General features: G+C 32.1%; 7 protein-coding genes and 1 long non-coding RNA gene across 10 annotated transcripts; 5 read left to right on the top strand and 3 right to left on the bottom strand.

Moving 5' to 3' along the window:
- Window positions 1-91,552: 91,552 nt before the first annotated feature.
- LOC132723759 (transcription factor mef2A-like) lies at window positions 91,553-97,114 on the bottom strand. Its single transcript, XM_060708535.1, has 3 exons — window positions 96,918-97,114; window positions 95,540-96,505; window positions 91,553-91,631 (listed from the first exon to the last, which is right to left on the bottom strand). Exons 1-3 carry the CDS (start codon window positions 97,112-97,114, stop codon window positions 91,553-91,555), a joined length of 1,242 nt encoding a protein of 413 aa, XP_060564518.1.
- A 30,958-nt stretch (window positions 97,115-128,072) lies between these two features.
- Window positions 128,073-133,566, top strand: LOC132723754 (bone morphogenetic protein 4-like). The gene is made up of 3 exons (XM_060708530.1): window positions 128,073-128,458; window positions 132,024-132,170; window positions 132,629-133,566. Exons 1-3 carry the CDS (start codon window positions 128,155-128,157, stop codon window positions 133,222-133,224), a joined length of 1,047 nt encoding a protein of 348 aa, XP_060564513.1. The 5' UTR covers window positions 128,073-128,154; the 3' UTR covers window positions 133,225-133,566.
- Window positions 133,567-141,192: 7,626 nt separating this feature from the next.
- On the bottom strand, window positions 141,193-210,644 carry LOC132723751 (guanine nucleotide exchange factor subunit RIC1-like). 2 transcript variants are annotated; one of them, XM_060708527.1, is made up of 33 exons: window positions 210,404-210,644; window positions 204,420-204,527; window positions 197,787-197,875; window positions 190,434-190,544; window positions 182,555-182,697; window positions 178,129-178,262; window positions 176,859-176,950; window positions 176,091-176,179; window positions 174,624-174,768; window positions 173,172-173,207; window positions 170,270-170,318; window positions 169,696-169,842; window positions 168,814-168,990; window positions 168,282-168,392; window positions 167,720-167,809; window positions 166,851-167,016; window positions 165,168-165,275; window positions 164,629-164,780; window positions 163,782-163,910; window positions 162,935-163,031; window positions 162,423-162,556; window positions 160,219-160,265; window positions 159,682-159,806; window positions 159,184-159,326; window positions 154,052-154,138; window positions 153,564-153,648; window positions 152,783-153,023; window positions 151,983-152,153; window positions 151,345-151,463; window positions 148,048-148,242; window positions 147,466-147,637; window positions 146,614-146,802; window positions 141,193-144,228 (listed from the first exon to the last, which is right to left on the bottom strand). In XM_060708527.1, exons 1-33 carry the CDS (start codon window positions 210,542-210,544, stop codon window positions 143,994-143,996), a joined length of 4,257 nt encoding a protein of 1,418 aa, XP_060564510.1. In that variant the 5' UTR covers window positions 210,545-210,644; the 3' UTR covers window positions 141,193-143,993. The 2 variants fall into 2 exon arrangements, with proteins under 2 accessions (XP_060564510.1, XP_060564511.1); XM_060708528.1 differs by lacking the exon at window positions 173,172-173,207 and having other exon boundaries at window positions 141,194-144,228; window positions 210,404-210,643.
- Window positions 186,509-190,248, top strand: LOC132723753 (uncharacterized). Its single transcript, XR_009624785.1, has 3 exons — window positions 186,509-188,036; window positions 188,308-188,481; window positions 189,407-190,248. It is a non-coding gene; the product is annotated as an uncharacterized LOC132723753 (long non-coding RNA).
- A 197-nt stretch (window positions 210,645-210,841) lies between the features above and the next one.
- Window positions 210,842-218,566, top strand: LOC132723752 (dynein light chain Tctex-type 5-B-like). The gene is made up of 4 exons (XM_060708529.1): window positions 210,842-210,999; window positions 213,694-213,845; window positions 214,491-214,710; window positions 215,026-218,566. Exons 2-4 carry the CDS (start codon window positions 213,730-213,732, stop codon window positions 215,227-215,229), a joined length of 540 nt encoding a protein of 179 aa, XP_060564512.1. The 5' UTR covers window positions 210,842-210,999; window positions 213,694-213,729; the 3' UTR covers window positions 215,230-218,566.
- Window positions 218,567-221,277: 2,711 nt separating this feature from the next.
- Window positions 221,278-239,533, top strand: LOC132723749 (sorting nexin-30-like). The gene is made up of 11 exons (XM_060708526.1): window positions 221,278-221,466; window positions 222,236-222,427; window positions 222,815-222,925; window positions 223,307-223,468; window positions 223,742-223,937; window positions 224,585-224,715; window positions 226,007-226,075; window positions 228,281-228,367; window positions 232,241-232,345; window positions 233,223-233,375; window positions 234,542-239,533. Exons 1-11 carry the CDS (start codon window positions 221,350-221,352, stop codon window positions 234,695-234,697), a joined length of 1,479 nt encoding a protein of 492 aa, XP_060564509.1. The 5' UTR covers window positions 221,278-221,349; the 3' UTR covers window positions 234,698-239,533.
- A 5,507-nt stretch (window positions 239,534-245,040) lies between these two features.
- On the top strand, window positions 245,041-260,787 carry LOC132723758 (solute carrier family 4 member 11-like). The gene is made up of 20 exons (XM_060708534.1): window positions 245,041-245,093; window positions 248,394-248,524; window positions 248,862-248,899; window positions 249,204-249,414; window positions 250,005-250,086; window positions 250,505-250,628; window positions 251,948-251,987; window positions 252,056-252,147; window positions 252,493-252,574; window positions 252,719-252,840; window positions 253,473-253,638; window positions 253,991-254,081; window positions 254,532-254,605; window positions 254,867-255,086; window positions 255,582-255,688; window positions 258,299-258,467; window positions 258,794-258,967; window positions 259,265-259,460; window positions 259,705-259,874; window positions 260,568-260,787. Exons 1-20 carry the CDS (start codon window positions 245,056-245,058, stop codon window positions 260,626-260,628), a joined length of 2,388 nt encoding a protein of 795 aa, XP_060564517.1. The 5' UTR covers window positions 245,041-245,055; the 3' UTR covers window positions 260,629-260,787.
- An 8,573-nt stretch (window positions 260,788-269,360) lies between these two features.
- Window positions 269,361-284,742, bottom strand: LOC132723748 (tyrosine-protein kinase Src42A-like). Of its 2 annotated transcripts, none has more exons than XM_060708524.1 (8): window positions 283,936-284,742; window positions 282,374-282,495; window positions 278,033-278,196; window positions 275,597-275,765; window positions 275,039-275,197; window positions 274,409-274,593; window positions 270,801-270,957; window positions 269,361-270,454 (listed from the first exon to the last, which is right to left on the bottom strand). In XM_060708524.1, the coding sequence occupies exons 1-8, from the start codon at window positions 284,358-284,360 to the stop codon at window positions 270,243-270,245; spliced, it is 1,593 nt and encodes a 530-aa protein (XP_060564507.1). In that variant the 5' UTR covers window positions 284,361-284,742; the 3' UTR covers window positions 269,361-270,242. The 2 variants fall into 2 exon arrangements, with proteins under 2 accessions (XP_060564507.1, XP_060564508.1); XM_060708525.1 differs by having other exon boundaries at window positions 274,415-274,593; window positions 283,936-284,741.
- Between the last annotated feature and the right edge of the window lie 3,616 nt (window positions 284,743-288,358).

Below are 288,358 nucleotides of genomic sequence, written 5' to 3'. Positions count from 1 at the left end.
ATCATAATTATTTGGTAGTTTTTTCCTTTGATATTGAAATGGAATAATCTCATTTAACTGTTACCCCCAAACTTTGAAAAAAGAATGATTTAATTTTTTTCGTTAAAAAAACAATCTTTTTTTTTTAAAGAAATTTTGTTTTATGTTTTTGTTCATTACGGGGAAAAAAAAAGGGCAATCTAAGTGTTTAGACGGGGTTATTCTTCCCATGCATAAATTTCAAACCCAAGGGTTTGTTTATAAATATCAAAATCCCATTTTTTTATCAACAAGAAGTCTTTTTTTTTTCAAAATAAAGAAAAAATTTGTGAGCATTTCTTTTCCTGCGGAAGATAATGACATATATTTTCACATATTATTATTGCATAAAGAAGAATTTCTGTGCAAATTATGAAAACAAATTGTTTTACTGCATAAACCACTGTTAGCTCAAAGATGCATGCCTCCAGATGAACTAAAGTATATTCAAGAAAATCAAATTCGAGAAAAAATGCACTAAGATTTTTCAGACAATTTAAAAAGGATTCAAAATTTCTGGGTAATTTAATGGATTTAAACATTAAAATATGGCGATTTATGACAAATTTAAGGTTTTTACCACCCAATATTTTGGCCCAGCTAAGGGAATACTTTTTTGCATAATTTTTGAACCTTCTATTTTATAATTTACGACGGGAATTGTAACATTATTTGCAATCGTAAATTAAACTATCTTTGGGTTCACTTATTTACTTTTAAAATACATTTTTAAATTTTTTCATGAAAATTAAAGAATGAAGCGGTAGCATGCAGCTTTTTAAATTGCATGTAAAAAATCCCAAATCCCATCCTCATAAGCGGATCTTTTTAATCTAGGCTTTACCACTATGTAGGAGGATAATACTTTTTATTGCTATTTGTATTTTGTTTTATAATTTATCTTCTATTCATTTTATATAATTAATTTGATGTAATTTTTATTTTTAAATTCCTCTGGTCTTATTTCAAACTAAAAAAACTCGTTCAAAATAATAAAGCTTTTTAATTGTGACAAGAAACTTTTTCTTTTTGACAAAAACAAACTGGGGTTTGGATTTTTAAAACGGGAACTTTTTCACCTTTTTTTATTTTAAAACCGTTTTATAAATCAAAAGCCCGTTATGGGAATTTGTATATGATTCGCAAAGGGGCTGTGGGAAATTAAAAGGATTTAAACGAGCCCCAATTTTTTTAAAATTACTAGCAAGTTTCAAAAAGCAGGGCTACGGTTTATCAAAAATTTAAAAGGAATTTTTTACAAAATTTACGATCGATTTTTGCACAAAGGTTTAAACCAGTTTTAATTTTAAATTATGGCAAATGGATTTACAGTTTCGTGAGACCCGGGGTCATGAAAAATTGCCCTCTCTTTTTTTTTACTAAAATCATTAAATATTTTATTAAAAGAGATTATGACACTAGTATTTTAAGACATTACGGCATGCTTGAGTGTTTAACACTTATTACAGTTGGGGAACTACGCTTTCCAAACTTTTGATTACATTGGTACATCTGACGGAAACCAAGTGGGAAAACTTTCCTTTAGATGGAAACAGTTCTTTAAAGCCCTTTTTGGGAAACTGAATGGTTTTAATGTTGGTCTTTCTGTTTGCTTCGTCGGGTGGTTCCTTTTTAGGTGTTTTATTGTTCTCTATCTTCCCTTTAAGACAATTTATACCTTTTTTGTGGTCATTGGGTTTTATTTTTATATGTATTTAAACATGATCATTTCTGTGTTTTACTTATTTCCTTTTTTGTAAAATCCAATAAACAACTGTTAAGAATTTTGCTGAGGTGGGGATGGCATTTTAAATTAAAAAATTTCTCAGTTTGGGAAAGAAACATGGGGCCCTTAAAGAGTGAGGTTTGTGCCCACATTAACCGGTTTGAAAATCCTCCCTAGGCAAAGCTAATGCTGCGCTGACCTTGTGTTCACCCAGATGGGGGATGTCTTTTGGTTTGTTTTTCCAAACTTGGTTTTGGTGTTGCACTTTTTGTTTGGTTGTCCCTTTTGTTGGTTTCTCGTTCTATCTCCCCTTTTGTCCCCAGTTTTGTTTTTTTTGTTTTTTTAATTTGCCCCTCCTTCTCCGGGAATCTAGGAGTCCTTTCCACTGTGTTCCTTTTTTACTTTGAGGGCCTATTATTTAATCAATAGTTTGTTTTCTTTAATTTCCTCGTCGGTAACTATGATGTCTTTTTAATTGTCATTTTAGTGATTATCCTGTCCGTGCTCTGCCTTGCGCCCTGTCCTATTTTTGTTTTAGGTCCTCCTGGGCTCTTTGTCGCTGGTCGTGTGGGGATTGCGTTCATTGATCGCTGCCTTTCCATGTTGTTCTTTTTTATGATATTTTGTACTATATTACACTTGCTGTTGTTACAATAATCATTCATTTCTGTTCTGCAAAACACTGACTTTGTAAATTGATATCATTTTAAACGTTAAAATGTACATTTCAAAAACGTCATACCATCAGGAGATCTAAATTAATATGCATTAATATCATGTACTTAATACTTTTAGATATTATTTTAAATTTCAATGTAATTCATATATAAAAAAAAACTTTTTTTCTTGAAATGATCTCGCACTTGAAAAATAAGAGCTATTGGCGATAGGCATGTTTCCGTGATTGTGAAAAAGACGTTTCTAACAAATTCGTAAACATTTGTAGCTTCAACCATCATGATGTTTAAAGCATGATTTATTCTTACGCTTAAATGATAAACATTTCAAGCTAACATTTGCAGAAAAATATAGCTTGTGCTTTGAAAGATTTCGTTATTTACAAATTAAATAAGAATATTCAATACAAGTCACTACGTATATCAACAATTTTCTTCAGAAAGGCCAGATTATATACCATAAAATAATTCTACGAAAATTGAGTGACTTATGTTTAGTAATGTTAACAACACGTTTCATGCTGTTAAAAGTGAAGTTGAAAATAGCTTAAATAACATAAAAGGGGGATCCTCATATATATATAATATATCATATTATATAAAATGTGATTTTGTTTTATTATATTTACAAATATGCGATAATAAGTTGTTTTTAAAACGTAAAACCAATGTCCTTTATGATATCTTACCTGTCAATGAATCAGCACGACAAGTATTAAAACTTTACAACACCTCTCATGCAATCTTGATCTTGCTCCATGTGATTATGTCTCAGACCAAACAGAAAGAAATAAATGAGAGTCCGCCGCTTCGAATCTCGCCACGCCGTATGTAGTTTGATTTTCATGTGCCTAAACACAAACGATGGCATCCTCAGTGATGTTTTCGAATTACACAGTTTACATATTTTAGATGTAAATAAAATAATATAATATTTATAACAGTTTTTCTTAAATATATAGCTGGAAAATGTTGTTGATTTTTTCAAAACAATTGTTTGATAAAGTGACAAACTAACATCTGAAGTTGATTATTTTTAGGGAAAAAACGGCCCACGAGAGTAGTTATAATTCTTGAAAGATTTAGGCAGCTCAAGAATTTTTTGTTGGCTTTACAATGTCCTATATGTCAGCAGCTTTAGGTTATAAAATATCCCATGTGAACTGGTAAACAATAAAGGAAACAATACAGAAATGCCTGGCGTCAAATCAACGAGGTAATGTGTCATTTGTTCGTTCAAAGGGAATCTGTCTTAAAAAGACCTGAAAAAACATAAACATATATATACATATAGCGGCACGTAGGACGAAAAGATCTTAGCAATAAATTGAAAGTCTATATATTTAGAGTATTAGCCGGATTTGAGTTCAAAGCGTTTAAACCTATTAACCATTTTAGGTCATTTTGCTCAACAGAAATGATGTTTCTCGGAAGAACCAAACGAGTGAATGATCTGAAATTTTGCACACATCTGCAATATGATTCTGCAATCATTCTTGTCGATTTGGCTCATGTTATGTTTTATGTGATTATGTGAAATTTATGAAAAATCGTGTAAAATGGGCCAAATTTTAAGGGGCAAGAAGCTTTCATTGTAGAACATAAACCCCGAAAAAAATAGTAAATATTTTGTCAAACTTAGAAAAAAGACAGCCGAGAAAAAAGGTTGTACATACATTAAAAGTGGAAAATAAAGAATTTTAAACAGAAAATAAAGAAAATATTAAAAGAAGGGAAAAATCCTTTTATGAATGTTTGTATAGATATAAGAACTTCTAAAAATTCAAATATTAATTTTTTTTTAATACAGATATAAAAGTTATTGAATGGGAAGAAGAAAAGAATCACATGTGAAGGGAAAAATTTAAGAATATGAATGTAAAATAGCTTTTTCAGAAATTGAAAATAATAAAAGTCCAGGATTCTGAATGGTTTTTAACAATTTGTTCTATAAAAATTATTTTGGAATAGCATAAAAGACTATTATCTAGCTTCGAAATTACACTCTTTTTGATACTCAAAATTTACAACAACTTCAAAGACAAGGAATAATATCCCTTTTTCCTTTAAACCGGAATAAAAGATCTTACAGATATTTTCAAAATTGGAGACCCAATAAGCTTTCTCAATGTTGATTATAACTTGCAACAAAAACAATTTTCAAATTAAATAAAAAAAAGTTCTGCCGTCTATAATAAGTTTTAATCCAAAACTGGTTTTATGAAAAATATATATTTTGGTGAAAATGTAAGGCTGATTTTTTGAAATTATTGAACATCTGCAGAAAGAAAAAAATAAACCGGGTTTATAAATTCTTTGCTGATTATGAAAAAGCATTCGACAGTCTAAGCCATTCAATTTATATTTGATACACTGGATAAATTTAATTTTTGGCAAAGATCTTATAAAATGGGGTTAAAATCTTTTATACTGATATATCAAGTATAGTTATCAATAATGGACAGTTTTTCAGAGTCTTTTAATATAGAAAGGGGAGTACGTCAGGGATGTCCATTTTCATCTTAATTATTTATATTATGTATAGAAATATTATCCAAATTTCATAGAAAAAAATTAGTGAAATTAAAGGAATAGAAATCGCGAACAAAACAAATTTTAAAGCAATCTTTTTTTGGGCAGATGATGCAACACATTTTGTTTAAATGATGGATCATGTTGAAGTCTTTTGAAAAAACTTGTATATGTTCCATAACGGGTTTAGCAAAAATCTCTGGCTTAAAACTTAATTTACAAAAAATCCACAGTTCTACAGAACATTGTAAACATAAAAAATTCAATTGGACATCTGATTCAGCCCCAAAAACTCTAGGTATTTTCTTTTCTCGTCTAATAACAAAATAAATACCAAGGATATAAAATTTAGAACCAAAACTAAAGAAACTTTTTTTTTTTGCTTAAAACAAATGGCAACACAGAAATGACCCTTATGGGTAAAGCGATGGTAATAAAAAAAATTTTGCCTTACCTAAACTGTTATATCCATTTTCAGTTTTTTGAAAACCCATTCAAGTAATAAGATAAAAAATAAAAATTAAAGCAATGTTTTTTGTTTTCTTTGGGATTTGGAAGCCAGAAAAATTCCTCAAACGTTTTAAAACATTTAAACTTTAACGAAAAAATGGGTGGTTTTAAAAAAAATGGAATCGATTATTAAACTTTTTTAAAAATGCAGTAAAGGAATTGGGTCAAACGATATATAAATGAGGGACAATAAAGGATTATTGGAAATTTTTTAATAAATCAAAAGATAAAACAGTATGGAAAATGACCTTATGTTTGTGGATGTTTCTAAAATTCAAAATTTTTACTAAATTTCCACGTTTAAATGTTGAAATTCTGCTTTAGGGGGCTGTGGACGGTAACTTGCACTTTCCCCAGTACCGTCCATGAAGGCTCAGCCAAATCAAAACCCCGGGCCTGCAACATTTTCCCCAATTTTTGCCGTGTTTTGGGCTTTTCTTTTAGGTATTCTGTAAATTTATCCTATTTAAATGATCACATCCGTGTTATTTGTGCCGTGTGGCGGCTTGTAAAAAGGGTCTCCCCGTAAACATTTAATCAATTGATGTTATATTTCCCCGATCCTTAAAGATCGTTCACACGACATTATTTTGTGCTTGTGGTATTTTTAGTTTCCCCCAACTTTTCGGCATTTTCTAGTTTGGGTGGTTCCCCAATATTCCTACTTGAATAATGTTGGAATCACCCTTAGGATATGTTGCCTGCTTTTTAAAATTTGTTTTTGACGTTCCTTATTCTTTGATACGCAGGCTTCATAACCTTCTGGATCCCCTTTTGCAAAATTCCATTTTATTTAGTTCCGCCCATTGGGGTTTTCTCGGTTTAGAGCACACCGCTTTTTATTACTTGGGGAAACCATTACGCCGGCTTTTCCATGGGAATGGCACGGAAGTTGTCACATTGAAGGTTTTCCATGATAACCGCCGTATTGAACACATTGTGGATGTTCTTAATCAGAATATCAATAAGCTTTTTCCAGTACTCATAAATTCAATTCATAAACAATGTGCTTTCGTCATGGTTTCAAATATTCAACAAACAACACATAATAAAAAAGATAACCTTAAACATATAATATGGAATAATTTGAATATTAAAATTGATAATAAATTGGTGTACTATAAAACATGGCATCAAAAAGGTATTCTATATTTAGAAAATCTATATGATTATAGGGAAAATGAACTCTACAAATTTGAAGACCTTAAAAATATCTATGGTATGGAAAATGCTGAGTTTTTAAAATATTACACGCTTGTGAATAATATACCAAAAGGATATCTTGATAGTCTGAAATCTACAAGAAATTATAACGAAGTACAAGATACACTCCTAAATAAAGTTAAAAAATCAAAATCTACAAATAAGCTTTTATATAATATTCAACTTGAAAATGATGAAAGGTTCAAAAATACAAATGAAGAGAAATGGGAAAAAGAAATAGAAACTGAGCTGGATTGGCAAAAAATATATATGGTTCCATTTAAAAGTACTACAGACGTGTCATTGAGAAATTTTCAATACAAATTTATTCATAGACTTATTCCAACTAATACAATGTTATTTAAGTATAGCCTTTGTAATTCAAATCTATGTGTTTTTGTGGTAGCAATTTAGAAACGCTTTACCATCTTTTTGGGGAATGTACTATTGTACAAAATTTATGGTCAAAATTACATTCTTTTCTCTTATCAATCAATATTGTTTTCTCATATAACTTAGAAACAGTGTTTTTTGGAGAACTGAAAAACAATATTAATAGTATTTTAGTAAATTATATCATCATACTTATGAAATATTTTATCCTTAAAAGCATGAACCAACTTTTGATATTTTCAAAAACTTTTTGCTATTGAGAATACAAATTGAAGAGGAAATTGCTTTTCTAAATGATAACGTTGAATCACACAAACAAAAATGGGGTAACTTGTTTAACGCTCTAACCTACAAACCAACATTAAGGGAAAATCAAAAAATTAATTCAAAACCATAAAACGTAAGAAAATTAATTGAAATTAGCTCACTTGTTCCTTTTTTGTCTCCTTTTTTTCGATTGTATGTATGTTTTGTATGTATGTAGGAAAAAAGTATCCTTTTGAATGTTTGTCTGTGTGTATATTTCTGTATGTATATTTCTCTGACATTTTCTTTGTTGTTTTTTTTTTTCTCTCCTTATTTTTACAACCAAATAATGTTAAAATGTTTTTTGAAATTACTTCAAATTTTCTTCTTTTTTTTGCCATTCTCCCTTTCAAAAATAATATTAAAATGTCTTGAATATACTTTTAAATTTTCAGTTCCTTTATCTGAAATACTCTTTTATTAAATTCGAAAGGAATGAATATATGGTAGAAATATGGAGTGAATGGATTGTTTTTTCATACTTTAATGTAGTGTTTTTTGTTTTTTGAAAAAAATTAGGGTATGGAGTTCTATGAATTTGTATGTTAATGTGTATGGGTTTGTATTGTTATAACTTCAAATAAATCAAATAAAATGGAAAAAAATGTTAAATGTGATTAATACATTCATGTGTATTTTGTTTCCGAACTAATTCTGTTATTTCATAATTCCTATACGGGTTATCAAGCAAAAGACTTACTTTTTTGCAACAAATAAATGATGATTATGAAAATTGGCATCAAATGATTGGCGGTGGTCTACAGACCAAGAAAAATAATTGTTGTTTACAGGTGTTTGGGTTTGGTTTTTATTTTAACGAGGGAGGTCCAGAAATCATTACTCACTAAATTCCCCTTATTGGCTTTAATCAGGGGAAACGAAATTGAATAAAATGATTATAGGACAGCTGGTGGCATGTAAAATATGTTTTGCTTTAACTATTAATTTCCAGTTTTTATATACAAATAAGGTTGTAATTACCCCGTTAATTACATGGAAAACGATGTAATGTATCTAATTTCCATCAGTAGCGTCACCTGTATGGCGGCCAATATTACGAATCCTAAATATAAATAGTTACCCGAATTCATAATGAAAAAGGAGGTAGCCTTTGAACAGGTTGTTTAGTGGGCCAAGCCTTGCCTTTTTAAAGCCCAACACCTTAGGAACCTTCCTCGTTGTTCCCACCACGTTTGTAGGGCAATTCTTCAGTCAAGACATCGGCAGCTGCTCCACATGTTATTAAATGTGTTATTCGACGTCCCAAATTCTATCTTATTACGATGCTTTGTGCCTTTTCTACCACATGCGCATACCAAGGGGAAGAGAGAAACTCATGACAACGACATAGATAAGTCTAATCGTAAAATCTTTTCAACAACCATAGCTATACGCGTATTTAAACGTATTCGTCAAGGTGCTACCTTTTGGCTTCCGTAGATTTCATATTCATGTCTCAATTTTGTTAATAAAACAGTTTTTCATGTGATCGATAAGGAATTTTGGATACCCCTATGTACTATAAAATGAATTTCCGTACAGATCTGACACAATTAAAAAGATTTACTACGTGTGTTTTACGTGACTTTTTTCAAAATGCTTTATGTTTTTGAAAATAGACTATACATGTATGTGTCATCTCTTTAGTGTCCATTCGGACTATGTAATTATAATTTGCAGACAGTGGTGTCATTGAAAATGCTTTCAAAAGTAGCAGTCGTTCTAAGGTGTGTGTACGTTACATAAGGAAAACAAAACAATAATATTTTATATAACTTATTCACTGTACGTTTTCTGCTAGTAAAACCTACTGGAAATATCATTAATATTTGAATGATCATCGAACGTAATTTATTACATTGAAAAGAATAGCATTTTAGATGTCGTTTCATCTTATCAAATCAATTTGTAGGACATTTTCCTGTGTATAAATGACATAATTCTCACTCTAATGACCATTATATTCCCGACCACATTAATCACACACATTTTATCAGCTCATGTGTGTGTCATTTAGACACTTTAGCAGACACATAAAAGTAAATTTTATTATAACAGATGAAATCAATAAATTTTCTTCTTACTATGACACTTAATCATTTCTAAATTCCTCTATTTCAAAATGAACACGTAATATTGATTTGGGTTTTTTTTGTAAGTCTATCGAGTAAAGACGTTACACATATTATTTCTTTATCCAGACTCTCATGTGCTTTGAGCTCATATTTATTTATATATTATTCCATCCTATTCAATGAACAATGAAATTTAATTTATATTTATTATAAAATATACTTTTACAGTAGCCGGACTTTATCTGGAAAGAATTTATCGTAATGTAGTGGAAATATCGTTAAAAATACACTCCATTTTAGTTAAATGTGCTTTATTACGAGAAATAACTGAATATCTGCACATACCATTTTAAAAAGCAACAAAATTCGTGAGATTCACAGAATTATTTAAGAGTTAATAACATACAAATATATAATAAAATCACACCACGATTCAGAAACAGGACTAAGAAGGAAATCAATGACTTAATTTGTGATTTCAACGTCAACGTGATTCCATAGAAGTTCTTTAATGATCTTAATAATTACTCATTAATGTCTGCTTGTAATTCACTGTAAAACCCCTTACCACTCTGAAAACTATGAAAAACAATTTCAATGACAATTATTTAAACTGCCATTCGTTTCTTTTTTATCATTTTTTCTTAGTTAATGAGTTTTTCAGAGACATGTTATACGTTGTTCTATTCGTCTGATTACGCCCGTTCGTGTTTTCCTTGTTCTGTGCGACCAGATTAGTTCACTTCACATTCTGTAACAACATGTTGATATACAATGTCAAAATATTTAAGCATTGACATCAGGTACATACCTGACAATGATTCGTGGAACATCATGCTTGGTGCCTTCAGGTTGGAAAAGGGAACCTGTTTTGCGTTATAATCTTTGATGCGAGCAATTGGGACAACCTGAAACAAACACATCATTTTGATTTTTTATAACTATAATGAATAAGAAAACAAAAAGCAATGTTAAAAAACTGAAGAGCCAAATAAATATTGTAATATCAACCTTCTATTTTATTGACTATTTACTGCAGGCAATTTGTTTTGTATATTGTTTAAATAAATGAAGTATTGGAGAACTGATTTAAACAATTTTCACAGTATTTTTTTAAATCTCGTTACGTTCAACTTTATTTTTTAAATGAAAGTAAGCACCTGAACAAAAAACTAAACATATGATGTTTTGCCAATGATAGGCAAAAACTTTTGCATTTCTGCATTTCTAAAGGTCACAATTGACAATAGATTCTAATACATGTATAATTCACACTTTCATCATCTAATTCAGATAATTGCTAAGATGTAATTTCAACACCAATTCACATAAAATGAGACAAGTCATATTGTATTCCACAAAACATCTTAATGACAATGAAATTTCAACCGCAGATTTTTATCTACGGGAATGACTTAATGTTCACGCATTGTTTTTTTTACTATTTTGTAATAATAACTGCAGCATATAGATATCGAGTTGTGACTATCGTATAGTTTGGTTTTGTTTAGGTCAGTGTGACCTATTTCTAATGCACCATGTTCTAAAAAATATCATTTATGATGTTTTTCTAATTATAAATACTAATTATTCATAAACAGCTATTTGGTTATTTTATTTAAACGTCAGTGTTGCATTTATATTTATTGCATTATATTCGTGTAAATATTATTTATTATTTATATCTAATTATAACATATCTTATCCATAAAACTATGTGGTGTTCAAATAAGACTCCTTATAGCTATCATTTACAAATTAGAAAAAGTAGTTCATGTTAATTCATTACGCTGTAATAGAATCAAATAAATAATACAAGTATATTCAAATAACACGAATGTTACATGATAGTTTATATGACGCATTTGATCTTTTTTTGAAATTGATGATTTGATTTTATCTGATAATTATATTTTCAATATCAATTTATGTTGCTTATTTAAAAAAAGATTTATAATTTGGCAGGTTTTTCCTAATATTAAATAATGAAACATAATAGTCTACTTTAAGGCCTACTAAATTCCAAATCTTATGATATTCTTATTTATAGTCATAGTTATAAAACAATATTCTTCTAAAAGTAATGTCAATAACTAAAGACAAAAAGCAGTCTAAGTGCTAGACAGTTATTATTGTGATGCAGAAATTCAAAGTTTATGATTGACGTGAATGTGTTTATCATATCACATCTCCTGTTTTATGTATCAAGAAGTTTTCATTCATAATCAAGACCTAAATAGTGTGCAGTTTCTCTCCTGTGAAAAATAAACACAAATATGTTCACATATTATTATTTGCATAAAGAAGAATATCTGTGCAAAATATAAAAACAAACTGTTTAACTGCAGAGATATCTGGTAGCTTAAATCTGCATGCCTCCAGATGAAGCAAAATATCAAGACAATCAAACTTGAGAAAAATAAACTAAGATTTTAAGGAAAGCAAAAATATTCAAGATTCATGTAATAATTTTATTAGATATGCGATTAATGTTTTAAACACTATATTTCTAATGCGTGACTAACGCAGTTAGGACTAGTTTTGCACATTTGGCCTTCTTTTGGTTATTTACGTTGATTGTACATTATAAGCAATGTGTAAATTACTTTCTTTGTCCATTTCACTCATTATTTTACTTTTAAATATATTTTCAAAATTTTAATCACAATAAGTATGAATTTGGTGCATGCTGCTTTAAATAACAAGGCCAGAAACCTTTACTGGATTAATATTTCTAAACTTCACTTGTTCTTATTTCAAACAAAATAAAATCATTTATAAAAGACGAAGCATTTTATTCTGGCAAGTACATTTCAATTCGATAAGACAAACTCTTGATTTTGAAAAATGAAGCTCTTACTTGTTCTAGTATACCTATATATTAAAGGTTATGAAATTTTGATAAAACGAAAAAAAACGTAAAATTAAGAAGTACTAAGTAAACATCAAATTGTTTACTTAGCGGAAAATGTCTTATCGGTGTATCACTTATTTACTATTTATGAAATGTTAATATGTTTCTTAGATTATCTCCCTGCGACCGAAGTAAAATTCACTGCACCAATTACTTATGTATATATACACACAACATTTTAATTGTACAGTCCCATCCGTTCCTTAATAGTAAATGTTTTAATTTTAATTCTAAATGATTAATCTTCTATAATATAATACAAAAAAAACACATCGGGGATCGTTGCATGTAGCCTCATTAGCCACATAATAATTATTTTAGATATCTTTAAATAGTAAGAGACCTTTTTCAACCTCTTTATCGATATCAGTTCAGACTTCTACATGTTATTTAAATGTTGACTATGGATTGGAGATGCAATAACTGTAACTATAGCATTCACGCTTACAAGTAAATTTATAAGCGATTGGTGCTATAGTGGCACATCACCATATTTCTTTTTATCATTTACTTTATCGAATAAACATGACTGAAAATCATGACGTAAATCGTTTGCTAGAACAACTGACGTAAAACCGTAGATATAAACACGTCAACGCGAGGATGGTTTCTCCGAATATGGAAACCTGTGTTGAGTCTTGAAGTGAATTAATCCAAAATGGAAGATTTGCTATAAATAATTATGTTGATAGTACTTCGTAGTGCCATACCTAAAATATAACCAATGAACCTTCAGCGTTTGCAACAAAACTCTGGGACACAATCGTATCATTTCAGCGTCGTTTTAATTTCTAGAGTCAAAATAATCAGTATCAAATGCATAGCGTGCCCAATATAACATAATAAACATACATTGAGTAAATTTACTAGAAGTACATAATTATTTAACATTACATGTAATAAAGAAACGTTAGTAAAGAAAAGAAAAAAAGTTGAAAATAATCGATAATATCACAACGTGCACAAATAAATAGTATATAGCGATATCAAAAGGCAATGACTTTAAAGAACAAAGATAAGCGATAGAAAAAAATACACGCTAAGTAAATTGATTTAGAGAGTAGGAACTAGTATGTAATGACAATTCTATATTCAAGGATATAAGAGATGGTCAAGATAATGTTTTAATTAGTAATCACTTATTTTACTTGTTACAACACCAGATATTTTATTTTCACACTATTGCTTATTTCATAACTAAAGACGAAAATTGAGCTAAACTTTGTAAATTAATTAAACGACTTATTACAATTTTAAGTAGTTCACATAACGACTTATTTGTAGCATTATGCTGCATTCATAATCGGATAAGTACTTTACCAAGGCTTGAATAGATACCCCTTTCGTACATTTTAATGTATTCGTGTCGCATATTTTACCTCCCAGCGAACATAAATAACTTCATTTTCAAACACATGTATAATAAGTACACATAAGATTTTATACAAAGTATAAAAAGAAATGCCATAAAGCTGCTGACGCATTCTTCTTTTAAATTTAAGCTCCACTATTCTAAGGAATTGCCGTTGTACTCACCAGGCAGCGACGTCTATGTCGTTGTCGGCGTCACACTTTTGTGATTTTTTTTGTTACAAATTAGTATCTCCAAAATTACTGAAGTAAATTTGATGAAAGTTCATACACTTATTTGCAAGCAAAATTGGAGGTCACTGTAACTCTAACATGGATTTTGACAGAGTTATGGCCCTTTTTGATCATAAAAATTCTAATACTATCACGGTTTTTAAAATATCACTGAGAATAGTCGAGCACGCTGTCCTGCCAACAGCTCTTGTTATAAAGAGTCTTTAAATTCTCTAAAATACATTGTTTAAGTAGAGATAATACTTGGTTACTTCAGTGGGTTTATAAAAGAAGAAGCATATTCTAAAAATGTCTTAAGTAGAAAATTTAAGCAGAGATATTATTAAGGTACATAAATTTAGCTTTTTAGCTTTTACCATTTGATTTTCAATTCAAATAGTGGCGTATTTCTTAACCTTGCTGATCATTGTCAATGGGTATTGATGTAGTTAACTATTGATTGTTTAGAATTTCACAATAGCTAAAAGGTACTCTAAATGGGCACAGTCATGGAAACAATATAAAAATATAAACGAATGTACACAACTCTTGAAAAGAGCAATAAAAACGAAAATAAAAGATGTAACATGCTACATCGGTGCCTAAGAGGTAATGAAAGGCGCAGTATTTTTCATCATCGCATAGTACCGGCTTGTTCAGCAAGCGTACAAAACCAAGAAAGGCAATATAAAAAAGATCGGTTAAAGAGTAAAATTCAAAATTGCATAAGTCAAGATTAGATGCAAAAACTAAAAACACTAAAACGTCAGATTTGCATTCGTTAATTAAATAGAGTTATTTAAATAGTTTACATACATGTATTGTAGATTTAAGTAATAACGATACAGACATAACAGTTTTGCTTAAATCTATTGCTGGAAAATGCTATTGAATTTCTCCCAACGATTGTTTAAAGTGACTTCTAATATCTGAAAGACAAACAAACGACCAACGAGAGAAAACATAAATCGTGAAAGATCTAGGTAGCTAAAGAGTCACGTGTACACATTAGCAAGAATTTTATATGGCTTTATTTAGGCAATCAAAATACCCCATGTGAACTAGTAAAGAATAGAGGAAGCAATATAAAATAGTCTTCCGTTGAATCAACGATATTATACGTCATTTGTTCGTTTAAAGGAACTCTATTGAGGCGCAAAAGCCTAGAGAAGCGTTTATTTTCGGAAAAAAGAAACCAGCGAATGATCTGAAATTTTGCACACAAAGTATTGTATACATCAAATATTATATAAAAAAACGGTACATTTGATACCAAAAACTAACAGAAACTCAAAAAAGTTTTATTTAAGCTGACAAAAACGCTTTTTAACAAATGCTGTTAAATTAATTTATTACTTAATCAGTTAACCCTCTAAGATTACTCTTAAAACACTGCACCGAGTGAAAACTTTTATCAAATTTAAAACAGTATTAAAAAAAGCAAGAGAAAGAATGCAGATTACTGGAACAAATAGTCTAATGTGTCTGAATATGCAAACAGATGCCAACTATATTTTATAATTAATGTAGTTAATTTACCCATGGGATACAGTAAAAGACGTGTCAACAACAACAGAAAAAAAGAAAATATATAAAACTGATTTATTATAACCGGTTTCCTAGAAAATGCGTCGGAGAAACCTTACAATGTCAAGTTATTGTGACAAATGTGCTTACATGGTAATTGTATGTCTACTAACTCTATATATATTATCTTTGTTATGTTTCCCTAGATAATTTTGCTAGTAAATATAACACAATATGGATTGACGGAACACCTAACATCCAAATAAAACTGTCTCCTATCGCAGGCAATATGAAACAATGGTTAGTGTATGTATTGGCCTTTATCCATGTACGGAAGTACGAAACAATCCGGAAAAGTAAAAAATGGTAAACAATGACTATACTGTAGTAGAAGCACAAATGACATCACCTTGATGCGATCAATCATAAAACCACTTACAATGTACTTCGGAGTATTATCATTTTTTGCTACCAGTTATGAATTAACGTTTCCTAACATACATATTACAGATTTTCTTGTTTTAATGTAGTCCCATTGCACGTACACTTGGTACAACACGGACTTATTTTAATGACATTCTTTTCTTTTTGGTTCATTTCTAATTAATGCGAAAGCTCACTAATTTGTTTGCGGTATTAAAATGTTATTAACATTTGGCCATCTAAATTCTGAATTCTTTTGCAATCTTTTTGGTCGATTTGGCTCACGTTTTAAAGATCAAATACATTCATGTGTATTTGTTTCCAAACTAATTCTGTATTTCATAATTCCTATACGTTATCAAGCAAAAGCTACTTTTGCACAAGTAAATGATGATATGAAAATTGCATCAAATGATTGTCATGTCTACAGACCAAGAAAAATAATGTTGTTTACAGTGTTTGTTTTGTTATTATTTTAACGAGGGAGGTCTCAGAAATCATTACTCACTCATATCCTTATTGGCTTTATCAGAAAACGAATGATGAAATGATATAGGACAGCTGGTGGCATGTAAATATGTCTGCTTTACTCATTAATTTCAGTTTTTATATACAGTAAGGTTGTAATACCCCGTTAATTACATGGCAACGATGTATGTATCTATTCCATCAGTAGGTCACTGTATGGCGGCCAATACGAATCTAAATGAAAAGTTACCCGAAATCATATGAAAAGGAGGTAGCCTTGAACAGGTTGTTAGTGCCAAGCCTGCCTTTCAAGCCCACACACCTTAGGAACCTTCCTCGTTGTTCCCCCCACGTTTGTAGGGCAATTCTTCAGTCAAGACATCGGCAGCTGCTCCACATGTTAAAATGTGTTATTCGGCGTCCCAAATTCTATCTTTTTACGATGCTTTGTGCCTTTTCTACCACATGCGCATACCAAGTGGAAGAGAGAAACTCATGACAACGACATAGATAAGTCTAATCGTAATATACATTATTGTTGTGCTTGTGGTATTTTAAGTTTCAACTTTTCGGCATTTTCTAGTTGGGTGGTTCCAATATTCCTACTTGAATAATGTTGAATCACCCTTAGGATATGTTGCCTGCTTTTTAAATTTGTCTTTTGACGTCTTATCTGTGATACGCAGGCTTCATAACCTCTGATCCCCTTTTAAAATTCCATTTTATTTAGTTCCGCCCATTGTTTTCTCGTTTAGGGCACACGCTTTTTATTACTTGGGGACCATACGCCGCTTTTCATGGAATGGCACGGAAGTGTCACATTGAAGGTTCCATGATAACCGCCGTATGAACACATCTGCGGATGTTTCTAAATTCAAAATTTTACTATTTCACGTTTAAATGTTGAATTCTGCTTAAGCCGGTGCTAGGGGGCGTGGACGGTAACTTGCACTTTCCAGTACCGTCCATGAACAGGCTCAATCAAACCGAGCCTGCAACATTTTCAATTTTGCCGTGTTGGGCTTTCTTTAGGGATTCTGTATTTATATATTCTATCGAGTAAAGACGTTACACATATATTTTCTTTATCCAGACTCTCATGTGCTTTGAGCTCATATTTATTTATATATTATTCCATCCTATTCAATGAACAATGAAATTTAATTTATATTTATTATAAAATATACTTTTACAGTAGCCGGACTTTATCTGGAAAGAATTTATCGTAATGTAGTGGAAATATCGTTAAAAATACACTCCATTTTAGTTAAATGTGCTTTATTACGAGAAATAACTGAATATCTGCACATACCATTTTAAAAAGCAACAAAATTCGTGAAGATTCACAGAATTATTTAAGAGTTAATAACATACAAATATATGATAAAATCACACCACGAGTCAGAAACAGGGCTAAGAAGGAAATCAATGACTTTTGTGATTTCGACGTCAACGTGATTCCATAGAAGTCCTTTCATGATCTGCATAATTACTCATTAATGTCTGCTTTTTATTCACTGTAAAACTCCTTACCACTCTGAAAACTATGAAAAACAATTTCAATGACAATTATTTAAACTGCCATTCGTTTCTTTTTTATCATTTTTTCTTAGTTAATGAGTTTTTCAGAGACATGTTATACGTTGTTCTATTCGTCTGATTAACGCCCGTTCGTGTTTTCTTTTGTTCTGTGCGACCAGATTAGTTCACTTCACATTCTGTAACAACATGTTGATATACAATGTCAAAATATTTAAGCATTGACATCAGGTACATACCTGACAATGATTCGTGGAACATCATGCTTGGTGCCTTCAGGTTGGAAAAGGGAACCTGTTTTGCGTTATAATCTTTGATGCGAGCAATTGGGACAACCTGAAACAAACACATCATTTTGATTTTTTATAACTATAATGAATAAGAAAACAAAAAGCAATGTTAAAAAACTGAAGAGCCAAATAAATATTGTAATATCAACCTTCTATTTTATTGACTATTTACTGCAGGCAATTTGTTTTGTATATTGTTTAAATAAATGATGTATTGGAGAACTGATTTAAACATTTTTCACAGTATTTTTTAAAATCTCGATACGTTCAACTTTATTGTTTAAATAAAAGTAGCACCTGAACAAAAAACTAAACATATGATGTTTTGCCAATGATAGGCAAAAACTTTTGCATTTCTGCATTTCTAAAGGTCACAATTGACAATAGATTCTAATACATGTATAATTCACACTTTCATCATCTAATTCAGATAATTGCTAAGATGTAATTTCAACACCAATTCACATAAAATGAGACAAGTCATATTGTATTCCACAAAACATCTTAATGACAATGAAATTTCAACCGCAGATTTTAATCTACGGGAATGACTTAATGTTCACGCATTGTTTTTTTTTACTATTTTGTAATAATAACTGCAGCATATAGATATCGAGTTGTGACTATCGTATAGTTTGGTTTTGTTTAGGTCAGTGTGACCTATTTCTAATGCACCATGTTCTAAAAAATAGCATTTATGATGTTTTTCTTATTATAAATACTAATTATTCATAAACAGCTATTTGGTTATTTTATTTAAACGTCAGTGTTGCATTTATATTTATTGCATTATATTCGTGTAAATATTATTTATTATTTATATCTAATTATAACATATCTTATCCATAAAACTACGTGGTGTTCAAATAAGACTCCTTATAGCCATCATTTACAAAATTAGAAAAAGTAGTTCATGTTAATTCATTATTCTGTAATAGAATCAAATAAATAATACAAGTATATTCAAATAAAACGAATGTTTACATGATAGTTTAATATGATGCATTTGATCTTTTTTTGAAATTGATGATTTGATTTTATCTGATAATTATATTTTCAATATCAAATTTATGCAATAAGATTATTTAAAAAAAGATTTATAATTTGGGCAGGTTTTTCCTAATATTAAATAATGAAACATAATAGTCTACTTTAAGGCCTACTAAATTCCAAATCTTATGATATTTCTTATTTATAGTCATAGTTATAAAAACAATATACTTCTAAATAATGTCAATAACTAAAGACAAAAAGCAGTCTAAGTGCTAGACAGTTATTATTGTGATGCAGAAATTCAACGTTTATGATTGACGTGAATGTGTTTATATCATATCACATCTCCTGTTTTATGTATCAAGAAGTTTTCATTCATAATCAAGACCTAAATAGTGTGCAGTTTCTCTCCTGTGAAAAATAAACACAAATATGTTCACATATTATTATTTGCATATAGAAGAATATCTGTGCAAAATATAAAAACAAACTGTTTTAACTGCAGAGATATCTGGTAGCTTAAATCTGCATGCCTCCAGATGAAGCAAAATATCAAGACAATCAAACTTGAGAAAAATAAATTAAGATTTTAAGGAAAGCAAAAATATTCAAGATTCATGTAATAATTTTATTAGATATGCGATTAAATGTTTTAAACACTATATTTCTAAATGCGTGACTAACGCAGTTAGGACTAGTTTTGCACTTTTGGCCCCTTTTTTTTTGGTTTTATTTGGGTTGATTGTATTTTTAAAAAGCAATGTGAAAATTTAAATTTTTTGTCCTTTTTCACTCATTTTTTTTATTTTTAAAAATATATTTTAAAAAATTTAAAAAACCCAAAATTTAAGTTTAAAAATTTGGGTTGGCATCCCTGCTTTAAAATAAAAAAGGCCAAAACCCTTTTTCTGGTTTAAAATTATTTCAAAACCCTTCACTTTTTTCTTTTTTTCAAAAAAAAATAAAATCATTTATAAAGTTTGAAGCATTTTTTTCCCTGGCAATTTAATTTAAATTCCCGATAAGACAAACTTTGTTTTTAAAAAAATGGCTTACTTGTTTTTGGGTATACCTAGGGCCGTATTTTTCATGAAGTGAATTTTGGGATATTGAAATATGTTTCTCAATTAGTTTTATTTGCTAGAGACAGGACTTCAAAGAGCGGAATATTTTCATTACTATCAGGCTACGGCTATCATAACTTACGGAATTATGTTACAAAATTTTATAATCGAAATTTAGATTTAAATTCAAAATTTAATAGTGATTTAAAAACACTTCTGGCAAAAAAGCATCGACTCATCTCATTGAATGATATTGCAACTTAATATTGTAATTTGATATTGTGTATGAATATATGACATTATATTAATAATTGTTTAACTTTATCTACATGTATATATTGCATTATTACAGGTATATTTAATACCAATAACTAACAGACACTCAAGAATATATCAAGTTTTGTTTAAGCTGACAAAAACGCCTTAACAAACACTATAAAATACATTTATCACTTAAGGTAACCATTTATTACCTAGAACCAAACTTTGAAAAATCTCATATAATATTGAAACACGGCAACTTTTTTGTTTGTTTTTCGACTGAACACTTTTATCAAAAGGAAGGAATGTAGATTAAAATCCTTCCGAATGTGCCTTAATATGCAAACAGATGCCAACTATATTTTATAATAAATGTAGTTAATTTACCCAGGGGTATATTAAAAGACGTGTCAACAACAACAAAAAAAGAAGAAAATATATAAAACTGATAAATTATTACCAATGTCCTAGTAAATGCGTTGGGGAAACCTTACAATGTCAAATTATTGTGACAAATATGCTTCCATGGTTATTATGTGTCTACTCCTTCTACATATATATTATCTTTGTTATGTTTCTCTAGATGATTGTACTAGTATGGATTGACGGAACACCTAACAATCAAAGAAAACTGTCTCCATTGCAGGCAATATGAAAAAATGGTTAGTGTATGAATTGGCATTAAATAACATCGCCTTTATGCGATCAATAGTAAAACCATTTACTTTTTACCGGTTTGTTTGTTTGTTTTTGTTTTCTTTTGTTTTTTCTTATCAAATGTTATTCCTGTGTTTTGTAAAAAAACACTTTATATAACGTATTCAATGCACGTATACTGTTCATTTATACCAACTGGAAATATCATTTTCGAATGTAACTCATCGCATTGGTTATAATAGCGTTTGACAAGTCGTTTCTTCTTATCAAAATCAATTTGTAAGGATATTTTCCTGCGTATAAATGAACACAATTCTCACCTCAAAATGATCCATTATATTCCTGAAACACATTAATCACACACTTTTTATCTGCTTTGTCAGCTGTAGATGTTATTTAGACACATTAGCAAAACAATAAAAGTAAAATTTGGATTATAATAGATGCCAATCAAAAACTTTATTCTTTAGTATGGCCTTAATCAATTTTTCCAAAATACTTTGTTTCAAAAAATGAATACCCTTATTAATCCATTTTAAGCTCTCTTTTTGCAATCTATTCGAAAAAAAGAAGTTAACAGATTTTCTTTTCTTTAAAAACGAACTTTTTAATTATTATTATTACATGCTTTTCAGTGGCCAATGAAATTAAATTTATATTTTGAGACTTTAATAGTGAAATTATAAAATATAGTTTTAACAGTAGGCGAACTATAGCTAAATTGTATGCTAAAGGTTTACAAATTACATTTAAAACTATGCAGTTAAGAGGTCCATATCTAAAGAAAACGCAGTCTAAGTGGTAGACAGTTATTCTTGTCAGTTTATGATAACCGCAAAGGTGTTTATCATATCATATCCCATGTTTTAATGTATCAAGAAAATAGAGAAAAACAGAATCCCTAAAGAAAGTCCAACACAACACAATTGAAAATGTTGCAGGCTCGGTTTGATTGAGCCTGTTCATGGACGGTACTAGAAAGTGCAAGTTACCGTCCACGCCCCCTAGCACCGGCTTAGGCGTAATTCAACATTTAACACAAAAATGGTCATTATTTCAAATCAAGACACAAATAGTGTGAAGGTTCTCATCTGTAGAAGATAATCACAAATATGTTCACATATTATTATTGCACAAAGAAGAAAATCTGTGCAAAATATGAAAACAAACTGTTTTACTTCATTTGTTACTGTTAGCTTAAGCTACATGCCCCCAGATGAGCCAAAATATATCAAGAACATCAAACTTGAGAAAAATGTATTAAGATTTTTAGATTTAAGTAATAATTTGCATTATGTATGCGATTAATGACTAATTTTGCGGATGTTTCTAAATTCGAAATTTTGCCATTTCAGATTTAAATGTTGAATTCGAATTCTGCTAGGGGGCGGTAACTTGCACTTTCCATTACCTTCCATGAACAGGCTCAATAAAACCGAGCCTGCGTTATTTTCAATTTTGCCGTTTTGGACATTTTAGGGGTTCTTATTTTCTCTCTTTCATCGCCAGATCAGCGAAGTTATAAAATTTCAATATTCACAAAACTTTACATGTGGTTTGCATTCCTTTCCTGTCTTTCTACTACATGCAACTCGGCATTAAGAAATGTTAATTAGTTCCCAGGATATAACGTCAATGCTTGGGCCAATATCGAAATCATTTTGTAGGACAATTTTAAGTGTGTTTATATAGCAAAAGGGGAGCCGTGAACATTCAAAGCTTTTTTCAGAAATGTTTTGTTACAACCTCTAGCAATACCTATATATCAATATATCAAATTTAATTTAACATATTCTAAATCTTGTCTAAAACAATCGGTGCATAGAACATGTTATTGCATAACATATGAAAATTAAAAACGACGTAACTTAGCTTATTGTGGCAACAACCTGTTTTCCTAGAAGTGATTTTGCAGTGAAAAAGTTAGTGCTTTTCGCGGTAAGCATACGTCTGTGAATGTTGAAAAGCTGCGAAAAATATTTGTAAATTAAAACCAACTTTATTACGTATTATTATGATGTTCTAGGCATAACATTACGATTAAATGATACACATTACAAGGTAAAATTTGCAAACTTAGCTTACTGGTTAAAAGAATCCATTATTTACAAATCAAATCAGCGCATCGGCGTCTTTATGTGGCTTTACTCCGAGATACCAATTATTTGCTATAAATATCAGAACCTGTTGCGAAATGATATATTTAATTTAACAAAAGTGGGGGGTTTTCTGACTTAGATATTCAGTCTTTAATAACTCCAACAACTTTGAGACTGCAAATTACTTCTTTAAATTTGTTTCAGAATTTTCTGGCCATAATAATCACGGTAAATTTTGATATATTGCAGACAAAAGAATTCGTAACTTATTCTTGAAAAGGACCTAAATACAGAATTCCTTCTCAGATTGATTTTAATGCTTGTCGTGGTCAGATTGCTGAATCTATAGAGGATTTTTCGGTCAAATGGTGTCGCCGTGAAAATGCGGATAGTAATGCTCTAGTTACATGGAAACGTAACATCTTTCACGTATTAATTTCTATCGTGGAAATGAACATCTTTTGCCACCTAAACCAAGACTTACTTTAAGACATCTGAAAAAAGATATTCTAGCTTTCATTCAAAATTTGTTTTGGTGCCAGCGGACAAGGCGGCTAATAATATTATAATTGTATGACGAATCCATTACATTAACGTTTTGCATAAGGAACTAAATAGTACTAATGCGTATTCTAAAAATAAAACCTCTGCCTCCGAAAAAGACATTGTAAACAATCATATTACTAATATTTCCAACCTTAAAGTCCAAATTAATGAAAAAGAACTCAAACTTCCTATTATGTATTGAATTCCTAAATTACATAGAAAAAACCTTACAAAGCCAGATTCATTGCTTATTCTACATCTTGCCCTGTCCTGTTTTTGTTTGGGGTCCCCCTGGGCTCCTTGCCATTGGTTCTTGTTGCTGGGTCATGTGGGGGTTGCGTTCATTGAACGCCGCCTTTCCTTGTTGATCTTGTTTATCATATTTTGCACTACAAGTAAACTTTCTATTTTATTGACGTCTTGTTTGACTGCCATTAAAACACATGTACTTAGATATTGTGATAAAGTCTATGAAAACACAGGCAAACATCTCTTTTGGTCAATTAAAATTCTGGTGAAATCTTGGATAAATTCAAAATTAATAACTTTCAAGCTTCAACTGTCAGTATACATACGATTTTTCTACACTTTATACAACTTTGCCACATTAATTAATCAATGATAAACTAATTTCCCTAATTCATAAAAACTTTTGCACGGGAAAAAGTTACCTTTCTAGCATGTAATTCTAACAAAGCTTTTTTACTAACGGTATTGTTAAACATTATACTATGTGGACCTGTGACGAAGTTTGTAGAGCACTCTCTTTCTTTTAGACAAACATTTATGTCAGGTTTGGTAATATCCTATTTAAACAGATCATAGGAATTCCTATGGGTACTAATTGTGCACCCCTGGTCGTACCCTAGTTGTACTGCTATGAAAGAGACTTTATGTTGAGTCTCTCTGAAGATAAACAACAAGATGTTATAGTCGCATTTAATAATACTTCCAGATACCTTGATGATATTTTTAATTTAGATAATCTTTATTTTGATCAAATGGTGTCTGACATTTATCCGCATGAAATAGATAAATACAGAATCCCTAAAGAAGGCCCAACAAGGCAAAATTGAAAATGTTGCAGGCTCGGTTTGATTGAGCCTGTTCATGGACGGTACTGGAAAGTGCAAGTTACCGTCCACGCCCCCTAGCACCGGCTTAAGCAGAATTCAACATTTAAACGTGAAATAGTAAAATTTTGAATTTAGAAACATCCGCAGATGCGTTCATACGGCGGTTATCATGGAACCTTCAATGTGACACTTCCGTGCCATTCCATGAAATATGATAAACAAGATCAACAAGGAAAGGCGGCGTTCAATGAACGCAACCCCCACATGACCCAGCAACAAGAACCAATGGCAAGGAGCCCAGGGGGACCCCAAACAAAAACAGGACAGGGCAAAGACAGAGCACGGACAGGTTAATCATTAAATGATAATTAATTTGTAACTGATTAAAAGCGGCGTATGGTCCCCAAATAATAAAAAGCGTGTGCCCTAAACGAGAAAACAATGGGCGGAACTAAATAAAATGGAATTTTGAAAGGGGATCAGAGGTTATGAAGCCTGCGTATCACAGACAAGACGTCAAAAGACAAATTTAAAAAGCAGGCAACATATCCTAAGGGTGATTCAACATTATTCAAGTAGGAATATTGGAACCACCCAACTAGAAAATGCCTAAAAGTTGAAACTAAAAATACCACAAGCACAACAATAATGTCGTGCTGAACGATCTTCAAGGATCGAAAATATAACATCATTGATTAAATGTACGGGGAGACTTTTTACAGCCGCCACACGGCATAAATAACACGGATGTGATCTTAAAATAGATAAATACAGAATCCCTAAAGAAAGCCCAACACGGCAAAATTGAAAATGTTGCAGGCTCGGTTTGATTGAGCCTGTTCATAGACGGTACTGGAAAGTGCAAGTTACCGTCCACGCCCCCTAGCACCGGCTTAAGCAGAATTCAACATTTAAACGTGAAATAGTAAAATTTTGAATTTAGAAACATCCGCAGATGTGTTCATACGGCGGTTATCATGGAACCTTCAATGTGACACTTCCGTGCCATTCCATGAAAAGCGGCGTATGGTCCCCAAATAATAAAAAGCGTGTGCCCTAAACGAGAAAACAATGGGCGGAACTAAATAAAATGGAATTTTGAAAGGGGATCAGAGGTTATGAAGCCTGCGTATCACAGACAAGACGTCAAAAGACAAATTTAAAAAGCAGGCAACATATCCTAAGGGTGATTCAACATTATTCAAGTAGGAATATTGGAACCACCCAACTAGAAAATGCCGAAAAGTTGAAACTAAAAATACCACAAGCACAACAATAATGTCGTGCTGAACGATCTTCAAGGATCGAAAATATAACATCATTGATTAAATGTACGGGGAGACTTTTTACAGCCGCCACACGGCACAAATAACACGGATGTGATCTTAAAATAGATAAATACAGAATCCCTAAAGAAAGCCCAACACGGCAAAATTGAAAATGTTGCAGGCTCGGTTTGATTGAGCCTGTTCATGGACGGTACTGGAAAGTGCAAGTTACCGTCCACGCCCCCTAGCACCGGCTTAAGCAGAATTCAACATTTAAACATGAAATAGTAAAATTTTGAATTAAGAAACATCCGCAGATGTGTTCATACGGCGGTTATCATGGAACCTTCAATGTGACACTTCCGTGCCATTCCATGAAAAGCGGCGTATGGTCCCCAAGTAATAAAAAGCGTGTGCCCTAAACGAGAAAACAATGGGCGGAACTAAATAAAATGGAATTTTGAAAGGGGATCAGAGATTATGAAGCCTGCGTATCACAGACAAGACGTCAAAAGACAAATTTAAAAAGCAGGAACATATCCTAAGGGTGATTCAACATTATTCAAGTAGGAATATTGGAACCACCCAACTAGAAAATGCCGAAAAGTTGAAACTAAAAATACCACAAGAACAACAATAATGTCGTGCTGAACGATCTTCAAGGATCGAAAATATAACATCATTGATTAAATGTACGGGGAGACTTTTTACAGCCGCCACACGGCACAAATAACACAGATGTGATCTTAAAATAGATAAATACAGAATCCCTAAAGAAAGCCCAACAAGGCAAAATTGAAAATGTTGCAGGCTCGGTTTGATTGAGCCTGTTCATGGACGGTACTAGAAAGTGCAAGTTACCGTCCACGCCCCCTAGCACCGGCTTAAGCAGAATTCAACATTTAAACGTGAAATAGTAAAATTTTGAATTTAGAAACATCCGCAGATGTGTTCATACGGCGGTTATCATTGAACCTTCAATGTGACACTTCCGTGCCATTCCATGAAAAGCGGCGTATGGTCCCCAAATAATAAAAAGCGTGTGCCCTAAACGAGAAAACAATGGGCGGAACTAAATAAAATGGAATTTTGAAAGGGGATCAGAGGTTATGAAGCCTGCGTATCACAGACAAGACGTCAAAAGACAAATTTAAAAAGCAGGCAACATATCCTAAGGGTGATTCAACATTATTCAAGTAGGAATATTGGAACCACCCAACTAGAAAATGCCGAAAAGTTGAAACTAAAAATACCACAAGCACAACAATAATGTCGTGCTGAACGATCTTCAAGGATCGAAAATATAACATCATTGATTAAATGTACGGGGAGACTTTTTACAGCCGCCACACGGCACAAATAACACGGATGTGATCTTAAAATAGATAAATACAGAATCCCTAAAGAAAGCCCAACAAGGCAAAATTGAAAATGTTGCAGGCTCGGTTTGATTGAGCCTGTTCATGGACGGTACTGGAAAGTGCAAGTTACCGTCCACGCCCCCTAGCACCGGCTTAAGCAGAATTCAACATTTAAACGTGAAATAGTAAAATTTTGAATTTAGAAACATCCGCAGATGTGTTCATACGGCGGTTATCATGAAACCTTCAATGTGACACTTCCGTGCCATTCCATGAAAAGCGGCGTATGGTCCCCAAGTAATAAAAAGCGTGTGCCCTAAACGAGAAAACAATGGGCGGAACTAAATAAAATGGAATTTTGAAAGGGGATCAGAGGTTATGAAGCCTGCGTATCACAGACAAGACGTCAAAAGACAAATTTAAAAAGCAGGCAACATATCCTAAGGGTGATTCAACATTATTCAAGTAGGAATATTGGAACCACCCAACTAGAAAATGCCGAAAAGTTGAAACTAAAAATACCACAAGCACAACAATAATGTCGTGCTGAACGATCTTCAAGGATCGAAAATATAACATCATTGATTAAATGTACGGGGGAGACTACAACTTAATAAAACGAACTCTTGAAATTTTAGTACATCATTTTTGGATCTTCATATTACTATCAACAACAATTCTATTCACACGAAAATCTATTATAAAAGAGATGACTTTGACTTTTGTATAGTTAATTATCCACATTTAGATGGAGACGTACCCCATGCAACATCTTACGGGGTTTATGTTTCTCAGTTAATTAGATTCGCTAGAGCTTGTAGCAACGTAAAAGATTTCAACGAGCGGAATATTTTTATTACCAGTAAGCTTCTAAAACAGGGCTACCGCTATCATATATTACGGAAATATTTTACTAAATTTTACAATCGTTACTTTGATTTAATTTCTAAATTCAATAGTGATTAAAAAAACTCTTCTGCGACAAGGGATTAGCCAGGCTGGTTTTTATGGCGATGTGATTTACAAACTTCGTAAGATTTTGGGTCATGGTAATTTTTCTGCTGTTTTTACTAAAATCATTAAACGTTTTATTTAAAGAGGTTATGACCCTACTATTTTAAGACATACTGCATGTTTAGTGTTCAACCCTTTTACAGTTGGACACTACGCTTTCCTCTTTTGATTACATATGACGAACCAAGTGGGAGACTCTATGATGGATAGTTCGTAAAGCCCTTTGGGACTGAATTGTCTTAATGTTCGTCTTCTGCCTTGCTTCGTCGGGCGTTTGAAGGTGATTTTCTTGTTGCTCTGTCTTCCTTTAGGACATTGAGTACTTTTGTAATGGTCATTGGGTTTACTTTTATATGTTTCTACATGATCATTTTAGTGTTTTACTTATTTAACCTTTTGTAACCATGACAACTGTTAGAATTTCACTTGGCGGGGATTCATTTTATTTACACTGTCTCGTTTATAGGAACATGGTGGGGCTAAGAGCGAGGTCTGGTGCACCATTAACCGGTTTAAACTCTCCAGCAGTCATTATTATGCTGCTGACCGTTCCAAGGCGGCGCCCCACTGTGTTTCTCAGATGTATGTCTATGTTGTTTCATACTGTTTTGGTGACACTTTTGCTTGTGTCCCTTGTTGTTTTCTCGTCTACGGTAAGTATCTTCCCCATTGCCTCTAGTTTTTATTTCTTTGATTAACCCCTTCCCCCGATTTCCTACCCCTTCCTCTTTGTGGGCCTATTATTCTTTTCTTTGAATTCCTAATTAGTTATAAATTATTTATCATTAAATGATTAACCTGTCCGTGCTCTGTCTTTGCCCTGTCCTGTTTTTGTTTGGGGTCCGCCTGGGCTCATTGCCATTGGTTCTTGTTGCTGGGTCATATGGGGGTTGCGGTCATTGAATGCCGCATTTCCTTGTTGATCTTGTTTATCATATTTAATATGGTCCTATATAAGCCTAACTTTAGGTAATAAAATACTCCATGTGAACTGATACACAATAAAGGAAGCATTACAGAATAGTCTTCCGTTAAGTCAATAATATTATGTGTCATTTGTCCGTTCAAGGGAGGGAACTCTGATGAAGTCCAAAAGTCTCAGAAAAACATTAACATAGATAACTTCCGGAACTTAAATCAGATAGGTATAAAAAAGATCATAGCAATAAATTGAAGATCATTATTTATGGCAAATCTTAGCCTGATTTGAGTTCAAAGCCTTTAAATGCTTTCCATTTTAGGTTATTTTTGAAACACTGTTAAAATTCATTTTGTACTTAAGTCTACCCTTTTAAAATACTTGTACTCATACAATATTAAAACATAGCATGTATTTTGTTTATCGACTGAATCCTATTATCAAATACATTATTAAATAAGAAGCAAGAGAAACAATTACATTTAAATCCTTTCTGTAACAGATAGTCTTATGTGAATAAATATGCAAACAGATGACAACTATTAATTAATAATTTAGTTTATTTTCCCTGTGGGATATAGTGAAAGACGTGTCAGCAACAACAGAAAAAGAAGAAAATATATAAAACTGATTAATTATAACCGGTTTCCTAGAAAATGCGTGGGGGAAACCTTACAATGTCAAATTATTGTGACAGATGTGCTTACATGGTAAGTATGTGTCTACCACTTCTATATTACTTCTTCTATATGTATTTTATCTTTGCTATGTTTCCCTAGATAATGGTTCTAGTCATTATAACACAGTATGGATTGACGGCACACCTACTGTCTAATATCTCAGTCAGTATGAAAAAAAGTGTATAGTGTTATCATGTACGGAACACAAAACAATCCGAAAAAGTAAGTAATTATGGTAAACAAATGGCAATACTTATTAAAAGTACAAATGACATCACCTTGATGCGATAAATAGCAAAACCATTTTCATTGTACTTGGGAGTACTAGCATATCAGGTTTTACAACCAGTTATGTACTAATGTTTCCTAACATACATATTACAGATTCTTCTTGTTCTAATGATACAGTTTCTTTACGATATCAAGCAAAAGCTACTTTTGCACCAGTAAATGAAGATAAAAACGATTGTCATGTCCACAAACCAAGATGAATAATGTTGGTCACAGTGCTCGTTTTATAAATAATTATTCTTACTTTCACTATTTTTATGTTCTGTTTAAGCGGTACTAGGTGCGTTTTGCACTTTCTAGTACCGTCCATGAACAAGCTCAATCAAATCGACATTGTCAATTTTGCCGTGTTAGGCTTTCTTTGGGGATTCTGTTTTTCTCTATTTTGTTATCATTTCAGCGAGGTCTAAGAAACCATTACTTATGACTCATATCCTTATTATCAACAAAAGAATTATAAGATGATATTGGACAGCGGATGGGATCAAAATATGTCTACTTAGAGAAAAAAATATTCAATTAAGGTAAAGCTGCTGTTAAAACAATAATCGGGCAGACAGTGTGAATCTGCAGTAAGTTAATAACGGGGCCGAGTTTCATTTTTTATATACAGAAAGATTGTTATACCTCTTTAATTACATGAAAACGACGTATGTTTGATAAGGGTGCGTAAGTAGGCCACTTTATGGTGGCTAATAAGAATCTAAATGTACAGTTGCTTGAGATTATATCAAAAGGAGGTAGCCCTGAAAATGGTTGTTGGTGCCAAGTCAAAGGCCTGCCTTTCAAGCCAACGCTCCTTAGAAAACTCCCTCGTCGTCTCTACAAAGTTTGAAGGGCCTTCTTCTCTGCTTAAGTCAAGACATCGGCAGCTGGCGCGGACGCTACAATTCTTTTCGACATCCCAAATTCTACAAATCTTCTGTCAATGCTTTGTGCCTTTTCTACAAAGTGCACAAACCCGAGGGGAAGAGAGAAGATTATGACAACGACTTAAAAAAGTCTGATCCTTTCAACTTCCATATCTATGAAAGTACTTAAATGTATTCGCAAAGGTGCCACCTTTTGACTTTCGCAGATTCCATATTTATGTCTTAATTGGTTTAATAAAACAGTATTTCACGTGATCGAGAAGGTTTTTTGATACCACTCTATACTTTTAAAAATGTGCTTCCGTAATTTTTTTTTAAAAAATGACTAGCATGTGTCACGTGACATTTTCTTTCAAAATGCTTTATGTTTTCGAAAGGTACATGATTATGAAACAGAGACTTTACATGTATGAGTAATATCTTTAGTGTCTATTCGGACTAAGAAATTAAAATGCAAGTATGGGTTTATATGAAAATGCTTGCAAACGTAGTAGTCTTTCTAAGGTGTATGAACGGTATGAATGGTATTAAATCATTTTTAATGTAGAAACAATTTGACAGTCGAGACATTTATTATCTCGATAATATATTTTTCATACCAAATATTGTTCCTATGCTACGCAAAAACAATACTTTACATAACTTATTCACTGCACGTTTCTGTTCATTAAACCTACTGAAAATATCATTAACGTTTAAAAGATTTTGAACGTAATTGAACGCATTGGTAATGATAGCGTTTGATAAGTCGCTTCTACTTATCAAACCAACTTTGAGTACATTTTCCAGTATAAACGACACAATTCTCACTCTAATGATCATTATATTCCTGACCACATAAATCACACACATTTTATCTGCTCAGCTGCGTGTCATTTAGACACTTTAGCAGACACATTAAAGTAAATCTGATTATAAAAGAGAAAATCAATAAAAAATATTACTACGGCACTATAGCTGTGTTTTAAAATGAATACTTAATACTGACTTAGCCTTTTTTAGTCTATCGAATATAGAAGTTACACAGATTTCTATTCTTTAAAACGACATATCTAATTACTATTGTTACATGCTTTTCAGTGGCCAATAAAATTTAATTTATATTTTGATAATTTAATTGTGAAATTATAAAATATATTTTTAACAGTAGCCGAACTATAGCTAAATTGTATGATGTGGGTTTACAAATTACATTTAAAACTATGCAGTTAAGAGGTCATATCTAAAGAAAAACGCAGTCTAAGTGCTAGACAGTTATTCTTGTCATGCATAAATTCAAAGTTTATGATTAACGTGAAGGTGTTTATCATATCCCATGTTTTATGTATCAAGAAGTCATTATGTCAAATCAAGACACAAACAGTGTGACGTTTGTCTCCTGTGGAAGATAAACACAAATATGTCTTTAAATATTTATTGCATAAAGAAGAATATCTGTACAAACTGTTTTACTGCATTTATTACTGTGATCTTAAAGCTGCATGCCTTAAGATTTTCAGAAGAGATAAAAAGGTCAAGATTCCTGTAATATGTTTACGTATATGCGATTAATGACTAATTGTGTGGTTTTAACACCATATCTATACTGCGTAACTAACGCAGTAAGGGCTATTATTTTTGCAAATTTTGACCTCTGTTTGCTTGTTTTCGTGGATTGTACATTATTTTAAATTTGTTAATTACTTTCTTTGTTAATTTTTAACATTGACTTTTAAATACTTTTTCAATCTGGATTCATATTGCTTTAAATTACGTGTACAAAATCTCCATCTCATAAGTGGGCTTTTCTACTTGGGTGGTTCCAATATTCCTACTTGAATAATGTTGAATCACCCTTAGGATATGTTGCCTGCTTTTTTAATTTGTCTTTTGACGTCTTATCTGTGATACGCAGGCTTCATAACCTCTGACTCCTTTCAAAATTCCGTTTTATTTAGTTCTGCCCATTGTTTTTTCGTTTAGGGCACACGCTTTTTATTACTTGGGGACCATACGCCGCTTTTCATGGAATGGCACGGAAGTGTCACATTGAAGGTTCCATGATAACCGCCGTATGAACACATCTGCGGATGTTTCTAAATTCAAAATTTTACTGTTTCATGTTTAAATGTTGAATTCTGCTTAAGCCGGTGCTAGGGGGCGTGGACGGTAACTTGCACTTTCCAGTACCGTCCATGAACAGGCTCAATCAAACCGAGCCTGCAACATTTTCAATTTTGCCGTGTTTGGCTTTCTTTATGGATTATGTATTTATCTATTTTACACAATGTATGAGGGTCATACATTTTTTTGTTATTTTGTATTTTCTTTATAGTCTATTTCTTTTGATTCAATGAGGACAGAACAAGACAATTTTATTATTTCTCAATTTATCTTGTTCTTATTTCAAACTGTGTTAACTCTTCCATTAAAAGGTGAAGCATTATATTCTGACAAGTACATTTAAATTTGACAAGACAAACTCGTGATTTTGATAAATGAAGCTATTGTCACAATATTCATTAATTCATTCTTGATCTGAAAAGCGCAGACTTTGCATATCGATATTACATTAAAAGTTAAATTGTACATTTTTGAAGAACGCCATACCATTGGGAGATCTGAATTAATATGCATTAATTCAATATCATTGCTCCGCGCCCACAGACGCGGAGCTTTTTGTGTTTACTTTTTTATCCATGGGCCCGTAGTTTATCAATTAACCCCTTCGATTTACAGCTTAAAAAAATCAGATTCAAGAACTCCTTCCGATTTCTATTATATTGGTTTCCCCTACGTTGATTCGCAGCAGGTCATATTAATGAATGAGAACGGGAAAGCAGTACTGCTTTACATGAATTTGAAAGCTATATATAGCTAGATGACCTAAATATTGTGAAAATCCGAAAATCTATTTATAAAAGTAGTTTTAGTCTAAACGAAATGATTATTCGTTTCGCGCTATGGTAATAATTAACGAACTTATCGAAAAAATTAAAGTAGGCCATTTTCTAGAAATGTTATATAATAATGTTATCATTTTGAAATTGTCTTTCCCGTAGGTTCTTTCCGGTATATAGCTCCTTTCTTTTTACCGCGTTGATTGCTGATTGCACTTCTGACATTTTTACCGTGAATATTTAAATCGACCCCGATTTCTTGATTTTTTTCTGTAAGATGTTGATTCTATTTTGTATGAAGGCATTCGGTTTTGTGCCGAATACTGTGACATTTTAACAACAGAAACTTTGGTCTGCAGTTTGAACATGAGGTGTAATGTTTTTTATGAATCTAAACACAGAGGGTTTTAAAGCAATTAAACAAAATAGTATATTGTATATTCCCAATAAATCAATTAACAATAGCTTTTTATATATCACCAATGTCAAGTGGCTTTTATATCTTTGACTCGCACGAAACAGGATGTTAGTAAATTTCCTCATACCTGCCTAAAATTCAGGTAACAGTCTTCTATTATATTGATAAATACTGTATCACCATGTAACGCGTGTATAACAAACAAAAATTCCTGAATTTGGTCTTTTTGAAATTCATCCATTTTTTTCTTTCCAGAGTGTGTTCTACTTACAGTATTGAAAGATACCATTTTTAAATTTGACATGGAAAAAAATACATGTAATATTACTATATTATAATATTAGTCCCTTTTGTTAACTATTTGTATATTTCTTACAATTATAATAATAAAAAACAGACTTTGATATTTTTATCATCTTATGTTACTGACTACAGTAGTGACACAAACAGAACACAGTACAGTCATGTCACATAACATTTACAAGTCTTGTAAGTCTTGTTTGTATTGGATGGAATTACTTTCCTTACCAGGTAAGCATCAGTGAAAGCATTTTTTAATTAAATATTTGGCCCCTCTCTTATGGACAGTGCATAAGATAAGTATAATTATGCAAAACATGGTTTACAAAACATTCGAAAAAATGTACAATACCTAATCTGAATATAACATGACCTGTGCGTAGGAATAATTTGGTCAGGTATCATGTTTTTGCGCAGAGCTTCTCGATTGCTTCATTGCGGCAACAATTTGTACTATTTGCTTTAAGCTATATTTATGCCTCCGATATAGTGTTTCCCTGTTCCGTCTTTCGTCACTCCGTCATCATCAATTTCCTTTCATTATCTTGGCAAAAGTTGCACACACCCAACTCAAATTTGGCATATGAGTGTATCATAAGAAAATGCAGGTTCAATGTCTCCCAAACAGCTGTACACATTCAACTCAAGTTTAATTTTATAGATGATATTTGACACTTTTGAACTTTGTAAAAATAAGAAATTTTCAGTTTCTTTTCATTATCTCCCAATCGGTTTTTCACATTCAACTTAAATTTGACATATAATAACATAACGGCTACGCAGGTCAAGTTTCAATTTTGTCATGGTTCGGTGACTTTGGACAAATTTATCCCGCTTGAATGCTGGAAAAGAAAATGAAATTTCAAGTCTTTTGTGGAAATATGTGTATAATGTTGAAGTCGCATGTACAAGTCAAGTTCGAATTTGGTTTTGATCTTATGTTTTATCCTTCTTGACAAAATAAGAAATTTTCAGTTTCTGCTCTAACTTTTGTAAGAATGTATGTCCAAAGTTGAAATTGCATGTGCTGGTATTTTACAGGACAATGCAAGCAAAGTTTTAATTTGGTCATGGTCAGATGTTTTTAACAGTTATCCCCTTTGAACTTAGAAAAAAATAAAAATTCACTATTTCTTATCATTATCTCGGCTACAAATTTGCAAAAATTAACTCTAAATAGTTTCAGGGCCTTGAACTTTGTTTAAAAATGGTTTGTTACAACATTGGATAGTGAAAGAGCCTTGACATAAGAATAAAAAAATTGGTTTGTGCGAAAAAGTTTCATTATAACATTTGAAATTTTGGCTGCATGTGGGGGCATTGGCGGCGTGACGACACATTTCTGATTTTTAAAGTAATTTATATATGGGGAAAATGAGCCCAAAATTTTAAAGTATTTCATACCATGGTGAAGTCTAAATTGATATGTCCTGATATCATGAAGTTTATTCCTTGCGTTGTGTAAAAACATAAAGTTAAGTTATAAAGTTTCAAAATTCACAAAACTGAGAATGTGATCTGCAGTCCTTTTCTGTCTACTGCAGGCAATTTGCATTAACAAATGTAAATTAGACCCAGGATATAACGTTATGCTGTCGGTATATAATAATTTGTTGACAAGTTAGCGGATTTATAGCAGAGACGTGAAACTTTAAGAGCTATTTCAGAAATATTTGTTAGACTCTAGACATATCTATATATAAAATTTAATTTACATTTTCTCATCTTGTAAAACAACAACAACAGAAATACATGTTATAAATAACATATGAATTCAAAATAACCACGTAGTCACGTACTTAACTTAAGGAACACTGTTTTCCTAGAAATCAGATTCTAGATCCTAGATTTTGCTGTTGATAAGCTAGTGCATTTCGCGGTAAGCGTAAGTCCATGAATCTTTATAGCCGCGAAATATGTGTGTTTGGTAAATTCGCGAACATTTGTAGCTTCAACCAACTGTATTATCATCATGATAGTTTAGGCACGACTTTTACTTACGCTTGAATGATGATCAGCTCAAGATAGTATTTGAAAAAAATAATTGTATAAAAAATAAGTATCAAAAATAAGGGACATTACTTTAGTGATATGAACAACGCGTTGCATGTGGTTTAAAAAATTGTAAATATTTTTAAACAAAACATAAATATGCGATAATACTTTATTACAAAAAACACCGGCGTGTCCGGAATCAAGCTCCTATATGACATCATACCTACCCATAAATTAGCCGTGATTCTGTGTTACATGTGTTATCATCATGATAACACAGTTGGTTGAAGCTACAAATGTTCACGAATTTGCCATCGACATTTTGCCGATGATGCCAAAAAATGTGTTTGTTTCTATATTGCGCTATAATTATTTTGCATTTTTTATCTTTGTCAAATTTCACTTGTATCTTTGTCAAAGGTTTCCGGCAACATTTTGCCGATGATGCCAAAAAAAACTAAATCTTAATATCTATTTTGGTCTAGACATATGAAAAATCATTTTGCCATAGAGACAGCAAGCGGGTAATCATTCATATGGCAAAACTCGATAATGTGATACTATATACAAATGTATATGCATTTGTGTAAATATAAAGGCAGTCTATAAATACTTTATCTAGATATACTGTTCCAAATATGAATTATATACCAGAAGGTAAAGTGCATCTTGTGCGGTTGTATTTACTTTTATCGCATGGTTTCAAACTTTTTCTTTGTTCTTTCTAGCCCATTATACTCTGTACACTTCAATGAGCATTCGAAAACTGTATTGATATATAACAGTGCATTTTTTCATTGATTCATATAGGAAAAACCTTAATTTATATATAACAGTTGAGGTTTTTTGCACTTGCTATATTTCGGTTGAGTTTTTTTCCGCAGGGTCTCTAATTGGGCATCGGTAACGATCATTCCGAATAATATAAACAAAGATAATGTATTCCCACATTTACAACAGCTAAAATCAAAAGGTAGATCGGCTCAATGAATTATTTCCACTTGAAAAGTCCTTAAATCTTGAATCAATATTACTTTCTATACAAGGTATCATCTAACATTTGACTTCTTTAAATTTTCAATGGTTGCATATCTTGTTTTATTCTTTTTTCTTGTTTTTCTTGTTTTTCTTTTTCTTTTTATTGGCAACAACGGAAACACCTTCAAACAACTGCCTTAATATAAACATCTATTAAGTAGCTTACGGCAGCATTAGATGGTATTGGTTCACTTTATCTGGGGTTTCTAATTTTTTTTTTTTTTTTTTTTTTTTTTTGCTGATTTCTTTTACAAAACAAAGTTATGTACTTGCGATAAAACAGTTTTTATATATAACACTGGCTGGGGCGACATCTCGGGATGTTTCTGCAAAAAAATCGTCTCGGCCTTACGACATTTCTTTTAAGCAGAAACATCAATTGATGTCGCCCCAGCCAGTGTGATATCCTTGTAACTAACTCGTTTCATATACTATAAGTATTACTTACTAGCTTAAATCCTGTTTATTTCTTCATACATGAATAATTTGGCGTTTGAACTAAATGTTTTGTTTGTTCATGGATTATACAACATGTTGTCCAATCTTTACAGAACTATCATTTACAGAAATATTTATTTGAATGTCACAAAAGAGTGTATGCGATTAGACGCTTATATAAAAAGACAACGATTTAAAGCGGCATGCCTCCAGATCCATGCAAATGGTCATGAAATTGTTTAAATGTATTTAAAAGTAAAATATTTTAAAGTGAACAAAGATAGTAATTTACACATTGCAAACAGCACTTACAAGGCACATTTATTACCAAAAAGAGATCAAAACATTTACTGCGTAAGTAACGCAGTAGAGCGTAAGTAACGCAATAGAAATATGGTGATTAATACTGCAAATCAGTCATTTATAGCACATAACATGTAAATTTTTACTTGAATCTTGAATCTTTTAATTTTTTTAAAAGCATAGTACATTTTTCCCAAGTTTGATTTCAATGAAATATTTTGGGTCATCTTGAGGCATTCAGCTTTAAACAGCTATAAGGAGAGAACATTGGTGTAGCTGTTTAGAACTTTACCATTTGTTTATCTGGATAAATTTACACCTAGAAGCATCGATTATTTGAAAAAGAAATGTAATGAAATGAAAAAATGTAACCCATTTTGAAGTCAAAACAGTTTTCATGTGACAGGCAGTTTATAGACGTTCTAATATTTAAATATACATTTTGAGGACCATACGTATGTGTTTTGGAAAATTATCATTATGTAAGTTTGTTTGGAAAATCAATACATTAGTCTGACCACTAAACAGAAAAAAAATCGCGGGATCCTTCACTTCCTTTATTTTAAACCTTTGTTTCCAGATTTTTTTTATTTTTACGATACACAGTTCACAGAAAATTACCCTTTCAGGTAAATAACACCAACAAAAATGCGGACAACAGTGTGAATATTTTTTCATATCCTTTAATGCTTCTTCAGGAATTAGGTACATGTTTGCATACAAATTCAAATATACCATAAATTGTGATGTCAACATTGAAAGCTGCCAACACAGATTATAATTTATTATATCTTTGCGCTTAAGAAGATTCTTGTTGATTCTTAAAGGTCCTTTACACATTCGCAATTATAGTATATGTTATATAAAACTTTTCTTAACATTTGGCACTGTAATGCCGGCTCCCCTTCATATTGGTAGCTCAATTTGTCTTGAAATTGTGACAGAAAGTTTTAATATCAAGGTTTATATCGGATGAACCGCTGATATTTGAATAAGATAGTGGGGGTAACTTTTTTAATATACGATATCAAATACCAAGTTGTTTGCATCAAAAAGTTGTTTGTTTAAATCGGTCATCCTTAAATCATCCTCTGTATAAATGTGTCATATAAATTTTACACTTTTTTGTTTTTGATTTTGTCATTACGCTATAACTCTAGCGCTTTTTTAAAATATATTTTTTAATAGATTATATAGATAAAAGGCTTATTTTGCCTCAGAAATGCTATCATTCTCAAAAACGTTTTACTTTTGGCATCTTGTTTGTTTCCAAAAATATTTATTTGCCGTGTAGATGAATTATCTTTTGCTTCTTTAGATTTGTTGTCAGTTGGTGTAATTATAGTGAATAAATAATTTGTATGGAAGTCAAACTACTACTCTGTACCTTAACAACACATTACTGCATGTTTAGGGCTACTTTCGTCAACTGTCTAATATCTTTCATGTTATGAAATCCATTATTTAAACATTATTAAACACATGTTTGATATTTCTAACGAATTAAAAAATATATGGATATCCGAGACAGATTAATAGGTTTTCTTAATCTTTGATAAAATTCATTCATTTCAGTGGCATATCATTACTTATTTAGTGAAACTGTAGCAATTTATATAATAGTAGGGGGCACAGTAGCAGTGGCTTGAAACTAATTGAAAAAGGTGTTTTGAATGAAGAGACTTTGTAAATATCATTAAATATCACAGACAGTAGGACTTTAAGTGATAACTGCTTTAATTGGTTGAACTTGTAATCTAAATATATCCTCGGAGACATATGATAGAGATATCTGATTTCAAAGTGCCTAAGTTACATGATTATATTTCGATAAATTTCAATTTGTACCATAATTATTTCATTCAGTATGATCCAGCACAAGCAGTGTTGTCTCTGAAGTGTCACGTACCTTTGCATGTATAGAATATAACGTCAAGAGTGAAACGATTTTTATTGCCCACACCACACCGTGTAAATATCACTTTCAACTGACGTCAATTGCAACACAGTCATATAATAAAAACTAATATGGTAAAAACCTGTAACGTTAGTGTTTGCGTAATAGAACGGAAAAAATACAATAGAAATGCGTTTTAGTGTTGCCGTCAAAGCTTTGTTTATCCATCATATTGGAGAGAAAAAAGCCACATATATATGTAGTCCCTAACCAGTGTTAATTGGCAGTTTAACACCTTTTTTAAAAGATACTATTGCTTGTTCTGAAGTTGACTGTATAGTTGAAACAGGTTACAAATATATTATAAAAACAAAATTCTTCTCGAGTTGTCTTTATTATTCAACATCTCTGTGAGAAAGACATTAATATTTACAAAATCAATACAAACATTCAATTTGAACATTTTTAAGATGTGTCTTCCCTGTTCCAATGCTAAATGTCCTAATATTTTTGTTGTTTTTATTTCATGCAAATGTAGTATGTGCGTATATCTAATGTGGTAAATTAAACATTCACATAATTATCGTCATCATCTTACAGACTACAGATTTATGACGAATGATTACATTTATCATTTGAAATTCATTTAAGCTAGGAAGGCAGACCGGAAAATAAAACTTTGGTTTTATGCTTTTCTTTCTTAAATTCTAAAAAAACATAACACCGAATGAGTTTCTTAAATATTTCCACTATCACATGAGACAAATCGCAATATTGATAAACATATACGTTTGCTATTCATATAAATTTGTAGTATTTTATATGATAGTATTTATGTATGTAATAAGAAAATATTTTGTCATGGTAAGATTTCAAGTATTCAGTCTTTAAAGGCGCTTAATTTGTTATCCATGTAACATTAGAGGAAGAAATCGCCTTAATTAATTCACGTATAGCCCTATGAATGTCATACAGAAATATCAAGTATACAATAAAATCATACTACTAACAAATAAATGGAGGTAAATTGGAGTATTAAAATGGATAATGAGATCTTGGTTTGATTTCCCTTCAGCACTGGTGACTAACAACCATTGTGTATCTAGAGAAAAACAGATTATATTACATGTTGTATCTTTTGTAGCAAACAATCTAATTGTTGTTTCTTTTTATAAATTTATCATGTTTGTAACTTCTAAATTATTACAAATGCATTTTGATGTTTCGAACAGTAAAATTTGTTAGGATATTTTCTTACCTTTTTCATCAAGTCATAAATATATTGATTCTGATTTTTCCTTTGTATATACAGTCACGTGATTCAATTACCCTAGGGGTAACTGTATGATTTTTTTAAACAGTAGCTCGAGTATTCCCTGTTGTTGCAGCAAAATGTCGTGTAATATTCCACTTATTTTTGTTTCAGAATAAGATAAGTATTTTTGCTAGAATAAAAGGATAATTAAAATGACATATTGTAAATCTGTACAAGTACATTAAAGTAAAAGTAAAATTTCTAATTTTAAAAGAAAATATTAATACTTGTTCCTCAGCATGTTCGTGATTCTTGGACATTCCGCAACTCGCGAACTAATATTATTGCTATTTAGTCCTCATCTCTCTTCATTCATTTCAGAGATGTTCGTATATTGGCAGGGACACATTTTATTGCCAAATCTAAAGAAATACTTTTATCATGCCTAATAAATAGGATGTTAAGCCACAAAAAAGAAAGGAGAAATATTGACGTTCTCTAATCAAGTACGTTACTGCAGATGTCTCGTATATTCAAAGCTATTTTATTAGTAAAGCACATACAAGAGACAAGGTAATCACTTACAAGTGCGTTTCTATGCTGTTGTAATTTTCAACGACTAACTATATAATTGTCATCTTAGTTGTCTTTAAATATCTCTTATTTTCAACAAACGATTAAAATGGTGTGTATATACATGGATATACTTAGCAACTTGGCAATATTCAATGCTAAGGATGGGAAATGGGTTAAATTACAATTTGTTACAAAGGGAATGGAACAGGACACACATTTAATCGTTGTTCTGTACTTGTTCACAAATAATGCAAAATTGATATTTTCCTTAAGTTTTGTATTCAAGAAAACATAGTATTCCAAAATAATAAAATCAATTCTGAATTCAATGATCATTGTAAGGCTTGAAACGTAAAAAAGCCGGTGCTAGGAGGCATGTTTGATGTTGCACTTTTTCATCAGACTGTATCAAACCGAGTCTGCAATTTTCATGTAATTTTTTTGTGATTAATGCTTCCGAGGGGTCGTACTATTCATCGACTGCTAAAGTGGAAAGTGTTTTTATCATATTATATCAGGATATAGTATATCCCCACGCTGTATTGCCATGCGCCTTGGTAGGAAATAAAGAGATCTGTTCTGTTCTTCTGTTCTGTTACATTTATATTTATCATGAGAAAATTCAAATTTAGAAAAGTGACGTGTAATAATACATCAATATTCTCCTTGTTTATGTGATAAAAGTCATTAACTCTGTGCAATATCTTATTGGAAAACTGTTCGAATACAATTTCCCCTTTTAGAGATTCTCCGATTTTGTATGATACAAAATCAAAAATCAATGTTTTGATATTTAAAAAAAATACTATCTGGAAGAACAATAGTTAAACATAACAAACTTTACGTTGGGCTAACTCATCTTTATTAAGCATCTTCCTGTTTGAATTTGTGCCGGAAAATTTCTTTTCGAAGGCATCAATTATAGAAACTCCGTTGGTCGCTAATGATATAAATCAAACGATGGACGAGAAAGCCTTAAATTATTTGACAAATGAGCGAAAGATAACTTGCAATAGAGTAAAACTTGCCTTTTTGACCTTTTTCAGATAATTCATTAAGAAGTTTATTTTCTTTTCTTTCTTTTTTCCTCACTCGACTACGGACGTGTATCAGATTTCAATGTACAGTTATATTTATAAACCTGTTGCTGGGAGTATAAAATATATCTACATGTAAAGGTTAAATCGTTTAAGCTAGCAAATATGCGAGTTTAGAGAGAGATTTTACATTAGTTTAGGAGAGACACGCTGATAGTGTGTAGCGTTTATTTTTTTATTGAGATATTGAAGAGAGTTTTGTTGGTTTGTTGAAGTTGGTTGAATATAATTGTGGTGATCTTAATTGATCAGGGTTTATTGGTTGTAATTAGTTGTTTTGGTTGTAGAGTTATATATCTGTTTGTGAAGATATAATTGGTTGATATTGGTTGAATGTTTGTCTGGTCAAGATTATATTAGTTGATGCTTTGTTTTGAGGATATATGTAGTCAAAATATATTGACGTGACAAAGCTTGATTCTGAGATGTTTTCGTTCTGGGGCAGAATCTCGCTCAGGTGGTGCTGCCCAGCCGCCATATCTTGGAAATTGCTTCTAGTATTTATTAATAAATCTTTCCTTAGATTAAATAACATCAAGGCAGACATTTCTCCTGACATGCTATACATGAATTATAATTGTTTAAGAAATAGATCAATATAGCAAACGTTTTTAAATGTGATACGGAATACACGTGTTAGTAATTAAAGTAGTGTTTTCTCTTGCTAAAGTTGTATAACGAGAACAAGTTTGTTTAGAATTTACTCTATTTGTTATATTTTTAATGCTCGTATCTTCTTTGCAAATGTACTGCTAAAAGCAGGAGCAACTTTTCACAAAAGCGAACATATTGATACAAAGGTCAAATAATATTGCATACAAAAGTTTGATTTTACACCAGAATTAGTGTAGCATGGTGGTTGATGAATGGTTTATTTCATAACGGTTTACAGGGTTAGAAGAAGTAAAAAAAGTTCTTCACAATAGTTGTTGTTTGATTTTATTAACCTAACAATTACATACTGATTATACGGTCAATGCACACGATATGTTGATATTGAAATTCGATAAATGTTCGGTAAATTTCGTGAGATAGCAATTTGACTGTTTATAAAAAATGATTTCAAACACTAAATTGGTAATAATATGTTGAACTTCACAACACACTTATTTGATAGCATTATTGAAGGTCACTATCACTTTAATTTGGATCGTGACAGAATTATATAAGGTTCTATTTGAAAATCATACACTTTCGAGGTTCTTGTTTCATTAGCAATTACTGAGAATAGTCGAGTACGCTGTCTTACCATCAGCTCTTGTATTAAAAGAGCCTTAAAAGTCTTTAAATAACATCTCTAAAGTACATAGATTAAGTAGATACATGTATATTTCTTGGTAACTAAAGCATTTTCTTAAAAAAGCCTTATCTAAAAATATCTCAAGTGCAAAATTTAAGCAGAGATAATATTAAGCTATTTAATTTAGCATTTTAGTTTTTACCATTTAATATTATATTCATAATTATAGTGTCGTATTTCATATCAGTTTTCTATATATGTCCTTTCTGATAATTGTCTATGGGTATTGTTGTAGTTAATTATTGACTGTTAGAATATACTTTCACAATAGCTGAATGACACAGTCATAACAACAATGTAAAGATTTAAACTAATATTTACAATTCTTGGAAAGGGAGACACCCAAGAGCCATACAAACAAAATTGAAGATAATAGATGCTACATCGATGTATAAGAGGCGATGAAAGGCGCAGTCCCGTCTAAACAAAAAACCACCTTGACAAATTGAATGAAATTAAAACCTGATCTTGTAATTTTCTGTATGAATTTTAAACAATATATGTATTAATTGTTTAAGTCTGTCTATATATTGCATAATTAGAGGTATATTTGATAAAAATAGCTAACAGAAACTCGATAATATTTCAAGCCAAAACACTTTTACAATCACAGTTAATATTCATTAATTTTATTACTTAAGATCGGTTACCCTGTTAGATTACTTGTACTCATACAATATTAAAACACGGCATCTATTTTGTTTATCGACTTAACACTTTTATCAAAAACTGTTTCAAAAGAAGCATGAGAAAGAATGTGGCTGTAACAGATGGTCTAATGTGTCTTAATATGCAAACAGATGACAACTATTAATTGATAATTAATTTAGTTTATTTACCCTTGGGTTACAGTAAAAGACGTGTCAAAGCAACAGAAAAAGAAGAAAATATATAAAACTGATTAATTCCTACTATTAATTAATTAATACTAATATCCTAGTAAATGCGTTACGGAAACCTTACAATGTTCAATTTTGTAATAATGGTGTGAACATGGTAATTATGTGTCTACTACTTCTATATATATAGTAGTGCGTGGGTATCATATAAACATATTGAGATTTCATCTACAAAAGGAAGACCATTTTTTATGAGTCAAATCATTCAGTATTATTTAAGGTGAACCTATAGATATACTGTTGTCATCTACTTGAGACTAAACCAGGCTTTAGTGTACTATTGTTATTGCAGTCAGGCTTAAGACTTTGACTGTAATCAGGATAAACACTTTGACTGTAATCAGGCTAAACACTATGATTGTAATCAGACTTAAAACCATGACTGTAATCAGGCTAAATACTATAAATGTAATCAGGCTAAACACCATGACTGTAATCAGGCTAAAGACATCAAGCTAAACACATGACTGTAATAAGGCTAAACAATATGACTGTAATCAGGCGACACACTTTGACTGCAATCAGGCTAAACACTATGACTTTCATCAGGCTACACACTATGACTGTAGTCAGGCTAAACACCATGACTGTAATCAGGCTAAACACTATGACTGTAATCAGGCTAAACACCATGACTGTAATCAGGCTAAACACTATGACTGTAATCAGGCTAAACACTATGACTGTAATCAGGCTTAACACTTAACACCATAACTGTAATCAGGCAAAACACTTTGACTGCAATCAGGCTAAACACTATGACTGTAATCAGGCTAAACATCATGACTGTAATCAGACTAAACACTTTGACTGTAATCAGGTTAAACACTATGAATGAAATCAGGCTAAATACAATGACTGTAATCAGGCTAAACACCATGATTGTCATCAGGCTTAACACTATAACTGTAATCAGGCGAAACACTATGACTGCAATCGGTTGAAACACTATGACTGTTATCAGGCTTTATACTACTATGCCTGTAATAAGACTAAACAGTTTCACTAAATAAAATATTATTTTTCGTAGCCTTGTTTTTTCGGAAGTATAATTTAAAACGTAATATGCATGATAAAAAATCTAACACGGGTTGTTGTCTCAAACATGAATATCTAGCTTTAAGATTCTTGTCGTGAAATATCTCTAGTTTTTCTATGTTCTTCTATGTTTTTCATTATGTAGTTTAGCATGTCATTAAAGGGATTGTACAGATTGCCTGAATACCCTTGAAAAACAAAGCAAACAAATATTTGATTGGATATATTTTACTTGATAAGGTAGGATATAATTCCATAAAAAATTTCTTTGCTAAATCTGAATATAAAATTGAAACAATATAAATTCTATTTAACTGTTATATGTACGAAAAAAACATTAATCTGTATACATATCAATTGTCATGTTATCAATGGCGACTTTTTTAAAGGCCCATTATGCCCCAGATTTTTTTCTTTTCATTTTTATTTATTTCTCAAAAGCTTTTAATTTTGGTGTACTTTTATAGTGTCCAAAATACTACTATGTTCATATCTTGCTATTTTTATGACAAATCATTTCACAGTAACCGCTGTTTTCCACGGCTAGCAAGCATGTAACATTCTCCAAAACAATAAGTTAAACATTATTCAATTTATGTAAAGAACAAAATGGTTTCTGAGGCATCTTGTACCTTTAAACTGGCTTTTGCGTGCAACAGGAAGACACAAAATGAATTAGACAAGGCATAGATTTAAAAGATTAGTTATCAGTTATATGTACAATATGAAACATACAAAAGAAGCTATTTAAGGGTGAAGACAAAACAAAAACAAAAAACGACCGAGTCGTGTCTATGGCGTGACACATGTTAAATAATTGTATCTCAAACAAATTGCTTAAAACAATATTTATAAGGTAAGATTGCTTTAACCAATCAAAACTGTTGGTACAAGTCTCGAAAATATCCCATCATGCAAATTATAGTCTATCAGATGTGTAGATAAAAGAGATAGGCAACTTCCTAGCCAATTAACTACTCCAAATCTCTCCAGAGGCATGCACGTCGCGTAGAAGGCACACGGCAGGTCAACGTCAAGTTATCTCAAGTACAGGATATGATTGGTTGACATGTCGTGACTAACTCTGGAGGGTGGCGCTAACAAGGATCGTTTTTGTTAGAGATGGCGTCGGAAAGCAGATTCCTTGGATAGTATTGTCGTCTCTTTCAACTACCAACGAGCGGATAACATGTACCAGGAAGTTTCTGCATGAAAAGACATCCTCTATGTGACTTCAACAGTGGACCGGCATGGACGCTAATAAATCTTGGACATATGGTTATTCCGGCGCCGAGTATAAACAAAACTAAACACACACACACACACACACACACACACTAGCCAGTTAAGATATCGCGTGTGAAGCAAGTAAAACCAGATATCAAAAGTAAAATAATACATTTTCTGAAACCTATTGAATTTGTCTATGCCCGCAGGTAAAACATTTATAGTTCCCATTTAAGTAAATGATACATCAATTTTTAAAGAGAGCTACTTATTAATTTTTGTTGCAACACTATTCGAAAAAATATTGTTGCAAAACTATTCGAATGACGAAAAACTGGCTCAGTGGGTATGTTCTGCTATGTTTTTTTTTCTTCGGGAAAAGCAAGGAAAGTTACCAATATTTTAACATGTGGCAATAGATAGCAGATTTAACTTTAAAATGATGTATGATGTAAAAGGATCAAATGTTCATCCATAAAGTTTTATTTGCTACAAAATGCCTAATTTTTCACTTTATGATAGGCATGAGTAATATTTCAATGGAGTATATGGGAGCTGCTTATCTCTGTTATCTACATCTCTGAATCTATGTAAAATTGAGTTTTGACCATAATTATTTCTTTTACACAACTGTTATTTTTTAATTAAGTACATATTTTTAGAGTTCAATAAAGCTTTTTCCATTCAAAAACATGTAATTGTTAGCTCATAATTATTTTTAGAACAATTATTTTAAATACATATTGATTTTTAAGTGGATATATTTTGTTTCACCTGAAAAATATTTTTAGAACACAATTATTTTTGAGCATTTATTTCGCTATTTTATTGGACAAATATATCTCTAAGTCAAAAAAAATTTGGCATAAAATAATGCGATGTTTATCACCCCATGACTGGTACAATTAATTTTCATCAGCCTCATCTGAGTCTTATGACGTAGCACATTGTTAAGCAAAACAATTTTCTATAAAATGTGATAAAACATTTCTCCAATTTAAAGAAAAACAAATCATGGAAAAATCCGAAAAAAACACCCCAACTTGTATGTTGATTTGATCAGAAGGGAAATGAAAATCCATATCTTCATTAGATATTTGATAAATAATGCCTCAGACAAAACGAAATCAGAAAAATTAGAATATGTTTACCGAGACGAAAACCTAACATTGAATATACCAATGAAGCATGTATATGGTAAATTTGAAAAAAAAATGCAGCTCTCTTATTAAAACGTTTATCGTACTTTTTATAAGCTGATTTGAAAGAAAAAATGTTTTAGGTCACCTTTACATTTGATTTGATAGTTTTGATTATTGTTGAATTACAATGTATACGGAATACTTGTAACACACTTTTTTAAAAAGGGATTAAATTACAGAAGTGAGTTGCAAAGATCATATTTAGTAAAATAATTTAAAAAACGCCATCTCAACAACTACACTGTATTTCTAAAATTAGAATGGCTAAAATTTTGCATTATTTAAATCTAAACCAGGATTGACTCCTTATACTCGTATCTCAGATGTTCCCGAATATATCGAGATCCATCAGCAAACAAAACAGGAGAGGGTACAGGGGCAAAGCATGGACACCAAAATATCAATACCGCAAATCATTAAAAGAAACATGTTTGTGTCAAAGGAAATTAAACTTTTGTAATGATTGAAGGATTTAGTAAAACACAAAGAGCAGTACTCCAATATTATTTTCCTTACATATATAGAACTATGTTTAGCTTAACTTGACAACACATACTGATACTAATATATTTCCTTAGAACTATGAATTGTCACATACATCTTTATCAATATTAAAAAACAGAAAAATAGTCCACATCTAAAATAATATATCGGCAAATTAATGTCTAAAAGCTGTCATTAAGGTAAATTATTATAATGTTTATTAAGAAATATAATTAAAAAGAGACTGTTCAAAGACTTACAGCATCTTGGCTTTGGCAAATATTCTTAATCGCAATGAAACTGCTCGTAAACATTACAATCTTTCTTCAAGATACGATCCTATAAACATTCTTTTTAAGTATTCTTTTTCGTCAAATCCTTTTTTCAAAGCTAATGGCTTTACATACCAAGTCTCGTGAGAAGTGTTAAAATTCTCGATAATCATGCCAAGATCATTTTGACTTTCATTTCCACGTGTACAAGTAATATCATACTGGAACTCTTTAACTTTTAACTGATCTTCGTAAGTAGCAAGATATTTTCTCAACAATTCTTTGAAACAGGCATCATAATCATCGTCAGGAAAAGATTTATTTTCAAACCAAAGCCTAGCAAGAATTGTAGAAACTGCCCCAGTTATAAAGGTAATCAGTGTTTTAACACTGCCGGAAACATCCGTCTCACGACCAAATGTTGATAGTAATATCAGTATCACAGAGAGAAGAAAGGCGACACTGATTATTTCTTTGCATTTCACCAATAAAAGTGATTTTGTAGAACCAGGTGACAAATAACCTGGCAGAGAGGATACTTTGTTGATAATTTCCTTATGTACATATCTAATGTATATATTTTCTGGAACACTAAAATGTTGAAAAACTACGACTCCTTTGAGCAATAATCGGACACTTTTATCTTCGTCACAATATGCAAATCTACACGCGGGGTGATCTACATCTCCATGTAAGAAAAAGGATTGACTCGTTTCATAATCCTGCGATTCCTTACATAGTTTTCTGATAGTTTTGAAAACCTTTCTCGTAAACTTTTCCGTTTTGTCTTTTACATCATTAATGGAATCGTTTACGAACTTGATGAAGATCAGCAAAAGAACGGCAAAGTAAAATACGTCTTCATAATTCAGGAACAAACCAAGAATTGTACAAAAGAGACACTCGACATAGAAAAGAATACCTGTTACAAATAGATAAAACATTCCACCGGTACATCCTAGTAAATATAAAAAAGAGATCAGAATCGAAATATTATAATTACTTTTGCTGCTTTTGTATACATTTGTTATAACAAGACATAAAAACTGTATTAAAGGGAAACAACTTGTGGACATTTTGATGCACCGGATATATAAAGGAATCGATTGTCCGTCAGCTGTGCTCTCTTTTGTAAATGTAACACGAAGGTTGTGTTTTAATATGTTCGTCAAATTGAAATTTGATTCACTTTGTTCTGCCAATCGTAAAATCCAATTTAAAATTTTCCATTGCAGAACGATCATTACCGAATCAATAATCAAAAGTACAATAAACAAAATAAGATAGATAAATGTAATTACGAATCCATCATATTGCAAAAAAGAATGAAGTGGAATGATAAAGAGTGGCAGAAAGAAAACATTAACGAGAAAAGCGACTGTAATTTCGTTTTCACTTAATATTATTCTATGAGAACAACAACATCTTAATTTGCATGGCTTTAAATTATCCTTTACAAAAATATAAAGAAATTGAAAAATACCAGACGACGGGAAAACTTCTGATTGGAGTAAACTTGCATTCAATGAACCACTTAAACGTGAAGCTTTTATATTTATTGTAATTTTTGTATTGCCAGTTACACCTAGATCAGAGCCGAGGAGATCTAATAGCTTCTTCCGAAGTTCACAAAGCATTGTTTGCTTCACAAACGATACTTTTTTCCAATTATCTGAACATCTACTAGTGTTTCCTGAATTTGCAATTAAAACATTCATGTCAAAAGCCAAGTTATGTAATTTAAATGTATGACACAAACTTTCTCTATACATGTCTTTTGGAATCCAAGAAATGCTCTGTGCAACTGCAATAAATGCTATTATTCCAAATATCACTTTCAGGATCTTACGCCATGGTTCATGTTTTAGTGTTTTGCAATTGATATGTTTTCCAGTCGGTGAAAATTCACAACAGAAACCATCAGATTCGCTTGTACCGTTGCAAATGCGAATAGTTTTATCTTCGTCGTCGTCGTCGTCGTCGTTTGAATTTAAATCGGAAGCAATGGTTAATAGCTCACGTTTCAGAAGAATGTCTGCAGCAACGGTAGTCAAATTTGCTAAACAATCTTCTGGTTCTTGGTCTAACAACAAATGTACCTTTGCAATACCATAGGACAATGTTCCAAGCGATTTCACATTGAAATGGTCAGGCAAAAGAAGTAAACGTTTTCCAGAATCAGATGTTGTTAGAAACCAATCCAAAGAAGATGGGAATGCTCATTCTGCAATGATACATTCCATTTGATCTCAATGTTCAATTCTATTAGCCGGTTGTTGTCGTTAATCTTCTCTCCAAGTGAAATGTACGTTTTATCTAATGCTGGTTTAATTGTGCAATTAGATGTATCGTGATTAGTTTTGTTGTTTAAAACTAATGTATATTCTGTGAAATTCCGACACTCAACTTTGTTAAAGCATGTTAAAAGTAACACTAATTGGAATAAAACCGTGTGATTCAATCTTTTCTTCGTAAAAAGGTATTCCATCTTTAAAGCGAAAGCTGTGAAAATAATCTTCACATATATCTAGTATTTAATATAGCTTTTTATATATAAATGATCAACAACGTTAGCGTCCATAAGAAAAGCTAATGCATTTATTACAGACATTCGTAAAAAGCAACTAAAAGAATGTACTGTTTAGGTCCATATACCAGTATCCATCTGTAAGAACAGATTATAACATTGCATTCCGACATAACAAAAATACAGACATTTTGAACGTAATCACCTTAGCCAGGTATTTGTTGAACACTTTTAACTTCCTCTTCCGACTTCGTTAAACATTATTGGGTGTTTATATTACCCAATAATTGTTGCAATTGAAAAAACCGCATCGTCTAGTATCACATTTCATGAAGTCTAGCGTGTACAAGGTTTTAAATAGTTAAAAAGTTAATTACATGTACTATTAGAAAAAGTCAAACATAGCCAGGTTTCTCTACTTCAGTCAAGGTGGGTTTTGTTTCCATTTTTAACTAGTTTTTTTCTTTGTTATTTTTCTTTTGTTTCATCATAACTTAACATGAGATATAATCAAGGAAAAGTCACTTTAAAATGATCTGTATGATGATAATACAAACACTTTTCAGCGTAACAATCAGTAAGTTGAAACATTCACACCTTAAATTCAATATCTCGCGATCGTGTAGGTCCCTTAATATTTTTTTTAAATACGTTAAATGTCAATGTACGTACGTATTAATAAAAATTGTTTTTAACATTTTTTGTCTTAACTCTATTCTTTCAGTTTTCTTCCGAAAAATTTAAGTTACGGTATTCATCTCATAGTTAAATGCTCATCCTCTTAATAACATGTTGGAAAAAAAATCGGGTTTTGTTCTTATTCATCCAATGTATAGATCAGACTACGTATAACAAACAATATAACATATGCAATTGTATAAATATTTCATGAGCGCCAATAGCCACGAGTAAAGTATGATAATTTTCATACCACAAGATGAAAATAAATCCTGTATTAATAGTTAATAGTGTTGAAAAAAGAACCACTAATTCATATAAAAATATGTAGAAGTATTCTTACAATTGGGGTAAATAACCATAGCTTGATTTTATTTTATATATGTTATCTTTGAAATGTTTCCCAATATAATTGTGTTAGTAAATATAACACAATATGGATTGACGGCACACCTAACATCCAAATAAAACTGTCTCCTACCGCAGGCAATATGAAACAATGGTTAGTGTATGTATTTGCCTTTATTCGTGCACATGAGTACGAGTAAGTAACGAAGGTTTGTGTGTTTGTTTCTTTGATTGATTGGGTTTTACATCGTGTTGGTCATATAGCGACGTTCCAGCTTTACTGATGGAGGAAGACCTCAGGTGTCCTTCTGTGCATTATTTCAGGCACGAGTTTAAACTCCCCAGCAGTCATTATTATGCTGCTGACCGTTCCAAGGCGGCGCCCCACTGTGTTCCTCAGATGTATGTCTATGTTGTTTCATACTGTTTTGGTGACACTTTTGCTTGTGTCCCTTGTTGTTTTCTCGTCTACGGTAAGTATCTTCCCCTTTGCCTCTAGTTTTTATTTCTTTGATTACCCCCTTCCCCGGTCTTCTGTCCCCTTCCCCTTTGTGGGCCTATTATTATTTTCTTTGAATTCCTAATCAGTTACAAATCATTTATCATTTAATGATTAACCTGTCCGTGCTCTGTCTTTACCCTGTCCTGTTTTTGTTTGGGGTCCGCCTGGGCTCCTTGCCATTGGTTCTTGTTGCTTGGTCATATGGGGATTGCGTTCATTGAACGCCGCCTTTCCTTGTTGATCTTGTTTATCATATTTTGGTTTTGGTCATGGTCAGATATTTTTGACAGTTATCCCCCTTGAACTTGGAACAAAAATTAAAATACACTATTTCTTATTACAAATATGCAATATACAGGTTAACACTGAATAGTTTCAGGGCCTTGAACTTTGTATAAAAATGGTGTCATAACATTGAATAGTTAAAGAGTCTTGAACTAAAAATAAAAAAATTGGTTTGTGCAAACAAATTTGGAACTAAATATTATTATAACATTTGAAACTTTGGCTGCATGTGGGGACAATGGCGGCGTGACGACACATTTCTAATTTTTAAAGTAATTCATATATGGGAAAATATGAGCCAAAAATTTATAAAAGTATTTCATACCATGGTGAGGTCTAAATTGGTATGTCCTGGTATCATGAAGTTTATTCCTTTAGACATAACATGATAAAATTATATATTCATAAGATTAAATTCTTGCGTTGTGTTAAAACATAAAGTTAAGTTATAGTTTTGAAATTCACAAAACTCAACATGTGATCTGCAATCCTTTCCTGTCTACTGCAGGCAATTTGCATTAACAAATTTAAATTAGTCCCTTGATATAACGTTATGCTGTCAATATAGAATCATTTGTAGACAATTTAGCGTGTTTAAAGCAGAGACGTGAAACCTTAAAAGCAAAAGCTATTTCCGAAATATTCGTTGAACTCTAGACATATCTATGTACTGTATCAAGTTTAATTTACATATTCTCATCTTGCGAATTTTTATAGCTGCGAAAAGGCGTATTTAACAAATGCGTGAACATTTGTAGCTTCATCCAACTGTATTATCATCACTATGTTTTAGGCACGACTTAGAATACCGCTCTTGAATTATAAACATTTCGAGATAAAAGTTATAACTTGTGAGTATTATCTTTTAACAACTGCCATAACGATGCGATAATAGTTTTTTATTTAGAAACCTCGGCGTGTGCGGAACTAAGCACCTATATGACATCATACCTGCCCATGAATCAGCCGTGAATCTTTGTTACCCTTATTTGTTTGTATTTATAGTATTATATTCATCTGTGTTAAAGTTCACTTGTTTTTCTTTTTGGCAACACTTTGGCGGTAATGCAAAAAAACCTAAATCTTAATTTTTATGTTTGTCTAGACATATGAAAAATCATTTTACCATAGAGACAGCAAGTGGGACATCATTCATATGGCAAATTTTGATAATGTGATACTCGTATATATAAATAATTGTACATTTGTGTAAATATAAGGGGAATCTATAAATGCTTTATCTAGATATACTGTTCCAAATATGAACTATTTAATAGAAGGTAAAGTTCATGCACTGCCGTATTGATATTTTTACTTTTATTCGCTTAAACCGTCTTCATTTCTTCATACATAAATCATTTCAATGCGTTTTAAAGTTGTTTTAATGAGACTGGTAAATGCCTTTAATGTCTAAAATATTCAAAAATATTATCAAAATCTCCACTGAAATATTACCGAGTGGTATTTAACCTGAATGTCTTTGCTTGTTCATGTATTATACACAGCATGTTATCCAACCTTTACAGACTATTTACACAAATATTCATTCAAATGTCATAAAAGTTTGTTTGCGGTTAGACGCTAATATTTTTTTTAAAAAAACGGTTTAAAGCGGCATGCCTCCAGATCCATGCAAAATTTCATAAAACTTTTGAAATGTTTTTAAAAGTAAAAACTTGAAAAGTGAACAAAGATAGTAATTTCATTGAAAACGGCACTTACAGTTGACATTAATTACCAAAAACATAGGTCAAAACATGCAAAAATAGCCTTTACTTTGTTAGTTATGCAGTAGAAATGTGGTAATAAATACTGCAAACTCAGTCATTTATAGCAAATAACATGTAAAGTTTTACTTGAATCTTAAATCTTTTTAATTGCTATATTTTTCTCAAGTTTGATTACCATGAATTCTAACACGACCCGCATTTTTCCCTATTGAACATAGAAGAACCGAAAGTGTGTGTTATTATGCAATAGAGTCACTGTTTGACGTTCTATATTTAGACATGTGACGTAACCACTATAAAATCCGACGCGCAAACAATAAGTACGGAAACAAATCAGGCGCAATTTTGTTTAATAGCAGGTACGGCAGCATTTATTTGTTTACGTCGTGTTAGAATCGAAATAATATATCCAAATCGGTGATTTTATCGCTGGATAACATCACTGTTTGTCGTTCGATTGCGCATCATTATATCACTCGGGCTACAGTGATGTTATTGAGCGATAAAATCACAGTTTGGGATATATTATTTCTTAAATATTTTGGCTCATCTTGAGGCATACAGCTTTAAACAGCTATAAGGAGAGAACAAGACTGTCCTTAAACATTCGCAATAAAAGTATAAAGTACACGTACACAATTACAATAAAATCTAATTACAATGGCTAAAAGGTTTATGCTAGCTGTTGTCTGTTTACAATCATTTAACGAGGTATAAAATGATGTGTACCTTTTTCTTGTGGCCAACAATACTCGGTATAAATTACAATGGAAAACTACGAGTGCTTTACGTAATCTAAAAGAAAGAGGGGTTTACGTTCAAAGTTTAGGCTAGCATTTTACAAACAAACTGTTTATAAAACGGGAGTTTTTCCTACTTTCCTACGACTTTGTTTAATTAAAGCTGCACGTTACAGTATGAAATAAAAGAAAATAACGTTTTTTACATGGGCGAAACTTAAAGGAATGGCTCTTTCACTGGTTATCTATGGACCGACACTCTTATTTTATAAGCTGATTAAAACGGGTGTAGGCCCGCGGGCTTAGCTCAATGTTATAAACAATACGTCTATAATATATATTTCGCAAGTGTAGATTACATGTTTATGTAAAGTGTTGCATTTGTAATGAACTAAAATAGAAAAAGACATAGATGTTTTTCATTAGAATGTCTTGAACCCGTACTTACCGTTCAAAATGTAAACTGATTCAGCATCGTTTCACTGAATTTCCCGATTACACAACCGAGGAAACACAACATTGTTGGCATGAATTAAAGGCAGGCACAATATGCCTTAGAAATTATTATTTCTTTTTTCAAAAAGTCGCGATTTTAGAGCATATTACCTGAATAATGTAATGCTGAATGTAAAACTGGTTTTCATAAATGTAGCAAAATATAAATCACATTACATGTAATTGTACCAGATGCAAGACAGCAACAGGGAAAAAACACGGAACATGTAATTCGCCAAAAAAGTACCTTTCTTGGAAAATATACGGAGACAACAAAACTAGATATTTTAATAACTAAAAATAAAAGCCTTTCTTGAGTATAACAAAACGTTTGGAGTCACAGCCTGCCCCCCCCCCCCTTCCCCAACGCGATACACCCTTGTAAGCAATCAACATTTCTTAACATTTGGTACTGTAATGCCGGCTCCCCCTCATATTGGTAGCTGAAATTGTCTTGAAATTGTGACAACGTTTAAATATCAAGGTTTATATCTGATGAAATGGTGATATTTCAATAAGATAGTGGGGGTAACTTATTAATACTACATATAATCCATTTCTCTACTATATCAAATACCAAGTTGTTTGTATCAAAAAGATGTTTGTTTAAATCGGCCATCCTTGAATCGTCCTCTGTATAAATGTGTCACATAAAGTATATGCTTTTTGTTTTTGTTATTACGCTGTAATTCTAGCGCTATTCTTTTTTAACAAAATATATTTTTACATAGATTATATAGATTAAAGGTCCATTATGTCTCAGAAATGCTATCCTTTTTTATTTCTCAAAAGATTTTTACTTTTGGTATCTTGTTTGTTTCCAAAAATATTTATTTGCCGTATAGATGAGTTATCTTTTGCTTCTTTAGATATGTTGTCAGTTGGTGTAATTATAGTGAATTAATTTTTTGTATGGAAGTCAAATTACTGCTCAGTGCCTTAACAACATATTACTGCATGTTTAGAGCTACTTTCGTCAACTGCCTGTCAGTGCGTTACTTATTTAGTGAAACTGTAACAGTTTATATAATAGTACAGGGCTCAGTAGCAGTGACTTGAAACTAATTGCAAAAAGTGATTTGAACGAAGAGATTTTTTATAACGAATACTGTAAATACCATTTATTATCAGAGACAGTTCTGGACTTAAAGTGATAACTTTACTTTAATTGGTCGAACTTTAAATTTAAATGTATCCTCAGAGAAATATAATAGAGATATCTGATTTCAAAGTTTCTATGATACACGATTTTATTTCAATAAATTTTAGTTTGTATCATAATTAATTTATTCAATATGATCCAACACAAGCATTGTTGCCTTTGCATGTATAGAATATAACCCCAATTTTAGCGCCAATTAAGCGTTACACACCTTTTAATATGTTTTTGTGTTTGATGTCATAAATATGAGTTGGGTTACGGTAATTAGAAATTAAACTGCGTTATTGAAGAACAGTTAAATCTTTTGATTATATATTATCTACATGACACCGGGGGATATCACTTTCAACTGACGTCAATCGCCACACAGGGAAATTGGTGGTCATATCATAATGGGGGGAACCCTGACGTTAGTGTATGCGAGATGTATGCAAAGAAAACATAATAGAACGGAAAATATCAATAACAAATTGTCCATCTTACCGGAGGGGAAAAAAGAACAGATTCATACATGTACATGGTGGCAGTTTAAAACAGTTTTTTTACGAAGCATGTTAGAATATAAATTATGTTCTTTGTACTGAAGTTGATTGTACAGTGGAAACATTTATACATAATATTTTATAAAAAATCTACTGGAGTTGTCTTTATTATTCAACATCTGTGTGAGAAAGACATTAATATTTACAAATATATTAATACAAACTTTCAACTTAAACATTTTTAAGATATGTCTTCCCTGTTTCAATGCTTAATGTGCTCATATTTTTGTTGTTTTTATTTTCTCAAATGTAATATGTGCGCGTATCTCATAAAATGAGATGTAAATGTACCCACTTTTCACGTGAGACAAATTTCAATATTGATAAACATATAGTTACGTTTTTTCTTCATATAGTATAGTATAGCATTGAATTTATGTATCTTTTCTATTACTATAGTATAGTATAGTATTTATGTATGTAATAAGAAAATATTTTGTCATGGTAAGATTTCAAGTATTCAGTCTATAAGGACGCTTAATTTGTTATCAATGTAACATAAGAGGAGGAAATCGCCTTAATTAATTCACGTATAGCCCTATGACTGTCAAATACAGAAATATCAAATATACAATAAAATCATACTACTAACAAATAAATGGAGGGTTATTGGAGTAATAAAATGGATAATGAGATCTTGCTTAGATTTCCCTTCAGCACTGGTGACTAACAACCATTGTGTATCTAGAGAAAAACAGATTATATTACATGTTATACCATTTGTAGCAAACAATCTAATTGTTTGTTGTTTTTTTTTGTATTAATTTATCATTTTGTAACTTCTAAATTATTACAAAAATATATTTTGATGTTTCAAAGAGTAAATTTTGTCAGTTTATAGTCTAATCTTTTCCATCAAGTCATAAATATATCGGTTCTGATTTTGCATACAGTCACGTGATTCAATAAACCTAGGTAACTGTACGATTTTTTTAAACAGTCGCTCGAGGATTATGCTTTGTTGCGGCAAAATGTGTAATATTACACTAATTTTTGTTTCAGTATAAGATAAGTATTTTTGCTAAAACAAAAGGATAATTAAAATGACATATTTTAAATCTGTACAAGTACATAAAAGTAAAAGTAATATTTCTCATTATAAAAGAAAATATTAATACTCTTTCCTCAGCATGTTCGTGTTTCTTGCGCCAACTAATATTATTGCTATTTAGTCCTCATCTCTCTTCATCCATTTCAGAGATGTTCGTAAATTGACAGGGACACATTTTATTGCCAAATCTAAAGAAATATTTTGTAATGCCTAAAAAATGGGATGTTAAGCCATAACAAGAAAGGAGAAATAATGACGTTCTCTAATCAAGTACAAGTGCGTTTCTATGTTGTTGTAATTTTCAACGACTAACTATATAAATGTCATCTTAGTTGTCTTTAAATATCTCTTATTTGTAACAAACGATTAAAATGGTGTGTAAACACTCTTTGAATAAACATGGATATACTTAGAAACTTGGCAGTATTCAATGCAAAGGATGGGAAATTGGTCAAATTACAATTCGTTACAAAGGGAATGGAACATGACACAAATTTAATAGTCATTCTGTACTTTGCTTACACATAATGCTTAATTGATATTTGCCTTAAGTAACGTATTCAAGAAAACATAGTATGACAAAAAAATCAAATCAATTCTGAATTCAATGATCATTGTAAGGCTTGAAACGTACAAAGCCGGTGCTAGGAGGCGTGTTTTATGTTGCACTTTTTCATTATCCCTCGTGTACAGACTAAATCCAACCGAGTCTGCAATTTCAATGTAATTTTGTTGTGATTAATGCTTCCGAGGGATCACACTTTTTCCAGATTTTTGTACTTCTCCACAGCAGGTGTCAAGTGCTGTGTGGCAACTGTTAAAAGTTCACCCGTACTTAAATTAAGTGTTGTTTTTTCTAGCCCTTCTGGGTCATTGATTTCAGCACTTTTAAGTGTTGAAAATTGAGTAGCGCTCAAACCGGTGTTAGGGGGCGTGAAGGATGTTGCACTTTTTATTATCCCTTATGCACAGATTAAATCATACCGAGTTACCAATTTTCATGTAATTTGTTGTGATTAATGCTTCCGAGATGTCACACTTTTTCCAGTTGTTTTTTTAATATAAAATATTGAGTTGAAATAGTTCAATACTGCTCAATCCGGTGCTAGGTGTTGTGATATTGTATTAGGATACAGTATATCCCCACGCTGTATTGCCATATGGCAGGAAATATAGAGAACTGTTCTGTTCTTCAGCTCTGTTACATTCATGTTCATCATGACAAAATTTAAATTTAGGAAAGTAATAATACATCAATATTCTCCTTGTTTATGTGATAAAAAGTTATTAACTCTGTGCAATATCTTGTAAACTGTTTAAATACAATTTCCCCTTTATGATACAAAATCAAAAATTAATGTTCTGATATTTAAATAATACTATAAGGAAGAACCGTAGTTAAACATACAAAATTTACGTTGGGCTAAAATATGATAAACAAGGTCAACAAGGAAAGGCAGCATTCAATAAAATAGATAAATAAAGAATCCCTAAAGAAAGCCCAACACGACAAAATTGAAAATGTTGCAGGCTCGGTTTGATTGAGCCTGTTCATGGACAGTACTGGAAAGTGCAAGTTACCGTCCACGCCCCCTAGCACCGGCTTAAGCAGAATTCAACATTTAAACATGAAATAGTAAAATTTTGAATTTAGAAACATCCGCAGATGTGTTCATACGGCGGTTATCATGGAACCTTCAATGTGACACTTCCGTGCCATTCCATGAAAAGCGGCGTATGGTCCCCAAGTAATAAAAAGCGTGTGCCCTAAACGAGAAAACAATTGGCGGAACTAAATAAAATGGAATTTTGAAAGGGGATCAGAGGTTATGAAGCCTGCGTATCACAGATAAGACGTCAAAAGACAAATTTAAAAAGCAGGCAACATATCCTAAGGGTGATTCAACATTATTCAAGTTGGAATATTGGAACCACCCAACTAGAAAATGCCGAAAAGTTGAAACTAAAAATACTACAAGCACAACAATAATGTCGTGCTGAACGATCTTCAAGGATCGAAAATATAACATCATTGATTAAATGTACGGGGAGACTTTTTACAGCCGCCACACGGCACAAATAACACGGATGTGATCATAAAATAGATAAATAAAGAATCCCTAAAGAAAGCCCAACACGGCAAAATTGAAAATGTTGCAGGCTCGGTTTGATTGAGCCTGTTCATGGACGGTACTGGAAAGTGCAAGTTACCGTCCACGCCCCCTAGCACCGGCTTAAGCAGAATTCAACATTTAAACATGAAATAGTAAATTTTGAATTTAAAACATCCGCAGATGTGTTCATACGGCGGTTATCATGGAACAATAAACGCAGCCCCCAAACGACCCAGCAACAAGGACCAGTGGCAAGGAGCTCAGGCGGACCCAAAAACAAAAACTCATCTTTAGTATCTTCCTCTTTGACTTTGTGCGGGAAAATTTCTTTGCGAAGACAACAATTATAGAAACTCTGTTGGTCACTAAATAATGATATAAATCAAACGATGGACGACAAAGCCTTAATTTATTTGACAAATGAGCGAAGAATAACTTGCACTTCAGTGTTGTTATATTTTCTGGTCCTTCGGGATCATTGATGCCAACACTATAAAGTGTTGAGAATTGAGTACCGCTCAAGCCGGTGCTAGGGGGCGTGAGGGATGTTGCACTTATTCATTATCCCTCATGTGCAGACTCAATCAAACCGAGTCTGCAATTCTTATGTTATTTTGTTGTGATTAATGCTTCCGAGGGATCACTTTGTTTCCAGAATTTTGATATTTAATTGAAATTGCTCCTTAAAGATTATTACACTGTTACTGTTCGAATCTCGATTTCTAGATTAATGATAATATAGTTTTAATTATCAGTTTTCAATCAGAAAAAATAACAAAAGAAAATTTTAGTCATATGAATATATATTTTAGGCAATTGAGAGATCACATGAATCAAATTCATACATAACATTAACCACATATACAATTCATCTATTTCTTATACAAGTGAGCATAGACAAATTCATACAAACATTGTATGAGAATACAGCTATATTATACATTTAAGACATTTATAACTCACATCATAACTTGTTTGAACGTCTATTTGTGATCATAATGATTACTACAAGAGTAATATTTACCATAGAGCAATATCTAAATTTTAATAAAATACATATATTAATCAATATAATATATAATATAATATTAACTATCAACATATTAATTGGGAGGGAAGGGTGGGAATTTTTTTAATTATCAAAACATGTGATCTCTAAGTCAACGAAATACAGAATGACCAAAATACCCAGGAAACAAATGGTCAAAAATATTTACCGCCAAAAACAGAAGCGACCAATAAAAAGATGTTTATTGCTGACGTAAACCATAATCAAAATTCGACTAATGAAAAAACACTTAAAATATGATAAACAAGATCAACAAGGAAAGGCGGCGTTCAATGAACGCAACTCCCACATGACCCAGCAACAAGAACCAATGGCAAGGAGCCCAGGGGGACCCCAAACAAATTAAAGGTCAACTTCATTCAACCTTATAATTAAGCTATTTTTAAATCAAAATAATCCAAATTATCAGTTTTCAATCAGAAAAAATAACAAAAGAAAATTTTAGTCATATGAATATATATTTTTGGCAATTGAGAGATCACATGAATCAAATTTATACATAACCACATATACAATTCTTATGTATATTACTTATACAAGTGAGCATAGACAAATTCATACAAACATTGTATGAGAATACACCTATATTATGCATTTAAAAAAGATAAATACAGAATCCCTAAAGAAAGCCCAACATGGCAAAATTGAAAATGTTGCAGGCTCGGTTTGATTGAGCCTGTTCATGGACGGAAATGGAAAGTGCAAGTTACCGTCCACGCCCCCTAGCACCGGCTTAAGCAGAATTCAACATTTAAACATGAAATAGTAAAATTTTGAATTTAGAAACATCCGCAGATGTGATTAAGACATTTATAACTCACATCATAACTTGTTTGAACGTCTATTTGTGATCATAATGATTACTACAAGAGTAATATTTACCATAAAGCTAAACCCACGGTCAAAATAACAAACAAATAAGCAAGAGCATATAAATACACTTAACAAACTATGAACAAAACCTACTAAGAGGCTTTCTTAGTAGTATAACCTTAAAGACTAGCCGTCGCCAGCTTGCATGATAGAGTCTTTCCTGAGAAACAGTGTATCTCAGGCAAAGACAAAGAACATAATTTAATAGTTAATGAATTCAAATCATTATTAGATTCAATACAACAACTAAATCAGAAACAAATTAACAAATCATCAATACAAATGAGCAGTATTAAATAACCCACTAAGAGATTTACATATTATCTCCTTAGCAGTAATAACCTTCCATGCCGGCCAATACCGGATTGTCAGATTAAGCCTTTCATGAGAAACAATGTGTCTCAAACAAAAGCATAAAGTCAGCATATTTCTAATACTAAAAATAGATAAATACAGAATCCCTAAAGAAAGCCAAACACGGCAAAATTGAAAATGTTGCAGGCTCGGTTTGATTAAGCCTGTTCATGGACGGTACTGGAAAGTGCAAGTTACCGTCCACGCCCCCTAGCACCGGCTTAAGCAGAATTCAACATTTAAACGTGAAATAGTAAAATTTTGAATTTAGAAACATCCGCAGATGTGTTCATACGGCGGTTATCATGGAACCTTCAATGTGACACTTCCGTGACATTCCATGAAAAGCGGCGTATGGTCCCCAAGTAATAAAAAGCGTGTGCCCTAAACGAGAAAACAATGGGCGGAACTAAAAAAATGGAATTTTGAAAGGGGATCAGAGGTTATGAAGCCTGCGTATCACAGATAAGACGTCAAAAGACAAATTTAAAAAGCAGGCAACATATCCTAAGGGTGATTCAACATTATTCAAGTACGAATATTGGAACCACCCAACTAGAAAATGCCGAAAAGTTGAAACTTAAAATACCACAAGCACAACAATAATGTCGTGCTGAACGATCTTCAAGGATCGAAAATATAACTAAACATTTTATCTTAAAGATTATTTATAATAATGCTAATGACAATTTATCTTAAAGATTATTTATAATATTGCTCTTTATAATCTTTTATCCCAATTCATGTATCATCCAACACTTATTATTTCAAGTGCGCAATAGTATTTATAAAGAATTCTTTTAAACACCGGGTCCCTTCAAGATTTAAATGTAAACCCCCATCCTTAATGGCATAATATTCACGACGTGGTAAACCGCATTTAAGAAACGACTTGAAGGTTCTCATAAATGAAACCTTTCTGGACTTGCATACTAAAAAATTCTGGAAACAAAGTGATCCCTCGGAAGCATTAATCACAACAAAATAACACAAGAATTGCAGACTCGGTTTGATTGAGTTTGTACATGAGGGATAATGAATAAGTGCAACATCCCTCACGCCCCCTAGCACCGGCTTGAGCGGTACTCAATTCTCAACACTGTATAGTGTTGGCATCAATGATCCCGAAGGACCATAAAATATAACAACCTAACTTATTATTTAAATTTTTAACTCTATCACCAGTGGACTCAAAATCAATTGGTCGAGGAAAAATAGCAGATACAATAATACTACCAGTAGATTGAAGTCGAACGTTAGATACCAAATCATTAAAGGATGAAATAATCTCATCCTCTGAACGGGGACCAGTAACATCATTGGTGCCCACATGTAAAATAATGAATAATAAATCTACCTGACCCTGAGAAATTCTATAACTTTAATCTTGAAATATTAATCCCTGGAAAAGCTGTAATTTTGGTATCCCAAATTCCAGAAACATTTTTCGCTATGGAGTCGGAGACTATTGTACACTTGCGCAGTGGTGGATGACTTACATGTTCTGAAAACATAAAAACTTTGATATATACAATGCCATACTATACATGTAATTTCAAACATAAAATATATGATGAGAAATATCTTTGATTATTTTACACTTATCCTCTATAGAAAGTGAAATGTAACGTTTATAAACGTCAGAATGCCAATCTCCAAGAATCTGAATTTCATCAGAACTAACATTATTCCTAAATGCAAGAGTGGCAAAGCCACGTCTGAATGAATGTGAAGAGTACAAGGAAGAATCTAAACCAATATCATTCAAAACATTACGCAACTTATTTTGAAATAAATGATAAGTGACAGGTTTACCATTAGGTAAAAGAAATAAAGCATCTGACGAAACGCCAGGTACAACTTTTAACATGTTATCATAAGCTGTAACTGGACATAAATGGGAACCTTTTAATCTCAATAAAGGAGTCTGTAAAAGCCGTTCGCCAAACTGGATAGTTTTTGACCAATTCATAGTAACTATTAAATTACCATGAAAACGAGTAACATCAGATCTAAGTAATCACTTATGATTAATTAAATCTTTACTAGTGGTAGGAACCAAATTTGATTTGCGAGCAAGTAAGAAAAAGGCAAATATAAATAGCCACCAATAAGTCAAATTCTCAGCGTCTTTGAAGTCTAAGGCCAAATAATTTTTGTTAAGTATGAAAGGAGTTATAGGTTCGGCTTGTTTGACACAGTGACATTTCAATCTGGAAATGCCACGAAGAGTACAATTAACCAGAAAAGTGTTCATTTCATTTAAATCAAATCCCAGTAACTGATGAACAGTTCTAATCCCACTTAGATAATTACGAATACTAGACACTGATTTAAAAAGAACGACTCAAAAATTGAGAATATAATTGAAGAGTGTTTGTACTCGCCGGTAAATAACAAAATTTGAAATAAATACAAAATAAAATAAACGATTCCCACTGAATTTTTAGATTCTTTCTACTACCTTCAGCATATGCTGAACTATAATATTTGACAGTTTCAACTCAGACTTGAGTTATTTTCTGGTCCTTCGGGATCATTGATGCCAACACTATAAAGTGTTGAGAATTGAGTACCGCTCAAGCCGGTGCTAGGGGGCGTGAGGGATGTTGCACTTATTCATTATCCCTCATGTACAGACTCAATCAAACCGAGTCTGCAATTCTTATGTTATTTTGTTGTGATTGATGCTTCCGAGGGATCACTTTGTTTCCAGAATTTTGTACTTCACAACAGCAGGTGTCAAGTGCCGTGTGGCAGCCGTAAAAAGTTGCCCCGTACTTCACTTCAGTGTTGTTATATTTTCTGGTCCTTCGGGATCATTGATGCCAACACTATAAAGTGTTGAGAATTGAGTACCGCTCAAGCCGGTGCTAGGGGGCGTGAGGGATGTTGCACTTATTCATTATCCCTCATGTACAGACTCAATCAAACCGAGTCTGCAATTCTTATGTTATTTTGTTGTGATTGATGCTTCCGAGGGATCACTTTGTTTCCAGAATTTTGTACTTCACAACAGCAGGTGTCAAGTGCCGTGTGGCAGCCGTAAAAAGTTGCCCCGTACTTCACTTCAGTGTTGTTATATTTTCTGGTCCTTCGGGATCATTGATGCCAACACTATAAAGTGTTGAGAATTGAGTACCGCTCAAGCCGGTGCTAGGGGGCGTGAGGGATGTTGCACTTATTCATTATCCCTCATGTACAGACTCAATCAAACCGAGTCTGCAATTCTTATGTTATTTTGTTGTGATTGATGCTTCCGAGGGATCACTTTGTTTCCAGAATTTTGAGAGTCTTCAACTGTAGATCTACAAAAAAAAACAGAAAAGAAAAATTATCAATCATTAACAAAAACAAAATCTTGATCCACCACCTCACAATACTCTAAATAAAATCCAGTTGTTAACTGGAAAAATTCATCTTTGAATTTATCATGCTGTGACCAACGAGACAAACACTCAGAGATTCGATTTTCCATACTTGACAAATGAACAGCTCTTATTTCACATCGAGATTTAGCTGTTAAAAACAAATTTCTCTCAATAAAATAGATAAATACAGAATCCTTAAAGAAAGCCCAACACGGCAAAATTGAAAATGTTGCAGGCTCGGTTTGATTGAGCCTGTTCATGGACGGTACTGGAAAGTGCAAGTTACCGTCCACGCCCCCTAGCACCGGCTTAAGCAGAATTCAACATTTAAACATGAAGTAGTAAAATTTTGAATTTAGAAACGTCCGCAGATGTGTTCATACGGCGGTTATCATGGAACCTTCAATGTGACACTTCCGTGCCATTCCATGAAAAGCGGTAGCACTGCTATAGAAAATTTTTGATTAGAAATATTTACAGGAAAATCAGAATGAAAATATTTTCCATTGTAAAAACCACCACAGCCTGTTAAACACGAGTCCGTTGAGAAAATAGCATCTGGAATTGATCAATTTTCATATAACATAATAGAAATTCCATTGTATTCTTGTAAAAACTTATGCCACAAAAGAATGTCTTTTTAACCTCAGATGGAATAGGAACATAAATATGTGGAAGATAACTATACAAATCTTTAAGCCAGTTTATAAAATAGATAAATACAGAATCCCTAAAGAAAGCCCAACACGGCAAAATTGAAAATGTTGCAGGCTCGGTTTGATTGAGCCTGTTCATGGACAGTACTGGAAAGTGCAAGTTACCGTCCACGCCCCCTAGCACCGGCTTAAGCAGAATTCAACATTTAAACATGAAATGGTAAAATTTGGAATTTAGAAACATCCGCAGATGTGTTCATAAGCCTGCTTATAAAAATCCTGCTTGACCGCACACATGAAGCCACAAAATTTAATCTACCAATAAGTGATTGTATTTCTCTAAGCGTTGCTTCTGTTTTGTGTAACCATACCTGAATTAATTTTTTTATTTCTAATAATCGTTCTTTAGTTACCGCCATAGTCATTGAATTTGCATTGAAAAGAACCCCTAAAAAATCATTATTTCTGAAGGTTGACAAGCTTTATCCACTGACTCAATAAAACCACAATCCCTTAAGACTTGATCAAAACAATTATATGCAAAAGACGCATTTTGCCTTGTTTCAACTCCAGCTAGGTCATCAAGATAATTGAGTATACAAATACCAATATTATACATAATAAAAGCTATAGTATTTGTAACCCTTTGACAGATTTGAGCCGCAGATCTAATGCCCATACTCAACACAGTATCACAAAATATAGGCTTTTCCCAACAAAAGGCAACTAAATTATAATCACTTGGACAAATACTTATCTGTCTGTAAGCTTTACGCAAATCTTTTTTAAACATAAGACATCCTTGACCTTTAGATTTCACTAATTGAACAAAATCATCTATTCTAGGAAATACCAAATCAACATGCTCATTTAAATATATATATCTTTATCAATGAAATCATTTACAGCATTACCAATTTTCATACTCAAAAAATAGATAAATACAGAATCCCTAAAGAAAGCCCAACACGGCAAAATTGAAAATGTTGCAAGCTCGGTTTGATTGAGCCTGTTCATGGACGGTACTGTCAAGTGCAAGTTACCGTCCACGCCCCCTAGCACCGGCTTAAGCAGAATTCAACATTTAACATGAACTGGTAAAATTTAGAATTTTGAAACATCCGCAGATGTGTTCATATGGCGGTTATCATGGAACCTTCAATGTGACACGTTAGTGCCATTCCATGAAAAGCGGCATATGGTCCCGCTATAAAAGCGGCATATGGTCCCGCTATATATTATTTCAAGTCTGAAATAATACTTCTTTCATCAGTATCTTTTTTGGGAACAGAATTTAATGGAGAAATTTTCAACCCCGAAATAAATGGACCTAAAATGCAAGAAGTATTACTTTCCTTACCCAGATATTTATTAATCTCATCCGGATAATCTTTAGCCCCGGAATGGTTCCTATATTTCCATGTATCAAGTTGATCAAAATGAAAACCTTTTTCTAATAAACCAATGGGAAAACCATATTTTAAAAGATCACAAACTATTAAATCATTATAGTTTGAACCCAACATAAAGTCAGTATTGATATTAGTGTTAACCTGTATTCTACAACCCTCATAATTATACAAACCAGACTGACGGATCTTTTCATGAATAACTACTCTGTCTTAAATAGATTTTGACTTTTCTTCGTGACTTTACAAATGTTAAATTTTACTGAATGATTGCAAATAGCATTAATTCTCAAAGATTCTACATTATTTTCAAACTTATCTTTTTTATAATATTTCGGAAGAAATAAATCAACAGCTTTTTCATGACACTTTACTTTTTTCTTTAAATCATCATACTTATCTTTCAGTCAATTTGACGAATAAGGACATGAGCTTGAGCACTCGGGATGCTCTAATTTAACCTTGTCTTTCAGCCAGCACGAAGCACAAACATGCTGAGACAATCTAGCAACAACTTTTATAACAGTCACATGAGGAGATTTCTGATTGCATTTATTTCTTTGGTACTGACTACAAAACCAAATCTTATCAACAATATCTGATCTGCTCTTTTCAGCTCTTTGCTTTACATTTACACCCTTTCTTGATAACATGACTTGTCAAAATTGCTGACTCAACATATTGATAAGAGTCTTCCCACTGGAGATGACCCAATTCTATCTCCCTTAGTACAGCGGCATAAAAACTTTTAACAATAGCAAAGTCATAAGATGAACAAAGATACATCAATTTCTTTAACAGTTCAATTCTAGCTTTACACTCTAAAGTATGAATAGAGGGATTTGGAATAACTTCCAATTCCCCCGCAACAAACAAATTTGATTCCAATTTATCAAATGTGACTGAACCAGTTACATATTCAAATCTAAGACTTGACTGCGGATACTGCTGTCTTTTTACAACCCTATCCCCAGCTTTAGCCAAAATACCGGAATTTGTTTTATTTTTACGAGAATAAGTGGTATCATATTCCTGCTCAGAATCTTCTGAAGAACTCGAATCATTTATCTTATTCTTACTACTTTTAGGTACTTTTGTTGATTCATTTACAGAGCTGGCATTGCTATCAGAGTCAGAATCTGACTCGGAAGTAGAACTAAAAATATCTAAACCAATTTTGTGCAACTGTGATTTAGCTATACGTCGTATTTTTTTGTTCTTTCGTAAATCATTAATAGTAATTTGATCAAAATTTGTAGCAGATGATTTTTTACCAAAGTTACTTTTTTTCCGCGATTTTGATGACTGAATTGCCTCACCTCTTAACTTCTGAACATCTTTTTTCTGGGCAATTTGTCTCCTTAACATCTCTGCCTCGGACATCTGTTTTTTTCAATTGTCTTTGTTGTTGATGTAAAGCTTGTAACTCCTTTCTCATCACAAGAATATCTGGGCCTATTGCTACCTCCGCATCCTGTTTATCCGAATTCCCTTTGTCTTCATGTTTGTTATTACTTCCGCTTCAACTGAATGTACGTCTCCAGACAACAATTTGAGATCGGTTATGTGCCCTTGTGTCCAGAAGGATTCTTCTACCTCGTCTCCGACACCCTCGTTGAGCAATTTATAGTCAACCCTTTTTCCTCTCTGTGGCAAGGACTTCTTTTGAACATGTTCCCCTTTCTCCTTGGAAGACATGATAACCTCTAACACTGTCTAATGTCCTTGAAAAAGCTCACACGTGCAAAATTATGTACACGTTTTGTTTTATTACAAAACGTAAAGTGTTTCCAAAAATCCTCTCAGTTAACTAACATTTTTCAACTGACTGATAACATAATCTCTAGCACTGTCTAATGTCCTTGAAAAAGCTCACACGCGCAAAAATATGTACACGTTATGTTTTATTACAAAACGTAAAATTTTTCCAAAAATCCTCTGAGTTAAGTAATATTTTCCAACTTTCTGATAAACATACCAGTCTATAAATTAAATAAAATTCTTCAACTTAGTTGAACAAATTCTGTATAAAAATATCAAAATATTTTTTAATTATCAAAACATTTGATCTCTAAGTCAACGAAATACAGAATGAAAAAACACTGAAAAGGTCAACTTCATTTAACCTTATAATTAAGCTATTTTTAAATCAAAATAATCCAAATGGATCACTTAGTTTGTAGATCGTTTTATTTAATGTTTCACAAAGGACTCGATTTAATATACACCTTTAATAAACCTTATACTTGTATTATCTAACTTAATCAATGTGGCCATACCACGTGACTTTTTGGGTACGGTTTCACCCGATTCAGGTATGTTTTTTATTCATAACTTATTTATTACTCAACCGATTTTGATCAGATAAGGCGCAGAGTATCCGTAATTATATCAGCTTTCCAAGGTACATCAAAATTATGAAAACCCCTGAATGGTTTTGGAGAACATTCAAGTACAGTTTTCTTGTCATAGCCGGGGCCGAAGGGAACGGTACACACTCATTTGTCATAACAAGCGATTTCTAGCAAGTCATATGTTTTTGTCACTATTTCATAGAAAAATACATGTTAAATCTGATATATTTACTAGGGCCGGTCTAAAACGCAGACGCTTATGCAGACAATACAGAATATATAGTAAAACGCAGACAATATAGATATAGAGTGTTTTCACAAAACCCAGACGATATAGAAATAGAAGGTGTGAATTAGACTCTTAACAGCTTGTCACATTTTTTTCAGATTAACTTTATAAAATAAGAGATTGATAAGAATTATTATTTGATACAAAATAACATCTTAATTACAGATTAGAAATGATTTTATTTAAATGTTTTATTAGTATGATAATATCAACAATAAATATATAAATAGTGCTATAAGAAAGGGTTTTTTATTCTATGTTAGATTTTAATTTAATTAATTTGAAATAAAACATTTAATACTAGTTCTGTATAATTTTTTAACATAAAAGAAATGTGGACAAGAAAGTAATAACAAAAGAACAGAATAAAACAGAACACATTTTGATTTGTTTTTTATAAAAGTTCAACATCATATACAAAATAATCATACTAGGCTAAAATATATACATATAAAACATATAAAACAAAGTAAGCATTTATAATTATTTCATTTAAATATAAAACAATGTTATAAACATTTTATACATATAAAGATCATTATAATCAGTAAGCAACATTATTATTATAGATGTTTAAGATTAATGTAGCCTTTCAAATGAATTCAATATACATATGTACATAAATATAAGAAAAACAAAAGTAATTTACAACCCTATAAAATATTAACTACTTATTTAACTATTATCAAATTAAGTATACAAATGAACTAAAATTTGATAAATATTTCATTATGCAAGTTATACTGTCTTGAAAATTTAAAAAATAGTTTAAAGTTTATGTTCTAACTAAAATAATACTTGATCATAAGCAAATGTACATTTAGATTACAATACTGGCATAAAGTATGTAAACTATTTATACTGGTAAAAGATGCAACAATATATATTAACATAAACCACAGTTGAACATTTCATCAACATTTGAAATATTAGGAGGGGCATTTACACAAGTTTTATGATACCAAATGGAACAGTTGTCACACTGAACCATATCACTAATACATTCAGGCATATTACCAATGCAATAATTCTGTATAGAAATTAATTTAAATTTTTGTTTTCTTCTTGCACTAACAGTTTTAGACGTAATAGGAAATTCATAACATTTGGAATATTTATATTAATGAATTTTTTATTTCTCCCATATATCTGTGACAATTGAATTTTTAAACCATCTGTCAATATTCTTTCATCATTTCTGTCATTTCCTAAACTGTCCAATAAATAGATTTTTTCATCATGATAAATAGAAGCTACCCAATGGTCTTTATGATTGTGATGTATTTGACATGATGGAGATGAAACTGGCTCTAGATATGTTTTGTATTCCCACATATTTTTATCATTTAAAAACACAGGTACTCGTTCAGTAAGTTGTTCTCGTTCAGTAAGTTGTAAACCGCCTATACTTTTCCCAACTTGTTTGCGTAATAATTTATTGACAGCTTCCATATGATTAGAATTTAATTTCCCTGAAACATTTAATAGTAAATTTTTGTCATCATTTGTCAGTTCTAATTCTGGTTTCCACATATCAGGCGGTATATAATCGGGTACACAGTCTTCACGACTTGAGTTCAATTCCATAAAGTCTAATTCTTCTGAGATTTTTGAAAGTTCATTTAACTTTTTTATTTTATTTGGAGTGTTATCTGATATTTTGAATGACAGTTTTCTTTTTCTGTTAGTCTTTGGTGTTTTTTTCATAATCGATACTGGAGTAGATGAAAGGAATAAATTCTTCTTAGCTGTGTCAGATGTCTTTGGTGTTTCACAGGTTGGCGTCAGAAGGATAGATTTATCGTTATTTTTTTATTACAGAATCAGGAGCAGGATTTATTGTTAAATCATTATCGCTTTTTCTTCCCTTTTTAGTTCCACATTTTTTTCATATTTTTTGGGCGACGATTTCTCCGGAGTTGTGTTAGGTTGTAGACTGTTTTATCATCAGGCAAGGGTAACCCTATTGCCATCATGGCAGCAATTATATGATAGCACCTGCTTGTTGATGGACAAGTGCATTTCTCTTGAGGATAAAGTGTCACAGAATATATAATATCCATAGTCCCTTTAACCATAAAAGCACCCATTTGCGGAACAAGAACAATGTCATTATTTTCAATTACATTAATGGCTAATGCTTTTTGGCTGTCTCCTTTAGATGATATAATTGGTGAAACACAATTTTCAGATTCGGCCACTTGTTTTAAATCACTTTTATCTTTTGTTAAAATAGTTGAAATTTCACCTTTGATTATGTCTATTATTTTATCTGGATAGCACACATTTATGGGGGAAAATAACTGTTTCAGAATCAAGAGCAGCATATTGGAAGTCGTTTTTCATTGTCCACTCACTTTCACCACAAAAGCCGCGAATCAATTTAGACAGATCATTTGACTGACAGTAGTAACAGTAAAGAACAATTTGATCAATGTTTTTTTCTTTATAGTCTATTAGTCTTTTCAATTTAGCATTTAGACTTTCACTAACATTATTTGTTATTCCAGAGTATGGGTTATAGATGTTCTTGCTTTCTAAAATCCACCTTGCAGCATGATGAATTATTGTGTCATAAAAACATTCTTCAAAATATTGAATAAATGGCTGGCTCCATTTTTCCTTTAATGGTTCATAAGTGTCTCTAAAAACATCCAGACTAGAACAAGTAAGCAATGTTCTTACATTATTCTCATATGCTTTTTTGTCGTCCACACCACCTCCATGCTTTGACAACCAGAACTTAATATCTCTAAACATATGATTCCAGCATGTGAGAATAGATCAATTTTGTAGTTTCGATTCAAAGGCATTTATAATGCCCTTTTCTCTGTCAGTTACAACATTTACTGCTTTCTGTGTTAACTGGGGAATTTTCAATTTTATTTCTTCAATAAATCGTTCATGACAGGATTGAAATTTTCTTTCATGTATCATAAATGCTATAGGTATCACTGTTTTTTCTTTAAACATTGGATGTTGTATAGCCAAAGTAGAAACATAGAAATCACCTAGGTTGAATGTTGTATCATAATACAGTTCAATGTCTATGTCTTTCACTTGTAACAATTTATTAAAATATGATAAACAAGATCAACAAGGAAAGGCGGCGTTCAATGATCGCGAAAACTCAGTAAAAAGTTCACTATTTCCAACGAAAACCTCCAAGTCTGGGCAGGTTTTTATACTTAAGATATAATCATATTCAAGCTGTTTTTTTCAAGTAAGTGTAACGCATAAAGGGAATCATGTGATAGTTTTGCCTCCACTCTGTCTTTAGCCTGAATGTTTTTTATTATGTTTTTCATTAAGTGGTACGGTTACGCCATTAATAGCCGCAATAGGAGATTTTTCAGTCAGCATTTTATCATATACTTGTTTTGGTTTTTCATTATATACTCTAAGTGGTTGGAAGTTTTCAATAATCATACTTTTTTAATATAATTGTATCAAATTATGTGTTTCTCTGCAGAAACAAAGAGACACACACACATTTAAATTAAGTGGCAATATACTAATACACAGGATGTGGTCACACTTTCCTTATCAACAGGGGACAAACTGTGGGGATAACGCTAATCTCCTTGGCTATAGGCAATTAATTATGCACATGTGAAGTGACACTAATCTAATCAATTTCAAACAATCATCAACAACTATATGCAATCATGAAACATGACATATGTAAGCCATGAAAATAATTTATGCACTTACTAAAAAGAATGGTACCACATCATAGATGACAGCTTCGTTCAGAATATCACGAACTTGGTATCCTGGGTATGAAAATACACTAAAACTGCCTTTTCACAAAAAGTCTGATAAATACTTGGCTTGACTGTGACCTAACACCAAAGCCATAATGATAAACACAATTTAAACAAAAACACACAAATATTTAATACTATTTAAATATTCACTATTTTGTTCGCTTTAAAAAATATCAGTATAATTTTGTTATCTCCAAATGATAAATCCAGCAACAGAAATTATCCACAATATGTATCACTCTTTTATTATTAATACTATAAGATGTATGAGGAAGGAGATATTCATACAATGTCTTTTTCTACTATAAAAATAGTAGCTCAATAATAATTATCATTAACTCATGTCTAGATAATGATATGATTGGATATTAGGATTAAAATTAAATAATTATTTGTCCAAATTTAATAAGGACATTATATTTTTGGACTAATTCTTTTGTTCATGACTTTTATCGTTATTCTTTTGAACTATAATATGGTCATTTATAAATGTTAAAAACATTTCTTGTTTCCTCTTTTTATTCAAACAATGATTATCAATATCAAACAAACCATATCATTTGTATATGACAATACATCTATAGCAAACTAATTTTCTCTTTGATCTTTCATCCTTTAATTGGTTGCAATTATTCAAATTACTATTTTTTTAGAATAATATAACAATAGCATCCAATAAAATATCTTTTCAAGTGCAAATTATACATAAAAAGGGGTAGATTATCAAAATACAATTAAAATTAAAAATAAAATGCCTGTATGTAATTCTTAATAATATATACCCTTTGATCATTAAAATACTGAACTACTAAATGAAAATCAAGCAGGTTTTAGGAAATCATACTCCTGTTCAGATCATATTTTTACATTGTATGCATTAACTGAAATACTGAAAAGAGAAAAAAGAAACTTTTTTGTGCATTCGTTGATTTTTCGCAATGTTTTGTCAAAATTTGGCGTTTTGGACTTTGGCATAAACTCACCCAAAACCTTATAGATGGTAAATTATTTAGAGTAATTTTTAATATGTACCAAAACATTAAGTCATGTGTTTCTCATAACGGAAACACGTCCAACTTCTTCTCCTCAGAAATAGGCGTAAGACAAGGAGAAAATGTGAGTCCGATCCTCTTCTCTCTCTATTTGAATGACCTACAATCCTATCTGGAAGGTAACGGTGCCGTCGGCATAGAGCTACATGACGTTTTCAGTGACGAAATTTGGCTTAAACTATTGATTCTTCTCTATGCAGACGATACTGTTATAGTTTCAGATAACCTCTCTGATTTTCAAAACATTTTAAATAATTTTAACGAGTACTGCGATCAATGGAAATTAAAAGTAAATCCCAATAAAACAAAAGTCATAATATTCGGATGTAGAAATCGTAATAACTTTAATTGTACCTTAGGAGAACATAATCTGGAAAATACCGACAGATATTACTATCTAGGCTTAACTTTTTCAGCGACCGGATCCTTCCTTAAAGCCAGACAACACATCAGCCAACAAGCTAATAAAGCAATGCATCTTTTATTTACAAAATTAAACAATGCAGACTTACCCCCGGATCTTGCTATGAAATTATTTGATAATACTGTTGTTCCTTTCTTAAAATATGGATCTGAAATATTCGGTTATGAAAATCTTGATCTGTTAGTAAAAGTACACAACACCTTTCCTAAGACGCTTAACTTCTGCACGGAAAAGCACAAGTATATGCTACATGGAGAACTGGGCCGATACCCAATTTATATAAACTTTTATACAAAACTGATATCCTTCTGGATACGTTTGCTTCTTGGTAAAGAAAATAAATATCTTCAAAAATTTATTACTACATGCTTAACCAAACAAACATTAATTTTAAATGGACTAATAAAATAAAAGAAATATTGACGCAAATTGGAAGACCTGATATTTGGCTAAATCAACAATTCATTATCAATAAAAACTTGCACATTACTGTCAAGCAAACTCTAATAGATCAATATAAGCATCATTTGGCAAGTCTACTACAAAATTCAAATAAAGGGAGAATTTATAATTCATTTAAACATGCGCTAGAATATGAGAAATATTTTAATATTCTTCAAAAAAAAAATTACACGATACTATTCAAATTTAGAACCTGTAATAACCGCCTTCCAATAGAAACAGCGCGAAAGTCTCGTGATAACACAATAAATAACATTTGCAAGCTCTGCAACTCTAGAGAAATAGGTTCTGAGCAACATTATTCATTAAACTGTCATTTTTTTTAATTCTGAAAGAAATCTGTACATCCCCAACTTAGTTGAAACTTCCTACTTTTTTCAAAATATTCTATCATGTAAAAATGAACATACTCTAAGGAAGTTGTGTAAATTTGTACCCATAATAATGTTAAAATTTCAAGGTATGTCCTAACATGTATATAATTGTTATTTTGTTTCCCTAATGATATCTCTGCGTGTGTGTAGATATGAACATGTCATTTTTTGTTTTTGTTTGAAAACATAGTCGGTACCAGTTTAATAGTTCTAATCAGTATTTAAATTTAAAAAAACAAAAACAAAAACAACAAAAAACTTTATTTACCTGTCTGACAATTATGTAAAAATCCATCATGAGTTGTCAGTACTTGCATTTATGACCTACTTTTGTTGTTTGTTTTTTTCTTCCTCTAAGCAGTGAAGAACTACTTTTGTAAAAGTCACAATGACCGACTAGAAAATCCACTGTAAACACGGCGTTATTGTGCGAATGCACGATTTTCACGAGCTCTTACTTTTATTTTAGATTTACTACTTAGAATGCAGAGGCGTACCTTTGTGCGAACATTCTGTTCTTTTTTGTTTTGTTTTTTTTTTTGTTTTTTCTCTACTTTTGTTTTTTCCCTAACATGTCATATTTGAGCAGTATTTTTTTCTATAATCAGTGATGGTAAACAATATAATTATATGCATGTGAGAATGTTTTATGTGTGCAGAGGAGCATCTGAGTTCCCCCACAATCGGATGAATACTTATATATACCTATTGTATAATTATTGTATCATTCATGTTATAGACCTGCTTTTTATACCGGACACTATTATCGCTACAAAATATTGTTAAACCTCATGCTGTATACTTTGAAATCCTGAGTGAAATAAAGTTATCTGTCTGCCTGTCTGTCTGTCTGTAAATTATTTAAATACCTTCCATCCATAAATGCATTTTAAAAAAATAATTTTAATAAATATACATATATATTTAATAAATATACATATATTTATTTTATTATCTATGGCTATCATCCTCCTTTACCTTTAATTCCCATAACAACCATTTCTACTATATATCTATATTGTCTGCGTTTTACTATATATTCTATATTGTCTACATAAGCGTCTGCTTTTTAGCCTGTGCCTATTTACTATGTCCAATGTATCGAGTGAATGCAGTGATGTTTTCGGAGCACACTGTTATTTCAAAAGATACGGTACACACACAATTTCTGTCTTTGAAATAATTCTAAAATAAAATACATGAAAATTTAATTTAAATTATAATGTGAGTGATTTTTTCATAGTTATACATCACTGCATTCACTCGATACATTGGACATAGTAAATATATCAGATTTAACATGTATTTTTCTATGAAATAGTGACAAAAAACATATGACTTGCTAGAAATCGCTTGTTATGTCAAATGAGTGTGTACCGTTCCTCTCGGCCCCGGCTATGACAAGATAACCTTACTCGAATGTTCTCAAAAACAATTCAGGGGTTTTCATAATTTTGATGTACCGTGCAAAGCTGATATAATTACGGGTACTCTGCGCCTTATCTGATCAAAATCGGTTGAGTAATAAATAAGTTATGAATAAAAAACAAACCTGAATCGGGTGAAAAATCGGCGTGCTCAGTACCCGAATAGTCACGTGGTATGGCCACATTGTTAATCAATATCATTAAAAATCTTTTGGGAATTGAAAAATGTCACCTTTAAGAAAAAAATTGATTTAAGTAATTTAATTTCTTAAAATATATATATATAAATAAGTATATCCATTTGACATTCAACAAATCTGGAAGGAAATTAAATATCAATCTAGTCTAAGTGTGCGTTTTAAAGATAAGTAATTTGAAACGTTAATTGGATTTTGCGGAAATTGCATGCTCTTAGACAAACACCAGTTTGTAGAATTGATAAAATCATGACGTAATAGACATTATTTAATGGGCTCGAAGATTTATTTCCGTATGTTCTGTATAAACTTTTTATATTATAAAAAACTTTTGTAAATGTGATCTGGAATACGCGTGTTAGTAATTCTTGAAGTGTTTCTTTTGCTAAAGTTGTAAAACGATAGTTAGTTTGTTAAGATTTTCCTCTTCTTGTAATATCTCTAATGCTCGCTCCTTCTTTGTAAAAGTACTGCTAAAAGCAGGAGTATCGTATCATAAAAGCAATATAAATATAATATAATATAAATATTGATATCAATTATATTTAACACCTGGTCCAGAATTAATGTAGCATGGCGGTTGGTCAGTGGTTTATTTCATAACGGTTTACAGGGTTAAAAGAATCACAATAGTTATCAACTGAATAACATGTTCAGGAATTTTATATATCTTTTTTATAAATTACTGTTACTTTTACAATGATATCTTACTATTCCGTCGGTATCTTACTATTCCGTGGGTTGTCCAGTTTCATGAAACAAAGAATGTATTTTTCTAAATATTTGAGAGTTCTAAACGATGTTATAGCAAGATGGGACACGCCGTTAAACATTCACAGTGATCAAGGACCTTCATTTGAGAGTTTGGTTTTCAAGAATCTGTGTTCTTTACTCCAAATCAAGAAAACTAGGTGTAGTGTTCGAAACCCCAGGGGTAATGGTCAAGCGGAAAGATTCATGAAAACGCTGGTCCAAATGATTAAGGCATATCTAGTTGGTGAACAAGATCAATGGGATCTATACCTTGGCTGTTTAGCAGGTGCCTACGGGTCAACATGGTCAACTCCCAACGAAACAACCAAGTTGACTCCAAATTTGCTGACTATTTGACGAGAAATGTGTTTATGTCGTGGCCACGAGTTACTAAGTCGTGGCCACGAGATAGCTAAGTCGTGGCCACGAGATATTTTGTAGCGGCCACGAGTTACAAGTCGTGGCCACGAGATAGCTAAGTCGTGACCACGAAATACTATGTCGTGGCCACGAGTTACTAAGTCGTGGCCACGAGATAGCTAAGTCGTGGCCACGAGATAAATAACCAATCAGATAACACCATTTATATGAATTTCCATAATTAACTAGACATGTGCTATAGTACAAGGATGCCCATATTCACCAGCCTATAAAAGTGTCATTTATACTACTAATTGACTGGTCAATAATTTTACATTTAGCGTCACTGTGACCCTAATTTTTGACCCAATGACCTCGAAATAATTAGATGTCATCTACTGATCAGGTGCAATGATATTTCTGGGTTATATAAAATATGATAAACAAGATCAACAAGGAAAGGCGGCGTTCAATGAACGCAACCCCCACATGACCCAGCAACAAGAACCAATGGCAAGGAGCCCAGGCGGACCCCAAACATAAAAAGGACAGGGCAAAGACAGGTTAATCATTAAATGATAAATAATTTGTAACTGATTAGAAATTCAAAGAAAATAATAATAGTAGACCCACAAAGGGGAAGGGGACAGGAGACCGGGGAAGGGGGGTTTAATCAAAGAAATAAAAACCATGGCTGCAGGCTTCATAACCTCAGATCCCCTTTCAAAATTCCATTTTATTTAGTTCCGCCCATTGTTTTCTCGTTTAGGGCACACGCATTTTTTTACTTGGGGACCATATGCCGCTTTTCATGGAATGGCACTACCGTGTCACATTGAAGGTTCCATGATAACCGCCATATGAACACATCTGCGGATGTTTCAAAATTCTAAATTTTACCAGTTCATGTTAAATGTTGAATTCTGCTTAAGCCGGTGCTAGGGGGCGTGGACGGTAACTTGCACTTTCCAGTACCGTCCATGAACAGGCTCAATCAAACCGAGCCTGCAACATTTTCAATTTTGCCGTGTTGGGCTTTCTTTAGGGATTCTGTATTTATCTATTTTATCCCTTCTTAATTATTCATCATACAAGGATTTTACCTTACAGGCTATCTTTTGGTCCATGGGCAATGTCCCTTCCAAATAAATTAAACAGGACTTATTCCTTCTCATGTTATCGTATAAACAAGATTAACAGGCCATAGTACGTACAAACTGACCAATTCGATCACAAAATTGTCCCAACAAAGAGCTATAGTCAAAATAAATGTCTGATGGACATTGGAAGGTGACTTTCTAATATGATCCTAAAGACTAGTTCAAAGTGAATATCTTCAGTATTTTCAAACATTAATGTTGCATGTAAAACTAAGTTAAGTTTAAAAAATTCATAATATATATAGTGTATTCTGATTGGGTAATTATCTCGTGGCCACGACTTAGCTATCTCGTTCCCACGACTAAGTATCTCGTGGCCACGACATAGTATCTCGTGGCCACGACTTAGCTTGATTAACCTGTCCGTGCTCTGTCTTTGCCCAGTCCTGTTTTTGTTTGGGGTCCGCCTGGGCTCCTTGCCACTGGTTCTTGTTGCTGGGTCATATCAGGGCTGCGTTCATTGAACGCCGCCTTTCCTTGATGATCTTGTTTATCATATTTTAGCTAACTCGTGGCCACGACATGGTATCTCGTGGCCACGATTTAGCTATCTCGTGGCCACGACTTTAGTAACTCGTGGCCACGACATAGTATCTCATGGCCTAGTCCTTCATTGAAAGACATCGCATTTTCTTTTTTTTACAGTTTGACTTTTATCGGAAAATGCGAAGTCTTTCAATAACTGGCTAATTTCCCATAGCACAAATCAAAACGCTCCTCGAGTCGATTTGAAATTACCGGTAAATCACAACTTAAATGCTATTTATCACAAAAAGCAATTTATTGCATAAAATACGGAAGCATATTTTCCCAAAAACTGTAAAAATATGCAAAAATTACTCACGCGAAGTAGTTTATTTATTCATATTTTTAAGAAATTCTGGAAACAAAGTGATCCCTCGGAAGCATTAATCACAACAAAATAACATAAGAATTATAGACTCGGTTTGATTGAGTCTGTACATGAGGGATAATGAATAAGTGCAACAACCCTCACGCCCCCTAGCACCGGCTTGAGCGGTACTCAATTCTCAACACTTTATAGTGTTGGCATCAATGACCCCGAAGGACCAGAAAATATAACAACACTGAAGTGAAGTACGGGGCAACTTTTTACGGCTGCCACACGGCACTTGACACCTGCTGTTGTGAAGTACAAAATTCTGGAAACAAAGTGATCCCTCGGAAGCATTAATCACAACAAAATCACATAAGAATTGCAGACTCGGTTTGACACATGAAAGATATTTTGTGTTGACCTCCATTGGAAATTCACGGTCATGCTGTGACGTCACTCAAAAAACCAATAGTACGAAACAAGTCTGAACGAAAACTTTTTCTGTTGTGATTTAAGATGCTGATAGGTGCACGCAGTATAATTTCGTCTAAAAAATCTGGTTCCAGTAATAACCGCATTGCGTAGTACACACAATATGGAGGCTGTTTACACGATTTTTACACGGGATTTGTTTTAAATTGTTTGAAATGAGAATAAGTTGATTTTGATAAGGAAAATACACATTTGTGGTAGGATTATGATTATTTGTAACCTTTTACATGAGAAGTTTAAATGATTGTGCATGTTTATTGTTTTTCATTTTGCTATGGATTTTTTAATAGATATCATTAGACGTTAAAGCGGATTTGACCCATGTAAAAATAGATTCAAATCCGCGGTTACGTCTAAATATTTGGACTACTCATGGCCACGACTTAGCCATCTCGTGGCCACGACTTAGAAACTCGTGGCCACGACATAGTATCTCGTGGCCACGACTTAGCTATCTCGTGGCCACGACTTAGTAACTCGTGGCCACGACATAGTATCTGGTGGCCACGAGATAAATAAAAACACACACATGTCACCTTTGTGCCATCGTGCATTTTAGTCAGTGTTTGCTGTCGGTAATATGGTCGTAAAGTTCAAAGATGTAAATAAAGATCGCGTAAATACCATAAGAGCGAAACTGTTATTGCGAATTTGTGAGTCTTTGCGATTTTCTACAACTAATAAATCAAGAATCGTAACATATAACACGGAACGGCATCGACATGGTAGTCTAAAAACAAAGAGGAGTCAGGTAGAAGAAGTCGCCTGCGTTAGCCGGTGCTCGGGGACGTGGACGGTAACTTGAAAATATTCATTACTGTCCATGAACAATCAAACCGAGCCTGCAACATTTCCAATTTTGTCTTGTTGTTCTTTCTTAAGGAATTATTTATTTCTCTCTATTTTTTCTTTCAAGTCAGTGAGCTACACCGCCTTTGATATAATGTGATTATCACTTGAACAGCCTTTCTTATTCTTTCAGGTTTTCATGTCTCTGTCACACATTCGTAACAAAGTAGATAAATACAGAATCCCTAAAGAAAGCCCAACACGGCAAAATTGAAAATGTTGCAGGCTCGGTTTGATTGAGCCTGTTCATGGACGGTACTGGAAAGTGCAAGTTACCGTCCACGCCCCCTAGCACCGGCTTAAGCAGAATTCAACATTTAACATGAACTGGTAAAATTTAGAATTTCGAAACATCCGCAGATGTGTTCATATGGCGGTCATCATGGAACCTTCAATGTGACACGGTAGTGCCATTCCATGAAAAGCGGCATATGGTCCCCAAGTAAAAAAATGCGTGTGCCCTAAACGAGAAAACAATGGGCGGAACTAAATAAAATGGAATTTTGAAAGGGGATCTGAGGTTATATAAGGGCGAGCGTACAAGTGCAAGAGATGCACCAAAATAGAGAGAAATAAAGAATCCCTAAAGAAATTCCGACAAGACAAAATTAAAAATGTTGAAGGCTAGGTTTGATTAAGCCTGTTCATGGATGGTAATGGAAAGTGCAAGTTACTGTCCATGCCCCCTAGCACCGGCTTAAGCAGAATTCAACATTAAATCATGGTAATGGTGAAATTTTGAATTTAGAAACATCCGCAGATGTGTTCATACGGCGGTTATCATGGAACCTTCAATTGTGTCATTCCATGAAAAGCGGCGTAATGTCCCCAAGTAAAATATGATAAACAATATGAACAGTCAAGCGAAAGTGTAGACTGGTTGCGCATATACTCAAGAACCACGTACCATTTGATAGGGTACCATACGTCTGCTCTTTATGTGGTTTCCGATGTCTAGACAAGCAAGCCTTAATAGACCACATCACCAAATAGACGCTATGGTACGCCAATCTACAAAAAGATCCTGCACATGGCTGAAAAACCGTACCAGATTGGGGATGACGACATGGAGCAACTGTCTAGGGACGATCCCTTACATGGCATGCAAGGAACCAAATTCCAGATGGGCCAGAAGACAATGATTGTTTTTTCGAAGAAGACGAGGAGGTAGTGTCAGGGACATGGTTCTTTCTTCCCAATGGATGGTTGGTACACTTAACACACATTGTCTTGACGAAATAGGTGTTCAGGAAAACTATGCCAACGACCCCTTATTTCAGGAATATTTACGAACAGACAACTCTAGAATGGACCGACCTACAAAACGACAAAATACGATGACGGACAAGAAGCAACAAATTGAATATGATAAACAAGATCAACAAGGAAAGGCGGCGTTCAATGAACGCAACCCCCATATGACCCAGCAACAAGTACCAATGGCAAGGAGCCCAGGCGGACCCCACACAGGGAGAAGGTACACCAACCAACATAACGAAGGCCATCAGCGATGCCGCCAAACTCATCGCTGATGCCAGAAATTTTAATACAAGTGATGTCCATGGTAATGAAAAAGCCCTTCAAAAATTGGAGACGAACTTAGGGTGGAGAGAAAAAAAATCTGGAAATAAAGTGATCCCTTGGAAGCATTAATCACAACAAAATTAAAAGAGAATTGCAGACTCTGTTTGATTGAGTCTGTACATGAGCTGCGTATGCACGACCATGCAACAACAACAACATCTACAGCAAGAACCTCAATAATGAACTTTCAGAGAATAAGGGAAATAGAAAATAGAAACAAGCATTGAAGAGTGTAGTATTGAACATTAGACGATAAAGTTGTATTTGATGGACTTTTTATTAGCAACTTGCTTAATACTATATTGACTTTAATGATATGTGAATTTAAAACACAAACATGGACATTATTATAATTTTACAAACGTGAACAATTTAATACATATAATTTATATTGAATTCCAAATCAGTTACAAATTATTTATCATTTAATGATTAACGTGTCGTTGCCCTGTCCTTTTTATGTTTGGGGTCCGCCTGGGCTCCTTGCCATTGGTTCTTGTTGCTGGGTCATGGGGGGGGTTGCGTTCATTGAACGCCGCCTTTCCTTGTTGATCTTGTTTTTCATATTTTAAGACAATACAGTGATGCTCCAAAAGTGAACAACCAACAACTACAACTGAATGATATAATAATTAGGTAACACCGTGACATTTAAAAAGGTGAACATTCTGACACTACCATTAGAGGGTATATAAAACTTGAGATGTATAGTGACGTTTCAAAAGTGAATTATCAGAAATTACAAGCTGTAAAGGTTTTAACTTGAAGAAAATGAGTATGATGTACAGTGACGTTTCAAATGTGCATGAATAAAGATTTATAGTGACATTTTAAATGTGTACAATCAGAAACTACAATATAATGAGTATATTAACTGGAAAATAATACAGTGACATTTACAAATTGCGTTTAAACTTAATGTTTCGAAAGAGAACATTCAGACCTTTTTATTGGAAAAAGACTGCATAAACATTGATCTTTATGATATCGTCGGCGGTCTTCTAAAACCTCGTAACTGAAAAAAATCAACTTTCCAAGAACCGAATAAAATACTGTATTTCATTTAAAACGGGCTATATAATCGCAAAATCAACATTACAAACTCCCTTGTCTATGATATATTGGATAAATTAACTGAGCATCAGAATTTTCAATAAAAAAAACACTGTGTGACACTTACGAGGTTTTATAACTGGTGTTAATGCAGTTACGAGATATACGGCTTTTTAATAATCGTGATATACGTGTTTTTAGAAGGTATATCAACTAAGTATTAAGTGGCATTCCATTGTTATTTTAACATTATAGTTGCGTATTATATCACATTTTAGCACGGATTTAAATCTCTCTTCGTCGGAACTCAACAAATTGTACACAACTGTTACTGTATACTAGTTTAGATCTATACTATTCTTATCCAAATTATTATTTAGATTTTGGCATTGATATTTAAAGACAATCAATTTTAGGGTTTTTTTAAATCAAACAACAGTTGGACCTTTCAAACATTTAATACGATACGAATACTAATATTTTTTTTCTTAATATAAAAGGAAATGTAACATGAACAACGAAAAAATGTCAAAGATGCAACGTTCTTTGGAATATTTCAACATATAATACATTATGATTATCATTTAATTCATTTACCTTGAAGAAAATGGAAAAAACTGGTAAAGACACAGTGTTCATTGGACCATTTAAACATATTAAACAAAATGAAACTTGAACAATGATGTCAAGGTAAATGTCATCTGATGACTCCTAGTTAGCTGGGTGCGAACAACAGTTGGACCATTTACATACATACTTTGGTACGATTATCATTTAATAAATTTAACTTTAACAATAAAAAAACCCAACAACAATTAAACTTACATATTATGCAAAGTTCATGTCACTAAATAATGCTTTTAACATTTGTATTATCTAGTGTGCATCACAATCAATTATGATTTTGTATTTCAGTTACTTTACTCAATATAAAATTCTGGAAACAAAGTGATCCATCGGAAGCATTAATCACAACAAAATAACATAAGAATTGCAGACTCGGTTTGATTGAGTCTGTACATGAAGGATAATGAAAAAGTACAACATCCCTCACGCCCCCTAACACCGGCTTGAGCGGCACTCAATTCTCAATACTTTATAGTGTTGGCATCAATGATCCCGAAGGACCAGAAAATATAACAACACTGAAGTGAAGTACGGGGCAACAGCCAACTTTTTACGGCTGCCACACAGCACTTGACACCTACTGTTGTGAAGTACAAAATTCTGGAAAAAAAAGTGATCCCTTGGAAGCATAAATCACAACAAAATAACATAAGAATAGCAGACTCGGTTTGATTGAGTCTGTACATGAGGGATAATGAATAAGTGCAACATCCCTCACGCCCCTTAGCACCGGCTTGAGCGGTACTCAATTCTCAACACTGTATAGTGTTGGCATCAATGATCCCGAAGGACCAGAAAACATAACAAAAGATAAATCCAGAAAACATAACAACACTGAAGTGAAGTACGGGGCAACTTTTTACGGCTGCCACACAGCACTTGACACCTGCTGTTGTGAAGTACAAAATTCTGGAAACATACTGATCCCTCGGAAGCATAAATCACAACAAAATAACATAAGAATTGCAGACTCGGTTTGATTGAGTCTGTACATGAGGGATAATGAATAAGTACAACAACTTATTGCAATTAAGCATACGTGCTTCAATGTATATTTGAATCGTATGTCAGTTATCGTGCTTGAGATTGTCATAAAAACTATGATAATCTTTTGGTATCTCGGTCTTCAATTGTTATAGATGCGTATACTTTGTAGCTTTGATAGACGGTGGTCCAGTGGCTGCTTTGCCTACGCTTCAACATTTGGTATAGCGGTTCGCGTTGCGCGACGTGGCATATCAATGAACTCTTTGTTATAACTTAGTTTATATTGTATCTGTCCTGATGGAGAGTACTTCATCACCTTAAGATCTGTTACGACTGGGTCACCCTTACTGCTTCCAGGTCTGATCGAACTAGAATAGTTCAGAGAACTGTATGATTTAAAGAAGTCGAAAGCCAGATATTTCACTTCGTATGGTTGCGACACTCTAGCTTCTCCAATACATTCTACATAATTTTGAGGAATATATATATTTCTTTTACGCAACCTTCGTTCGATCATACTGTGGACGTTGTCCACCTCCATCTGGGTGTGGCCCTTTTCAAGAAATTTCTGCGTAATAACTATTTTATGTTTGATTGCAAATAACAGCAATGTATTAGCTAGTGTAACATTTCGGTTTTGGTACCCACATCCGTCACTGTAAACTACAATTTGTTCTAAACCAGGTTTTAACAAGTTGCTTAGATGGTCATAAATACAGCTTGCAAAAGCGTCGGCTGTTTGCCCATACTCTCCCTCGTGCCAAAAATAGCACGTGACGTGTTTAGTTGCTACATCGTAAAGTGTGTAGTTATGGCATGCCAACTTCGTTTTATAGTATAGGGCACTGGCCTACAGACGTGGGCAGAGCAAGACTGCCTGCGTATCAATTGTGATGACTTTAAGTTTATTGTCTACTAATGCTATATCTTTATCCTTCTCTTTCTCTTTCCTAGCTTCATCTTTTCTTTCAATGTGCAATCTGTATTCCTCTTCTGAGAGATTTTTAGTTTCATAAGAACAACAAGTGTCGCATTGATCTTTACGCGGCTTAAAAATTGAAAGATTCAAACAATTGAATACTTTCTTGAAGGTTTTAATACCTACGATATTTTTATCATTGTTACGACAGTCCTGTTGGTAAACTCTATATAGATCCATCACCGTATTGAAGACTGGTTCGATATATTGTTTCATAGAACTGGACCGACAATAATGTGATGGCATCTTTGGTGAATTAGCTAAAAACGCCTCTACGTGTGCTCTAGCTGGCGAATCTTTTTTCCACGGCTTTCATCTGGTATCCCGGTTATATTAACCCGATCCACCCAATTATATACCATATATTCGCCAATACCCAGAGTTTATATAAACATGTTCTTGCAGACTGGAACCCGTGTCTCTCCAAACTTTAGGTTGTATTTAAAAGTATGTTTTCTGCGTCCCCCAGCTTCTCCCGTACGCCTCTTGGGGATACACACATCCACCAAACCTACTACATACATCTTTTTTTCTTGCCATTTCATATTTTTCCAGAAACTATTGAATATCTGTTGTCTTTGATTTTCGCTTATAGTGGTACAACGGAGTGATTTTTCACATCGTTTAGAATATGTTCTTTCAGACATCATTCGTTCATTTCTTTCCTTGCAAAACACATGTGTCCCGTGTTCATTTCTTGCCTAGCCTTTGTAATTTTTCCCGTTCATTCTAAGGTTCTTTCGAACATTTTTTCCCAAGAACTTACCTTGGCTTCTCCTTTTTTCGATCTTACTTTACTTTACGTATATTTGAGTTTAAATCTGTATCAACAATCTCTTAATGATCTATATTTTCAAATACGACAGTTTCACCTTCCTCGACAATTTTTGTATTTTCATTGTTTACCTGTGAAGTAGTCTGATACAGATTTTGTTCTTCACTGTAATCAATATTCTCATCACTGTCATACTGTTGGTTTCTTGTCTGTGGTGGTTCCCAGTCTTTGTCTGTAACATCACCATCATAGTCATAAAATTTTTCTTCCATTTCATCTAAAGTACTTGTGTGGCTATCAGAATCTTCATTGTTATTAATGTCTTAACCAACTTTCTTATTTATGACATCATCTAGATTAGTTTCTTCATCTATGTTTTCCGTTATTACTTTTTGTGGACCATTAGCATTGTCAATTACTTTTATTTCTGTTCCTTGAATTTGTAAAGTAATGTGGCTTGAATTTTGATCAGCTTCACCATGGGAGTTATATTCAGCTGTCCTATTAGAAATAGTTTTGTCGTTTCTCCCACTGGAGTTTAAGTGATCTTTTTCAGAATCATTAGGGGACTCATTTGTTTCCTCTAAGCTTTCATCATTGCAGTCTGTCTTAACCAGTTTTCTCTGTATGATTTTTTCAAGAGCTAGCTGCACCATGTATCTACGCTTAGTAGCCATGTTTAATGATTAGCTGTAGTGCGACCAGGTTTCTTTAAAAGTTGCAGTTAATACCGTTTTCTTGTAAATCGTTAAGATGTGAGTAGCTAAGTGCCTCGTCTGGGAACGTTGGATGAATGCATGTTAAGTGAAAGTATATTGAGCGATCATCAAAAAGGCACCTTACGAAATATCGTCCGTTTGGTAGAGTAATCAAATAAGGTCCAACTTCAATAATCTGTTGCAACATATGTACATGTATAAGGACGTTTGTATCCGGCTTATATTGGTATATTCAAGAAGTTGCGTTTCTTATGTTGATTCTGTGTCACTATCTCCTGACATGACAAGTTAAGATAGCTGAAAATAATGGAAAATATTTTGTTATCTACTATTATATACAATACTTATATTATGTTTTATATTATTTAGAATAATTTCGCCTTAATGTCCAAGGACAAAAACAATCTTAATCAATTCGGGTCTGCTTTCATAAATTTTCATAGTTGCGTTACTTCAAGTTATAGTAAATTATATGTCTGATGAAATGAGAAATTTTTAAAAGACTTACCAGCTTTAAAAACAAGAAATATACATTTATATTCCTGAATTTAGAGACACTGTGTATAATTATGTTTGTGCTATGTACGGTATAAGTGTAGTGTTTAAAATACATAAAATGACGTCATTTAAAATAGTTAAATTTACGTAATAAACTATCTACCCAAATAACCTTGAGCGCAAACTATCAATAACATAGAATGATTTTGATGTCATTCCGACTCCTGTTAAGTTCTAAAATCTCGTAACTGACAAAAGTAAATAAAATATAGTCTATACAATATGCATAAATCATATTAAAACTAACATTTAGAGTAAGTTTGCACATTTCTAATTTTAGAAACAGTATTTTATTCTATCAAATATAACAGTTGGAAAGGAAAAATTCCGTTGTTCATTTTAGTAAGAGTAAATACGTTTTAATGCAGTCTGTTTCTTTATTTGCAAAATTAAAGTCGATTTTCTCATTTTAATTGCATATATATAGTAATCTTATTATGAAATATGAAAAAACATGGACTAATATATAACATACTTGCCTTTTTGTAGACGTTTCTTGGAGTTTTTCTAGAGTTTTCTGAGACTTCCTCCGGTTTGCAAAATTCTCTGCAGTTATGTGGTTTTAGAAGAACAAAATTTGATCCAATCAATATACGTGATTTTATCACGTGTGAATAAATAACGTTTCTGATTGGCTATAACCACGGGTACTTTTGCAAAATAAGCGAGAATTAAAATTGATTATAATAAGCCGAAAAAACAAGTTTTGGCGAAATTGCACTTACGAGGTTTTAAAAGACCGCCGACGATATACTGTTATGTTGCAATTAATGATAAATAGACGAAGTGTATAAACTATGTGATATTCATTGACATTATAAAAGTATTAACTTTAAAGTGGCATATTCTAGTCATTTGAGATCATTGTATTTATATTGTTTTAGGTGCATGTAATCACATTGAATATTTCTTACAAGAAAATGTTTAGTGACTTAAGTGTTCTGTGTTATACTACTGGTGATAATTAATATGTTAATCTTAAAATTTTAACTGGTGTTAAATGAATGGCAACAGAAATTTAGCCATAAGAACAAGGGGGTAATGATCATTAACTTAACTGTGAATTGTGTAACAATTATTTATTAAGAAAACTTACCTACATGTATTTTACTTCATCTGTGAGTTGTGGTATCCAGTACCAGTTGTTGACTCTAACTACTAAGGCATACAATAAAAGATTAACAGTGCATTGAATTTTAAACAAAACACTTGAGCTCATTTATACAGGTTATACCAATGGTATTAGCTGCTGGTGCTTAATGTGTAAGAAATCATAATTCGTGACACTTTAGCTGTAATTATTTGTAAACAATCATTTTAATCTTGACTTTAAGCTGTCATAATTCCTTAAATGTTTGTTTTTATGTAAAGTCTGATTTCCTCAGATGAAGGATGTAAATCTCTAACAAACTGCCAAGTAATTTTGTTAAAAAAGCAAGACTCTTGTTAAAAAGGGCGACACATTTTTGGAATGAAGATACAGTAACTATGAACGTTGTTAAAAATTGAGAGATAACAAGAAATATAGTTATCTGAGATCTAAGAGTAAAGGTTACTTTTTCCAACTCCTTATTACCACAGGTAGATATTTAACTATTAAAAGTTAGTTAAAATAGTAACACTTATATAGATAGTGATACTAAACGCTTATTTGAAGTAAATCCTTAAGGAAAGAAGAAGATATAAAAAAAAAATTTTCAAAAAGGCGGAAATGGACACATATACATGTATGGAAGATTTAGTGTAATCATAGGGAAAGATGTACAACAGATGTGATAATTAAAAAAAATATCGAACTTTTAACAGCGTACAGTTATTTTATCGAACCAAAATCAAGCGTACACTTAAATATTTTGACAAGTAAGTTCCTATGTATATCGGAGCACAAAGATACTTGCTATGCAACTCAATTATAATTACCCTTATTGAATAAAGAAGAAAAAGAAATTAACTATAGTAATATAAGCTTGCTTTTAGCGATTTTATTCACCTGCACAAAATCAGTTGCCGTCAGTTTTACTTCAATAACTTTTTAATTACGAATTTAAGCCTCTGTATTTTTGACGAAATGTGTGTCGGTCCCTTTTCCACATCTTCAATACAAAATATGCAATTGTATTCGATGATTTATAAAATAATTTATGAAATACACTCACTCTGACGTGTGTTTACACGAATAAATCCGCCATTAGTCCGTATCGTATGATTTCCCCTCGCTTAAAAGTGTATCGCACCACTATACGTTCGAACCCCTGTTGTGGGTTGTTTACAGATTTAAAGTATTTTTCAAAAGCATCCAATTGCACATTTGAGTGTTTAATACCTGCATTCTTTTTTAACATATTCCAATACAATTTTGCATTTTTATACCTGGCCTTTGTTAATTTCATTGTTTCCATTTTGTCATATTCGTATTTGCTTTTTCTTATACAGGATTTATATTGTGACCTTGCATTTAATAAGTTTATTCATTTTTCATCACTTTTATTTTCTCTGTACCTATTTAACATATTATTAAAAATTATTTTCTTCTCATGACATTCCTCACTAAACCAACTATTTTCGTACTTTGATACATCTATATTTTCATTTTGTTTGATATCTTTCTTGAACAATGGAGAAACTTCCAATAATTCTGACAAATAACTAACGCTTTTATCAATATCCTGAATATTTCGAGCCAAATAAACATTTTCATTAAAACTATTTATTTTATGTACGAAATCAGCAGACGACACACCTTTTACAAAATCATTTTTACGGTCAATTGACCATACATATTTATAATTTGCAGATTCATACATACAGTCATTTCTACAATCATACGGTTTGTCAAATTCAAATGAAAGAGATACAACACAATGATCAGATAATATGTTTGGGTCCGATACTTCAAAGCTTTTAACATAACTAAACAAATTTTGTGATCCTATTACATAATCTACTAAACTACAACCTCCATGCCCGACGAATGTATATTGACCCTTTAGATTGTCATTTCCTACCAGACCATTTACTAACCCAGTCTGTTTACACAAATCTAATAATAAAACATCATTATTATTCATTCGGCCTTTGTCCTGAGAATAACTCTTTAACTGTTTATCCAGGCAAAAATTGTACGTTTTGAAAATTATCATCTACAACAAAATCTGGTTTGTCGGAAGTACGTGCATTCATGTCACCACAAAACAGTGAATTAAAGTTACTTTCATGTTTTGAATCAATCAGAGAAATAAAATCAATCAGTCTGTCAAAAATATTAGAGTCAATAATCGACTGCTATCGTCCGGAACAACGTAGCACATACATATGAAAAGATCATTTTCAAGAGACAATTTTGAACCCTCGATTTTTATACATAAAATGTCATCACTACTTTAAAAAAAACAAATGTATCACTTGAAACATATTTATTTCTTACATAAATAATAATTCCACCAGACGACCTTTTACTGTTTTGTGTAATCTCATTTCTATTTAAGGCGAAATATTCGACATTGTGAACATTTAAGTCAGATTACTCATCTGTCCATGTTTCACTGAATAAAACAATGTCATTATTTTCAAAAATATTTCTAATTTCAGGCGAATTTAATTTATTTGTTCTTTTTGTAGCGATACCCTGTATATTAAGTAGCACAAACCGTAGTGGTACCTTCTCCTTCACATAGTATTGACCTAATCGTTTATCGTTCTTGCTCGTGCTGTCATTTCTATTAATAGAAACTGGGGAAATCCTGTTTTGTCTTCTGTGTGGACTGGCCGACTCGACACGCTTTTCCGACCTAGACGCCGCACGAATATTTCGTGCACGCCCCCTCTCAGGTATAACTTGTTTATCGCCGCTATTTCCTAGCGTGTTATTGTTTGTTATGGATGACCTAGATGTAACAGCTCCATATTTGGGGGATGTGACACTGGCGTATGTTTCTACGGATTGTGTATCGAGGTTAAAGTACACTGCAGGCATATCTGACTGACTTTGAGCAGAATTTTTACTGTTATTATTGCTTGTAGTTTGATGTGATTGTGATTTGTTATTGTTTTGATTTGTGTGTGATTCAGATTGGTGAACATTTGGGTTATCGTGACTATACATTGGTTGGCTGTGTATTGTGTTCGGACATGTAGAATTGATTACAGTGTTACTACATGTGCTATTCATTTGAGAAATAGGATTTTGTTCTTTTTGTGAGGATAATGGGATACTATACTGAGGGCCATTAAATGAGTCATTTAATGCAGGTAAGTTGCATGTATTGTATTGTCTTTGCATGACGTCACCAGTTTGTTGTTGGCTAAATGCGATTGTATCCGGGTGTTCCGGCCCTTTTCCATTTTGGGGATCATGCTGACTCTGATACGATGGCTCGTCTAATTGGCTTGTTGTTTGGTCGTTCAGTCTACCAACGTGTTCGATACTTGACAACCTACTAGCATTTATATATCGTTGCCATTCGGGCATTTCATCATTCACTAGCCTACTATCCAGTATTAATTTAGCTGGGTAAACGATTGTTACTTTTGACCTAGGATTTTCCTGTTTGCACTGTTTATATCTAGGCCATGGGCGATATCGGGCCTGCTGGATCTCTTGTGGTAGGTCAACACTGATTGAAAAGGAGGTATCTTTTACTCAAGATGTACTCAGTATCACAATAGTTTCTAAAATTTACCACTATTGGTCTGTTTTTCAAATAAAAAGTAGTTCAATTTAACTTTGCTATAAAAAGTTATGAAATTACAAAAATATCTAATAAATCAAAACATGTTTAACTTGCAAAAAATTCGCAAATTTGCGACACTCCCGCCAACAATTTAAGCAAATACAATAAATGGGAAGTACACCAATATGGATCTTGTGACTGTAGATTGTAAAAGGTCTTTTTCAACAATTTTCTAATGTTGCTTGGTAACGTCATCATGAGTAACTTCCTTGGACAACAGCGGCGTCTCATCTTGGGAAGTATAAGTAGTTATCGTCTCAGATGTCTTCTTTGTGAAATGGTCTTATTGACTGACTGTTGTAAATCTCCCGTTGAGTTTCCTGTTGCATCTAGCAGATCGTCAATAAAGGTATTAGAAACATCTTCCGGTATGTAAGTATCAAGATAGCTGTCTAACTCTTGAACTAAGTCTAGAACCTCGTCATCAGAACTTACGTCACTATAATTGTGACTTATGTCCGAATAAAATCCATTTGAGATAAAACTTGGCATTTTTGGTTTCACCTTGATACATGTTGATCTGGCGTCTTCTTTACTAAAATGGTGTTTCTTTTCTTGATGTTGAGTTAAATTGCTTTTTCTTTTAAAGGTTGTGTTGCATGTATCCACATAGCATATAAATATTCTACTACTACCATGTTGTTCTGCTACATGTCTTTTAAAATTTCTTGCTTTAGGGGAATTTTTTCACAATTTTCTCTTATTATTACTCGACTCACAGATAAAAATAAGCAATGTATCAGCTGTTCATATAGTAGTATATCCCCTTAAAGACACGATTTTTTCATGAATTTCATGGTTATGTACTACTACCTGTTAAGGTATATCTAAATTCCTGTGTTACCTGTGTAGTAAATTTAAACTACTGTATTTTGTTATGTATAGATATAAACTCCTGAGCGATGTATAGTAAAACATAACTGCTTTAATTTTATTTCACTTATTGTTTAAAACATATATCAATTGAAAAGTAAACATAAGAAAAATGCACACAACATTTTATTTAAATTGTTTTGTTTCTTATTTATGAAACAAATCACTAACTTACAAAGCATAGTTTTTCAATTATATAATATATAATACTTATTTCATATTAACGTAACTATTCACACAATAGTTAATTAAGTACAATAAACACGCACAATAAGTGAATTAGTTCACCTTTTAATTTTCAACTGAATATTATAAAACACACAATTGAAACACATTTTATACAATATGTACAGGTTAAATGCTTAATTTCACATTATGCATTAATACATTGTTTCCACATATGAATGAAAAGCAATGCATTCACTTTTGTATACACTGATTTCAATTCTTTAAGCATTGAAACAAATATAACATTTTTTTTAAGATCACATAACTTAATGATATATCACACAAAGTGACCGTCTCCCAAACAAAGTTTAAACTTCGTTATCACTTTTGATACTATACACTTGTTTTATTCTGCTTTCTGCTATTGCAGCAGCGCGTCTTTGTTGTTTATTATTTTCAACAGTTTGGCATGTTATATTTTGAAAATCGTTTTCAATAGAATTAACATCTGTTTCTGACATTTCTATTGGATACAGTAAAGACAATGGACGTCCTAGTATTTTACCGGATGAAGTTTTAACCTTTGCTGATCTTATAAGTCCATCTTTTCCGGCGATTAATTTTGTTATTTTTCCTAATTTCCACATTCCCCGAGGTAATTTTCTTTTATAAGCACAACACTTCCAACCGTAGGCACCACGTTTGAACTATTTTTCAATGGTTTGTGATGTATCTGAAGCCTTTCTCTTAAACTTGATAAATATTCCACTGTCGGTATTGACCAAAACTAATATAAAAGTTTATTTCCATTTTTCCAGATTCTAAATATAGTTTGTGAAGATGTTTTTGTTGGTTTAAAATTGGGATCACTTTCTTCGTCAATTGTATTAGTGATTCCTGTATAGGGGTTTAATCCAAGAAAATATGCTGGCATTATAACAATTGTTGAATCAATATCATCACCAACATATACTAGAGATCTTGAAATTACTACGGCTTCTACTTCTTTTAAAACTGTGATAAGTTGGTAAGGATCGTTTAACCAAACCTACAAGTCGTTCGTAAAATCCTCCCATCCATGGGCCAAGTTCGACATTAAAGGACCACTTTACTCCTTGATTTACACTGTATTGAATGACATCTTCAGAAACGAAAATGTTTTTCCAAACATGATTTGTTTCTATACTAGCAAGTGATTAATATTATCCGTTACTGGAATAGACTTCTTTCATTCAATGAAAATCGTCTAACATGGAAAATATTTGAAATGGATTATAGTTAATGTTCAAATAATTGGTGTAGTGATCAGAAAGAAATTTTATCCTTGTTGTATAGTGGATGATTAAGAAACGCAAAACTGACTTTCACATTTTAATACTTTAATGTATATAACTGCTCTGGTCAACTCCCAAATTCGAACTCTCTAGACTGGGCTTTTAGACCAGTATTTATAATGACAGCTTTTCACATAAAATGTAATGTTATGAAATACGTATAATCTAGCCGACTCCAAAATACATTATCTATCATTTTTGACATTTGGACATTTGTCCATGTTGTTTTCGTAAATTGTAATATAATATGTCATGTTAAGAGTATAAAAGTATATTGTAAAACTGTGTTCTTTATTCATTTACATAACTTATGTATGATTAATTAACCTGCAATGCAACATCCTTAATCGGTTTAACGGAGTACTACAACAACAAAATGGTTATAAATATTGACTTTGCAATTCATAAATAAGTCAACATGTATGATATTTTGTGAAACATTCGACAGAGATTTGGCATCAATGTTCAATTTTTAAACTTAGGGAGTATAATGTATATACAGGTTGAGCAAGGCTTATGTTTCTTCAAAATGGTCCGGGTATAAATTATTATAAAATAAGCTTACAGGATTCAGTTATGTAAACCTTTTCAAAAAATTGTCATATACATATATACTGAAACATTTATGATACGAACTGTTGAGTGATTTTTAATGTTCTACATTGTATTTTCCGTAAAAATTATCATTTTCTGGTGCCAACCGTCGTTTAAACACCATTTTTGTGATTTCGTTGCGCATTTCAAATTATTTTAGTTTACAGGTTCTCACTTACAGCAAGGGCTCTAGCCTAAGAAATATGGCCTTAATATTTTTGCGTGGCATGTCCGCTTGTACTGGAAATACTACCTGCTTGATTTTGTTACGAATTATAAATTGTATCAGTTTGGAGGTTCTTCTTATTTTTCTCTTTTTTTGTTGTTTTTTTTTTAATTTAAATACTAATAATACTAAAAAATAATACTAAAAATACTAATGAAGCCGAACCTATAGTATTTTTGATAAGCCAAATTCTTTTTTCTTACATATCCTATTAATAAGCTACAATTTACTATGATCAACCTTAGTTGTAGTAATGATGTTTCTTTACCCTGTATAAAAAAAAACATTATTGTTATTATATATCTATCTAATCTAATTTAATCATGTCCTTTTGTATCATTTTAGTCATTCAACAACTTAAATTATACCTGATATCACTATCGGCACATACGTAAAACATAATAAAAAGAAAAACACAAAAACAAACAAAAAACATTTCACTCTAAAATATGCTAGGTTTTTTTAACATGACATCAACTAATTAAATCAAAACAATTTTATGTTTCAGGTTAACGTATAGAATTTTAATGCTCCTCAATGAAATGAAAATTGACGTGAAACTGTCGCTTTGGTAAATTCATTTTCATTCTTGCTGTTGCAATATTTCTCATAATATTTATATTGATTCAATTTCATTTTGCAGTTATAAAATATACCATTTTGATGTGATATTGTCAATTCATATACGGTAATGCTTTTTGCATGACTTACATCAAAAGAAATTTCCGTTTCATTTGCTCATTTCGTCAACACAGGGTTTTTCAAATAGAAATTTGAAAGACCTTGATCAACACTAAAATCCGGGGAAAATTAGATATGAAAGGGATTCCACCCGGTTTATCTTTATAGTTGGAAATAAAGGACTGACAGCATGATGAACATTTCTTTAACTGTTTGTTTTTATTGGAAACTTTTTATATCTTTGTAAATAATCAGATCGTATATACGTGTAGTTGTTAATGTGACTAAATATTGGACACAGTAATTGGTTTTTAACCTCATATCAATTCATTATAGTTGTAAAATTATACATTAAATGAGACGTTCAATTAAAGTATATTATCAAAACAAATAAAGACTCATGTTTATTAAGGCTATAAACTAGGAACAAAAGAAGTAATTTGAATTGTAACCATATAAAGAAGAAAAGCAAACTATGAAAGAATTGATTTTAAAAAATTATGAAGAGACGTAGGTAAGTGAACACCTAGGCTAAGTATTTCAAAATATAGTTCCTATGTTATTAAAGAAAGTTTTGTATTTAATTTAGAACTTATGCATAATCAATAGTGTTCGTTTATACTAATTGCTATCAATTTTAAATGACACTACTTTAAAGAAACAGGGGACATCTTTAAGCAGAGCCTCATGAATATAAATTGAATAAACAAACAATGCGGTGATAATAGGACTTTGGGTAGAATCATAAAATTGTAAAAATCAAAACAACTGCTTTTTATAATTTCAATTTTAAAAACTAGCTTCGTACCTTTACTTTTTTATTGGTAAAACTTTACATTTATTAAATTCAATTTATATAATGATTAAAGAAAATACGTTCTGGTGTTTACACGCAAGTTGTCAATTATCAGCCAAGAACAATTTTTTAATGTGTTCTACTACTCAAAACGTTATTTATTTTGCAACTCAAAGTGTTTGTTTAAGTGGTTTTCTTTTTACCTGAAATCTATATTTCATTTACAAAGTACTATCAATTTTGCAACATTTTGCATATTATACACATCATTTCATCTTACAGCACAACCTTACCCACCAAATTTTCTTTGAATTTATATTATCTTATTTGCTTACATATACTTTTATTTCCATCACTGTGAAACAGTTATTGTATAATATTGTATATATCTATATTTCTTTGTAATTTTTTTTTGTTGTTGTTGGGTTTAACGTCGCAGCAGCACATTAAAGTTGCAGTATTTTCAGCACGAATGGGCACCTGAGTAGAACGACCGACGTTCTGTTGGATAGCTAACTCACATGAAAGATCCAAAGTCCTTCGGGATTCCAATCCGTAGCAGTTAGGGGCGTATAACAATAAGAGTATCTTTAAACTTAAATATTTAAATATCGTCACCTTAGTGCAAAAACTCAATAACTGCATATAGATAAAGAAGCAGATATTGAGTTCTTGCACTAAGGTGACGATATGTTCTCTCTAACAGCATCGTGAAAAACATTTGTAAAATGTATACATATTGCACATAATGACTTCATGTGATTTAAATAATGATAAATTAAACCTATGGAAACAAATACATTATCAACTGTATTCATATGTGCCCAGAATCAGCGCGTTTAAATATATATAAATTTTTAATGCATCATTTATTACACATGTAAATAATGTTTCAATGTACCCAGCAATCTAAACCCCATGTAATTTTCAACATTATTTTGTTATCTTACTTCTGTATTACATATTTATATGACCATTGTTCTCGAGATGAAGTAAAATCTTATCAAATAAACATAACTATAAAGGTAAAATTTCATCTTACAGCAGTAAATAAATCATTTAATGATTAATCTGGTCCAGCTATTTTCAAACTGCTTTATAGTGTAATAGGATGGGTATTTACGGTAATCTAAGTTAACAGTTAATCTATAAGTTATGAGTTACTATCTTTCATACTTATTGCATGGTATATACAATGTTATTCTCAACCAATCAAATTGTTGTTTTGAATACTGAATTGTATAAATAAGCTGACTTTGGTAATGTTAGCTAGGTTAGGTACTGTACCTACTCTGGTCAGTACAACAAGGCTTAGCCTTGAAAACATTAAACTGGACTTAGTCCTTAACAAACATTTATGTTTATTATAAACGACCATATATAAAAAATATCATAAACATAATCTTAATTAAATAATAAATATAGTTATTCTTAATATAAAACTAAATATAATTTGATTAGTATTCTCTTTCAATTTGTTAGGGCTTTTCATATATTAAAAGCATTGATTGAAATTGAATTTACTAGTTGTTGTTGTTTAGTCCATCATCTTTATATAGTGACACTTGTTTATAAATCTACTGAGCCCTGAGAATTCACTCCACTTATAATTTGTGATCGTTTGGTCTCCGTGTTAAGCATTGATTCTCATTAGAACCTGACCACTATTACATTGGTGCCGTGACCTTAGAATTCAGTGCTTGCATAGAGACCATACATGCATATAAGTCATATATAAATTAAGTTTAGTTTGTATTGTGTAAATAATACAACTTTTACAGTGATGACATGACTATATACATGTAGATCTATAAAATTTGTGTATTGTTTGGTACATACTTTGTGAATTGTACTAAATATAATTACGTGTAGTATTTGAGAATCTATTCTCATTTTCAATTTATATTGCACTATAACATTGATTTCATAACTGGTGACTTTATATAGTGTGTTCTTTTTTGCTAATTATTATTTTTCAGTGTCTTGTGTACTAGTATAGCAAAGTACAGACATTTCATGTTAATCTGAAATACATGTATAAATGTAAGAAATATATAGGGCATTATTCAGTAGATGTGTATTATTATATAGATGTTGGACTATTCAATACAATAATAATATAAATCTAAGATAAAATTAAAATTAGGAATAAAATAGGGTAAATTAAAAATTTAGGAGTTTAAAAAAAAAAAAAAATACATAGGATATATTTGTAATTTAGTAACATAAAATAAGTAAAATATATGAAAATAAATTATAAAATAAACATACATTTATGTCATAAAATGATAAAGTAAAACAAAAATAAAAAGTTTAAAACATGATATATTTGACTATATACTTGTTTAAAAGTGTAAGGTTTATAAATAGTGGGAAAATATTATCTTGAGTGTATATAATATAATACATGTATATGTATATATAGTGCAGGTAAAGGTATACCATGGCACAAGGTGGTCAAACAAGTTTTTCTACCGACGGTATCGGTCAATATTATGTAACTGAACAGTTAGGATATAATGAACATAATATACATGCTACTACACCTAGCACGAGAATTTCAAACACTCATTCACCACTTTATGTAGATTCATTTCCTTCTAATACAAGGCAAAGGGACACAGCACATTCACAAAGGTATAGTGAAAACTTTTGATGATAAATTAAGGTCTCCATATTTGGAAGAAAATTTTGTGTTTTTCCCCTATCCATAAAACTGAAATTGAGGGACATTTGAATACACCTGAACAAATTATTTATAGCAGGTATAGTTCAGATATGCCTACGCGTACACATGTACAGACACCGTTAGTTTCTAAGGGTAGTAATGAAGGGTTGTTACGAACCAGTGATGGCTTTGTGTTGTCTAATACAAACAATGGACAACAACATCAGCGCCTAGGAACGTTTACCCCACAAATGCGTTCAGTAAATTATGATAGAGAGAAAGAAACAATTTCTCAAAATAAATCTTACACAGTACCAATGGTTACTATAAGAGAATATAGTGATGTTAAGCATTCACTTCCTTTGACTACAGCACCAGGTTTAAAGAGATATACTACACCAATCACCATCAACACTTACCAAAACACCATTAACGCATACATTACCTCATATGTATAATAACAATATGGGACAGACATCTCAAAAGTGTATACAAACAAATGCTGCATACATGACACCTCATACGCAGTCAAGCTATATGCCTATGCCTAGTAACATGCCAGTATTTAATTATAATACACATGAAAATCATACTAGTCCTCATTCAAATTCAAATAGAAACATAAAACCAGACAAATTTGATGGTTCTACCACTGAGTGGACAGATTATGTAATTCATTTTGAACGTGTTGCCTCCTGGAATGAATGGAATGAGCAACAAAAGGCGTGCATGTTATCCATCAATTTAAGGGGGGAAGCCCAACGCCTACTTTCAACATTAAGTTCCTCTCAGTTAACAGATTATAATGAAATAAAACGAGCCCTGACTCAAAGGTTCAGTCCACAAGAGCGGGAACTGGCATATAGGTGTGAATTCCGAAACAGGAAAAGGAATTCTGGGGAGTCTGTTTCAGATTATGGATACGCATTAAGACGTATAGGACAGAAAGCATTTCCTTTAATGCCCCATACAGCACTCGAATCTTGTATCATTGATCAGTACATTCATGGTCTGGTAGTTTTGAGTTACAAAAACATGTACAATTTTTACATCCAACTACTTTAGATCAAGCTATTAGTGCCGCAGTAGAATATGCTGCTTTACAGGGGTCACTTGATAAAAGATCAAAACCCGTAGATGACGAAATTACAAGGGGGACTACTCTTCCATTGAAAGAAAATATAGTTTCTTCCCTTAGGCCATCAAATATGAAAACTGATTGTAATCTTGAAGATTTACAGCAAATGTTATCTTCTTTGTTAGATCAAAAACTTGAACAAAAGTTTAATGAAAAAATGTCTATGCTTGAAAACAAATACTCTGATAATGTTATTAAGAAACAAAACATATCAAGACAAAATAGCCCTTCACGTAATTTACGTGCAGATTCATCTCCACACAATAACAGACAAGTGGGAATTCAGAATAGATCCCCAAATCATTCCCCAAATAGGAATTTAAGGAATAATTCTAGGAATATTTCCTGTTCATATTGTAATAAACTGGGACATACAGAAAGTCAATGTTTTTTCAAAGAGCGTAGAGATATTTTCTGTACTTTTTGTAAAAAGAAAGGCCATATTGAGAGCCGTTGCTTTCTAAAACAAAATGCTCCCTTACAGGAAAACTAGACCGGACTGGGGTTGTGGCCAAAACTCCAGTCATTTGTAAAAATACCAGGCCAAAATGTGACATAACTATGACAAAATGTGACACGCAGTGTTCACAAATTAGTGAAAACACTGAAAACACGAACTTGAAAAATGTTAGTTTACCAGAAATTGACAAACATAAACATTGTTCCGTTAAAAGTACTTTAACGTCTGAACATTCAAATACAAATGAACAAAACACAATGTATAGGAAAATCCCGGAAATAACAATTACTCCACCCGAATTAAGTCCTACTCCTACTATAACTGAGACGAATGCTCAACGTGACTTAGGTCAAAAACTAGGACAAGAGTGTTCCGCAAACGAAGGTCAAAATGTATATCGTGCAAATATAGATGAACAAAGTACATGTACGAATACATATACACCGTTTAGTTTGAAATTTAAAGTCACTGATTCAAATCATATTGAGAGTAAAGTTTTGCAACAGAATAATGTTGATATAAAAACACCACAAAATTTAGGCCAAGAAAAGGAAAACATTGTTTCTGATATAGGTGAAAAAAATAAAACATCATGTTATTATGTAAAAACTGCTATAGGGCAGGTTAAGGGAGGAATGCTCATAGATTCTGGAAGTCCAGTTTCAATTATTTCCACCAAGTGTTATGATAGACTAGAAAATAAGCCTAAGTTAGAACTTGTTAAAGTGCCTCTATCTACTGCAAATGGGGTCAGGCTCAAAAATTGCTGGAAAATGTACACTTAATTTTGAAATTGAACATCTTGCATTTTATTTTGAGTTTATAGTTGCTGATATCGAGGAAACTATAGGCATTTTGGGTATGGACTTCTTTGAGGAGTATAATGTTAGCCTTAAAGTCCCTAAACGTCTTCTCAAAACTAAGGTGGGGAAAGTAAAAATTCATAAATATCAATCCATAGCCTGTGCGAAAATCCAGGTTGCTGAAACTATTACAATCCCGGCTAGATCAGAAATGTTAGTACCAACATACATAAATGGTAATTGTAAGGATAGGCTAAATGTATTAGACCCTACACATACCCTCATAGATCAAGGAATTTTTGTTGCACGATCTTTGATTGATATCAATAATCACAAAACAGTACTTTCAGTTATGAATGTAAACACATGTCCTGTTAAGTTAAAAACAGATTCAATTTTAGGTTTAGTCTCACAAGTGGGTGAAATTTATCAAAGTAATGAAAATAACACTTCAAAAGTCTTATGCTCAGAGTCTGTTTTACCAGATCATTTACAGCCTATAATAGAGTCTGTTTCAAAAGAATTAAGCAAAGACCAGATTTTACAAGTTAAAACTGTATTAACTTCATTCTCAGATGTTTTTATGGGGCCTGATGGGAAATTAGGTCAGACAAATTTAGCTGAACATTTCATCAATACAGGGGACTCTAGGCCTATTCAGTGTAAAGCCCGAAGAATTCCTATACATTTACAAGAGTCTGTTAATCAAGAAATAGATAAGATGTTAAAACAAAATGTTATTGAACCTTGTCATTCACCCTGGGTTTCTGGAATTTGTCTTGTTAGAAAAAAAGATGGCACAATAAGATTTTGTGTTGATTTACGAGCTTTAAATTCCGTAACAATATTTGATGCATACCCTCTTCCTAGAATTGATCAGACACTAGATCATCTGGCAAATAGCCATTATTATCATTTATTAGACCTAGCTAGTGGTTATTGGCAATTAAAGTTAAACGAATTTGATGCTCAGAAGACAAGTTTCAGAATTCCGGGTCAAGGTCAATTTAACTTTACAGTTATGCCTTTTGATTGAAAAATGCTCCGGCATCTTTTCAGCGACTTATGGAAGCAGTTTTAAATGGTCTAGGTTTTGAAAAAATGTCTGGTTTATCTTGATGATGTTTGTATTCTTGGGAAAACGTTTTCCGAGTCACTTGAAAATTTATGTTCTGTATTAACACGTTTCAGACAAGCAAATCTGAAACTTAAACCTGTTAAGTGTAAATTTTTCCAGACAGAAATTGTGTTTTTAGGCCATCAAGTTTCTGCTAAGGGCATAAGTTGTGATCCTTCAAAAATTCAATGTATTAAAGATTGGCCTACCCCTACAAATAAGCATGAAATCTTGTCGTGGCTGGGGATATGTGGCTACTATCGGAAAATGATAGATAGGTTTGCAGAAATTGCATTACCATTGACAAAACTGACCCGTAAAAAAGCTAAGTTTAAATGGGGTCAATCTGAGAATGATGCTTTTGAAAAATTAAAAAGCTGTTTGATCAATTCACCAATATTAGGGTTCCCTGATGAAAATGGAAGCCAGTTTATCTTAGATACTGATGCAAGTGCAGAGGTCATATCTGGAATTATTTCACAAGTACAAAATGGACACGAACGAGTCTTAGCTTATGGCAGTAAAGTTTTAAATGCCGCACAACAAAATTATTGCACGACAAAGCGTGAACTTTTAGCCATTGTACATTTTGTGCAACATTATAAGCATTATTTGCTAGGTAAAAAGTTTCTGATACGTTCAGACCATAAGAGCTTAACCTATTTACAAAAGTTTAAAGAACCAGAAGGGTTACTTGCACGTTGGATCAGTATCTTAGGTTTATATGAATTTGAAATACAATATAGAGAAGGATCAAAACACTTAAATGCTGACAGTATCACTCGCATGATAAAAAAGACCTTGCAAAATTACAGGTTGTTCTGAATGCCAGGGTACTGTGAGCATTAATCAAAACAACAATATGACATTAGATAAAGCAGTGAAACAAAAACATGAATCTGATTCATATCAAAATTTTGAAAATAAAGATACAACATGTCAGGAAAAAAATAAAATGTATTCAGAAAATGTTACTGAAAATGTTAACTGTACATGTATAAACCCAATAACTTGTGAACAATTAGATAGTACAAAACAAAATGATATTGAACCAAACTGGTTACACCACTGGTCTAACCAAGAAATATTTGAAATGCAATCTAAGGATATTTCAATTGCTGAAATTGTCAGATTAAAACAAGAAAGTTTATTAAAACCTGAAAAATCACAATTATTGTATTTACATAGTGATATCATTAAACTTTGGCAATTATGGGAAGTTCTTGAAATAAAAGACAATGTTTTGTATCACAAATCGTATAATGAACATGATAAGATCACAATGTTACAATTAGTAGCGCCTGAAAAGATTAGGTCAATTATTTTTAATGAGCTTCATTGCCAGAGATATTCGGGTCACCTTGGGAGGGACCGTACTGTTGATGCCATCAAACGTAGATTTTACTGGGCCTGGTATGTCTGACGATATTGCCCGTTGGGTTCGCCAATGCGAAACTTGTGCTAAATGTAAGCCAGGTCCTGGTAAAGGGAAAGCTCCTATTAAGCAAATTAAAGCTAATCGGCCTATGGAAATCTTATCAGTCGATATTTTAGGACCACTACCTTTAACTAACCAAAATAATGAATATGTTATTGTTTGTGGTTGCTATTTTACCAAATGGAAAATGGCTTTTGCCGTCCCCAATCATACAGCATATACAGTAGCCGATACTTTGATTACTCAGGTATTTCTTCAGTACGGGTTCCCAACACAAATTCATACTGACCAAGGGAGAGAATTCGAATCTCATTTGTTTTCAGAAATTTGTAAACTGTTAGGCGTAGACAAAACCCGAACGTGTCCATATAATCCAAAATCGGATGGCATGATTGAAAGAAATAATAGAACAATTCTTCAAATGTTGACCCATTTTGTTTCTGTAGAACAAAATCAAAAAGACTGGGATGATCATTTGTGCTATATTATGGCCGCTTATCGTGCTACCCAACATAGTAGTACAGGCTGTTCACCAAATTTATTAATGTTAGGGCGCGAGGTAGATAACCCTATAGACTTAATGGTAGGCCCTCCACCAGGCCAGCCTGAAAATGAATGCACAATAGAATATGTTGAATGGGTTAAATCAACCATGAGGCAATCATATTCATTTGCCTATGAGAAATTAGGCATAGCTGCAAGTAGGCAGAAAAAATATTATGACAGAGGTTTAAAACCGAGGGAATTTGTTGAGGGAGACTGGGTTTGGAGGTGGTACCCTCCGTTAGCTAATAAAAAGTTATGTCAAGGTTGGACAGGACCCTATTTAGTGCTGTCTAAAATAACTTATTTAACATACAAAATACAGAAATCTGAAAGTGTTAAACCCATTGTTGTTCATGTAGATCATTTGAAACCTTTTGAAGGGAAAAATCTTCCACATAATTGGGTTAAACAAACAACCAGTTCTGGTTTGGAGGGCATATCAATAAGTACTGATATTACCAATAATTCAGAGAATACATGTTTGTTTTCTCAGAATAATGATTTGCCTGTTTCCCCTAAAACTATTCCATTTGTTCCTAGATCAAGACGAGAGAGGATAATAAAGCCTCGAGAAATTTACTCGCCATAAGATTTATAGTATAAATTAAAAAAAAAAAATACATATAAACGTAAGAAGATATCTTTCTTCTTTAAATGTAATAAAATTGAAATAAAACATGTGAATATACATTATATAAATACATATATAATGGTTAACACTAAGTTTATATGAAATAAACTAGTGAATGTTGTAATTGTATGTGCAAAATAAATAAAACTGTAATAACTTGTATATTATGTCATTAATGTTAATTGTAAATAATACTTGTGTAGATTTATTTGTTAATACAAAATGTTCTATTCATAATTATGTTTAGGTAAACATGATTATAATGATATATAACTAATCATGATAATTATGCTTCAGCATGATTCTGTGTAATGCACATAAGACATGTGCATACATTAGATGTGTTTGAAGTATATTACCGTCAGGATTTTGTATCATAGACTTCATGTCAATCTTTTATAACTATATGATAATGCCAGTATCAAGGGAAACAACTCATGTCATCTTAAGTTTTAAGTTCATGAACATTCATGTAAGAGTTGTTCATCCTATACTTTTGAAAGTTAATATTGATATAATGAGGTTGAGTGTATAATTATGTATTAAAAAAAAAAAAAAGTTTATCAAAATTCTTGTTAGATACTGTTGAAGTATTTAAATGATAAAGCAAACAAAATCTAGTAACCTTCTTTATGTAGAAAAATATTATTGTTTTTTGTGATATCTTGCAGTTTGAAAATGGCACAAGCGCAACTAAGAAGGCCTAACTCAGAGAGACCGTTATGGTCAGCATCTGGAGACGAGTGCCCAGTTAGCAATTGCAACGCTAAATTTACCAAGTACTCGCTCTTTAACAAGCACTGGGTGGCTTGCCATGAACCAACGAGAATCCTTTTTAAATGTGTTTCTTGTGAGAAGATTTCACAAAGGAAATATGACGCCAGGCGCCATTGTTTTAGAACTGGTCCATTGCACATGTCGGAAGAAAAAAGAGTTATCAACCCTTTTTACGTGCCTCCTGGTGACAGTATAAAGCCAAGACTTCCCACTCAGTTGGAGTTAGAACAACTGAGACAGGAAAAGAAAGAAAAAGATGCTGAAGAAAGAAGGAATCGGGCATGGGATGAAGTGATTGAACTTTATTTTGACCGATTTTCGGAACTAGATTGGGAGGACAATTGAAAGTGTGTTTTGGATTTGTGGAATATTTTGTTGTTTTACATATATATATATATCAGGTTCAGTCTGTGCTTTTTACTGTAAGGTTCATTTAGGTTCATTAGATTTTGTTTATTTTTGTTGTAACATTTGTCTTTTATTTTCAAATAATTTGGTAATAGATTTTTCTTTTCAAATAATTTGGTAATAGATTTTCCTTCTGATTAAAATTTTGATAGTTTCTTAAATAAAAGGGTTATTCTTTCCTTCCTTTGTTTTTGACATTATATTTATTAAGATTTAATTTCTAATTACATGGGGTTTCTTTGTTTTTAAGGAGGGAGGAATGTAATAGGATGGGTATTTACGGTAATCTAAGTTAACAGTTAATCTATAAGTTATGAGTTACTATCTTTCATACTTATTGCATGGTATATACAATGTTATTCTCAACCAATCAAATTGTTGTTTTGAATACTGAATTGTATAAATAAGCTGACTTTGGTAATGTTAGCTAGGTTAGGTACTGTACCTACTCTGGTCAGTACAACAAGGCTTAGCCTTGAAACATTAAACTGGACTTAGTCCTTAACAAACATTTATGTTTATTATAAACGACCATATATAAAAAATATCATAAACATAATCTTAATTAAATAATAAATATAGTTATTCTTAATACAAAACTAAATATAATTTGATTAGTATTCTCTTTCAGTTTGTTAGGGCTTTTCATATAATAAAAGCATTGATTGAAATTGAATTTACTAGTTGTTGTTGTTTAGTCCATCATCTTTATATAGTGACACTTGTTTATAAATCTACTGAGCCCTGAGAATTCACTCCACTTATAATTTGTGATCGTTTGGTCTCCGTGTTAAGCATTGATTCTCATTAGAACCTGACCACTATTACAATAGCTTTGTTGTGTCCTAAATAAGACTGTCAACATTGAAACTTTAAACACATGTTTGCAATAAAGCGTAATATTAGAAAATAAGATATCTTTATCGGGATTTTAAAAAACCACTATCTGAATAATTATATTTATACTTTTGAAATAGTTTTCAAAAAGCTTTATTGGCATGGCAATACAGAAAAACATCTCGCATAAATGTTTTGAAATAGTACAGTGTATTCTCAACAAATTATAAATAATTGCAAACGAAATTCTTTTTAAATGTTTAGAAACAACAAAACGTTCTATAACAACTTTCGAAGAAATATACCCGTTGCATTTCCTGAGCAATGTTAAATTTAATGAGTTACTAACAAGTATTTCGCTTGGCTGATAATAAATGATATTTTTTGTAAATATATTTGTAGGGGTGAGATTAAATCAATCTAAATTCTTACTATTATTTTTGTACACAGTGAGCTGAATTATATAGCTGTAAAGTACAAATGGTCGACATTTGAATGAAAATAAAAAAATGTTTACATGTAAATAAAAAAACAAAGCGTAAATCAAATGATAGAATTTGAATCTATAAAGATAATCAATCATTTGATTGATTTTGAATTACTTAATCTGTTCATAAAAAATAGTCGAAGCTTATTCATAAGTGTAACGAATATAAAAAATAATAACTGTTGATTTTTATTTTATTGTTATATTTAATGTCAATATAATATAACATCCTATTTAAATTATCCAACAATGATTTTTAAAGTGAATAGTTGCTAGTATATCTCAATGTTGTATTTTCAATGACATGCTTCGTATCGGATATCAAATTCGTTGATTTGAAGCCATTTTACTCTATTTTGCAATATATTTAATTATGATTATGCACAGGCTATCAATTTTTAGCAACATCAATTCTGTTCAGCTTTTTTCATATTTGAGCTGCGTCATGGCAAAACCAACATAATGGGTTTGCGACACCAGCCTGCGCATCTGCGCAGTCTGATCAGGATCCATGCTTTTTGCTTTCCAGCCCTATTACAAGTAGTGAAACTGATAGCGAACAGCATGGATCCTGATCAGACTGTGCTGATGCGCAGGCTGGTCTGGATCCATGCTGGTCGCAAACCCATTATGTTGGTTTTGTCATGACGCGGCTCATTTATTTTATCCCCATGGATTAAAACACTTATTTGCTTAAGTATTTCCTTTACACAAGCCGATTTCATAGATAATTCATGTAATTATAAAAACACGATTGACTATATGGCAGAGTATAATATTTCAAAGGAAAACTTTAAGTTTACATCAGAAAATATTAAACAGAAATATTATCTTAAAGCTTGTAATATACAGATTACTTTACTTCAAAGAAAGTTAATTGGAAATTAGAACATTATTTATTTTAACTATCATTCTAAAGAAAAAATCAATTACTTCATTTAGATGATGTATAATTTGAAGCAAAAGTAAAGTTCGAAGGAATGTTGATATTTGACCATAGTCGGTATGATTTATGAATAAATTTTTTGTGCAGTGTCATAAATACCTTTTAAAAAATAACAACACATGTAATTGCAAAGTCATCAGAATGTGTTTTTTTATCTCAAATATATTTCTGATAACAAAACGTTTCAGTCGTTTAACTTTGATAATAAATTTGAAAGGTCTGATCCAACAGTTATAAAAAGACTTTTGACTTACAGTTCTGCAACTCATTATTTATTTGAACAGTACATGTAAAATCCATGTGGTTTGGTTTTCAAATCATTTTAATGCGTTTGATTGATACTAAAAGTTTCTGAATCTGTTTTGATCGTTTTAAGTGCTCCAGAAAGATATAAAGAGTTTGTAAGTTAGCAGGGAAAGGAATATGGACCTTGTTAAGAATGTGTTAGAATAAAAGAAAGAAAGGTTTGTAAGTAAAAGAGATATGAAGAAGGGTCCTCCTTAAAATAAGAATGAATAAAAATATTAAGAGGCACAATGAAATTTGAAGCAGCATCATGAGATATGCTAAAAAGGTAAAAGCGAGATTTCTAAGGTTATTGTCACATATGATACAAGAATGTTTAACATGGATCCTAACATGTATCACAATGCAACAACATGTTATTTAAATTTATAATGTTTAAAGTGACATGTATTATTATCCATAGGTTAATTGTATTTTGATTCAAATAGCATGTTATGTGTTTTCAGATGTAATCAATATATGTATGTTTAACATTATATTTTAACATCTACCAAAATACATTTCCAGAATCGTTGTTAAATATCGTACAAGGTTTTCAAAGATAACAACATTAATATAATTCATTCAAGAATTTTAAATACATAAAATTTGATATTGTATTGAAAAAAAAGAAATATCAATGGAAATGGAACAAGACATGTCTAACTTGATATTATAGACATTTAGATCGCAATACGTACGCAACAAACTAGGATAAAAACTCAACCATTTTTTTAAATTTAATCCTAGTGAATCAATCTTTTGGCTTTGTGTTTTGAAGTATTATAAGGAATTTGAGGAAATTGCTTCCTCATAGAGAAAAAACAACAGTTATTAGAGATAGAAAACGTTATTTGATAGACATAAAAAAAATAGAACCCTTTTAAAATTATTTCCCTATAATAACAAACTATTTTTTATATAACAAATGGGGAATTAGAAACAAAAAGACACGAAATTCAATGTTTTTTCTTTTTTGTTTTTTTAGGGAAAAGGGGGGTGATTTTGGGTTTTTTTGCGTCGTGTTGGGGCTACGACAAAAACGGGAAAAGGGGAAAAGATAAAAGGTTGCGTTTTCGCTATCGCAACGCAACCGCAAAGTAAACCAAAACGCCAATGGGTTTGTAAAGAAAGGGTTCTTTTTTTTGTTAAATTTTTTTAAAATTGTTTTTTTTAAGAAATAATATTTATGAAATTTAAAATTTTAAAGACACGAAGGGAACACCTATGGGCAAGGTATATTTTCAAGAAGTAAACAATTGTTGACTAAAAATGAAGCAGCAAATTATAATATGTGTCGTCTCTTTTAAATCTATTCTTTTAAATCGATAAAATAAGTAAAGCATTAATATGTTTTCTGTAGTTCGTACATGCGCTTTATTAATAAAAGAAACATATCTAATATTAACTTTTAACCGTAAAGTTTTAGACTCTTGTATTAAAGCTGATTTATAATCGAAACGACGTTTATAGTAACACTGATTTTAAAAGTGTTATAACAATACTTTAGCATTATTTTTCATTTATTTAGATAAACAAATTTTTGTCATTATCATTTAAATAAATTTACTTGTCGTATCAAAAGGGAAACGTATTAACGAACATTCTTTATGCGTTTAAAACGTGTACAATTTGAAGTAATATCTTAACCGCAAAGAATGAACTCGAGTTGTATTTAATAAATAAATTTGAGCCGCGTCATGACAAAACCAACATAGTGCGTTTGCGACCAGCATGGATCCAGACCAGCCTGCGCATCCGCACAGTCTGATCAGGATCCATGCTGTTCGCTATCAGTTTCTCTACTTGAAATAGAGTTGGTAAGCGAACAGCATGGATCCTGATCAGACTGTGCGGAGGCGCAGGCTGGTCTGGATCCATGCTGGTCGCAAACCCACTATGTTGGTTTTGTCATGACACAGCTCAATTATGTTTCTCATGCTATCAAATGTTCATATATTAGTTTATTTCCAGAGTAGTGTTTCTATTCCAGTTCATTAATAGTTTGTTTTATGAAATTCTGTTGTACATGTTGTTAGGTTTTTTCTTCTTGGGTGCGAAATTAAAAGCCCATTAACTAGTATTTGTTAAAACTGTTTCTTAAAATTTCACTTGTAGGTATTCATTTAAATCTATTGTAACTTTGGCTTGCATTTACGTTTATGCTTACAAAAGCGTGCTTGAATTTGAAATTGTAGACATTTTATATACAGACAAACTTGTTTTTTTTTATATAAAATCTGAAACCACAAAAAAGAAGTGATACATAAATCATAAAAAAGATCACCACGGTAAGGCGACCTTCACAGGACTTAGCCCTGACATGATCATGCCACATGGTATGTGTGTTCCCAATACTCGAAATATGAAACCCATATTTACCTTCTGAAATTAAACATAATCGGCCTTTGCCATCAGTATATAGAGCCGGGTCAGCCTACACATCTACACAGTCTGACCAGGTTCTATACTGTTGGTAGCTCAAGTATTGTACTTTCTACTGAAATCCCTTAAAACTTTAAAAACCAAAGCATATACCAACTCAAGTAATAACCCATTACGGTACACAATTCAGCAAGTTAAGCACGCTCAATTTAAAATGACTTTATAACTAAAAGTAAAATTATGGACTTATCAATTTAGGATATTACATTAGCTTCTTAGTGTTGTCTGTAACATGGCTTTAAAGCAAAGAAGCAAACTATTGGTATCACAGGGTTTATATGTTTTGACCCCGAAACATGGCCTGATCGAGAATTAAGCATAATGTTAAGTTTACATAGATCACGAAATAAGTTGTTTTTGAAGTAACATGATGCATTACTTTTTGAAGCATTATTTACTTTGTATTTGAAGTTACATGATGCATTACTTATTTAAGCTTTATTTACCCATGTGTTGTCATAGCAACCACATTTATTAACAGGAAGAAAAAATGTATTAAATGTATTTTATGATAATATATTTTTGTTGCTATAGCAACCGAATTTCTCAAAAACAGAAAAGTAATTAAATAGTGCACATAATCACCATATTGCCATTTATTCATGTTTCAAATTTCATAACATTGTTTTATATCAATTTAAAGTACTATATCGCGAATCAAGTATTTGCTCATTTTAAGTTTATTTTTTTTCCTGTTTCTGCGGATGACTTCGGTCAGAAGAACAAAGGGCAAATACTTTTTATAGTTTTCTTAATTAAATCCGTGCTCCGGTAACCCGCTAAGAGACCTAATAAGTAATAGAAAGAGCATCGAAACACGAGGCTTTCTGATTTGTACGAGGGGGCGTAGCCCCCGAGTATTAATCAGATTGCCGAGTGTTTTGATGTTCTTTCTCTTTTGTATAATAGTCAAACATAAAAGCACGTTCCCTGTTGTCATAATATGAAACCCCAGAAAAAAGTAACCAATGAACGAGCATCTGAATATGACATTTCTGTCTAACGTCACAATAAGTAAACCCCAGCAAAAATGAGCCAATCAATGGACATGCTCTGGAGTGCGGGTAACTAATAGCTGCACTCCAGTTAACGCACTGTGCATTTATATGATTTAACTTGGACACAATTTTAGCAGAAAGGTCCCCAAACTATGATACAAGTTGATAATACCTAAACTAGCAATAAACAAATCAACTAGTTTTCTTTTGTAATATTTATATTATTATTTTGATATATTGAACGATGAATCCTTTGTCATTTTGCACGAGAAATCAGAAATTTGACACCTAGCCCAAACATGTATAGTCCTCGGATTACCTTCCAACATACTTTGCAATGTTATTTCTGCAAGTTCTTCTCAAATCGTATCAAATTAATTCTTATTGATGCTTTATGAATTTATACTTTTCAATTTTCTACCGTTTAAAACAGTGTTTAATGACATGAAACACCCTCGCAAATTCAATTTTTACAATTTTTGTTCATATACCTACCTTATCTGCTTTAGACCAAATATCATTCACATAACGCAACATATGTTAGTTACACATATGCAAAAATCAGTACATGAAAAATGTCTTTTCTATAAGTATGCCCGTTTGTTTAACACACTGATGACGGAACACACCCGCATACAAGAAAAACGTGTTTTGCCATCCGACTTTGAAGAAATTATATTCAAAAGGCTATAACTTCCGCATAAAGGGGATGACAAGGATGCAAAGTTACCTGTTAGTACAAATAGTTTATATAAGTTTAAGAAAGTTCCATCTTGTAATGTAGGAAGAGGAGCGGAGTATTCACAAGTAGAAGTGCGAAAAAACTTCCCATGGGAAAAAGCAGATTCCAGTATACGTCCTCCTTCAAACTCTTTGCATGGGTGCTATTACGTATAATTAACAAAATGTTACTGAAATACCATGTTGATTCATAAACGAAAAGAATATCTGTTTAAGGAATGTGTCTGTTTAAGTCATGTCACTTTTATCAAAAGAATCATTCAATGACCAATGTCATTTGAAATGTTAGTCTATTAGTCTGACGACGTAGCAGAAACCTTTCATGTTCTTATTTGTTTCTTTGAACTATAAAATGAAATAGATTATCCTTCACATTAACGGTTTTATCTTTTTGTGTTCCTTAATAAAATAAATATTCACGTAGAAAAGTTGCTTCGGCAGATATTTTTCATTTTTTAAAAAATATTTCTCATGAGATTGATGTTTAATAAATGGAGACATTTGATTCCTTATTGGTTGCAGTTATAAAATGTATCATATCTTTCCGATGATGTTTCGTACATGACTACCATCAGAATAAAAAAAATGATTTGCTTGTTTTATCATTATTGATAAACAAATAGGAAGTACATAGGTTTTATTGATTTGTTACTTGCAACAAGCCACATAAAATAGTTAAACATTTTAAAATGTCATTTCAACAAAAAACATTTAAACCCGGAAGTGAACTTCATTCATAAAAAACTAGAATCCGGTTTATTGGTTTAGAAGGAAACAAGGGGGCGTTTGCGGTAACTTGCACTTTCCAGTACCGTCCATGAACAGGCTCAACCAATCGAACCAGCAACATTTTTAGTTTTGTCGTGTTTTTTTTCTATTAGAATTGAAAGCATGCTCAACGTTTCTATATATGTTATACTCCGTCACTCGTGTATCATTTATTTCTTTTTTATACAAATAATGAGGTAATTATGATAAAGGTACATGTTTAGTTGTACTGTTGTTAATGTTGGTTGCGTTAAAGATTCTTGAAAGTCAGAATTATTGTTATAATGTTATTAAAAGAACACTTTATGCTATTTCAATGTAGCAAATTGAATGTAGTATAGTTGTGCATTGAACATATGTTTTTCAATTTCTTCCGTTCATGGTAAATGCCATAAAATGTTAATTGACAACTGTTTGATAAAACAGGAAAACTTATAAAGTGTTACAGTTATGTTACGTATTGTTAATATTCAATTAAAATGTAATTCAAAAATATTGTTATATGATTTGATAAAACACAATTTGGGAAGGACCTTTTGAAAAATCATGAAAATTGTTTAAGCTCTTGAAATTATCGTTAAAGATATATTATGCTCAAAATTGATAATTGAAAATATTGAAAATTGCTACACTGTCTCTTTGTAAATATGAAATTAACATGAACAGAACAGAACATACGTTTTAATTAGACTTGTACATGTAAATACCTTTATAATTTAAGAACAATGCATGATTACACAAACAAACATGATTTTATGATATATAAGAATTGTAAAATATATTATTTTTTTTTATTTTCCAAGAGGATGTGTAAAAAAATCAAATATGTTTAAAAAAATCAAATATTTAAGAGAATATTTCTGATTGCCAAACTTTCTTTAATGTATCTTGCTAAATTCATCAATAAAAGCTTGTTTGAAGTTTGCAATAACTGAGTAAATTTGAACATCGATGGTCTAACATAAAAATATTTTTTTATATATGTCTTACGAATATTATTATAACAAGGACAAACCAGAACAAAATGATATTCATCTTCGATATCAAGAGTATTACAGCACTGACAATATCTCTCGTTTAATGGTAATCTATGTCTACTATATCTACCAGTTTGTATTCTGAAAGAATGGGCTAATAATCTTATTTAGGAAATATACATTCTTAAACTACGTGGTAAAAGGCCAAGGTAAATTTCATACGATAAATAAGTTTTGCAATTTTTATATAGATCTAAAACATTACTATTTTCAAAATACCATGTCAATCTTGTACATAATTATCAATAGGTCTTTGTTTGAATATTCTAGGAAATAATTTACCATCAACATTATCACTTTTTATAAAACAATCAGCAAAACCATATGTATACAATAATCGTCCCAGTTATTATATCTATGTTCACAATCAATAACACTTTGTTCATAAACTGTTTTCATAATTATATATAAGTTTGGATTGTCTTACACCAAAACTTGATTACTTTAACAAAACGAGCAATATTTAATGGCCACCTTCCTAATTCACCAAAAACCCCTACATTACATGTACTTGTTCTGACATTTAGAACATTTTTACATACTAGTATATAGATAGTAATTACCTAAACTTGTGTTACCATCGTTACATAAAAATATTATTAAAGTACTTAGCCAGGATGATAAAATGAAGAAAAAAATCAAATTGTTCTACTTCCAAAATGGCCAAGTTGATTCTTACAGTCTTAGATTGAAAAAAATAATGATCGTAAATCTAATTATATTAACTAACTTATGAACACGAGTTTTGCTGTTTACATTATTCAACAAGTAACAAATTCCTTCACAAGCGCTACTTTTTTTAAATATATCAGCAAGTCATCAAAGTATTAATTTTAGAGGTTATATAGTATCAATGTTATAAAAGCAACCATGATAGTCTTAATGGAATTATATATATTTCAAAGCAAAATATAATTAAATCGGCTAACAGAAACTGCATTTTATGCATGCAGTAACGTAATTGTTTTTCTGCAAAGACAATTTATCAAGGGGATTACGGCGTCATTAAAAAGATCTTACAAAGAAGCAATAGATATTATTATAATAAAAACGATTTATTAAATACCAAGAGAATCTAATTCAATCTAGAATTTAATAAATGCTTTTTCATAAGATTCATATGATAAAGGTTAAAGTGCACATCTTCTGTATGTTAAGAAGACCATTCTGTTCTCTTAAATTTCCAACTACATGTACCATCGAAGAAACTATGCACAATTGTGATTTATGGTGTATAATAACAGATAAAACTCTTTTAGATCTATTTCATATATCATCTAACCTGTTCATTTGTTAAAGATACGTATGATACAAATGCATTTCTTTCAGGCATATAAAATATATAGTGGGGGTCAGTATACTCTACCTTAATAACGTGTTAGAGCACCATGGTTTATTTTCTTTTATTGAACAAATCACTGTTTCTTAAAAGGCTGCAACACGTCAGTATCATAAGTTCTTATCAAAAATTAATGGTTTGCAGGTTTATGTTATTATAGTGAATCATACTCTATAGATTTTCTCTGCTAATTACACGCATTTTCAAGTTATAGTCATAAAATGTAAATAAAAGCTCATTATGACTATGCTGTTAATGCGTAGTACAATAAAAGTCTTTCCTTGTGTACTCTTTATTACTTTAAAAACAGGAGTTGATGTTTAATAAATCATTATTAATGAAACTGTTGTCTGGAATTTATTACAAATCGATTTAAGTCGAATATATATAGAGATCATTTTCTATTCCCCACCCCCCTTAATAATTCTTTTTATTCTACAAAATGAAATTTAACAACCTATAACCCGAATTGCATTTAATATATATTTTCTTTCAATTTTGTGTTATTCTTTAACATATTTTGAATGTTTTTCTGTTACTAGTGTTGATCTTTGTAAACTTTTTCAAATTTTATGTGTTTAGGCTTTTAGTCTTCAGTAGAGTTCCTTTAATGTATTTGTTATTTTCACATGTGTAAGATAAAAAAAATACCATAAGAAATATATCAGGAAAGTGTTATATAATATGGTGGTAGCTAGGGTGTTAATAATATCATCATGAATTAATATAAGGCACTCAATAGTATACAGTTAAATATATAGTTACAGCAAGCGTTAAATTTTGAATTTTTATGTTCTGCGTTTTCTCTCATCACATTAACCCAATTTGTATATAAGATAGTATGTTGATCAATAATAATAACAATAATAATAAACTCTGTATTTAACGAAGGTAACTTATAAAAGCATTAAAGATAACGCATATCTTACTTTCAACACGGCCTTCAATAAACATAAAAAAAAACATATTGCAATTAGAAAGATTATAACATTCAGTACATCTAATCCAACAAAGAAGACAAACATAATATTCTATATAGTATAGGTATTGTCAAAATTCATATTTTGATAATATAAATGTTTGAAATGTGATTTAAACAAGACTTGTAGGATTTCTTATTTCTGTAGGAATGGTGTTTCATATTAGAATAATAAATAATATGTTTTAAATAATTTCTTTTGGGTAAACCATATCGATCATTTCAAAAACATCCAATTTTGATACATGTTTGTGTTTCGTGATAATAAGTAGTTAGAGATAATACTTTAAAGTTGCTAAAACATCTACCTCGATAAATTTAACACTTTAGTATCTGAACATAACAATCATTATGGTGTTATTGTAAAAAGTGATAACTTTGTTCTTCTTTAAATTTCACTTACAATAATAATGATTTTGAGCAAAGAATCGATTGGATTGTATAGATCTATTCTCACGACAAAACACTACGTTAATGGGAGGAGAAAACTGCATTAACCTGTAGGACAAAGGACGCGAATAAAATTCTTAATACTCTCCTTACTATCTTTTCTCGATCATTTTCTGTAGGATCACCTTTCATCCCTGCTATAGAAATTATGAAGCTATAAATGTTTAATCAACAAACGCTTAATAATAGTTTAAAGGTTATTTTAAAGCTTCAAATTCAAAATTGGTGAAATTGCATTGTATAGTTACAAATTAGCTTACTATAACAACATATATATATATTCTAAATAGGTCCTCTCTTTGTATGGTAATAGCTTAATGTTATTATTGTTGCTTGTTGTTGGTGTTGTTTTTTTCTTCTTTGGGTTTTCCTTACAATATGAACACATTTTTCATTAAAGTAACAATATTGCCTCAAAATCAATTATTGTTATAAGTGTCTATAATTGTGTGAAAAAATCCATTTAATCTACGTTTTCAATCTATGCATGTTTTGAACGGTATGAAAGTTTTGTTATAGTTTATGGTATCCTCCATGGTGTATCCTCCATGGTGTATCCATTATCAGTGTTTGTCAGATCGCCTTGATCCATTAATGTCATTCATCAGCGTTTTCTCTCATCACATTAACCCAAGATACAATAAAAGCTATTTCTAAACTTACAGAGTTATCTATCATAATATTGACAATGACTTGATATTAAAGAAGGAACTACTTTGTATTAAAAAGGGTGATAACACAATAATCTCATAAATGAATGCATAAAATGTGTATGGAATTACAAATTATGACTTAGTTATGGGGATAACTTTCAGATTATTGGAGGAATAAAATGTTATCAAAATTGTTATGTTTTGTGTTCCAAAAGATATATGACATATTTTCTATCTATCAGATAGATGGTATATCACCACAAAGGAATTAATTATGCCGAGGGTCGTTAATGCAATTTTATAATCATTAGAACACTACAATATGGTTATCATGGAAATGTCTGTATTTTACTTGATAAACAATATAAGCGTGTATAAATAACTTCACTAACAATATATCATAAAGTACGATATGTTTCTAAGAAGATATCTTTGAATGATATATTGTAGCTCATTATGTAGGTGATTAACGCGACAACATTACATGATTATAGCTTATAAAGATAGGATGTTGCAACAGTGTAATTCATCATTGAACTTGTTTGTCCACAATAATTCAGTCGAAAGAGATATGGTGTTTGTATTTTTCTTATCAATGTCCGATTCAAAATAAAAGTATTCTTTTATATCATGAACATTGTTCCAATATTTTGATATATTTGTTTTATTTATTTTCATTTGATCAATATAGATGATGCAACTCAATATGAATAGTGGCCTTCATTTACCGGCTAATAATTCCGCTTACACTTGATATGACATTCAACATCATGTCATATCTGTTGACATAGATTTCATACCAACATAGTTTATCAAGTGCTAGTCAAATAATGTTGTGAATTAGATAGTGTACATCTGTTGAAACAGATGCAGCATCACTGCTGCTTTTCGTTCAAATATAACGTTGTATAATATGTATTTTTTATAATAAATATTTTTGCAATATCTCAAATGTAAAAAAAAACGGAAGACGAAGATTGAAATAAACAACATTGCTGCTGGAAGTTTTTTTCAAGATCCAGATGTTGAAGGAAAATAAAAACATGGGAATGTATCAAAATTAAATGTCACAAACATATATACAAGGTTCTCAAAGCATAGTCATAATTGAAAACGAAAATGTATCAATTTCTATTTCGTTTGTATAATTAAGATTTAAGTAAAATGTAAATAGTTTAAAAATGCTAGTATACGGTCAAACTTATATTTATGTTTGTGCTGTCCCTTAGTCGAGATTGAAAATGGACGCTGGTTTTTCTCAGGTGTTCGTTCGTGTCTGATATAACACACCGAGGAGTGGCGCTTGAGGTCCTCTTTCGCCAGAAAAGCTTTAAGGTAACCGTATGAATTAAAGTCCAGTCAAATATAGGATGGTATTCAGTTAGGAGTTTTAGAAGAGCCTGTTAATATCAAATATTTGAACTTAAGTATTACGTTCCTTTAAAATTTATGAGCCGACATGTATTCTGATTGAGATATGTAGGAGAGTAAAAAGTTCAAAATTAGAAGAGCATGTTTAAGTTTTACTCGGCTAAAGTACATATAAAATGTATGTAAATCTCACTCACAACAAAAGCCCTGATCAAAACATATTGAATAATTATGTGCTCCATTTTGTGCTAAAAAAGTAACACCATCTACTTGTTAAATACTGTGTATAAGGTAAAAAGTAAAACAAAAATATACTGAACAGTGTTTGCTTTGGTCTCACTATTTATAGAAAGATATTTCAATGATGTAATCCAAAAATTATCAATTTCAATTGTATCACTATCAAGAAAGTAAAATATTATATAGACATATGAAATGAAAATGAAGCACTAGTATAATGTAGTAACTCTATAGCCCGGTATTTTATTGAAAGTATGTAAAATGTTTCTCACGATCACATTTTAAAGGAAATAATCGGACTCAAGACTTGATTTTGAATGATACTTTGAATGAAACAACATCCATTGTTAAAAATGAAACATAGTGACAAAACACATGCGGTGATGACTAGAGCACATCAACAATAATATTTTTCTACATCAAATGATGTTTCGAAATCTTTTTCACTTTACCGTGGTTTCGAGAAACATATTAAACTTATAATTCATTGCAGTTAAAGATTTTAAGATAAAAACCTGGAAACAAAGTGATCCCTCGGAAGCATTAATCACAACAAAATTACAAGAGAATTGCAGACTCGGTTTGATTGAGTTGTGTATATTTTTTAATTTATATTTGTGGGTTTGGTATAATTCCGTATATGATGAGATTTAATATGACCACATAGTATGTACACATCATGAATTCAAGGTTTAAAAATCATTATGTTTAAATGAAACCGGTGCTAGTTGGCGTAGCACTTTTCACTATTGTTCATGTTCAGTTTCAATTTTGTGGTATTGGGCTTCCGTTTTTCTCCTTTTTTTATTTCTAAATTCCTATTTTGCACGTGCTTTCAACTGTGTTGTTTTACAAATTTACAACAAACATTCATTTGCGACCACACGGTGTCGTTCAGTACACCGCGCACTTGGTAAACTTTAGTTCAAAATATAAACATCTGTTCGTTTATATAACTGAATTATAAATTGATAAACTTATCATAATATCACATGCAAAGATCAGTATATGTATTTATGTTAATTCATTGATAAGAAAAGTTTAGATGATAAATTTTGCCTAATTTGAATGGACTTGAACATCCAGCTTAACCATTTCTGGGTAGTTCAAACCAGCAGTGATTAGGGGCGGTCCCAGAAAATATACTGGGGAAACAGAACTTCTTGTAGCTGTTAACTGTGAACTTAAATGTATAAAAATTCAAAACAATTGTTCCTGTATAATGGGAACACTTCACAAATGAAAGAACTCCGCAAAATGCGGTCCTAGTCTTAAACACCTAAATGTTGGGGAGAAATAATTATTTAAGTAAATATATTTGTGAAATGTTAACATCTACAAAATACCTTTCATAAATACTGGATCCCAAGAAGGAGGATACAAGAACGTGAACAGAATAACAATAAATTGGGAGAAAATAAACTTTTTTACAGTGCTAAAGTATAAATACCCAAGTACTTTCGGCATATTATGCCTTCATCAAAGTTGTATTACATGTATAATGTGCACACAATAGAGCACAAAATCTCTATACGTATGGTATCAAAAATTGAACTGAAGCACAGTCGCTAGAAAGGTGATAAAATTGCATGGATTATAAAAAGACCGTTATTGAATGGTCATTGTTGTTATACTTTACAAAAGATTAACAAAGCCCGCGGACAATGTTGTGTAATAAAGATATAATATCGAATCTTATGGCATTTTAAACTTTTTGACAAAGAATAAAACTACATGTTTAAAGGCATTTTGTGATTATTTTCTAAAAGCAACATGTCAAAAATTTCAATTTTCATCAAGTAGGATGTTTTATAAAGCAGAAATTAAGTGCAAATGACAATAAAGCTCACAGGCACCGGAAAAGAGTGCCCTCCCCGGCACCGCCGGATTATTTAAGGAAGATTTAAAGCAATATGTCAGATATAGGGGGATGATTTATGTTAAAGTTAAGGGGAGAATATAGGTTCAACTCTGTATTGATCAAGCGGTCCCAGCTTGTATACATACATTTATTTCTGGGAAAGACCACCGTATCCCGAATGTTTGTAAACAGTTTTAGCTGGCCTTCTTGAGCCAAATGTAGCACTTCCTATCACAGAACTGCTAATTTGTTGTCAATTGACCAAAAGCCTTTCATCTTTCAACAATATAAATACAGGTGTTGGATGCCTTCTTCAGCGAGGTACTGATTAAAAGCAGTAGCTTTAGAATTGAACAAATGAATGTCGACTAAGTGTCTGCGTTGGCTAAAATTATGATTTGGAAAAGTATGATATCTCTTGCTCTAGTAGACTTCATAAATTGCCTTGTACATTGAATGATATCATCTGCTACGCTACTGTAGTACAGCTTCTGATGTTGCAGACATTTTTGAAAATTCATTTGTTCCGACGATGAGAAGTAAAATGTCTGGATCTGGATCAAAAGCGCCCATGCCTCTTATGTGTTTCATTATGTTTGAAATGTGACTACCAGTGTAAAAAGTTTAAATCATTGAAAATTTATAACAAATTGGCATAGCCGATCATAGATTGGCTGATCCAAATAAGGATGTTAAATCTTACTATTAGGAACGTTAAGATAAAAAAGGAAGAAAAGATTAAAATAGCGAAAAGAATATTTTGTTAAGTATAAGGATCCAACAACATAACTTATTTGATGATTGATGACATAAAAAATGATAAAATACATTAATGAGCCGTGTCATGACAAAACCAACATAGTGCGTTTGCGACCAGCATGAATCTAGACCAGCCAGCGCATACTGTTCGCCATCAGTTTCCCTTACTTATAGGCGAACAGCATGGATCCTGATCAGACTTTGCGGATACGCAGGCTGGTCTGGATCCATGCTGGTCGCAAACGCATTATGTTGGTTTTGTCATGGCGCGGCTGATTTCTTACATGATACCGATTTATTTTTTAATAATATTAATACTATCATTCATGGTGTTGTAGATCCGGTTAATGTTATTATTTGAAAAAAAATATTATGCATGACATGTAAATAGTCAAATCCTGATCGTGCGATGCAGTCACATGTTAAAGTCATTCAGATGTTCAAATTCCAAAACCCAAATAAGATATGGCCTTTTCATTGACCTTATACTGTCGACGTGATGTTGTCATACTACAAAGTAAGCACTATGGCTTTTGTTCAAAATATGTTACATATGACCTTTAAAAGTATGGTCTTCATATAAAAACCGTACTTTTTGTTACGTACTTAATTCAGATTTAGTTTTGTTCCAAACATGTTACATTATTTGCTAGCTAAATATATCTATACTCTAGTGACATGACTGAAAAAACGACAATTAGTGTAATAGTATTATTCATTGTGAATGTATTATTGCTGAGTGGAAATATGTGCCAGTCACAACATTCTAATAATACGGACTATAATGCCGGTTTAGAAAACAATACAGCAGAGATTATTAAAGATTTTATTGACAAAGACATTGTGTCAAATGTTAGTGGCCAAGGTGCTAGATTGTCGGATTATATGATGGACCTTTATACGGCATTAGACAACGTCGAGAAAGCAGATCTTGGTCATAAAGATAACTTTCCAAAAATAAGAAGTTTTCGAGGATTAAAAGGTAATACTTATGATCCATTGTATTATGCTTCAAAGTTGTTTTCTTTGTTAAAACATGGAGCGTTTAAAGACTTATTTATCAATTGCAAATTGATCATTAAATATTTTCAATTTTCTTCTCTTCAAAATATAATTATTAAAGTATTATTCAAACACTCAATTCATGCACACTCAAAACCCTTTACTAGTGTTAAATAGCCGATAAATATTGCTCTAAATGATATTAGTTTTTATTATGAACATTGCGTTTGCTTGAGGCTTTGTTTAATACAAATTATAACACTCATAGCTTGACAACTTGTTGAGATTTCTTTCTTTAAATTTTCAAAAGAAAGTACTTCTTCCTTGGCGGTTTTCTTGGGGAGTTTTTGGATAAATTAATGTTAAGTTGGTATTTTATTCTTTTATAAACAGTTCTTTTGAATAATTTATAATGTCGTCTCAAATTTACCTTTTAAGACACACGTTTCCCCTAATAAATCAACAATATCACACTTCTACTGCTGTTGCAATAGTATTTTTTCGTAAAATTATTTACTTTTAGGGTTTTTTCACAATGCCGATTTAATAGTTGTTCTGTTTAACAAATGGTGTGATAATAGCTCAGTATTAAATTAAAAACATAGAAAAACAAAATTAAAAATGTTGCAGGCGAGGTTTGGTTAACCATTTCCATTGGTTAAATGCAAGCTACCACCTAAGTCCTCTAATACATGATCCAGTACAAACAACTTACAGAAATGATATCCTAAATGTGGTACACGTGTAGCAGTCTATATTTTGTACAAGTAATTGAAAGAGCATCGAAACACGAGGCTATCTGATTTGTACAAGGGGGCGTAGCCCACGAGTATCAGATTCCCGAGTGTTTTGATGTTCTGTCTCTGTTGTATCATAGTCAAACATAAAAACACGTTCCCTGCTGTCACAATATGAAACCCGAGAAAAAAGTAACCAATCCACGAGTATCTGAATATGATATTTCTATCGCTTTCCCTTTCTCTGCCGTCATAATAAGTAAACCCCAGCAAAAATGAGCCGATCAATGGTCATGCTCTGGAGTGCGTGGTAACTAATACCTGCACTCCAGTTAACGTACTGTGCATGTATATGTATACGATTTAACACTGACACATTTTCAACAAGCAATATTTACGGAAGCATGGTACGGAAGCATGGAGAGGACATAGTCGATTTATTTTAATAATCTGTGCCTTTGAAATATCGCGTAACAATATTTTCCCACAAAGTAAAAAAGATTTGTCCATTCATAATTAAGTTGTTCCACGAATAAAAATTTTTTTATCAACAATTAAGTTGTCCCACAGAATAATAAAAGATTTTCTCACTAAATCATGTCTGTTCACAGATAAAATAAAGATGTTTTTCCAAATATTTGTTCCCACATGATCAGATTTCTAGCAAACATTTGTCCACGATTTAAAAATATTGACAATAAGTTAGTTCCTTTTAAAATAATCACATGTCCTTTGCTTAGCCTTTTCTATTATTTCAGCTGTTTGCTACACGCAAACTTTATCATAACTTCCATTTTATTTAGTTCCCGCAACTGCGTTCATTATTTGGAGACCACACGCCGATTTTCATAGAATAGCATGAAGTGTCACATTCATCGAAATACGAACATATCCGGAGAAAAAAAAACATATCCGGAGAATTTTAAAAATTCTTAGATAACATTTCATGTTTTGCTTAGTCGTGGGCGTTTTGCGTGCATTTACAAATGCCTCCCATGAACAAGCGCAGTCAAACCGAACTTGCAACATCTCCAAATTTACCGTGTTGGTTGAGCTTTTCTTTTGATTGTGTAGAGAAAATGTATAGTGCATCTGTACCATATGTCAAATAAAAATAGATTCTCACAAACTCGTAAAATATGATTAACAAAATATATCTGACATGTATATATTTGACAGGTAAAAAAGCAGTAGGCCTTGTTAATATTCATTTAAAATAATTAGATAGATTATGAATTGACGTATTTAGCTTTAACTGATATTGAGAATGCAATTCTTTTTCAAAACTCTCATCTTGATTTCTTTTTTATGTTTAATGTTTAATAAGGCCATGAAACAGGTGCTACATTGCAAAACGTATAAAATGTCATACTGTTTTAATTTCGGTCAAGTTGTTTTAGAAATATCAAAGATTGCAGCTGCATTGCCAACTATATTATTGACATGACTTCCGGACATGAATACACACACGTGCACATTCACCGGGTGCGTGTCAATACAAAGCTTTTCATGTACACATAATGTTTACGTGCCTGTTGCGGATGAACCCTCATTAAGTATAGACAACAAACCAGGGAATAAGGCTTCAAGATCAAACGTTATATGATTTTTTTTTAATTCCCCATATGAATTCAGCAATTATCCAATAACTAAATAAGAACTTAATATATTTGTCGTTAAGGTAGACCATGGGTAATGCATTACCTCCACTTTGAAGAGTATTCCAAAAGACTAATATCACTTGTCAACTATAATGAAATTGAGGGGCGTGGGTTCAAACCCCAGAAGGGGCAACTTTTTTTTCTTTCTTTTTTTTCTTTTTCACATTTTTTATGTATCTCTCAGATCCCTTATGGAAGAAAAAAGTGTTTCATTTGAGTTATATAATTATTGTAGGTATTTATTTGCTGAATAATGCCAAATTTTATAGAAAATATGATACCAAATATTTTTCAAAGTTTAATAAAATAAAAACTACACGGTCAAAGTATTTTATATTTCGCATGATCAACCAATATACATTTAAGAAAATTTAGGCAAACTTTGAAAACAGTCCCTCATTTTGGTAAATTTTAGGGATATTTTGAATAAGGCTTTTATAAAGGGAAATGGTCAAATAAGTGTTTAAAGTGGATGGGGTAGGGCAACATTTTTATACATATGAAAAACATTTTGTTTAGAAACAATCATTTTGATTGTGTAATTTGTAACCTGAATGTCATTATTTGTTTCTTAACAAAGAGCAATAGGAAAACATTTTTCATAATGATGATATTGTAGATTATTTAAAGTTTCCTCATTTCTAAAAAAAACCCTTCTAATAGCAAAGTTTTAGTTCAGAAATATATCCATAACTCATAAACCACACGAAAAATTTCATTCAAATTTTGCATACAGGTGACATTTAAGGTACATGTATATAACTGTCCTATGTTGTCAATTTTACAGTTCCTTATAGTGCCCATTACCCATGGTCTACCTTAATTAAACCAAAAACCCAAAAACTCAAAGTAGGATTTGATAATTGTGAAACTCTGAGGAATAGAAATTTAATTGTGTTACATTTTCCAATGCGAATTTGCTGAATAAACCATGGTTGACTGAATGTAAGGTTGTAATTAAAAGAATTTTTTGTTGTTTATAGCAACATTCTCAAGTCTTCATACATAGATATCACGGCTGCGGCGTGCCAATTTTTCGATTTTCTGTGTTTAATTTCCCGCTCATGACTTGTATATACTTGTACTTGCAATATGGAATTTCAAAATCTTTAATCTTTAGCTAAATATATGTTATCTATTTTCCCAGGTGGTGAAGACAAAGTCACATTTCAATTGACAAACGTTTGGAACAGCCGAGTTAAGAGAGTTGAAATAGCCCTAAAACTTGACAGAACAAGACAAGGAGTTCCTGGTGGTCATACATATAAATTATTAGTACATGGTGCTAGCCACGGTAAGAACAATTTGTTTTAAAGTCGCATAATGTATATAGATATTATCCAATATAAAAAGTACAACTGAGTTGTTCAATTTATAATAACAGTTTATAAATGGTACTTTAATATATTTGTCTTAGTAAATTTAAGATTATTAGTAGTAGTATTTTATATATCAGCAAACAATTTGAAGAACTGTAGAAAGAGAGTAGATGTCGATTGATTGCATGTGACCCAATGTTGACTGTTAGACACTATGCTATAGGTACATTCAATGTTTTTGTTGTTTTTTTTTAATCATTAATATCACACGAAAATAAAGTTAAATAAACAGTATAAATATTGCTCTGCTTGGGAAGTCGGACAAAACACGTGGGAGAGATTCATTGACATTTCAATAGTTTTGCCTCTTTACAGTAAATCTTCTATTTATATATTCTTTTTAAATACATTTATTTTCTGTTTTACATTTCAGGGAGTGTGGAATATGTTTCTCAGTCGTATTCCAACTATCTCGTTTTTGATATATCAGATCTTAAAGACATATTGCCGAACAACATATCTATTGATAAATCACTCATTTCAAACACTGAACGGATCAGGATATCGCGTCACAATGAACCTTTACTTCTCGTATACGAGAACTTGCAACATAACCCGTTATTAAATGGGGAGCATAGATTACGTAGACAAAAAAGACATGTGGAACGCGTATTTAACTACCGCCCTGGAGGAGTGAATTCGGAATCCTGTCAGAGAAAAAACTGGGAGGTACATCTCAACGTATTCCCCGGTTTGGATTGGTGGTTGTTCCCTCGTAAATACAATGCCGGCTACTGTGACGGACAATGCAGATTTCCATTAACAAGAGAGGCGACTAACAGTACTAGCTATTCATTCCTAAAGAATGTCTGGCACACACAAACTTTTTTTTTAGACGATTTTGTTCCGCAAGCATGTTGTGTTCCAGTTGAATACGAACCTCTTCAAATCATATACCTGACAAATAGCATAGAGCAGGATATAATGATGATAGACAACATGATCGTCAAGTCATGTGGCTGCAGATAGAGCATGTTCAACATGTTTTACAAAAGTCAAAAGAGCATAAAGGTGATTTTGGAAAAAATAAACCATAACACGGTCACTATGCTACAGGACATTATTTATTTTACGTAATGCCGAACAAATGCTCAAAGCCGTAAGTTTATACAAATGTCAGACAAATTCCGACATTATACTTTCCCTGTGTATTTCCATCATGTACCGAAATATCACTTAACAAAACCCATGCTCTGTACTTCTTATTATTCTTGATATAAGATTAAAATATTTGTCTGTTGTTGGTATGTGCGTGTGCGTATGAATATAATATGTAATAATCTGTAATAAACATGTTCTGTTTTAAACATGTTCTACATGTATATAATTCTTTGTATTCTATCATATATCTATCTTAAAACAGAGTTACCTCGTTTCATTTCAACATATATTTTACTGTATGCATACACGTGTTGTGAACATTGCAAAATGCGTCTACGTTTTAGATGAAACTTTAACTAATTCTTATTATATAACTCAGGAATGACTATTGCAAAAATGATCTGTTATAACAGGTTTAGCGTCTATATTATTTATAAATTCGTGTCTTAGATATATACTTGAACTGATAAAATTTTAGACCATATTTTTAATCTAAGTTAAGAAAGTAAATCTGTACTATAACCCGACTTCCAAAAGTTATTGTGTATGTTATTTAATTCAATATATTTTTCTACCTGCTTAGGGCAATACGGAGAGCACCGGAATTAAATTTTCCGTGGTCGCCCGACGGAGGCGGAAATTCTCCGTGATAATTGTCTTCGGACAATGAGTATAATGGTCATTTGTAAGAAATCGTACTAATTTGTATTTGGTAATTATATATGTTTGTACATGCGGTAAAGAACATTTAAATATGTTAATAAATATATATTGAATTGAATTGAAATTGGTAATTACTGGATAGTTATCCAGGAAAAAAACGTTTCCGATAAATGACCAGAATGTATAAATCGGCATAAAAATCAACCAAACAAACAAAATATTTAGTCTAAAGTGAGGCATATACATTTGCTCCTTTAATTGGTTTTACTACATAACAATATGATTTTGTGTTACAGTGAATATCATTTTGTAAATATAAAATATACTGATTCCTTTTAATTTTAAATTTCAACTATTACAACCAGGGAGAAAAAAGATAGTGTCGCCTTAAAGATATAATAAAAGTTTACTTAATGGAATAACGCAGGTTTTCATATATTCATCTTACATTGGGTCATACATGGTATGGTACATGTATTCAAATAATGGACAAAGATATGTTATATATATATGCTTATTTAAGACTATTTATTTGATTTAACCATAAAATACCTCCATTCTTATGATGATTGGTAGTAATACTGATGTGTCTGTATTGTTCAAAATATTTGTCGTGTCTTTTTAATATACTGGTAAAAAGTCTTATTAACATAAATATAACTTATTTCAGAATAACTTGCCATTATATGTATACATTATTATTTATAAAGATCGTTGACAGGTTATATGGCCCTATATAAACGGTTGTTTGTAAATGTAACCCGAGCCGCTAGGCGAGGGTTATATTGCAAAAAGCCGTTTATATACGGCCATATAACCTGTCAACAATCTTTATAACGAATTTATAATACAGCAAGCATTATTTTTTAGAGAAAAAAGTAAGATTTCTTTATGAATCGACAGCAGCCGTGTATTTAAACTATATAAACGTCATGATTATCCAATGAAAAGCGACGTTACAAACGTGCAGTATTATAAAAAAAACTGCCTATCAGGTTTTGCACGGGTGCTGGAAAATGTCATTCATCAAACCTCCTCATTTCATTACCTTGATGAATGAGTTGCGTGCATTCCTTCGAAATAAAGTTAAAATATATATATATATCATCCGCTTCTAAAAAAAAACTATAAGAAATAGAAACTACATTAAATATCAATTTAAGCAGTTTCTTAATTATAAACTGTAATTAATATGTAATCTGCAAGAAAAAAAAAGAATCGTCACTGGCGGCAATTATCGACTCCCGGTTAACGCGTTACCGCTGTAAACAGTTACCGCCGTTGGTCTGCACCGGCAAGTTAAGATTTTGACATTGCTGTGTGGTTCAGTTTATTTGTGACACCTCGTGAATGAGATATTGCAAATAAAATTGTATGTTTAGTTTATACTTATTTTTGTGCATTGTACGTGTAAACCAGCATAATATAATGAAAAATTCTAATTTTTCATAATATTATTATTATTAATTTCTGTCTGTATCAGAATATTAAATGACTTCTTTCAAGTGTTTTATTTCCATGATTTGTAAATAAGAAGTATTTATAATATGAAGAATTTACTTGACTTCATGTATACATGCATAAACCAGAGGCTAAACGTGTGTTTGAATAGCATAATCAAAATAAATTGTAGATATTTAACATTTGTCATTTTGATGTTTGAAGCTAATACATGTAGGAAATTAATGTGTTTGTTGTTGTTGTTTTTGTATTGTGTCGGTAAAATCCTCACGGGGTCCTTAGAACATTAAACAGCGTCATCACAGGAAAACAAGTCCTTTAGGGATACTGAGGCAAATTAATGACAAAATACCAAAATTATCTTATGTACTCAAATTACGTTAAAATGACATTTTTAAAGGTTCCAGCATGTATTTCTGTATAAATTCTATATATTATGGGTTTGGCGCGTAAATGTATCTATATAATTATGTTGAACGAACTTTAGACACCGACAGAATCACCGAGTAGTTTTAAAACTAGTCATGAGACTCGAACAAACCCTGGAAGTTACAATAACAGACATTGTGGATATTGTATGATTGAATTCATTAGACTTGTTCTTTAACATTTCAAGAGTTCACTGTGGCAACTATTGTGAAATCTTAACGCTCTAACCTGACCCACATGGGTCAAGTTAGTAAACCACCATTTTATTCTTTATAAGGAGAAAAGTTTTGTTCCTTTGACTGCCTAGTTTATTCATTTTGAGAAAAATTCAAAACGAAGAATTGAAAATTTTGCCTGTGTCGCCCGCCCTTTAAAACATTGCGAAGTGATTCGCTGATGAATAGAATAGAATAACTTTTATTTCCAATCAAGTGTCATGTTAAATGACATATAAATCACAATTATAATGAGATCAAAGATCAAGAAACTAAAAATAGCAATAACAATGAACTGAAAAAGTGACGTTTTATTTTAGGCAATAATTGAGCGCATTATTTATCATGTCCACAGGAGATTGCGCTACATTGTTACTTGAAAATAATAAGACAAAACGTTGCCATTCAATGAAGAAGGATACACGTGGATGTACAAAGCCTGTCAATTTAGTCAAACCCTTGCTTGGGAGGGTTTATAAAACAGGTTTAAAACAGGTAACGGTTTAAAACGGATAAAACAGAGCAGTTGTGTGAAAGTTCAGACATGTTCAATCAGGCTGACAGCTTTAATGATCATGGGCCCTGACAGGTAGACAACATCTAGGGTAGTAGTCGGTAGTTGTTTTACTTTGTAAGGAATGGGCTTGTTACCGGTTTGAAATAGTCCGGAAGATGAAAAGCAATTGTAGTCCGTTTTGACCCTGTACACGGCACTGCTCAAACTCAATCTGGTCAATAAATGTCCCAGTGTATGGTGACTTAAACACTTGAACTTTACTCGGACATGCGTAGGCCGTACTTGTTAAATATTTAGCCCAAATTGGACCTTGATGTTTCAGTAAAGCAAAATTAAAAAATATATATAAATATCACGAGATATAAACAAAATTGAGATTATATTTCCATCACAAGAAATACATAAATGCAGGTGCATTTATTTCAATATATATCACAATGTGTATCAAAACAAACTGCAAAGGAAAATCCGCGATTCTGTGTTCATAATATCATATACTTGGGACAAAACACTCACTGTTACAAATTACGAACCACAACTTCTGCGAAACGAAACGGTTATAAAATGACTGTGTATGGACAGCTTCCTTTATTTATGTGCATTTGTCGTAAAAATGAAGACAGACTACAATATTTCCTGCTAATTTATAATTATGGTCACTAGTCCTTGTAAACAATTAACATTCAACACCACTATTTTAATAGGCCGCATGTAAATTTCTTCAGAATCTTACATTGCATTCCATATACAAGTAAACGAATACGGTGTGTGGGTGAATACGTTGAACTATTAAGTAAAAACAACTACAACAATAGATGATTGTTGACATGTTTTTATTTACATATCAAATTAAAATGAGTGTGAATTGATATATATATAATGAGAAAATGTATAAAATAAATACCCTTCTCAATTAAAATTTTCAGCAACAAACTTATTTCATTAAGCTCTGACAAAAAGAGCTTCTGAAACACAAAACATTTTGCTACATTTAAAAACTTATTTTTGGCATAAATCTCAATGTGACAGCTCTGAACTTTAAATGCTATACTAGTTTAAAAAAAAAAGTACCAGGAAAATGCCAAAAAAAATATATATACAACCATTTGGATAACTAAATATGTCGGTTTGCTATCAATAAATACTGTACACAGGTACAGAAAACTTAAATAGCTACAGATATCATAAAATTTTAGGACATTATCTGTAATTATGTACCTGGACGCTCATAAAAAACATCATTAGGACTGCAACAATACTGTTTAATATTTTTATTATAAGTGTTACAATGCATTTGTTGTCTTTTGTCTTGAAACTATGATAAATATAGAGATGTTGTTATGTTCATAGACAAAGCTATATAACATACAAAATTGCCAAACAGTATGGTTTTATGTTTTGAAACATGATGTTAAAATGAAACAGAAGTAACCTCATACATGACGTAAGTGCAGAATGTCTTACATGGGCAAATAAAAAGTCATTTTTATGTAAACCAGTTACATTATAACAGTGAATCAACCAAGACCCCCAAACGCAACATCTCAGCTATTATCAATAACATCCGAAGACAAACGGATAGGGAACAAGTTGCCAAAACCCAGAAATGAACCTTATCATTTTACAGTGGATGGTACTCGTACATTGTTCTAGAAATGTCAGTCTTTAATTCAATTAAAACTTACCAATGTATTGCTAAGGACAATTAAAGGAACAACTCCTATATGACATCTAAATATCTAATGTTTGTTTGTTTGTTTCATTTTACGCCTTTTTCCAACAGTATTTCAGTCATATAGGCGGGTAGTTTCCTAACCATTGTTCTTGGAGAGTCACACCAGTACTAGACAACCTTCCTCCGCGCTAAAAAATATCTAATGTATCAATTCATAATTACCTTAATGTTAGTTATGATATCAAATTTACACATAATACAAGTACATTTTGAATATCCAAAATGACTATTTCGGCAAAATGATATATATACAATACATGTCAAATATATACATATATGCCATGATAGTCACGTGTCAAGAAAAGACTCCGTAAAAACAAGATTGAGACAAGTCAATGAAAATGTATAAAATTAATGTAACACTGTTTGAATGCGCTTAAAAAAATAATATTTTCAAACCAGATTTTTATATGTTGTATTAATAATTCAAGATATTGAAGGCCATTATGATTTTCATCATGTACAATAATCAAAATTGAGGTAATAAATATCCTGAAATAAACCACAAAGTCTAATCCAGGAGATTATACAGGTGCTTATTTTATTCCTTATTAGTATTATATACATATAATTTTTTATTAGACCCCATGTTATGTCATGCTAGGAGATTACAAAAAGAAGCTTGAACCATAACTTCAATTAGTGGAAGTTTTAATTTTATATTGAAAAAAAAAGAAATCTTTTAACAGGGTATTACATATGTATAACGGACACTATTTCCTATTCATCCAAAGCCATGAAGGTGAATGTGCTATGAAAATGAAACAAAATTTAACAACAAGAGGGCCATGATGGCCCTGAGGTCGCTCACCTGTATATAGGCCCCCGGAGAGGGGCCAGTTTAAACCCCAGGGCTTTTATTTTAACAAACTTGGAAGGCACCCATTAGAAGATGTTTCATGTTAAGTTTTTACTACACACATATGATGAAAAACAATGATCTTCCCCCCGGCAGGGCCAATTTTAACACAAGGGCTTTATTTTGAACAAACTTGATAGACACCCATAAGAAGATGTTTCATGCTAAACATCTAAGCTCTAGCTCATTGGGTTTTTTCAACGAAGATTTTGTAAGTTTTTACTATACACATTATAGTTAAAAACAATGACACCCCTGGGGCGGGGCAAGTTTTGACCCCAGGGCTTTTATTTGAACAAACTTTGTAGACACTCACTAGAAGATGTTTCATGCTGAATATCTAAACTCTAGCTATTTGGGTTTTTTCAAAGAAGATTTTTAAGTTTTTGCTATACACATATAAGGAAAATCTATGACCCCTGGGGCGGGGCCAATTTTGACCCCAGGGCTTTTATTTGAACAAACTTTGTAGACACTCACTTGAAGATGTTTCATGCTGAATATCTAAACTCTAGCTATTTGGGTTTTTTCAAAGAAGATTTTTAAGTTTTTTGCTATACACATATAAGGAAAATCTATAACCCCTTGGGCGGGGCCAATTTTGACCCCAGGGCTTTTATTTGAACAAACTTTGTAGACACTCACTAGAAGATGTTTCATGCTTAATATCTAAACTCTAGCTATTTGGGTTTTTTCAAAGAAGATTTTTTCAGTTTTTGCTATACACATATAAGGAAAATCAATGACCCCCGGGGCGGGGCCAATTTTGACCCCAGGGCTTTTATTTGAACAAACTTGGTAGACACCCATTAGAACATGTTTCATGCTAAATATCTTAGCTCTAGCTTTTTGAGTTCTTTAAAAGAAGATTTTTTAAGTTTTTACTATATGCATATAGGGAAAATCAATGACCCCCTGGGGCGGGGCCAATTTTGACCCCAGGGCTTTTATTTTAACAAACTTGGTAGACACTCATTAGAAGATGTTTCATGCTAAATAACTTAGCTCTAGCTCTTTGGGTTCTTTAAAAGAAGATTTTTTAAGTTTTTACTATATGCATATAGGGAAAATCAATGACCCCCTGGGGCGGGGCCAATTTTGACCCCAGGGCTTTTATTTGAACAAACTTGGTAGACACTCACTAGATGATGTTTCATGCCAAATATCTAAGCTCTGTCTCTTACGGTTTTTTAAAAGAAGACATTTAAAGTTTTTTCTTTCGGTTGCCATGGCAACCAGAGTTCTGCATGGAATTAAATTCTTTGAACAATTTTTAAAGGTGACCACCAAAGGAACATTCCTGTGAAGTTTGGATGAAATTGGCTTAGTGGTTTATGAGGAGATGTCATTTAAAGTAAAAGTTTACGGACGGACAACGGACGGACGCCGGACGAAAAGCGATCACAAAAGCTCACCCTGTCACTTTGTGACAGGTGAGCTAAAAAGTCTACTTTCAATACCCTGATGTGGTCTTTTAAAACCATAATGGCATGAAATATATATAGTTATTAGGCATTAAACAATACATTTTATATTAACCTGAAAAATGAAATTGTGCCAGTCACTTTAAATACACGCTAAATAAAAAAATCCATATACAGGAAACATTGTGGTCAACCTATTTTAACCGTTTGCAAAAATATTGCAAAAATAAGACGGCAAAACATCTAACATATTTCAAAGACAAAAATATCCTGCCAGTAACAAATTAACAAATGTATTTTTGCCTATTCACATAAGTTATACATGCAATTAACGTACTTAAGAAAAAGATATTTGCCCAGCAAACATTAAAGTATAGTAAATATTCATATGTGTTGGATACAACAACAAAAGAAACAGAAAATGAGCCCCGTCACGATAAAACCAACAAAGTGTGTTTGCGACTTGTAAAATGGTTGGTAAGCGAACAGCATAGATCCTGATCAGACTGCATGGATGCGCAGGCTGGTCTGGATCCATGCTGGTCTCAAACACACTATGTTGGTTTTGTCGTGACGCGGCTCAAATCATGTTTAACATATAACATTTTAACTAACTAAGGTGTCATCTGTTAGTTAAATCAGTTTCATTAAAGATATAAAAAAAAAACAACAATGTGGCAGCTGAAACAAAGTGGGTTCAAACATAAATAAAATCATATCACAGCAATGTACACAACATTTCACTAATTTAACTCAACATCTTCTAGATCATAGCAGAAATATAAATGCAACATGCATGTATAAATGTATTCACAAAATTTCTGTACAAACTTTGTAATATCTTTAACACTTTTCATCATGCTAAATATCTTAAATGGACATGACCATTTTCCAATCTGAACAAAACATTCATAACTTTTAGAAAATATTCAAAATATGTACTAACTGAATAGCAAACATGTGCAGACTTTGATCAGACATAAGACAAGTGCCGGCTGTTCTTGGTCTGCACTAGTCATAGATGAAGATTTTGCGGCCACAAAGAGTTTTATGAATTAATTAACAATAAATCAATGCATGTAACAGAAAAAAGCACTTGACAACACTACCTTCAAACTATTATACAGAATTTTACATTTTCACTCATAGAAAGAAGAGCATTGTTTATGTATTCGCTTTCTAGATGAATAATTGTATAAAAGATGTCCGTCCATCTTGTACAGATGCCAGAATCTCTAAATAATTTCAAAACTTTTTCTACAGAAATAAGGTACCAGAATAAACGAAATGACATTGAAAAAAAATTCCATTTATATAATATGGCACATATGATGTAACATTTACTCTACCATCTACTATAAGAAGAATGCCATCACTCCTAGAATATTTACTACTTATAAGTGCATTGTCAAACACTTAATTAGCATCAACAAATTTAAGGAATATAAAATAATATGACTACAAGGGGCTATTTTGTTTCATGATATGTGTATCGAAGATGTGTTTTTTTTTAATGATAATGAAGTGAGAGAAATCTTACATCTCATAATAAATTTATTCAAGAGGCACAATTGAAAAGTAAAATTTGGAGAGCAAAAATACAGATGGCAACTCTTGAGTGGTTGACAGAGGGCAACTCTTGAGTGGTTGACAGAGGGCCACTCTTGAGTGGTTGCACTGTAGGTCTGCAATAGGACAAATGTCAAAAGAACATATTTGACATAACATTAAGCAGTAAAATATCTGGAACATATCTTGAACCAACAATGTACTGTAAAATATCTGAACGTAATACACTATTCAATTTTAACCATGTATTCTGCAACCCCAGAACAGTGTGGAGGACAGCATCAGGCAAGAGCCATGATTTTACCCTAATACCAGGTTAATTCTGTTGTTTTTACTTAGGCACCAAAGTAGCAGTGAAATTACTTTTTTTCCACTCTGAATATTCTCTAATGGTCAGGCCTCTACTTGAAAGAATGATCCAAAAAGTAAAGTCACATTATTTAATGGGTACAGGGCCATAGTTAGAATGACCAGTGCATCAGAGAACTGTATGATGGAACTAAACACATGACCTGTAGGAATTTTTTATGAAATATTAATTTGTTACTAAGTGATTTAATGATAATTGTATATAATAAAATAATATGACACATGTATAAAATGTGGAGTTATAGTCTTGATACACTACAAATGTAGTTTAAATATCATATAACAAGGAAGCCAGTCCATTAATACATTCATTCCATTGGATAATCCTAATAAACAATTTTAAATCAACCAATCAAAAGCTAGTATTTTCAGACTTGTCTACATAATATAACATTTCAACTATTAACTCAGAACTAATCACCAATGATAAATTGAAAGCATTAATGGTAGAACACATTTATTACAGTTTTCATTCTTTAAAATCAATTTATATATATATGTGTGAAATATGAAGTAATGAATTCTGTTACATATTAACTAATATGAAAATAATTCTTGATAATTTTGGACCTCTTCCAGTTACCCAGTCAATTTTTTATAACTTTTTGTCTTTTTTTAATTAAATGGGGTACTTTTAAATGACTTTAGGAATGCTTAAAATATTCTTTTCCATTGAGATCATTTCTTGGCATGCCCAAAATATATAGTTTTAGTAAAATGAAGAAAGCGCATTAACAGATTCTTCAAAATATTAAAAAAATCCAAAAAATCATGTAGTATTTCTCTTAGACAGAAAGGCATCTTTCAGTTTTCTCTTCAATTAAAACATTATTAAGAATAACCAGCAACAAATAGTATCTTTTAGAACTCTGTCATCAAACTTTCCTTTACTTAGTTTATCAAACTTCAGTGTTAATAAATTTTGGGGCATTATCATTTAGGGGGAAAAATGATAAATGATAGTTCCAACAATATTTGAAAAATGTAATACTTGTTAATCAGTGTCTGCTTTGTGATAAACTTTTAATCTTTTAGTATTTACAGTATATTTTGCTTGCTAAGGCAGATCCTTGGAAAACCCTGTGCTTGACCTATCAATTGCTGGGTTCTTGTAGGGAAAACTTTTTTACATATTCTTTTTTATCATTTCAACTGTATGTTATTTTAAAACTGATACTCCATATGAACATTGGCATATGTGATCATATTTAGTTACATACATCTTAAGTGTTGATTTGATTGATCTACACATGGGTTGTTAGTAATAATCACTATTTGTAGCACTTATGAATGTTAATAACTTACAGAATGTAACACATATGTACCGTAACACTTTAATGACACATATAAAATGATAGCTTAATAATGCCAGAGCACTCAGGTAACATTTACTACATCATGATACAGCACATTCATTCTGTTTGTGTGGTTCTTGCACAGGTGGTGAGTCCACCTCACCCTGACCTTCATGTATAGACATGGTTCCCGGAGACAAATTTCCCTCCTCAACTGTAGCCGGGGCACTGTCTATGTCTGCATTTAGTTTAAGTGTAGGAGGAGCCTGTTCTGCTATCTTGGTCAGCACTTGAATTTGACTTCTTATTGCATGTAAAAATGGCTTGTATCCAACACTGAAAAATATATCATATTTTAATGTTTTTACTATATCTTTTTTTATTTTGTTAAGGTTAAAGTCGCACCTAAACTGTAAATGTCAAATATGGCGACTTTCCAGCTTTTCTTGTTGAAGAAGACCTCAGGTGCCTGTTAGTGCATTATTTCAGGCACAAACAAGCACCTGAGTCGAACCACCCACGATTTTGTACTGCCTCACATCCATGACCTAACTTAAACTCAAGCCATGTGGTTTCAAGTCAAAAACCTTCACCACTTGGCCACGAAAAAAATACTAAATTCAAATTTCAGATAATTCTGGAAATGCAGGTGCTGGACTAACAAATCTAATGGCATATGACATAGGTTTTAATAACAAACATATATTTTGTAATTGAAATCTGAAGTAAATCCCTGAAAAAATAAAAAAAACTACTAAGAAATAAGAAAACTTCTAAGTTCAAGGAGAGATAACTCTAAAAATATTGCCTATATAGTTATAAACCTTGTTAAACACATGATGTGGTTGATGATAAGTAAAATATATTTGAAGCTTGATTTAGAAGCCTTATGAAGTTAAAGTAAAATATTTTTTACTGCACAAAAACTTCGATCAGAAATCTTGACATGGACCTTGGATGAGTAGGACAGCTCTCCATATATTTCATATAGTTGAGCTAAAAACTAATTTTTTAAATCCAAATATAAGAATTTAAGCTTCTATAAGTTATATTTTACACCGATGTATCTCCTCATTCCTTTCTACATAGCTAAAATAATTCATAAGAAAAAATGTATGAAACTAGATAAACACAAATGCTTCCATATTCCACTGTTTGTCTTTGTTTGTTTTTTGTTTGTTTTTTTTTCTTTGCTGTGTTTTTTTTAAATAAAAAATATCAAACAGATAAGCACTGATCAAACCCAAAATCTCGGCCACTAGCAGTAACATAAACTTCTATATCTGTAACATATATACATGTGTAAATATGTTATCAAATGTAAATTTTAAAGGTTACAGGAAATGCTTTGACCTTAATTCAAATAAACTTATTTCCTAGATGCAAATTTAAAAATACATGTAGAATGTTGAAACCATTTCTATTTAAATTTGGAGATAAGGTACAGCATTTTTCTTAAGGTTTTACCCTCTTAGTAAGACACATAAGATAATTATTAAAATTGTTCTGGAGATATAATGTGGGGTATAACATAGAGAGAAATAGAATCTTTAAACTGGGGGGAAATACTTCAATACAGATATATCCAAGAACACTGAAACTTTAATAAAAAGGAAGTCATCTAACTAATAATTTGAAATTCAAAGAAGAAAAGGTCCCTTGCTACCTGGACATACTTTTATATATAATCTTTTCACATGAAACTCAGATATTAACTAATGAGTGACTGTCACTAACATGCTCTTTATTCTAAATACCAACAGTCTTAACATTAGTTTATACATGTATGAATGTTAACATTGTAAAATTCTTTTTCAGTTAATACTCCTCTTTATGATCTGAGTAAAATTAGATGCACTAAAAATTTAATAACCCACTAACATTTGACAAATATATATGTATCTCATAGTTTACAACTTGTAAATTTTAATAACCCACTAACATTTGGAAAAAAATGTTAGTGTCTTCTATAAACCTATTTTTGACAAAGCCAGTACAGATGTACTATGTTAATCTCTATATAACCCTGTGAAACAAATTATGAAGGTCTTATACACTCAAATAATGCTCAAACTGAATTTAAAAACAAGCCAGAGGTAAAGATTTATAACTTAGATAAAAACATTCATGAAACTACTCCCTATTATGGTTTCCATGCAATATCACTATTATTCAAAAGACATAAAAAAGTAAGTTATGACACTTATTTCTCTTAGTCCATGGCAACATTTAACTAAGAGGAGATCATTGATTACAGCTTTAATCATGTATCACTATGGCATTTTGATTTTGTAGGAGATAAATTTATATTAAAGTAAGCATACATGTATATTTCATTTAGATTTCACAAACGTATGTATATTTTTTCTAAAGAGAGCAGTGGTTAAACAATAAAACACATGTCTTTGAACCAATTGGTCCAAGGTTCAAGTCCTTTCTTAAACAATGACAATTGCCTTGAAAAAGTAAATAATATAATATTGCTTCATTTCATTGAGGTGTGCATGGACATATGAAAGGGGTGCTATAATTTAGTAGCTAACGTAAATGGAAATGGAAGACTCCCAATGTAGATGCATATAAGTACCTTAACTAATACGGGTAAAGCTTTAAAGCTTGGGAATTTGCCACTGCATAAAATTAAAATACTACACTTAAAGTACACAACTTTACAGCAACACTTTACATTTAAGAAAACAAAGTAGATATAAGATATCAGACCATTCAGTATCTGACCACAGCTCCAGGTAAGATAGCCCCTCCCTCATTCTAGCCACGGTCTCAAGAGGTGTGTCTGTCATACTGGCAGTATTGATTGTCCTTATCACAGATGACGAATCTCTTAACACTATTGATATTATCAACGCCCACTCCAAGCAGCCTCCTTCCAACATTACTTGAAACAAATACCTGCAAAATATTATGGTAAATTTTTGTTTTACATATAATCTCAAAACTGATCATTAATTAACAGGTGACAGGACATTGTTACAAAACATGGTTTTCTGCCAATATTATATAAGTGCAAAAAAGATGTCAAATTTTGCCAAAACTGAACAAATCACAAAACCCAGACAATATATGGTAGGACATTCGGTCACTATAATTCTATGAGTCCTGCTGAGAAATATTGTAGGAGTCATGTATAAAAGAACTGCACAGTTGCCCACCTACATACACCAATATCATAACCAGTTTTTTTTTCTCTGAAAAATTATGTCATACTTATTTTAGTTTGTTTGAGAAGAGATGAAAATGTTGTTGTAAGGTATTAGAGACACATTAATTAACACTTCAAAATTTCTTACTGTTTAAATGGCAGGCTCTTTATGCTATCCAAGGATCAAAGAAGAACTCACACAAATTAAGGACAACAGATTCATAGACAATGCTATTCACCACCAGAAGAAATTTAGTTGATAATCAATCAAAATATTGCAAAAGAAAAGAAAATGTTCAAGTCCCAAGCCCTTTGATAAATTATAAACTTTTTATAACCATTAATTCAAATTAACAGTTATAATTATAACCATTCCTTCAAATTTTTAAAGGAATTATGGTGAGATAATTTACCTGAGTTCAAGTTCTGACTGTCCTGGTCCCTTAGAAATGATCTCCTGTGAGAGAAGTTCTAGTTCTGGTGATAGACTATCTAAACTACTGCTTGAGTCAGCAAGAAATTCAAAGTCTCCAAACAATGAACTTGTATCAGAAACTTCCAGGGTGGCTAAACTACTGTCATCAGCTGTTTTAAAACATTCAAACAACATTTCAATAATAATTTGCCTTCAGTTAGATATTCAACTATCTTTATTAATGTAACGAAAAATTATTTTGTTAATCAAAGAAGAAAATTTAGATCTGCAATTGTTTCAGGTACACAATTTTAACAGATCTCCTAGACTTGTTTGCAGAAATGAATAAAACAATGGCAATATGAAAACATGCTATACCATGAGATGAGTAATGATATGAAATAAGTGATGTTGACTCTAATACAAAAAAAAATGATTGAAATATTTGCTTAATTTATAAAGTACCACTAATTATTTACACTCACAAAAGGTTCAAACATATCTGATAAGGTATGTAACAGTTACAATAAAATACATTCTATGTAACATTTAAAACATAACAACTGTATAAATAAGTTACCTTTTGACAATTGTGGTTTCAGTACAATTTCATCTGACATTTCTGTTGATACAAAACTTGCATTCTTTGGGAGTGGTCTCCCTTTGCCCTCATTATCTACCACCTGTGGCACTAGTGTATTGTTCTGACCAGTGTAACTACCATTATGTGTGTCATCATCTAGCAGAGATAATGATGCTAGGCTTGTGCTAGAATCTGACAAAAAAAAACAACTTAAGTTCTGAGACACAGTGATAAACATGTAAGGAAAGGTAAGTTAGAAACCTAAACTCTGGTGGCACATTCACAATAATACCTTTACTATGTTTCCAGTAAAGAGTCATGCCAGAAAATTTACTATTTTACACATTAAAAATTAGGTCAACATATATATCACAGTTTAATTCTGCAAATAATGATGCGTTAATGTTTCAAATTTCAAAGCCAAAATTACAAAAAGTAGGTCAATTTAAACTAAACTTAAATGACATTTTAAATTGAGGTATTGGTGCAAATTTTAATGTTATAGCACCTAGTCAGAAAAAAATCAATGACAGTATATATCAGATAGCTGTACGACAATAACCAAAGTATGTCACTAGACAGTGCTCTACTATACAATAGACCACACAAACTATCTAAGCTCCAGCGGTGTGATGGAGAAAACCAATTTTTTAAAGTTTTTCCTACATATATAATATACAAGAGGGCCATGATGGCCCTGAGGTCGCTCACCTGTATATAGGCCCCCGGAGCGGGGCCAGTTTAAACCCCAGGGCTTTTATTTTAACAAACTTGGAAGACACCCATTAGAAGATGTTTCATGTTAAGTTTTTACTACACACATATGATGAAAAACAATGATCTTCCCCCCCGCAGGGCCAATTTTAACACAAGGGCTTTATTTTGAACAAACTTGGTAGACACCCATAAGAAGATGTTTCATGCTAAACATCTAAGCTCTAGCTCATTGGGTTTTTTCAAAGAAGATTTTGTAAGTTTTTACTATACACATTATAGTTAAAAACAATGACACCCCTGGGGCGGGGCAAGTTTTGACCCCAGGGCTTTTATTTGAACAAACTTTGTAGACACTCACTAGAAGATGTTTCATGCTGAATATCTAAACTCTAGCTATTTGGGTTTTTTCAAAGAAGATTTTTAAGTTTTTGCTATACACATATAAGGAAAATCTATGACCCCTGGGGCGGGGCCAATTTTGACCCCAGGGCTTTTATTTGAACAAATTTTGTAGACACTCACTAGAAGATGTTTCATGCTTAATATCTAAACTCTAGCTATTTGGGTTTTTTCAAAGAAGATTTTTAAGTTTTTGCTATACACATATAAGGAAAATCAATGACCCCTGGGGCGGGGCCAATTTTGACCCCAGGGCTTTTATTTGAACAAACTTTGTAGACACTCACTAGAAGATGTTTCATGCTTAATATCTAAACTCTAGCTATTTGGGTTTTTTCAAAGAAGATTTTTTCAGTTTTTGCTATACACATATAAGGAAAATCTATGACCCCTGGGGCGGGGCCAATTTTGACCCCAGGGCTTTTATTTGAACAAATTTTGTAGCCACTCACTAGAAGATGTTTCATGCTTAATATCTAAACTCTAGCTATTTGGGTTTTTTCAAAGAAGATTTTTAAGTTTTTGCTATACACATATAAGGAAAATCAATGACCCCCGGGGCGGGGCCAATTTTGACCCCAGGGCTTTTATTTGAACAAACTTTGTAGACACTCACTAGAAGATGTTTCATGCTTAATATCTAAACTCTAGCTATTTGGGTTTTTTCAAAGAAGATTTTTTAAGTTTTTGCTATACACATATAAGGAAAATCAATGAGCCCCGGGGCGGGGCCAATTTTGACCCCAGGGCTTTTATTTGAACAAACTTGGTAGACACCCATTAGAACATGTTTCATGCTAAATATCTTAGCTCTAGCTATTTGAGTTCTTTAAAAGAAGATTTTTTAAGTTTTTACTATATGCATATAGGGAAAATCAATGACCCCCTGGGGCGGGGCCAATTTTGACCCCAGGGCTTTTATTTGAACAAACTTGGTAGACACTCATTAGAAGATGTTTCATGCCAAATATCTTAGCTCTAGCTCTTTGGGTTCTTTAAAAGAAGATTTTTTAAGTTTTTACTATATGCATATAGGGAAAATCAATGACCCCCTGGGGCGGGGCCAATTTTGACCCCAGGGCTTTTATTTGAACAAACTTGGTAGACACTCACTAGAAGATGTTTCATGCCAAATATCTTAGCTCTGTCTCTTACGGTTTTTTAAAAGAAGACATTTAAAGTTTTTTCTTTCGGTTGCCATGGCAACCAGAGTTCTGCATGGAATTAAATTCTTTGAACAATTTTTAAAGGTGACCACCAAAGGAACATTCCTGTGAAATTTGGATGAAATTGGTTTAGTGGTTTATGAGGAGATGTCATTTAAAGTAAAAGTTTACGGACGGACGACGGACGGACGGACGACGGACGGACGAAAAGCGATCACAAAAGCTCACCCTGTCACTTTGTGACAGGTGAGCTAAAAAAAGGCAAAACCTCAAAGTGAGCTCATATTACTTTTACCATGAAATAGTATTAAATAATCGTTCATTTTTATTTTACATTTTCCGTTTTAAAATTGTCATTCAGTATTTTATACACTACTTCTGTTTATTCTGGTTCCCTGTCCTCTTATGGTTCCCATATAAGTGAGCAGGACACCAGTCTAAGCTTCTGTTTTCAATCGACTTTTATCGTTATCTTGTAATTCGAAAAGTTGGATGTGTCAATTCAGTTCTTCGGACGAAGTTTTCAAAACCATCACTATCTAGCAGGTACTCGCATTAACGTAAGGCGCGCTTTGCGAGCCGGCCCTTAGGGCCAGCTCTTCGAGCTCCCTATTAATCAAGTGACCCCTAGGGTTGTATCAATTCTGACCCTAGATGAAGATTTTTAAATTTTTACTATATGACGTCATGTAAAAATAATTGACATCCAGGCACTCCAAATACCTAAGCTCTAGCCCTTGTAGTTTCAGAGTTCAATATTTTTTCAAGTTTTTATATAAATATACATGTATTGAGAAAACCCCAAACCCCCATACTTGTGGTTTGTGATGAGCTTTATGCAACGTACATTTTGTCAAGTTTTCACCACATAACGAACCTTGAGTATTCAGAGGAGACGTCAAATGAATGAATTGTGGACAACAAACCATGGACATCTAACAATCCCAGAAGCACATACAGTCACTGCATGGCAGAGCTGATAAAAAGCTATGTTAATAGTTTTGATACTTACATGCTTTACTTTTGAGTTGTTGAAATGCTGATAGTGATAAAACAGGTAATGGCCATTCAAACTGGTGATGAATATCTCGTAATGCACTCACAAAGTCCTCTACTTTACCAGAACGTAGTCTGAAAATTCAGATCTATAGTTTTATATAATGTCCAAAATTGAAAAATAATAAATTTGAACAAGGACTTCACATGGACAATTCACTCAAATATTCTCAATCTCTGGTAGAAAATGTTTGTTCATAAAGGTGATAGCAGGTAAGCAACCTAAATTTACCTACAAATATTATTTCAAAGACATGTGAAACTTGAAGCGAGTACATTCAGTGCTTATTGGGATATAAAGATACACTTAAAACCAAAAGCTTATTAAGAGAACTTGTTCAACCATCCTTCCTGTATCAATATTTTATATAGGAACAATATTACATTTAGGTTTTTGTTAGTATCCAAAATTTCAACAACATGTAAAAATGATACATAGCTTTTTTTCCTGAAATTATCATTATAAATATATTCTCTTCATATGAAGTTTCAATACTTGACATCTCTCATAATATTCAAATTTTTAAGATGATTAAAAAAAATCAATTAGAATCTAATGAACTTTTTTTCAAATAATCATTTTTTCATTCAAACCTTTCTTTTTTCAACCACGCTACAAGCTGAAAGTCTCTTATATTTGCTGAAAAAGATCCTAGATCTTGAAGTCTGTTAGATGAGAGAAGTTTTCTTGCATGTCTGAACAGTATTGTATCTATATAGACTTGGTCAGCAGTGGAGTTAGGCTGTACTGGTCGAGGTGATGGTCTGAAAATATAATAAACTTTACATAAATATATGTAATGCTTTTTTACTTTCTGAAACTTGTAACAAATCTTACAATTTAATATTCATAAATTTTAAACTCAAGTATTTGTGATACTTTAAAGAATATTATTTATCAGCATTCCTAAACGACTGATTAATAGAGAAAATTCTATTTTATTAAGTTCACTACAGTAATTACTTGCTATTCATTTGAGTTGGTATAACATACCTGAGATGGTAAAATATATGAGACAGTATATTTGAGACAGTTTAATATATTTGAGACAGTACGATATATTTGAGATGGTATTGCATATTTCCGAAAGTATAATACATTTGAGCTGATATAAAATATTTAAGATGGTATAACATATTTGATATGGTATAATACATGTATATTAAGTATTTACTAATTTATTTTAGTTTAAATGTGTTGGAAGCTAAATTGAATCACTCAACTGTTCCTGGAACCAACCAGTACTAAGCCATTAGTGCAAAGTTTCCTACTCACAGAAACAACGATCAGCAATCCTTAGATTACTATTCCTATCTGTTAAACACTTGGCCATGCTGCCACTCATGTATAATATATTACAGATGGTATAATTTATTGGATCTGGTATACTCACCTTTTTGAGATCATCTGATTATCAGACTTTGTATGTGTTAATTTGACCTTTTCCTTTGACGCCTCTCTAACAGCCGATTCTGCCGTGACACTTGAGCTCCGGATCCGGCTGACGTTACTCACACTACTAAAGGTAAAATCACACTCCTCCCTCGGCATTGCGGGACTACCAATGTATGAGCAAGATTGAACTTTACCCTGGTTAAATACCAGAGGTGGGGACACATCAGCATCATTTGGATCTAAAAACAATAATATCATTTGATCAAAGAGTTGTCTTTTATACATATGATAGGAAGTTAGTCTGGGATTCAGGCGTTGATATTTTTGCGTATTCTTAACATATTTTTTGCTTATTCATAACATACAACACTATTTCTCATATTCGTTTGTGTTTTGATAGTATCAACACCTGGGGAAACCTGCGGGTTCGGAGAACAGAAGCACATAAAAAATCATAAGACTGAAACCCAGGCTAATAGGAAGTCTCAAACCTTACAAAATAAAATTAAAAGGAAGTAAAAGTCTTCAACAAAAGTTTTGGTAGTGAATAACTTAAGGTAAAAGGCATAAAATTGTTATTGCACAGTATTTCATTTAGAACTGAAAATGTTAAAATATTTTCAAAATTAAACAAGACAACTTAAATGCAATGTTTTCCCTATTGAGCATTCTGCATGCAAAACAAGCAATAATTGACATAAAAATCACAAGTGATTTTAGTGAGGTACTAAAACATAGAAAAATGAAGTGATACAATAAACAGTTCAATCAAAACTTACCAATAGCCTTGAGAAATCTGACTAGATCCTGGGCTAGTTCCCACTGTCGGTCCTCTATAGCTGAGTCTAGCAATAATGTGGCATGCTGAAATATTATCTCCTATCAAATTATCTTCATTCATCATTTTTGATGTAAAATACTGTCTTAAACTATTGTTATCAGTTTAATCAATTTAAAAAATATGACAAAAAGGCTGAATATAGTAAACAGTGTATTTTAATAAAAATGTATGTTTAACTTCCTTAGGCATGGAATACTTTAACAAGTTAACCCTTCAATCAATTTATTCATGCTGTCAAATTTTCCCACCTGAGTTTTGAAGAGTTGTGGTCAAAACATAAAATGAAACAACCACTAGTTCAATCCAGAAAGATAGTACAAATGTTGTTTTTATTTGCTTGTAACAGAAGGAACCAGATAAGCATAATACATTATTACTATGAATGTCCAAACAGTTAAAAATAGATCACATGAACATTGAACTTACCTGTCTACTGGCAATGGGTTTTTCCAGATTCTGTAATATTATGAGATATGATGCTGCAGTCTCTAATCTTGCACTTATAAGGCACTCCTGAAATATCATTGTCACATGTAATAGTTATTATTTCATTTGTGTGCGTGGAGGGTAGAAAGAGAAGGCATGAGAAGTGTAGATTAGTTTTTTTAAGTCCCAGGACCCACCAACTCAGACACTGTCAATATCATTTGGTGACTTTCCAGCTTTAATGGTGGAGGCATACAGCAGGTGCTACTTTCTACATTATTTCATTCACAAGCATGCATCAGAGTAGAAAAACATCAAACTTATGTGGGCTTTTACTCAAACAAACTCACAGAAATGAACCTATCTTTTTTGTGACTATAATTTCAGAATTTTCAGTATAAGCAAGCATAGCCATAGTTAAACAAGAGGGCCATGATGGCCCTGAAGTCGCTCATCTGTATACAGGCCCCCAGAGTGGGGCCAGTTTAAACCCCAGGGCTTTTATTTGAACAAACTTGGTAGACACCCATTACAAGATGTTTCATGCAAAACATCTAAGGTCTAGCTTGTTGAGTTTTTTAAAAAAAAGATTTTAAAAGTTTTAAATATACACATATAGTTCAAAGCAATGACACCCCTAGGGCGGGGCCAGTTTTGCCCCCAGGGCTTTTTTTAACAAACTTTGAAGACACTCACTAGAAGATGTTTCATGCTTAATATCTAAACTCTAGCAATTTGTTTTTTGCTATACACATATTAGGAAAATCAATGTCCCCCGGGGCAGGGCCAATTTTGACCCTAAGGCTTTTATTTGAACAAACTTTGAAGACACTAACTGGAAGATGTTTCATGCTTAATATCTTAACTCTAGCTATCTGGGTTTTTCAAAGAAGATTTTTTAAGTTTTTGCTATACACATTTTTTACCCAGCTATTTGACACATAAAGATAAAAATATCAATGACCCCCGGGGCAGGGCAAATTTTTTCACCCCAGGGCTCTTATTTGAACAAATTTGGTAGACACCCATTAGAAGATGTTTCATGCTAAATATCTTAGCTCTAGCTCTTTGGGTTCTTTAAAAGAAGATTTTTTAAGTTTTTACTATATGCATATAGGGAAAATCAATGACCCCCTGGGGCGGGGCCAATTTTGACCCCAGGGCTTTTATTTGAAAAAACTTGATAGACACTCATTAGAAGATGTTTCATGCTAAATATCTTAGCTCTAGCTCTTTGGGTTCTTTAAAAGAAGATTTTTTCAGTTTTTACTATATGCATATAGGGAAAATCAATGACCCCCTGGGTGCCGGGCCAATTTTGACCCTAGGACTTTTATTTGAACAAACTTGGTAGACACCCATTAGAAGATGTTACATGCTAAATATCTTAGCTCTAGCTCTTTGGGTTCTTTTAAAGAAGATTTTTAAAGTTTTTACTATATGCATATAGGGAAAAACAATGACCCCCGGGGCGGGGCCAATTTTGACCCTAGGACTTTTATTTGAACAAACTTGGTAGACACCCACTAGAAGATGTTTCATGCCAAATATCTAAGCTCTACCTCTTTGGGTTTTTTTAAAGAAGATATTTAAAGTTTTTTCTATCAGTTGCCATGGCAACCAGAGTTCTGCATAAGATAAGATAAGATAAGATAAGTTTTATTTCAAGTTGGCAAGTTTTCAACAGTACAACATAAGCTCTAGGAGCTTTTATAACCGACTGTATATAACATAAAGTATAAGATCAACAAAGATAAAACAGCTACAATAAAAATGATTAGACAAGATATATATACATCACATACATAAAATAGACCTTTTTAGATATTTTTATAAAAATGAATCAGATGCTAAAAAACTAAATGATAGTTTACCCAATTCTACATCATTAGCTTGTATATTAAACTATGCTTACAATTTCTAGTATCTAAAAATTTTACTTAAAATTCAATAATGTACCGATTAAACAATTAAAAATTTAATGAATAGTTAAATGAATAAATAAATAAATAAATAAAACTATTAAAACAAGATTGCATTTGAGAAAAATGCTATGCCACCGCATTAATACCTAAGCTCTAGGCCTTTTGGGCATTTACAAGAAGGTATTTTAAGTTTTTGAAGCCTTGTACCTTGTACCTACAGACAATAAGATTTTTTGATTTTTTACTATATGTATATATTTGAAAATCAATGAACCCCCGGGCAGGCGGGGCAAATTTTGACCCCAGGGCCTATAATTTTGAACAATCTTGCTAGAGGGTTCACTACACAATGTTTCATTGCAAAATATCTACCTCTAGCCATTTGTCAATTGCTAGAAGAAATTTTTTTTTAAAGTTTTTACTATATACATATAACGAAAACCAAATGACCCCCGGGGCAGGGCCGATTTTTGACCCCCAGGGCTATAATTTGAACAATCTGGGTAAAGGTCTACAACACAATGCCTTATGCTCTAGGCCTTTGGGTCTTTACAAAGTAGGTATTTAAAAGTTTTTTTACTATATGTACATATAGTGAAAATCAATGACCCCGGGGCGGGGCCGGATTTTTGACCCAGGGCTATAATTGAACAATCTTGGTAGAGGTCTACCAGGCAATGCCTTATGCAAAATATCTAAGCTCTAGGCTATTTGGGTCTTTTAAATAAGGTATTTTAAGTTTTTACTATATTTACAACATAGTGAAAATCCAATGACCCCCGGGGCAGGGCCGATTTTGACCCCAGGGGCTATAATTTGAACAATCTTGGTAGAGGTCTACCAGGACAATGCCTTATGCAAATATCTAAGCTCTAGGCCTTTTGGGGTCTTTACAAGAAGATTTTTTTAAAAATTTATTCTTATAATTCCTTTTGGCTTGCCATTTTGGCAACCAGATCTTCTGCATGGAATGAAATTCTTAGAACAAACTTTGGGAAGCCCCTTCACCCAAGATCAATCCTGCCAAGTTTGGTTGAAAATTGCTATTGGTTTTTCACAAGAAGATTTTTTACGTTCACTATATAATCTATATCAACAATGACCCGGGGCGGGGCCTATTTTGACCCCAGGGCTATAATTTTTCAGAACAATGTTGGTAGAGGTCTACCAGACCAATGCCTTATGCAAAATATCTAAGCTCTAGGCTATTTGGGTCTGTACAATTAAGGTATTTTAAGTTTTTAACTATATGTACATATAGTGAAAAATCAATGACCCCGGGGCGGGGCCGATTTTGACCCCAGGGCTATAATTTTGAACAATCTTGGTAGAGGTCTACCAGACAATGCCTTATGCAAAATATCTAAGCTCTAGGCCGTTTTGGGTCTTTTACAAGAAGATTTTTTAAATTTGTTCTTATAATTCCTTTTCTGGTTTGCCATGGCAACCAGATTTCTGCATGGAATGAAATTCTTTTGAACAACTTTGGAAGCCCTTCACCAAGGATCAATCCTGCCAAGTTTGGTTGAAATTGGACTACTGGTTTTTCACAAGAAGATTTTTTAAGTTCACTATATAATCTATATAACACACACACACACACACACACACAAACAAACACACACACACACAGGTGAATCGCTATATGCCACCGCATCGCAGATGCTGCGGTGGCATAAAAAAAATAAATAAACATACATTTTTTTTTTTTTTTTTGGACTGCATGGAATTAAATTCTTTGAACAATTTTTAAAGGTGACCACCAAAGGAACATTCCTGTGAAGTTTGGATGAAATTGGCTCAGCGGTTTCTGAGGAGATGTCATTTAAAGTAAAAATTTACGGACGGACGCCGGACGGACAGACGGACGTTGGACGGATGCCGGACGAAAAGCGATCACAAAAGCTCACCCTGTCACTTTGTGACAGGTGAGCTAAAAACAACAAGAACTTTTTAATCACTCCAGATATTAAAGATTAAAACAATTTGTCCTAGATGAATAAAAGGGGATAATCCTGAAATTATTTAATATAAACCATATAACTTTTGGTAGCATGAAACACTGCAATATACCTCCACAAGATCTTTAAGTCATGAATTTAATTTGTATTTAAATTAAGAAATAATATATCCACAACAGTGATTTTATCACTAAAAGAATCAATGTTTTGAGTCTGGGTGCCAGGAATTATATCACAAGGGGTAGCACAAGTGATATAATGCTGTGTATCCAAACAACAAATAAATGCTGCTGTAGCGTTATTGCACATTTACACATACTTTTTTGGACCTTCTTTGTTCAATAGGGCAAAATAGGATGATTTATCCTGTCACTTGTATCAATTTCGACCCGATAACAAGGTGCCGTATATTTTTACTGATCTACGGCACTTGATCACGTGGTATGCATGTTTGCCGGACTACTTTTCAAGAAAAAATATAAAAACTGTCGTTAATCTTCTGTGTGTAAGAAAAAACGAATTTTGGAAACGTTGATAAAACTTTGTTTGGTTTTATTTTATTTCACTCTATAATTTTTCAAGCGAAATAAAAATTATTAAAAAAGTGAAATAAATGTAAAACTTAACTCGTTTGCGACATTAAATAGCGTACTTGATTTGATTGTTTTGCACGTGCTGTTTTGGCGCTACATTGTGACGTCACGTAAACAATACTTTAAACGTTTGTACAGCGTTAACGACTAAATAAAAGATATTGGTGTTCGAATTCATTTTCTTAGTTAGACTATTTTCTTTCATTCTAGATAGTTTTCACAACAAAATTCGACAAAAATTGTTTTTATTTATCACATTTTTCGAACAAAATGGCGCCCTCGATGTGAAAATACACAGGGAGATAATAAGAACGGCGAGTGCATTGTTGTAGAATAATGCACGCTTCGGGCCTTCTTTGTTTATATAGAAACAATTTCGATAGTGTGATTAAAGGTAGTTTGCCTAATAAAATTCTTTAAAAAAAAACGGTGACAGGATAAATAGAATAATAGATTGGTGCCGTGGATGGAGAAAGTTTATCTGGCTCTGCTCCGGAATTTATTAGGTTCGCCTTCGGCTCACCCAATAAATTCCTCCGCCTCGCCAGATAAACTTTCTCCATCCACGGCACCAACCTATTATTCTCTATATTCACACTTTTTCTGCCTTGTTACAAGAAACGAAATACAAACAAAGTATGATATAAATGTACCTCAAATAGGTCTTTCGGATTTCCAACAGTTGTGAACAAATGTGGCCATAGAGCAACCTCAGTTTTCCTTGCACACTGAACAAATGTCTGCAGATACTCTGGGAACTCTTGAATAAATGCTACAACACGTGGTAATAGAGGATCTGAAACATGAGCAAGCAAACATAATATACTGGACAAAAATAGTAAACAAGCTTTTTTAAACAAGTTATGTCACAGAAAAAATATCTAAACCTTAGTTAGTAACTAAATGCAATTCAATCTATCTTTTTTAATTGGGTTTAGACACAATTAAGGTTTAATGACTTTAACTGCCAGTTTTGTCAGTGAAGAGAAACAAAGGGATGGCAAGGCGCTTAAGATGATCATTCCACCCGCTATCATCTAAATACAAAAAAATTCCCACGCAGTGAAAGTAACTAAAAGTCATTGACTATAACCACTCAGAAACAGATGAGTGTAATACCAGCACTGAAAAACACAACTACATGTATTTACCTGGAATGGGTTCTTTTGAAGTAGCCTCAGCTTCCAGTACCTCATGAAGTAACAGCTCCAATACATGTGAAAAATATGACAGCTCAGTACAGCACCTCGCTAAATCTAGCGCTTGAACACCAAGGCTGAAAATATGTTTAATTGTACATGTTTTATTTTCAGTCTGCCTTCAGTCTTCAAAATTATTATACAACTTTATTCTTAGTAGTCTTAGAATATAAATATCTGAATACAAAAATAAAAAGGTAAAGCTTGTTCTCTGATTTATAATGTCCTCATTATCTTACATTGTTACTTTTGTTAGCCATGTTAAAATCCCTTTAACTATACTAATTCACGGATAAGTTTTAAGTCACATATTTCTTTAGGAAAGCATAACAAAAATATTATTAACATGAAAATTTGAAGCTGGTGAGCTAAAAGTTTTAAACCTATGTACAGACTGGCCTGGGTCTATAAAGGAGGCAAAGGTCTTCAATTTTTTGTTCTAGCCGTCAAAGCTACAAATGATTCAATCTAAACATATAAATGACTTACTTTCTCTTTAAGAGCTGTTTAAGAATATGATGTAGATAGACTTGACTCTGAAAAATAATAATAAATATAGAGCTTGATATATAACATATCTTATATTAGTGATATTAGACATTATCTGTGGGTTTTTCCATCTTTCCCAAGATACAAATAAATTACAAAATAAATGAATAAATAAACTTGTCATAAAACATTTGATACTGTGAAGTTAATATTGAATATGAAGGTTTTATTGCTACTGATTCATCTAGTTACAGTTCTCTCTTTAAATTAGTACAGCATACATAAACAGTATGCATCTAATTGTACCAAAATGAATGTCCATTGAGATTTTTTCTTCTATAAATTTTCATCATTTAACCTCACATATATTCAATGTAATGTAATCATTACAAATTAAGAATATGTTAAATTTAACATTTCATGTGGTCATCAATCCCATGTAGATTTAAATGGTGATGGCTCTTATCTTACAACTTTCTTTTTTTTTGGCTAGGTTTTATGTTTGCATCAACACAGTATAGATCAAATGCTGACTTCCAGCTTTGCTGGTGGAGGAAGACCTCAGATGCCCCTCCCTTCATTATTTCAGACATAAACAGGCACATGAGTAGAATCACTGACATTCCTTAATCTAGCTGGATAACTTTCTCACATTTAAAACCAAAGTCCCTGTCAGGATTGAAACACAGCTGTGACAGGCAAGTGGTTTGATGTCAATGACCTTAATACACTCAGCCCTACATAAATTGTATTGTTAATTTCAATGTGTATGTAGATTTAAATACAGTAAAATCTCTGTAGTGTAGCCCTCTCTAAAACAATTGCCTCTTTACAACAACAGTAAAATTTCTTCTCGAGCCATATACAATAGATTTATAGCAACACCTAACAGGAGCAATCAAAATCTTTATCTCCCATAGGATGTTGCTGTAAAGAGGTTTTACTGTAACATATGAACTTACAGTCTCCCGCAGGGTGTTGTTATGACAAGGTTTTACTGTAACATATGAACTTACAGTCTCCCACAGGGTGTTGTTGTGACAAGGTTTTACTGTAACATATGAACTTACAGTCTCCCACAGGGTGTTGTTGTGACAAGGTTTTACTGTAACATATGAACTTACAGTCTCCCACAGGGTGTTGCTGTAAAGAGGTTTTACTGTAACATATGAACTTACAGTCTCCCGCAGGGTGTTGTTGTGACAAGTTTTTACTGTAATATATGAACTTACAGTCTCCCACAGGGTGTTGTTGTGACAAGGTTTTACTGTAACATATGAACTTACAGTCTCCCGCAGGGTGGTTTTGTAACAAGGTTTTACTGTAACATATGAACTTACAGTCTCCCACAGGGTGTTGCTGTGACAAGGTTTAAAAGTAATATATGAACTTGCAGTCTCCCACAGGGTGGTTTTGTAACAAGGTTTTACTGTAATATATAAACTTACAGTCTCCCACAGGGTGTTGCTGTAACAAGGTTTTACTGTAACATATGAACTTTACAGTCTCCCACAGGGTGTTGCTGTAACAAGGTTTAACTGTAACATATGAACTTACAGTCTCCCACAGGGTGTTGTTGTGACAAGGTTTTACTGTAATATATGAACTTACAGTCTCCCACAGGGTGTTGTTGTGACAAGGTTTTACTGTAACATATGAACTTACAGTCTCCACAGGGTGTTGCTGTAACAAGGTTTTACTGTAATATATGAACTTACAGTCTCCCACAGGGTGTTATTGTGACAAGGTTTTACTGTAATATATGAACTTACAGTCTCCCACAGGGTGTTGTTGTAACAAGGTTTTACTGTAACATATGAACTTACAGTCTCCCACAGGGTGTTGTTGTGACAAGGTTTTACTGTAACATATGAACTTACAGTCTCCCACAGGGTGTTGTTGTGACAAGGTTTTACTGTAATATATGAACTTACAGTCTCCCATAGGGTGTTGTTGTGACAAGGTTTTACTGTAATATATGAACTTACAGTCTCCCACAGGGTGTTGTTGTGACAAGGTTTTACTGTAATATATGAACTTACAGTCTCCCACAGGGTGTTGTTGTAACAAGGTTTTACTGTAATATATGAACTTACAGTCTCCCGCAGGGTGTTGCTGTAACAAGGTTTTACTGTAATTTATGAACTTACAGTCTCCCACAGGGTGGTTTTGTAACAAGGTTTAACTGTAACATATGAACTTACAGTTCTCTCTATAGAGCAATAAGGAAGGTCATGTAGATGTCTACTAGGATGACAGAATGATGATGTAGAATTATAACGTAACATTGAGGCATCACTGGCTACTCCTAGTATCACAGCTTCTTCAAATAACACAGCTAAAATATATATATAGAACAGATTTTTTTATTATCATGCATGCATTAAGGTTTCATTGCATCACTTACACTAACATATATATATTGCATTATTTTGTTTGTGTAACTAATCTGAATATGTGAAATATGTTAAAACATCAAAAATTTTGAAGAACTGGTGATAAGAATAGTAAAAGTATGCTAAGGGAATTGATTCCTTATCTTATTATAATATATCATGCTAATGAAAGACATAACTGCAACTATTTGTTTTATCAAAATAGCTAAACAAAATTGAATCTGGTGTTTAATGTGCAACTTCTTTTCCACATTTCTTACTTTCACATAATTTATAATAAAAATTGATCACCTAATAAGTTTGATACTATAAATACTTGCCTAGAGGGTATATATCCACCCTAAATGGGAGCATAATACGTTTAGACATAAAATTATGTGCTTGCCCATCATTCTTCGGGAGAAGTGGTAACCATACCTACAAATATGTCATATTAGATATTTAACAGACAAGAAATCTAGATATCAAATATTCAAGGTTAATCATTCTATTTATCTATTAAAGATATACTTGGCTCAAAGTTGATATTAGAAAATATTGATACTCACTATACAGTCTCTTTGTAAATATAAAACAAACATAATTTGACTTATTTTATGTTTTAAATCCTACACACTACAGGTGGTCAGAAAATGAATATATAGTGTCATTAAAAAAACTGGCATTTTTTTTTAAAGAAATGACCAACTTTACTTGACCTGTAATAGTGAATGCAGCTTACATATATAGTTTATTTGTTCTTTTATTCAAATAAGACATATTCAGTAAGAATTTCATAAAGTTAAATTAATTTCTGTGATTACAATATTTTACTCAAGAATGAGCATAGTATATATCTTCATTAATATACACAAATATTTGGACTATTTCAAGCACTGTAAATATAAATGCACACCATGTAAATGTACAAACATGATAGGGAAATTTAAACAATAGTAAGTGTTATTGAAACAGTAGCTTTAATTTGGTCTCGTTTTTTAAAAACAATAAATGTATTGGTATATGATTTGCTGCAACAAAAATTAACTATTTCAAAATATATTGCAATAAAGGTTTAACTGTATCGTTTTTGCATGAAACAATATCAATCTATAAGGTGTGTACATTTTTAATCATTCAGTCATCATTTATGGGATTAAAATGAGGAATATGACACTAAGATATAACCTTCATGCCATGGCATCCACAGCTCAACCACAATGCTTCTGTAAGCTGCAGTTTTCCTGTCACTGATCGTGATGTGGTCCATAAATTCTCAACATTTGTTGCCACAACTGAAGGTGATGAAAAAGGCAACTGAAAAATATACAGAAAACAAGTTAAACTTGCATTGTTAAGGATCAGATTTGAAAAAATGTTTTATTCTAATTAAGACATCAGCATGTAAAGGAAAGACTCAATTCACAAGATTTTCTTTTAATAAAAGTATCACTAGTTTCAATTTACCTTTAAGTTTTTTCTATTTCGAGTTATATAATAAGTAAATATCTGTCTGCCTGAGAGCAACTATTTGTCTTTATCAGACAAAAGTCCTTTAGTTTAAACATATTTATTTTAGCTTAATTGCAAAACACGTTCTTGCAACTTATATCAATCACTTTTGTGTCCATTAACTAAAACTAACAAGTACTTGCGACATATGTGGAATCATGTTCGTGACCCAAATAGGGCTCAAACCCACGATCCCTTAGTTGAGAAGCAGACAGCTTAAGCACTAGGCCACCGCTCCCAAAAAGTCCTTTACTCAAAATATCTGTAAGAAGTCAACCTTTAACAGCTATATTTGAGTGGTGAACTTGTCCTGCTACAACAGTGCCAATATAAGTCTTATAGGTTTAAATATCAATTTACTAAATAAGTTATAAACTATTTCAATCAAGAAGACAACAACAACACAGAGTCAGACTTCCGGGAGCTTGGGGAAACAGATTCACCAAGCTTTGCAAACTTTGCAAGCAAAATGTTAATACCAATAAGATTTAAATTACACTCTGTTGCCATAGAAACCACTTACAGGTTTAGCTTTTTGTGGTGATTTTTCTTTCTGTTTGATCTGAGGCCCTGTTCTATCTCGTTGAAAGACAAGAAGTTTTCCGGCCACATTCAATAATAAACTTTCAGAATCTTTGGCTGATTGTACTGGTCGCTGACTAGCTACTAGAGGTGCTGAAATGAAATATAAGTTCATAAACAAAACAAGCAAAAAAAATATTTGTCCGAAATTGCCAATTGTTAAAGTTTGTAAAATTTGAGACACTATAACATTATTGATATATATTGAACATTACTCAACCTATTAAATTCATTTTACAATACAGCCTTCTTAACGTTTATAAATACATTGTAATCAAATAGGCCTAAAAATTAAATAAAACCAAATCTGATACATGGATATATGTAATGAAAAAAACATTTTAATCACATTGTTTAGTTCTATAAAAGAAAACCTTTAAATCATGAATTGTTGATTCATTAGTAAGCTTATACTGAAAACGTTATGAGTATGTTTTAGGAAAGAAATAATACAGAAATTTGAAATGTACATATTCTTACCAATATCTATTTTTAGAGATGTAAAAACAATGCCTGTTACACAGACTGGGTGGGGTATATAATTACTGAGGCCAACTTCTTGAATTTTTGATATTTCTACTGAAGGAGCTGAAATAAATGCAACATTTCATTTGTTATTTTCTAAGAGAAGAACATGATTCATTTCATGAACAATCTAAGTAAGCATGTTGTGCAGCTTAGAGCTCTGTTCAAGTCTCAACCATGTATCCGCAATATAACACTTGTGCAAGAAGCAAACTAGATATTTTTCAATATACATGTAACTTGCAATAAGTAGAAGTAACAAGAGCTGTCAGAAGGACAGCGCGCTCGACTTTTTTAGTGCTTGCCTATAAAACAAAACTTTGACAGTTAAGGGCACACAAGACTTTAACTAGGAATTTCTAAGTACAAATCAAGAAACATTTTCACAGAGTTATCTTCTCTTGCTTACAGATAGGTCTCATGATGGCACATAAGAACTCCAACTTCCAAAGTAATATCTCAAATGGTTAAGTCAACAAGTGGACAAGAATGAAAATCTTAACTGAGTTTCTAAGTCAAAAAGGGCCATAATTCAAATAAAATCCTTAACAGAATTACCTTCTCCTGCCCATGTTTTGGGACCATGATGGTAAACAAGTATTCCAACTTTTCAAATTAATATCTCAAACAGTTCAGTCAAAAAGTGGACTGGTACTAAAAACTTAACCAAGATTCTAAGTCGATAAAAGGCCTTAATTTTTAAAACAAATCCTTGACAGAGTTACCTTCTCTTGCGTACAGATGGGGGTAATTGATGTGAAATAGCATTAAAAGTTTCAAAGCAATATCTCAAAGGGTTAAGGCAATAAGTGGATTTTACCCATATTCAATGTATTTTCTAAGTCAAAAAGGGGCATAATTCTGTCAAAAACCTTGACAGAGTTATGTCCTCTTGTCTGTTGATGAAGGTCGTGATTGGTAAACAAGTATGGTCAGTTTCAAAGCAATACCTCCAATGGTTTTGAAATAAAGTGAGGTGGTACAAAAAACTTAACCAAGCTCAATACACTTTCTAAGTCAAAAAAAGGGCCATAATTCTGTCAAAAACCTTGACAGAGTTTATGTACTCTTGTCTGTAGATGGAGGTTATGATGGTGAACAAGTTGGTAAGTTTCAAAGCCATACTTGTAATACTTCTGAAATAAAGTGGGGTGGTACGAAAAACTTAACCAAGGTGTGACGCCAACGCCGACGCCGACGCCGACGCCGGGGCGAGTAGGATAGCTCCCCTTTTCATAGAAAAGTCGAGCTAAAAATGTATGTTTATTCTATAAATAAATTGGTCATTTGACCAAACCAGTTTTAAAGGTCTGTGACCAAATTGCACATATTTTACATGTTTTTATACAATTTGATACATAGATTACAAAAATCATGTTGTAAAAGTGCTTAAAATGTCTTTTTGTAAGAAAAATGTGATTAAGACAGTCTTTTGTTTTCATAACGGTATCAGTAATTTCTGCAGCCATTTTCGGTGATGACGTAGGAATATCAAAACCTATTCACTTTAAGGTTTAATTTCTAAAAAGATATCATATCTATTCAAATAATAAATATTGACCCAGTTGTTACAAACTTTTTTAAACTTAAGCGACGAATTAATCCAACTGTCGTTAAATTTTAACATTGTCTACTTACTTGATTGAGTATTGGTCCTCTCCAGATTGAATATCATAACATGAGAGTCTACACAAAACACTAACAATGTGTCCTTGAATATATTTATCAACAAAACTTGAGAGGGAACTTTCTGTATATTAGCAAATGTATTATCTAATTTACTTTCCCTTGGGTAACACCGAATCTGGAAAAAAATCAGTTGACAGATTATTAACATTTTACATTTGAAATTGAAAATATAGCATCGGATAAATACTTAAACACACCTTTATATCATATGATTATAAGGTATCTTTTATTATTCCAAATTCTTTATTATCTAAAATTCTCAAACATTTTTTCTATTTGATGTGTTGTTCTCCCCTCCCAATCCTTTAATTAATTTTTTTGTATTGATAGATCCCTAATTTTACCTTTTATTTGAATAACAATAGATTATACCACAAACATGAACATGTGCTCTTTTATTAACAAATATGTTGTGGTGAAATTCTTATTGTATCCACTAATCTGATACTTAGTATTAGACAGGTTAAGGATCTTTGCATTAGTATTAAAAACTGCTGTTAGCAATATATAATTAGTATTGCTGTTGTTTGTATTTCTAAACATTAACATGAAAACATTTACAGATTATATGAGCCGTGTCATGACAAAACCAACATAATGGGATTGCGACCAGCATGGATCCAGACCAGCCTGGGCATCCGCGCAGTCTGATCAGGATCCATGCTGTTTGCTATCAGTTTCTCTACTTGTTATAGAGTATGTAAGCGAACAGCATGGATCCTGATCAGACTGCACGGATGTGCAGGCTGGTCTGGATCCATGCTGGTCGCAAACCCATTATGTTGGTTTTGTCATGACACGGCTCATATGTATTTTACCTCATCTCTATGACCTATAATATTATAACAGGCCACACAAATAAAATCCTTCCACCATGTCACCCCTCCTGATACAACCATATCTCTTTCCTTAACAAACAAAAATTCAAGAAATCTTAGGTGTACAAAATCAAACATCACCAGTATATGTTAGTAAATAAATATAAATAATAACTGAAATGAAATGAAAGCAAATAAACAATAACACATTTGCAACAAACTGTAAAAAATGAAGAAGTCTTCTACTAGTATCAAAAATAATATTTTAGAACAATATTCGAGTATTTACATTCTATCTTAAGGTAACATTGACCAGAATCGCAGGCATCTGTCATTAGTATAGAGCCATGTAATGATACTTATTAATACTGGAAAACAACACTTAACACTTGTGGATTGCTAAATTTGTATTCTTTTTTCTTAAGAGACCACCACTCTTATCAATCCAAATTTTATACACAGCAAAATGACAGGATATATGGTTAAAATGAAATCAGTGGTGTTATGAGTTTACATATTATAAGTTCAAATTCTTAGAAAGAATTGAATAAAAAAAGTTTACCTGAGTTTCATTCCCAAAAAGTTTCCATTTCCTGTTAAATAGTGCATAATGAGCTAACCCTGTTTTACCGGCCACTGCAACACACTGACCTGCCTTGTCTACACATGCATACTGTAACATGATAAAATTAATATGGTCAACAAAGAACAGTTGGTACTTATAATTCTGTATAGCATACTGGGTAAAACTGTCCACTTACAGAGTATATCAAATTGTTGTTAATTAAGCTGTTATCATAATTAATATAAAGTAAATATATCTGTAATAAAATCTAAACATACCCCATATTCCAAATCTTTTACAAAATTCTGATGCCGAGTAAAACATATGCCTAAGCCGGCAAGATTATGTCTGTTTATTTTCTTGTTTGCATCATTGTTTCAGCCCTTGATAATTTCAGTATTTTAAACATATACCAACATGTATTAATAGACTAGTGGAGTAGCATTCACAGGCTAATGGACAGGCATTTATGTGTACAGTTATTCTGAATGGCTGATTTCTTCTCTGTACAAATGAAAATAATACCTACCCTGATAGGCCAATTACTGGCCAGGTAACTATGTGAGATAGGTATAATTTGCCATTGTTTGCTGCCCACTAGAATATGTGATTCACATCCACCATACTGACTAGATTTTGATGTGATATCACCAGTGTTTAAATACAACTTGTCCTCTCCTTGTAGAAACACATGTTCATGATTTGCCTACAAATAAAATGCATGTAATAAAACAATACGCATCTTCAGAGTAGCAGCTAGTCTCTGTTCCCTAAAGTATGCTTCAAGAAGATGTTAACTGAATAGAACATACATAACATTTCAACTTTCTTTTGGAAGAAGCTTGTCTATATATTTTGTTTAATAATTTTCGTATTCACCTTTTATTAAATACTGCATACCAAATTAACAAAAGAGAAAAGAGCAAAAGGTATCAAAAAGTATTTATATCAAAGAAAGTAATAAAATATGACATCTATGTTACCATTGAGGTAATAATTTCTTTATGGTGTCATTTGGTATAGAAAATAGAAAGAGTAGTATCATTTAAATTTTATACAGAAAATTGTATACATCAAAATCACCCTTTTTCCTGAAAAATCATAGACCTCACACTGGTCTTGTGATATCTATAACTAAAAATCTTTATTGATTCTAGTCAATGCCTTTAATGTAAGCACTGACCAATTGGTCAATGTATTTGCCTTCCTGCTCATGGATTGTGGGACTGTGGGTTTGAGCTCTACTGGAGTCACACCTATCTTATCTCATATTACATATTATTATAAACTAGTGTTTATTACAATAATGCAGACTTTTAGAGACGATTAAATAAGCTTCTAGCTTTCACCAAATTATGTTAAAAATAAATAAGCTTTAACAGACTTAAAACCATTGAACAACTACACTTACCATGCAAGGATTTACAGTGAGAGAACTTTTGGCAAATTGTAGCTGTATTATGTCTGTGTGATCTACTGTAGCATACTGGCCATTCTCATCTCCTTCATTACACTGGGAACCAATCATCCATAACTGGTACCCTTCTAACCCCCATTCCTGCAATACAATATCAACATCTTGAAAATAATAACTGAGCCGCGTCACAACAAAACCAACATAATAGGTTTGCGACTAGCATGGATCCAGACCAGCCAGCTCATCCGCGGCAGTCTGATCAGGATCCATGCTGTTCGCTTACCAACTCTATTACAAATAGAGAAACTGATAGCGAACAGCATGGATCCTGATCAGACTGCGCTGATGCGCAGGCTGGTCTGGATCCATGCTGGTCGCAAACGCACTATGTTGGTTTTGCCGTGACGCGGCTCAACTAATGATCTAAAACTAGTGCTCTCCTGAGGCTCTATTTTCCACTCATACAATGTATTATGATAATTTACTTAGAAATCTTAATATTTATAATATAATAATACTTTTCTATTAAAGCATAATAAGCTTAGCCAGTAAAAAGATAAATGCTTACCATTGATTTCACAGATGGTGGAAATAATCGAAGGTAATCTTTGGTAAAACTGCAACAAATAAGAAAATTGTTTATATAACAGTTGCAAACATAATTCACTAAAGCTTATTAACATTTTTACCTCAGAGTTTATCTTATACAGACGTTGAGGACAAAAAAGCAACTTAAAGCCACGTACAGAAAAAACATCAACTTAATATAGATAGATATAAAACTACAAAACTATGTTCTCCATTGTGATAACTAATATCAACAACATTTAAATATGTACAATAATAGTGGTAAAACAAATGCTGTAAAAATTAGCAAATTAGAATAAGATATCAGCTAGCTCAGCCTTATTTTATTGATTTTGGTCATAATGAATAAAAGAAAGTGTGCACCATTGCATGCATTAAAAGAATCCCTGTCGTCAACATGATGAAATTTTGCAGAATTTTAAATGGATTGTGTAATTTGCTATGTAATTATGCTGATACAATAAAAGTAAACTATTTAAAGTTACATTTAATAAATTTCATAAAAAACTAAATAGTGACATTTCATTAATAAATTGGGTTTTATATCGACTCCAGGTCTTATTTTGGTGTCCAAACAACCAAAATGAGTTTTATTAGCATAAAAATAGGTAACCTCATTGTGGCGAAATGGGGAGTACAATTTCTGTTTGCATGAGAAACTCCGCCTTCGGATCATCCGTACATCAATATTAAATCAACAAACATGACTATAAGTGGCAGTCCTAATTTAAAGGTATATTTCCGCATAGTAACGGATGTTTTCATACAAATTTAATCTTTTTACGAGATGATTACTTTTACTGAACCCCAGGTTTAGTGCACCGTGAAGCTTTAACGGTTAAAGTTTGATTGCACAAGAAAATATCACATTTGCTGTGTTCCGGATAGCAACTATAAACTGTGACGTAGCGCATACACGAACTCATTATAGTCTTCATTTGCATGTTAAAATTCGTATACGAACTTTAGTGTTACCATGGGGTTTCCCGTTTAAAATCCTAATTTATGAACAGTATTTGATGAGATTTACAACAAAACTTTTAAACAGGTTAATGAAACTGTAGAATGTTTGATTTTTAGGCCGACGGAAAAATATTTTTACATATTTATTTAATGTAACTTTAAACAGCTCTCAAGCAGCGACATAAGAACAATTGTAACAGTTAATGTTTGAGACGTTTCACTTTTTCTTATAAGTGTCTAACTAACTAGGTTGTTGATCTACTTTTTATAGGCACACTTTTTGTTTTCACAGACAGACCGACTTTTAGATGAACAATAAAATAAACCATATTGAAAACAGTTTATGCAAATAGGCAGTCAGAAATTTTCAAATTTGGGTCATCTCATTGGTCATAGCCTAAAGAGTGATACTGTGTCATTTTTTTTCATTATAAATTAAGTGTCTGTATGAAATAACAAGCATGCAGTATTTACTTGTCCATCAACAAAATAAACATACAACACAATGCTGTGAAGCTAAACAACTACACCAACAAAATAACATAACAACTGTTGTTTACAAACAAATAGGAATATAATAATGCATGAAAGCATTCTTTCTTACAAAAGCAAAGGCTTAAATTAGTAAGATACTTTGCTAAGTTTATAGCTCTAAAATATCATTATATTAATGCACATTAAGCGAGTGTTTATCTTTCATATTGTTTGTCTTAAGCTAAATGTTAGACTTCAAAATATCTATTCCAGTATAGAAAAACATATAATGCTCATATTTCAATATCACTAATTTAGGCCTCTAAAATGAATTTAATGTCATTCAATCTGTATCATTGTAAAATATTTATTAAACCAGAAATTGAAGCATTAAACCATACAAATTTGTTTGAGATGAAAAAGACGATCTCTTGATTTATACACTAGAAATTTATATCCTAGAAGAATCTAGCAAGTGATAGTAATAAGAGACCTCCACTTGCCGAATATCTGACTTGTCAAGCTTTCTATTTTAGAACTGTTAATTATCAATTTCTGGAGAAGATATCACAATAAAATAAATTGAATTTCTTTTTTTCAAAAAATTGGTCAGCCAATAGTAGCAAATAATATATAATAGCAAACACATCTCACATTCCTACACATAAGTGAAGTCTTACACAATCCTATACTGTTTTTTTATCATATCTCAGTACATATATATTTTGATCATGAAAATCTTTCAAACTTAGTAATGCTAATTTATCTCCAAATTTACTGTTGGATACTCCTTTGTTTCGCCATTTTAAATAAGGAAATGCATTTATTTTTTTATTATTTTTAATAATAGTACAAGCAAAACTGCATGCCTAAATTCACATAATACAAAACAACGAAACAAAATCAAATTCATAATACCATCAAGCATTGTTCTAATTAGTCATTATATAATTGATAAACAATGCATCACTAATTCATAGCACATACAATGTAATATGCTGCCAATCTCATCCATTATCCAGCCTCATTCTATTATGATAGCTATGTATTTTCATCCAAATGTTACAGGAGTTTTCATCTTAGTTCAAGTGTTTTCCATCATGAAAGATAACTCAGTACTGCAATATCATGACTTCCCTTATTTTGAGGGTAACTAATTACTGAGACAATTTTGTTCTCTTATGTCAAATGATACAGACAGATTATTATGGGATTACATTGGTTGATAAGCAAATTTAAAAAGAAAGTGCATGTATGTACCATAAGCTTTTATCTTTTCAAGTAAATAAAATTGTGTGTATAACATAAACATGTTGAAGTTATCTTTCAATTAAGAAAACACCAGAGTTATTAACAACTGACATACATTACAGGACATGACTGGTCACATGACCTTGGACATGACCTTTGGGGAAAGTTACATCATGCCCTACACCATATCTTACCTACAGTCATTACATTCGGATATCTGTTTATCAAATCTGTAACACATAGCTTCGTATATTTTCCTTGTACTAATACCATTATATATCCTACATGAGCAGTCTAATAGCAAAAAGTTAAATACAACATGCACTGAATAGATTGTTTGTATACAACTTTGTTACAATTGTATAGATTTATAATCTTGTGTTTTATAAATATACATAAGGAAAAAAAATATAGCAACACCTGATACTTCTGTAGTGGTAATATTGTATGTTGTTACTACATGAAAAATGCACAGCATGGTAGGATGATTTTCATGTGTTATTTGTACATACTATGGCTAAACATATTCAGAAAACCAGATCTCTTACATTTTGTTTAACACCTTATATAGGCAAAGTACTTATTTAAGACAAAAAGACCTAAAATTAAGTGCTGATAACTTTTGCCTTGTGATGACAAGATTCTAGGTCAGTCACATTTTACTACATATGTATATTATCATTATTAAATGTTACTATTATTGGTAGCATAGTCAAATGCTGTTTATCCTTTGCAGGCCAGAATAAAATCATCCAAGCATATAATTTTCATTGATGTATAATCTGATGTTAAAACAATACATTTGCAGGACCCTGATCTCATGCTTAGTATATTACTAGTTGCAAGTTATATCAGAGTACTCACATGGTATATTTCCATATTAGAAACATACATCCCAACAGATATAGAACATATTGTTGATTATCAAAATGTTAATCATTTGTACAGATTATTACAAGAGGTGTTATTAGGATATTAATAATATGATATTAGTGTAGGGACTTTGTTGATAATCACAATATTATATATCACATAGATTATTCAAGTATAATAAATACAATTTATCAATTAACTCTAGTCTTGTTGGCACACAGCAAAAGTTAACCACACAATTTAAGTCTGTAATGCTTATGATATCTCAAAATAAAAAAATTGAATTTATATGTTACACTTTCCCATGTTATTATGTGTTTATCTTAGTTAACTTCAATTTTTATTCAAATAAAACTTCTAATATTAGTACCAGAGTTTCAAATAGTCATCACTAAAATACATACAAATACCTTCATAGAAATATGAGGTGTTGCAATACTATTTTCCATCTGCATATTAAATTTTATTACATAAATTTACTTAACATCTAAAACTCTGAAAGCTCTGATTCTTCAATTATAGATAAAATGTTGAAATATGTAGCAATCTTTTACTTCCCATATACTTAAATAAATGAACTCTTTACTTTTATTGATCTCTATTCTTTACCTTATCCTATAATAATGACAATAAAATCATTAATTGAGCATAAATTCTAGCTGAAAAATCAAGCTGATAATAAATTACTAAACTATCAAACAATACACAGCATTAAACGGAAAGCATATATTTCACAAACAGAACACATCATAAATACAAGATGTGATATATACCTATAATCTCCCCCTACAGTACATGCAAGTAGAGATCCAAATACACTCCACAGGGCAAAACCTCCCTTCTTCCATGCCATAGCTAATGCTGTACCATCTGGTGTCCATCTCATACATGTAACTGCCCCAACTGTCTTACTTAATACTGAAAATAATGTTTTCTGTACCATATAAACAATTTCTATTGCATATATCTAATGAAACTCTCAATGAAACAATGATCATTAAGATAATATATGACAAACTCAAACAACTATGCTTTGTAAGCCTTATTTTCCTTGGCAATTGCTATTATTTAAACAGGGAGAATATCTTCCGAATTTTATTTACTCTGATTCACAAAGCAAGTTAATTTGATATTACTTATATTAAAAGAACATTTATTTTATTACAGCAATACATGATTTTAGTAGCATTTTTCTCAATGTATGTTGGATAATTGTATCTTATGTACAATTATACATATCTTATGGACAACTGTATCAATGAATGAATTACAGTCGACTCCACTTATAACGAACTCGCTTATAACGAATTATCGTTAATAGCGAACTAAATCTGACATCCCCGGCCGATTTCTTCTTTATTTTATATTAAATCACATCGCTTAATACGTACTCGCTTATAACGAATTTTCGGCTATAACGAACCATTTTTCAAGCCCCAAATGACAGAAAACATGAAAATTTCCTCGGTTATAACAAACTGTTATAATTGAAATATCGGGATGCGCTCGATTAGGATCAGTACATGAATAACGCTATCCGATAATTATACAATCGAATAATTGCACAGGTTAGTTATGGCTTCAGGGATAAAATGTTTTCACAAGATAATTTCAAACTTGTTACGGAAAATTTGTATTTCGCACCCTCAGTTGATTGCTGAAAATACCCGGTAATTACCAAATAATCGTTTGTTTTTTGGTGTTTTTTTTCTGTGTGTGCAATATAAACCAAACGATAATAAACAAATAGCAAATGAATACAAATGGTAAGCACACCGGAGGGGCACCTGGGGTCTTCCTCCACCAATAAAAGCTGGAAAAAAATCGACGAAAAAATCTCGGCGGGACGCTCTAGGATGGCCCGACTTGAGTGTACGGTCGCCCATATGGGCTTTCCGGCGGCGACCTTAAATAAACGCATTAAACAAAAAAAAAATAAATAAAATAAATGGTAAGCACTTTATATACAAGTACTACATGAGTAAACATAATATTTGTTCAATACAATGACAAGCATTAAATCATCGCTGCAGTAAAATACCGGTTACATCGGTAACCAGTGAAAAGTTGGCTTTTTCACGACATATTTCCCCATCCAAACAAGTCAGCAAGTTGTTGCTACTTCGCTTTTAGCGAACTTCGGATATAACGAACGATATTTTAATGTCCCATCGAGTTCGTTATAACCGGAGGCGACTGTATGTAAAAGACAAATCTAATTTAGATTTTCTATGACTTACTAGGAAAGTTTTTGCAGGACACCTGTAGTTTATGTGTGGACTCCAGCAACCCTTCTACTTCATTGATAGAATATATCACACCATGTGAACTGAAAAAGTCCCAATACTATACAATATATAACTTGTAAAGTACATACGTCAAAACAAGCAAATTATTAATCAAGTATTTGTCAGAAAGTAAAACAGAAGGAGCAAAGTATACATGCTGGACCTCAGTTTGTACACTGATTTATTCAAAGACTTATTTATTCAAGAACTTCATGTGACTTACTGTGGCAGTATAAAATTGACTGGATTCGATCTACTATGACTTCTTCAGTATCAATTATTTCTAATTTCCTTTCAAAAACCATTTGATAAAACATTCATTTGATTTGGCAAAAATTTATAATACTTTAAGTCTATAATACATAAGGTCTGAGATGGAATTATTTTTTCCATGTTTAATGTCTTAAAGTATCTCACTGACAATAATTATTCATCACAGGTATAAAGATTATATTTTGATATTTGTCATTTTAATATATCAAAATAAACCCTTTGGTAGACTATTATCACAAAACATTTATGAATACTGATTCAAATGGTCACATTTTTGCCTTTTGCTTCCAATTTGACCTAATTCTTAAAATTCATTAAAGCAAACATCTAAGCAAAATCATCTGAAAATGTCCACTGGAATGACAAAAGTGGGACATAACTATAACTTCAACATTTGAGATATATAATTCAATTACAAACTAATTAAGAACAGATTGGTACACTTACTCTGCACAGCCATATGCTATCAACCTGTATCTATGATTCACAGTCTGACATACAGCATCTGTCATGTTTGTTGCCCATACACCTGATGAATTCTGAAAATATGTTCAACAAGGAACTGTCATTCATTCATGAAACGTTTTTTCAATAATATATGAATTTACATTGTGTGTGCACTAAAGAACTTCATAAATATATGAACATAATGAAATATTTTCCTGCATGCCTATTTCTATAGAGAACACTGTTAAAGTCATACAAAAATGTTGAACCAGACAAATTATACATGGCAATTCGTCAACACATAATTTCAATGTACTGTTATGTTAGATCCTTATTTTACTAGTGAATTATTTATTTATAATACAGGTAAATGAGCATATGATTTAACATTTACAATACAATTTGATACATAAATCGCTTGGAAAGTACAAAATTTCACCATTTATGAAAAAGGGTAAACATAATGTACATTGTATAACCATTTATTTCTATAATCAATTCTCTTATTTTGTAAAAATGGTGCACTCTCTTATCAAGTATCATGACTGCCAGCTTAGGTCTGTTTCAAAATGCATGTAACATTGTTTAGTGTCTGAATTATTTATTCAAAAATCAGAATTCAATGTTTTCTAACAATAAAGTAGTGTCTAGACTCTTGATTTATACAGACATATCTCTTCATGTTAAACTCAAATATAACTTTATCAGTTGATGCGACAAGCAGAATTTAATGTGAGTATGTATCAGATCTCTTAGTTTTCAAAACATTTCCACTAAATAAATAAGTTTGAACTAAATCCATGATGCACTATACCAAATAATTTATTCTGCTACTGTCATTATCATCAGCTGGATAAAGCCTTGCCAGATAAACTTATCTATCTCCAGTCATTACGTCATATTCATGATGACGTCACATGTTTAGCAGCAAAACAAAACTACATATACTAGTAGATGCTATTTTATCGGGGAAAATGAGGAATGAAACCATTTAATTATTCTAAAAACATTATTAAAAGCAGGATAAATCAAATACATGGTTGATGTCGGGATGGAGAAGGTTTATCCAGTTCGCTGCGAAAGTGAATCTTGCCAAGATACACTTTCTCGCTCACTGGATAAACCTTCTCCATCCCGACATCAACCATGTATTTCCTATTTACCATGCAATGACTTTGTTATAACTCATAAAGAGTTAAATTTGAAGGAACTCTTTTTTTACAATTTGACAAAATGAAATGGAAGGAATGTAAGATAAAGTTATACATACACTATCATTGCCTCTTGCTGACAGTGACATCATCAACATGGCCTTTCCTGAGGACAACACGAGACAATATCCTCCAATAATAGGACTGTATTCCATCTGTACAACATGACCATCTTCTAATGTTAACTTGTTTCCTAATAATACAAATAATTATTATGTTATCTTCTAGTAAATATAAATACAATCAAGTTGTGTATAAAAACACCCATCTTTATCATTGAATTTATTTGAATCCTCAAGCTAAATCAAAATTTTATTCATCGGCTGATATAAAGTGCTATCGAAGTTTGTTTATCTGATATCATATTGTATTAGGATATAGAATATCCACATGTTGTATTGCATTGGGAGGAAACAAAGAGATCTGTTCTGTAAAGAGATCAGTTCTTGTTATAGTTCTTTCTGTCAGTTTAACAGAAACCATTATAACTGGTCATTGTTTAATCCCTAAATTAGAATCAAAAAGAATTATAGACTCAAACTTGATTTAATTGATTACAAGAATTTGTAACAGAGTTACCAACGTCCCCCCGCCTTAAGGAAGTATTATATGAAGCATAAAACTGTGCTATTTCAAAAGATTGAGGTATGGATCAGGACTTTTAGTCTAAAATTTTGACTAGGATATCTTTTGATTGTAAGTGAGACTTTGTAAGACCGAACTCGTAATGTATCCTATAACAGACTATATTCATCTTTGCCTTGACCTTATGTGTAGGTGACTGATTATTGCACATGGCACAACTTCTCATTATTGTGAAAATTGGTCAAAAAATTATGGACCGCACACAAAATATACCCTATAACAGACTATGTTAATCTTTGACTTCCAAGAGTGACCTTGACCTTAGAGGTAGGTGACCGGTTGTTGCGCATGACACATCGTCTCATTATTGTGAATAATTGTGGCAAGTATTTACAAAATCCCTTCAAAGATAAGAAAGTTCTGGACCGGACATGACATATACCCTCAAATAGACAATGTTGACCTTGAATGAGCAAGTGCTAGCTAGACCCTGGAGGTAGGGGTCTTGTTTTTCGCAAGACACACTGTCTTATTATAACAAACATTTGTGCCTAGTTATTTTAAATTCCTTTGATAAATGACAAAGTTATGGACTGGACAGGAAAGTGTGACGGAGGGACGTACTTACGAAATGTTACTTATGTGACTTTTCCTTTGATCTTTTTAGCCATTTTTAGTCAATCAAGGCTTAAAAACAGACACACAAGTAAAAACGGAATGAATAGGATCAAAGAGAATTTACTGATACCTATTGTTCTCCAAGTCACACAAATACCTCCGGGTTTGTATGTCCAACCGACCAAATAGGGATAAAGGGCCATTTCTATTGTTATTTTCTTTTGTTTAATAGAGGGCGATGGCCCCTTATTCTATTGTTACAGAATGAATTCTATTGTTCTCTTTTGTTCTGTTTACAGTTAGATGGCTCCCTATCCCTAATTGGTAGTGCGAACAGACGGACGGTCCCTATTCCTTTATCACCCTTTTTTCTTCGAAGAGGCGGGGGACAATAAACAATCACATGCTTGGTATTTTCAGTACAAAGGTACATTCACAACATCTTTTTCACCGTCTAAAACTTTCTTAATACAAATTGATAAACATGAATGAATAATCACATCTGTGAAGATTTAAAACTTAAGATATCATAAAAGATAACGGTAAATAAAACATAGAAATATTAAGCTTTTTATCTATTTATTTCTTCTTTGTTGACAAAGGTATCTACCCCTGTTGAACAGCTTGTCTCCAAATAAAGAAAATTGTCAATGATTTATTTCCAGTTATTCAAAGAGTTTATATCGGAGTCTTTGCTGAATCGGCACAATGAGTGTAACAGCTGCCTTACTGTTATATAACAGGAAAATAATATCCTGTATCAATATACATATAGGGTTTTCATCATGACCCCTTCTCAGGTAAAATCACTAGCTAACAACATGTTTTGTGCAACCAATTTACTTTTAGTTATTTCTTATATAAAAATAAACAAGTTGTGGATTTGGTGTGAAATAGCTGTAACTCATATTGCATAATGAAGGAGTTACGTCTGTTTCACACTGATCCATCAAAATTGTCTTGTCTTGTCTATTTCTTTCTGGAGGGAACTCAATTATTCTCTCATACTTTAAGAAATCACAAAGCTTCTTTCAAATAACATAATTATACACAAAGTATCTTTATAGATTGTTCTGAAATATTTTTTATTCAGTTAAATGTGCAAACTAAATCACCTCGTACGCAATCTACAGTTTGTCTCAAGAATTTTTTTTTGAAAATATCAAAAAGATGTATTTCTAATGTTTTTATCAATATTAAAAAAAAAGCTTATGGAAAATGTGCCAAATGTAGACCAATCCACTATAATGAAACCCTGTACACATAATACTAAATAGAGAATTATTCTAGAAGAATTACTATCCTTTATTGTTTTTAAAGAATTCAGCTATACATGCATATTATGCTTCTAAGCTTTACTTAGCATATCTTATGTTGTAAATGGATTAAAAATATGCAAAACCTATATTTTTTCCCATGAAAATTTTATTGCTGTATTGTTTTCTTTTTCTTCGATTGTGTGTTATTATTTCTATACCTAGTCTTATCCAAAAGTACTTCTTGATGTCATAATACCTTTCTGGGAAATTAAAGATAATTCTCGTAACATAGAAGTAAATTGAAATCTTAGAATAGTTCTATATATGAGCCGCGCCATGACAAAACCAACATAATGGGTTTGTAACCAGCATGGATCCAGACCAGCCTGCACATCCCCGCAGTCTGATCAGGATCCATGCTGTTCACTATCAGTTTCTCTACTTGTTATAGGGTTTGTAAGCGAACAGCATGGATTCCTTCTCACTTCCCCCCGGAGCGTGCACGTCGCTGAGAAGGCACAGGGCATCGGCATAAGATTAACAGCTTGGCTGGTAGCAAACAACTCAACTAAATAGAAGCCCCCCATAGGCTGTAACAACGGGATTGTTACTTTGTCATCAACTGCAGACCAGCTGCCGGTGTCCTGACTAATGCCGAGGGGAGTGGCCCTACGATGTAGGCTGAGAGACGAGGATGGTGTTTTAGGGTGCGTGAGCCCCTAGTACAGATAGACGGCTTATAAGGCAGGCCTTTTGCTGGCACTAACAGCCCTTTACAGGGTTACCCATTCATATTGTCACAGGTTACTGTACATTTAGGTTCTCATTGACCGCCGTACAGTCACTTACTTTTGGCTCAAAATTCATATCTTTGGCTAATACTCCGTGGAAATTGCATGGAGGTAAATTATCACCACTTTGTGCTTCAAAATTAACTCTTTAAGGGCATGACTGGTGACATGTCGGGGTCCATACTGGACAGCAAAAGCTGCATTTTGTGCCCGAAAGAGCGGATGGACCCTCATTAAGCATTAACTACATACATACATACAGCATGGATCCTGATCAGACTGTGCGGATGCCCAGGCTGGTCTGGATCCATGCTGGTCGCAAACCCATTATGTTGGTTTTGTCATGGCGCAGCTCATATATATTCAGCAAATAATATTATGTCATGTGACCTCTGTGACCTCACACTTTTAAAGTGCCTTATCAATGCTCAAAAATTCTTATATAACATTTAATAATCATTGTGTCTGTACTAAACTCTTTGCCAAATATTATGGCCATTTAACTCCTTCCTTAAAGGCCCATTATGCCTCAAAATGCTATCATACTTTATTTCACAAAAACTTAAGATTTTTTTGGTATTGTGTTACAGTTTCTAAAAATACTCATTTGCCGTACACATGAACTAGTTTTTGCTTAGTTTGCTTTGATGGCAACTGGTAATAATTATAGTGAAATAGCATTTTGTACATTTTGCTACCTTTATGACACATTACTGTACATGTACATTCAGCACTATTTTTTCATTTTTCAACTATAAAACATTCTATCATGCTCTAAATCCATTAGTTTAACATTATTAAACACATGTTTGGTATTTTTTTTTTAATTAACAAACATGAATTTCTGAGGCATAATGTGCCTTTAATTTCCTGCTTAATTTCTAAAATTGGTAGATTTCAAATTTTAGGGATCAATTTCAAATTATAAAATGAAATATAAACATTTTTTTATATATATAATGAGCTATAAAATATATACTAACACACCTTTTATTGAGATTTTGAAAGTGATAAAGTAACACTTTATTTGTGAACTTGCTACAATTGAGTGCACACCTAGCTTCATAAAATATAAGTACGTTACCGCTGACAACTGCATCACAGAATGGATTATTTGGCACAGTGGTGACATTTTTGCTTGTAAGCGAGAGGTCATGAGTTTGAATTCAAGTCACGGCATGATCTTTTATGTTACAAACAAAATTTGTTGATTAGAATCCTAATAGACATACCTCTTGACTGAAGCATATCTGCTGCTACAGATAAGTCTTTTAGACATACTGATGCTTTGGTATTTTCTGTTCCGCTCCAGTGAATACGAGTGAGAAAACCGTCCTCTGTAGCTACAGCCAATTCCTCTCGTATACTCAGACAACTGATAATAAAATTACACTTTTACAACAATATAATTGAGCCGCGCCATGACAAAACCAACATAATGGGTTTGCCACTAGCATGGATCCAGACCAGCCTGCGCATCCGCGCAGTCTAATCAGGATCTATGCTGTTTGCTTTCAGTTTTTCTACTTATTATATGGTTTGTAAACGAACAGCATGGATCCTGATGCGCAGGCTCAGGTCTGAAACCATGCTGGTCGCAAATGCACTTTGTTGGTTTTGTCATGACGCGGCTCATATTCTTTTTCTAAAAACAAAATCATCACAATGATTAAGATGAAAAACAACAGTGACAAAGATGAATGCTCACTGGGGCTGCTTTGATGCAGTGGGATAAAGATATAGAATTGTGAGGGAAAATATATATTTTTAACCTTAAAAGTAACCGTGACCTTCAATCAAACAGACACAATAATCCAAAGAACATGTACCAGAAAGGGACACAATAGCCACATATCAAAATGTTGGTCAATAAATAAAAGGCTCTTTAAAGAAAAGTAGAAAACTTTAATGTTAACTTCAGTGGTCAACCAACAAAAGATTTGGGGATTCATGAAAGACAACTATTAATTAGATGAAGTACTCTGCCTGAAATGAGGAAAAGTAGGTAACTCAAATTACAGCAATAATTATCTTAACCTTAAAACCATTGATCTTTAATCTCATCCTAAGACAGAGTTCCATGCAAACTGCTTGCTTAATTAATATATAAGATGTTGATAAATAGAAAACATATAGAAAAGTATAAAACTCTATGCACATCAACACATAGTGCAAGTTACCTTAATAAATTTCAAAATGACTTTACATCATTTGAATCACTTTATTGCATTATAACAAACTTGAACAAGGCATATTGAAAACATATTTTCCCACAAAATAAACCAGACATTAACTTTACGATTGCCCAAAAAAAAGCATTCTACAATTTCCATGTCATTAATTTAAAGCATTGTTGGTAAACATAATTTTAACAAGAACATCAGTTTCATTCATATTTTATTAACTAGAAAATATTTTCTATATCTCAAAGTAGTAAAGACATAATTATGTATTTCAATATAGATCTATGATTGATAAAACACCTTCACATAAAACCTAATAACCATGCCTTAAAAAAAAAAGAGGGCAACACCCATATAAACATTCAATTTACAAACTTGCCTACATTAGTTCAATTAAAATGATATTCACACGCTGGTGAATGGTGAAACATGTTGCATCTCTGCACGGACTTTATACTATTATAAAGACCCCTGTGATGTACTTTTATAAAATTAACATATTTTTTCATAAAATAACCCAGTTAAACTAACCTATATTTTGCTTTAACTTTCAATAGCTATAGATTTAGGAATTTGAAGACAGCTCTGATCTACTTGATATTGCAAGTGATATCACACATATTAGATAAGCTAAACAATATTTCAACTAGAAATGTGTCCATAGGGGCACGGGTGCCCCCACCGTGCCACTGTTCTGTCAATCTTATGACTCTAGGTCAAATATTTTTTAAAAACTAAAAATCTTTTACTAAGTAAAGGGCAAGAACTTTACAAATATTGAATAAATCCACAAGCAAACCCCAAGGTGCATAAGTACACATGCTGACCAACATTCTTGTAAACTTTCAGGCCTACAAGTGAAATACTTTTTGAGCTATGCATGAACAAGTTGAAAATTGCAAATTTATACTACTGTAAGTCAAGGGCAATAACTCTAACAAAACTGAAAAAAATCCACATGCAAAGTCCAAGGTGCATAGCTTCACAGTGATGTGAATCATTATTCCTGTAATTTAGTGATGTTGATCATTATTCCTGTAAAGTTCGTTGATTCTTACTCAAGTCGAGGAACAAATAACAACATAATGAAACGGTTTTTACTAAGTCAAGGGAAATAACTCTACAAATACTGGATAAATCCACAAGCAAAACCCCAGGTGCAAAACTAAATATGCTGAGCAACCTTCCCGTAAGGTTTAATGACTCTAGGTCAAATCCTTTTTGAATTACATGCGACACAAGTTGAAAATTGCAAAAAATTTATAAGTCAAGGGCAATAACTCTAAAAATACTAAATAAATCCAGACGAAAATACCCGGTGCACAACTACACATGCTGATCAATATTCCTGTAAAGTTTCATGACTCTATGTCAAATACTTTTTGAGTTACATGCGACACAAGTTGAAAATTGCAAAATTTTACTAAGTCAAGGGCAATAACTCTAAAAATACTAAATAAATCCAGACGAAAATACCCAGGTGCACAATTACACATGCTGATCAACATTCCTGTAAAGTTTCATGACTCTAGGTCAAATACTTTTTGAGTTATGTGCGACACAAAAGAGAACGGACGGAAGGACGAACGGACGGAAGGATGGACAGACAAGGGTAAATCTAAAATGTCCGCCACTAAAGTGGGGGCACAAAATATTATTTACACATTGATTTCATTTATTTTCTATTTTTTCATGTTTTCCCTACCATCCACACTTGTCCAAATCAAGATCAGCCGGCACATCCATGCCATCTGATGATCTGAACTGTTCGATAATCAATTTGTACATTTATTTAACAGTTTTGGCAAGATTGAAGGATGGAAAAGTTCATTTATGGTTTTAGCATGTTGACATGTCCATTTAAGGTTTTTAACATGTGTACACTTCCATTTAAAGTTTTTAGCATGTGTACACTTCCATTTTAGGTTTTAGCACGTGTACACTTCCATTTAAGGTTTATAGCATGTGGACAAGTCCATTTCAAGTTTTTAGTATGTGGAAAAATCCATTTAAGGATATAGTATGGTAAAGGGTAATGTTAAACATTATACCATTTCTATCTTAACTGATTGACTAACATTGCATTATTTCTGACAGAAACATGAATAGCGACTGATGTGATTACAAACTAGAAATATAACTAATAATTGAGCTGCGCCACGACAAAACCTACATAATGGGTTTGCGACCAGCATGGATCCAGACCAGCCTGCGCATCCGCGCAGTCTGATCAGGATCCATGCTGCTCGCTATCAGTTTCTCTACTTGTAATAGGGTTGGTAAGCGAACAGCATGGATCCTGATCAGACTGCGCTGATGCGCAGGCTGGTCTGGATCAGACTGCGCTGATGCGCAGGCTGGTCTGAATCCATGCTGGTCGCAAACGCACTATGTTGGTTTTGTCGTGACGCGGCTCATATAATGTCTCATTTATCTCTCCATTTTTTATGAATTAAAGAGATATATAGTGCCTAAAATTTATATCTATAATGTAAAATTTAAAAAGTGAATTTTCTTTTGACTCAGGGCATTCAATGTTTGTTTTTATGTTTTTATGTTTGATTGGGTTTTACGTCACACCCGCACAGTATAGGTCATATGGCTATGCTAGCATTCCGTGCATCATTTCAGGCACGAACGAGCACCTGAGTAGAACCACCGACGTTCCGTAAGCTAGCTGGATAGCTTCTTCACATGGAAGAATCCAAAGGCCTTGTCGGGATTCGAACGCACAGCTGTGAAGGGCTAGTGGTTTGAAGTCAACGACCTTAACCACTCAGCCACAGACACACCTTCGTTTTATGTTGTCTTGTTTCAGGCAAAAATAAATATTGATTACATAAATCAATCAATTCTATAACATTCAAAAGTTGGAACATGTTTCTAATTAACTTTACCAAAACTGTCTTTTAAAAGCTCGGAAAAGAACTTAGAAAATTTACGTAAAATTTGTTGGAAACACTTTGCCAATATTTAGCTTGGAAATGACCTCAGATAATTGAACTTAACTAAATTTCATTTCGGAAAATATTAAGACATAATCATGATTTAACTTATAATGGGCATCAAAAGCAATAATCAACAGTTAAAGCAAACTAAGATAACAACCTGACTGTAGATTGCCAATGGATATTTTTTAATCCATGGTCAGAGAAAACAATTGTCCAACAGCATGGAAAGGAGAGATTTGGTCCAGGGAATCAATTTTTAGTATGGACATTGTCAATGGCCAACTTCCTTTTCAATAAATTTGTACTTTAATCTTCTGAAGCCATTTTTTGGGGAGGAATCAATTAAAAAAATTTAAGTGTGAAAACATGGAAAAGTTAAATACAATGTAAATTCCTTGTTGCCATAAAATACCTTTTATTAATGGCTATAAAGGTATTGTAACTAATCATAATAAGATAAAGATTATTCAAATAACTGATGATCAGAAAGACTTGAAAATTTTATTTTTTTTATTTTCATATTTTTTTTTATTATTTATAATTATTGTTACTAGATATCTTCTCCATTTTTAAGAATAGATAAAAGAGCAAAACTTATAATTATAGAAAAAGAATCAATCAGTGTTTATGTCTATTAGTTTCCAAATGCATCAGTATTTTTCCTGCAGTTTCTTTCTATATATAGACTTAACTTAGGGTTTCTTGACAGCCTGTACGTAAGCAACACTGAAATAAGAATGCTATTAATCTTTAATATATGTTTTATGCCATATCAAATAGTATATTCTACTAAGCAAGTCTGTGACATACATTCAGATTACAATTTACTCTGCCATTAATTATGTGTACAATAAACATAAATAGTTATTAATTGTCCTTTAAATATAATTATGTACAATTGAATGTATGAAATATAATAACCAGTATGCTTGTTAATTTCTTATAATTAGGATAAATAAATACTGCATCCACTAAGATTTCACACACAGAATATAACACACTGATCAGATAAAACTAATGGCACCCCAGGTGGTTCCCTTTATCTATGCATGATCAATCTTCTCATTGAGCATTCTGGGATAGACCAGATTGTTCCATGTGATTATTCAGGGGGAATCTGGGTTTTTATACAATCCAAAACAGTCTAAAATGACACTGCAACTGTGATTCTCTTTCAAGAACTTATTATAATTTTCAAGTTTTACTTTTATTTATCATTTGATATATTTGTACCTTCAATAAATGTCAAAAAAAAATGATGATGGCTTTGATATTTTGGGATCACCCCTGTTTCACATTATGATTGCCCCTTCAGTTATACTTTTGAAAAATTTGAATCTCAGACATTAATGGGTCAAGTGGTTATAGTTGGAAATAGTGCAAACCTGGATTTATTTTAAGCAATTTTGGAGATATCTTGTTTTATTAATGTAAGGGAGCATATTTTGGAATTTTCAAAGAAAACATTTATCTAAGTGTGACAAGATTCAGGAAATGTTTGGTTGTTGTAATTGAACCTAAAGATCAATGACCTGGGACAGGAAGATAAACAAAAGAAACAAGATAGTTAAAATGTTCAGGTAAATAATTTTAGATACATTAATGCATAAAATCTGTTGTTGTTTTTTTTTTTCAAATAAGTATTAAATACAAACTATTTTAGATCTATATTTTTAACCTAAATGTAAGCTAGTTTAAATACAATTGTTTAGAGGATATTTTATGAGTATAAATGCTATGTTTGTCTATGATTGTATTGAACAAGATGAGTGCATTAAACTATGATGACATTAATTATTTATAAACTTTCATCTTTCATCTATTATTTGAATCTACAAATTTTAATTACAGAGTCAGCTTGTAAGCAAGTTTGCAGGACTGTTCCAAACTATCAAGCTTTGCTGTGTTTTATCATAGTATAAAGCAGTGGAATATACTGGAATGTCATTGGCATTGGCACCTTCAAAGTCAAGTGATTAAGGAAGCCAACTGTAGACCAGGAAAGGCTTCAAGGAATATACTACAGTATGTTTTTGTTTTAAAACTAGGTTTTGAAAGTTTCAGTTTGAAATTTGAATGAATGAAGGTTTCTAGAACTGATTTAATATTGATACTTTGTTGGAAATGCTGTTAAGGTAACATGATGACTCTCCAGCTTTATTGATGCAGATGTCACTTTGAGCAGACAGATACAATCAGTGTAGGCAATCGGAATCACCTTATGCATTATTTTTTGCAATATTTTTGGAGTGCTTTAGGTTGTAACATCCAGTATGACATAATCTAAAATAATAGTAACAGACATCGTTTCTTTTCTTAACATCTCAGAATTGTCACACTGCTTACCAAAGTTTTCTTGAAATCCTAACACTTAAAGTACTGATGAAGAAAAAATAGAAATCAACATGAAAAAAATTAAATTCACTATTTCAAAACAGTAGACAAACATTTAAAAGTAACTACAGAAAAGGCCATTTGAAAATATTAAAGCCTTCATTTTAAGCAAAGGTCTTAAACAACTTGTCATTCAAGTAGTTTTGGATCACTCAAAAGATGTATTTCTTTTCACAAAAGTGCTGATTTTTTAAAACAATATATATCAACAGTGAACTGATATTTTTGTCTATGGAAACGTTTAAGGAACGTATCATTTTTTTTATTGATTAATAAAAAAGAAATTAAATGATGTAATTCTGATTGCCTACACATACTGAACTGTCCTGAGTATAACCACAGGTGTTCCTTAATCCTGGGCTGGATAGCTCCCTCAGAGGGAAGAAGCCCATCCTGGCTTTAGGAGTCAAAAATACAATGTTGTAAGGCAAGTAGTTTGAAGTCTTTGATCCTGACCACATGGAGAGGGAAGCGCCCAGTGGTGATTTTATATAATTGTTTTTCTAACTTCTTTCAATGGCTGTACTTTATTAAATATATACTTTATTTATTTCAGGAATTGTATCCTGGAGCATTTTCCACATGTGACCCCTGTGATGGTGAGGGAAAAACTAAGGGACACTTTAAAATCATGAAGAGTGAACAGGAATTCAAAAGATAGATATTTGAATACATTAAAATATAGCCGGATACCAAAAAATTATAACTGAACATTGATTGTAATATTTACCATTAAAGACTACAACTAACTTAACTTTTCATTTGTAGTGCATTACTATTTACTTCACACTGACATTAAATGTTTCAGTGAGTCATGTGATCATTTTTTGCTCTGTATTATTATAAAGAAGTTTCTTAATTCCTTAAAAGGACAATATAATTGCTCTTTTCAGAATATTTCATTGGATGTTATATTTTCTGATTTTCCATGGATATTCTAGAAATTTCCAAGGTTTTTGCTCAAATAAACCTTGGAAAATTCTCTGATGCCCTTAAGTAAGAATCCTCGAAAATATAACAGTATTCCCAGTTGTGAGAAACTTTCCGAGGTTTTCATTTAAAAACCTTGGAAAACAAACCACGGAAACACTTTAAAAATCCTTGGAAATCGTTCCAATACTCCGAGGTCACTCATTTTCCAAGGTTTTCTAAAAAAAATCCTCGGAAATTATTTTACGAGGTTTTTATTCTGAAATCCTTGGAAATTGTTCCAATACTCCGAGGTCATACTTTTTACGAGGTTTTTTTTTAATAAAAACTCGGAAATTTTTTACAAGGTTTTTCACCCTCTCCCTATTTTTCCAAGGTTTTTTTAATAGCAAAGTTTTGCATTTTCTTGTTCCAATACTCCGAGGTTTTTTCCAAGGATTTTGAGCCAAAAACCTTGGAAAATCTACACCCGGGTAGGGACTAAAATTAAATTAGGGTAAAAATGCATTCTTTTACCTACATGTTTCACAAAACTGACACTTCTCCTTCAAACTGTTGCACAACTTAAAGTAGGTTGGAAACAATTTTTTTTTGTCTTAAAACTAACAATCTTTAATGATGGCTTTTGGGAAATAAATAGTAATAAATGTTACCATGTTATGCTAGCTGAAAGTTTCACATGTTTCTGCAGTGTTAGTTTTATTGCTGGTACACTGTTACAATCCACTAATCCATTCCCTTCCAGGTAATTATGAGCCCTACTGCTGAAAAAAATAAATCATGTGTATCTTAGTAATGGCATTCGGGATATTTTGTCATACAGAATAGAACAGAATATCTTCTACATACATGTAGTATATAACACATGGTACTTAATCATACAAAATGATACAAAATATAAATCAATACAATATATATTAACAGTACTAAATTGTAATACATTTGAAATATATTTTAAATACAATGATTGTATATAATGTTGAGATGAGTTTCCTTCTTAAATGGCTGGTAAAAAAATGCACACATTAAGACCAATTTGAATCCAGAGTGGTGAGGGGTTAGTGATATAAAATCTGTACCACTGGACACTTGGTCACAAAAGCCTCTTTATAAGCTGGTAATTTTGTAATTGAATTGTTTAATTAAATACAAGTCATTGTGTTACAAAACTTATCAACATCACAAATATTTACTTTCTAAAAGTCACATGTATACAGTTATAGGATATTTCTATAGGACATATAATTATGCTTATTTTTCACTTCATGTTTTTCTATCTCAAAGACATGTGTAGAATAGGTTGTTATACCTGTCTCACAAGCCATAAAAGATTCACTTCAAGTGTGTTAAACTACATTTTGCATAAATCATTGTTTGAATTAAAAAAAATACTTCATAAAAAATACTTTTTATCATGAAAAAGGATTCCCTAAGGGCTTTGATTATCCCAAGAAAAAGAAAATAGCCACATATGTTTTGTTATTATGAGGAATATAATCAAGAGGACCATGATGGCCCTGAATCGCTCACCTGAGATTCATTGCTAGATAAAGAATAAAGCCAGAAAAAAGGTTACATTGGGTTTATCATTTTTTCTCCAGGCTGCACAATTGTAAAGTAAGTAATCCCCGGTGTGAGCCATTTTTGTCCCTAGGTGCACAATTTATATAACTTTTTAGACATCCACTTGTCAATGCCACATGCCAAATATCTAAGGTGTAGGCCTTTAATTTCACAAAAGAAGTCTTAAATGTATTTTCCTATACAAGACTAGATAAACTAAATAACCCCCCAGAGCAAGGCCAATTTTGACCCCAGGGGTATGATTTATATAACTTTTGTAGAAAACCAGAAGGTATTGTCTAAGCTCTGGGCATTGTTATTTCACAATGTTTTAGACATTTTTACTAAAAATAAGTGACCAGTAGGTCAGGGCCATTTTTAACCCTAGGAGTATGACTTATATAACTTTTGTAGATGTCCACTAGGAAATGCTACATACAAAATATTTAAGGTCTTTAAGCATTGCAGTTTCACAAAAGAAGACTTCAATGTATTTTCCTATACACGTCTATATAAACTCAGTGAACCCTGGAGCTAGGCCAATTTTGACCCCATGGCCATGATTTATTAACTTTTGTAGAGGACCATAAGGTGATGCTGCATCACAAATATCTAGGTTTGGGCATTGTAGTTTCTAATAACAAGATTTTTGAAGATTTCATTTTAAAGTCTTTTTCTAGCTCCTCTCAGTAAGCATCAGACTTTTATATATTTATTATATAACTTTTGTAGAGGACAACCTAAGGATCATTACACTGCCATCACAACAGCTCACCTCTGAGAACTTAGTGCTCAAGTGAGCTAAAAAAAAACCTGATGCAAAGTTAATCTTATTGGAAAATTCCTCTTTCTATAATTGACCACTTTTACAGGAGAAAAACAACATATGTAGTTTCTTGTTGTCTTTCAAAAACAAGGTTAACACACTTACATATAACCAATTAATGGCTATTATATATGAAACTAAATTTTTCCTCTTTCCTGTTCAATGTATATCAGAGGGAAAATCAATAAATATGACACAGTAGTTCCCTATAGCAATTATCAATGTTTTACTAAATGATATTTTAAAACCTCAAATGAAAGTTTTAAAATTTCATTTTCATTCACTTTGAGATAAATAAGAATTTAAATTAATACATTAAGGCTATGTATTATGAATCAAGTAGTTTTTTGTCATATTCAAATTACAAGTATGATTGATCTAAATATTAAATCATAATTACTTTTTTTTTCATACATATAACTATAAAAAGGTCAGTGAAAATATGATATCAAAACACAGATCTCAGCTTTGAAAAAACATACTGAAAATTTGCTTGGGGTTTCTAAGTTTTACAGTTGTTTACTGACAATGCGAGTGAGTAACCGCCCATGTCTTTTACAAGTAACTGATAACTCCTCCACATATATAAAATGGTAGAGCACAGTAAGAGTGTCAAGTGCTTAAAATATTTAGTAACTTAATTGTATATCCAGGACTGAAACTTTATAAAACTGTACCTCCCTTCATATGTACCTGTGTGGTCAAGTGAATTAAAGCTGTCAACTTCAAATTACTTGCCCTTACAGCTGTGGGTTCCAATCCGGACAGGGACTTTGGATTCTTTCATGCGACAAAACTATTCAGCTAGACACAGTAGGTGGGTGGTTCTACTCAGGAACCCACTTGTGCATGAAATAAAGCTTGAAATGGGAACCAGAGGTCATCCTACTCATAACCTTTATAGTGTCACTGTGATTTGAAATCCAACAACAAAAATCTTGATATTGTGAAACAAAAATCAAGAAGTAATTTGTAACCCAACTCTGTTAAAACAAAACTTAATTATAAACATAATAATGCATATTTGGTCAAAGTATTATATATTTTGTATCTGCAGTGTATGTATTAAAGATATTAACTTTTATAAAGATTTATTTCATAAAACATTTTGCTTTAAATTTAGTTCATTATTGGTTTAAGGGATTAGAAAATCAAAATACTGAACTTGAGCAAAGACATTTTAACGAGTTAAGCCATAGGCAAGTAAATGTCACCCAAAGCATTCATGGATTTAAGAAAATTACTTCAATTACTAAATAAGTAAATGTTATTCTGTAACACATATCCCAAGTGTATTCCCCCATCCCTTCCAATCTAAACCATAGAAGAACATAGTTACTATAACAATATTGATTTACATGCTGACCTTATAAGGTAACTAATTATCTGATACATAAGACTTTTACACTTAAGTAAGCATTAACAAACACTGAACATATAACATCTGTATAAATGTGAAGTCAGCAATTAAACTTGTGGTTGAGCACTCCAATCAAGAAGTCTACTTTATATATAAGAATTGCCTTTACCTCATTCACATTCAGTACAATAAAATACAAGTTAACATCTTTAAACTTCCATGTAAATTTTTACCATAAAAGAGGAAGTACAACAATAAACAATTAATTAACATATCTTAACGTCATTAAAGTTTGGGTCTATGATTTCAGAGAGAATTAATGTATTGTAAGAGGTAAAATTCAGTTATATGATCACCTGACAAAGAGGCTAGATATTGATTCAGATTTACAATAATTGGCTCACAATCACGCCCGTTTAACTCACAACGAGTGAAAAATGTCCATCGGTTAAAATGTTGTGAGCAACTTCCGTTCCTCGTTGTGAGCACCCATCTTTGACGTGTGACACGATAAACAAGGTGACTTTTTCATATTTTTTGAAGATTACAGACATTTATGTAAAAATATCGGAATGCAGTTAGCTAGCTATGTGTTTTCCGAGTATGCACATGTAAAGATATTGTCTGTTGGTGGACAATTTGATGGAAATACCGTGCGACGCAGTCACTCGGGGTAGGTGGAAAACTGGAGACAACTTCTCTTTGGACCTAATTCAACATTGAAAACGTCGATTCTGGTGACGTTTTGTGCATTCTTACCTAAAACAGATGCCCACAAGTCATCAGCGTAAATTATTATCTGAAAGTCTTTATAGAAACCAAGATATATCCTTTTTGCTTTAATCCTCGTTGTGAGCACCATAACCTCGTTGTGAGCAAGACAAGCGCAGTGTGTGTATGGTTTAAATATGTTATTCAGATGGTGAAAATATAATTTTCAATATACCACAGCAATTAAAACGTTTTTGCACAGCAGCATTTCTTTGCACTTGACGTTGTGCATACCCCAAAGGGAGGCATATTAGTTTTGAACTGTTCGTCTGTCAGTCCGAGCAAATATATGATATTTATGAGCTTCATTCCGTAGTTAAATAAAGAACAAAAACTAATAAAATTCAAATTAAGAGCTATTTTTTTAGCTAATTTTGCTAATGGACGTTAGTCCAGGTGGTGTTTATGAGCTGATTTGCCTCATAAATATCATAAGATGTTACGTCCGTCAATCTGTCCGAAAATTTTACATTGGCCTTAACTTCCTTATTAGAAAACGGATTTGATTCATATTTGAACACAACATCCCTTAGCACCTTCCCACGGACCTGTATTTGTTTACCTTTACCCCTGAATGGCCTTTACCTTGAAGGTCAAATTGTCCAAAAACATTTAAGATTGGCCATAATGTCCTGGCATAATGTTTAGGCACAACACATCTTTGGACAAGGCCTTTCAACTATCCTATTTTATTTGAACTTGACCCCTGAATGACCTTCACCTTGAAGGTCAAATTGTCCAAATACTTAAAAATTGGTCAAAACTTCCTTATTAGTAAACGGATTCTACTCATATTTTGAAACAACGCCCCTTTAGGCAAGATCTTCAAACTGATCTGTATTTTTTTATCTTGAACATCCAAAAACTTTAAGATTGGTCATCACTTCTTTATAAGTAAGTTGATTTAATTCATATTTGGACACAATGCCCCTTTGGACAAGACCTTCCAACTGACCTATATGTATTTCACCTTGACATTGAATTACCTTCACATTGAAGATCTAATTGTCCAAAAACAAATAATCTATCTGGTCCATAAATCTAAGGACAAAGCACCACTTCAGGGGCATTGTCAACTTACCGTGATAGGTCTTGTTTTACACAACTTGGTCAGTCTTCAGCTCAGGATAAACATATGTATGTGTGTATCACACAGACTGTAAAATTGTTGAAATATTCATAAACTCCCGTGATGTTCACTCGAGCCAAACCAGAGTATACGAAATAAAATACTGATTAGTTCTTCTGTTAATCTGATGACTTGTGAATATGAAGAATAATTTTCAAAAAAAAACTTTTAAAAAGAAAAAGAAGAACTATTGCAAAGAAAAACTTTTGTACAAAAACGTTTTGATTGCTTTTGGTAGATTGAAAATTGTATTCTTGCCATTTGAATTACATATTAAAACCAGACAAGCACTGCGCTTGTCTTGCTCACAACGAGGTTATGGTGCTCACAACGAGGATTAAAGCAAAATAGAGTATATCTTCGTTTCTACGAAGACTTTCAGATAATAATTAACACTGAAGACTTGTGGGCATCTGTTTTAGGTAAGAATGCACAAAACGTCACCAGAATCGACGTTTTCAATGTTAAATTAGGTCCAAAGAGAAGTTGTCTCCAGTTTTCCACCTACCCCGAGTGACTGCGTCGCACGGTATTTCCATCAAATTGTCCACCAACAGACAATATCTTTACATGTGCATACTCGGAAAACACATAGCTAGCTAACTGCATTCCGATATTTTTACACAAATGTCTGTAATCTTCAAAAATTATGAAAAAGTCACCTTGTTTATCGTGTCACACGTCAAAGATGGGTGCTCACAACGAGGAACGGAAGTTGCTCACAACATTTTAACCGATGGACATTTTTCACTCGTTGTGAGTTAAACGGGCGTGACAATGACCTTCGTTTTATAATCACATGTACAATAACAAGGTATAATATTTTGATCTCAGGCTTCTAAGGGAAGTAGACCCATGACACAACACAACTACCAGGTGTTTGATATCCTACCATATTAATCTAATGTTGACAAAACTTCTTTGGTAATTTGTATTTCTTTGGTTTGGAAAAATAAACAGAAATAACAAGTAGAAATGGTAAGTTTTAATGGACAGCCTCTAAAACTTCTTAAATTTTGAACAAGAAAATGTGTCTACATGGGCATTGTGTCTGAGAATGACTGGGTTAAATAACATTTGGCTGGCAGTATCACAAAGTACACTAAGTGATCTAAGTAATATAAATTCTTTATTGTATAATTCTTCAGAATAATTCAACTGTTTTCACCACAATACAAAGAGACTGACCATGGTGTTTCCCTGCTATTTACTGTGGACTGCTGTTTCACAGAGGAAACACAAATTGCTGTTCATTAAATGATATATGTCTACAAATGTGAGACTTTTCTGTCACATGGGTCTTACAGACAATAGTTGAGCAAAATTAAGTGTGCTGTCTCATTCCAGGAATCCATATTTTTGAAAATCTGGCTCAATATACTGTATAAGTACTTTTTTCTGCGGGAACTTTATTTCTGCTATTTCTGCGGTTCATAACGACACCGCAGATTTAAAAACCGCAGAAAATTAAGCCTTCCATATGTATATGTCGGAATATGTCAACTACCCATATTGTATAATTCCATTACCATGTACCGTTATTGGTTTTTGTAGATGGGTATTTTTCTTTATGTATCTGTTGTGAATAAAATATTAGAACAAATGTAACTTTGCTTGTTTCTTTGTTTAAATAAATATAATATTTGTATTATTTTCGCTCATCCTTAGCTTGATCTTTTTATAAAATAACACTATTGTAGTTTGACTGGTGCAATAAACATACCCTTTTGTATTTGTACAATATCTTGTGTCTACGACGTAACGTGCGATTTTGCAATTGTTTATTATTCACACTTCATATTCATACAAATCCAGTATTTAAATTGATGTCATTGCACGTTGTTGATTTTTGTTAATTAACATGCATATACCGATATATGATGATAACGACGTAAGACATTATCAATCGTCTGCATGTTAACCGGAAGTAACGTACATGTTACATTATGTTGTCTGTTTGTGTCGGTTAATTTTGTAAAATGCAGAAATGAAAGTATCCATGCGAGAATGATGACACCGCAGAAATAAGAAATTGCAGAAATTTAAAACCCCTTATTTTAACAAAAATCGCAGAATATTAAGCCCGCAGAAATAAGTACTTATACGGTAGTATATCTGTCCAGTAAAACCAAAGACGCCCCTTGAGGTATTAGGTCAGACACAAGTTCACATCTTGGTACAGCCTCAGACAATGTAAGATAGCTGTATAGTTTCCTCAAAAATTACATGCAGTTAGAGGCAAGTGATTCCAAGTTGGATACCTTAACCATTTAGCCCAAAGGTCACAGTTATATACACAAATGTCATGTATTTTATATAATAAATAAATCATTACTTAATAAATATAAGTAAATTACCTGGTTTCTGCTGTCACATATAGACAATGATGGTTTGGCACTGAGATGTCAAGGTCAACTTTGAACAAAATGATATAAGCATTGCTTGTCTGGAAAAAAAAGAAAGAAATATTATTTAATTACAGTCAAAACTGCCATAGTGACCCACTGTATTCAGCGACTTCCTGTCTTATGTGACCCTATTTGGGTCCGCCCAACAATTTTGGCTATAAAGTTGCACTGTATTTGACATCTCACCGTGTTACTTGACTAGCGACCGTGATTTAAACGACTATGTTATGAAAGATAACTCTGTTTTTACTTCCTGTTTCGTTGAAAAAAATGTCGGAAAGAAAGAAAACACGAATTGTTTAGATCTTCAACAGAAATATGAAGCCTTACAAAAATTTGATAAAGGAATACCGGCGTATAAAGTGGCAGAAAATCTTTGTGTTGGAAAAACACAAATCCAAAACCTTCGTAAACGTAAATTGAAAGTAGTAATTTCGGACTTTGAAAATAATATTCCATTGAATTCTAAACGTCAGAGACATGCAATTGGTAACGAGAAAATCAATAGTGTTTGGATGTTTTACTGTAAACCTGTATTAAGAGACTCCCTGTCTTATGTGACCTTCTTAAGAGTCCCCTGTAGGGTCACATAAGACAGGTTTGACTGTAATTCAAAATAAAGGTAATTTACTATGAAAACCCAATCAAAACCATTGCATAAAATAAATCATTAAAATGCATGTAGGTGCAATGTAAATGACAAAATTAAGCAGGCAAAAACAGTCAAGTTGAAATATTATGCTTGATAGTTAATGTGTTATTTTGATGAGTTACTATGCAAACACCTAGGAATGTACTTTGTAAATTTTATTACAGTTTCTATAGTCAGTTATCTCATATTATACTTTTTTGATGAGAAAGATCTCTGTTTAAACAGAAATAAAACCTAGCTTTGTTGGTAACCTTCAGATTGTGTTGTAAGATAAAAACAGATCACTCTTTTACGAGAGAGATATCTGGTTTATCATTAATTATTTATACAATTATATTACCATACATCAAAAAGTTATCCAATTAACCTTGATTTATGTTTGTGTTTTGTATGAAGGCTATATAATATTATCCCATCAACATATCAGTATCACATAAACCTTGACCGAAACTTAATTTTAAAACTGGACTCAACCTGCACTTTGAAATTGGGAGTGACCACTGTAATTGTTAGGGCAACATTTATAGGGCAAATAGTTAAACTGAATCAACTATACAAAAGTTAGCCATAAGTTGTTGCTGTAGTTGGGTATTATGTTGCATACGTTTACTGGTGGAGGAAGACCTCAGGTGACCTTCCGTGCATTATTTTAGGCACAAGCAGGCCTCTGTAGAACCATTAATGTATCATAATCTAGCTGGATAGCTAACTCACATGTAAGATTCCAAAGTCACTGGCAAGATTGAACCTTCAGGTGTGAGGGGCCAGGGGATATGAAGTAAATCACTTTAACCACTCTAAGGCCGTATAAAAAAAAATTAGTCTTTGCTATGAGAAATTATTTAAGTTTTCCATTCTAGCAAGGACAAGCATGAGATTTATAATGTTTTAATTGTTTAAATGTTTAAGAGCATGGCAGTAAACTTCAGTTAGTTGAAGGTGGCCAGTATATTGGAAGAAGAAGAAGAAGAAGAGCATATTAGATGCCTTGAGTTTGATTTTTTTTACCTGTTTGTCAATTGCATACTGCACACAACATATTTATATAATTTTAATCTCTGACAGATTTTCAATAAGCTCAGTAAAATGTGCATAATAATATGTGTTCAAATTAGTCTAAAAAATTATTATGTTTATGGTAATTGACCAATGATTTTCTTTAAATTATAATGGATACAAAAACAAAAAGTATCTAAGAAATAAAATAACAGAATACTGTAACCCAATTTATATTCGCGAATACAAATTTTCGCGTTTTGCCGAGGTCGGACATATTCGCGAATATTAATTTGCGCGTTTTCTTGATTTCCGAAAAAAAATATTCGCGGATTGGAAAGTCCGATGGGGATGTAAAATCCATTAGACGACTATTAATCTTCAATAATTGAGGTCATTATTGGTGTCTTAAATGGGATTAACAATACGCTAGCTATTGTATTGGTAAGTGAATTGTGATCACAATTCAGCAAAACATTTTCTCGATATCTGTACATGTACGCATTGCATCGTTCGTCTTCATTTTATCTTGAAAAGTCTTTAAGAAATTCAATTTAAGCGTTTCATAAAAAAATACCTTCCAATCAGGGATCGAACCCAAGCCGAGAAAATTATGTTATATGAGTCCGCAATCTAACCAATTGAGCTATACAGGCTGTTAAGTTTGACGGGTAAAAATCTATACTAGTATGAAACCATCTTGTATTTCACTGTTTGTAATTATGTACACCCAATACCATTTTGTGATGCTCGATAGGTTTATACCACCTTTGTCTTAACAATTCACTCAAACAATTATTTTATAGGATCCAAAAAACAATAGCCTTTTGTGATGCTCGATAGTTTTCCCACTTTTGTCAAACGATTTATTCAAACATTTATTTCAAAATAAGTGTGAGTACTTTGTATGCATATACTTGGTATAGAAGTGTAAATATGAAGAAACTTAAAACTGACACATGCTCTGTATAGTACCCTATACGGAACGTGATTGACAATAGGCCTACTAGTATTCATAAACTGTATTAAAATGTTTATGTTTATTTTGATTGGTATATTGACATAGAGTTCTTTTGATATTTATAAAACAGTAGTAAGTTTTCTTAGTTTGTGTTTTTAATGCTTTATGGCAATATTCATAATAATTCATTACTTCCTAACAGGTGCCCGTAAAATTCGAATATCTCTGGTCAAGTAGCTTTGCATAACCACGTCTAACTCCAATTTATTCGCGAAATCGTGCGGACTTATTTGCGCAAACAAATATTCGCGCTTCGTTGCCATCCGCGAATAAAGCGAATATTAATTGGTCGCGAATATTCGTTGGGTTACAGTATCTGGGGCATAATGAGCCTTTAAGAATTCAGTAAGTTATTTGTTATTGCTAAACTTTGTATCCCATCTGCTTCAACATTGATTAGACAGAAACTTAGTTTTTCATTGATCATATAATATCCTGGGACAGACTGACAATAAATCTATGTCACCTATTATCAAACAACAAAACAGCATGACATATGCAACTTTAACAGGATCAATGTTACACATCAAAATCAATAAATTAAAAGGGAAGAAATATAATCTTAACTTGATCTGTTTAACATGTTAATACACTAGCATTAATTGTATAAAAAAATATGTGAACTAATTTATCTCCAGGGTTAAATATCTTTTTTTCTTACATAGCAACCATTGAATAAGATTCTTTAATGACAGGGTGACAGAGATACCTCAGCCTTCCCATGTTATAATTATGAGTTTCGCTATTCATTTATACAAGCTTCACCCAACCCTTTAAAATGACACTGCAATCCTAACAAAGCCATTCAAAGTATATCTTTGTCAAAAAAGTGATTATTTTAAAATTAAAATTTAAAAACTTAATTAACAAATTGATAAGATACTATAGAGAAAGAAAACAAGATAAAAAGAAAATATATCATATATTTCATAGAAAAAGGACATAAATTATATAAAAAATGTTTAAAGATGCTTTGTGTTGTATAAATCTGCAACAACCTGACTGTATTGTGTACTATGTTTGTGAATGATGCTGCATATTGCTTATTTCCTATACAATCTAAATACAAGAAGAATAAGACACAATGTCCTACAACAGAACACAATATATTGCCAGATAAAACCACAGACCATCTGAAAGCAATCTGGATAAAACATGCAATTTAAGGGTTTTTTGTTGTTGTTGTTTTTTGGGTTTTTTTTTTTTTTGAGGGGGGGGGGGGGGTAAGTTGTATAGCAACTTTCCATCTTTACTGGTGGAGGAATTTAAATTTAACCACAGGTGCCCTTCCATGAATTATTTCAGGCACAAACCTAGGCTTGTCCATATTAAACATGAAAGACATTAATTTCAAAATAAGGGCTGTATGAACAAAAATGTTAAAAAAAAAAAATTATAATTGATAAAAATTCTTACACAAGTTACCTTGACCCCTGTGACCCATATCTCTACAAAAAGTTGGTGGAATGTTAAAGGTATCCACCTACCAAATATGTCAGACATCAGTAACTAAATTAGGAGAAATTCAAGATAATTTCATTCTAGGCCCTATTGTCAAAGGTGTCAAAGGGGAAGTCAACATCCATACCTTATTGGCCAACCACAAAAAATAACTTGCTATGCTCAATAACTAATAGTCCTTAATTGTTAGTTTTAGGGATTACAATAGCCAAATAGGTGCCAGGGTCACAAAATATGCTAGTCAAAAAAGATTTTGATGAAGATGTGGGCACAATTGATAAAAAGATCGAGTTAGCTGAGAAGCAAGTTTTACTATTTGACTATTCTTAGTGATAGTTAAAAACATATTTTAAATAAACTTGAATATATATTGTGATGTAAAAATGTTACATGCTTGTAAATTTGATAAATAAAATATGTTTAAACTAAATAAACTTGAACAAATGAATTCAAGGAAGCAGAAAATTCACACACAAAAAAGACATGTACATGTAATACATATGTAAGAATATAGAGCATGATTGTATGTCTAAGTGCATGGAATCATACAAGGTCTGGAATTTTGAATATGGAAAAGATTATGTGCAGTTGACCTTCTGACAATCATGGATATTTTGGGCTTATTTTATGGCTGATATTCGGTCATATACAGAACTGAAAATACTATATTATTTTATCAATCCACAGGAAAAAATTCCCTGCTAAAAATAATTAAAAAACTAGAACTGTGTCCAAAGGACACGGATGCCCCCACTATGCATATGTGCTCGTAAAAATGAGCATGCATATCTGTATGTAAGATTTTTATGTGGAACTTTTTATTCTGTAGTTGCAAAGGAATTTAGGAGTCCTGTATATTATTAATGTTGTCGATTCATTTCAAAATAAGATATTTTAAACCTTATGTACATGTTAAATTAAATAACAAATGTAAAATTTATATGTTCATTACTATTTATATGGTATATAGTGAAAAAATCAACAAAGGGCCATAATTCTGTTAAATTTGGTCACAGCAAAAATTCCTTTCTTTACTACCATCTACACATTAAAGCTGTTCATACCTGGAAGTTTAAGCAAAATCTGCCATCCGGTTTAAGAGGAGTTGCGTTCACAAAATTTCTATATGGTATATAGTGAAAAAATCAACAAAGGGCCATAATTCTGTTAAATTTAGTCGCAGCAAAAATTCCTTCCTTTACTACCATCTACACATTAAGGTTGTTCATCCCTGGAAGTTTACGCAAAATCTGCCATCCGGTTTAAGAGGAGTTGCATTCACAAAATTTCTACATAGATTATAGTGAAAAAATCAACAAAGGGCCATAATTCTGTTAAATTTGGTCGCAGCGAAAATTCCTTCCTTTACTACTATCTACACATTAAGGTTGTTCATCCCTGGAAGTTAAAGCAAAATCTGCCATCTGGTTTAAGAGGAGTTGCGTTCACAAGATTTCGGGATGTACGGAAGGATGTACTTACAAAATGGTACTTATGTGACTTTTCCTTTGATCTTTTTGGCCATTTTTAGTCACACAAGGCTTAAAAAAAGACACACAAGTAAAAACGGAATGAATAGGATCGAAGAGAATTTACTGTTACCCATTGTTCCCCAAGTCACACAAGTACCACTTGGTTCGTACGGACGTACCAACTTTTGATATTTAAGACGCAAATCAGCTCATAAACTACACCTGGACCAAAGTCCATAAGCAAAATTAGCTCATAAAAACAAAAAAATAGCTCTTAATTTGAATTTTATGAGTTTTTGTTCTTTATTTAACTACGGAATGAAGCTCATAAATATCAAATGTTTGCTCGGACAGACGTACGGACGGACATACGGACAAGTGCAACGCTATATGCTCCCCACTTTGTGGAGGCATAATAAAATTATTGAACATAAAATTCTAAAAATTTTGAAAATAAGGCCTTTTTCACTGTCATAGTGCTTAAATGTTTGAAGATGCCATCCTAGACATTGATTCAAGGGTTATATCCAGATTATATTAACTTAAAATGGTATTATGAGCAAGATATTTGAAACCATATAAACCCTAAAATGGTTAAATAACCAATTTGAGAATGATTATTGACTAAACAACTTAAAATGGCTATTTAACTAATCTGAGCATGATAATTGACTATATTGATAGCTTTAACAGTAAAAAATTATCAATTTTAACATGATAATCAACTGTATTACTTAAAGTGGTAATATAACCAATTTGAGCACAACACCAACAATTCAATACAAAAATAAATCATATAGAATAATATGTTTTATCATTTAAAAAATTTAGCAACTGTAAAGTTTTACTTATATGCACTACTTATAATATTAACTTATAACATGTAACTAAATAAAAACTACTGAACAATGTCCAACTCATTGTATTAGGAGGAGGGGGGGGGGCATAAAAACTGGCCATCAGATAAAGTGCACACTTACTATGACAGCCAAGGCAGCTGAATCTGGTTTCCATTCTGCTTTACAATATCTTCCATATTTTTCAAGACTTTTCTCTGACTGAGTGTAACTGACTATCTGAACCGCTGGCTGAAATTTAACAACAAATACATTTACTAGTAATCACTTATATATTTAAGTATTGTTTTTCTTTTATTTATTTTATTAATATATTAACCACATGTTAACAAGGTAGTTTTTATTTATTTATGAATATATTATCCTCAGGTTAACCTGGGACACCCCAACAGAAAAAAAGATTTTTCCCAGACTGAGCAACATGCCCTTAACTTGCCAATACGGAGTAGAAAAATTGTTTAGAATTTTATTGAACAAAGTGAATTGAATAAACAGCTGAAAATAACCTTAAGGCTTGCACAAGTGTATGAAAACACAATAATCCTGTGAACATTAACAATCTGTATAATATATAGAGGCCTAGATATGATTCAAAAACACTAAGTTTACTCATTTAGAGGGGTTGGGGTTTGTCTATGTACAAAGAAGAGACAAGAACTGAATCTATGCGTGCAGTTGTTCATTTGGCACTGATCTAACTGATGATAAATCTGAACAACTGAGTTTTTTGTCAAGACAAATTTTCAACACCAACCAGATTCTTCCAGAAACAGAGTTACCTATACAGTGCAGAAGAAACAATGCAATTGTCTAGGGCTTTTTTTAATGTTTTAAAATTTCTCAATTTTTATCTGCTAATGATTTGCCCCAATTATGCTAAGCATATATGCCATAATATCCCCACCTGGGGACAAATTCCCTTGATTGTTAAAAAATCTAAAACATCATTTTTGCCAATAAAACATTATAATTTTATGATACATTTTGTATTGTATATAAACACTTTTACAAGTATACATTGTCTTCAATAATGTCTCCCTAAACACTGCCAGGTTCTAAGCTAAAGGATAATTGTTGATTACCCTGTTATACTTAAAAGATTACTTCAATTACAAGGATTAAACAAATGAATTTTAATGCATGACATAGCTCTCTCACAATAAACATGTGAATCAGTGTCAGTATTGCAGGTGCATAACCAATGACATATACGATATCAAATGCCTTATGTATCTGAGTTCTTTGGGACATGTAACCCAGCCTAACTTCTACATCATACTGCTTTAAAATCGTTTACGATCACTCTCAGTGATTTTTTTTCCAATTTTCAAAACAACCTGTGGCTTTCTGAAGGGGAAAATATAGCGCGATAAATCAGAAAAGGGGAAACCTGAAATCAAATTCCAACAACTGAAAATGGAATTTACTCACACATTTTATGGAAAAAAATTAATTTCAATTCAATTTAACATGCATGGTACATAGCAGAGGCTATCTATAGGGACAGATTTCTGTCTTCTAGGTGATGCTGGTAAGTCATGGTTAATATATGCAGTTTTAGGGGAAAATATACCTATTTTGGGCTAGGGGAAACAGCCTTTATTTGACTGTAAAATACAGTGAAAAAAATCACTGACTCTAAGCAGATAACTGCCTTGAGTTTAGTGTCTGTGTTTTGTCGTTGAAGTTGATTGCAGTACTCAAGTAGGAATGATGCACATAAACTTAATGACCATGCAAATTTTCGAGTGTTTATAGAAACTCGAAAGAATCACAGATTAGCAGTGTTTGAAACTGAGCCATCATGATCCTACAACAACTATTGAGAAGATTTTTTCAATAAAGAGCACAATAATGGATTGAAATATAATCGCTTAACACCCTCTCATTATTCATAATAAATATTAAACTTTTTCAAAGTGAAACCTGAAATCAAACAATGTTACCCATATTTCCATCAAGAATTCCTTGCAGATTCAATTCCAATGCAAACTTTATTTTGCTTATATTTGACCTTCTTCACTTTCATGATATCAAGAATTTGTATTGTATATTAAACAAGCAAATTCGTTGAATTTATATCCCCCGCCGAGTACTGGTTATTATTAACACAACAACTGAAGACATAAGGCTTTATTTATATATTAATCATGGCATAAACAGTAATATTCTTTGAACTTTGAACAGGGCAATAACAGAGCCATAACTTTGTGTTAAATAGTAAAATCTGGAAATGCCAATGAGATGTATGCATACTACATAACTAATCAAGGGCCATAAATCTGAGTTATAAGTATCTGACTGGAACAAGGCGACTATATGCACATCTCCTCTTAGTATCCCATAAAGTTTCATTGAATTCCAGCCAGTAGTAGCAGAGAAGTAGCGAGGAAACAAATATTTTTCTATATGGATACTGCATAACTAATCAAGGGCCATAACTCTGAGTTAAAGTGTCTGACCGGAACAAGCCGACGATATGCGCATCTCCTCTTGGTATTGAAGGTTCCCATAAAGTTTCGTTGAATTCCAGCCAGTAGTTGCAGAGAAGTAGCGCGGAAACGATTTTTACTCCATATGCATACTGCATAACTAATCAAGGGCCATAACTCTGAGTTAAAGTGTCTGACCGGAACAAGCCGACGATATGCGCATCTCCTCTTGGTATTGAAGGTTCCCATAAAGTTTCGTTGAATTCCAGCTAGTAGTTGCAGAGAAGTAGTGCGGAAATGATTTTTACTCAGTATATGCATACTACATAACTAATCAAGGGCCATAACTCTGAGTTAAAGGGTCTGACCGGAACAAGCCGACGATATGCGCATGTCCTCTTGATATTGATGAATCCCATAAAGTTTCGTTGAATTCCAGCCAGTAGTTGCAGAGAACTACTTCGGAAACGATTTTTACTCCATATGCATATTGCATAACTAATCAAGGGCCATAACTCTGAGTTAAAGTGTCTGACCCGAACAAGCCGACGATATGCACATCTCCTCTTGGTATTGGTTCCCATAAAGTTTCGTTGAATTCCAGCCAGTAGTTGCAGAGAAGTAGCGCGGAAACGATTTTTACTCCATATGCATATTGCATAACTAATCAAGGGCCATAACTCTGAGTTAAAGTGTCTGACCGGAACAAGCAGACGATATGCGCATCTCCCCTTGGTATTGATGATTCCCATAAAGTTTCGTTGAATTCCAGCCAGTAGTTGCAGAGAACTACTCCGGAAACGATTTTTACTCAGTATATGCATATTGCATAACTAATCAAGGGCCATAACTCTGAGTTAAAGTGTCTGACCGGAACAAGCCGACGATATGCGCATCTCCTCTTGATATTGATGATTCCCATAAAGTTTCGTTGAATTCCAGCCAGTAGTTGCAGAGAACTACTCCGGAAACGAAATTCGGACGGACGGATGGACGGAAGGACGGACAACGCCAAAACTATATCCCCCTCCCGATTCCATCGGCAGGGGATAATAATTGAAATGAAAAAAAAAATTGGTTAATTACTGGCATATAATAACTTATAATGCTGAAAATCACCAATTTCATGTACGAAATCAGAAATGGTATGTGATTTTGGATATACCATTTTGGATATGTACATGTCTTGCTGGTTTGAAACAGATATCAAAATAATGATGTCCGAGAAATGAGATGATTTCAAGACAGTCAAATGTAAGAAGCCAATTTTCTTTATCAATAGTCAAATTTTTTTGACATGCCAAAGATAGATATTTTTGCGCTGGGTCGAATCTCGCTTCTAGAGGGCAGTAATTGCTTACTGGTTGGGGACCACCAAAACAGGACAACCACCAAACCCGACGGCTCAATTTAGTAGTTTCTTTGTTCAGTGGTTGTCAGTCACTTTTTATCAACAATATTAGTGCATATTTCTTTTAAAATTAAGTAAATAAATTTATTTCAACCTGCGTAAAAGGTAATATTTTAATGTCTATTTCAAGAATGTTGACGTTGAAATTTTGGGGTCAAGAAAGCAATGCCTGACCTCATATATCAGCTATAATCATTTGCCGAGTGAATAATAGAATTTCCAAAACTTCAGCATTTGTTGCGGACATATTGTTTATCATGTTAAAATCAAAACACCCAAGCTTTTATCTGAATTAAATCACGTCATGTCAGGGCTCATCCTGGGGGGAAATTTTAGGGAGAAGTGACTTCCTCGTGAATAGTAGGGAGAAGGGAAACAACCCAATGTGTATGCATTAACATGCATGGCTATACATCCTTTAACTATAATATAAACACAATCTATTTTAATATCAGCTATTTATAAGCTTTCTCTAAATATTTGTTTATATATTTTCATGTAGATTTATTGATAATAATGTGTCAGAAAAAATATGATGAATAAATTAATTTTATATAATTACTTTCCTCACTTTTAATAGAAGATAAGTTACATTGGATATTGATTTACAATATCTATCTATTCTGTTCTGATTACAGAAATTTTTTCTTCATCTTGTGTGTTGTAATGCCACGTTTATGTGCATATAATTATGCTTATAAAACAATTTTCAAACATCAAAGAATATGTAAAATATGTACTGCAAACATTTGTGCACATTAATTTATATTTGATCACTAAAATTATATACATTCATTTCTTATTGAAAAATTTGACTGAGAAATTATAGAAAATAAATTTCTAATTACCTCCCTTTATTTTCATGAAATGTTAAACTCGTAATATCTTTATAAATAATGCTTTTTGAAATTTACAATATTGATAAATCTTAATCTGAGCGTCATATTTATGACAATAAAACAAATATATATATTGAAACAATAAGAACACTTCTTTCCTGACAAATTTTGTTGTAATATACATGTACACATGATATACGAACGCTGTAGCATGCCGATTTTTCCGGGATGTCGTGCGTAAGCTGTGTCAAATTTGGCATTTCTAAAAAGATAACAATGCCAAACACTCTCACTGTCTACAACATACCAATCGTAAGATTTTTGCGAATTGGCTTTCTTAAATTTTCGCGAAAGTGTATCAGAATCAGTAACTTTCTTTTGCTTTTCGCCCTGTAACCATGACGTGAGCGAACTGAAATCATTCAAAACTATGACCGGTCGCTGATCATGAATGAAATTGATTATTTTTAATTGACTAACAGTTTTGTGATAGCCGTGAAAAACCCATTGCACATCGCCTTTACTCGGGTTAAACACCGTGTGTATATCAATTAGGGAAGATTTGCACGTGTTTAGATGATCGGGGAAAAAACAATCTATAATTATCGCCTAATCCCTTATTAAAGTCGCAAAACTGTCACACAATTATACTCGTTTCGGGCCGATGCTCTCATTATTTACTGATTAGAGTAGGCGGTCTATCGCTTTGCATACAGGTAGAAGGGTAGTATAAAGCGACGCTCTGATTGGATAATGATAATTAGCAGTCGTGATATGGGCGGATACAATCTCTGCTCTTTACATCGCCAAGTAATTACTCTTTGGGAATTAAGATTTTATCGGCGATGTTGACTTCTCTTTGATCAATTGGGAGAGCGAAATGAATATATACACGGCGAAGTTTTCGCCTGAATCGCCCTTCCGGATGAGCCCTGCATGTACATAACTGTCCGGACACATGGTACTGTAGTGTAAACAATTTAGGTTATTTTGATACCCTCCTTGTTGAGCCTCAGATATAAGTGTCAATACAATCGGAAATAAACAAACTAGTTTGTTAGTTAGGAGAAGAACCTAGCTGAACTGTGTCAATTTTTTTTGTCTCTTGGTTAAAAATTATGAAATCTGTAGGGAAAAATGTTCCAAAAGTGTCTGGTTGATGGTCTCCGACCAGTATACACAAAACAGTACAATATCTCAATGTGCAGTTCAATTATTAGTTGAACTATATCATCCAGAGAGAGTTGGGTATATTAATTTTTTAGTTATTTATTTACCTACAAACTAATCTGAATATTTGGCAACACTGAAGATACAGTGGTTGTCTTAAATTTTAAAAACGTATAGATAATTGGCCCATTAGTCATAAAAACATTTTCACATCTAAACAGAGGGTAAAATCTGTAAATGAAGAGATGTCTATACCTTGCAATACCAAATGCTTATTTCTTCTTCTGAGACAATCGCAAACAGCATGCGATCGCAACTTGAAATTATATGACATGGTTCCCTTAGATCGCTGCAAGGTTGTTTTATGTATTTTGGCCACCCAACAGGGAAATACATATTTAATCATATAGAAAAACTATTTTCATTGTGTCAGTACGAGAAACTTGTCTATTTGACAGCCATGTTGACTTCCTTTCAGTATTTGTATAAGTGATTCTGATTGGTTCGTTATACTGAACACTAGCCAATCAAATCCAACTTGTTATAGAAAATCACAGCTTTTATCTTCCATTAAAAAAATCGAAAGTGAAATAATTATGTAACCGAAAAGTAAAAGTCTTGTAAAATTGTCGTTTACCTAGTATACTTTTCTGTATTCCAGCCATTACTTAAAATTGTTCAATTCTAAACTAATCAAATTAATTTTTTTCACTTTCATAAATGCTTTAAAATTCCAATTGAGCGCGCACCTGTCATACTTTTCGGAAATGACCTTAAAATTTCTGTAATACTCCTTTCAATTAACAATCTAGCATCGCCGGTGCCTTAGCAACTGTACTTTCATTTTCAAGGTAAATATTTTTATTGTTTTTGAAATAATTGTCTTTATACCAATATTTTAGAAGAGAGGTTAGTCATTTTATAATTAAATTCTTCATCATTTTCACAGAATTTGTTGAATTTAACCTCTCTCAGTCTTTCTCTTTGACTCTGTGTTTTTCTTTGTTTAATATTTTCACGTTATATTATATATTGTCAAACCCCTTTTTTTGACTCTGTGTTTTTCTTTGTTTAATATTTTCACGTTATATATTGTCAAACCCCTTTTTGATGACCTGTCTGTAGACATATTATGATATTGGTACGTGAAACATTTCGTTACATGATTTAGTGTATGAGGAATTAAAGCTAGATTCTGACTTAGAACATCTAGCTTTATTAGCATGTCAAAATTAGGAGAGAAATGAGCTCCAATAATGTATGGCAGATCGATTAGGCACAAAACTGCCAGTTAAGAAAAATTCTGTTTTTGTCAATAAATGTTTGCGAGTTCACCATGGTGGATCTTGGGTTTGCTCAATATAGGCATCATCCTGACCAATATCATAAGAGACATTCCAGAACAAAGACAGCAGTAGCATAATAAAATATCTATAGATCTAGACTATTATTCAATCTGTATACATGTATTTCCCCATTACCAATTTGGGAAAATCCATACATAGCATGGTATTTTGACTTTTCATTAGGGGGAGTTGGGTCAATCATAGATGTAGATAACATAGATGTTATTTATGTCTCTGGGTCAATTGAGTGCCGGTAGTAATAGAATGCAAAATGGACTCCATTTCGCGAAATGAACTTTTCGACTACGAAATGGACATTTGTCTCTTTAATTTTGGTTTAAGTGTACTATTTAATATCATTTTTAATAATGAACAAGTGATATATGACATATAATTACGATTTAAACAATTTTGTTAATAATTTTTTCATTATTTATGCTTTTACATTTGAAAATAATCGTATATAATAATAATGCCACATAGTTCAGTGTTTTATACATGGTCTTTCAAATAGAAAGATTCTGTTTTATATTATATCATATGTTTAACCTGGGACAAAAATATTTTTGTCGTCCCAGAATAAACGTAAGTGAATAGAAAAGATACCCTTTGTGACATGTCAGTTACACCATAATTTGTAAAGCAAATGTCCATTCCGTAAGCAAAAACTCCATTTCGTGGCCGAAAACTCCATTTCGTAGAGGCCAGATTATTTTCAGAAATATGACTATAAAATAGGAAAATAGTAATTTTAACTGGTTCAATCTGTAGTTTTATGTCATATGTTAAACATAAATTAATAAAAATAATATTACTCATCATGGTTAAACAAACAAATGTCCATTTCGTAGGCGGTAAGTTCATTTCGCGAAATGGAGTCCATTTCGAATTCTATTACAACCCATTGAGTGCAGAAGTTTAAGGTTTTAAAATTTACATAGGTATACTGGCTACAATCTAAAAAAAATAGCTGATAACAGTGTTCTTTATAATGAAGTTTAAGGGCTGTTTTATAAGTAATGTGTACAATATCTCAATTTTTAAGCAGTCAAAAGAACATGACATTCCTTCAAAGTATTCATTATGGTTAGAAATACATAATTTTAATCTCTGAATCCATTTATGAAATCAGGGCTTTTTTCACAGGTTGGGGAAGCAGCCTTGCCCTTAATTTTAGGGGAAAACTACACATTATATTTGCAAAAGGGGAAGAAATAACTTGATGTAAATTCCATTTTTGGGGAAAACTGCATGATTTTAAAGAATTTTCCTTTGGGGAGGCAGCCCTTTAATGGCCCCTGCTATAGAAGGGAAAAAAACCCTGGAGATGCATCACAGTATGATTAAGGTAGACTAGTCAGCAAATGGTCTGTCGGGACTTGTGTCACCAAATGACAGATAAGAACTTTTTAAGTTATGGTAAAAGGAAAAAGTTGCATGGGGCTAGATCTGAAGAGTATGGTGGGTGTGGCAAGGGGGTAACCTTCCCAAATTGAAAAAATTGCTTCACAAGTTCATATGTATGTGATGGAGCATCTTTATGCCTGAAGAAATTACCCTGGACTGTGTCAATCAGTACATTATAACAAGAAGATGATTTTCTAAATTGTGAATGGGGAATGATCTTTATTATTCAGACGTTTAAGGAAATAATATTAATCTACCATCCCTTAATTCATCTGTGTTTTAGGGGTTCATGTTTTATGTTTTTTAATCTCTGGCATTACAGCTATTAGGCTCATATCATACTGTAGTATGATGTTGAAAATCTTGGTGATCCATTTTCACCTGATCCAATCTGTTCTTGAAGAATTAAGTGTGAATAAAAAACAAGTTTACAAGTTTCTTCAATATGTTTATTCTGACTCAGGTTATATGTACACTATTTTATTGAGCCAAGAAATTCTAGTGGTGTGTTTAGAAGTGACATTTCCAGCACACAAATTACCTGTTCAAACTAATTTGTTGTTAAATTTTTTTCTTTACTTACAGTTTACTTAATATATTTTAAACCAACAAACACAAGGCATATTAAATTATTGTAATTACCAGCATGTCAAATAAGGTCAGGCATTAATGGTATTTACAGCATTCTTGATAGAATATGTGAAATATAAATTCAAAAAAAGGAAATAGTACTTAATTTTTAAACAAAATGATTTTCAATTTGATGAAAAAAGTTTTATTGATTGTTTTCAGTCATAAAGAAGTTTATATACACACAAGCACACAAAAATGGGTGACCACGATAAAGCACGAGATAAAGCAGCACGTCTGTTGAAGAAACAAGGCAGCATGTCATCACTGGCCAGCACAGACATTCGACATGATAACAGACATCATAAACACGGGTATATATACCTTTTGTGAAACATAACCTTTTTTTGAAAACACTTAATGTAAATGGAATGACAGAAGGATATTTTTGCTTATACAAATTTGTTTTAGTTTGATTGTGTCTGAAGCTGTAAGCTCTCAAAATGTTCCTAATACCAAACTGTAGTAAGCAATGGTTATGAGTGTGAAGTTTCCTGCTCATGAAAACAACTACTTGTGCCTGATGAGGTTTGAACTCATGTAGCAGCAATCCTTAGATTTGCTAGTCCAACTTATTGAGCACTCAGCCATGCTGTCAATCATTAGGATATTGTTAAGACTTCATGATTATATTAACTAAATATTTGGGTGAATGTTTTTTTTATCATGATCTACTCTATCAAACGATTTTTCAGATAGTCAAATGTGATAAATACCTCTAATGTTAAAAAAGACAATAACAATTTTGTTGTATTTAGTTTTTTAACTTGTCACTTAGTTGAATTTAGCCTGTGGAGTAAGGCTGTTTTAAGTAATGTACATTATAGATGATTTTAACTACAAAATTATGTAATGGCTGGACATCATATTACATTTAGCAGATCATCTTGAAAGGCGTCAACACAATCAATGTTAGTTGTTATTACTTTCTTATTTTCATGCTTTACAAATTCTTATAGGCCCAGTTCGATGAGCACAGTATCATTTATGGATGAACCCGGTCATGAGGATCACTTCAAACCACAAGTGAAACAAGAAAACACATACCAGCTGGAGCCAAGGAAGAAATTCCCTTCTTCTAAAGTAAAACACATCATTCATGATGTTCTAGAGAGTTATTTAGCTGAAGAGAAATATGAACCGGAACTGTGTAGACAAATGTCGAAAACAATTTCTGAGGTAATAAATATATACTTTTAATTAAGCATCAAATAGTAAACATCTTTAATGAGTTGTACTTCTAATGATGATTTTAATGGTAAAATATTTGCATGATATAATATTTGGTATTCTACTGTTGTTGTTTTAATTTCCTAAACATTTTGTCACTTAATAATTTCTGATTCAAAGTAAAGCATTATACAAGAATATCTTAAGACTTTGAATGAACACATTATTTATACTTGTTGATAGAAGATCTATTCTGTACTTATACAGTTTAGAAAAAAAATCAATAATCCAATATTTTTATCAATTCTTGATGTTTTGTTATAGGTGATCAAAGCAAGAGTAAAAGAAATGATGATTCCACGCTTTAAGGTGATCTGTTTAGTGCATATAGGTCAGTTGAGTAGCCAGGGTCTACGTGTTGGTAGTCGGTGTTTGTGGGATGATAAATATGACACTTTCTCAACATCAGAGTTCAGGAATAGATCAATATTCGCTATAGGTAGTGTGTATGGCGTGTACTACGAGTAGACTTACAACAATGACGGACAGGAAGTAGCCAACAGTACACAGTTGCAATGAAATTCACATCACTACAGGTGTTAAACAAGGTTATTTTAACTATAGGACGTACATATCTTTCATTTAAAATTAAAGCATTCATATGCGAGTTCTTTAAAGTACACTCCTTATAAAACACTTGCTCTAATTTAAAAAATATGTAGAGCAAAATAGCATGTACATTTGTATAATTATATATACCGATGAAGTTCTTGAATAGCTACTTATTAGCAACTTTGAGTTTTCTAATTGTTATTAAGACATTGAGTCTTTCAATTTATTAATTTTGTTAAGATTCTTCTTTTGTTGAGATTCTTCTGGTGCAAAATAGTTACAGCTTTATCTGAGCACCAAATTCTTAATATTATTTATCTTTAACCATGAACTAAAATAGGAGACTACCACATCAATATCATGGAATAAATATTTATCACTCATAATAATTAGTGTTCAGGTTTATAATATTATCAATCTTTAACATCAAACATTTTGATACTTTATTGTGCATACATATTTATGAGAGAACTGATATAATTATCAAATGTACTCTAAAAATTTTACGTTTATTTAAAGGTATATTGTCTCATTTAATGACACCAACTGCTGTTATTTTCATTTTTTTTAATAATAATGAATGTGTTTGCTTTGATTAGAAATAAATTATATTTATCAAAATTTATTGGTATAGTAATATGATATAACTAACAGTATTATAAACCCAATTCAACTTGGCCTTGAGAGTATTCTAATTTTGGTGTAAAGTATGAAAAATTCTGCATGTTTTTAACCATAATACAGTGAATGCTTTAAGCCTTTTTTGCATATTGAATTCCATGTCTTGTTGTTTTTGGTTTTCTTTCTGTCTAGATATCATCACTTATTCCATTTTTACTGTCAACTCATTGCAAGATATATTAATCAGGTGTATTGACCATGATATAATTGAAATTGACTTTAATTGTTTAGTGAAATGTTCATTTATTTTGAACTTTTGCGAAATCATAGGGAATTTTTATATGAAAATTAACCAATAATCAAAAAGAAATTGTCATTTTACATTAAAAAAAGATTTGTTACATTTTGATCTGATTATTGAATCAAATTATTTTCTTTTTTTCTGTAGTTCCGCAGTGTTCATTTTACTTTTTATATAAGGACAGAACTTTGTTTTTTGTAAGCTATTTATATCTGTGATATCAATCCTGCAAAGGGAGGTAACTTGATCATATGTGTTACATTTCATATATTGACATTGATATATATACATGTATAGCTAGATTGTTGAATATTATATTCTTTAGTGATAATCAAATTGTTTATGTGTTCAAGTGTGTGGACAAGCAGCATCTGAATTGGAAGCTGTCTAAAACTCTAAATGTGTATTTGAATTATTTATATGGTTCTGAAATGTGGGGATTTCTCTTTCTTTCTTTTTTTAATTTTTATTTTCTATCTTACAAAAATGTAATACTTAAAAACATCTCATTTATTTGAAGAACAATAAAAATCTCTGATTATTTTTGTAACAATTGTAAAACTTTTCCTAAATAGTGTAAATCTATATGAAAAAAGATCTGATATTTTTATCTTAATACCTCATCAATTTTAGTTATTCCCATCAGACACATGTTTGTTAATTCAGTTGAAAAATCAGATACTGTAGCAATATAGAATAGATATTCCTTCAAGTGCTTCATGTTTGCTGTTAAAGTTTATATATCACATTTATATAGCTCATATTTTTATGTTTATTATATTCATTTTACACTCATTCTTTATCCATTTCTTCTGGATAAACAAGTATGCTAGTTGCTCCATAATTATATGCAAACATCTATAATTGCCTGCTCATGTATTGATTTATATGTTGTATATGAAAATCATGTTTAGATTGAGTATTCGGAGACCAGAGATAGTAATTATACTTGCGCCCACATTGGTCTAAACATCTAGTGTTGGGTGCTTTCATACCTCGTACTGAAGGTATTCTTGGTTTTTTTTAGGTCATATTCGTAGATCAAGATATAAGATTCTAAATCTTGGATGGATTTTTTCTGCAATGTACCACTTTATAATTTTATGTTAAGACATTCATGCAAGCTGTTTATCCTTAACTTCTGATGGAAGTCACTTGCGTTTTACAAACACCAAAAAACAATGTTCATCCACTTATGTAAAATTTTGTTGTTAAATAATGAAAATCAAATATCATTTTGGTCATGAACAAACTTTTTTCTTTCAGTTCACTAGTAAATCAAAATCCTTTATTATAACATCTTTTTAATCAAAACTACAGACTGGTCAACAGGTGTGACTAGTTTATTCACATTTCTTTTTTACTTATTGTGTTCTAAATGAAGTCTTCATTTGTGTAGAATAAAACTAAAAATTATAGATTTTTTGAACTTCCGAAAAAAGTTACTGGGACTAAGAGTGTTTAAATGTGTATCTTTAATTTCACGCCATGTTCTGTGTTATATCATTTGAAAAGATTTTTACTAAAAATAGATTCTATGAAATAATGTTTCTATTTCATTATCATTAGGTAGTAGTACTAGGAAAATGTTATGGTTTTGGAAACATTGTTATCTTTACATCAGATGTGTGATTCTTAATGTTTTTGTTTATTCTGAAATACTGTAAAATAGTGTCAATTTGTGGATATGTAATTTAGTTGAATATGCTTATGAATGCAGATTTGTTTCATATTCTATATTGAAGTGAAACTATTGTACTTGCACACAATTGGGCAAGATGAAAATATTGTCTGTTCATATGCTTTAATAGTTGATGGTGTAATAGAATAAGTTTGGCAGGAACTTTTTTCTCTAATCTGTTAAAATATACAAATCAAAATTTAGAAAACCAGCAGTTTTGTGTATTCAAATTGAGTTCTATGAAGAGAGAAGACTTCATTCACAAATATTACATTATTATACAGTATCAAAACCTTTTATAATGGTGGAAGCAACATTTTAGGATGAGAAAGTACAAGCAGTGTATAGTTATAATGATGTGATATTGTTATTTACAGGTGAATGCAGCATCAAGATTTATTTAATTCAAGATCATGATATAATACTGCTGCTTAATTAACAACTTTGGGTAAAATTTAAATATCAAAAACTTGAAAACCAGTCTAGCTTGTGAGATGTTCTACTTTCAATTCTATGTCATATTATGCAATAATTATATGAGTTTTCTATTTATATATATTTTCTATTAATTTTGTTTATGATTCAGAGCTTCTTTACAATTGTAAAATGCTTTACAACTTTATAAAATAAATTTATTTATCAAAAGTGTTCTATCTTGTTTTTGTTGTATTTAACAAAAAATTATTTGGAATCAAATAACATTTTATTCTTTCTTTCTATGTGATTATCTTGTTTACTCAATTGAGCACAAATTAAAGTGCCCAATAACAAAGGTAAGCTTTTGTGATAACATTGTGTCTGTTTTCCATCACTATCCACAATTTAGCCGTGTCACAACAAAACCAACATAGTGCGTTTGCGACCAGCATGGATCCAGATCAGCCTGCGCATCCGCGCAGTCTGATCAGGATCCATGCTGTTCGCTATCAGTTTCTTTACTTGTTATAGGGTCTGTAAGCAAACAGCATGGATCCTGATCAGACTGTGCTGATGCACAGACTGGTATGGATCCATGCTGGTCGCAAACCCATTATGTTGGTTTTGTCGTGACGCGGCTCAATTTATTTAAACAACATCTCCTAAACTACTCTGTGACTTTTAATCAAACTTCACAGGAATGATTATAAGGTGGCCCTCTACAAATGTTATATAAATGGTTCTAGTTTGATGCATATGTGTAGGTCTAAGGTGTTGTCGAGATACTTTAAAAATGTTCTCAAACTACAAGGCCCAGAGCTTAGATATTGGCATGTCATTGTAGCCTCACCTGGTGACTTTCTATTAGAGTCTTAATGTCTGAATTGTTATGGATAATACATACATGTATATTTTTTTTCTTTTGTGGAGCTGCAATGCGAAGAGCTAGGATATTAAGCATGTAGTATCACATAGTGGTCCTTTACAAAAGTTAAATAAATCATGCCCCAGGTGAGTGTGGTCAAAGTTGCCATCCAGCTCTTATTTACTAAGACTGTGTTGTATAGGAATATAAGTTTCTTTGTCCCAAAGTACAATGTCAAGAGCTTTAAGAGTTTTACGACATAGCATTGACTTAGGTGGACCTCTACAAAATATAAGTAAATAACACTCTTGGGAACAAAAACAAATTATCAGACAACATTAATATTATTAGCACCTCTTTATGTATTATATTTACTGAAAGAGAAGTGAAAAATAAATGATAAAAAAATTGAGAGTAATGAGCAATATATATAAAGTAACAATAATGTACAAACACTTCTCAAATCACCACAATATGAAAAATAATTTAGAAAGTTATTTTGAACTAAGGAAACTACACTCAGATAATTGAATTTTCATGCAGAGGTCCTCAGACAGATGTTCAGTAAAGAATACCGCATCAGTTGCCCAAATTATGAATGTGATGAAATAAACTTTCATCGGTGTGCAAGTCTTGATTGTTTTTATACTTGGATCTTGGAGTTGATTGTATAAAGTTGTCCAAATTACCAATGTGATGAAATTAACTTCCATGTCATCAGAGTTGTTTTAAATTAACTCAAAATTAAGCCATTTTTTTCTATTTTTTCATTGTTTACAGACAAGGTATTTAGTGTCATCAGTTTGAAAATAAATAGACGAAAGAACAAAATACATTAGGTTCAGTGCAATCTTTGCAGAGTGGTCTTCAAAAGCTTTAAAAGCTATATATTAACCACATTCCAAAAATAGTGTCATAGGCAATACTTTTAAAGGTATATGTTCAGTTAGCAATTGCTTCAACTAAAAAGTAAAGGTATATAAATCACAGTAACCAAAATAATTAATCAAAGGTTTATAGGCTAAATATTCCTGAAAATAAAGGTACACACTCAGATTTTCTGAAATTAAAGGTTTGAACCCTAAATAGGTAAAATTTAAAGATATTCAAAATTTATGCAAAAATACACATGTACTATCTCTAGAACAACTATAATAACCAGGTGATTATAACTTCGCCTGAAATATAAAGACATTATCATGAAGTATTACTTTATAGAATTTGATAGACCCTGTAAGACATAAACCAACACGCATAATGCACATGTAAATCTAGTCATTATTCAGAATAAATGTTTATTTAAGCTAAAATTGAGAAAATAACACACACTATTGATATCGTTAATTACATGTGATATTCTTCAATTGCTATACAAAACAAATTTCATCCCTTGAGGATGAGGAGTATTTCAAACAACAGTTGGGATTGATATTACCCATTCTCCTAGTCCTTTAACATAACACGTTTCCGTTAGTACTATGTACACTCCAACGTAGTACTAACGGAAACGTCTTATTTTATACTATAGGACTACCATTCTCCATACCTGAAACGAATGACAGACTATTCTCTTCCTTACCGATTCCTGCCCCTGACAGTTCTCTCCCAAACCGTTTCCTCTCCTAACGGTTTTCCCCAAATTTGAAATATTAGCAGACAGTTCACCCCCAATTTTATTTTTATAAGTTATAGTTTTAGTTTTGACTTAATCTAATAACATTTCTTAATGAAGACTATGTAAAGAATGTGTTTAATGCTAAGTGCATTTTATGTTTTATGTTTATCTGAAAAGTTTTTGTAAATTTAACACCTATTTTAGGTATTTTATAGTCTGACTACCCCTGAAAGTGGTGCTCTTGGAACCTTGGAACTATAGACTGTTGCTGAGACTGGTGACTGGCACTGGAGGCTCGAACCTATGACCTAAAGGAAAATTATCAATATCTGAAATGTAAAACTCGGAACACCTGTCTTCCAGCATAGTGTTCCTTATCTCAACACCACTAAATCCTTGATGTGCTTTATATACACTTTCGGTCGATAAATTGGCTCTTTTGTGTATTTTGTTCCATTTGTAGTGATAAAAAGTTCTTCCGGTTGGTTACTTCCGGCTGAATAAATTTATTTTTTTATTGATCAAAAAAATAGAATATGTCTGAAGAAGACGGACAGTCAGAACCTAGACGATCTAAAATGAACACACGTGAAGGAAAACCAAAATTTAAAGACCCACTCATGAACACAGCTGATGACAGTGACGAAGGAGAGGTAACTGAACTACAGCGGGCGTTTTCATAATTATGCTAAATGTATTTTTAATGAAAACATTTCCATATTCCTATCGGATTGAGTTATGAGACACAGTTTTTGTTATTTAAGCTGGTTTTGACAGTTGCCTTATGACTGGTAGGTTTATCTATTGTATGGGCCCATTACTCATACTGGAAAATAATTAGTGGGTGTCAGACATTGAGGGGGTTACAAGAGATTTCTTTTCTCGCAACCCTACGCTGGATAAAGATAAAGGAAACTGTCTCATTAAAATACATAAAAGAGATAAACGTTATGGAAGCCAATAGTGAATACTGATAGGAAGTTATTACATGTTCCTACAGCATGTCATTTCAGCCTTTTCAATATATTTATAATAAAGAACACTGATGAAGAGTGACAAATCATAATCATGCAATATGTAATGGACCTTTTCATTTGTAGCAGTAAAAAAATAGTCCAGTCTTTTCCAATAATTGCCAGATCAACTGCTAACAAACACTATCATAAACAAAGCCATGTGTTATTTTGTGAAAACCATGTGTTATTTTGTGAAAACCAGGTCACCCAGTGTCATTCTATTTTTAATGTAACAATTTATAGCTATTTATCCAATTTGCATAAAACTGCAGGTACTGAAAAGGTCCATCTGTTTGTACAGCTTTTGGCATCTGGAACTCAAATAGGAAGAAGAAAAAAGATTTTAGACAAAGTTTTCACCTTATTATCTATATACAGTCATAAGAACATTTGGTTTTTGTTTCAGTTGGAAAGTCTTGACCTAGATGCATCAGGAAAGTCTGAACTTAGTGTGTCTAGAAGTTCCAGTTTAATTGCCAATCTTAGTGGTTATGATGATGATGAAAACAGTGGTAATGATATGGTTATTATTGTGGATGACCCAGAAAAGCACAGTGGAACAATGGAATCCTATGTTACATTCCGTGTGACTCTCAAGGTTTGTTATTTTTAAAGTTGTTACAGTTTTTCTCGTTGGCTATTTATATTTATATAAAGGGAGAGCTATTCTACATGGCCAGGGTAGGGCATCATTATTGTGTCACCTGTTCTTTATTTCACTATCTAGTAATGATAATAGTCAGCTGATCTGTTTTAGGGATTGTGTTGAATGTGATGAAAATGTATTATAACCTTATTCCTGAAATTGAAAGAATCATACTAAGTTGTCGTTCATTTTCCAGCTATTGAATATTTGTACTATATCAGAAAAAATATAGAATGGGTATTTAATGTTTTATGGTATATTATTATTTCAGGCAACTCGCTGTGAGTTTAACACATGTAGAATGGGTATTTTATGTTAAATGTATGTTATAACTTTCAGACCACTCGATGTGAGTTTGACACAAGTGAGTATCAAGTGAGAAGGAGATACAATGACTTTCTTTGGCTGCGACAACGCTTAGAAGAAACATATCGTACTCATCTTGTACCTGTAAATATTGTTTCTATTGAAAAATTCCAATCATAACTTTCAGAAATGAGTTACTAAAGACAGTACTGCAACAAATTTTATGTTTACTATTCCAGTTACTATTCTTACACATGTATACATTGTACTTATAAATCTGAATGAGAAATTTTTTCTTAGTTTTATTAAATAAGAAATGTCAGGTTAAAAAAGATATGGATATTATTAGCACACAAGTTTGTTGTGTAGAAACCAAGCATTGAACCCTTAGCTTAGGTATTTAAAAAATAAAGAATACTAAATTTCATTATTGTTATCATGGTATTCTATTAAGTGAATATGATGAAAACTAAAAAGTTTTCTATATATATAAGATTGAGAAATAATCTTTTTGTCATTTTTCAGCCACTTCCAGAAAAGCATACATTGCGAAGACTTGACCGCTTTAGTGCAGAATTTTTACGAGTCCGAGGAACAGCTTTACAAAAATTCCTCACAAGACTAGCTGACCATCCTGTTTTATCTTTTGATAAAAATTTTCAAATTTTCTTGACAGCAAAAGCTTGGGTAATTTTATTTTTTATGCTTTTTGGACAGGAAGAATTTTGGGATTTTTCTATGTTTTGAGTTGTCCTTTGTTTTTTAAAGTTTGGCAGTCATCATTTTAATTTGCAAGCTTCAAAAAATGCCTATGATATTATATAAAATGTTATGCTCAAAACTGTACAAGAATGTATATGAAATATTAAAATAAAAATTATTTAAATAATGAAACAAGATGATCAATATTTATTAACATTACTTGACAATAAATGTAATATATCACCCTCTTATTTATAGGAATTTCAATCACATAAAAAACAATCAACTGGCCTACTTGGTCGAGTAACAGATTCCATACACAATATGGGGGCATCCTACATGATGAAAAATAGAATTCCAGAGTTTACTATAATGCATGAGTATATACAGGCATTTGGAGAAAAACTGTCCAGTATTGATAGAATCACACAAAGAATTGTTAAAGAACAATCAGGTAAGATTGCCTTGCCTTATTTTACTGCAAACTATTGTAAAGCTGCTATAAGATAATTAAGTCTTTATATTTTCTTTTGTATACTTCCTCTATTTCCTTTATGATTAAGAAAATCAAAATCAAATTTAACATGTACTTTTTTATATCACTAAATGAATACATAAAATAAAGGCCATAACCCTGTTTTACATGGTGAAAATATACTGCCATTTTTGTGCTTGGAAAGAGTATTTCCTAGATTTGCTTTTGCATCTAAAATCAGACCAAAATTATTTAAAACTGCTGTGTTACCATAAATAGATAACTAACAAGTTGACTAAGGGCACTTTACAGATTTAGGACACCTATTTTAATGAGAAAGTTTGTGTTTAGATTTTCTTAATATAAAAGAAGCTGACTTCAAACTGTGTTCATTTCAATGTTATTCTAGACAAAACTGTTTTTATGTCAGAAGTCTTTGTTCAACATTTTGTAAATTAAAATTAAGCAGTGCTCTATATTTGTGAAAAAATGTCAGCAAAAAATAAAACAAGAAAAGATATGGAACAAGTGATTATGAAACCAAATCTTCAAAAACTTTGATGAAATTTTGAGAATACCATTATACTACGAATACCTATCATTTCTGTTATTTTTTTCATTTATAGATTTCCATGCAGATATGTTAGAATGGGGTCCAGTATATACACTATGGGCTAATTCTGAAGATCAGTTAGTTAATGCTCTACTTACCATGTCAAAAACAGTGGATTATTGTAGTGATGCTCTAAAAGATTTAGTAAGTTTATGATGAATTATTTTATACCTTGAAATATGATGACTAATTGTATCTAAAGTCACATTTATATAATTTAAGGTCATGTAGCTACTACTCACCAGTTTTTACTGGTGGAGAGAGGTTACATTCTTCACTCCTTGTGTTAATATAAGACCCATTAGGCACTATATGTATGTAGTACCTGTTTGGTTGGGAGTTTGCGCCTGAGTTGTTTAGGATGTTGTCAGCAAACCATTTGCAAACCTTTCTGCCATTTGTCAAATCCTGCAAGGAACTTTGGGTTTCTTCATGTGAGGAAACTTTTCAGTTATTTGGAACATCAATGATTTTACTTCGTAACTTGGGTGCCTGTTTGTGCACGAAATAATACACTTGGAGTCTACCAAAATGGCTAGAAAGTTGCCATATGCCCTTTACAATGTTGGTGCAATGTATATTTAAAAGATACCCATTTGTCAGCCTTCTTAAACATTGAAAATGAGATTGTCCGTAGATATGAAAATTGTGTAAATTAAAATTTGGAAAGGACCATTTGCCTATCATTGATTAAGATAATGAGATATATAGAATATAGATACATTGTATATATTTGCTGCTAATCTTGATGATTGTTATCTATAAATCACAATTCGTTCTTCACGCTGTTTGATATTAACAGGACAATGATATGTTCACAATAATTGGATAGATCTTAGATATAAAAATGAGGAATGTGGAATGCTGTATTAAATCAATGTATATGTCTTTAGTAAGTCTTGAATAATCAACAGCTTACAGATAAGAATGAATCATGTTATTACAATATTAAAATGAAACCAGAATGCAAATGTTTTCAGCTTTGTCAAAATCAATTGTCTGTTATGCCACAGTCTTTACAAACGAGTGAAATTTTTCAAGTATTAACTATATAAATATCATACAGAGAAGTAAAATAAATGATTTAGATAAAATGGAAAAGTAAGTCAAAATCAGATTTTGAGATCCATGGCTTTGTAGATTGATGTTAAAAATTTTGAAATGAGCTGCGCCATGACAAAACCAACATAGTGCGTTTGCGACCAGCATAGATCCAGACCAGCCTGCGCATCCGCACAGTCTGATCAGGATCCATGCTGTTCGCTATCAGTTTCTCTATTTGTAATAGAGTTGGTAAGCGAACAGCATGGATCCTGATCAGACTGCGAGGATGTGAAGGCTGGTCTGGATCCATGCTGGTCGCAAACGCATTAAGTTGGTTTTGTCATGGCACGGCTCAAATTTGAAATGGTATATTGTGTAATGTTTATTGTAGATTGATGCTACAGATGATAACTTCAGTCAACCATTGAAAGAATATATTCTTTATGCTGAAGCTATAAAGGTATTCCCTTTTACTTTTTATGTTAAAGTTATGAATTGAACACTTTTTATATGCCCGAAAGAATTTTGGGCATATTATGTTATACCCCCTGGCGTCCGTCCGTCCATATGTACAAACCCAGAGGTACTTGTGTGTCTTGGAGAACAATGGGTAACAGTAAATTCTCTTTGATCCTATTCATTATGTTTTTACTTTTGTGTCTTTTTTTTAACCTTGTGTGACTAAAAATGGCCAAAAAGATCAAAGGAAAAGTCACATAAGTACCATGAATATTGTGGGCCAAATGGAACTTAAGTTATGCTCCAGAAACCAAATTGCTAACAGACTGACGGATGACAAACTTCATAGGATGATTGTCTATATTGGGTAGAAGACCCCTATTGATTTTGGTGTCACAAGGTCAAAGGTCAAGGTCTCTATCACCTTAAATTTGAAAACAGTTTCCGGAGCATAACTTAAGTTCCGTTTGGCCCAAGTGTTGTTTGGCCCACACTGTCTAAACTTCATAGGATGATTGTCCATATTGGGTAGAAGACCCCTATTGATTTTGGGGTCACAAGGTCAAAGGTCAAGGTCATTATTACTTTAAAACTGAAAACAGTTTCCGGAGCATAACTTAAGTTCCATGTGGCCCACAATATTCAAACTTCATAGGATGATTGTCCATATTGAGTAGAAGACCCCTATTGATTTTGGGGTCACAAGGTCAAAGGTCAAGGTCACTATTACTTTAAAACTGAAAACAGTTTCCAGAGCATAACCTAAGTTCCATGTGGCCCACAATATTCAAACTTCATAGGATGATTGTCCATATTGGGTAGAAGACTCCTATTGATTTTGGGGTCACAATGTCAAAGGTCAAGGTCACTATTACTTTAAAACTGAGAACAGTTTCTGGAGCATAACGTAAGGTCTATTTGGCCCACAATATTCAAACTTCATAGGTTGATTGTCTATTTTAGGTAGAATACCCCTTTTGATTTTGGGGTCACAAGGTCAAGGTCACTATTACTTTAAAACTGAAAACAGTTTCCAGAACATAACTTCATTTCTATTTGGCCCATAGTGTTGAAACTTCATAGGATGATTGTCCATATTGGGTAGAACACCCCTATTGATTTTGGGGTCACAAGGTCAAAGTTCAAGGTAGCTAATACCTCAAAACTGAAAACAGTTTCCAGAGCATAACTTAAGTTCCATTTGGCACACAGTGTTCAATATTTATAGGAGGATTGCTATTTGAAGGAGGTTATAATTTATTTAATTTATGTAATGTCTTACAAATGCTTCATCCTAACTAAAAAAAAACACTTTTTGGCATATAATGCTCCGCCTAGCGGTGCTCTTGTTAGTAGATGTTTTATGAAACTGACAATAAATTAGTTTTAATAAAATTTCCCATATATCTAAATAATATTTTTAGCCTTGATACATTTCATGTGTTAGGCTACATCAAGTTTTTCAATTTTATAGTAACTAATGTAACAAGTATTTATGAAGCATTTTTCCTTTAAGATGTACATTGTATTATGCTCAAATTTGATATTTGAAAACAAAGGTAATTTCTATACAGTATCTTTTGAAATGTAAAATAAACATCTTTTGAAAACACACACAGAAAGTATGTTGCATTTTAAATTCTACACACTACAGGTTATCACAGTATGATCACAGTATGATTACTAACTAATTAAAAAAATGGCAGTTTTGATAAGATTTGACTAAATTAATTTGATCAGTAATAGGGAATTCAGTTTCCCCATTCATTTATTCAAGTTACACATAATCAGGTAGAATTTAAATAGATTTCAATAAATTTCTGCAATCCAAAGATGAGCATAGCATTTATCTTTAAATTTTTTTTAACAAAATTATAGCTTACACTCGATATGTTCTGATAATTGTTGTTTATAGAAAATGTCATACTGGTATAAAATATACGAAACTGTTACCCTACAAAAAAACTGCAAGTTATTAGTCTTTGTCACCAGTATAGATCTAGGACAGCCTGCACTTGCTTGCAGTCTGATTTGGCTCCATTATGATGGCTGACTACTGAACTTTAAATTTTTATTTTGATATGTTAAAAAAATATTAATGAACAGATCCATTAATGGAAGGCAGCTGACCACATCTAATTTGTGTTAAGTAATTCAGCATGTTATAGGTTAGAATGAATAGATTTTTAACATATCTGTGATATAGGCTGTTTTAAGAAGAAGAGATGCCATTCAGTCCCAGTATGAAGAAACTTTGGACGAATTAAATAAAAGAAAAGACGAAAGAGAACAGGTAATGCTTCAATTGTGTTAGTATTTTATTCTAATTAGTCCTTATGTAGTAGCTATCAGTTCTATGTTACTGTGTTTCTGTAGACATTGCCAATTTCATGCTAATACAGGGTGTCCGTTTCACCCTAGAAATGACTCTTTGACCCTTCAAATTTCCAAAAGGCCTGATTTGACCCTCAGGATTTTAGCTGGAGGGTCAAATTTTGTTAAAATCATGGGGATTTGGCCTTGTAGTTGGTAAAACTTAGTTAAAATGACCCTCAGGGTTTCATGGCTAGTGAACACCCTGCTAATATAACTTCCTGGTACTTGTAAATAATTTGTTGGATATTAATATCAGTCAGTTAATATATAACACCAGTAGCAGTGATAAGAGACCACTGTTACAGAGCAAAGACAGCTTGTATATGTATAGGTTCAGTTTGATAAATCTTTGTATTACTAATTCTTTTTTTGAATTGCGATAAAACAACCTCTTTAACTCCCTAGTAGGCTCTTCTAAAGTTCATTACACAAAGAAAATAAAGTATGGGAAAATACAGAATTTAAATCATCATGTGCTTATTAACTGCTTTTAAACATATTTGTAATACGGCATGCCTGTGACATCCATTTTCATTGAATAATAGTAATGTTTGTATAATCAATATACATGGGTCATGTAAATTCATGAACTTACTTTCATTTTTTCACTAATGCAAATGTGCTGTATAATAAATTTGTTATAAGGGATTTTTCAAGACCAAATGTCAATGTCACACTAAGATGTCAAAGGTCATCAGGTAGAAAATCTTGTCCAGCCTTTAAATCTGTCAAGCAAGGGACTTTGAACTTACTTGGCACAAATATGTAGTATGATGAGACAGTGTGCAATGTGGAAAACCCAAGCTCTAAGTTCAAGGTCACACTTAGAGGTATAAGGTCACTGGTTAGATAATCTTGTCGGGCAAATAATTGTCATGCATCAGAGGATTTTGAAGTAACTTAGCACACATGTGTAGCATGATGAGATGGTGTGTCATGTGCAAGACCTTTTAACCCCTAGCTCCAAACTCAAGGTCATTCTTAGTTTTCAAATTTCAACAGTTAGAAAATCTTGTCCAGCCAATAATTTGCCATGCAGAAGACCTAGACCCCTAGCTTCTAGGTCAAGATCACACTTAAGAGTCAAAGGTCAGCAGTTAGAAAATCATGTCTGGTTTATAACTCTGTCATGCATCAAGGGATTTAGAAACAACTGTGAATATTAAAAAGTTGTTTTTATAAACATTTGTCTGTCCTCTTACTTTAGCAGGTCTTTAATTGCAGATAAAAAAAATATTTTTTGTGTGTCCTAATATATAGCGGCGGTATCCGTGTCTTCAGATACATTGGCCATGTATATTTGGCTGTTTGCTGTACAACCCTCATGTAGTACCTTGGGGCTTATAAACTTACTACGTCAAACCTGGCCTAAATTAAAACCTATATGTATTAAAATATTTGTAACTAAAATACACAGTAATAAAATCATATAAAAAAAATTACATGGCATAAAATCATAATAGGAGCTAATAACACTGTATTATTTGATAATAATGAAATATTGAAAGAAATGATTGCATGTGTATATCATATTAAATTACTAATGACAAAACCTTTCTTCATGCATTATAACATATAAGGTTCGTTTGGTAAGTTTTATTGTAATTTTAGATTAGTTTGAAGCAGCTCAGTGCACCATATCAGTTTTAGGCATGATATTGATTTTATGAATTCTCTTTTTTAAGGTTCTGTTTGACTAAATTTATGCATGTTACATTGTATCAGCTTCTCATGTTTCACCTAGCTATCATTGATAAACAATTTATTATGTTTTCTAATAAATCAAATGTGGTTCTAGAACATTTAGTTACCTGTTTGTCCTTCCATTCATCCAAGCTTCTTCTGTCTTTTACTTGCTGTTTCTTATAATTCCTTTATTTATTGGCAAATTTTTAAGACATTTGGTATGTAGATACTTTGAATGGACCTCTACAACTGAATGAGGTTTGAGAATGACAGGTTCAAGGTCATAAACTTTAACTTTCCTCTAGAGAGTTGTTGTTTGTTGATATAATTGAGCCGTGTCACGACAAAACCAACATAGTGCGTTTGCGACCAGCATGGATCCAGACCAGCCTGCGCATACGCGCAGTCTGATCAGGATCAATGCTGTTCGCTATCAGTTCCTCTACTTGTTATAGAGTTGGTTAGCGAACAGCATGAATCCTGATCAGACTGCACGGATGCGCAGGCTGGTCTGGATCCATGCTGGTCTCAAACGCACTATGTTGGTTTTGTTGTGACACGGCTCATATATTTAGATATGATGTATATAGGTAGGTATGTAGGTGACTTGTTAAATTTTCTCACTGTCAATATGGGTAAAATCTCATTTTACTTCTTTCATTTTTTTTAAACAATGTTTTTCACTATGTCAAGGCATCCACAGATAGTTTAGTTCTAAGTGCCAAATTAGAAAAAAAGTCTCATGACCTACTCATAGTACTTAAAATCGAACAATATGCACAAGTGAAAAATGTTAACTTTATGAACAAAATATAATGATAATGCTTATGTTTAACTGTTGATGAAGCCAATCCATATTCACATATATGTTTTTTTTATGGCAATATATTTATATTACTGTAGTTGTTATTTTGTTTTAACACAATAATCTTTAAATTATATACTTGTTGTAAACCCTGAGGGCATCAGTATGTCTTAATGTAAGCCGAAGAAAACTTATGTGTTTGTTTTGTAAAGCACAGATACCAGTATATGATGTAATGTATGCATTGGAATGTTGAGCATATGTCATTATTTATATGATCACAAAGAAAGAACAATACTCAAATTGGAAACAATTCCCTTTAGACTTACACTTCTAGAAGCAAAAGTGTTAAGGCTTTGTCACCAATATAAAGCTAGGCAAGTCTGCACTTTGAACAATCTGACAATCTGTATTGCTGACAAACTTCAAATTTTAATATTGATATCCCCAAAAATGACAAAAGACAGCTCTAAAAACAGAAGCTGAATAGGCACATAGAAGAAATTCTGCACTTTAATTGTTTAAAAGAAAGTTTTAGGATGTAAGCTTAAACAAGTAACATCAGATAGAAACTCTGAGCTTAACTATAACAGTGTATTTAGTAATGAGTGTGTTAATAAATATATGCAGTTATTCACAAATTATGATACTACATGTATGTATATAACAGTATGACCAGTGCCGTGTGCAGTAGTGTTGCTCCCAATTAATTACCTAGTATAGATGAGAATGGTCCCAATCACTGGTACAAATGTAGTATTAGTGTTGTCTTTTTTTTTTTAAATGAACCTTCATTCATACATCATCTGGTTTATTGACCTTTGAAATAAGTTTATAACTTTGATGTTAAAAGATTGTATCAAAAGTAAGCACTTATGTTTGTTGCTAATTATTTACTCATCAATTATTTTTTCTGTAGGTTTACTGTAAAAGATATGGCTATTTTATATTGTTATTGTATTGTCTACTTTGTTTCTATTGTCTTTCCATCATACATTGCTTTTGATATGTAATGTTCTAGATAATTTTGTGCTCTAGCATTGCTGATAATTGCTTTCATTAAGCAAGACTTCTCATTAGTTTAATTATACATTTTAGGCAATAAAATTCCTTGAAATAACAATTGTCAGTTCAGATGGTTGAAAGCAGCACAGGTGTATTGCACGTATAAGGCAAGGAAATGGTTTAGGGTTACCCTGTTGTCAGTACACCTATATTTTGTTGTTGTTGTTTTTTACACTGTACACCTTTTATGTTAGTGTGTAGATTGTTGACATGTGTGTATATTGTGTTTACTAGCTGAAGATATCTGATCAAACTTATTCTCTTGGGGCTTTTCTTGGCAAGGATCCTGATGAGGTGAAACAACAGAAACAGGACAAGTTAGACCAGCAAATTACTGATGTAAGTATAAAAATAACAGTATGGTATCTAGTACTGTCATAGAGAATAGAGTATTTTGTGTGCTAAAGTAGGAAAAATTATATTGTACACATAACAGGGAGGTATGTACTGTACATATGTATTTTATGTGCTAATGTAGGAAAATATATATGGTACATAAGTATTCTTTGAGCCAAAACTGTACAAAATAGGGAGATTTGTACTGTACATAGTATTTTATGGGGCAAAACTGTACAAAGCAGGGTGATAGGTACTAGGTGGTAGGTATTCTATGTGCCGAAACTGTCAAAAGAAAAATATGTACTGTACATAGCCGATAGGTATTTTATGTGAAATTGTTGTACAATATTGCACATAGAATGTCAATCCTTTATGCCATTGGAATGCACTGTTAAAGACAAGCAGGCAACCACATACTACATGTTCTAATTTTAAATTAGTTTTATTGTAACATTGCTAATGGTATTTACTTATTCTTGTTTCAAATCATTGAATCAATTAATTATTCTTTAAGACCCTAAGTAAGTATCACTATGCCATCTCCCAAGTCTTTAACCTGTAGTTATATTGTATTACCTGGAACCTTGAGATGCAGTTTCATTTCTTAAACATTATCTTTTACAGATGTGTACAGTATAATGTTTTTAAGATTACAGTTGATTTTAGTCACATAAAGGCACATTTTCATGTGAAAGTCGAAAGGGAAAAAAACTTGACAACACTGAATTTTTATTTGCTTAATCTGTTTTGAGGGAAAATAATTTGTATTTAGCTACTTTTAAGAAGTTTTGACTACTTCTCTGCCATGGTATACAGTTTTTTTATCAAGAAACCCTTAGATTATTTTCTGTCTTCATGTTAGTTTTATCATTTTAAGCTGACAGCAGAAATGGAGAAATTGAATGACAGGTCTGTAGTGGCTGACAGTGATTTGAGGGCTGATATGGAAAGATGGCATAAGAATAAGCATAAAGATACGAAGGAAATATTTACTGAAATGTGTGATCGAAATGTGCAATATTATGAAAAGGTTAGTAAGTTTGGATATGAATATTTAGATGCATGTTATACTTTAGTTGACGGTTTAATAGCTTCTTTTAACAATTTATGACAAAAAACGTAATGTATTATAGTGTATTACATTGTAAGATGTTAGACTTACTACATATAAATAGATATTGCTTTGAAAGAAGAGATGGGTACATTATATATTGGGATATATAACAAGTACTATTTTAGTCTGAGTTATAGGTAATTCTAGTATAAGCTGTGCTAAGTTATAGGACTTGAAATGCAAAAGAATAGAAATAAAAGTTTTAAAGATATGTTATTACATATCTATAAAGGTAGCATGACTATGATAAACCAAAATTAGATTTCATAAGCAGGATTAATACATTATACTAAATTAACTGTTTTATCAGTTTCCACACTGGAACTCTTTTATCACTTTTATTTTAATATCAAATCTCAAAATATTACATGTTATTTTGACCAGTCAGCCGTCATCCTTTCCAACCCACTTAGGAAATTTATTTACATAAGTCTTGAATTTGTTTTCAAATTCCGAATTTAATTAAGTTAATAATTTCTTTAGCATTGTATGTCATTAACTTATATCTTCAGTCTTTAATTATACAATGTCTTCTGTTGTAATATTTATCTATATTTAAAGTTTTGTAAATTCTGGAAATAAATATTATTTAAACTAAGATTAGATTTTTCAAAACCATTTCTGTGTCTAAATGGTTAAAATTCTTGACTTTTAATCACCTGTCCTCATCACTTAAGTTTCAATCCAATGGGAGCTTTAATTCTTCATTATGAGAAACTGCAAGCAAAGTTACCCTGCTTTCCTTCTTATACTTCAATCATAAATGTTAGAAAGCTGTATGGCCTTAAATGTATAGGTGTGACTCAGCAAAAGACCTTTTAGTAATAGCTCAATAATTGATATATGTACCGGTATATGGTCAATAAGAGCATAATTATTCCCTTCTGAATTAACCTATCTTAATCTGCTATCTCATTGAAATATTTCTTTTCATTGCAAACAGTTTCCCCAAAAGTTTATGTTTACTTTCTTATGCCATATAACATAACTTTTCTGTTGTTTTTTTTCCCCATAAAGATCAAAGTCTTGGTCCTCTTGAAGTCTTCTGTTTGTAATTACATGTTTATGATATGTATTTGTAGTGTTTAAAATCCTGGGAGGATGCTATAAGAGCTATACAATGCCGGGAACCACCAACCACCACCTGTGATACAAAAGATGATGAGGATAAAGATGAAGTCTCGTTAAAACATACAGAAAGTACCGAGACAGATAAAACAGCGTCAGACCTCAGTTAATCTAGTCTTCATTTTTATAGCATTGAGGTTGAAAGGGGGAGGGTAGGGGATTAGGGGAGAAGTATTTGTTTGTGAAGGTACTAATAATGTAATATCAGTAAGATGATGTATTGTTTTCAATATATAGGGTTGTCAAGCTGAATGTGTTGTTTCCATATAGTAATTTTTACTGTGATTGTAATTATTTATTATTATAAGAGACTGAAATATTTCAAAAAAAATAATTGTTGTACAAGGGAAGTAGCCTAATTAAAGATAAGTCTACATTATACATGCACCTTATCATCCATTTATATCATAGCACTAAATATTATCTCCCTTGTTACACTCCACAATGATGATAATCTCCCTTTTCACGTTATATTTCCTATGATTACTTCCCTTGGTTTTTTAACCCACGTTTTTAGGAATACTCAAGAGGAATGCAATACATGTTGAGTTTGTTTTTAACCTATGATGCTTTATACTGCCAAAATATATAAATGTAAACAATCTAATTTAGTAAATGGCTTTCAGCTATATTTGTCATCAACTTCAATAGGGACCAATTGTTATCATACTTTTTTGTCATTCATCTGTTACATTGAATCACTAAAATATTTTGTCAATCTTCCATTTATATTGTAGAAATCTTATAATTTATATGATATTCATAGAGAATTCACCTTGAGGAGGATCAGATTTTGTGTCCGAATGTTATATATGACTTATTACCATTTAAATTTCATACTGACATTTACTGGACATTTAAGAAATTTCCTTTTATATCGGTTAGAATTTACAGGTGTATTATTTATATCATTATTTGGTAGAAGATTGTGGTATATGAGAACATTTTGGTACATCTTTCAGGAAAAGGGAAGTAGTAGGCTAGAAACGTATGTTTATATGATCAGTTATTTGAAGACTTTTCAAAATGTATTATTTAATATGTTGGATTCTAATCTGTCAAAAAACAACAACAAAAAAACAAAAAACAAATTAAAGGGACTGAAAAACAAGTAAGGAAAGATTTTCATAAACTCATATAATGTTAAAATAATTATTTTCTTCGATTTTTCAACATTTTTGTACTCCTTGACATGTCAGAAATCCAACCTGTCTTTAGTCAGTGTTTAAGTAAATACAACAGATTGATTGAATAGGTTCGAAACCAGTAATCCAGACACTGGCACTGCCCTTATTTCATTTATCAGTAATCTGTTTTTTTGTGTCTAAATACAACAGACTTTTAGGAAAGATTTAGACCCTGTCTTATAATTGGTCAGTCCAATGGTCAAATATGTATGATCATTAATCATAATATGTGCAATATATGGTTTAGAATCCCATTTGTATATATACTATCATATAGTATTGAAACTCATTTTAAAGTGAATTTTATAAAACAGTCTCATTGATTCTAATATTTTGATATATAATTTTTAAACCCCCGCACAACACAGTTGTAAGGGGGGTATACTGAAATCAGCTTGTCCGTCCGGCTGTCCGGCGGTTTTTTCTTGTCCGCCCAATTACTTAAGATTTCTTTGACCCACAGTCTTCATATTTGGCATGAAGGTTAGCCATGATTAGTAGATGACCCCTATTGTTTTTGAGGTCAAAGGTCAAGGTCACAGGGCTATTGACTTCAAAAAGCTTGTCCGCCCAATAACTTAAGATTCCTTTGACCCACAGTCTTCATATTTGGCATGGAGGTTAGTCATGATTAGTAGATGACCCCTATTGTTTTTGAGGTCACCAGGTCATAGGTCAAGGTCACAGGGGCCTTGTCTATAAAAAGCTTGTCCGCCCAATAATTTAAGATTCCTATGACTCACAGTCTTCATATTTGGCTTGGAGATTAGTCATGATTAGTAGATGACCCCTATTGATTTTGAGGTCACCAGGTCAAAGCTACAGGGGCCTGTACTTCAAAAAGGTTGTCCTTCAATAACTTAAGATTCCTTTGACCCACAGTCTTCATATTTGGCATGGAGGTTAGTCATGATTAGTAGATGACCCCTATTGATTTTGAGGTCAAAGGTCAAGGTCACAGGGTCCTGGAATTCAAAAAGCTTTTCCGCCTAATAATTTTAGATTCCTTTGACCCACAGTCTTCATATTTGGCATGGAGGTTAGTTATGATTACAAAATGACCCCTATTGATTTTGAGGTCATAGGTCAAGGTCACATGGGCCTTGACTATAATAAAATTTGTCCGCCCAATAACTTTAGATTCCTTTGACCCACAGTCTTCATATTTGGCATGGAGGTTAGTCATGATTAGTAGATGATCCCTATTGATTTTTGAGGCAATGGGTCAAAGGTCAAGGTCACAGGGACTTTGACTTCAAAAAGTTTGTCCGCACAATAACTTAAAAGACCTTTGACCCACATTCTTCATATGTAAGTCATGATTAGTAGGTGATCCCTATTGATTTTTAGGACACTGGGCAAAGGTCAAGGTCACAGGGGCCTTGACTAAAAAAGCTTGTCAGCCCAATAACTTAAGATTCCTTTGACCCACAGTCATCATATTTGGCATGGAGGTAAGTCATGATTAATAGGTAAGCCCTATCGATTTTTAGGACACTGGGTCAAAGGTCAAGGTCACAGGGGCGGTCAAGGTCACAGGGGCCTTGACTAAAAAGTTTGTCCGCCCAATAACTTAAGATTCCTTTGACCCACAGTCTTCATATTTGGCATAGAGGTTGATCATGACCATAAGGTAACCCCTATTGATTTTGGGGTCACTTGGTCAAAGGTCAAGGTCACAGGGACCTTGACAAAACAAGCTTTTCCCCTCAATTGCTTAAGAAGCCTGTCCACAGTGTATTGATTTTGACATTTTCACATTTGAAGCATGGAGAATACATAATTTAGCAATGCACTGGCTTAGTAACCTCAAATTTGGCAGGGAGGTTGTCCTTGAGCTCTAAATGGCCACAGTTGATTCTGACAAAGTGGTATGCGGAGGTATTCACGCCACAATAGTGGCAGTTCTAGTTAGGGCTGAATAGGCCAGCCAAGTGACTATCTGATCCAATCCATGATTCAGACCTTACATTCATGAATTGTACCACAAATCATCTTATTGTTCTAATACTTAAAGAAATAACAATGTTTTTTAAAAAATATTTTAAATGAAAAATAGAAATTACATGTTAAGAATAAGTTTTACAAAGTTTCTGTAGCAACAGTTTAGAATTTCAGCTGAAAATAAAAGTTTAAAGTTTGAGATTAGGGTAAATGCATGCGGAATGCAAACAACACATAGTTTAACAATGATATAATAGTTTTTTCTGAAGGTTTTATGCAATTATTAAAGAGTTATCAGAATTTTTTTATTAATATAGGTGTGAATTGCGATCAAGCGATCTTTGGATTAATGAATACCCAATGCATATTGTTGAGGTCTGAATCGTTAATTTCCTAAGCATCAGAATTATAGTTAGAGCCCTGTAAATTTTTAATGTTTTAGATAACAAGTATATATATGTTGTAAAATTTAAAGATTATGTATTGAAAAGAAAATCTTGTAAAATGGCATTCATTAAACAGTTAATAACATGACTACGGTATCTTGAAATATTCATTATTTTGGGGTTATTAAAGTATAAAATTGACAGATACGAATAATGACAAGTATTTGTGTCTAACCATATGTTTTTGAGGAAAACTTAGTGCAATAGTATAACAGTTAAATGTTAAACATTTACTGTAGGAATTGTTGTTCATTACATATTGTGTAGTTTATGGATATATAACATTATAAATCATGTATTTTACGTGAATATAATTCATATCTATGTTTATTTTTAGTAGGTTGTAAACATGTTGAAATGTGATATTATTGTAATCATCAGTCAATTCAACCTTTGTATATTAGTGACAATAACAACATGACTATGTTACTGGTAATAAAGCACTGTAGTCTTTATGTGTGTACGTCAAGTGACAAGGAAAAATCTTGACCAAATCCCTGTTTTCAAAAATACAATATTATACAAGGTATTGATTGATTGATTGATTGATTGATTGATTGATAAAATTGGTTAAGACATGATGAGACGCAAGAAAAACCATTTTTAGATCTCTCATTTTCTGTTGTTGTTTTTGTTTTTTTATTATTTTTATTTATTTATTACAATATTATATATATCTTTGTGAAAGAAGTAGAAATTGCAAGAAATCATCCTAACTTGCAATGACTGTCTGCATCTTCTAGTATATATCATATGCATATACTCATTTTGAATTATTCTTTGAGTAAATTTAGCCACAATTAGGGTCTGTTTGTTTCATATTGAAATGATAGTTGCAAGAAATGATTGCTTATTATTGAGGTAGACTATTTTCTGCAGAGTCTGTCATAAAATTGATGTTTTGTCATGTATTTACATTCCTGAAAACTATAATTTAATTTTTCTTACACCAGCAGAAACCTATCATTGAAGTTTATAAGTTATGCACAAAGATTTGCCATAAGTTTATATACATATAATTGTTGTTGATTTCTTCTGACCAACTTTTTTGCAGATTTTTATGCCATATGAATGTTTGTTCATTTTTCTGTTACTGAACATGAACTTGTGGATAAGATTCAATACTGACACAATGTTTGGGAATGCTAATAAGATAAAGAAAATTCACGCTAGATTGCTGATAAAATGCTACAAAAATAGTAAAGGTATGATTGTATCTGAATTTGTGACACAAATCATGCTTTGTTGACCACCATATAATCATTTAATGATATGTTATATGTATGTTTATGTATATTGACATTGTACATGTATAACCATGTCATTTGTATCAGAAGTTGTTGCCGAGTAAATTTTTACATTTAAAACTTTAATATTTGTAGTTTTTCTTTATTTGTAACTGTTTTTAGCTCAAACAAGCACAACATGGTTTTTCTTTATATGTATAAAGAAAAAACCTTAAAAATCTTCACCTGGAATCCTTAGAACTGGACTCGGATATTTGGGATGTTTGATATTTTGGATGAAGCATCGTCTTGTGGACTTCTTCCGATCTTGTTGAAATTATGGGCTTGAGGACTGAAGCTTAAATATTTTTTAGTTGACCTCGACAAGCTATTCTTAGGTCAAAATTGGCCGGTCCATTGTGATCTTGGGTTTCACCTTTATGAATGCAGTAAACAGTTAAAAAAATCCACTTACAGTCTGATTAGTCATGCGTAACATATGTAGATGGTAGCTATTGAGTTAGAGACCAGACGATCAAAGGTCAAAATCACGGTGGCCTTTACCACTAAAACATTGTCCAGCTCATAGATGTAGAGAATGTTATACGATTCTGTCATTAGGTGAGCGCTTTGGGACCAGTGGTTCTCTTGTTTCTGTCGTGAGATATATGCACATGCCACAATCATCAAATTTTGAGACCTAAGCCAAAACAAAAAGTTAATTTAAGCTATTTTATTGATAGATCAACTCGGTCACACAATATTCAGTATTTTTATAAAAAAAAACCCAACTTTTATGTACCTAAATTAAGTTTGCATGTCTTTAAATTTTTTAAACAAACAGATGAAAGAAAGTCGTTTCAAATTTGACTGTGAATATGTACTTCACGTTATCGGTTTGTTTTTGAAACAACCACTTTGTACTTATCCTTCAAAATATGTTCTGTTATAAATGAGATTTTTAGCTGTAATCTGATAACCAGCTGGGATAAATTGACTGATTTGAGATATGTTAGTTTTCTCCCCTGATGTCCACTATCTTGAAACAGCCCGGTATCTTGAAACAAAATGAAAATATGAATAAAAATTGAATGTTCTTAAATATGAAATTTAGCTAAAGCTTTGTCCCTTAAGGCAAGGAAAACTGATCATGTAAATATTTTAATATAATTTAGGGTAATGCTGTCAAAGATTGCACGTTGTTGAACCTTATATCAACAGTACTAGGATTAAGTCCTCAAGTTTTAGTCCGTTTAATCCATGTTTAGACAAATATAGAGATACGGTCCGCACTTGACCTCAATTTAAAAACAAAACATAGATAGAAATGTTGATATTATACAGTGGTCACTTATTTTGACCCGTGTGTGTTGAAAATCGATCTATTTGACCTAGATACTCAGATAAGCATCCCAGATTCGACTTATATAAATGAATTTATTGTGTGCCTACTTATTATTTTAGTAGCACTCAAGTGTTTTATTCCCTGATCATGAAATGAGCAGCGTCACGACAAAACCAACATAATGGGTTTGCGACCAGCATGGATCCAAACCAGCCTACGCAGCCGACGCAGTCTGATCAGGATCCATGCTGTTCGCTATCAGTTTCTTTACTTGTTATAGGGTCTGTAAGCGAACAGCATGGATCCTGATCAGACTGCACGGATGCGCCGGCTGGTCTGAACCCATGCTGGTCGCAAACCCATTAATTATGTTGGTTTTGTCATGACGCGGCTCAAATAATCTTACAAAAGCGTCTCATTAGCAGGTCAAATTAAAGATCGTCTGCTAAAAAGGTAATTTAAGATCGTCTGCTGAAAAGTTTTACAATCTGTAATAAAAACAAGTTCAGCACAACTTGGTCAAGACATTATCAACGATGAAAGATTGGTTCATTTAAGAAAAGAAGCTAGTGAGTATTTCTATCATGGTCTGAGAGAACAAAATCATCAGAGAGAACAAAATATGTCAAAATCATTTTAGTCCTGTTTTTAGAAATTGTATCACTTATGCTGCAATGATTAAGAATTCTGAGATAATTTCTATTTTGACGTCAATGTCCAATTATATTTATTATTGCAGACTATTAAGTGCCTGCTTGCATTGCCATAAAATTCAGTGAATATTTTTTAGTAAGATAACCTAACTATACATGAATGTTACGGTATCTATTTTTTTCTAACTACAGTAAATTGAGTAAAAATTTCAACATTTCGTTTACCGCGGACAAAAATGAGATTATCAAAGTGGAGCACAATTTACAGTATAAGAAATAACTTTGTAGTTAAGATTTTTTTCACAATATATAGGCTAATTTGTCAATTTTAGAGCAAACTGAGCATAAGTATGACATATTTTGTTAATGCAATCACAATCGGCATATTTAGCTAAAATAAACATATGATTAATTGATGAGTAAACTTTACTCTAGGTGAGCATAAAATCCGGCTTTAAAATCTGAAAATTTTAAAACGAAAAAAAAAACGTATAAACTTGAGATGTAACAAAAATAATCTTGAAGTTAAATTGTATGCCTTTAATTGTTCATATGAACGCTCGTATATGTCTTATTTATGCACGTGTGACAGACGCTTGCACTTGAAGTTAAAATGATTGACGCCCTTGTTTTATATGTATATCTTTTGCTTCAAATATTTGATTAAGAATAAATCTAATGCAAAACAGATCTGTCATTTCAATTCTTTTTTACTTTTTTATTAAAGTATTATCCTCTGCATGTAAAAACAGACTTGTTAATTATCATTTATTTTAAAAGCAATCAATGGAAATTGAAACAGGTAAAGCTTGCAGCAAGAAACTTCTGCCTACTGAAAGGTCATTAATAAATGATCCTGTGACAACATGAAATGAGAAATACAGTGTAAAGTTAGAAGATTATGGTCGCTGTAGACGTAACATAGATATACAAGTTCACAAAGCCCTACAGTTTATCAGTATTTACAAAATTCTGACGGGTAAGGATAAAAAATCCCGTGACCCAAATAAGGTAAGACAATATTTTTGTGAAATTATACCTTTCCAGTTTTCAAAGCAGTTGAAATATTTTTTATGTTGCTCCTGTTTATTGTGGGGTTTTTTTTTCTTATTTTTTTTTTTAGATTTGTTTGATTTATTTTTGTCATTTGCTTCGTTTTACACGTTCTCTTGATTTTTCGTCTGTATTTATTCCTTGACTGAAAATGTAAGTATTAAATATGACACATACATGTATATTTTTCTTCTATCAGTCATCTGATATAATATCATAGTTTTGTTCTTATTTATATGTTGTAGTTTTTTCAATTCATTTGTTAGTTTTAATTTGCAATTTATCAAATTAATTCAACTGTGGCTTAAATGATTAATCAAAATGTTTTTGGCCAATTGTCAAGAACAATGTACATGTTAACTACACAAACTTTCATGCCCATTCTATAAAATATGTATAGTTTGTCGAAATTGTGTTTGCATTGTTAATAGATCAGTTTTAATCAAGTCATGTCAAATATTTTATTGGCAAAACATATACATTCTTCGCCAAGCAACATTAACTGTAACTTTGAAGCTCTATTACAATAATTTATATTTTATGTATGTCGTATACATGTAAAAATGTATTTCATGTTTGATGACGGAAGTGCATGTACTAAAACAACTTCCCAAAAATGCAGGTTCAATCACAGTCATACATTGAATTCTTTTATTTTAAAGATTTGTGATACATAATGAATACTGTTATTACGTTTATTCTTACTGCACGTGTTGCATGCGTACATGTATCTTGTGCGCATGTGAGAAATGAACGCGTGGGCGCATATTCCTATAATAAAGACTCTTGGTGAAATATAATCTGAATTGAGACATCGTAAATTTAATTTTGTTTTCCAGAAAACTTTCGTTGGAAACACGTGCAAATGTGTGTGTATTTTTATGACACATGCAGATTAAAATCTGCATCTGAGTGTAAGCGCATTCAATATCGTAATGGCCAGTTTCTGGCATTTCTGTTGATTTTAAGGGTGAAATGGTTTCCATAAGTGCTTTGTCACTTGGAGTGAAAACATGTTTTTTCGCCTGGGCCGAAGAAGAGGCATTAAATGGTTAAATATGATCATATCAAGTGATTACATTTCATAAATTGTTCAAGGAATATTTTAATGGTAATATGTAAATGTTTGAATGGCAAGAAAGACCTCGTTTTACAACAGAAATCTTTTAAAGATTGGTTGACAATGTGATAATCCGTGTTTATAAAATTTGATAATAACCATATTAAATATCTAACATGAGTTTAAATAGTAAGAGTACTCCAACATGATTAAGACATCTAGTATCTTATAATACATACAGTTTGATATAAATATCTTGACCTGTTATCTAACTTGTCACAATAAAAGATGACAAAACAAAAAAGATAACAGAAATAAATGGAACGTTCGTGACAAAACCTACATAAATTAAAAAACAAATTCTTCGCTTTAATCCTTTGAAATAAGTTATAAAACTGAACGCTGAAACAATATCATGAAATAAATAAAAAAAAATAGTTTAGTCATCAGAATTTTGTTTAACTAAGTTCTGTAATAATAATAATTATTATTATTGATTGGCATATTTGAAAATGAAACAGAATTTTATCTCGAATATAATACGTTCCATATTAAAACGTGTTCCACAAATACAAGATTTACAGTATGATGTTGAACCATGTGATAATGTACCAAAACAACAACAACTACATGTACAATCGTGTGATGAACGCTACCATCACTGTGTGATCGCCCTCCAATGGTCGTCGGCATTGATATGTAGTATTTTCTTAATGAACAAAGCCTTTTAAACTGTTAACTTTACATGTCATTTTTTTATAATTCTGTATAGATCAAATACTTAGTTGCTCTTTGTGTCTATGTTTCCTTGTCACTTAAAAAAAACCCCATAAAATTCATGTTTTTTTTCTCTTTCATCGAAAGGTTTCAGTACAGTTGTACTTCAGTTTCTTCAAGTTTTCAAACGGAATGCACGCTCCTCACATATATACATGATACATACAAGGCCATTTCCCACTTTAATTTATTCATAATTGATCTGATAAAGAGTTGCTATAGTAATTATTGTAATTGTGCGTATCTATGTATCAAACTATTACAAATTATGATAAATATGTAGTCTTAAAACGCTGATATATGTTAAAAAAAACCCCAAAAAACAAACCCACTCTTACGTTAACTAGCGCCTAGCTACTTACATGTATATCTTTAACTTTATTAATTGCTCTGTGCCTAATACGTCATTTTCAGACAGGTTAAGTTCTTTATTTTATAAACTTTAACTTATGTGTATATTTTGATATTTGAGCCGCGTCATGACAAAACCAACATAGTGGGTTTGCGACCAGCATGGATCCAGACCAGCCTGCGCATCCGCGCAGTCTGATCAGGATCCATGCTGTTCGCTTACAAACCCTATAACAGGTAGAGAAACTGATAGCGAACAGCATGGATCCTGATCAGACTGCGCGGATGCGCAGACTGGTCTGGATCCATGCTGGTCGCAAACGCATTACGTTGGTTTTGTCATGACACGGCTTATTTTATGATAAGCGCTGCATATCAGATAACGTCGCTGTTAATTAAACGGCAAGGAAATAAACGTAACGTAAGATGCCTTCTGTCAACTTTGTGCATGAAGATCATAGGCTGTGAGTACGATTGAATTGAAAACAATTGTATGCTTATAATGCATTTTGACTTTTTCAAAATAGATAGAGGATATTCAAGTTTTTTCTATAAATATAGGATTTATTTTCATCGAGAGTATGAAAATAAATATTTCATGAGTGGCGGTAGAAAATACGGAAAATATGTTTCACTGCAGTGAAAAATAATTTTTTACAGTAAAAATACGAAAAAAAAAAATGAAAATACGCATTTCATTTCATCGATAGTTTTCCATATTTCATTTATAAGTATTTAATAAAATTTATTTATTTATTTATTTATTTATTTATAATTTATTTATTTATTTATTTATTTATTTATTTATTCATTTATTCACTTACTGACATTTTATTTTTGTGGGAATGTTAGGCGGTTGTTATTTGTCTTGTTTTATATTTTTTCTGGCTTGTATACGTACATGTAATATGTCTGAATTGCAGCAGATAGTTAAAGCATTCATACAAAACTGTACGTGTTAAATATACGTCAAAACATCATTGATGTACTCGTATTCTGGGTCGTCACGCAGCTCATCCATGTTTCTTTGTTATTTTCAAGTTTTAGCTGATCGTGTTCATGTTTTAGGCAATAAAATGCTATAAAATAGGCATAATAAATTGTGTCTATTTTTGTTGACTTAATACTATTTTTGACATAGAAAATGAACTTTTCATCAAAGGTTTAAGGACTTAAAAGTAAAACGTTTTAACCGTGACATCTTTACCAATTGTGTAGATGCAACACACGCCATGATATCCTTTTCCAAACGGCAAATATGCATAAAGGTTTAATCTATGAAACGATTTTCATTTCTTAATGCAAAGTGAATGCAAGCCGGAAAATATTTTATCTTATCTTATTTCTATAACAGGAAGGCTGATTTTATTTATTATTATATTATTATTTATTTTGGGCGGTGGTAGGGTGTGGGGTAAAATTTCTAAAAATCATATTGCAAATGGATGTGAAAATAATACAGTGAATCCTGTTTTCAGTAACCATTCTGTGACAAAGTAAATATGTTGTTTTTTACATAATTATGTTCATTCAAAACAGTAAATTTTTCTCAGGATAAAATGATAAGCTCACCTTTCTATATACTCTGTATATTCAGAGGTGAATTTTGGATAAAACACCCCACAAATATCGTTCTATATAAAACTGTCATAATTATAATGACAATTAATTTCCCAGCAATGCGGTTAATGTGTATCTTTTAGTCTACATATGCAAAATGTATTCAAAGTGATGTAAAATATACATTGCAAAAATGAGATAGTTGCATTATTCTAGTTCATTTGAAATGCAAAAATTACCCAAATTAAAATCAACAAAAATTGTAAAACAACAACAACAAAAACAAACAATAACAACAAAACAATAAACACGGTTCTGGACTTAAATTTCGTATGAATATAAATGTATATCATTGTAACAGTAACTCAGTTTACAATAATGTAAACTTTTGGTATGAATAATTATCTATTTGTTTGGGCGTTATTTATTATCAAAATTTACAAAAGAGATAGATGGTTTTATCAACTGATCACTCAGGTTTAATCACCGTATCACCATTAATCTTTTCTTATATAAACATAGTCATAGATAAATGATAAAAACAACAACAGTATATGGTCCGCTCTGTCATATTATGAACTGTATGACCAACTATTTAAAATGTACACTGGAATTATCAAAATGGTGTGTTCCTTTTTTATTTAAATTTTTGAGATCATTTTCCCGCGTATACTTCTCTAATGAGCCTCGCCAGCTATATTATTTTTGAATCCTTCTAATGGTTGTATATTATAATCAAGTTAAGAACCAGTTACCCTACATATTCGTACAATATGACCAGACACTGTTCACGCCAGGAACGAAAAAAAGATAAACAATAAACATTAATAAGAATAAAATAAAGGAAAAATACATGAGAGAATACTCATTAAGACACCAGTAACTCCTCTCAGTTATGTATGACTAATGTCTTTACAATGCTAAGATCACATTGTTTTATTCTAGTTAACATTGTTTACTATTAGTTCACATTATCTCATACTAGGTTACATTGTCTCCATTTAGTTCACAAATTATCTCCTCTAAGTTAACGTTTTTTTTCTTAGATCACATTGTCTTCCCAAAGTTCACTTTGTATTCTCTAAGTTCATATTCTATTTTCTTGGTCCATATTGTCTTCTCTCTGTCTCTTTGTTCACATTGTATTCTTTGTAAGTTTACATTGTATTCTCTTTTCTCACATTGTTTTCTCTTTGTTCAAATTATCTCCTCTTAGTTCACATCTTAGTCTCTCTTTTTTCATATATCATCTTAGTTCACCTTGTTTTCTTTAAGTTAACATTGTCTCCCCCTACTTAGCATTGTCTTCGTCTCCTCTTGGTTCACATTGTTTTCTCTTTCATATTTATCTTCTCTTAGTTCACATTGCTTACTTTTGGTTCCCACTGCATTCTCTTAGATCACATTGTCTTCTCTTGGTTCACATTGGCTCCCCTTAGTTAACATTGTCTTCTTGTAGTTCACATTGTCTCCTCTTACATATAATCATTTTTTATAAAAAGTAAAATGGAAGTCTGAACATTACTTTATCAATAGTTTTAACAATAAACGTGATATTCTCAGATTGATAAATAATGTATAAATATCTGCATGTGTCTTCTAGGTCGCAATTCGCCATTAACACTTTGAACAACAATGGATTATGAAAGAGAATACATGTATTTGAGTCATATGTCATAACCTTGTATCAAACAGATGTATAGATGGTTAAAACAGTTTGAACATTTGTTCTTCACGTGTTACTGATAATGCATCAATACATGACAAATACTGCTGTGTGTTTTACATGTATATTGGCTACATCATCAGCTTTCTCTATATTTACAATACTGGAATTTATAAACATAAATATTTTGTCAATGCATATGGGTTTTATAAACATATGCTGCGAATAGTTAGATAATGTACGAAACATTGTACAATCAATGTGGTTATATTCGTTTTGTGTTAAACTGTGATAATAATTACATTGAGTATTGTTCTGTTATTTGTTTCAAAATTGTCAGGGAATCAAGTGTTGAGATAAAGTCATAATTGAGAAATAGAGCCACGAGATTGGATATTAATCAGGACTCAGCTCATCAGTAAAATGTGAGATAAGGTTATTGGGATAATTGTGTTATCTAGAAAATGAGAAATAACCGACGATAAGGATTTTATAGATAGGTTAATACAAGATTCTAAACTGCCTGCTATTTCAACAGTGATCCGATGGATAGCCCGGAAAATGAGACAAAGACAACAAATGGGGACACTTCACCCAACTACCCTCTGTTACCTACGCCAACCATAGAGGGACATGATCCTAAACCAAGAACTGTGTGGATTGAAGAAGGTATGTTTTTTTTTATAAAACTGTTGGATAAAACTTTCTATACTGTATACATGTACAATGTACATTAATAAAATTACAATAGTCAGAAAAAAAGTTTTATTTTCATGAATCTATTGTCTTAATGTGATATCTAATGAGCAAAAACAATTTTAGTAAATATGAATTATGCATTGTAGCAAATGTAATGGTTCTTTTAAGAATCATGTTTTATATTCATATTGATCGCTTGCAAGTAAACGATGTGTGATGTATTTCATCTTTTATACGTTGGAAATATACGAATATTCCACAATGTATTCTGATTTTTACCATTACTTCTTTTCTATTTTTTGACTAGAAAATGAATTTGAAGCCCTCCTGCACGCAAAGGTTGAGGTAAGCGTAATTGAAGCATAATTATGATGATCAAGCAAATAGCAACTCTAAAAAGATATGCTTTAACTTAACATTACATGTACATGCATTCATTTAGTTTGATGTATTGTTGTTAGAATTACATTATTCATTTTAATTGATGCATAACTATCAACTTTTGAGCACTTTTTCGTGAAAAATAATGGTGATTACGACATGCCTTTGCAAAAACAAAACAAAACAAACCAAAACAGAGACAAATGAAAACTTGCATGGCTTCAAAATATCTTACATTTATTGAGAACAGGTTATTTTCTGTTATTAGAAAATTCCTCTGAAAGATTTTGGTACCGAAGTGCGAGCATTCCGTGACGTTGAGAATTTCTTGGATAGAACATTACTGGTGCTTAACCTAGACAAGAATGGGCTTGACGAGATTCTCGAGGTGATGTTCGAGAAGATAAAAGATGATAAAACAGGCGAGGATAAGTTTTCAACTGCTGAATCTATGTCTGCTGTGTTTAGTCATCAGTCAGGTAAGGAATGTTTTCTTCTAAATATCAGCATGTATCAAAAATATTGGTTCTTAATTTGTAGCATAGTTTCAATTTGTTCATTCTGAGATATATCATTATCACGTTGTTAAAGACGAAATATTATGTCGCATTCATGCCACAATTACATGTTATATTACTTATATATTGTAGTCTATGTAGCCAAGCATGTTAGGTATTTTCCCTTGTGGCTGGTATGTTGCCTTTAAGGGTTGGGGCATCAAACTGCAGCAACCGTTTATCTCTGCATGGTCGTAAGAGGAGACTATTTGGGTTAGAATTACTGGAGTATATGCTTCTCTTAGGTCCAGCAGTTGAGGTGGTTTTTGAACCCTGGTGTTACTTTAAGTTTGTAACACCCGAGGTTAGCCAAAATCATCTTTCCTGTTTCGGCGCCATATGACCTCAATTGTGTTGTTTGCGCGCCATAAAACAAAACAAAAGGAAAAATAATGCGAGGTCTTATACATTTAGATGGATAATTGTTTATACAACAATACTCTTTGTACACATCGTGTTAACATATAAAATATTTCATATATCAAATTTTATTTTCTGTATTCTTAATACAGCTCAGATACTAACCAAAACAATATACGGTACGACGAGAAGTGATGGCGGCGTATATTTTGACCAGTCATGGATATGTGCTCTGTGAGTTGGTTATTTGTACCAAAATGCATTTATATTTATATATGTTCTGAAGATTTGTTTCTTTTTGGTATATGTTTAATAACCCGTTCGGCTTTTATTTATACTAATAGATATAAAGATCTATTCTGAATTTTGAATTTCAAGAAATTCCACTTTACTAATTGAAAAGTTACTGTTAACCCTAAACCTATAGAATTGCTTTGGTTAACTTCTTAAGGATCTAAAAGTTGGTCAGGCAACATATAGCCTAGTAAGGCTGCACTGATTTTCAGGCTGACCTGGCTCTATACTGTTGTCATAGGCTTATCACTTCCAGCAGGCTTAGGACAGAACCATGTATCACAAGTTCTGACACATTTCTTAAATATAATGCTGTTGTTGATATGATAAGGTATTGAACTTCAACCTTTTTATACAGATGCGAAGTTCCGTCAGTAAGCAGACGACATGTAGTAATTTGTCGTTTGGCAAACCCAGCTAATCTCGGCGCCAACAGTCAAGATGTTCAGTTCCTCATCCTCGTAGTTGCACCTACAAAAGAGGTAAGTCTTATAAATTAAATTAACCAGACGTTATTTTTAGTAAAATGCAAAAACGTTGAAAAATAATTTTCTTGCGGCTTAAGGCATTCATAATCTTCAGATATCTGAGCACGGAACAGCTGTTTCTCTATGTATTTACATCATTAATTGAACATGTGTTTTTAATGACATTGAAAATCATTGACATGTAATCAAACTGACCCAGAAGTAAACACAGGATGTATCTATTCATGTATATATCGGCTATCGAACAAATCCCGTTTGATTACCCTTTGTCTGCTGGCGGCAAGGGATTCTACCTGAGCGACCAGTACAAACCATCATGGCCTTCCCCAGTATACAAAACTAGGGAAATCTTCAAAAAAAGAGAAGGTTTTTCCTTATTTAAGGATGAAAATTTTTAAAATTTAAGCTTGTAAAAATTTAAAAGGGGACGTTTTTCTAGTACATTGAAAGCTGGGAAAAAACCAGTCTGTTTTTAAAGCACGTACTTAATTACGGAATAAAAAAACTTATTAAAAAATCATTTATAAAAAGCAATATTTTCCCATAGAATCCCATTAAAAAACTGTCAACTCAACCCGCCCTTTTTTGATCAAAAAGCGGTAAAACTTTTGTCTGTTTTTTTTGAGAACCCCCTTGAAATAATGGAAATTTCTGTGAAAAAGTACTGGTTTTATTATAAAGCTAAAAAAGTTTTAAATGAAAAACATAAATATTGATTGGGACGATTGTAATCTCGTTACGCCCGGAATTTGTTTTATGAATGGGTCTCAATCTCCAAAACTTTTTCACTTGGTTTTTAATAAAGTTAAAATTTTTAAAAATCAAAAACATTTATTGCAGAAACGAGGTTTCAAAAACATTATAGACTTTATCACTTTATTTTTTTTAACAAATATCATTTATCTATCCATCAAATTTACAAAAAATTAATGACATTAAATAATATATCTTTTAGAAAACTGTACATTTTTATAATTTATTTGTTTAGAAAAAAAGAGGGAATTGTCTCCTTCAAGACCCTATCCCAATTCTTAAGGAAAAAATATTTTTTTTCGCTTTTTTAATGTTCATATTTCTTTGCGCTTTATAAGAAGCAAAAAAAATTTCAATGGTTTTACACTCTCCTTTATTTTTTACACCCCCCCTGCTGCATTACCTCATGAATATTCCCCATTTATTTTCATGTTTAGACCATAGACCATTTTTATTAAAAATTGCATTAAGGGGAATTAATCATAAAACAAGAAATACAGAAAATTTTCCCTGTCGATATGTACACGACTTTTTTTTACAAAAAACTTCATCCATTTTAGAAAAGTACAAAAACAGCTTTGAACTGGTCGCCTTTCGCACGTATTTTCCGGACAGTTTTGGGACGTTAAGGGGCAGCCACGGGAAAGTTCAGGAAATACTTCGGAGAGGGCGCCTTCCCATTCGAGAAAAGAGCATTCCTGAAAACAGGAAATCACATTTACTACTCCCCAAGAATCCCTTCGAGGACGATGAAAAAGAGGTAATAATATGAGACCTTTTGTCTCATTTCTTATATAAGTACTTAACTAGTGAGTGCTTCCATCATTAGTAAATATACTTTCATGTTTGGTTTAAACATATTTTTCTCAAATTACAATTTCCAAGAGAATTATACAACATACAATAATTAATTACTATAATATAATAGAGTTGACTGAACTGAAAGCTAAAATCTTATTGTATGTAATTCTCTCCACTTCTAGCTTGACGTCCCTACATATTTTGGCGGTACAAATAATTATATAATAAAATAATTAAAAGTTTCGGATCTATGCATTAATTTTATATCCAGAGCATTAAAATTAAATTATACATTTAATTACAGAAGTTAAAATGTCCCATTGGTCGTGGAATGATCCAGGACATCAAAAGGAGACTTCCACATTACTGGTCCGATTATAAAGATGGTATGACTGTTACTTATTTTATACACACTTGTTTTTTTGTGATTAAACTCTAAAGTAAATTGTATATGAATTGGGTGAATTTTAATTTGATATAAACATTCAGAAAAATAAAAAAATACTTCATAAAAATATTTTATTTTTCAGGGGTTATCGGATACAAGACGCCACAGAAGCTTATATCTACCACACTGTTTCTGTATTTTGCGTGTGTATTACCAAATATAGCGTTTGGAATGTTGAATGATAACAATACTAATGGCGCAATTTTGGAAGTTAACGAAAAAGACATTAATATTTTTCAAATAAATATAAAAAAACGTTCACGGGTGTGCAATAAACATTTTCATTTGTTTTTTAAATCTAGAAAAAAAAGAGGGCCTCATGACAAAACCAACATAATGGTTTTCGACCAGCAGGATCCAGACCAGCCTGCGCATCCGCGCAGTCTGATCAGGATCCATGTTGTTCGCTTACCAACTCTATTACAAGTAGAGAAACTGATAGCGAACAGCATGGATCCTGATCAGACTGCGCGGATGCGCAGGCTGGTCTGGATCCATGCTGGTCGCAAACGCACTATGTTGGTTTTGTCATGAGGCGGCTCATATTAGCATTGCGAGTACTAGTATTAAGTATTCTCAAATTGTTACTTTAGTTATCTCCCCTAATGTTTCTGTTTTTTACTAATTATATAAACAAATAAGCTGAGAGAAAATATAAGGCTTTTGTAACAAAAAGTGCCTATAAGGCGATTTAAGATCTCAGCATGCAATTTCAGACACTTGATTACAAGGTTGTAGAATGTGCAGATTGTAGATTGAATTATATTTGTATTAGGAAAAATCATCTCCATCAATGTCATGTAATATTTACATTAAGTCAACATTTATACATTTCAGGGGTAAAAAAGATTTTATTCTCACAATGTGCAGGAGGTATAATATTTGCGTTGTTTGGAGGTCAACCTCTCATTGTACTTCTGACTACTGCGCCGCTGGCCCTGTACACCAAGAGTAAGATTTTCTTCTTCTGTTTGTCTATAGATATTTGGAGAGGCTTCTATTAAACATATTTTCCCAGTCAGTTTCGCTATATTAATATAAATTCATGTACTTTTATTACATGTCACAATAGTACATACAATCATAAACATGGTAGGCTGCTTTTGAATCCGGGAAAAAATAAGGGAAAATTTAAAATTAAAATTATACTTACGCTCCCCACCGACTTCATTAAATTTTTTACATTTTCCTATAAGATTTTTCGTTTTATTGTCATCTTACAATACTTTACTTGTATATTTATACTCTCAGGAGTTTATTTTATTTTTTTTAACATTTTAGTTTTCATTTAACGAACATATTTGATTTTTTTTCATAAATTTCGCATTTGTGAAATTTTTTATCTCACTTTAACCCATGTTCTCATGTGTCGGTCTCTGGAATTGTTTCTTTCTCATTATCTACTCTGTTACCAATCTCAGCAAACTTATGAAATTCTCATCCAGGTAAATAATCAGGTGTAGTTTTGACATCTGTATTTATTCTCAATTTATTTTTCTGTTTTAACAGTTGTCGATTGATAGACCGATTGATTGACCTTATTTTAAGTCATGTTTATGGTAATTTTAGAAAAAAGGACATCAAACACTTGTTTAGATTTTACGTTTGCTAATGCAATGTCCATGTGGCTGACCTCACACTTTACAAATCTTTTGGTAAAATAAAGATGGACAAAAACATTTACAATTGAATTATAAGTAATACTTTGTACGTATATAATGTCAAACCGTTACTGATTAGCAGAGTAAAAACATATTTACAACTTGATATAAGTAATGAAACACATTGGTAAGTTGGAGACTTTACCGCGATCAATATATTACATGGAAGAGATAAATTATATATTAAAAATGTTTAATCAATTATTTTGAAAGATTTACCAATCATATTTTCAGATCTACAGAAGAAATATTTTCACTATTTATCACATTTGCATTTTCTGCCGATGCCATTAAAGACACAATAAAAGGTAATCTTATCATCAGCCAATGTTTAATCGTGATATAACCCTATAACCCACAACCTTTGTCCTCTTACTATTAAACAATCATGAAATATATTTTCTCTTTCTATATTTATTTCTATTAACAAACAAACTTTTGTAGCATGTATAGCATGATATGCAACGCATTTTATATAGAAATAACCATGATAACAACTGAGTAATATCGGCCAATATTCTATTAATCTATTTACTTTATACCAATATCTAACATTGATGTTTCTACAGATTTTAACAAGTATTACTACACTCCCGACTGTTTCCCGCCAACTAATACAGATCACTCTGTGACTAACGTAACAACTAACACGAGCATTGACCTAACTAATGTCACTGATACATCTACTACCATCCATCACCCGTGCTTGAAGGAGAACAGTATACTCTTTCTACTACTTATGCTCGGTACCGTTTGGTTTGGAATCACACTGTTCAACTTTACGAAAACGTGAGTTACAAATTCTGCAAATGAATATTGAATTTCATTGTTTTGTTTTGCAATTTATTTACAACTTTGTCGTGCTTATAAAGTATTCTAGCATTTTAATTAATGACAAGACAATGTGTTTACAAAAGAAGTGTTTAAGTGAAAGTGTTTTAAAGTAACTGCTTAAAATACAATGTTTGAATGACGATGCTTACAAAAAATATTTTTGTAATAGATCGAAGCAAAAGGAACAGGGTAATCTTGAATGCATGGCTTAAGATGAAATATTTAAAAGACTGTTTTTAGAATATACAGCGAGCGTTTGAAATGCAATGCTTAAAAGATATTTTATAAAATGCAATATTGGCTTTTTGAAAATGTTAAAGAAATAAGGCAATAGGTAAGCAATTTGCCAGTTAATTATTTAAACTAAAACTTGATAAGGATTTGGAGCTTAATATGCAATCATTGCTATATATACATATGACCGTTTCAGACACATATTTTATTTTGTAGACCATTTCTGACTGCCGGTAAGAGAGAGCTACTTGCAGATTACGCTTTACCAGCAGCAGTACTTATAATGTCTTTCTTTGGTTCATATGTATTCAATGCAGTTGCATGTAAGTATATATATAAAGTATAAAATAGTTTTTTTTCATGATTTGTAAAATTTGTTTGTTTCATTTTTAAATAAGGTCGCAATTATATTTCAAATGGTGTAAAAGCCTTACAGGTAGAGTGTCGCAGTGAAATTAATTTTTTGTTAAAAAAACGGAAATTAAGCTTTAGGACCAGTGCAACGAGAAATTGGTCCTTAGTTACAAAAATCATTTTAGAAATGAAAAGAAAACGGTGGGGTTGGGGAGAGAATAATTTATATCAGTTGCATAGTAAACCCATTACTTCATGAGCATTTTGTGAAAAATGGCTGTTTTAATTGAAAAGTCTCCAATTACAAGATCAAATTGCTATAAGACTATAAAAACTGCTTCAAAAGTCTCCAATTACAAGATCAATTGCTATAAAACTATAAAAACTGCTTCAATACAAATCAAACTTGGCACAAGTGTTGACTGGACCATTGCCTTTGCAGCAACATGCTCAGGCTTAAATTTCCTGTTACCATGGCAACGAGGGGACATCTCAAAATTAACAAAAATCACTATTTTGCATTGATTTTTTCCATCAAAATTGAGTTCAAAGTGCTGCAACTTCTTAATGGATTGAGATGGAGTCAAACGCTTTTCCGCGTTGGTTACACGTTACCTTATAATCGATCTGGGGTCATTTTTAGCCTCTCACAAGTCAAAATTTTTTTGGGGGATAGGGGGATGGCCCCCTTTAAACCCAAAAAACAACGGGGACACCCTTTTTTAACCCCCCTAGTATTTTTTTTTGGGCCCGCCCCGAAAAAGGTCACATTTTAGCTCACCTGTCACAAAGTGACAGGGTGAGCTTTTGTGATCGCTTTTCGTCCGGCGTCCGTCCGGCGTCCGTCGTCGTCCGTCCGTCGTCCGTCGTCCGTAAACTTTTACTTTAAATGACATCTCCTCATAAACCACTAGGCCAATTTCATCCAAACTTCACAGGAATGTTCCTTTGGTGGTCACCTTTAAAAATTGTTCAAAGAATTTAATTCCATGCAGAACTCTGGTTGCCATGGCAAACCGAAAGAAAAAACTTTAAAAATCGTCTTTTAAAGAACGCAAAGAGCTAGAGCTAAGATTTTTAGCATGAGACATGTTCTAATGAGTGCCTATCAAGTTTGTTCAAATAAAAGCCCTGGGGTCAAAATTGGCCCCGCCCCAGGGGGTCATTGATTTTCCCTATATGCATATAGTAAAAACTTAAAATCTTCTTTTAAAGAAACTCAAAGAGCTAGAGCTAAGATATTTAGCTTCAAACATGTTCTAATAGGTGTCTACCAAGTTTGTTCAAATAAAAGCCCTGGGGTCTAAATTGGCCCTGCCCCGGGGGTCATTGATTTTCCTTATATGTGTATAGCAAAAACTTAAAAAATCTTCTTTGAAAAAAACCAAATAGCTAGAGTTTAGATATTAAGCATGAAACATCTTCTAGTGAGTGTCTACAAAGTTTGTTCAAATAAAAGCCCTGGGGTCAAAATGGGCCCCGCCCCGGGGGTCATTGATTTTCCTTATATGTGTATAGCAAAAACTTAAAATCTTCTTTGAAAAAACCCAAATAGCTAGAGTTTAGATATTAAGAATGAAACATCTTCTAGTAAGTGTCTACAAAGTATTTTCAAATAAAAGCCCTGGGGTCAAAACTGGCCCCGCCCCAGGGGTGTGATTGTTTTTAACTATATGTGTATAGTAAAAACTTAAAAATTTTCTTTTAAAAAGCCCAATGAGCTTGAGCTTAGATGTTTAGCATGAAAAAATCTTCTTTTAAAGAACTCAAAGAGCTAGAGCTAAGATATTTAGCATCAAACATGTTCTAATAGGTGTCTACCAAGTTTGTTCAAATAAAAGCCCTGGGGTCTAAATTGGCCCCGCCCCGGGGTCATTGATTTTCCTTATATGTGTATAGCAAAAACTTAAAAAAATCTTCTTTGAAAAAAACCAAATAGCTAGAGTTTAGATATTAAGCATGAAACATCTTCTAGTGAGTGTCTACAAAGTTTGTTCAAATAAAAGCCCTGGGGTCAAAATTGGCCCCGCCCCGGGGGTCATTGATTTTCCTTATATGTGTATAGCAAAAACTTAAAATCTTCTTTTAAAAAAACCCAAATAGCTAGAGTTTAGATCTTAAGCATGAAACATCTTCTAGTAAGTGTCTACAAAGTTTGTTCAAATAAAAGCCCTGGGGTCAAAACTGGCCCCGCCCCAGGGGTGTCATTGTTTTTAACTATATGTGTATAGTAAAAACTTAAAAAATCTTCTTTTAAAAAGCCCAATGAGCTAGAGCTTAGATGTTTAGCATGAAACATCTTCTTATGGGTGTGTGTGGGGGGGCTATATACAGGTGAGCGACCTCAGGGCCATCATGGCCCTCTTGTTTAAACATCATTTCTCAAAACAAAAACAAGTGTTGGGGGCCTAAATAAGGCATTTTTTTTACCATTTGAGACAACAGAAAGAGCGGGGGTGAAAAAGGCATTAAAAGGCGTGTATATCGCGTAATGGGTTAAGATTCACATTGATCGATTAGTTTATGTATGCGTTACGTGCACTATATATATTCTCATCACTGGTTATTTTTCTTTTTAGTGAAGCCATTCAAATATGTAGCTGAGACAACGTTATTTGAGTTAGCACCGTTACATACGTTGCCGTGGCCTGCAGTGATTGCCGGTGCTGGGCTCGGCTTCAGCCTCTCCCTACTTTTCTTCATGGATCAAAACATATCCAGCGCCTTAGTAAATACACCTTCCAACAAGTAAACAATTTCTTTCACTTTCTTATTTAATTCAAATTTAAACATTTTACCATTTTACAAAACCTAGCCAACAAGCGTTAAATCGGACAGTGGTGTACACTCGTATTACACAATTCAGCGATACCATCGTTACGAAGGCAATGCTTTAAGAACGTCTACGATGTCTCTTTTGGTAATAATTGTGACCATTCAAAGTAAACGTGTTATTATTTTATATAGTATGTAATAAATAATTAAACCAGACGACAAATCTAAATGGGTTACCTGTTTGAACGTTTGCAAATTTGAAAATGCATGTATTTTTTTCAAACGTTTTTGTCTATCAGGTTGAAGAAAGGAGCGGCGTATCACTGGGATCTATTTACTGTTGCTATAATAAACGGGTTCCTCTCAATATTTACGTTACCATGGGTACACGCCGCCCTGCCTCACTCCCCACTGCACGTGAAAGCTCTAGCAGATGTAGAAGAAAGAGTTGACCAGGGACACGTGCAACAAATGTATGAAAGTTTTTTGTTCACTAGTTCATTTATTTATGCCATTTGTATACCTAAATGATACAAAAATTGTCCTGTATCATAATTTTAAACAGATGTTTCTACAAGTAAAGTAGAATTTAAGTAAGGAACTGTTAACGTTTAATGTGGTTTCAGGCCGCTATATAAAGGGTAAATAGACTGGCATGAAGTAAATCATTTAAATCTTAACATTATTTGAGTGCAGTTGCATTACCATTGAGTTTTAAGGCAATACACATTTCACACATGTATGTAAGTATATATTTTGTGTTTTAACAGTGTTGTACATGTACGAGAAACCAGATTGACAGGGATTATCTCTCACGTGATGATTGGATTATCTATGTTTCTCCTACCATACCCACTATCATATATACCGTCACCGGTGCTGGACGGTCTATTCCTTTACGTGGCTATAACTGCACTATATGGTAATCAACTGTTTGACAGAATTCAGCTTTTCTTCACAGAACAGGTATTTTGCTGAAATTTTGCTTATATATCTATAGCTCATGTCTCGTTTCCTTATTTTAATTAAAACTAGCTTTAGAAATAATAAAAACATGTACTCAATGTTTATTTTTTTTGTTATAATCATGCACCGCCTGTAACTCTGACCCCGCTCACGTGACATTGGGGGATCGCGGGGGTATCATCATTATTTATTCCAGTTGAAACTTTCACAATAATGTCAATGCTTCTGTTGTTTTTTCTTTCAGTCTGCCTATCCACCCAACCACTATATACGCCGGGTACCACAACGTAAAATCCACACATTTACAGCAATACAGTTGTTACAGTTACTGGTTCTCTGTATATTCGGATTCTCGCCTATACCTTACATGAAAATGGTCTTCCCTATACTTATCATGTTTCTGATGCCAATTAGGTAACGTAAATTATCATTGTATTTTATATCAAATCAGCCTTGTCACGACAAAACCAACATAATGGGTTTGCGACCAGCATGGATCCAGACCAGCCTGCGCATCCACGCAGTCTGATCAGGATCCATGCTGTTCGCTATCAGTTAATCTACTTGTAATAGGGTTGGTTAGCGAACAGCATGGATCCTGATCAGACTGCGCGGATGCGCAGGCTGGTCTGGATCCATGCTGGTCGCAAACCCATTATGTTGGTTTTGTCATGACACGGCTCAAATTAGTGACTAAATTATTATTGTTTTTATGATAAAATTGCATTTCTGTTAATCTGTGATATACTTTAATTCCTCATAGTAAAGATATTTGTCATCTGTAAGCTCTATGTGATTGTCTGGCAAGTCAAATATTATATGAAGCCTTCTATATGGTGATCTTTTTCGAATTATTTGGACGAATATTTACCAGCTTACTTGCAAAACCTATTTTATATTTAGTCATTATTCAAAACATTTCGTGTAATCTTAAAAGGAATTAGAAAAAATAGTTCGGTATTGGTAAAATAAGCAAAGGACAATAAAAATAAATGTATACATGAAATACACACATTTGGCCAAACATTACTTAGCCATGTAAAACCTATTTTTTTCATTGAATCACTCTGTTGCTTTGATGTTCATGTATTATTATATAACTTTCAGACACAAAGTGGTACCTAAGATTATTTCCCAGAAGTACCTGTCAGCCTTAGATGGTCATTAAATGGACAAAGAAATATTTTTAAGTGATAGCATTTACAGTTGATTCAGTATATAGACTTTTTGTAAATTAAGTGTACAAATGTATATACATATATACTTTGTATTCGGAAATATATATGATTTTATATTGTAAAATATTTTATTTAAAAAAAAGCCCACTTGTTTTGTCATTCATTCAACACATTTAGCAATACATGATATAATAAAATGTGTTCCTCCTTCTTATTGAAATGTTAGTGTGCTATGAAGTGCACATGTGATTTTTCAAGATCATGTACCACTTTACATCATGGTAAGTTTTATATTTCTGGCCAGAGATTAACGGTTTAACCCTTAACCAGCCGAAATTCCGAAATGGACTGTTCTAGCTTTCATTTGTGTAACTGTCCATTATTATTTTGGGATATTAAGATGAAAATTTAAAGTTAGTCGAGCGGGTCGGACTGCACAGGTATACAGGGTGGCCTGTCTCTATACTGGTGGCAAATGCTAATCACGGTTCCACCATATGGGTTTAATTGCTGTTTAGCATGAACAAAATAGCACATCATAGTACGACTGTAATTTAGGATGTTTTGGCTGTAATGTGGATGTACAAAGAAAGAGGAAAGCGCATGGCGACGCTTTAAAATAATTCCAACGCTTCAAAATAATTCCAACGCAAACAAATCTGTTTCTAAAGGTTGTGGCAAGCAATAAGTGGAAAGAAGTCATTGCATCTCCAGTAAAACCACTGATGTTGAATTTACAACAAGGGTGATCTTTTCTGTAACATTACATGAACGTCTGCCTGACTAGAAGTATTGAAAGAAAAACAACACACAGTATATACGTCATCAGTTTATATGCAAGATATCTAAAAGTCTTCATCATTATAAAGATACTACAAAAATTACAATATACATGTACTTTTCTGTAAGAAATACAAGATAAAAACATATACTACATGTGACAAAAATATCCGAAATTGTGACAAAACTGAACAATGAATAAACATATACAATATAAATTGAAATTCATCAATATCTTAACAAATTGTCAAAAACAAATCAAAGTCGCCAAATGGTAACCAGTCTTAATTATCATTAAGAGTAAAATTATCAAGAATCCACGAACAAATCAAGTCAATTCTTTTTTTCCCTATTGCTTCTGTAATGTAAAAATCTCATAACACTGCAATATTTGATTCACAGTGATAATTATTAAAAAAATCGAACTTTGTCGGACCAAACTAAAGACCTGCAAAAAGTAATTGCTCAATTTAAAGATAGGCAATTTTTGTTGGTCAAAATAAGCAATTTATTAAAACAGCAGAGCTACTAAATGAAGAATTAATTTTAGAAAACAAACAACAAGATTTGAAAAATTCTATGACAATGGAATAGAAAGTGAATATTATAAATCAACAGTCCTATATAAGCGACCTAGAAATGATGGCACAGTGAACTGTAGGCACTGACTTCAAGTTGGCATGGTATAGTATCATTAAATTTATTTCAGCATATATGATAATAATAATGACTTACAAGTCTTGACAACATTTCCTCTATTAGTAAACAAGACAAATAACACTACAACCCTGTACTTCTCACTCAAGTTCTGCCTATGTTTATTACAATAATCAGGTAAGAATCTAACCTAAACCATGTTTGATGTGCCAAGGGAAGACATTCTCATAACTTGAACTACCTTTGCAATGCCAAGGCAAGAGACTTTAGAAGCAACTTTCTCTCTAAGTTATCACAACCTTAGTTAAACGTTTCATAAGAGAGAAAAAAATGTATGTCAATATATTTCAGTTATAAGATAAAGTTAAGAATTGCTATGACACCACATGCATATTTTAATAGAACACAAATCAGATAATACATAATCCTAATGTCATTCTTCTTCATACAGAATATTTATGATTTATGATAATATCATAGTTTAAGGTAGTCTTACTGTAATGCTTTCCAGCCAAAAAAAATATTCTAACATTGGCCAAAATGGTAATTAATCGGTCTTTTCCAGAACGTTATTTTTCACAATCTTTGGTAATCAATGATTTTTAACCGTTTATAACCAGAATTTAGTACATACAAATAAAGGATGAGTGATTGTAAATAATCTATAACCGTAATGGTACAATATTGGCTGATGTTAATTTTTTTTGGCGGGAAAGCATTACAGTAAGACTACCTTTTAAAAGATACTACAAAAATTTTGAACAAAGTTATTTAATTATCGCATCAAATAATATCTTGCATACTCTACAGAGATATACTGTCTTTTTGAACAGTACTTGGGTTAGGGGTGTATATATGAATTCATTCTATATATTACTATGTGTATATCTGAACCATAAAACCTATACAACCCATTACTACAAGAATAAAACATAATGACTACAAAAATAATATGCATGAACCATGAGAATCATATATATATGACTGGACCATGGGAAAAAACATGAACATGGACCATTAGTTAAATATACATGAAATAAGTAAATAAAGATATTTGTCATGAGAGAAAAATTATCTATAGTTTATAATGTATGAAGTATCAAAATCTATGTGGGGACCTATATTAGATAAGTTATATAAACAGGATTTCAATAATGCAAATAAAGAAAGCAAGCATCAAAATTCAAAAGCTTCAGGAGAAAGATTTTTGTACATCTATCATAAAACAAAGGAAGTTGATACTATATCATTTCTAAAAATAATTTTGATAAAAAAAGCATCTACAACTAATGTACTAAGTAATGTGTATTTCAAGTATCAGGGAACAGTGATTTTATTACTTTTTATCCATTTCCCACTAATAACATAGGCCAAAAAATAAAATGAGAAAAATCATCAATTAAAAAAATTGTAACCTCATTAAATACAAGCGTTCAATTTAACACAACATCCAGAGCTATATACATGCAAGATCAACCAGTTTTTATCAGTTTGTTATGTATCAGAAATAAGAACTTACATAATGACTTAAGCACATATTAAACATTGCAGTTATTTGTTCCTGACCCCTTTCGCTGAAACAATAGGCTTGCAGAACTACAATTTTGAAATACTTATTCACAGTTCAAGGAGTTTCTAAATCACGTTCATTGTGACAGACTGATCATGAAATCTTTTCCACATTCATTTGCACTGTACCTCTGCTCTGGCATGTACAGAAGTTATCAGTTCCTTGCCAAAGTGAAGGTAACACTAATAAACTGCTTGACTGCCAGCCAAGGAACAACAAGAATGTCGAACGACACATATACCCCCCTTTCTAGCCATTGACTCACATAATTGGTAATTTTATTACAGAAACTTGCCAAAATGGGTACATGGAAGTGTTCAATTATGGAAAAATCAACGAAAGCCATTTTGACATTAAAGGCCCCTGTGACCTTGACCTTTGACCTAGTGACCCCAAAATCAATAGGGGTCATCTACTAGTTATGACCAATCACTATGTGAAATATGAAGACTTTGTGATACACACTTTTGAAGATAATCAGCGGAAATTATTTTGACATTTAAGGTCCCTGTGACCTTGACCTTTGACCTTGTGACCCCAAAATCAATAGGGGTCATCTACTTGTTAAGACCAATCACTATGTGAAATATGAAGACTTTGTGATAAATACTTTTCAAGATAATCAGCGGAAACCATTTTGACATTTTAAGGTCCCTTTGACCTTGACCTTTGACCTAGTGACCCCAAAATCAATAGGGGTCATCTACTAGTGAAGACCAATCACTATTTTAAATATGAAGACTTTGTGATACATACTTTTCAAGATAATCAGAGGAAACCATTTTGACATTTAAGGTCCCTGTGACCTTGACCTTTGACCTAGTGACCCCAAAATCAATAGGGGTCATCTACTAGTTATGACCAATCACTATGTGAAATATGAAGACTTTGTGATAAATACTTTTCAAGATAATCAGCGGAAACCATGTGGTCTACCGACGGACAGACCGACAGACAGACAGACCGACATTAGCAAAACAATATACCCCCTCTTCTTCAAAGGGGGGCATAATAAGGTTTTTAGAACTTTGCTCTGGTGACTTCAATGTGGCTTACTGTTGTGATCCAGAGCGTAAACTACCACCACCATTAGTCTGGTGAGCAGCACTGGCCTAGCTCTATGAAGGTGGTATAAGTGTTTTAGCAGCAAGCAGTCAGTAGTTTCAATTGATACAGTTATAACAGTGTGAACATTTCATAATTTCACTCTATGTAAACTGATTGTAACTTATATAATATAAAGGAAATACAACCATGATGTATTTAGCCCAAGTTGTGTTTAATTTTCCATATACATTCTATATTATACATGAAAGAGGCAAAAATTGATCTTAATGAACTGACCAAATATTACTAAGTATTGGTATATTCCTACAGTAGAACAAAAGTTGCCATCACACTTTTCATGATTACACTTTCAATAAAAATAACAAATTACAAACAGACTGAAGTATTGAAGTTGGAGACCTTACTATGGGATTATATAAACTATGGCTCTATAATTTTCACAATACTGAATAATGTTGTTATCTAAATGAAATTTGCATAATCTTAAGTTTGATTTATTCATATAATCTCTGTTTCAACCTAACTGAACAGCACACATTGAAATAGTCTTTAAAAACAAAGGTACAACCCAATTTAATCTAAACAAACAATTCCAACCATTTCTGAGTAAACAACTTTGTTATGAATTAACATGCAACTTTTACCAAATAAAAGTCGTGTGAAATTTTAAATAAATGACAGAAATATAACACTGTTTCAGCGCTACAATTATAAACAAGAGGGCATGATGGCCCTGAAGGTCGCTCACCTGTATATAGCCCCCCCCCCCCGGGCCCAATTTTTACCCAAGGGCTAAAATTTGATGATAAGAAGATGTTTCATGCTAAACATCTAAGTTCTAGCTCATTGGGTTTTTTAAAAGAAGATTTTTTAAGTTTTTACTATATATATACACATATAGTTAAAACAATGACACCCCTGGGGCCCGGGCCAGTTTTGACCCCCGGGCTTTTATTTGAACAAACTTTGTAGATATTTACTTAAAGATGTTTCATGTATAATATCTAAACTCAAGCTATTTGGTTTTTGATCTTCAAAGAAGATTTTTAAGTTTTTTTGCTATACCACGTATAAGGAAAATCAATGACCCCGGGGCGGGGCAGTTTTGATCCCAGGGCTTTTATTTTGAAACATACTTGGTAGACAACCCATTAGAACATGTTTCAATGCTTTTAAATATCTTATGCTCTTAGCTCTTGAGTTTCTTTAAAGAAGATTTTTGTTTAAGTTTTTTACTCATAATATGCATATAGGGAAAAATCAATGACCCCCTGGGGCGGGGCCCAATTTTGACCCCAGGGCTTTTTATTTGAACAAAACTTGGTAGACACTCATAAGAAGATGTTTTCATGCTAAATATCTTAGCTCTAGCTCTTTGGGTTCTTTAAAAGAAGATTTTTTAAGTTTTTACTATATGCACATAGGGAAAAAATCTATGACCCCCTGGGACGGGGCCAATTTTGACCCCCAGGGCTTTTATTTGAACAAACTTGGTTTAGACATTCACTAGTAAGATTGTTTCATGCCAAATATCTAAGCTCTAGCTCTTACGGTTCTTTAAAAGAAGAATTTTTTTTTTAAGTTTTTACTATATGCATATAGGGAAAATCAATGACCTCACGGGGCGGGGCCAATTTTGACCCTCAGGGCTTTATTTGAACAAACTTGGTAGACACTCACTAGAAGATTTTCATGTCAAATATCTTAGCTCTAGCTCTTTGGGTTCTTTAAAAGAAGATTTTTTTTTAAAGTTTTTAACTATATTGCATATAGGGAAAAATCTATGACCCCCTGGGGCAGGGCCCAATTTTGACCTCAGGGCTTTTATTTGAAACAAAAAACTTGTAGACACTCATTAGAAAGGTATGTTTCATGCTAATATGCTTAGCTCATAGCTCTTTGGGTTCTTTTAAAGAAGATTTTTTAAGTTTACTATATGCATATAGGGAAAATCAATGACCCCCTAGGGCGGGGCCAATTTTTGGACCCCAGTGCTTTTATTTGAACAAACTTGGTAGATCATTCATAGAAGATGTTTCATCGCCAAATATCTAAAGCTCTAGCTTTTACAGTTCTTTTCAAAAGAAGATTTTTTAAGTTTTTACTATATGCATATAGGGAAAATCAATGGACCCCCGGGGGCCGGGGCCAATTTTGACCCAAGGGCTTTTTTATTTGAACAAGCTTGGTAGACACTCACTAGAAGATGTTTCAATGCGCCAAATATCTTAGCTCTAGCTCTTTGGGTTTTTAAAAGAAGATTTTTTAAGTTTTTACTATATGCATATAGGAAAATCAATGACCCCCTGGGGCGGGGCCAATTTTGACCCTAGGGCTTTTATTTGAACAAACTTGGTAGACACTCATTAGAAGATGTTTCATGCCAAATATCTAAGCTCTAGCTCTTACGGTTCTTTAAAAGAAGATATTTAAAGATTTTTCTGCATGAAATGGAATTCTTTGAACAATCTTGATAGAGCTTCATACAAAGAGTATTCCTGCCAAGTTTCATTAACATTGGCCTTGCGGTATCATAGAAGATGTCCTTAGAATATTTAAAATGTGGACGGACGACAGACGACGGACGCCATTTGGTTGGCCATCCTAAAAGCTCACCTGCACTTTGTGCAAGGTGAGCTAAAAAATCAATTGTAAAATGTATACAACTTCACTGTTCATACAACCTTAGACTTCTTAAAACATAAATTCTAATTACAACAGAAAATCTTTCAAATTAAGCCCCCAAACCCCCCGAAACAACTGAATCTCTATGGTCCCTCTCACACTTTGTTCATGTATCCATTATTTATATACCATACTAGATTTTAGTTCATGATTTTAGTTTGTGTCCTATTGCCAAGCCCAAAAAATGTAACTTCAAAATAATTTGGGAAGATACAATATGCTATAAACGCCCCTTTATATATCAGATCAATATAACATCTTTGGTATCCTAATACTAAGTCTTATAAACTGTTATAGTAGGTTTTTACTTAAATCACACAATCTATATATTATTATATATAAACCAATCATTGACGATGCACTGCAGCAATGCTGTATCTTGTATTTTTACATAAATTCATTTAAAACAGTAATGCCTTTATCTCCTTAACAATAATATTGAATAACGAGTTTCTATTACACTAGCCTGTATCCACAATAATACACACATATCAAACAAAATTAATAATGTGTAAATTCTGAACTAATAAATCATAACTTTATTGTTGTAACAAGATACTATAGATTTGCACTATCACCAATAACATTGTCATGACTAGTTTGTACACATTAAATGCAATCTTCCTTCTCCATTATAGCCTTTTTGTAAACCCCTTTTTACATGCTAAATCTGTGACTTCTGTGGAATGGATTTACCTTGCCATGAATCTATGACTGCCCATTATTCATTTACAACCTTCAAGATCAAAATCAAAAATGAGAGACCAACAGAAAACAATGGCTGGTTTTAAAGTAACAAAAACCCAGTTAAGGTCATATGGTGACTTAATAGCTTCACTGGTTGTAAAAGATGTCTGGTGCTCCTCCGTGCATTATTTCAGGTACAAAATGGGCACCTGAGTAGAACCAGTGACCTTCAATTAGCTTCCATGGTTCTTTACAGATGACATTTATAAATATGTCACTGTTCCTGCCACGGCTTATCATGAAGTTTATCTCTTCAATCTCACTGTTTTTCATATACCCTACTTTGTAACAAAAAACTCTTTCTTAAATACATTAAATTGAGATCTAAAGTAATAAAACACAAATTTGAGCATGGGAACTAAAACTCCACTTTAATATAACACAACAGATCTCTTTCATATAACACTCGGTAATTACAAAGGCAAAGTCAGTGCAACAACTTAACAAAAAGAAAAAAAAATGAAACATTTACAGGAAAATAATTGTTTAATAAAATGTTTCATAAAAAAAATGACCCGAGACCATTATCAATTAAAATAGCACTAATCATGACTCAGTGAAAACAGACAATACTATTACGCTTAACATCTGTTAATATATGTAGTCATCAATAAATTCTAAACAGGAAACACTAATATCTCTACTCAGAAGTTAGCAATATTTCTAGTCCTATTAAATAGCATGCAAAATTCATTAATGAATTATTCATACTTTGACATCATAAGCTTTTCTGAGCAAAAGCAAGGGAGATTATGCTTCAGTAAAGCTAAACTAGGGGAAGTAATGCAAAAATGATAAAGGTATGCATATCGTACTTTAAATATACTAGTTATACATCCATTTTCTACAGCTAATATAATAAGCATAGCTTTAAAATATACAAGGTGTGTAAACAGGTCTGTCAGGGAAATAATTGTACAATGTCAATGAAATAAAACAACTATCCATTTCACAAAGTTTAAGGTATCCAGTAACATGTATTTCATTAGATTTCAGGTATTATTTTTTAGATTAAGGATTGTCAAATGTTAGACCCAGGTGCCAGCATGTGCCTGAAATATTGCTTAATATAAGCATTACACTTATTTCTGGACAAATAATAACAACAAATCAACCCTTCGTTCTAAAAATTCAATCATTCTTCCTAAAAATGGGTATCTATGAAAATTATGGAAAGTTTGATGTTCAAAGTTTAATGTAGATCAAATATACTCCCTTTTCTTAATCCCATAGTCTCTTTTTCCATAGATTAAACTGTTTACACATCTTATAAAGTTTAAGAGAAACATTTAAAAAGCACTGTTATATTAGAAATTTGTACATGATTACAGTTTATAACTGACTTTAATTACAATGTCAAGATGCCTGATAAAGCTATAACTTTATGAAAGAAATTGCAATCTGCCCGAAAACCGTAAACCCACCACAACTCTCTAAATATGTTACTATAGAAACATTTATGTAGCAAAGAACAAAAAGATAAAACTTACAACAAAAAAATCATTAACACATTATTACCTGTAAGAATAATAAGTGCATATCCTTTTTTGGATTGGTGCCTTACCTTATCAAATTTTGTAAGATAAAAAAAAAATTAGATATGATAATCTGATTATTTTTCTGTCAAAATACAACCATTATTTCTTTTATGTGATTATAAATATAACTCATAACAATATGTTATTAAACTGCATACATAACTATGTTTTACAAGCCATAAAAAACAGAATCAGCAAAAATGTGAAAATTCCTAAAAGTTTGTAAATCCCAAATTATAGCAAGCAAGGAAGAATACCAATTCCAGGTAAATAAGAAAAATGACAATTAACTACAATGACCTTCGACCCTATATAAACTTATCACTTACTTAAGTAGTTAATAACAATCTTTCAGACAAATTTTACATTTTTATTTTCTTCTTATCTATTTTAAGCATTAGCATTTTTATAACTGAGTATACTGGTACATTTACGAATGTACTTTTCCATTTATATATCTAAATATTACCATGAAATATTCTATTTCTTTTTCAAGTAAAACACACAAAATAATTCCTGCAAAATATAAATATACGGTTTACAGTTTTATTCAGGGTTACTATCGTACACCCGAAGCCTCTTTGTAGTCTGTTCCATCAAGCGTGAAGAACTCCTCGAGCTTCCACTGCAGTGTCTCAAATGTAGGTCTCTCCATTTCCTCTTTCTTCCAACACTCTAGCATGATCTCGTACAACGGCTTGGGGCACCCCTGTGGACACGGCATACGGTAGCCATGTTCTACTTGGTTCAACACCTCAGCATTTGTCATACCTGAACAATATCAACAATAAGGTGGTCAACATCTATATGTCATTAGTAACAAGTTACAAATTGTTAGTAAACTATTCTTTACTTTAAGGTAAACACAATTGAGTTTATAACTTCCTTATTTCCTGTATACAATGTAGATCATTTTAAAAATAAACACAAAAGTATAGACAATGATAATTTCCCTTAATGCAATAATGTAAGAATATTAGAAATACATCTATGTAAAGTAGGGAAACTGATAACTTTATCCACAGTTCAAATTAATATCAGAGACTAAATATCTAATAATTTTGGACAGTTATTTTCTTTTGTAAAATATGTCCTCTCCATTTTTTAAGAAATTTACCTGGATATGGAATCCTGCCATATGTGACAATTTCAGTGAGCAATATACCAAACGACCATACATCTGATTTGATTGTAAATCTATTATAACTAGCAGCCTCTGGAGCTGTCCATTTAATAGGAAATCTGGCTCCAACTCTAGCCTCATATTCATCCTCCTATATAACAGTCAAACATAGATATATGTTAACAGACACTTTATATGTTAACAGATTCCTTATATGTTAACAGACATTTACATGTAAACAGTTAAGACATTTTATATGTTTACATTCATTTAAAATATATAAACAGAAACTTTATATGTTAAAAGACATTTTGTATGTTGACAGACATTTAACATGTTAAATGTTAACAGGCAATTCATATGTTAACATTCATATTTTATGTTAACAGGCATTTTATATGTTAACAAATTAAAAGACATTTAATGATAACATGCATTTTATTTGTTAAAAGACATTTTATACATGTATGTTAACAGGCAATTTACATGTTAACAGATATTTTAAATGTTAACAAACAATGTCTGTCTGTCTGTCTGTCTATATAAACAGACATTTTAAATTTTAACTCAGTATAGACCTTTTACAAAGTCTCAGGTATATACCATGTTAACAAACATATTCATGTTATGAGAGATTTCACATGTAACAGCAATTCATTTTATGTAATGAAATGACAGAAAATGCTATATACACATAAGTACTTTAGTATCCTATAATTATGTTAACAGTCAGTGTCACTAAATTATATATGTTAATTGATATGTGAAGGGATATACTCATGTTAATAGAAAACACATGTTAAATGACAGTCTACAGGAATAAAATAAAAGGACATTCTTTACTTAAACTCACATCCCACATTTTAATAGACATTTTTACATGTGAACCAACATTTGAACCAACATAAAACTAATCAATGGCAGAATAAGCTGCTAATTTATCCAAATCCCAATCAAAATCATTAATCACAAGTATGATATAAAATGAGATAAGAAAACAGTTGAATTGTACAAACTGTCTCTTGATTTTAAATCACTTTGTATATTACATTTATAATACATTAATTATATTAATTGGTTAACTGGTTACCGATAATATAAGTATGAAAGTTTCAGACATTTAACCACCAATTTGCCAACAATTTCATTTTTTAAAAATTTAATGAGAGAATACACTGAACCATACAATTAAACCTGTTTGACAAAAATAGCCTCAACATTAAAACGTCAGCACTTCAATCTCTAATGAAAGCTGATTGTGTGCGGTGAAGTGTAACGAGAAGAAAACAAAATAGGACCGTTTGTTGATGTAAACTCCAGAACACTGGATTTTACAACAGTTACACTGTTAATATAAAAATTAATAACATTTGTAACTTTACATTTACATCACATGCCATGTTCCCTTCCTTCATTTTTGTATCATTACAAAACAGTGCACTTATGTTTTGGCAAATTTTCAAGGCCCAAGTCTCCACTTCATTTAAACAAAAAAACTTATCCATTTAAACTAAAATCTTATCAAGCATTTTAGAAAAAAAATGCACATAAACATTGAAGTTTTATAAACTAGTTGAAGAAACAAATGTCAGTTTAAACTGACACTAACTGGCATATTGGGTTCAAATGTGTTGTGAAACAATGCCAATACAAACACCTGCAATACCAATTCACACAGACCAAATCTACCATAAAAATATCAATGAAATATATTTTTGGATCATTAGGTATTTAACACCTTGTATAATTACATTATTAGAAATAAATGACTACCTTAAAGTGTAAAATATATATGATATGTTCAATGAACAGTTACTGCATGTAATTTAAGGTTGGGTAGATAAAACCACCCCCAAGTTACCACAAGACATATCAATTATTATACAAATAGCATTAGAAACAACTATTAATCTACTCTGTAAAAAAGTACATTTTCCCACGATTTTCAGATAAGATTTTGAAATCATTTGATTAATTCAAAACTATTCAAATAATATTAAACAGTTCAGTACTTTTCTAAATCTCTGATTATATTTTCATTTTCAAGTCTTCATTTTTTACCTCCATGTTTTTTTTTATTACATGGCCAAATTTGTTCATTTCTATAAAATTAATATATAAATAAGTCTTTTAGAATTGTCTTGCTTTTAAGATTTTACCACTTCTACCAGTCTTAAAAGTAACTAATTCATGATGCTGAAGTTTAAAATCTTTGTTGAAAATTAAAAATACGAGCCGCGTCATGACAAAACCAACATAGTGTGTTTGCGACCAGCATGAATCCAGACCAGCCTGCGCATCCGCACAGTCTGATCAGGATCCATGCTGTTCGCTTACAAAGTCTATAACAAGTAGAGAAACTGATAGCGAACAGCATGGATCCTGATCAGACTGCTCGGATGCGCAGGCTGGTCTGGATCCATGCTGGTCGCAAACCCATTATGTTGGTTTTGTCATGACGCGGCTTATTTAATGTAAACAATGTCCCTGAATGCTATCATCACATGAATCAATGTATTAAACATAATAGTGTTGAGTAAACTGGCTTCATTCATTAACATATAATACATACATGTACTTAAATCACGTATTTTCTACATGAATGAGTAATAATTTATCAAGATAGTAACTACTGGCTACAGGATAAATTTCCTTTATTCAACTTTTGCTAAAATCATGTTTAAAATTTCAAATAAACCACAGATACTACGTAAATTACAATTTATGTTTGTTTGTCACCATATCTGTTTGAAATAGTAAGATTTTGCATTGATGAATCATCCGGCATTTGTCGATGAACATTAAAATTGCGATATGAATAAAGTTGTTACTTGAGATGACTGGGAAGTTTATCACTTTATGCAAATCCCACAGTTTAAAAGAAAATCAAACATATTTATTGGAAAACAATGCTTTTCAAAATGGCATACATTCAGTTTTAGATATTTTCTTTATAAAATGATGATTTTCTGTGTTTTTTTGTGAGCATTGCCTTGTTGCTTTTTGTACGCTGAAATTTGGTTTTCCTCACAAATGAATGATACACAATGCTTGTTTGTTTGATTGGGTTTTACCTCACACCAACACAGTATAGGTCATATGGCGTCATTCCAGCTTTACTTGTAGAGGAAGACCTCAGGTGCCCTTCCGTGCATTTCAGGCAGGAACGGGCACCTGAGTAGAACCACCGATGTTCCATAAGCTAGCTAAATAGCTTCCTTACATGAAAGAATCCAAAGTAACTGTAGGGATTTGAACCCAGCGGTGAGGGGCAAGTGGTTTGAAGTCAACAACCTTAACCACTCAGCCATGGACGCCCCAATGCTTGAGTAAACTCAAAGCCAGTCTTAATCTTTAAAATTAGCTAGATAACAATGACAACAAACTTTATTCTACATTTTACAGCAAACGAATCTACCAGACGTTATTAGAAAAATATTTCCTTCACCACACTTGCTACAAACTCTAGTCAAACCTTTCCCTACACCAGATTACATCGTGATCATCTAGACTATATGGTTTGGAAACATCATCTAACAGTGAACCGTGTCATATAAAACAGCCGTGATGTTAGACGAAACTTCTACCAAAATATCACCTACATTCACCTTGATAACTCTCGCCAATCCGAAGTCTGCTATCTTAACATTGTTACCATCACCAACAAGAATGTTCCTCGCTGCCAAGTCACGATGTATGTAGTTCTGAGACTCCAAGTACGCCATTCCACTTGCTATCTGTGCCCCTATATCTATCAGTTGTGGAAGTTTGAGTGGTCTTCCTTTACCTGTATTAAAGTATTAAAAACCCTTTTTAAATGGTTTTTTTTCAACAGAGGGGTAAACCTTATTTGAAATTAGCACTCACCAAAATCTCAACATCATAATCACACCGAAAAAATCAAATGACATTCCAATATTTTAACCATCTTTGTATTTTGCATGAAAAGAACAAATGTAATCATCTGTTCATATGTTTGTTTGTTTCATTTTACGCCTTTTCCCAACAGTATTTCAGTCATATAGGCGGGTAGTTTCCTAACCATCGTTCCTGGAGAGTTACACCAGTACTAGACTTACTTCCTCCATGCTAAACTACCAAAGCATCTCCCGGGGATCGAACCCACGCCAGAGAGGTAACTGGATTAGAAGTCATCAACTCTAACCCCTCGACCATGGAGGCGGTTTATTAAATAAGGGTTGAGTTGTAATTTGTTTAAATGATATACATACCCTGAAGATATTCTAGTAAACTGCCATGCCTCATTAGCTCTGTGATGATATAAATAGGTTCATCCTGGGTGCAGACAGCATACAGCTGGATTAATTTCTGATGACGTAACTTTTTCATAATCTGAGCTTCTGCCAGGAAATCTTTTGGGTCCATAGTACCTGTATAATACAGCAAAATATTTAATATTGTACAACTATACTTTCATCTTTATCAAACAAAAAGTTAAAACTCTTAGTCAAATTTTGCATTGTTTTGATCAATTTTGCCATATTTTATTTCAATGTAAATTGACAGTAACAAAACTCTTCTCTGCAGATGAATATTGTAAGTCTTTAACAATTTTCATTTTAATCTATGAATATTCAATAAAGGATGGAGCAAACTCAAAATAAAGTACTTTAAAAAATACACTTTAAACATTGGTAATAAACAAATATCTGCCTATATCTTTTGAAATTTATTTTCTTTACCCATATGAAAATTATGCTTATTTCATCTCACAAATTAATCATTAAATCTCATATTGTTGTCTAGACAGTTTGGGCAATAACACATACCTGGTTTGAGTGTTTTGATTGCAACTGGTGTTGTGTTGTTCCATAAACCTTCCCATACCTCTCCAAACTGACCATGTCCAATCTTACGTAGTAATTTCAGTGAGGATTTGGGAATTTCCCATTGGTCCTTTGTATTGTATGATAATCCTACAGTCATTGGCTTCTCAACCTAAATATAGAATACAGTGATGTAAATAATACTGAAAATAATATATTATTATTAAAATATAGTTTTATAATATCCACTTTACATTGTCACAAATTTTTAAGAGATCTACATTTAGAGCTCTATAAACTGTCCTTAGATACACTTTATCATGTGTGCATATCTACTGATCTTAATTAGATTACAATTAGATTCTCAATGTGTGTATATGTATTCTTAAGATGAAACCATAGGACCGACAGACACAAAAATGAAGCACTGAAGTACTTAGCGTCTACAGATTCACAAGTCTTAAACATTTTTCTTCATTTATAAATCAGGGGATCATACAACACAATCACTGTCATTTTCTCATCACCAAACATTCACAGCAAACATATATATTTTGGTGCAAAAAACTGAAATCAATTTTAGAAAATGTCCTTTGTCAAAGATGGAACAGCCTTTCTTACAACACAAAATTGTTACATGTACATTCTGTAACCATACAAGAAAACTGACACTATAATTTCTCACAGCAATCTTGTCCCATTTATCTAATTCTACTACATGGATGATACAAAGAACAAATAAATACCAAAGTGTGACCAAGACAGAGTGAACTTTTGAATTTTGTGGCCCAAAATTCACCAATCAAATTGCAGCAGAGGCAAGAATAAATTGTGAAATTTCAGCAGATCATATACCTCAGAGTCACAGTCAGACTCAACTAATAATGTACAATCAGAGTCCTTGAAAATGAAAAAGGATTAGTTTTATAAATGTTAAGAAATACAGTTCATTAACACACAAAACTTTCCATAACTTTGATATAACTTTAACATTGATTTTAACTTTATAATAATTCATTCATTTAGTGTATTAATATTACATTAATTGGACCCCATTGGAAATATGCTTTAAGCTGAACGGGCAATCCTTATGTAACATAAAACATACTACTTTATTTTATAATTATTTTTGTTGCATTGTCACATATATGCATGCTGATATACATGTATGTGACAATATTGTATGTGTTTCTATGTACATTGCTCTGAATAAAGTGATACAATAATTACTTTTATAATGAATACTTCAGACAGGTACCCTGGTCTGATCTTGGAATCGAGGAGCATTCTAATTAGATGCAGTCCTAATATGTGATTTTCCTGACCTAGGTGTACACATATGACCCAAGTATATGATGTAAAAGACTTTTAGTTTTTGCAAACAATAACATGACAGGTATCACAAGACACCTACTTAAGTACACACAAATTAATGTGCTAATATGACATCATGAGGTTATGTCTAGAAAGTTCTTAAATTTTTTGCTATGTACAGCTTTATTCAAAAAGAAAATTTTTCATGAAAGATAATACCTATCATACAAATTAATGAATTAGTAAATTTATGTTTATTTGTATATTTTTTTTCAACTAATCAAGGGTGCAACAGTTACTACCAAAAGCTGAAAAAGCTGTGAAAGCAGAAATATGAATCTAAAGGAAATTATCAGTCTATGATTAAGGACTATACAAACATATATTCAGCAAGTAAGACAAATTTGGATACTGATTTTGACAAAACTCCCACACCGAGTCCTACTAATTTGTTTTCCTGCATCAGGGCATTAGAAAACTTTTGGATGATCATATATGGTAAATTATAGGAGTTCCCATTGTTTGAAGGAAAAGCAGAGATTAGACAACTAACCTGTGAACAAAAATGTCTTGAGGAAGAATAAGGTAACTACGTACAAAATACCTATGGCTTAAATACTTGTGTACAAAGTAGAGGCTTAAAGCAAGCAAGTGTTCAAAATGTCTTGAGGAAAGCCAAATTATATGTACAAAAAGATCACCGCATGAGGTACTTACACTCCTGTGTAAAGGGTGAAAACTTTAAAATTTAACTTTGAGTGTATATGGCTTTTATGAACCTCACATCTCCATAAAATAAATAACTTTGTGGTTGTGAATGTTCAAGATATTGGTATTTAGATATTTAAAATAACCAATTTCAACAAAAATGGGGAATGACCTTATGCCTTTTCCTGATAAGCAAGTATACAAAAGTGTACCAGGAAGGCCGAATTATTTATGTACAAAATAACCTTTAGGAAACAGATACACCTGTGTATGAAATATCTTGGAGAAGGCTAAAGTAACTGTGTACAAATTCATTGGAGGAAGGCTGATGTACCAGTGTACAGAATTGTCTTCAAGAACAAACAGAATAAATTATTTGCACATAGTCAAATATGTCTAAATAAAAGAATAAATTACCTGCGTGCAAGCTTGTCTTAGATTGACGCACAAGCCGTCAGCATCCGCACTATAATGGTCCACTAATTCAGCTAATGTTCTGAATGTTATACGTCGTGCTATAAAGAAACCTCCTTCATCTAGTTGTCTTATTCTATAGTGCTTTACAGTGTCTCCATCTCGCACTGGAAATAATACAGAGAAATTATATCATATATATGTATTATTCCATATAGTACTGAGCTATTAAGTTCTTTATTTGATGCTTTCAATTTGTATTAGCCTTTGAATAGTGGAAAACAAAAAAGTAAATATTCAACCAGAATGAGGACATCTGCACAAATGTAAATGAAACAGTACTAAACTCATATACACTTATATATCAACAATGTTTCATAACAACAAAGACAGATTGTAAAGTCAATAAAACAAATAACCAGTTTATAGCCATACAAAATAACCAGTTCAGTAAAATGTATTTTCAACTTAAATTAGAAACTGTGACCTAAGTCCAATTGAAAAATTACTTTAAAGGTCAAATACAACAGATCTCAGGTGAAACTACTCTGAAAAAGACTGAGGAAAATGTAGTATACTGGATAATTGAGGTATCAAATTCAAGGACCACAACTCTTTGTTTTATGTTTACCCAATACAAAAAATTAAAATCAATATAGACAGTTGCAAGTTTTTGTGGCATGACAGTATTAATATACCATTTCAAGTTTCATAATTGTCCTCTACAATACGGTAAGTTATATTTGTGCCAGAATCACATCAAATGCCACAGTCCAGTTTCATTATTTTACAGTTAAAAACTAAAAAATTCAATTCTCTATCAAAATTGAGCTTCATCAAAACTGCCAGTTATTTTTGACAGATCAACAAAAAAAATCCAACATCTTTTTATTCAATAAAAAGCTAAATTAATAGTTTGTGCTATTTTTATTTTTCTTCCTTTGAAGGACTGCCCTTCACTTCCTACAAAATATATCAAAAATATATCTCAAAAGGTATGAAAACTACTTTTCAAACTACTTTTAAAGCAATATTTTTAAAATTCAATTTTCACCTTGAAGTTAATGAGGTTACTGTAAATTTTAGAGATTTTCTGACTTTAACATATATCCAATTAAAAACCAACAGAAGCTGCAGCTGTCATTAATTATTGAGGGAAATCTCTACTTCACTTACACAATTTCCACTTGAAAAGAAAAAAACCCTAGTGGATATATGCAATACATATATACGCTGAACTCCATTGTAAACTTAAAACCTCTCAAATATCTCTTTAATTAGTTCTACTATTTAAGAGCATAATGTTAAGAGCTACTAGAGTACAAGTTGGCGTTACAGTACAAAAATGAAAAACCAGAATGTATATTTTTTCTTTTTTACCAACTGAAGCAAGAAAAGTGAAAAGAAAAAGTCAACTTTAGGCGATATTCCCTGTAAACAATTATCAGTTCTATACATTTATGATTTACATCATAACATTCAAAAGCCTGCTTGCTTATAAAAATCTTAGTCAGGGGTTTTGAATCTAGCGTGATTTTGGTTCTGTTTTCTCAGCAAACATCTGACATGCTACATGTAAATAAGAAAGATAACTTTATTCATAAAGTTCCTAAAATGCAAACACTTACCCTACACAAATGCTTAACATAGATTCTTTCAGAGTAGCAAGCCTCGATTGTTCTCAGCTAGATATTGGATTTTGAAGGGCTATATTGTATTATTATGTCAAAATCCATGACACAGTTACATGTATGAATTTTTGCATGGAAACAGTATTGAATATCATAATTATACATGTTACGATGTATAAGTATTCCTAATTTTCAAGCAATGCCTTAAAGACTGTGATGTATAGTAGAAACAAATTTAAATAGTTAGAAAAGTTAAAGCAGGAATAAGAATGAATATTTTGCAAAATAAGTATGCAACCTGTATACAAGATTAGGAGATTGATGTAACAAGCATTATAAATTTCAAAGTAACACTTTTTTTAAGTTAAGTGAAAAATCACAGTGACACAGAGTCAGACACATGGACATGTGTAAGTCTAGGTTAAATGTGACTATTTCATCATCTTAGTGCTGTAACAAGGTTACCTGTAACTCTTATTAAATTATATAAGGAGTTTACCTATTACTGCAATAAGGTGATGATTTTTTTAGAAATACCATGGTCGTTATTTTACATACAGCTGAAGGGTTTACTGTAAATTACAGTAAATTTGACCCTACCCCTGTCCTGTATGAAATGTGGAAATGCATAGATCCCTGACCTGTCTAATTCTAATTATCAGATTAGCATATACCCACAACATATTTGTTAATAAAAGAGCATATGTCAATGTTTGCACATGGTGAAATCTATTGTTATTCAAATAAAAAGTCAGAGAAGGGATATATCAATTGACAGTGGCCACAGCTTACACAATTCAAAAATAACAAATACAAAAGAATTATCTGATAACAGAGTCAGCGGAAATTGCTTTTTAAATCCCCCTAGATTTCTTAAAGATACCAAGAAAAGAAGAACAATGAAGGTCTACATGCCCATATTGATGATATTGAAGATGCTTGAGATTAAAACATTGAAAATACTATAATAATATATGATCAAGCATTACATAAAAATAGAATGAATCATTATTATTGTTATCCAGTGATTCTAAAATACAACATTTTTATTCTGTTATATGTAAGAAAAAAGTAGAAGTGTTAATATATTACTTTCTTTGAGCATTCTTATGAAACTGAAAACAATCTTAGATGAAATGAAAATTCAATCAACTTTAGTCTTTAATCAAATGTTGTTACTGGTAATAGCAAAATCATGAATAGTCTGCTGAACTTTTGCCTATTATTTTTGTAAGTTAAAGATTTTGGCTATTATTTTTTTAAGTCATTGTGAGCCCTGCTGTAATCGTAGTGTAGGACATTGTATGGCAGTGTTGTTTCTGGATCAAAACATTTCAGAGACACACAGGCCAGTAGAAATACTGAGTAGAATAAAATATTTAAGAACATTTGGAAAAATTAAGGGACTTAAACAGTATGTCTAGCTTGACTTTTCACAACCATCTACAACTTTTGAAGGATTACTACCGGAACTTGTTGAAATTGACAATACTTAACACAGAAATCTGTTGCTTTTTTTAAAATTTCTATTTCAACAGTTTGCTTGAATGCACATTTTTTAAGACTGTCCATTTGGCAGGTATACTAAATCATGGAAATGGTACATGTATCCTTTCTGGGAATACAATCATGTATATAATCATAATGCATACCCCATAATAAAAGTCAACTAAAGCCTTCTTTTATATACATTAAATAATACCATAAGTCTTCAATGACAAACAATATAAGTCTGAAATATTAAAAATAAAAACTTTACCATTGTTTATTTATTCAAGATAGGATATGAATAGTTTTCCTTACTATAATAATATATTCATACATCAGTTAACAAAGCCCAAGGTCAATAAAAAAAACCCTTGCACTAAACAACTTATAAAAATTCAGTACTGAAATATGAGACACAAAATAAAACTACAATGTATACTCATCAATGATAAAATCTACAAATTGAGACCAAATTTATTTAAATAAAATCCAGGAACGACCTCAGATGGAAAATTTGGGAAAAAATCACTTCTCCCTTCAAATACATGTATAATTGGGAGAAGTGATGCTATTGTGAGCCCTTAAAACTTCACAACATATAAAATCCAACAATATGATTGGGGTTTTCAATTTCATTTTAAGACATTATCATATGAATACTTCTACAAATTTCAGGATTGTATATATCATCATACATATGACAAACACATGTCAAGGTAAGAATTTTGTATCCGCCCACAAAGTGATAGCAAATTTTATTTTTGTGTGCAATTATCTAATAATAAAATTTACCATTTGCATACATGTAAGGTAAGTAAATACTTACTATTCAGTTTGTAAGGACATTTATTCTTTGGAGATTCAACAAAGTCTAAGTCTGTTTCAAAGTCTTTCTTTTAACACTATTACCATTCGAGCCATGATAAACTGATCTTATATATAATATATATTTCATAATAATTTTTTTTAACCATAAAGATAATCCAGATGAACTTACATTTATACAAGATATAATGATGAATGATTATACACAAATATGGATAATATGATTTGATATGTGCTGAAAAATTAATATTTGCCTCGGTGATAAGCCATATAAAAGCTTTTTATAAATTATATAAAACAGACATAAACTTTTTAGCTGTGAATATAATGTAACATGCACTGTAAAATTGATACTGACAGCTCTAGGCGATATAGTAAGAAACAGAAATTTGTGTTTTACCTGACAAAGAATAGTCATTGCGTCGACTTTCACTGTCTCTGATCAAGAAAGCACCATGCTCATTATCTAGTGATAGTAATTTCTTTTCAGCTTCTACTCTTTTTATTTTACCAAAGTACCATCTGAAATAGACCATGAAATAATGTGTTAATACTGTTATTGTACACAAACATGATTTGAAGTTTTTGGGTGTTTTTTTTTTAACTTCTCGATCTTAGCTTAGACTAGACCAGAATTAACTAGGTCTAACTCTTATCTTTCACTATTTTGTTTTGTTTGTCAATTACAGTTTACACTGGCACCCTGTTATAATGCTCATGTTGTAGTTAACTAGTTTGCTCATCTGACTAGACAAACTTGTGGGAAATGAACTAAGTAGAAGACCAATGGAAAATGATCACAAGATCTTATTACATAATAGTAACTGTAACATAAAGACATGTTTGTTTTTATATGTCACACCAACACAGTTTAGGTCATATGGCAGCATTCCAGCTTTATTGGTGAAGGAAAATCTCAGGTGCCCTTCTGTGCATTATTCCAGGCAAAAATGGGCACCTGAGTAGAACCACCCGCGTTCCATAAGCTAGCTGGATAGCTTCCTTACATAAAAGAATCTCCTAAGTCCCTGAAGGGATTCAAAACCACAGCAGTGAAAGGCAATTGGTTTGAAATCGAGGACTTTATTCACTCGGCCAAGAACGCTCACACAGTCATAAAATATAATCAGGTACTGTAGTATTGTACAAATGGAATTTTGATTTGGGTTTAAGTTTAACAGTTTCAGCAAATCAGTATTATCACGGCTTAGAATTTGAGCTAATTAAGGATACTATAACGGTTTTTTACCTGACTGATCATCAAGTCAAAACAAATAGGAGTGGAGTGAAAGATGTTGCATGCTTTTTACATCTCTGGCACCCTCCAGCAATCTGTTGGCTTTGTTAAACTAGCATTATAATGGAGTCACTTTGCATGTTTAATAATTTTTTAAGATTTAAATACATTTTTATTTTTGGAAACCAAGACGAATGAATGTTATTCTTATATAAAGTGAGTGTAACAGCAGGGTCTAGTATTATAACTAAGTGGCAGTAAATATATATTATGAAAGTGTCTCTCACTCTCTGTATTCTGTTTATATTTGATGAGCATTATTTCAAAATTTCCATAGACTATAATTACTATCCTATTAATTATAATATTAATAATATTTCATTTTCAATACCACAACCTTTTAATTTTATTGGTGGGATAATAAATATAATTATTACAACAAATTCATGATTGAAAAACAATTTGACCATTATTAGTACATAATATAACTATCAAGTAAAACTTCATGAATTTATAATTTTCAGAGGGTTATGCAATTTCAGGTATAATTCAATATTTTTTTGACAAAGTTAATTATTCATAAAATACCATGAACATTGTGATGAAATATTTGCAAGGTTTGATACCCTTCACCTTATCAAGAGCATGTAATGCTTCAGAAGAAAATAAAGTCAATAAGACATGAAGTGTTTGTTTTAGAATACATCAAAATAAATTTTACTTACGACTCAGACTCCAAACTTTTTAATTTGGCAACATAATTGGATGGGATGTATCCTTCAAGTTTGGTTGTCAAAGATTTAGCATACCACCAATCACCTTCTGTATCTGTTTGAATTTCTAAATGTTCTCCCTTTCTAAAACTGAGATCTTCTGCTGTTCTAGCATCATAGTCATATAGCGCAACAAATATTTTTGGGGCAGTTCTTGGTAAATCTCCTGTTTCTACCTTTGGTGGACTAATTGGCACAGTTGTGGTACTCCCAGGTTGTTGAGGTGTACTCACTACCATCAACCCAACCTGGTTTGGATTTGCAACACTACCATTGGCATCTGATGCATTATGCTGAGGTGTACTAGTTGTACTCAATCCCACCATAGGAACAGATGGTTCTGGGTTTTTCTGGGGGCAGCTGAAACAGCCACCCATTTTGTACCTTACTTTACACTTCCTTGCAGACAAAAGTTACATGCTTCCCTATGCAAAACTGTGACAATTCTGCAGATATTTTCATAAAGGTTTGTTTTTTCCCAATAACATTATTTTTTTCAATTGATGAGTAATAAGCCAATCAATTTTATGCCATTGTGTAAATCAAAAAAATCGAAGGAAATATCGCGATATAGACAATGAATAGGAGAAACAGTTGTACTTTAGAAAAGATTTTAAACACTTTTAAAGTTCCTTCGTGAATAAATTCACAAACACACAAATTTTAACTTGCAAAATGCAGAAAAAGGGGCTAATTGTCATATTTTTTAACTAAATTATTCATGATCCCATTAACCGGAACTGTACTAAATTTGTAACGAACGTTTTGATTGGATGTTGACACCGGTCGATTATTAACTACCAAAAATGTTTTAAAAACGACAAAAATACACAATGGTATACTGTCCAAGGAGAAATGAGAATTTATGATAGCCTGAAGTTGCTGTAAATAATCTATAACTTAGATGGTGACCATTGCATGATGACCGAGTATTACACTATTAAAAGCAATCAGTCAGCGGTGACCCATGCATCTATATGTGCAGTAATAAATAGAATGAACCATGTGCATTGTATTTTACGCTAGAACTCTGGCAAAAATCTAGCTTGATCCAACGATCTGCTCTTCTTTTGACATTTACAATATGATTTATTTGTACATGCATTTCATTGTGGGAAGTCAATATTGAGAACCATATTCAAGCTGAATCTGACTTATGTCCAATAATCTATGGACATAATAGGTTTAATTAATTTGAACTCCATGAATATATTGTGTTATATATATGTGTTAGGCCGAGACAGAAATATAGATGTTGTGTCGAAATGATCAGAAAAAGTGATGAGCATCTTAGAAATCGTATGTATACAAGATTGGAGGTTATTTAAAGAAAAACTGTGTAGAATGTGAAAACCAGGTTCCTATTAATCTAAGTGGAGAATAATAGCGCTGTCTAATCTGTTGAACATTCCTATAAAGACAATTTGCCCCTCATCATTTAATTGAACACTGCTCCCGCCCTCCATTCGCAGATCCGGACCACGGTAAAATGACAAAATGTGGGAAAACACAATGCTCACTGAAATAAATACATCAAAAGTTAAACATGAATGGTTACCAAAATCATTTTGTGCTATTAGTTGACATGAATAGAGGATATTTTGAATGAGTGTAAGTTCAATACTGTATTAATTATTTAACGAGTTGAATAAAACTGTATCTGGTGAGCATGATGTTATTTTATTTAACGAGTTCAATAAATTCAGGGCCGTGCGATACCATTTTTACAAAGACGCAAAAGCGGCATGGGTATGTGATAAACAGGAATACGCCGCCGGCTGAAAACATCCACGACGATGTTCTGTAACATGAAATAACTTCCCCTAGAAGCTTTTGACATTTATAATGGTCTTCTTTATTAATGTTATTAATTAATAATGCTGTCTAAGTCGGAAAATTGCTGAATAATTTCTCTGATTATCTTACTAACAGACGTCAATATATCGTTGATGCCGAGTCTAATTGGTCAAGTTAAATGCAGGCGTTTCTCAAAGAACATTTCTAAGGCCTCTTTTGTTCCTGGTACACACCAATGATACTGCTGACGACTTGAACTCAAACATACATCTCTTTGCAAATGTTACTAGTTGGCATAAAAATAGTATCTTATAATTATTTCTGCCGCAGCAACAATACTCTGCAATCTGATAAAATTTCAAATTGGTCTGATAAATGGCTTGTAACATTCTGCCTTTATAAATCGGAAACTATGATCATTTCACGCAAAACATCTAAACATTATCATTCGCCAATTATGAATATGATAAGCCCATCTCCTCAGTAAAAAGTCAAAAACACATTGGTCTTTACATTTGCTCTCGGCATGCACATATTAGTTCTATCAAATAGAAGGCTAAGAAAAACATTCATATCAGGAGAAAACTTAAATTTACAAAACAAAAGAGAACAAGAAATTATATATATTAATTCATAAAACTTCATAATGAATATGCATTTGTAGTCTATGTCAACTCTACACAAATATGAACAACCTGACCTTTATAAATTTCAATAGGAAGCCGCCAATAATAAGCCAATTGTGGGAAGACTCAACGTACGGAAACGAATAGTGGTTTTAATAACTGGAGAGCCTTGAAACTGGCTGCATCGCCAAATCTGTTAACATAATTATATAAGATAAACTTGTTTCAGTAATTACATGTTAGAAATACTGGTGGTAATAAACTTAGAACATATAGTTTGTTTAAAGATACTCCGGTTGTTGAAAAATACCTCAAGTACAATTTACCCTTCCATCATAGAAGTTCTTTGACAAAATTTCGTTGTGGTGTTGCGCCTATCCGGTTAGAGACAGGCCGTTATGAGAATTTACATGTAAATGATAGAACATGTTTCAATTGTACCACAAATGTTGAGGATGAGATTCATGTAATTTTACACTGCCCAGTATATAATGATATCAGAGAAGATTTGTTGGTAAAAATACGTCAAATTAATACTGTATTTGATACTCTGTCTGACATGGAAAAGTTATGTTATGTACTAAACAACTTTGAAATTGTTAAATATTCTGCCAAAGCCTGCTACCAAATACTGCAACTTAGACGTTTAAGGCTGTATAGGAGATAAATTTTTTACTTTAACTAATCTAGTCATTAGTTGTATTTTTTACTGAATTTTATGTGGTTTTTACATGTTTTTAACAATACAAACTGTTGTAAATACATGTATATATGTACAACAAGTATGAGTATGGTGCTTTTAAAGTTCTTTTATCAAGATATTTTTAATTACTAGGTTAAAATAGGAATATTGCTATTGATATAGAAAACAGGAATGACATTGTATGGTTTTAATGCCTATGTGGTATAATACTGATCTTGCCAATTTAAAAAGCAGCCTGGAATTCCCAGGTGTACAGACTCCTTCAAAGTATTGTAATAAAGGAATTTATTATCATGAATTTTATATTTAACTTTTAAGGGTATTAGCTAAACGATTTTATGAATTAAAAAGTATTAATACACAGGGTTAGCTCAAACAACAATTATTGTCATAGTAATATAATTAATAGACAGACAGACACAAACTTGACCTCTTTGATCATATACATATGTAATTCATGTTAGATTGTGTCTAAATATTGACTTTTTATTCTTAAAAAGTAGATATTTTAGAGATTATTTTAGAGATTATTTTAATAGTTTTACAGTCTCTTATAACTCCTTATGTAGGAGTGGCTTTGTGTTGTGTAAAAATGTTGTGTTTTATTTCTTAAATATATGTAAAGATGCACATAGATGAGACTTAAATAAAATATTTGAGTTGAGTTGAGTTGAGTTGAGTTGTTAAACGCAATGGCAAATATTTCACAGAAAGACAAGTAAACGAGAACATGAGCACAACCCCGTTCAGTCCCACTTGAAAATCAACAAATTAAAGTGCATAGAGTGCACCATCGTCTAGTAAAGACGTATTTAAGAAGAGGATCCTCGTTTCAGAACTTAACTGACAAAATGTAGTTCATTCACGAATATGTGTGCATTGTGGAATATGTTGGTACTTTCCTACCAAGAACATTCCATGACTGAGTCATTAAACCTGAAGAAAATGTAAAGTTTATTAGAACAAAACCCTATATAAGAACTGTGCTCATTGATAACTTAAAACAGGGACTTATAAAAATGTAAAAAGACAAATGAATAACAATTTTAAATATGAGCACAAACACAAATAAATACTTGAAAATATAAAGTATCAGATAAACCAACAAAGCCGCCCTGAAAAGGAACTCAACATTGAATGCAAATATGATAATTTCCGCCTATGGTATCAGAACTATGATAAAACGTTCTTATAATTATGCTGCTAAATTATATTTATATATATTATGAGGAAAATTATACTTTTATAC

Source organism: Ruditapes philippinarum, unplaced genomic scaffold, assembly GCF_026571515.1.
Source record: "Ruditapes philippinarum isolate M1 unplaced genomic scaffold, ASM2657151v2 ctg1121_1_1_1_1, whole genome shotgun sequence".
Lineage (NCBI taxonomy): Eukaryota > Metazoa > Mollusca > Bivalvia > Venerida > Veneridae > Ruditapes > Ruditapes philippinarum.
This window is presented reverse-complemented; position numbering and strand designations above follow the sequence as displayed.

What these genes read in the sequence shown, in the direction of transcription:
- LOC132723754 (XM_060708530.1), top strand. Translation starts at nt 128,155, where the DNA reads ATGACTGAAAAAACGACAATTAGTGTAATAGTATTATTCATTGTGAAT. An exon ending in AAGTTTTCGAGGATTAAAAG is followed by an intron (nt 128,459 to 132,023) that starts GTAATACTTATG and finishes CTATTTTCCCAG; the next exon opens with GTGGTGAAGACAAAGTCACA. An exon ending in AGTACATGGTGCTAGCCACG is followed by an intron (nt 132,171 to 132,628) that starts GTAAGAACAATT and finishes TTTACATTTCAG; the next exon opens with GGAGTGTGGAATATGTTTCT.
- LOC132723749 (XM_060708526.1), top strand. Translation starts at nt 221,350, where the DNA reads ATGTCTGAAGAAGACGGACAGTCAGAACCTAGACGATCTAAAATGAAC. An exon ending in TCTTGACAGCAAAAGCTTGG is followed by an intron (nt 223,469 to 223,741) that starts GTAATTTTATTT and finishes TCTTATTTATAG; the next exon opens with GAATTTCAATCACATAAAAA. An exon ending in AATTGTTAAAGAACAATCAG is followed by an intron (nt 223,938 to 224,584) that starts GTAAGATTGCCT and finishes TTTCATTTATAG; the next exon opens with ATTTCCATGCAGATATGTTA.
- LOC132723759 (XM_060708535.1), bottom strand. Translation starts at nt 97,114, where the DNA reads ATGCCAAGTTTTATCTCAAATGGATTTTATTCGGACATAAGTCACAAT. An exon ending in TCAACGGGAGATTTACAACA is followed by an intron (nt 96,506 to 96,917) that starts GTCAGTCAATAA and finishes CTTTTCAATCAG; the next exon opens with TGTTGACCTACCACAAGAGA. An exon ending in AAGGAGAAGGTACCACTACG is followed by an intron (nt 91,632 to 95,539) that starts GTTTGTGCTACT and finishes CATTATTTTCAG; the next exon opens with CTATCTTAACTTGTCATGTC.
- LOC132723758 (XM_060708534.1), top strand. Translation starts at nt 245,056, where the DNA reads ATGCCTTCTGTCAACTTTGTGCATGAAGATCATAGGCT. An exon ending in TCGAGGACGATGAAAAAGAG is followed by an intron (nt 252,148 to 252,492) that starts GTAATAATATGA and finishes ATTTAATTACAG; the next exon opens with AAGTTAAAATGTCCCATTGG. An exon ending in CAGGGACACGTGCAACAAAT is followed by an intron (nt 258,968 to 259,264) that starts GTATGAAAGTTT and finishes GTGTTTTAACAG; the next exon opens with TGTTGTACATGTACGAGAAA.
- LOC132723751 (XM_060708527.1), bottom strand. Translation starts at nt 210,544, where the DNA reads ATGTATTTCCCTGTTGGGTGGCCAAAATACATAAAACAACCTTGCAGC. An exon ending in GTCCTGCAAAAACTTTCCTA is followed by an intron (nt 174,769 to 176,090) that starts GTAAGTCATAGA and finishes CATTATTTTCAG; the next exon opens with TATTAAGTAAGACAGTTGGG. An exon ending in GAGGACCAATACTCAATCAA is followed by an intron (nt 165,276 to 166,850) that starts GTAAGTAGACAA and finishes CATTTATTTCAG; the next exon opens with CTCCTTCAGTAGAAATATCA.
- LOC132723752 (XM_060708529.1), top strand. Translation starts at nt 213,730, where the DNA reads ATGGGTGACCACGATAAAGCACGAGATAAAGCAGCACGTCTGTTGAAG. An exon ending in AACAGACATCATAAACACGG is followed by an intron (nt 213,846 to 214,490) that starts GTATATATACCT and finishes AAATTCTTATAG; the next exon opens with GCCCAGTTCGATGAGCACAG. An exon ending in TGTCGAAAACAATTTCTGAG is followed by an intron (nt 214,711 to 215,025) that starts GTAATAAATATA and finishes GTTTTGTTATAG; the next exon opens with GTGATCAAAGCAAGAGTAAA.
- LOC132723748 (XM_060708524.1), bottom strand. Translation starts at nt 284,360, where the DNA reads ATGGGTGGCTGTTTCAGCTGCCCCCAGAAAAACCCAGAACCATCTGTT. An exon ending in AATCAAAACACTCAAACCAG is followed by an intron (nt 275,198 to 275,596) that starts GTATGTGTTATT and finishes TGTATTATACAG; the next exon opens with GTACTATGGACCCAAAAGAT. An exon ending in CGAGAGTTATCAAGGTGAAT is followed by an intron (nt 270,958 to 274,408) that starts GTAGGTGATATT and finishes ACTGTTATATAG; the next exon opens with GAGGATGAATATGAGGCTAG.